At 40.8% G+C, this 227,462-nt stretch overlaps 7 protein-coding genes and 1 long non-coding RNA gene across 11 annotated transcripts; 2 read left to right on the top strand and 6 right to left on the bottom strand.

The window, feature by feature from the left end:
- Positions 1 to 973: 973 nt before the first annotated feature.
- On the bottom strand, positions 974 to 116,088 carry galnt2 (UDP-N-acetyl-alpha-D-galactosamine:polypeptide N-acetylgalactosaminyltransferase 2). 2 transcript variants are annotated; one of them, XM_058383030.1, is made up of 16 exons: positions 115,703 to 116,088; positions 50,827 to 50,914; positions 41,890 to 42,043; positions 23,251 to 23,349; positions 22,956 to 23,023; positions 22,689 to 22,754; positions 19,807 to 19,928; positions 13,875 to 13,962; positions 11,501 to 11,588; positions 8,504 to 8,607; positions 7,470 to 7,596; positions 6,125 to 6,217; positions 5,755 to 5,838; positions 4,215 to 4,359; positions 3,612 to 3,731; positions 974 to 3,270 (listed from the first exon to the last, which is right to left on the bottom strand). In XM_058383030.1, exons 1-16 carry the CDS (start codon positions 115,796 to 115,798, stop codon positions 3,115 to 3,117), a joined length of 1,698 nt encoding a protein of 565 aa, XP_058239013.1. In that variant the 5' UTR covers positions 115,799 to 116,088; the 3' UTR covers positions 974 to 3,114. The 2 variants fall into 2 exon arrangements, with proteins under 2 accessions (XP_058239013.1, XP_058239021.1); XM_058383038.1 differs by having other exon boundaries at positions 4,233 to 4,359; positions 115,703 to 116,083.
- Positions 111,522 to 134,835, top strand: LOC131348266 (uncharacterized). Its single transcript, XR_009203904.1, has 3 exons — positions 111,522 to 111,677; positions 132,700 to 132,747; positions 133,224 to 134,835. It is a non-coding gene; the product is annotated as an uncharacterized LOC131348266 (long non-coding RNA).
- Positions 134,836 to 138,803: 3,968 nt separating this feature from the next.
- On the bottom strand, positions 138,804 to 151,723 carry si:ch73-109d9.1 (zinc finger protein 184). 3 transcript variants are annotated; one of them, XM_058386596.1, is made up of 7 exons: positions 151,641 to 151,706; positions 148,116 to 148,463; positions 147,155 to 147,690; positions 142,420 to 142,497; positions 142,219 to 142,308; positions 140,812 to 140,916; positions 138,804 to 139,089 (listed from the first exon to the last, which is right to left on the bottom strand). In XM_058386596.1, the coding sequence occupies exons 2-7, from the start codon at positions 148,447 to 148,449 to the stop codon at positions 139,003 to 139,005; spliced, it is 1,230 nt and encodes a 409-aa protein (XP_058242579.1). In that variant the 5' UTR covers positions 148,450 to 148,463; positions 151,641 to 151,706; the 3' UTR covers positions 138,804 to 139,002. The 3 variants fall into 3 exon arrangements, with proteins under 3 accessions (XP_058242579.1, XP_058242578.1, XP_058242577.1); XM_058386595.1 differs by lacking the exons at positions 138,804 to 139,089; positions 140,812 to 140,916; positions 142,219 to 142,308; positions 142,420 to 142,497 and having other exon boundaries at positions 144,879 to 147,690; positions 151,648 to 151,723; XM_058386594.1 differs by lacking the exons at positions 138,804 to 139,089; positions 140,812 to 140,916; positions 142,219 to 142,308; positions 142,420 to 142,497 and having other exon boundaries at positions 144,879 to 147,690.
- A 3,162-nt stretch (positions 151,724 to 154,885) lies between these two features.
- Positions 154,886 to 169,813, bottom strand: si:ch73-109d9.2 (uncharacterized protein LOC565042 homolog). Its single transcript, XM_058384906.1, has 8 exons — positions 168,998 to 169,813; positions 167,940 to 168,076; positions 167,690 to 167,795; positions 165,413 to 166,556; positions 160,348 to 160,440; positions 159,814 to 160,256; positions 157,623 to 157,747; positions 154,886 to 156,226 (listed from the first exon to the last, which is right to left on the bottom strand). Exons 1-8 carry the CDS (start codon positions 169,254 to 169,256, stop codon positions 155,138 to 155,140), a joined length of 3,396 nt encoding a protein of 1,131 aa, XP_058240889.1. The 5' UTR covers positions 169,257 to 169,813; the 3' UTR covers positions 154,886 to 155,137.
- A 3,406-nt stretch (positions 169,814 to 173,219) lies between these two features.
- On the top strand, positions 173,220 to 179,959 carry LOC131347553 (uncharacterized). Its single transcript, XM_058381696.1, has 4 exons — positions 173,220 to 173,903; positions 175,044 to 175,198; positions 176,896 to 177,007; positions 177,130 to 179,959. Exons 1-4 carry the CDS (start codon positions 173,654 to 173,656, stop codon positions 179,520 to 179,522), a joined length of 2,910 nt encoding a protein of 969 aa, XP_058237679.1. The 5' UTR covers positions 173,220 to 173,653; the 3' UTR covers positions 179,523 to 179,959.
- A 1,718-nt stretch (positions 179,960 to 181,677) lies between these two features.
- Positions 181,678 to 195,189, bottom strand: LOC131347589 (von Willebrand factor A domain-containing protein 7-like). The gene is made up of 17 exons (XM_058381755.1): positions 195,058 to 195,189; positions 192,901 to 193,088; positions 192,520 to 192,798; positions 192,295 to 192,388; positions 191,451 to 191,579; positions 190,858 to 191,044; positions 190,581 to 190,750; positions 189,550 to 189,662; positions 189,333 to 189,449; positions 188,962 to 189,141; positions 188,180 to 188,312; positions 187,783 to 187,932; positions 185,603 to 185,695; positions 183,957 to 184,225; positions 183,694 to 183,827; positions 183,353 to 183,512; positions 181,678 to 182,738 (listed from the first exon to the last, which is right to left on the bottom strand). The coding sequence occupies exons 2-17, from the start codon at positions 193,075 to 193,077 to the stop codon at positions 182,349 to 182,351; spliced, it is 2,775 nt and encodes a 924-aa protein (XP_058237738.1). The 5' UTR covers positions 193,078 to 193,088; positions 195,058 to 195,189; the 3' UTR covers positions 181,678 to 182,348.
- A 3,532-nt stretch (positions 195,190 to 198,721) lies between these two features.
- LOC131347797 (uncharacterized) lies at positions 198,722 to 202,020 on the bottom strand. The gene is made up of 7 exons (XM_058382184.1): positions 200,621 to 202,020; positions 200,387 to 200,457; positions 199,789 to 200,118; positions 199,632 to 199,693; positions 199,437 to 199,540; positions 199,182 to 199,300; positions 198,722 to 199,077 (listed from the first exon to the last, which is right to left on the bottom strand). Exons 1-6 carry the CDS (start codon positions 200,694 to 200,696, stop codon positions 199,257 to 199,259), a joined length of 687 nt encoding a protein of 228 aa, XP_058238167.1. The 5' UTR covers positions 200,697 to 202,020; the 3' UTR covers positions 198,722 to 199,077; positions 199,182 to 199,256.
- A 3,750-nt stretch (positions 202,021 to 205,770) lies between these two features.
- On the bottom strand, positions 205,771 to 217,872 carry LOC131347600 (von Willebrand factor A domain-containing protein 7-like). Its single transcript, XM_058381765.1, has 17 exons — positions 217,744 to 217,872; positions 215,929 to 216,116; positions 215,547 to 215,825; positions 215,350 to 215,443; positions 214,538 to 214,666; positions 213,783 to 213,969; positions 213,505 to 213,674; positions 212,423 to 212,535; positions 212,198 to 212,314; positions 211,783 to 211,962; positions 210,958 to 211,090; positions 210,556 to 210,705; positions 209,619 to 209,711; positions 208,790 to 209,055; positions 208,527 to 208,660; positions 208,189 to 208,348; positions 205,771 to 207,083 (listed from the first exon to the last, which is right to left on the bottom strand). Exons 2-17 carry the CDS (start codon positions 216,103 to 216,105, stop codon positions 206,694 to 206,696), a joined length of 2,772 nt encoding a protein of 923 aa, XP_058237748.1. The 5' UTR covers positions 216,106 to 216,116; positions 217,744 to 217,872; the 3' UTR covers positions 205,771 to 206,693.
- Between the last annotated feature and the right edge of the window lie 9,590 nt (positions 217,873 to 227,462).

Here is a 227,462-nt window from a genome sequence, read left to right as displayed (position 1 = left end):
GTATCGGTCAGCTGGTGATAGTATATGAGAAAGCAGAGCAGTAATGTTTTTAAAAAAAATGTCTTAGAAGCACTGTTGCAGATATTAAAATACCTTTTCAGTACTACAGTGTGATTTTTTCCCCCCATTTATCTTATAGTCTATAGATGAGTGAAATTATACAACAGTTAAAGCAATAAAGCAATAATAAAAACAATAATATTATTAAAGTGACAAACATTTGATATTAATCATATGAATATCATTCCTGTATAAATTATAGTACTCTATAATACAGCAAATATTCATTATTAATCAAAATTATTTATTTAAAAAAAAAAAAAAATTCATGTTTATATTGACCTGTATTCATTTATATTTTTACTAAAAACATTTTAATATTTTATTACAAAAATTGACAGAAAGGATTAGAAGGTGTTTCTAAAATGTTTTAGAAATTAAGAAATATTTTCTCTGGTAAAGGCTATATAGTGAATCACATGAGGACTCATTTTATGCTAGTGTTAAAAACAATTGGCAATCTTTTCCTCTACAGTAACAAATATTTAATAATGAATTGATGTTTCACGTAACTTTAGTTGTTTTAGTGCCGAGGTCCAAAACGCTGCTGTATAAAGTTAGTGGTGCTGTGAATCCTATTCAGCGACGCTGTAGGCTCAAACCACACACCCACCCAGTGATGATATTCACAGACACTTTCCATTAAACACGACTGCTTATATATAAACTTTTATTTAAGTTAATTATTTCCTCATTCAAAGTAAACCTTTCACCATATCTATAAAACAAAAAGGACAAATAGAAGCGCTGTACAGTTAACCAAATCACTAGTTACTGCAACTGGTACTGTGTTTATATGTACATGCATGGACATACAGATTGTATATACACACATATACACTTTTACAAACCGGTGACCCCCGTCACATCTCCCTTGCCTTTAAACGCAATTCGAGACTTTATCTTTACTGTGTTTTTAAAAAAAGAAAAGAAAAGAAAAGAAAATCGGGCAAATATGGGGGTCATGATTTCTGTCAATGTTCTAGTTTTGAAGTACGCTGAGACAACTGAACCCAACAGGAAATAACTTTGGCACAGTGTACTATGTAAACATTTATTCCAATTCAGATTCATAAGCAATGGATTTCTCACAATTTGGCCCTAGGTTTGTTTGTTTTTTTTGACATCATATAAAGGTTTCTTTCCAGAATGTACAAAATTGCTCAAATGTTGGCATCGTGATGGCAAAAATGATCAGAGGCAGTTGTATTTCACCAGTGAAACTCATCAAGTGCGCACTTTCATCCGCCATCTATAAAAAGCCCCCTGCGTATAAAGAGCACAGCGTCACGTCTGACTTGAATGAAACGCACACAGGTTGGGGTTTTTTTTTTACCCCGATTCAGTCAGTCTTGTCAGAGCGTCACTGATGAACTCAAAGCCAAACAAGGCTTCGACTCGTCTTAGTGTCCTTCGATACACTTCAGAGGGCGCGTGGAGAAGATCCCCCCCCCCCGGAGCTGGACAAATACAGGGTGATGTAGTGGAGTCAAAAATACTCAGGAACATTGTGATTACAGTATATCCGAGACTCATCGGTATGTGTCCTAATCTAGAATAAATTACGCTACAGGGCTAATGCTCAGTCAGACACACACACCAAAGTCAGAAAAATGGAACTAGAATAAAAGCTTCTCAGGTCATCCGTTTGTATCGTTTAAAACAGACTACATCACCGTGTGAAGTACCGTAATGAATGTAAATGATCTAGGTAATGAAAGAAAGCATAAAAGCATGGAGGATGGAGAACAGAGAGAAATGAACACCTACGGCATGAAGGTTTGTGTTGTTTTTTTTTTTTTCCCTCTCTCACTGAGTCCAGTTGAGGTCCAGCTACTTCCAGCCCTGACAGAGCTGCACAGCTCAGGTACCCTTTCTGTTTACAGTAGCATGGATACAGTCAAAGGCAGTCGACTTAATTCACTGTACAACTGAAGGACAAACAATAAAATAACAAGAAATCAAGTAAAATATAAATGTGCAATACACAAATTAAACCATCTGAACCCCTTTTCCTGTCTGGTTTTGGGAAGCCCACGATCAAAATCCTAACAGGTCGTGCCACTGGGATTTTGGTTTGATCACAGTGACCCCACGCTGACCCTAACATAATGCACAAATACATTTTCATATCAAAGCGACTGAAACAGTACACAGGTACAGTCGATGGAATGATTCTATGCAAATGCACCTACAAATGGACTCGAATCAAGAAATCCCCCAGACCGGACAATGTGATGATTAAGGAAATAAAAGAAAGTACAACTTATTGTTTGTTTTGTGACAAAGGCAACAGACACTGAATGGCAGCGCGGAGCACTACGTGGTGTCCTGTTGTTTCTCCACCAAAACACTCCCAAGGCTCACAGAGGAAACAGATCTTTCTTCATTGCTCAATCAAGATGCAAAATGGAGAGAATGACAATTTGTTAGAAGCTGCAGGGGGAAAAGACAAAGCTGGCCTCTGATTATTTCTTTTGTTTGTTGAACAGACTGTACACAGTGTTCACATAAACTGAGGCCTGCTGATTCTCTCTCCACACACACACACACACACCCCTGTGCTGGGCTAAGAATGCAGAACTAAAAATGAAAGGTCCTTGCGTTTTTTTTTCCTCTGTGGAGCGTTGCTTACATTCAACATTATTGGTTACATGAAACAAAAACAACTTTGATTAATTAAAAAAAAATCCTAAAACCAAAAAAAAAATGGTTGGAAAAAAAAAAAATCTGAAAATGAAACTTTGAAAATGAAAATGAAAATGAAATGCAAAACAAAAATGAAATCCTTTTGGCTGGCATAAAAAAATAGGAAGAAAATAAAATACCTCAAATCCTATGCATTTCAATTAAGAGCTGGACCAAAAATAAAATGGTGAGGTATATAGTTGGATGGAAAAAAGTTTTCATGTTTGTTTTTTGTGTCTGTTTGGCCCCATAGCCCTGGGTGAGGGAAAAGGGGCGAGCAGACCCACTGAGGCTGGGCAGCGTTCCCTCAGAGACCGCGTGCTGCTCTGTGACCCGCCGAGGACGCAGGAAGTAGGGGGTTAGGGGCTAGGGCTGCAGGTTGAGGGTGAACTTCCACTGCTGACTGAGAGAGGGATTGCACACCTCCACCGTCAGGCCTCCGTTACGGGCGCTTCGGCTGTCCAGGCACAGATTACTACCCACGTGTCGCAGCTTAGTGTTGTTCTCGATCTGTTCCCATTTCTGCACACACACACACACACACAAAAAAAGGTGTTAAATATGGATGCATCAATACTCATACTGATATCAGTCACTGGTTCATCATGATGCTCAGATTCTTGTATAAGTATTCGTTACCACAGGATACTGTGTGATGTAAGCTTAGTGTATCCTGCTGCACCACAGCAATATGTGACTCTACAACATATTTCAATCTAAATTTATATCTTTTTATAATCACGCCTTCTTCTCTTGCCAATGTATGGTTTTAACAGTCTATAAAAATACAAGACTTTACATACATTGGTCTTTTATTCCACTTCACAGTGAGGCTACACCGGATTCAGACGCGTTTCGCTCACCTGTCTGCTGTCATTTTCTCTGCATCCCTGCAGTTTGATCTGAGATCCTGCCATGCGCTCCACCACGGTCAGACACAAATCCATGTGCTTGACCGACTTATCTTTAGTCAAGGCCCACTCCTGAACGCATGGAGCAAAGAGGAATACATCATGAGAGAAAGCATATCATCAGAGTTCACACATCTACAGAGCTGAATAATCAAGGACTACACTTTTGCCAGAAGGCATGTACTGCGTTTTCACACACACATTACGGCTGCAGTTTTTACAGTAATGTTTGGAATGTTTGTCACTTACACTTGAATGGTATTTTACCAGGAGGCACACATTTTTACTTACCATCAAAGCTCAAGTATACAGGATTGTTCATAGTTCTTCACCTTATGGCACCTTTTCACTGAGGCTTGTGTTCACATTTAACCTCATCCCATGTTACATTTCTGTGTAAAAGTGTTCATTCTATAAAGAAGCCATGAACATGTGGTTGAAAGCAACAGTGCAGTGTGTGTTTGCTTTAAGTGACTGAACATTCCTTCACCCAAGTGCAGACCATGTGTGTCACCCGCTGCGCTCCTGCCAATCCTGAACTCTATAGTAATGTACCTGTGATCTGAATGCTACCTGGTTGCCCCCTGCGTTGTGGCACTCGTAGACTCCCACCACGCCGTCGGCGAAGTGTCCGAGCGTGTCGAGGCAGTTCCCGCCTTGCTGCAGGGCTCCGAAAGCGATGTCCTGATGGTCCGGGACCCTGGAAATATCCGACAACATGCTTAAGAAACTAAAGACTATGGATGTGGACAAAGATAAAACACAAAAAGTGCACGCTCTCTTAACCTGGAAAAACAAAACAAATCACTGGATCCATGACAAAACACTCTGATTAGTCCTAATCAGACCAAACCTTGATGTCTAGATTAGATTTATCATTATCAGTCATTAATACAGAATAATGCGGCTCAACGTGAAGCAGACTTTTATTATTATTTTCTTTATTATTACTACAGTATTATTTTCTGCCAGTGTTAGCAATTCTGTTGTTCAAGGAGGACATCATATTTTCTATTCATTTATTATAAGGACAAGTGAGTGCCTGCTATCATGTTACACTGCACTGTTGATCATGTGTTGGTGGTGTTCACTCTTTTTTATTCTCTTGACGTGTTACCAAGAAAGTCCTCTATTATGAAGACTTTCCCTTTTATTCCAAAAGTTACAGCACGACCTCTTACTGAATCTGGAGAATCTTTCCATAAATGTTAAATAAAGATCTCCTCATGGAAAAACTCCCCATTATAAACACATTCATGTCTGCCAAACAAGTCCCAGTGTAAGCTGTTACTATAAAAACAACCTATTAAAACAAGACCATTAAAATAAATGATTGAAATTACAGCCAGCACTAATAACTAAACGTTATTACTATAGAAACCAGTAGGAGGAACACCAGCTGGCAACTTTGTAGTACAGCGACTGGTGACTTGCAGCCATGAAATCATTGCATGTGTGATCACAATGAAGGAGCTGCTGCTACAGGAAATTGAATCAACCCCTTCTGACCACTTAGGTTTGAGGATTAATCAGCGTTGTGGGAGTCTTCCCTTTCCACACTCGGCTCTGGCGTGCTGAGTCGACATCTACAGTACTGCGTGAAAGGAACGTGCGAAGAAATGCTGTGAAGCAAAGATGCCTCACAAATTATGAAATTTAACATACAGCAAACAATAAGAAATGAAACAAGGTCAACATCTGATGTGATGACCCTTTGCTTAAAAAAAAAAAAAAAAAATTAGCTGGTAAGTTTTTCTGGACATCTTGTAAAATCAGGACACTTTCTCACACTTGAGGCAAACATCACTGTGTGTTTTTGTCTGAAAACTGCTTTGTTATATAATTGTGCTGCTTCCTTTATAGATAGGGTGTCTATTTTTGCATAGACATTTGCTCAGTACTGAATATCTGGAGTTCTGTAAATCTGCTTTTGTGACAATGTCTACTGCTAAAAGAAATAAAATTGATTTGAATTGACGTGAATTATTTTCTTATGGAGTATATACAGTGGAAACTGCGTGCAAGTTGTGTGATACGTTAGCTAAGCATCAGTGTGATGAGATGAATGAGTGTATCCAGTCAGACTGACGCTCACCTGAGTTCTGGGTACACGTTCTCCAGGTACCACTTAAATGGCCTGCAACCTAATCTCTTCTTCATTTCCAGCCTGCTCTGAATACTGCCACAGAGAAAAGAGAGCACTTTAAACAGAGAACTCAGAGAAAGGCAAGTGATACATGGCACACACCTTCATGCAAGATGCGCTTATGTCAGGGTTCCTCGAATCTTGCCCTGGAGGGCCAATGCACTGCAGAAATTAGCCCCAACCCTGATCAAACTCCTCTACCTGTGATTTTCTAATGATCCTGAAGACATTGATTAAGGTTAGAGCTAAACTCTGCAGGAAAGTGGATCTCATGGGCCAGATTTGAGGATTTTGTTGACGGAGATGCAGAGACACCTACTTCCCATAGGGCACATTCCGTGCAGAGGGAACAGCAGCATAATAAAAGTTCTTGAAATCGTCCATCCACACCTCTGCCGCTCGTCTAGTGTTCCTGCAGGGGGCAGAACAACACTCAGTATGGCAGAGAGGTCAGTTTCCCGTTAGCCCTTATTTATCTGTCAGGAATGGTTAGAAATCTCAGCAGACTCACAGTATGGCACATCTGAGCAGGATATTCTCTTTCCTGTGCTGCTTTGAATAAGTGGTAACTAATCCACATCCAGGACTATCTGTATCCTGCTTGGGGGTCTATTTTGCATCATACAGAGCTAAGTAGAGTTTTTCCTGGAGATCATTTGCATTTCAAATACTCGAATACTTTCTGAATGTTGATACCAAATGCTAGCACATATATTTATAGTCCAACAAAGATTTTAGGGTGAGAAGAATCTGTTTTAGTTATAATGTACACACAAATATTTATATGCATAATTCATGTATTCCTATGCTAGGAGTAAAGATGCTATTTACAGCATTTAAGAAAAAAAAAGCCTTTTAGAGTCAGCAGGTGGTTTAAAGCCTCAGGTTTGACAGGATTGCCTACGCCGTCTTGAATGCATCTATTTTGCAGTGTTAGGTGTTGGGTTTGGACAAATTGCCTCTATCAGCTAAGAATAAATGGCTATTTTGACCATTTATGGCTGAAACACACTAAACACAGTTAAATTATGTTAAACACTTCTCTAATGTTAGCAGGGGTCGACATACAATAATACATTTTATTTCACACTATTCAAAACATCCTCTGTTGACCCTGACGGAAAGTGAGGAGACATCTTTAAAGCAAAAAATCGAGATGAAATGAGTTCACTAGGAACGAAAATGACTAATGTGAGATTGGTAAAAAAAAAGGAGGCGGAGCTTCCAGGAGGTTTGAGTTTAATATGCGAAAGATCAAACTTGTCAATCTTTCTAGATTTATATGTCCACTGTCTCGTCTGCTGTTTATAATAGAGGAAGAAAGGTGATGGCTCTTTTGGCATGCGTTTGAGTGATGACTCTCAGCAGCGTGTTCTGATTATAAACTCTGGAGCATAACCTTCGCCAGGTCTGAATTTAGCACTGAGGCTCACAGTGTATATGATCAGTATTCATTTTCAACCACTAGGTGGAGCAAATCACCTGAGGCACACTGGTCTGTTGGCACCATTTTGTATCATGAATGAGCTGTAGACATGTAGACACCTCTTAAACTTACTCTGCTCATGGTTATATCGGACAAGTCCTGAGAGATACGAATTTTTAGAAGCTCATTTTTTTTTGGTGTGTTTTGGTTTTCCCACTACAGCCAGTTCAGCAGCTACCTGGCGAACACGGTCCCACTGCCTCCGGGAAATGTGTAGGGATGCTGCTTCCTGAACACGTGTCCAACTCGACTGCAGGGAATGATCTCCAGACTGCCACCGCACTGCCAGACCCGGAATGAGATTTCTGGAAAAAAAACACACACTTTTCTTTTACCATCCTTTCTTTTACACTTCCATTGGCATTATTATTAATGCAGAAAATGAGTGCTAAGATGCACCTAAATCTAACCCAAATCTCAAACTCAGTAACCAAAACAGAACATTCTGCCATTTTACGTTTGTTTTTAATTCATTATTTATTTATTATTGTTTAAAACAAAAGCTGCAATTTCTGTAATAAACAAATAAAAAGTAGGAATCAGCCAAATGCCCTCACAAGGACAAAAAGGTCAGCAATTCCTAAACTTGTTTAGTCATAAAAGCATGCGTGTACACACACACACACACACAAGCTGAAGCTAAGAAGTATATTCAGTATACATGTGAAACAAGTTTTAAATGGAAGACACATTGTAATCACACTGAAGTGCTCCAGCTCCTAACTGCAACCTCTGCAAAATTTTTATTTCCTCCCAGTCTGCCTTGGATGCATCATTTGCCGGATTCTTGTGACATTTCCACAAGCGCCTCAGCTGAAAGGAGTCCGCTGTTTGGGAAATGAGTAATGGTTTTTCCCTTTTCCATGATGTACAGCTCCTAAACCTCAAATTGAGCTTACCTCAGAGCAGTGTCAGTGTTTAACACAGAGGCAAACCTTTGAGACGGCACCCAAAGAAGAAGGGGAAGATTGCTGCTACTTGGATGTGAATGTACAGGGCAAGCGAATGTGTGGGCTTGATTTCTCTCACAGTATTCTCACAAGCTAAGAAGACAATCCTCTGCCCGTATACACAAACCCGACATGCCTCATTTGCATTTCCTGTCTTTTGTATCTCCACAGCTCTGAGATGTGTGGGTCAGTGCTACCTCACCTGTGTTGAAGAGGTGTGTGAAATGAAGAATAAAAGAAAAACATCGGTTTGGTCGCTCACCAAGGTTTTCTCCGCCCCACACGTCCATCATCATGTCATATTTTCCAAGTTCCTCGAAGTAGCTTTTGTCCATGACGAAGAGGCCACCAGCTATCATAGGAGTCCTGATATAACAGAGATAAAACACCACATTCTTCCTCATTATACACATACATATAAAAACCTAACATTAGTGTAGGATACAGCATGCAGGCTTTGGTGTAGGGCAGCATATGCAACTGATGCCTATCAAAGTAATAATGCTGTGTCATTATAAACTGCTCTGAACAAAGACACACAATGCAGAGTAGCATTATTGCGGGAAATGTCAACATGGAGACACATTATATGAAACACAGTGTGATGTGGGATGCACCCATCCAACTTGAACTAAACTCAGGGTACAACTTTAGCCTGAAGCACTGGACTGACACCAGATCAGCTTTGACTGCTTTTCCAATCCGATCAGGACATGAACCTTTGCACTAAAACATGCGACAATCTAAAACACGGAAATCCTGGCAGTAGAAGCAGACGAGCAGCTCTGGGAGTAGGATGATGCCAGGATCTGAGTGATGGTGTACATCAGACAATACTCATGTCTTTAACATGAAAGCATCAATTTGATACCGGACATCTGAGCACCATCAGCCCTGAGTGCTGAAATTCTGTCAGACAGGATCTAACCGCTGTGTTCTGTCTTTGTGAAAAGTTAAGTAGAGAAACCCAGGACTCACGACAGGTGGAAAGTGAGGAAGATGAAGTCGGTGACAGATTGCCGTCTTTATCACAATTCATCTCTGTACGGTCACTGGAGTTTACAGTTAACATCTAAAGAGGACTGAATAAGTTAAAAATTCATAATGACTTGGTCTGTCCTTATCCCATGACTCGGTCTCCTCATTTATTTGAATACACTTCCGTATCACATACTTTCACTATTCTAGACCATTTTTTTAGTATAAAAAGTGTGAGTGTTGTGTGGAAACAAAGTGCGACATGCTGGACAGTCAACGATCGCAGCCTTGCTTACATAGTAGAAAGGGGCGGAGCTACCCTAAATTGGGGCGGGGCTACCCTAAACTAAGGCTGGATGAGAAAAAGGTTTCAAGATGGCCGATGACACTCTGGTCGACAAGACATCTTACAAAACTTTTCATCATTTTAAAAATTCACTATATTCTGTTAAAGCTAGCAGCGTCGGATTACACGCGTTTTATGTTCGAGTTCCACTTCATTCAGTCTTTCCACTTGGTTCTGTTTGTCTTCATAGTACAGAGGTGTAGAAGAGTAATGATTTATTATCCTACTGTTAGCTGCTTCTTCTCAAGGATTCTGGGAGGATTTCCTTTCCATCACCACCTCTGAATCTACATGCTGATTTCGGTAAAGCTGCTTGCTACAGAAATAAAATCACGTCACGTCATCAGCTCGAGATGTAATGCTCATATTCTGCTTACGTTACTCCGAAAACAGAAGTCATCACTTACAACAGGCAATCATCAGCATGAAGGATAATGAGCCAGCTGTTTTATCTGAAAGAAATTTGATGATGAACTTCTTTTTCTACAAGGAGTGTAGATATATGCCAGAGCTGTTTCATCCTCCTCCTCTTATTACGTATACAGTTGTCATTTTATGAGATACATTTTAATCAGCTGTAATGTCACGTGCTATTAAGCTGATACATAGCAGGTATTTTGATTTCTCTGAGGCGCTTTCACGTCTATTGGTCAGAGTGAAATTGTTACTTGGGTTGGTTTCACACCACATATAATTCTGTTCCCTTGATGGTCAGAAATATGGAAATTGGAATGGAAACACTGGCAATGGACAAAAATAAGTAAATCTTCACCACAAGGGCACAGAAACTGACCAAACACTGAGCTGACGCCAAGTACATGATTGGAACATTTTGTCAATAACTAGTTCGAAACACATTGTGTATCGTATCCAGCATTAATTTTCTCATTTTGCTCCTTTTAAATATCCAAAACCCATAGCGTTAAAGAGGCTCTGCAGTGCCGTCTTCTGGCTCAGTTTGCACCTCGCAGATTAGAAAAAAAAAAACAACAACCCAAAATCGCCTGCGCTCCCGAGTGTCACAACAGAAAAGCATTCACAAGTGCAAATCCCAGGATGCCGTAGTCACACGTGTCCGGGCATCCAAGAGAGCAAAATCACACAGCTCTGCTTGGGGCGGACGGCACACTCCAGGGGTGTCCAATCTTATCGGCAAATAGCTGGTGCGAGCGCAGGTTTTCAATCCAGTAGAGCAGGAGACGCACCTGATTCTACCTGTTTAATCAGCTGGTCTTGCCTTTCAACGGACTATGAGGTGCTGATCACAATCAATGGTGCGCGTCAGGATGTGGTCACTTCCTGCTGTTGGGTTGATCTGCAGTGGAATTGCTTTCTCACTACACTCAACAATTTGATCTAGATACTTAGCTGGAAACTGCCTGAGACCACATTTGTGCATGGGAGAGAACAGAAATCATTCCTCAAACATATTGCACAGTGGGGGGAAAAACACTAGAGGGTTCAATTCAAATGGAGTAAACTCTGTATATGTGAAAGACCTCCGTTCCTTACATAAAGTAATATCCAGGTCTAGTAATTCCCATCATGCACTAAACTGTATCTTTCCTTGTTGTGGTTATGGAACGCTTATACAGCGTATTCCTTATATTCCTGATAAGAGTGGACCCCCCTGCCCTATAGGGTCAGCTGTTGTACCTTTAACATGTAATCTTTCACCTAGTGGACACAACATTCTTTCAGAAGGTATTTAAAGATACATAATTGGACTGTAATGTCCTTTTAAAGTGAAGCTTTTATCACTTTAAATCAGCCTTCTAGGTTTTTTCCTGATACAGTGAAAGTATAAATGGTGTGCCCTCGAGTGCACCACCGCAGTGGCAAAGAAAAATACCCTTTATATCAGAGAGTGTGTTTATCAGGTTAGATAAGTGAAATAAATGGATGTTACTAATAGGAAAGGAAACAGCTACTTACTTGATAGGAGCGATGGGGTTACCCTGCCTCGCCCGTCTCTGCTCCAACGTCATGTAGTCCCATTTAAACACCAGATTCCAGTCAAAACCTTTAAACAGAAAAACAAGAGAAAGCTTTGAAGCAGCCTCATAAAGCAGAGAGGCCTGGGTTTGTTGGAAGCAGTTGTGAGTGTTCTGAAGCAGAGGTATCTAAAAAGAAATCATCAGCTCACACAAATCTATAGGAAGAAGCTTTCGGTCAGACTCCTGTTCTGTATTTTAAGTCCCTACACTAAAGAGTCAGTGCACCACAGGAAATTGTATCTCAGTGGTCAAGGTGTTGGACTCTACTGATCAGAAGGTTGTGGGTTAGAATCACAACACCACCAAGCTGCCACTGCTGGGCCCTTGAGTAAGGCACTTAACCCTCAATTGCTCAGTTGTACAATGAGATAAATGTAAGTTGCTCTGGATAATGCCGTAAATGTTCCTGTCTCAAAGTTCTTTGGGGTCTGGTTCCTCTCATGGTTTCTTCCTCCATGTCATCTCAGGGAGTTATCCCATTCGGCTTGCTCTTTAGGGATACATTTCAATGATTTCACATTTATTCTGAAATTTTTCATAAATACTCTAAAGCTGCTTGGCGACAACGTCCATTCTCAAAAGCGCTGTTAAAATACAACTGCATTGAATGTGCAGAGCACACTGTATGGAATTTACCAACTACAAATAAGATTATATAATAACATTACGCTTGATTAGGAAAGCCGAATAAATAAAAATCACTCTGTGGTGGATGTAACGCAGTGCCACGTAAATTAAAGCGAGTCAGAAAGACTGCCACTCATTACACACAAAGAAAATCAACAGCCTGCTTCAAGCTGTGTGAAAAGTCCAATTACACAGGAGTGTGAGAGCTGAACAGAGTGCACTCTCAGCACTCTCAACTTCCCACCAGCTTCCTGACACACACTGCTCCCCACAGCCTCAGACTTTACTGGCTGGAAATAAATAAATTATCAAACAAACAAACAAATAAAGTGAATGAAGCGATGCATACACAATCTTCCCGGACGTTTACTGTTGTGCGAGATAAAAGGAAATTTCATTTTAGTTGCTGCACACCTCGCTTCCCTGTGGCTTACTGTTTGGGAGTTACGGTGAGGAAGAAAAAAAAAATCACGAGCTAATCAATAAATAAAAAATAAAGGGAAGAAGAAACAGAATAGCAGAGCAGGAGTATGTTGATATTATATATACATGAGCTGAGGAGCTTCTCGAGTTTGTAGGGCTTGTTGCTCCTGTGTATTATTTCAAAACGTATTTTTTCCTACCTTACATATTTTGACACCTCAGATTTAAGAAACCATAAATATGTTGCTCCAAGGCAATGTGGAAATGCTTTTATTTACATTTAAGTCTATAAATTAAAGAAAGAAACCTATTCTTTCATGAAATGACTACAGAAATGCTTTTTAAAGTGAGCATGCGGTAATCAATAGATTTTTAATGTTTAAGGTTTCATACTTTTCTTTGGAGTTTGATGTAATTTACATTTTTTATTTTGACATTTGCCACAACCTTGTTGTCAGGTCTCCGGGTTGCAGGGGTGAGACGTGAAATTCCAGTCCAATCCCAGCTCATGACCAAAGAATTCTACTTCACATCTTTAAAAAACTGAAAGTACATTTACCCGACATGCATTCTATGAGGAAATGACACTTTACTAGCAAAGGATTATTCTGCTCAGAGCTCAGACAAGCTGTTTTTACCACCTCGTTTATTAAACGGACTTCTTAAGCCGGGTTTACACTATGAGTTTTTTGGCCCAGTTTTGGATGTAGGCTGCATCAAATCCTCTTCATGTAATCCCAGAAAGACTCGATGATGTTGAGATCAGGGTTCTGCGGAGGCCAAACCATCACTCCCAAGATTACTTGTTCTTAACTATGCTGAAGACAGCTTGTAATGACATTGGCTGTATGTTTGGGGTCATTGTCCTGCTGCAGAATAAATTTGGGGCCAATCACATGGCAAAAAAAGATCATACGGTTTAATCCCGGCTTAAGAAGCTTGTTTAATAAACGAGGTGGTAAAAACAGAGCTCTGAGCAGAATAAACCCATGCTAGTTAACTTCCTCATAGACCACATGTCAGGCTTTGATCAAGCTGTTAGACAGCCCCATGCCTTAAAGAAATGGACCCATGTCTGATCAACTCGATCTGTAATCAGACGCCAGCTGTCCTGCAGTTGGAACGGAAAGAGTATAAATATTTTTTCTTTCCCTTTCACATTTTGTGTGATCAGACTTTTAAATGCCAGACTTCTAGAGATATCCATTATACATACAGAAACCTATAAATATAGAGCAGCAGCTGTTTCCAGATGCATTTACCTCCTTTGAGGTCTGCAGATGCCCCCACGTACTGGAAGTTGTCCATGTTGATGACGTCTATGATGGGTGAGACTACACGTGTCCTGTCCTGCAAAAGACAAAGAGGAAAGAGATTTTATAATCAATAATTGTAATGAACTTTCTTATCCTATGTGACTTTTACACAACTAGACAATTAACCAATCTGATTAATAGTTAATTTAATAATGTGTTGTCCTTCGTCTGCTCAGTGTCTGGGGTCGCTACAGTGGATCATCCGAGTCGCATATTTGATTTTGGCACAGGTTTACGCCGGATGCCCTTCCTGACGCAACCCTCCCATTTTATCCCGGGCTTAAGACCGGCACTGAGAACTCCTCAGTGGCTGGGTCGGTTCCCTGCTGGTAAGAGCGTGGGATCTTGACGCTGGTCCATCAGGGACAATAATTCATTTTAATAATAATTTGTAGGAATAAAGAACATGGGAAAAGTGTATAGGTTTTTCTAACAAAGTAACAAGAACTATCTTTCACAAGAGAATTATAAAAAAAATTCAGAAAATATCAGAAAATTGGAGCGTGTTAACCTATTACAATACCAATATACACCGACCAGGCATAACATTATGACCATGTGCCTAATATTGTATTGGTCCCCCTTTTGCTGCCAAAACAGCCCTGACCCATATGCACTGTGTATTCTGACACCTTTGTATCAGAACCAGCAATTTGAGCAAGAGTAGTTTGTCTGTTGGATCGGATCACACGGGCCAGCCTTCGTTCCCCACATGCATCAGTGAGCCTTGACCCCCCATGACCCTGTCGCCGGTTCACCACTTTTCCTTCCTTGGACCACTTTTGATAGATACTGACCACTGCAGACCGGGAACACCCCACAAGAGCTGCAGTTTTGGAGATGCACTGATCCAGTTGTCTAGCCATCACAATTTGTCCCTTGTCAAACTCGCTCAAATCCTTACGCTTGTCCATTTTTCCTGCTTCTAACATCGACTTTGAGGACAAAATGTTCACTTGCTGCCTAATATATCCCACCCACTAACAGGTGCCATGATGAGGAGATAATCAGTGTTATTCACTTCACCTCTCACTGCTCATAATGTTATGCCTGATTGGTGTGAATTTGTGAAAGATCACACCATATCTCTCTCTCTCACAAATAACGTTCATGTCAGAGTTTGAGTTTCAGTGACTTGTAATTGAAAACGTGTGTTCAGTTTTAACTTGTTCCAACTCGTACCAGTGTAATTTAGAGAAGGGGGAAAAAAAAAACGGAAAGCTCCAGCACTGACCACGTCGCTTACAGGCAATGGAAAAGCAATTCATGTCACGTTGAACAATTTACAGCTGATTCATTGCGACTTAAAAGTTCTTGTCCAAATTTGTTCTTAAATTTATGAGGCAATAGCACGGCTGGGACGCGAACCGATCCTGGAGTATTTGTGGCACTTCTGACAGACGTTGCCATTTCGGTTATAGCAGCAGTCAGCAAAAGTCCAGTAGTAAATATTCAAACACACAGCACTTTTATTATATACTTTATTTACTTGGATGAGAAGCACTTGGGTGGCTGCACTGAATGAACTCTCTGTTCCACAATTAGCCAAACACTGACATGCTGAGTGTCTTTCCCGATTTTTCATTTCTTTACGGCAGTGTGATAAACGTTTTCAATTTTTACATAACATAAATTTCAATAATGCTAAACCTATAAAAGGGTTAAAAACTGTAGAGGAAAATAAGGCAGCGTCTAAAAATAAGTAGAAGCCGAGGATTATGTTTTTTTGTTGTTTTTTTTAATATATATTTAGAAAGATTATTTTATCATTTCCCCTGAGAACAGACATGGGAGCAGGCTGAAGTGATTACCGTGATGAAGTGATTACAAGATAAGGAGTAAAGTCCGACTTGGCATCGCTTAGCAATTGGAATGGAGCACAAATAGAAAGACTAAACAGAGAGGCATAATAAAGACAGGAACGGATATATAAGAGGTGTTTCATTGCAGCTTAAATCATGGGAGCTTAAATGCGCTCATCCTGCACCATGTTGATACTGTCCACTGTTTTTCACCTTCATATTACAGCACACAAGTAGTGGCAGAATTACAAAATAAATCGAACTCCTCCAACAATATGAGAAAGGACAAAAGATTTATTTCTTCACTGTGAATACAGAAGGTAAGTGAAGTATTTGTCTTCCGGATAAACTGCAGCTTAAGACATGAGATAGTTATCCTTGGATTACAGTGAACTCTGGCTAAAGGGAATTCTGGGATATCTTGTTTCAGGCTTCATTCTTTACGGCATTAACAATTAACCCTGGCTATTCATAACCTGACGTTTCACACTGTACATTCCTAAACCTTGGCTCGACGCTCTTCTTAGCATATTTGTAGCCTCAACAACCACAAATGCATCAATTCAGGGTGTGACGGAGTTAAATCATGTCTTCTGTCATGCTTTTGTATCAGTGAGAAAAAAAAAGGACAGGTCTGTAACTCTGTACCTGAGAATGAAGTGTTCGCTTTCACAGCTTTTTTCAGTGTCAGGTTTTTCTGTGATGTTCAGTGTTTTGCCACCTGATGCTATCGAGACGTTTTTGTTAAGCATTGCTTCTGTCTGGTTTTCATGTGATATTAGGCACATGCTGTTTATATTCTGATCTGTTGCTAAGCATCTAGCCATTACGCTCCAACACTGCATTGTTTCACAGTGTATACTTTCGACACTGCTTTGTGGGGTTAAGTGTGCAAACGCACTGCCATTCCTGCTTCAGAGCACAGTTTCATCAAAGCAGTGTTAATCCTTCTTCTAACTGACCAGTGTAAAGTGCTCCTTTTACCAATAAATAAATAAATAAATAGCCTTTGTTTGTCACATATACATTACAGCACAGTGAAATTCTTTTCTTCGCATATTCCATCCTTGGAGGTTGGGGTCAGAGCGCAGGGTCAGCCATGATACAGCACCCCTGGAGCATAGAGGGTTAAGGGCCTTGCTCAAAGGCCCAACAGTGGCAGCTTAGCAGTGCTGGGGCTTGAGCCCCCAATCTTCCGGTCAACAACCCAGAGCCTTAACCACTTGAGCCCCTGGGGGTTAAAAGCAGGGTTTAGCACAACAAAAACTACAAATAAACCCCATAATGTACTGTACAAATGTACACAATGTCTTTCAGACGTAATAAGCAAGAATAATTTCAACCATGGCTGATTAAACGTCACCATAAAATTCAACACTGTACTGAAAAATCAACAGATATTCTTAGTTTTAATGAACTGATAAAAAGGGCAGTTGAGCCAAGACAGCAGATTTTGTGCGGCTGATTACCGAAACACAACAGAGACGTCTCTGGAGGCATGTTAACAGACTTGGCGCTCATGATTTCTATCAACATAAGCCTATAACACCTTTAAATATAAAATGAAACGGTGAGTATGGTCATGATGGCAATTGTTAATGAGTTCAATGAGTTTTTTCTCAGTTAATGAAAGACCTTGCAGCAGTAACACAGTCACAAGGTTTAGAGAATGATACACCAACACTGCTTTACACTGTGCAAACAAAAGCACTTAGGTTATGTACAGCAAAATAAAAAACCTCAGGAAAAAGTGAGCATCATCTAAACATGGAGTGTGTGTAAAATAAACTGCCTGCATAAATATAAATGCAATTTTACTGAAATAACTAAAAGTGCATTAGACGCTATAAAAGAGAAAAAAAACCTGGTCATAAAATACTCAAAAGCATGTGATGGCCTGGGAAACCCATCGTATGTCATTGTGAAAAGAAAGATAAAAAAAAAAAAGATGACACAATCTGGTTTTGACCAAGCTCTTCTGCTTTCAGACATTACATGGGAACAAACCTAAAAATGCTGCTCTGGCTAAAGATGACTAAATGTAGCTACAGTAAGTTCGATTTCCTCACATAATAAGAGGTAAGGATTCATCTACAGCTATGTACTGTGGTGAAATGGCTTACACATGCTGTAAAGAAGACAACAGTTTCAAATTGTTCACATTATTTTGTGTAATGAAGCGGGATGTAAGAGTGGATGCACACTTACTGTTACTTTGACCTTGCTTTACAGCGCAGTACACAATACTGTGTTAGTGAGAATGCTGTGCTGTGGAAGAGTATTACATTTCACTGGAGCCTTATAGAATTAAAGTGGATATGTGCTGTGGTCATGCCTCAAGCACACACACACAGATTACACACCACCACCACGTATACAAACAGGAATGCAAATCAAATCCAACTGAAGACCATGTTCTGAGTGTGTGTGTGTGTGTGCGTGTACATGTGTGCTTTGCTGTTGCTTGTTTGCAGAAGGCTACACGTGTTAAAAAGTTACTGAACCTGCGCCAAACAGGATTAGTCTATTAGTCAATATATGTTTGCTGAAGAAGGTCACACCCACTCAGTGCGCGCACACACACACACGCACGCACGCACACACACAGAGAAAGAGTGAGAGACTTTTTTTTATTATATCGATAGCAGCTACATCTTGTCTGTGGATATTTTAGCATTTAGCACACTTTTGTGTCCTGGAAAACTAAATCTTATCAATCCTGTCTGTCTGTCTGTCTGTCCTACCCATCCATCCAATCCCATCCATCCAATCCCATCCCATCCCATCAACTATCCATCCATTCCCATCCATCCATCCATCCTTTCAATACCATCCCATCATCCATCCATCAACCATCCATCCACATCCATCCATCCATCCATCTAACCTTCAACTTAAAATCAAACAAAAATATTCCAGTCTAGCTAAAAATGAATGTTTCTGATTCAGTTATGTTTGCAGTCAGAAACACAAGTTTAGGATAAATTGATCTCATTATTTCGTTTCATTATTTTCGCTTTGTAGCTTCCAGTTAAACTGCTATATTCTGTATAAAATGATAATCTCAATAATATCTGAAAAATATTCAAATAAACCTTTCGCTTTTATAAATTCTGAGACATTTCCACACTGAGCAGTTTACGGTTCATTAGAAGAATTAGATTCAGCTGAATAATGACTGTTATGCACGAATACTATTTCCCAAGGTTGTGTCTCCTCTATCCTGATGTCGGCGTGAAAAAGGATGTTGTTTGAAGTTCCCCGGTGGCACTGCCCACTGATCCAACAGGGCTGGCACGGACAATTCAGAAACGTCTCTCAGATCTTACATTGTCATTGTCATGCTCCACTTTATTTGTCTTTGTGTGTGCTTTAAGAGCTGTCTACAACTTTATCTAGTGACCTGAACTAATGCCAAGAAGACTTTCAGGCAGAAGTCTGATCTCTACTACAGTGTCTGCTAATAAACAACAGCAAACACTTACATTTTGGCCATACGCCCTTATCCAGAGCACCATTATCTCCTTTATACATCTGAGCAGTTGAAGGTCAGGGGCCTTGCTCAAGGGCCCAACAGCGGCAGATTTGGAGCTCCTGGGATTCAAACTCACAACCTTTTGATCAGTAGTCCAACACCTTAACCACTGAGCTACCACTTCCACACTTTTCAGTATCCATCAGTCAGGGCTATATTTCAGAAAAGCACAGCCTGGGGCAAAGAAAAGAAAAATCTGACTTATAGGCTCAACACATTCATACATGTACTTATCCAACCAGCCAGGGTGCAGGAAATATTTGGGTTTTTTTTTTTGAGTGGCATTACACTGACCAGGTCATCTCAATGTACATAAAGTGCATGTGACTAGACTGTGTAAGAACCTAATCTCTTAAAACCACCCCAAAATGCTACTGATCTACTGCAGATCCACTCAGACCATGAGCACAGCATCATCCTGGACAATATTAATTAACAATCTGTCAAAACCATGGCTGTGAACAAGGATTTGTCCCTCTGTATTTGTGCTGTGTGTGTGTGTGTGTGTGTGTGTGTGTGTGTGTGTGTGTGTAACACTAACCTCATCAACTCTCTCCAGCAGAGGCTCCAGCCAGTGTTCATTACACTCACAGTGGCTGTCCAGGAAAGTGAGGACACTGGCTGTGGCTGCATCTGCTCCTCGGACACGTGACCGCATCAGACCTAAGAAACACACAAACACACACACACGTGTCTTTTGTCTCTGACATATGTAATGCTATGCTGCATCTAAATCTAACCCTAACTGTAACTTCAGTTATTAAAAAAAAATGGCCAGAGGTCACAAATGTCTGATTTTCCTGTTCCTGTTGTTGGGAGGGTTGCAAAACAAATAGTCCCACACAAAAAGACAAACTCCTGAACATATTCAGACAAAATCTCTCACACTTATGCAGATAAAACATGTATACACACATGCACACAAAAACACATACAGAAAGACCTCACACTAATGTCCGTCCAGACAGACAGACCCAGACCCACCCCCACAGAGAACAGCATCACCCACACACACACTGCACAGGAATGTGATCTCTGCACTAACACACACATCTCTGCACCACATTCAACAACTGTACAGTGACTCAGACACCAGTGTGAACTTCCACAGCTCCTGACACTACACTGACGGACTTCAGGCTCCGGTAGCTGGAAGAAATTAAGCACACTAAACGGTCCAATAATGAAGTCATGCAACACGAATGGTGTCCCAACCCTCTGTAATTTACACCTCCTGTCTACACAAATCCCACTGCAGTTCAGATACTGAGCATCATCAAGTGCCGTGTGCGTTTCATGCCCATTAACCTGGCGTGTTATTAAATAGGACGCAATCCAGCTCAGATAGTGTTTAAAGAGCCAAAAGGTAAAGAAAGAGCTGTGTGGAAAAACAGAAGAATGGAAGCATTTCCGTGATGGATATCAAGAGCACCTTCTAAAACGACACTCGCTCACATAACAAACCCTTTATTTTGTTTAAGGTTCTACTTTCTACAAGCGCTCTCTATAAAAGCCGAGTGGTTTATAGAGCTCCTCGTCATTAAAATGTTGTGGCTCCTTCACTCGCCTCCAGCTAAGAAGCTTGATTGCTTGATGGTTACATAGCTGGAAAGCAGGGCAGGTAAACAACAACAACCAAAAAAAACTTTAAGGAGGGGGGAAAAAAAAAAAAAAAACTCCATTAAAACATTTAGACGGTTCACAAAATTGTCTGAGGTCACCGAGTAAAAGACAGAGAGGGAATTTCTACCATTTCATTTTAAAAGCACGCCGACGGCTCTGTTGATGCCGCAATAAAAAGTTTCTTTTTTGCTTCCAGAGGCTCTTTGAAATCATTGTAATGTGTTTGTGTTGTCGTTTTCCTGTCTAGGCAGCCGAGGTGTCTACTGTGACTATGTTCCACTAGTGTCCTCTACAGAGGTTGTCCGAGACGTTAAACGTCATTACACGAAACAGGAAACCTCATCCATACAGCATCGCTATGTTTATACTCGCACTCTGGTAAACTATTCTATCTCAAGATTTCATTTGTTCACATTCATCCACAAAAAGAACACAAAAAGATCAGGTTTTCATATATAGCCTGCCTCCACCTGACTCTAGAGCAGTGGAGACGTGTTCACTGGTGTGATGAATCACGCTTCTCTGTCCGAGTCTGGGTTTGGTGATTGCCAGGAGAACAGTACATGCCTGACTGCATTGTGCCAAGTGTAGGGGGTATTATGGTGTGGGGTTGGGCCCCTTAGTGCCAGTGAAAGGAACTCTTAATGCTTCAGCATACCAAGACATTTTAGACAATTTCATGCTCCTAACTTCGCTGAAACAGTTTGGTGATGACCCCTTCCCTGTTCCAACATGACCGCACACCAGTGCACAAAGCAAGGTCCATAAAGACATGGATGAGCGAGTTTGGTGTCGAGGAACTTGACCTGAGTCCTTGACCTCAACCTGATAGAACACCTTTGGGAAGAATTAAAGCGCAGACTCGAAGCCAGGCCTTCTCGTCCAACATCGGTGCCTGACCTCACAAATGCGCTTCTAGTGGAATGGTCAAAATTCCCATAAACACAATCCTAAACCTTGTGGAAAGCCTTCCCAGAAGAGTCGAAGCTGTTATAGCTGCAAAGGGGCGGAGCCAACTCCATATTAAACCCTACGGATTACGACTGGGATGTCATGTGAATGTAAAACTAGACGTCCCAAAACTTCTGGCAATATAGTGTATCTCTATAAAGCTGCTTTGTGACCATGTCCGTTGTTAAAAGCACTATATAAATAAATTTAGAACTGAACTAAACTAAATTATTCGCTGCACATTTAGAAAGAAAGGTACTATATACTTCAGCAATACTGACTTGCCGCAATTTTTAACTCCACCACACACAGATACAACTATATAAAAAAAACTACTTAAGGAATAATGCACTTAGAAAGGTAGATTATTATATTATTATTGTACAAGTCTATAAAAACTGCTACAACAGAAACAATAAGGTACTAAGCATTCAGATTAATCTATGATTCATGTTACAGCCAACACTAGTGTTCAAGATTTGCTGTTTTTATAAACGTATAAAATAACTCGCACCTTTTGACTAATCAGAGTCAAGAACTCGCCGTGTTGAGGAATCGATCAGTGTAAAAGTTTTAGCCGCCTTTCTAAACGTTAAAGAAATATCCTTTAATTATCTCCTTTTATATCGTACCTTTCACCTTTATAGCTGCCTCCATCCTTTTCCATTTAATCTGAAATGCTTTTGAACTCTTTCAAATGAAAATCCTTTGGCTTATTATTTCTCTTTGTGTGGAAAGATGAAGTCTAGCTGAATTTTATTTTTTAATTGAATAATAGAGTAATAAAAAGGAGTAGCAGTGTTGGAGGAGCAGACATCACATAAGCTGTGGTGTAAATATCGTGCTCACCTTCTCGTCTATCGTTTCTAAGGACCCGGACTTTCTCGATTTTCCCGAGCAAGGCTCCGTCCTCAGCTGAAGAAAAAGAAGAGTTCATTTAAAGGTGATGAACACAAAACAGAAACAGGATGCGTGTACCCTTTTTGTCAATCAGCTAATCAGGTCATGTCGTGACAGGACAGAGGAAATGACTTCGAAACGAGTTCTGTACTTAGTAGAAGTCTGGAAAATGAAGGAAGAGGAATATGGATGTTTGTGTGTGGAAAGCTGACTTACGGTTGTCGCTGTAATCGTCCACGAGGATAATTTCTTTGACGAGGTGGGGAGGACTCTTCTTCAGAACGCTGCGGCGAGAGGATCGGGAGTCAAACGGGTTCTCTTACACGAGAGCTTTACATTGTGTACTTTAAACAAGTGGTTAGGCTAAATGTTATCAGCAGGGGGCAAAACTGGAAATGATGAGCAGTGATACGCTCGGCGTGTGGAGTGCTCTCTGATGTTATGTAATTCCAACACAGTAGAGAGTACAGACAGAGCGAGGCATTGTGGAGCTGGTGTGCTGGAAGCTCACCTGACTATAGTGCGCAATAAAGCTGATCGAGCTTCGTTATGGAAGGTGATCACCACGCTGGATGCAGGCAGATCCGTCCTCCACTGCTTATGGCGACAGCTGAGAGAGAGAGAGAGAGCGAGAAACAGAGCAAGAGAGAGAGAGAGAGATAGACAGACAGAGAGAGAGAGAGGGAGAGAGAGACGGAGAGAGAGACAGAGAGAGAAGAGACAAAGAGAGAGACAGAGCGAGAGAGAGACAGACAGACAAAGACAGAGAGACAGACAGAGAGAGAGAGACAAAGAGAGAAGGAGACAGAGAGAGAGACAGAGAGAGAAGAGACAAAGGGAGAGACAGAGAGAGAGAGAGAGACAGCAAGAAACAGAGACAGAGAGAGAAGGAGACAGACACAGAGAGAGACAGAGCAAGAGACAGAGAGAGACAGACAGACAGACACAGAGAGAGAGAGAGAGAGAGAGAGAGCACGAGAGAGCGCGAGACAAAGAGAGAGGGAGAGAGACAGAGAGACAGACAGAGCAAGAGACAGAGCGAGAGAGAGAGAGAGAGAGAGAGAGAGAGAGAGAGAGAGAGAGAATGAATATACATATAAATTTCACTAGGCCTGAGGGTTTTTCTTTAGTGATCAATAATCAAAATTTCACCCAATTAGAAAGAAATAGTACAATTAGTTCCTTTCCCCCTCAAAACATGAGCAAAAATCCTTGGGCATGCCGCTGCTAGCTAAAAGCCATGTCGCGTACAGCAAAAGACGTGCAATTTATTCTCATTAGTTAATTTCGGAACATTTCTAAACAACGGAAAAAAACCCATGTGGGCCTGCTCGGTTAACCGGGCGGCTTCAGAATCCATGGCAAATTACAAGCACGGACGCTCGCGCGGCTCTGACGCAACACCGAGCGTGAAACACGAGCACTACAGCTAATCAGAGCATAATACTGAGCTCCATGTGAGCTTCAGCAGGACTCGGTGTGAGCTTTGTGACCAAATGATGGAACTGAGGACTCCGAAATGCTACTCAGGGCCATTCATTAGATTTAGAAAATCAGCCGTTTCTACGGCAACAACACCAAATACGACAGGGAAACATTATAATACTGGATTATGTTTTAAACAAGGCGGCTGAATTCTACCAACTAAATTACACAACATTAGCATAATTATGATCGGCTCACTGGTTGAAGATTTTTATGGAGTATTTGATGGATATTAAAAAAAACAAAAAAACAAAAAAAACCGCAGTCCATTTTCATAACCAGCTTTAATGCTTTGGGGAAAAAAAATCAATTAATATGAAATAATGAATGCAAAATGTTAATGATTTTTTAAAACGGATTCAATTACAACTAGCTGTGAATATGATTTGGCAGTTTCCATTTTAGCGCGAGTTTTCTGAAGCTTATTTATTATTTCAGTCTTTATTTTTCCAGCCATTCGAGTCCTGCACACCAGCTGAAAGTCTTGTATCGGCTGTTTAGAGAGCAGTGAATAAATACACACTACATTGTGTAACAGCATTGGAATGGACAAAACATGGTGAACACACGATGTCCCTAACAATCTGTGCTGCCTCGAGCAATCGAAGCCGAGTTCTTGAACACGGGGTTCAGTCGGTTCACGTTAAGAGAGTCAGAACTTTGCAGATCTGTCCGTCTCGATAAGCTTGAAAACTGGAGTGCATCTTCTCTTCTCTTATATTTGTATGACTTGGTTGAGCGAGGATCTGGAGAGCAGAGACCTGCAGTGTGCAGCGTCGTAGCCTTGCTGAGGTTCCCATTATTCTGGTCTTTTCTGTGACCCGAGTTTGAATGTTTCTCCTCCTGACTGCATTGTGCAAACTGTCTTGTTGTTGAAATAAACAATTTTTGTTCTGTGATGAATTTCCACACAGTCTTCTATCAGGCACCGTTTCTTCGGTCCATAGCAGACTCCAGTATCAGAAAGTTGTGTAGAAGTTAGAAATCTTCCTCCAAAACACCTTCACCATCATTTATAACTATATTTACTACAGTCACAACTACTGCAACTAAAACCACTAGAGCTAATCAAAAAGTACTACAGTAACTGTGATAAAATAACAACTACTACAATCACTGTAGTACATACTGTCACCAACCATCACTACAACTTTAACCACAAGAACCAAATCCTACAATAATAACTACAACAACTACAATAACCACTCCCACTAAACATTCCAACTAAACCACTCCCACAACTACAGCCTCTATTACTATAACCACTCCCACAACTACAACCTCTACTACTATAACCACTCCCACAACTACAACCTCTATTACTATAACCACTCCCACAACTACAACCTCTACTACTATAACCACTCCCACAACTACAACCTCTACTACTATAACCACTCCCACTAAACATTCCAACTAAACCACTCCCACAACTACAGCCTCTATTACTATAACCACTCCTACAACTACAACCTCTATTACTATAACCACTCCCACAACTACAACCTCTATTACTATAACCACTCCCACAACTACAACCTCTATTACTATAACCACTCCCACAACTACAACCTCTACTACTATAACCACTCCCACTAAACATTCCAACTAAACCACTCCCACAACTACAGCCTCTATTACTATAACCACTCCCACAACTACAGCCTCTATTACTATAACCACTCCCACAACTACAACCTCTACTACTATAACCACTCCCACAACTACAACCTCTACTACTATAACCACTCCCACAACTACAACCTCTACTACTATAACCACTCCCACAACTACAACCTCTACTACTATAACCACTCCCACAACTACAACCTCTACTACTATAACCACTCCCACAACTACAACCTCTACTACTATAACCACTCCCACAACTACAACCTCTACTACTATAACCACTCCCACAACTACAACCTCTACTACTATAACCACTCCCACTAAACATTCCAACTAAACCACTCCCACAACTACAACCTCTACTACTATAACCACTCCCACAACTACAGCATCTACTACTATAACCACTCCCACAAACTACAGCCTCTATTACTATAACCACTCCCACAACTACAGCCTCTACTACTATAACCACTCCCACAACTACAGCCTCTACTACTATAACCACTCCCACAACTACAACCTCTATTACTATAACCACTCCCACAACTACAACCTCTACTACTATAACCACTCCCACTAAACATTCCAACTAAACCACTCCCACAACTACAACCTCTACTACTATAACCACTCCCACAACTACAGCATCTACTACTATAACCACTCCCACAAACTACAGCCTCTATTACTATAACCACTCCCACAACTACAGCCTCTATTACTATAACCACTCCCACAACTACAACCTCTACTACTATAACCACTCCCACAACTACAACCTCTACTACTATAACCACTCCCACTAAACATTCCAACTAAACCACTCCCACAACTACAACCTCTATTACTATAACCACTCCCACAACTACAACCTCTACTACTATAACCACTCCCACAACTACAACCTCTACTACTATAACCACTCCCACTAAACATTCCAACTAAACCACTCCCACAACTACAACCTCTACTACTATAACCACTCCCACAACTACAGCCTCTACTACTATAACCACTCCCACAAACTACAGCCTCTATTACTATAACCACTCCCACAACTACAACCTCTACTACTATAACCACTCCCACAACTACAACCTCTACTACTATAACCACTCCCACTAAACATTCCAACTAAACCACTCCCACAACTACCTCTACTACTATAACCACTCCCACAACTACAGCCTCTACTATAACCACTCCCACAACTACAACCTCTACTACTATAACCACTCCCACAACTACAACCTCTACTACTATAACCACTCCCACAAACTACAGCCTCTATTACTATAACCACTCCCACAACTACAACCTCTACTACTATAACCACTCCCACAACTACAACCTCTACTACTATAACCACTCCTACAACTACAACCTCTATTACTATAACCACTCCCACAACTACAACCTCTATTACTATAACCACTCCTACAACAATTACAACTTCTATTACTATAACCACTCCCACAACAACTACATCTACTACTATAACCACTCCCACAACAACTACATCTACTACTATAACCACTCCCACAACAACTACATCTACTACTACTATAACCACTCCCACAACAACTACATCTACTACTACTATAACCACTCCCACAACAACTACATCTACTACTACTATAACCACTCCCACAACAACTACATCTACTACTACTATAACCACTCCCACAACAACTACAACTTCTACTACTATAACCACTCCCACAACATATACTACTATAACCACTCCCACAACAACTAAACAATTTCTCCTGCAATAACTCCTCCCTCAAAAACAACTACAGTAACCACTCCTACAGCCATGCTATGTTACAGCCAACACTATTATATTATCTTCCATTTTATCAGAAATGATTTTGAATTCTTTCAAATGAGAATTGTTTGGATTATTATTTCTCTGTGTGGAAAAGCTAGTGCAGTCTACCCGAATCCTACAACAAGAACTACAACAACAAAAGCAAATATAACAATAGCTACTACAACACTACTCCATAAACAATAACACAACACTAGAAAGAGAGGGCATTACTGTCTCAGTTTTGTGTGTGGCAAAAACATGTATTGTTATTTCTGTTGTAGTATTCACTTGAAATGAATGCCAGCATCCCTTTTCTATCCTGCACACTGCACATCTGGACACATGTTTGAGTGGGACACCTGTAGGGTTAATCCTGCAGCATTTTCTTTAGTTAAAGGTGAGAAGTCTAAGCTCCTCTCTGCTGTCAGTGGTACAGACCAGGAGCCTGGCAGAGTGACACGTCAGTGATGTCCATGATGTAGACACACAGTGGCTTGCATCGCACGGTTTAGCCTCAGTCCAGAGTGAAGGTGATGTAGCGAGCTGATCTCACTGACAGAATATCTAACAGGAGAATGCTAAATATTTATTTGCATGGCCTTGCTGGAATGTGGATTCTGTATTTATAAATGGATTTATTCCATGCACAAACATGTGCACACACACACCTGAAGAATACACAATTCCATTACTGTATCACTATACAGACTCGAAGATGAGCATCTCTCTCTCTCTCACACACACCTGTAGAACTGTATCACTATACAGACTCGAAGATGAGCATCTCTCTCTCTCTCTCTCTCTCTCTCTCTCTCTCTCTCACACACACCTGTAGAACTGTATCACTATACAGACTCGAAGATGAGCATCTCTCTCTCTCTCTCTCTCTCTCTCTCTCACACACACCTGTAGAACTGTATCACTATACAGACTCGAAGATGAGCATCTCTCTCTCTCTCTCTCTCTCTCTCTCTCTCTCTCTCTCTCTCTCTCTCTCTCACACACACACACACACACACACCTGAAGAATACACAATTCCATTACTGTATCACTATACAGACTCGAAGATGAGCATCTCTCTCTCTCTCACACACACACCTGTAGAACTGTATCACTATATAGACTCGAGGATGAGCATCTCTCTCTCTCTCTCTCTCTCTCTCTCACACACACACCTGAAGAATACACAATTCCATCACTATATCACTATACAGACTCGAAGATGAGCACCTCTCTCTCTCTCTCTCTCTCTTTCTCTCTCTCTCACACACACCTGTAGAACTGGATCACTATACAGACTCGAAGATGAGCATCTCTCTCTCTCTCTCTCTCTTTCTCTCTCACACACACACCTGTAGAACTGGATCACTATACAGACTTGAAGATGAGCATCTCTCTCTCTCTCTCTCTCTCTCTCTCTCTCACACACACAGAACTGTATCACTATACAGACTCGAAGATGAGCATCTCTCTCTCTCTCTCTCTCTCTCTCTCTCACACACACACACACACACAGAACTGTATCACTATACAGACTCGAAGATGAGCATCTCTCTCTCTCTCTCTCTCTCTCTCACACACACAGAACTGTATCACTATACAGACTTGAAGATGAGCATCTCTCTCTCTCTCTCTCTCTCTCTCTCTCTCTCTCTCACACACACACACACACAGAACTGTATCACTATACAGACTCGAAGATGAGCATCTCTCTCTCTCTCTCTCTCTCACACACACACACACACACAGAACTGTATCACTATACAGACTCGAAGATGAGCATCTCTCTCTCTCTCTCTCTCTCTCACACACACACACACACAGAACTGTATCACTATATAGACTTGATGAGCATCTCTCTCTCTCTCTCTCTCACACACACACACAGAACTGTATCACTATATAGACTTGATGAGCATCTCTCTCTCTCTCTCTCACACACACACACAGAACTGTATCACTATACAGACTTGAAGATGAGCATCTCTCTCTCTCTCTCTCACACACACAGAACTGTATCACTATACAGACTTGAAGATGAGCATCTCTCTCTCTCTCTCTCTCTCTCTCTCTCTCTCACACACACACAGAACTGTATCACTATACAGACTTGAAGATGAGCATCTCTCTCTCTCTCTCTCACACACACACAGAACTGTATCACTATACAGACTTGAAGATGAGCATCTCTCTCTCTCTCTCTCTCTCTCTCTCTCTCTCTCACACACACACACACACACACACAGAACTGTATCACTATACAGACTTGAAGATGAGCATCTCTCTCTCTCTCTCTCTCTCTCTCACACACACACAGAACTGTATCACTATACAGACTCGAAGATGAGCATCTCTCTCTCTCTCTCTCTCTCTCTCTCTCTCTCTCTCACACACACAGAACTGTATCACTATACAGACTCGAAGATGAGCATCTCTCTCTCTCTCTCTCACACACACACAGAACTGTATCACTATACAGACTTGAAGATGAGCATCTCTCTCTCTCTCTCTCTCTCTCACACACACACGTAGAACTCTATCACTATACAGACTCGAAGGCAGCATTTCTCTCACTTTCTCTCTCTCTCTCACACACGTGAAGAATACACAATTCCATCACTGTATCACTATACAGACACGAAGATGAGCATTTCTCTCACTCTTACAGACACACACAATCTCACACGCCCACAGACATCTGAAGAATACACATTTCCATCACTGTACATACATCTCTCTCTCTCTCACCCCTGAAGAGTACACATTTCCATCACTGTACAGACTTGAAGACGAGCATCTCTCTCTCTCTCTCTCTCACCCCTGAAGAGTACACATTTCCATCACTGTACAGACTTGAAGACGAGCATCTCTCTCTCTCTCTCTCTCACACACACACCTGAAGAGTACATATTTCCATCACTGTACAGACTTGAAGATGAGCATCTCTCTCTCTCTCTCTCTCACACACACACACACCTGAAGAGTACACATTTCCATCACTGTATTACTATGCAGACTCAAAGACAAGCATTTCTCTCTCTCTGACACACACACCTGAATAGTACACATTTCCATCACTTTACAGACTCTAAGATGAGAATCTCTCTCTCTCTCGCTCACTCTCTATCTGTCTCTCTCTCTCTCATGCACACATACACCTGAAGAGTACACATTTCCATCACTGTATCTCTATACAGACCCAAAGACTAGAACTTCTCTCTTTTACACACAACCTCACACACACCCACAGGCATCTGAAGAGTACACATGTCCATCACTGTACATACTTGAAGACGAGCATCTCTCTCTCTCTCTTTTTCTGTCTCTCTCTCTCATGTACACACACACCTGAAGAGTACACATTTCCATCACTGTACAGACTCAGAGACTAGTGTTTTGGAGGAAACTCTCAGTTCCCCAATTTTCTTTTTCCATGAAGAGGATTCCCACTTTCTTAAAAAAGTAATCAAAAAAGCTCCTTGACAACCCCTGAGAATAATTTACAAGATGGAATACTTTTGTAAGCATGATATTGTTGCCATTTAATAATAATTTTCCGTTTCATGCTGATACTTTACAGGCTGCCATCACTCGCCGGTGCCAATAAAAACAGAGAGAGAGGTGGGGGGAAAAAAAAAATCCACAAATATAACAGTTGAAGCTACCTTCATGCTCACAGTTCATTCAGCAGGGTGTATTTCTGATTAATTACATCTGCAGTGCTGCTTGAGTCTCAGACTCCAAACCATAACTCCTCTGAGAAATCAGCCGCGACGCCAAAAATATCCACATGAAAAACACGCACAGTGGTACGTCCACCGAGGAATAAAGAGCATATGCTCTCCATCATCACTTCTCTGTTTAAATGCTTTAATAACAAAGGTCAAACATCACGTGTCTTTCTCACCCCGGTAAACACCTGCACATCCAAACACATCCAGTGTTTTATTAATAACAGGCTGAAGGCACACCGGCCCATGTGGAAGCACGACAGCAGCACAGAAAAATCTTTAAATATCTACTAAGGGCGTTCTCAGTCTTAGCCCAGACACTCAGGTCTGACCCTGGATCGATCTGTTTGAGGGTTTCATTTGTATTCACACAAATTCTTTACAGGCTACAGCTCCATCAGACCATTTTTATTCTACTTGCTGTGGAGGGTTTTTTTTTTTTTTTAATTAAATTAAATCATATTACAATTTAATTCCAAATTTAATTGATCACAAACATCCATCCACAATATGAAATGCTTTACACAAACATCATATGAATGAATGTTGATTTAATTGATGTAACTACTGAGCAGCCTTTCGCGTGAAGCTGCACCGCTTTTGAAGGAATAACGCTGCATTAGACTCGGACGAGAAGTCCGAACTTATTAATAGGAATTATGACATTTCCAATATCTGCGCAGTCAAGGAACAAAATACGGGCACTTCTATGTCCTTTCATTTGTTAGTAAAAACCTCACCAGTGATGCGTGTTGTGTATTTTCCTCCTCAAAGTCAAAGTGCTGACTGATCTTAAACAAATACTTAAATATATTTATCAGCATTTATACAAGGGATGAAGTTTTGTTTTGCTTACCACAGCCATGTTGATTTACACTGATCAGGCATAACATTATGTGCTCTGACAGGTGACGTGAATAACACTGATGATCTCCTCATCATGGCACCTGTTAGTGGGTGGGATATATTAGGTAGCAAGTGAACATTTTGTCCTCAAAGTTGATGTGTTAGAAGCAGGAAAAATGGACAAGTGTAAGGATTTGAGCGAGTTTGACAAGGGACAAATTGTGATGGCTAGACGACTGGATCAGAGCATCTCCAAAACTGCAGCTCTTGTGGGGTGTTCCCGGTCTGCAGTGGTCAGAATCTATCAAAAGCGGTCCAAGGAAGGAACAGTGGTGAACCGGTGACAGGGTCATGGGCGGCCAAGGCTCACTGATGGATGTGGGGAGTGATGGCTGGCCCGGATCGGATCCAACAGACAAGCTACTGTTGCTCAAATTGCTGAAGTTAATGCTGGTTCTATTAGAAAGGTGTCAGAATACACAGTGCATGACGGCTGTTTTGGAAGCAAAAGAGGGACCAACACAATATTAGGCAGGTCATAATATTATGCCTGGTCAGTGTATCATCACTAGTTGAGGAGAACCTCCAGAGTTCCTGAGCAGGAATTCCATTGTGATTTTTTCCCTCCAATTTATCCTGGTCAAAGTTACAATCGAGTCAAATGCAGCATAAATCACTGTGGTGTGATGGAACCTGACACACATGGAGCAGACTATTTCACCACCTTCACTCTGGTCTGAGGCTAAACCGTGCGATACATGGCACTGTGTGTGTGTGTGTGTGTCTGTGATGGACACCACTATCACCACAGCACAGTCCTTAAGCATTTAATCCTCTGTCTTGAAGACTATCATGTTGTGGTAAACTAACAGACACTGGAGACTCCTTACAGAATACTGTTTACGTTACATGGACTGTCCACTGTATGGTTCCATGTGTACTATAGAGACAACAGAAGTGTATTAAAAGAAATCTCACAGCTGTTCATATATAAAAAAAGAATGCACATATATAAATCATTTCGGTTTCTGATTTGGCCTCTAGAATGTCTGCAAACATGTCTAAAATAAATACTGCTATGCTGTCTGCACTGTACTTGAAGAGCTTTATGCTTCCTGTCACCTGCAAGTCTTCACGGCTGAGAAAAACAAGGCTGTTATTTAGGCCATTCCCAGCTCTATTTAAATGAAAGGTATAGAACATACTGAGAAATATGCCTTCATTTTATTTCCAATTCGAGCCTTGTCCCAAATTCCTCACGCTGTCTTTGTCTATTCAGCTGCACAATGAGCCGTTTCTGTCTTCTCCCTGCTCCTGGATTGGAGAGTAACTCTATCAGGCAGTGATCTCCAGACTCTTTCATCAGGTTATCACATTAGTCCATTAAATACAGACTGCGATTTTTCTTCCTACAGAACCCGACAATGATTATGTGAAAAACTGGAGTGCACTTTTGAGACTAGAAAAGGAGCAGACTATGGATAAAAAAATCCCCAAAACGAAGCGAATTCAAGTGAAGTAGAAAACTGATGTTAATTTCTTTAAGAAAATCAAGTGAAACGTCACCTTTTAAAAGATGTCTTTTAATCAAGAAACTTTAATTCCAGTAGAAAAATGTGACAAGTAGAAGCCTAATGCATGGTGATAACAGATGAAGGCTTCACATCTGAACACTTTCTATCACCAAAGCTCAATCAGCCTTCCGGTGTTATTTAGGAAAAGCCCTTTAAAAAATCCTTTCGCGTCCGCCTAGCAAACAAAACCACCGTAGAGCTGAACCTTCAAAACAATGAGGTTCTTTTCTGGTGCTTATGATAATCGCCACCTATCTGATTCCCTCTCGTCTAATCAGTGAGCTGTATTGTTTGCAGAGATTTTCATAAAACTCAGCATGGCAGGAATTCAGACTCCCTTCAACGCTTGCATGCTGTGCAAGCATGCATGCCAAAACTGCAGGGAAAACTTTCCACCATGCATCCTGTGCCCACTCACTGCATGACCTGATGGCTTTAAAGAGGAAGCCCGTGCAAAATGTAACAGAAACATGGTTGGATTATCACTTATTTGGATCATTTCTAAGTTTACACCAAAGGAAAGTTTTATTACTAGTGTAGGCTACAAAAAAAAAGCTAGGAGGTTGTTCTTGGACATGAGTCAAGAACTATGATGTCTGCTAGACAGGAGAGGTTTATTTCATTCCCATGCTGTCAAAACGCATCTGTGTGCTGGTCTAATAAACACTCACAGACACTAGGTTAAAAGCATTGAAAAGCACCAAAAACAAATGTATGCTTTTAGATTCAATTTCTGAATAAAATGATTCATTTCACTCATTTGTCTTAATAGATATAGCAAACGGCTGTGGCTTAAACTCCTCAAGGCTGCTTTTGTTTCTGTCGAGTTTATCTTGTTTTCCTAAACACAGGAAGTACACACAGAACCCTTAAAATTGCCATTTTTTCCCCCTAGTTTCTTCCAAGTTTGGCAGTAGGGTCCGTACTTCACTGTTCTAGCTAGCTCTGTCTTATCCACTGTACAGGGTCATATGATGCCAACCTCTACATCTTTCTAAACTGCTGCTCATGCTGTGTAACAAACTCCTAGGACGTGCTATCTACACTCTTCCACATACATGAGCTCACAGGGCCACTGTGAGAGGCTCGGGTAACTGGGATTGGTCAGGAAGAGAGTTCGCCTTCTCACATCTCTGGACAGCTTTGAAGCATATCAGGATTCAAACTTGCTGTCTCCATTAAACACCTTCCTGTTGTTTCACTCTGTAGACAAGTACATTCAGCTGCTCCCTGTTCGGGGTCGCCACAGCGGATCATTTGGTCCGCATGCCTTTGATTTGGCACAGTTTTACGCCGGATACCCTTCCCGATACAACCCTCCCATTTTATCCAGGCTTAGGACCGGCACCGAGAGTTAACTCTTCAGTGGCTGGGTTAGCGCCCTGCCTGGGAATCAAACCCTGGCCACACTGAATCCAGTGGACCACCAGGAGGCTCACACTCAGGAGCCGAATAAAATGAAAAAAATATATTAACCATCAACCAAAACTGAGAAAGGAAGATCCAACTATAGTACGGGACAAACATTTTAACATTTCACACTGCCTGTGACCTGGCTTTCATTCACTAAAGCCCGGAGCTTAATTTCTATTCGTTCTCAATAAGAATAAGAAAAAAATGTCGTGCAAAATGTTGATACAATACTGTCAGATTATTCCAAACATGCGTGTTGGAATAAAACATAACACGATGAAAGCCACTTTCTGTCGGTGGGATTAAAGCGTCACCAGTTATAACATTTTCATTTAAAAAGACCTGAGAGTTATAACACAGCATGAGTTATAGAAAAGCCAAAGACTTTCTGCCTTGAAGTTTGGCTAAGGGCACAAACACGCAGAGCTTTATAAAGTCAGCACAAAGAATTAATGGTTGTTCGTGTCGAGCCCTTCAACTGATAAACAAAAAACAAAAAAACATTTCTTTATACAGCAGAAGATGGAGGGGTTTCTTGGTGGAGATTGTCATCTTTACTGCTCTTCTTAATGTTTAATTGATTGCAGCAGTGTTTATTCAATTAGTTTTTCTCCACTTTTTTCCTTGACAAATGATCTGAGGTTCAGACGCAGCCTCTCGCTTATAGCTTACATAAATAATTCAGTTTTTTAGCTGCAGTCACTTCCATTTTAAAGGCGTCTTCAATGGATCAAAGTTTTAATCGTTCGGGTTTATCTGCAGACCACAGCATGTCTTTCCTCAGCAGTATTAGCAAAAAATAAAAAGCTGAAACAGGAAGCGACTTGACGAGGACTAATTGCATTACTTAGCCAAAGGAACAGCCTGCTTTCACATATGCTATGTTCGAGTGTGTCAGAGTGAACCCCAAAACACTGTTTTAAGGTGGACACTCACATGGACTCAGGTACAGAAGAAAGTGCTATTTATATAAAAAATAAAAATTGTTAAAAATCCCTCAGAAGGGAGACGAAACAGAGTGTGAGGCTTGAGTTACACAGGGTTCACTAGTCTTGAGTAAACATTTACTTCAGCTTTGTGCGTCTTGTTGACTTTAGCCCATAATTCCATGACTAATGTTCTTGCAGAGACTTGGGCTGATGGACTGCCCGGATTCGCTAAAGCTACAACAGACAGCAGAACAAGAAGTGGACTTGAGAAAAATCAATAATTGGACCATTTTTGGAAGCACTAAAAACTCCAGGCTTAAAAAGAGCATACCCGATGGGCAAAAGATCAGGAGATGAGCAGATGGTCACTGTAAAGGCTGTTTTTTTTTTTTTGTTGTTGTTTTTCCCCACAAGCCACAGCAACACATAGATCCAGGGCCAGAGATCGGCTCATGAAAGTCTCATGCAAATGAATATTTACAATAGAACTTCTACAAAATCGACTTGCTAGATTCCCTGCTCAATCAGACAGGTCAGCTAGAGGACGTAGCTCAATAAGTATTCGAGCTGACCGTGTGAAATGTATTCTATAACATCCGAGAGCACCAGATTTCCTCAGGACAATAAATTACTGCGTCTTGACAAATGGCAGAAAATGCTGTCCATGTCGAAAGTCCTTTAGCACAGCCGTTTCATATCTGTTAGTACGCTCATGCTTATGTAAGGAATGTACTAAGGATCTGGGGGATTCCACTCTCTGACTCCACTTCCTGCATATCAGCAGTAAGTCAGGGAGTCCTGGGAGTGCTCCACAGCTTCACATGTTAAAACACAGCCTGACATAAATAGACCGTGTGTCCTGCCTGCCAAGTAGCGACCTTCTGGGACTCGGTACATTGCTGTTGAGGAGACAGCATTGTGCGCCAGTGTTACAAGAGATAAGCACCTGAATCCTCCTGCTGTTCATTTTCCCACCACTTCAGCCTTTTTAAAATCACCGTGCTCTTCATCATTGTGTTCAGCAGCAATACAATACGCATACACATTTAACACATTTCTCAACTCGTCATAAATTAGACCCGAACCTGGTAAAATCTGAATATTCTGAAAATATCGTTCAGAAGAATTTAAAGCAGAAGTGACACATAAAACTGGAAGCATAGTCACAAGATCTCAACCCAGACCTTGAACACACATAGAAGATACTGGAAATCTCAGGCTAGCTTTGGTGAGCCGGTGTGCACTGTAGCCTCAGACTACTATTAGTGACTGGCGATAGTGGAATTCATGGTCAATCCAGTTTAACACTGATTATAAACTACTACTACACTGAATGGTCTTTTATGATCTGCAATGCCATGCTACTTGGATCAAAAAGTGAAGGCTATTTGTTGGTACCTTGAATAATAAAGGCTAAAACAGTGGTCAGAGCTTTCTCTTACAAAGCCCTGCAGTTATAGAAAAGCCTTCCAATTAGTGTCTGGTTCTCAGTGCTAAATCGGAGCTGAGAAAAATATTTGTTTAGTCAGGCCTTTTGTGAATAGATTTTTTTTGGTACAGAAGCAGATCTAAAAGGCTCAAAGGCATTGATTATTTGGTGAACAGGGATTTTTGGATACAGTCTCCTCCCACTTTCATGTATTCACTCAGGTTTGTTGACAGTGAAGTGGCTGGACACTATGTCCCAGGGCAGCTTTAATGGCCGTCATAGTCTTGTGGGAGTCCCTGCTTGCATTGTGCACACATTGTCCTTAACCATTACGCAACCTAAAGATAGCACACCTAATAATTGCGGTTTATCTCTTTGGACCACAGGTTGAAATAATGGTTAGGATTACAAACTGCTATCATTTCTTTTGGCCTGCAAAAGGGGAGACATTCCACCACAATTGAGAGATCATCTTTAGACAGAATGGTGTTTGTACAATGTGTGCCAGAGCAAACTGAAGCTGTTCCGGCAGCTTGCATTGGCTCAGCACTTTGCTAACACACTTTGTTGTGTTCGTCCCTGTAATTTGTCCATCTGTGTATTAACTACACCTTGAAAATGTGTAATAAAAGTGAAAACGATTAGATTCTAGCAAAATGTACATTACAAATAACGTCTAAGATGACGGACCCAAAAGCAAGCGAGCCTGAGTGCCAGTACAGGGTTAATATCCTCACCAAGTGGAGGCTAAAAGAGCATTAAAAACATTAACCTTTCAGTCGCTGCCCATTTTCTTTTATTAAAGCAGGTTTCCAACCAAGGCCACTTTTATTTTTAGAATGGATGTCTAAGTTTAACTTGATTACCAAATTACGATCATTATTAGCCGTTGTTAATTCCCAGCCAGTACGTAGCCCTCATATAGAAGGATATCTAGTATTCTGGCACAGTACAATACACACAATTTCCCCCTGACAACCTGTCAAACCTTCTGAACTGCTGCTAATGCAATACTGCAGGACAGCTGTGTGTGGTTGGAGAACAGCTCTTACTGCCCCGTTCGGTCCTAACAGACTGCAACCAGGGGCCAGCCTACATTTTGCACAGCGAGCCTTTCTACCAACCTCCATCACTTTTTCCATTAGACTCAATTAGAGAGACATTTTATGTCCCTGATTTTCATAGTAATGGAACAGATTAAATAAGCTCTAGGTATTGGACACCTTACCTAACTGTCTGAATCCATCATGTCTTCTTCTATTAACAAAAATAACAAATAAAAAGGCCAGCTGCATTAAAATACTACGTGTCTGTTCTATGGTGGTTTTCATTTAACCACTCTAATGTGCCGAATAAAACAGACAGGCTGCTACTCAAAAGAAATCTTTGTCTTACCATAATGTAAGCTTTAGATAGCCTTATTAGAAACAGATACAGCTTTCATGAAAATAAAAAAAATGATGTTTAAAATTTGAACAGACTGAATCTGGCAGAAGAAAACACTGGCAGAGCAAAATGAAAAGCTGTGAATAGACCTGCTGTTCCATCCTCCAAAACCTTTCCAGCCACACTGCGCTATTTCCAAGAAACATGCAGATGAAGCAGAGATGGAGAAAGACAATAACGGTGATTAGACTGAAAAAATATGCTGCTTTTCTCTCCCACCAGGGTGCCACATAATCATCTCCTGGTCTAATGATGTGGCTTCAGCTAATCGTAGAGCGGAGTGGGTGTGGTGTGCATCAGACACACAGCACTTTGCACGAAAGGCAGGATCACTTCTCAGTGCTGCATGGTGACAGTGAGGAACGAGAGAAGTGCGTCCTGGAGGATGCTTAAATTACTCTGCTTGCATTCCATGTCTTTCAGTACTTAAGTACTGAATAATAACACAAACACAAGAGATAGAAAAACAGAGACAGTCATAATGCAGTAGGCTTAGTGGTTAGCATGGCTGCCTGGTACATCCGGGCTTGGGGGTTTGTGTGTGTCTCAGCCCTGTGTGTGCATGTTCTTCCTGTGCCTAGGTGGTTTCATCTGACTTCCTCCAAAGACACGCGTGTGGGCTCACTGGCATCTCTGCATTGTTTGTACTGTGTGTGTGTGTGTGTGTGTGTGTGTGACTGTGCCCTATGATGGTTTGGCACCCGGTCCAGGGTGTCCCAATGTCCTCCAGGTTCCCTGCGACCCTGTGTAGGATAAGCTGTACAGGAAATGAATGGATGGAAAAACTAAGCAAACTAATTTTATTTCTAGGGCCTACGATTATTTCTGTAACATGACCACAACGAACAAAACATTTAGGGGCATGCTCTTACAAGAAAACAATCTATGATCAACAGTGTGGTGGTGTGACGGAGTGCGTCCTATTGAAGTTGCTTAATTTCTGATAACGGCATGTCCCAGAGTGTTTCATTCCTCTTCATACCTCAGCAACTTGCCTGTTATTATAACTCTTCATTTATTATTACTATAGACCAACCAGGCATAACATTATGACCACCTACCTAATATTGTGTTTGTCCCCCACAGAAACACTGTGTATTCTGACACCTTTCTATCAGAACCAGCATTAAAGTTTTCAGCAATTTGAGCAACAGTAGCTCGTCTGTTGGATCGGATCACACAGGCCAGCCTTTGCTCCCCACGTGCATCAATGAGCATTGACCGCCCATGATTCTTTCGCCGGTTCACCACTGTTCCCTCCTTGGACCACTTTTGATAGATACTGACCACTGCAGACCGGGAACACCCCACAAGAGCTGCAGTTTTGGAGATGCTCTGATCCAGTGGTCTAGCCATCACAATTCGTCCCTTGTCAAACTCACTCAAATCCTTACACTTGTCCATTTTTCCTGCTTCTAACACATCAACTTTGAGGACAAAATGTTCACTTGCTACCTAATATATCCCACGATGAGGAGATAAGTCTTATTCACTCCACCTGTCACTGCTCATAATGTTATGCCTGATCGGTGTATAAACAAGACACCATAGCTACTTTTATTTTCAAAGACGGTCTACAAGACGAGTTAGTTCCTGTTACTGCAGTCAGCAATGTACTCAGTCTTTCCCTCTCCACCAGGCTCTCTCTGTTCTCTCGAAGTCAGTAAGACAGAAAACCCTAGCAGCTTGTCACATCACAGAGTAAATCTTTCGCCATGAAAACTCACTGACTGACACTTCAGACTCTTTCCGTAAATATTAACCAGAAAACTTTACCATATCAGCAAATACTGTGTTACATAACATGCTTTGATAATCTGCTCATTATTAGCATTAGATTATGTGAAGCATCTGCCATACACATCCCTGCGAATTATCCGTCGCTATGGAAACTACACCGCATTACAACAAGCACGTTAATATAAACCTGAGTTTGGAATTACAGCCATGTTCAGTGTGTACACAAGCACGGGGGATTGTTTAGAGTATTGCAGCTGATGACATTTTGACTACGTCTGTCAAAATGCATTTACTTCATATGCTGGCACAAAGTTTTCACGGAAACTGGGAGAGACGCATCGATTTAGCGACTCGAGGTAGAATGATTCGTATTAGAAGAAATTTAAGATCTGCTCTCTGGTGGCTGAATCTCAAATAGTGTTCCTTGAGGCAAATCAGACGGCAGAATCAATGCTACAGCTTCATTATTTTATATCATTTGCAGCAAGTCTACACAGTGACCTGGGCTCCGGCATTAACTGTGGGAGTTATTCCAGATGTTTTTTTTTTAAGGATCGCACACAAAATTGTGTAATTCAAGCTTCAAAACATAAAAGGCCATCTATGACAAGCTTACAAAAGTCCAAGGTTTCACAATTTTTAATGAATAAAAAAGTCAGCCCAAGAAAATGCTAATGAAAAAGCCCTAACGGTGATGTACAAGTCATTAAGAAGTAAAAAAAAAATTACACAAAACCCAGAAAAACACAATATTTTTTTTTTTTTTTACGTAAGGCAAGCTGACAAGTTATTTTCCATTCAGGTTTTTTTTTCTACTTACATTTTACGAAATTTTCCAAACGGAGCAGAATGGAAAACCCCAAACACTGTGTGCATTGATCTGAGATTCAAGTTTCAAAAGTCTTATTTTTCCCCCCACAACCCTTTAACACAGCTTCAGCAACAGTGAGCCAAAAGGCTCCAAGCTGGGATAGAGGAGTAAGAGGCTTACTGACAGTATTACTTTAACATCCCTGTGCCTGCACTAATAAGTGGTTTTGGATGAAAGTCATGAATGAATGAATGAATGAAAATGTGACACGGTGGACAGAGAGGATGGACTCACTGGTCGTGTCTGGTGTCTGGGACACCGCGGTCCATTCGCAGTTTATCGCTCTCCACCTGGTTGAACTTGTTTCGGGCGTACGGATCCTGGCCTGGCTTCACCACCGTCGCCCCCACATAGAGATCCTGGTCAAAGTCCTGCCACCTGACTTTCCCTGTAATAAACACACACACACACACACAGCTGTTATCAGATGACTGTGTTCTGAGCAAATTGGCTAATTGGGGGTTTGCGACACACAAATAACAGGTATGTAGTTTTTGTGTATTTTCGTAATAGCAATGCTCAACCCATATTAGCACAGTTTTTATATTTAGGCTTCAAGCACCCAAGTCAACTAAGACCACAAGTTATCTAAGTAACAGAAAGCTTTATAGCTGTAATAAATCGTTTATGTTTCTTCCCACAACCTGTGACCAGTTAACCTCTGTTGCCTGGTGCTGCATACTCAATGAGGCATGAGGTCCCCCTTTCTAGAACCTTCAAACCAGCTGTGCCTTAACGTTGGAATGAACTTCCAATCTCAGTCCAGACTGCGGAATCTGTCACTCAATGTCCACTGCATGATATATATCGAATTGTATTGCTTGCACTTCCTCAATTGTGAGTTACTTAGTATAAAAATGTAAATTGACAAAATATCCCTTAACAATCTGTTCGTGTTATAAAATCGGTAAAAGTGGACTTTCTGGAATCTAGTTTGCAGGCACACGACTTAGAACGCCCTGCTCCCAGAGACCTGGTCCTGTAGAACTGTCCAAACCCCCAGCACAGGACCAAAATAAACTTAGGTACAACATTATTAACATCAGGCATCACTTTTAATCCAATTACCAGTTTGAGAAGAGCATCCAGCATCAATCAAGGACTCAACACAACCCGCTCATCACGTATTCATCTCCTCCCATCAGGATAATAAGCTGCTCTCCTGTTTCAGCTCGGGAAAAGTTTCTCTTCCAAGGCAGTCATCACCACAAACAGTGCACTACATAATAGCACCCCAAAGTGATGACACAGAGGACTTGTAGATATTAATAGCTTGGTGCTATAACCACGGGGGACTACAATATGTGCAACACCTATGAATCTGTACAATAGCTACAACAGAATGTGTGCAATAACTAAGAATGTGTGCCATAACTACATTATGAGCAATATAAAAGAAATTTGGGCAATAACTACAGTACATGCATTAACAAGGTAGTATGGGTGGATAAGTAGTATGTTGCATGCTTGTGTGCGCATGTTAAGTACCACTTACTGGAAACACAATGGCAGTTTCACCATCTTTAACAAGGATAATACACCCTGAGACTAAAACATGATACAGGAAAACAAGAACTTGAGCTAACAGTTAAAGGGAAGCCAAAAATTAAACCAGCAAGACATCTGTTACCAGTTTATTATGCCTCTGCCACTGAGTGAAGGGGTGGAGGTATTAGGTTTCCATTAGGTTGTCCATCTGCCTGTCTCTCCATCAGCAATTCTAGTTAGTACAATATTTCAGAAAGGAGCATATATGTTTGTAGGATTTATAGGGAAATATAGTCGAGCTGAACTAAATGTTATATGAACCCAAACAGGGTCAAAGTCACAACAAGGTCAAATGTCTGAAACAGCTTTTCTTTAATAGGTTCCTTCACGTTAGTAGTATAGTTTAAGGGTGTTTATGGCATGTACATGATCAACAGTATGAACTAGAGTCCTTGGTGATGCAGACATATGATGCCATTTATGGGAAACTTGATTTGTTATATTCGTATTCCGGGAAATTCTATCTATAGATGATAGTAGTAGTAGTAGTGCTAGCAGTAATAGTAACAATAGTTGTAACCGTAGTAGTTATAGTAGTAGAAGTAGCAGCAATAGTGGTGGTAGAGGAAACAGTAGCATTGATATTAATCATACCTTAAACTGGCAGAACTAAACAGTGCATCAGTCTGTAGGCTAGAATAAAGTCTAATATTAAGACATTGTTTTCATGGGCATAATTTAATTTGTTTTATTGTATATTTCCTATATATTAAACTCAATGCAATATAAATCAATATCTAGCTTTAAGTGAATGAAGATGCTTGGGTATTTAAGTGAAATGTTCCGGTGACAAAGTTTAAAACACTAGCACATTCACAGAGAATCAGGCTGTAGTTTTCATCACTTCACACTGTAAATCAAAGAAAACGTTGCTATGTGGAAGGTTTTTGGGAGGCCACGCATATGGCAAATTTCCATTTAAGTGTCAGGAACAGCAGCTGTCGCTACCATTGGCTAATTGAAAGTTGCAGTAATAGCAATCAGGTCAGTGAGACATATGGCAGAATTCGATTCATTTGTCTCTCTTAACAGAAGCCTGGTGGTTATTACGAGCGTCATAATCAGCTCATCTGTCTGATCATAATCTTTCATTAAAGTGCAAGCTTCCAGCAGAGAGCTGATGCCTAAACTACAGCCAAACTCAAACTGGTGTTAAATAAATAAAGTGCCCCTGTGCACGAATACATTATTTTATACTGAACCACCACATTTTTACAAACTGAACAAGATGATGACACGAAGCTGAATGACAAGCGTGACCCTTAACTGCTGTGGTTTGACTGACAGTTCTTTAATGATGCAGGATGAGAAAAAGCAATGACCTTGAGTGAGCAAACTTCCACGACTCAAACCCTCAAGCATATATCACTCACTGTGATTAGAAAACAGACTCAAAACATAAGGCCAAGGCTCTGAGAAGAACTCTAGAAGATTTAACAATGGTTTAAGGAAAAAAAAGGCCTGATTATTTCCATGTGGGAATCTTATCGAGATTGACGCTCATCAATTAGATATTAACATTATATATAGAATAGAATGTGCAATTGTGTTACATGTAGTAACAGTAGAATATAATGTCATTGTGTTACATGTAGTAACAGTAGAATATAAAGGGTCATTGTGTTACATGTAGTAACAGTAGAATATAAAGGGTCATTGTGTTACATGTAGTAACAGTAGAATATAAAGTGTCATTGTGTTACATGTAGTAACAGTAGAATATAAAGGGTCATTGTGTTACATGTAGTAACAGTAGAATATAACGTGTCATTGTGTTACATGTAGTAACAGTAGAATATAACGTGTCATTGTGTTACATGTAGTAACAGTAGAATATAACGTCATTGTGTCACATGTAGTAACAGTAGAATATAACGTCATTGTGTCACATGTAGTAACAGTAGAATATAACGTCATTGTGTCACATGTAGTAACAGTAGAATACAATGTGTCATTGTGTCACATGTAGTAACAGTAGAATACAATGTGTCATTGTGTCACATGTAGTAACAGTAGAATATAACGTCATTGTGTCACATGTAGTAACAGTAGAATATAACGTGTCATTGTGTCACATGTAGTAACAGTAGAATACAATGTGTCATTGTGTTACATGTAGTAACAGTAGAATATAAAGGGTCATTGTGTTACATGTAGTAACAGTAGAATATAAAGGGTCATTGTGTTACATGTAGTAACAGTAGAATACAATGTGTCATTGTGTTACATGTAGTAACAGTAGAATATAACGTGTCATTGTGTTACATGTAGTAACAGTAGAATATAACGTGTCATTGTGTTACATGTAGTAACAGTAGAATATAATGTCATTGTGTTACATGTAGTAACAGTAGAATATAAAGGGTCATTGTGTTACATGTAGTAACAGTAGAATATAACGTCATTGTGTTACATGTAGTAACAGTAGAATATAATGTCATTGTGTTACATGTAGTAACAGTAGAATATAAAGGGTCATTGTGTTACATGTAGTAACAGTAGAATATAACGTGTCATTGTGTTACATGTAGTAACAGTAGAATATAAAGGGCCATTGTGTTACATGTAGTAACAGTAGAATATAAAGGGCCATTGTGTTACATGTAGTAACAGTAGAATATAAAGGGTCATTGTGTTACATGTAGTAACAGTAGAATATAACGTGTCATTGTGTTACATGTAGTAACAGTAGAATATAAAGGGCCATTGTGTTACATGTAGTAACAATAGAATATAACGTGTCATTGTGTTACATGTAGTAACAGTAGAATATAAAGGGCCATTGTGTTACATGTAGTAACAATAGAATATAACGTGTCATTGTGTTACATGTAGTAACAGTAGAATATAAAGGGCCATTGTGTTACATGTAGTAACAGTAGAATACAACGTGTCATTGTGTTACATGTAGTAACAGTAGAATATAAAGGGCCATTGTGTTACATGTAGTAACAATAGAATATAACGTGTCATTGTGTTACATGTAGTAACAGTAGAATATAAAGGGCCATTGTGTTACATGTAGTAACAATAGAATATAACGTGTCATTGTGTTACATGTAGTAACAGTAGAATATAAAGGGCCATTGTGTTACATGTAGTAACAGTAGAATACAATGTGTCATTGTGTTACATGTAGTAACAGTAGAATATAAAGGGCCATTGTGTTACATGTAGTAACAATAGAATATAACGTGTCATTGTGTTACATGTAGTAACAGTAGAATATAAAGGGCCATTGTGTTACATGTAGTAACAGTAGAATACAATGTGTCATTGTGTTACATGTAGTAACAGTAGAATATAAAGGGCCATTGTGTTACATGTAGTAACAATAGAATATAACGTGTCATTGTGTTACATGTAGTAACAGTAGAATATAAAGGGTCATTGTGTTACATGTAGTAACAGTAGAATATAATGTCAGTGTTACATGTAGCAACAGTAGAATATAACATCATTGTGTTACATGTAGTAACAGTAGAATACAATGTGTCATTGTGTCACATGTAGTAACAGTAGAATATAAAGGGTCATTGTGTTACATGTAGTAACAGTAGAATATAATGTCAGTGTTACATGTAGCAACAGTAGAATATAAAGGGTCATTGTGTTACATGTAGTAACAGTAGAATATAACGTCATTGTGTTACATGTAGTAACAGTAGAATATAATGTCATTGTGTTACATGTAGTAACAGTAGAATATGTCATTGTGTTACATGTAGTAACAGTAGAATATAAAGGGTCATTGTGTTACATGTAGTAACAATAGAATATAACGTGTCATTGTGTTACATGTAGTAACAGTAGAATATAAAGGGCCATTGTGTTACATGTAGTAACAATAGAATATAACGTGTCATTGTGTTACATGTAGTAACAGTAGAATATAAAGGGCCATTGTGTTACATGTAGTAACAGTAGAATACAATGTGTCATTGTGTTACATGTAGTAACAGTAGAATATAAAGGGCCATTGTGTTACATGTAGTAACAATAGAATATAACGTGTCATTGTGTTACATGTAGTAACAGTAGAATATAAAGGGCCATTGTGTTACATGTAGTAACAGTAGAATACAATGTGTCATTGTGTTACATGTAGTAACAGTAGAATATAAAGGGCCATTGTGTTACACGTAGTAACAGTAGAATATAACGTGTCATTGTGTTACATGTAGTAACAGTAGAATATAAAGGGTCATTGTGTTACATGTAGTAACAGTAGAATATAATGTCAGTGTTACATGTAGCAACAGTAGAATATAACATCATTGTGTTACATGTAGTAACAGTAGAATACAATGTGTCATTGTGTCACATGTAGTAACAGTAGAATATAAAGGGTCATTGTGTTACATGTAGTAACAGTAGAATATAATGTCAGTGTTACATGTAGCAACAGTAGAATATAAAGGGTCATTGTGTTACATGTAGTAACAGTAGAATATAACGTCATTGTGTTACATGTAGTAACAGTAGAATATAATGTCATTGTGTTACATGTAGTAACAGTAGAATATGTCATTGTGTTACATGTAGTAACAGTAGAATATAAAGGGTCATTGTGTTACATGTAGTAACAGTAGAATATAACGTCATTGTGTTACATGTAGTAACAGTAGAATATAAAGGGTCATTGTGTTACATGTAGTAACAGTAGAATATAACGTGTCATTGTGTTACATGTAGTAACAGTAGAATATAACGTCATTGTGTTACATGTAGTAACAGTAGAATACAATGTGTCATTGTGTCACATGTAGTAACAGTAGAATATAAAGGGTCATTGTGTTACATGTAGTAACAGTAGAATATAATGTCATTGTGTTACATGTAGTAACAGTAGAATATAAAGGGTCATTGTGTTACATGTAGTAACAGTAGAATATAAAGGGTCAATGTGTTACATGTAGTAACAGTAGAATATAACGTCATTGTGTCACATGTAGTAACAGTAGAATATAAAGGGTCATTGTGTTACATGTAGTAACAGTAGAATATAAAGGGTCATTGTGTTACATGTAGTAACAGTAGAATATAAAGGGTCATTGTGTTACATGTAGTAACAGTAGAATATAAAGGGTCATTGTGTTACATGTAGTAACAGTAGAATATAACGTCATTGTGTTACATGTAGTAACAGTAGAATACAATGTGTCATTGTGTTACATGTAGTAACAGTAGAATATAACGTGTCATTGTGTTACATGTAGTAACAGTAGAATATAAAGGGTCATTGTGTTACATGTAGTAACAGTAGAATATAACGGGTCATTGTGTTACATGTAGTAACAGTAGAATATAACGTGTCATTGTGTTACATGTAGTAACAGTAGAATATAACATCATTGTGTTACATGTAGTAACAGTAGAATATAAAGGGTCATTGTGTTACATGTAGTAACAGTAGAATATAACGTCATTGTGTTACATGTAGTAACAGTAGAATATAATGTCATTGTGTTACATGTAGTAACAGTAGAATATAAAGGGTCATTGTGTTACATGTAGTAACAGTAGAATATAACGTCATTGTGTTACATGTAGTAACAGTAGAATATAACGTCATTGTGTCACATGTAGTAACAGTAGAATATAAAGGGTCATTGTGTTACATGTAGTAACAGTAGAATATAACGTCATTGTGTTACATGTAGTAACAGTAGAATATAATGTCATTGTGTTACATGTAGTAACAGTAGAATATAAAGGGTCATTGTGTTACATGTAGTAACAGTAGAATATAATGTCAGTGTTACATGTAGTAACAGTAGAATATAAAGGGTCATTGTGTTACATGTAGTAACAGTAGAATATAACGTCATTGTGTTACATGTAGTAACAGTAGAATATAATGTCATTGTGTTACATGTAGTAACAGTAGAATATAAAGGGTCATTGTGTTACATGTAGTAACAGTAGAATATAAAGGGTCATTGTGTCACATGTAGTAACAGTAGAATATAAAGGGTCATTGTGTTACATGTAGTAACAGTAGAATATAACGTCATTGTGTTACATGTAGTAACAGTAGAATATAATGTCATTGTGTTACATGTAGTAACAGTAGAATATAACGTCATTGTGTTACATGTAGTAACAGTAGAGTATAAAGGGTCATTGTGTTACATGTAGTAACAGTAGAATACAATGTGTCATTGTGTTACATGTAGTAACAGTAGAATATAATGTCATTGTGTTACATGTAGTAACAGTAGAGTATAAAGGGTCATTGTGTTACATGTAGTAACAGAGTATAAAGGGTCATTGTGTTACATGTAGTAACAGTACTGAAAGTGCAAACCACACAGAATGGAAAGTGATGTACGAAAGGTACAAGAGTGTTACATGTAGTAACAGTAAAAGTGCAGTGTTCAGACAGAAATAAGCTCTTCGTTTAAATATTAGATAGTGTCCTGAACCTAATGAGCATATTTAAATGTGAACATTTCCACTGTGTTCAGCAGGGCTAATGCTCCACTGTCATTTCCTCACATGCTAAATCCAATTTCCTCAGAATCCAAACATGTAGCGAAGAAGCTGCTGTGTGACAACGCCTAAACAGAGCTGAAGATGTGCACTCATTACCACCTCAACACTTTTTTTCTCCCCTGCATTAGTTCTCCTGCATCAGCCGTCATTAACCGGATTGAAACAGTGAATTTATGCAGAGTGCAGAAAGAAGCATTTACAGCTTTAACAGCGGGTAGATAAGACCCCAGAGAGACACCTTTATGGCTGGAAATGTTCTTCTTGGCCAACACATTGCACCACCATTCGTTTATTTAGGCCCGAGCATCTTAAAACTGCAAGCCTCGGCATGTTAAGAAGATGCCTCGGGTAAGACAGGAGCTGGGGTCGCGGAAATGGATGATGAGTCTGGAAATTCTTAACATTTTCAAATTTCCTGAGCAAATTCATAGGTGGTTATCAGACCATAGGTGGTTTGCTGTGGCCTGAATCGGTGTGTGCTTGTTCCCGGTGGTCTCTGCAGCATCTCAGCTGATTCTATTGAACCCTGGTTACATCATCACGAAAGCACATTGATGCCACAAAGCAACTTAATATTTTTTATATTTTTATTACTTTGGCGCTATAATTTTGCACACTAAGGCACCTCATCTCTTCTGTGTCCTATAAAGTTCCCTTGCCACTAATGTTACACACATATTGTGGAAAATGATGTCGTCGTCGGCTAAGCCACACATGCAGGTTAGTTTACTACCTGGGCACAAGCTGCGTCCACGGTCACTCGGTATAGGTTCAGTGTAATCAAACTCGCGCACCACCTACAGGTAGCCTCGGGTACCGCAGTGCACTTCCTAGCCCACATGACAGCATTCACATTACCAAATTTTCATTAGAACCCTGCTCTGTTTCTGACTAAACATAATCAGAGACACCACTTCAGGTTATGGAAGGCAGATACAAGTGCATATGGTATTACTCATCTCTCTGCAGAACTCAACCTCGGGTTACCGTGGAGACGCCTCGACTTTCCGAATAAGAATTCTGAGCAGAGACTTCATTTCTTTGTTTTGTCTGAGTTTTAGACGCATTTAGTATTAATCCCGCACTGTGTTTACATTACACACCGGTGTTCAGGTCAACTCGTACCTGGTGGAAGGGTTTCCAAACTCTGCGCTCTGCTGTCTGTGTTGCTGTGTGCTTGAATTCTGCTTGAACTGAAGCCACTCCAGTCATCCTGTCAAAATGAAGGAAAAAAAAAAAAAAAAAAGAGTCAGGTTAATGTTCCTGCTGTTTAACACCATCGCCATCACTCATGCATTTAACTTTACGAGAATCTATTTAATGCATAATTGTAAAAATCACAAATCCTATAAACAAGTCACCAATGTTTTGCTTTCTCAGGGTCCACTGCAAATGTTTTTCACATTTTGGCGACAGGAAAACATTTTCTCCCATCGTTCAGACAGAGTGAATCTGAACCCCAAATATATCGAGCAACACAGAGCTTGTTACCAAGACTAAAACTGAATACATTTTGCTTAGGACACAAACAACACAAACTCGGCACAGTGAGAGTGTACACTCAGGAAGAGAGACGGGACGCTGTACGTCTCGTACGTCAGTCTAAAGCATGGTATATTTAAGATCGTTACTCGTCACAGTGTATGAGATGATCCCAATAAAAACGTGATAGAATTCCTTCACAGAATGTGCGAACGTGTGTGCCCTATGTCTGATTATATGAAGAAGAAGGCCAAATTGTGATGGCTAGATCAGAGCATCTCCAAAACTGCAGCTCTTGTGGGGTGTTCCCGGTCTGTCCGGTGGTCAGTATCTATTAAAAGTAATCCAAGGAAGGAACAGTGGTGAACCAGCAACAGGGTCATGGGCGGCCAAGGCTCATTAATGCATGTGGGGAGCGAAGGCTGGCCCGTGTGATCCGATCCAGCAGACGAGCACAACAAGTTTGAGGTGCTGAAGCATCTGTGGGATGTGTTGAATAAACAAGTCCGATCCATTGAGGCCCCACCTTGCAACTTGGAGGACTTGCTGCTAACATCTTGGTTCCAGATATCACAGCACACCTTCAGAGATCTAGAGGAATCCATGCCTCAATGGTTCAGGGCTGTTTTGGCAGCAAAAGGGGGACCAACACAATATTAGGCAGGTAGTCATAATGTTATGCCTGGTCGGTGTACCATTTTGTGACTGAAACAACTGTGTTTAGGTTGAGGTTTCTATTTGTGTGAAAATTATGATATAATGGAAATAAAATTGCTTTCTGAGATGCTCCAAGTGCATCTAAAATCTTTTTATTATTTTCAACCACTAACATTTTGTGTTAGTTTATCCAACAATGAAAGTCCTGACTCATTTTCTATCAGATCTGCGGTCAGTTTATACTGATTAAAAATGTCTGATAAGAAAAGAACTTCTGTTCTAGTGTCCTGATAGAAAGGTTTAAAAACACTGTAAAATTCAAGGGCATCTTTCCCCTAAGAGGCCAAAGGATGCATCGAGCTTGATTGAGTTACAGTATTGATTTAAAGAGTGGCACTGAAGCTCAGCTATCATCTTGGGGATAAGTGCACCGGCTCTGCTGTGATTTGTGTCAGACTGGGCCGGTTCGAGTCGGTGTATCCTTCTGACTTTACAGACCTGAACTTTCTGCCTTGTGCATACCAGCAAGTATAAATGTATGAGAGTTAACACACCAACTTCACTTATTGACCAGGGTGAGGTTTTTTTTTTTAATGAACATGGAACATGCTGGAGCTTTGACTAATCCTTAGGTATGAACCAGTGCTCCGGAAAGATCCTGGAATTTTTTTTTTCTTTCATTAATTGGAGCTCGGGCTACTGTATGGTCTCGTTTGAAGCAGAGGCTTGAAGCAGCTCAGCGGGATTGTGAACTAATACACACCTGCTGCGGCAAGCGGAGAGAAGAAAAGTGAAGTCAACGAGTCGAATTCTGCAAACAGTGTGAAGTTCAAGGTCAGAGCTGAAGATGTTGATCATTTCATTTCCTGGTGCTTATTAGAATGGAAGCACTGCATTGCTCAGTGTTCATCATCATCATCAGCAGTGCTGTTAAACATATGACCTGCGAGATGGTGTGAAGTACAAGGAAGAAAATCAATAAACTCCCTGATTGATCTAGTTGTCTTAATTGTCTTCTGGCTTTGATTGATGCCTAGATACTGTTATGAATTTATCTGACGGAGCAGAGGTGTCCAGTCTTATCCGGAAAGGGCCGGTGTGTGGGTGTTGGCTTTCATTGTGACCGAGCAGAAGCCAAAAGTGAGTGTAATGAAAGGCAGGATCGACGGATTAAAGCAGAGTAAATAAAGGGGAAGCTCTTGTTTGACTGGAACAAAAATGTTTGTGGATAAGACTAAACATCTCTGCACTTCTCCAGGCATTATTTGCTGAAGAGCTACACATATTCCAAATGACTCTCGATCACATTCTCTGTAACTAATATTTGTAGCACTCTGTCTATTCTTACACTAGCTCCTGCGGTCAGATTGCACTACGGTCGATGCAACTTTATTTGTATAGCGCTTTTAACAATCGACACTGTCGCAAAGCAGCTTTACAGGAATAATAATAATAATAATAATAAAAATGATTAAAAATGATCAAGTTTAAAATTTAATTTTATATTTATCCCTAATGAGCAAACTACAGGTGAGTGTGGTGTGGAAAAACTCCATGAGATTATTGGAGGAAGAAACCTTGAGAGAAATGTCTATCCATCCATTCATCCATCTATCCATTCATTCATCTAACCTATCTACCTATGCATCTATCCACCCATGTATCCATCTATCCATTCATCCATCTAATCTATCTACCCAGCCATCCATCCTATTTATCCATCCATCTGTCCATCCATTCATTCATCCTCCACCTATCTATGCATCCATCCATCATTTCATGTATTTGTCCATCTGCCCATCCATCCATCATTTCATCTATTTGTCAATCCATCCATCATTCCATCAATCTGAATATGTATCCATCCATCCATCCATCCTCAATTTACCTCTACAGACATCCTCAACCTTGTTAAGTTTTACTCTTATTAGAGGAGGAAAAAGTTGGAATATATATGAATTATACCACACTCACTAGAATTATCTACAAAAACATTCAACATGACAGTTTACAGGATGTTAAATAAAATTATGTAAACTCCCTCTAACTAGTCTATAGACTGAAGACTATCCCATAGATATGTACAAACAGCTCCAAGGGTGTTTCCACACCAGGTCCATTTGCCTAGTCTGAAGTCCATACTTTGGGCCCGTTTGTTATTTAGTTTGGCTTGGATTCACACTGTGTATAGTTACACAAACCGAAAAGAAAAGAAAACATTTGCTGAGAGGTATGTAGGTGCAGACGTGGCTGAAAGCGTTACTCATAAAACTCGCGCACAGAAAGCATGGCGATCAACCAAACAGCTTTAAATCATTTTGTGTTGATGGTGCAGCAGTCATCTGTAGCTGATGGTCAATGCCGCAAAACTGGCTTGGCTGTGAGTACGTCATACGCTCTCTCTCCTGTCAATCAGAGTGACACTAGCCAGTCATATGCCTCTATAAGCTCGTGTATGTGAAAGAGGGTATAAAACACCCGGGGAAAAACAAAAACAAAACACACTGAGTGGTAGCTCGGTGGTTAAAGCTCGGTGGTTAAAACGATTACGGATCCGAAGGTTGCGAGTTCAAATCCCAGGAGCACATGCTACTGCTAGGCCCTGGAGCAAGGCCATTAACTTCTGGTCTGAGCATATGAGTGATTACTGTGTTCTTACTGGAACAGGAGAAAAATGCACCAGGGTTCAAGATTCACACGGACTAAACTCTGTATATGGGAACCGTCACTGTTTATTTTTGCCTGCATTCCTCTAGTTAATAGCAACACCTAATAATACTACTTTGCAAGTTCTGATTTGAAACGAGATCTTAATAAGCCGTAGTGAAGTGCTGCCAATTTCATTTTTTCAAATCATGTTAATAGGTTTGTGGAAAAAAAAAAAAAATGAAGCACATCATAGTCTTTAAAAAGCGCCGCCATCATCATCAGCAGGGTCAGATGTGCTTTAATATCAACTGCACAACAAAACAGACGCTGTTTAATCCCTTTATTGCCAAGTGCTACAGAGTGGAACGAAATGAGTTTCCACGGAGCGGAGCCATGACGCGCTCCCCCTCCGAACAACAGAACCCGGAGAGAGCCAGATGAACAGAGCAAGCAGACTGATGGGTTTATCTGCATGCAGGGCCTCGTATTTAGACGTAGACAAGAGCCATATAAAATAAGACAACATGCAGAAAAGTGTTCGCTTGCTGACTTCATAACAAGCTGAGTTTATAATGATTTATTGAACACATTTCATTGGAAAAGAGGGACGTACGTTTTACAGAAGTACTTTCTCAGGAACGGCTAATAGCCGCAGCTTGGTGAAGGGTAGTGAGTTGGCAATATTTGATGCGACGCATAAATGCAAACAGCTGCTTCATCACTTTTGCGTTTTATTTCAGGGATATTTAATAAAGCTCTTGATAAGCTGTCAGGTCCGGTGTGCGCAGGCTCTCTGAAACTGGATCGTTGAAAACTGAGGAAAAAAAGAAAGAAAAAACAAATGGCCAAGAAATATACTTAAGACTGTCCGGTTTCCCTGAACCTGTGTCCACTGCGAGGTGCTTTTCACACTGGCTGTGTTTGCTGTGGTCCGAATCCGAGTGTGACTGTTCCCGCTGTTCCCCAGCAGTCCGGTTTTAGACTCACCGGATTTCTTTGGAACCCCAATTCTCACAATTTTCTTTCTTTTTATTAATTATCTTGGTGTTATGTGCAGTAAGGCACCTCACCTTTTGTGTGGCCCACAACGTTACATTAAAAGCATAAAATCTGACCCTGCTGATGGTGATGCTGCTTTTTAAAGAGAGTACTATGCTGTACTCTCTTTTTTGGTCCACAAACCTATTAAAATGATATTAAAAAGCAAGATTGGCAGTGTTTCAGTAAGGCTTATGGTAATCTCATATTTAATTAAAAATAAATAAATAAATAAATAAAAAGTATGATGCAATATTTATTATTATTATTATTATTATTATTATTATATTTTGCTCATAACTAGAGGAATTCAACCAAAAATACAAAACCCACGGTTGTGTTCCAAAACTTAGAGTCCATGAACTAACACTCATGGTCCAGATGTGTTGTGGAGACTAATGATGTCATCACCAGCTAAAACACATGTGGGCCACCTTACTTCCTGCACACAAATTCGGACCCAAGAACACTTTGCGTTCACGTTTCCGGGAACCCACACCACTTCCGACAGGTAGTTTTAGGTTCGGTACCCTGGTCCGCTTCCTGGTCCGCATGACAGCTTTGACATCATCAATTTGACAAACTGTATTCTGTTTCAGACTAAACTGCCAGTGTGAAAGCCCCCTTATCTACCCCCTTAAGCCCTATCTATCTATCTATCTATCTATCTATCTATCTATCTATCTATCTATCTATCTATCTATGACATACTTTTCTGCTCAGCGTGGATGTAAAGAGTGCTTTCTGTTCACTTGTCTGGTCATTCTCCTCTGACCTCCTCTCATCACCGAGATGCTTCTTCCAGCAGAACTGTCACTCACTATTCTGTGTAAAACAATTGTGCCAGAAAATTCTGAAAGATCAGATCAGCACTTTCTAAAATACCCAAACCAGCTCATCTGGCACTAACAACCATGCTACGTCATCATATTTTTCCCATTATTTTGAACTTAATCTGAAGCTGAAGATCTGCATCTGAATGATTTAATGCGCTGCTGCATGATTGGCTGATTAGCAAAGTGCATGAACATTCAGATGCACAAGTCTTCCTAAAGAGAAGATTCGAACTGACCTGAAAAGTCTCTGCAAATGTAATCATCGCCAGCTCGCTGGGATTAGCCGGAGACACGCTAGCCCAGAGCACATTAACGAGCTGTGCGCTGACAGCACTGTGACGAGGTGGCTCTTTTTCTGGAAACACTTTACCGGGGTCCAGTACTGAGCAGGTTATACTGCATTATCCCAAGATTTGTTCAAACTATAGACAAATGAATCCAGTATAAACTTCTAAAACCACTATTATTCTCAGACTGGACATTAGCAGAGGATTCACAGCTTTCAGGACCGTGTGCGGACTCGGACATCTGCAGACTTGTAAATACCTGAAGAAACGGCTCTCAGATAATGAAAAGCTTTCTGTTAGATGTTTAATGGCTACAAAGAAGCCATCATAAATCCTTAATGGCTTGGATTCCCTATTTGAACCAGATGACAAAGACAAAAGTCTACCACTGATTGAAAATGGGATGATTAACTGCCGTTGGGGCAGAGGAGGAAAGAGTCTGTAAGCCAAAGTGTTTTTAAATTGTCTCCAGATTTTACAGGAACTTTGTACCAAAAAGGAACCGAAGAAAGCTTCCATTTATAGGCATAATGGAGAAGCTGCCAGTATTGCAACATCCGAGGAAAAGTGGGCAAAGCCGAGCCAGCTGGTGATGTTGTAGCCCTAAAAACTATCTAGTGAGATATTCATGGAAGAGTTTTTATCTTTATGTAACTGAGCAGGGCTAGAAAATAGAATGGTCACCGAGATCAGCAATGAAATCCTTGTTCTGAATAAAGTCGTCCTTGAAAAGCCGATCAGATTTTCCCGGGATTGTAACTATGCTGTGTGTCAACATACTGAAATAGAGGCAGAGTCTCGTTACTAATACCGATGCACGAAGGAGAAAAACAAACCACAAACTCTTCTGCCGAATCCAAACTTCTGCACGCTACAGAAACAGCACAGGCTTCCAACATGGCTGAGGGCTGCTTCGTTTTCTGGAAGAGAAGCCGGCTTTCCTCCTCTTAATGAACCCAGGTGGATTGTGGGAAAGAGTAAAGGGTAGCACTCAGGGCTGATTTATGGGGACGTGGAGCTCTCAGAGGCTTGCAGAGTTGTATGCCTTGAAACTCTAAACTAGACGGCGTGAGAGAAAGCAGAACTGTGCATCAAGTGAGCGCAGACACTTCTACTACCCGTCATTAAACCATTAGAACCCAGCGGTGATGATGAACCCGTGGAGAGGGATCGAGAAAACCTCAGGGGAAAAAAAAAACAGCACAAGGAGACGAGATGCATTTCCACAAACGATCCTCAAATACAGCACCAATAAATAAAATATTGCTTTAAGACTTTCTCAGCTGCTGCTTTCAGTTCTCTCACCTACAGCCGAAATGCTAAACGCTCTTCCTTATTTATGGTGCATTCCTGTTTGGGAACGCAACACGGCCAGAATACCTGTGAGTAATGTGAACGGGTACCTAAGGGCTGAACTCTGGCTGCTGTCTGCTTTCACAGTTCAAGAGTGACATGATGTGTCCGTACCTACAAACTAGACAGGGCACATCTCACGGTTTTTCTTTCCTCATCGCAAGAGCTATTTCTAGTTTCCTCATCACGCCACACAGTCGTACTGATATATAATATCCATGCTCTAGTAAGGAAAGAAACGCTAAAAACCTCAAGCACAGAATTCTGAGCAGCATTCATCAGACTGACCACCATAAAATACCTGCATTTAAATGAGCTCAGAGTCTTCCAGTGCTTCAGAGCTCACGATTTAATAGACACACACACACACACACAAACTAATACACCAATCAGGCATAACATTATGAGCAGTGAGAGGTGAAGTGAATAACACTGATGATCTCCTCATCATGGCACCTGTTAGTGGGTGGGATATATTAGGCAACAAGTGAACATTTTGTCCTCAAAGTTGATGTGTTAGAAGCAGGAAAAATGGCTAAGTGTAAGGATTTGAGCGAGTATGACAAGGGGCAAATTGTGATGGCTAGACGACTGGATCAGAGCATCTCCAAAACTGCAGCTCTTGTGGGGTGTTCCCGGTCTGCAGTGGTCAGTATCTATCAAAAGTGGTCCAAGAAAGGAACAGTGGTGAACCGGAGACAGGGTCATGGGCAGCCAAGGCTCACTGATGCACGTGCACATGGGGAATGAAGGTTGGCCCGTGTGATCCAATCCAACAGACAAGATATATATATATATATATATGTGTGTGTGTGTGTGTGTGTGTGTGTGTGTGTGTGTGTGTGTGTGAGCGAGAAAGAGAGAGAGAGAGCAAGAGACAGAGACACACACAATCTAATATACACACACACACACACACACACACTCCAGCACAATCTCTTTATGTGAATAGAAAGAGCCGAGAGCCAAGAATAGCACAGGAACCTCATCTGTCTTCAGACACCAAGACCTGGAGATCTGGCCACTGCAGCTGAAAACACACTTCAGCAGAATGATCACTTAACATTTCTCCTAATAGAGTTGCAGGAATATTAATATGCATGAGACGATCGGTAAATTGCACAGAATCAGCTGACTAGCTGGTCTTTGGCATAGTTGAAGCAAAGGCTGATTATATTTAGAGCATTATATTAGAGATAAACTTCTATTTAATTAACAGCTAAATACAGGCTACAAATTCCATTTCCAACAGAAAAAATAAATAAATAAATAAATAAATAGATGTGCAATAAATGAGCAAAATAATTACGCAATATGGAAGAGTGCATGAATAGGCCTGAATACTCACTATGCTGATGCGCATAATACCTGCATGATTGCGAATGCGACATGGCTTTTATACAAGTTTTATAAATAAGAAATGAATACTGAGAAACGGAATTTCGGATACAATACGGCCAATGCTTGCTTTATTTTCTTAAGAAACAGATCGTGAAAGGCGGCACACTCACAGAGCTTGTCAGCTCACCGGCCAGCTCACAATGGTTTGCAATGGGCTTCTCTTCTTCCTTTTCAGCTGATGAGCTTTTCATATTATAATACACAATTTTATTCATGTATGGTTTGCCGTGTCTGCTGTCGAAGACACTGACTGTAACTGTAGTAACACTTTCAGTGGCATTTTACAGATAAACAGCGTGCTGCAAATGGAGAAACATCTCACTGCTGTTATAATAAATACAAGCATTCTAATATTTGTCTGTCACTCATCCGCTTCTCAGACTAGTGCTGTATAGTACATTCATATTCCATATTACACTATTTAAAGCACTTGTGAGATTGAGCTGGTGGCTCAGCTGTAATTAAGGATTGTCGGACTAAGTTTACACAGCATGAACGCTCACGTCCATCAGCACAGCCCTTCTTTCTGCTCGGTCAGCAGCTTTTCATGGATGGAGGATGTTGTCTACAGAAGCATCTGTGAGGATTTTCCAGGCTGATAATGACATGATAATGAACTGGATCGTGTTCCACTCCAGACACAGCAGAGCGTGAAGAAGAGTCAGGATCGTCTCTTTGTGCCGGACATTGTGATGCTGCTTCCGAATGTTTTCTAACAGCGCAAGGATTTGATTTAGCCTTGAAAAGGAAGATGACAAAATAACAGTGGGAGGAATTCTGTTGGAAGTGAGATTTAATTAATAAATAAACAAACAAACAAACAAACAAACAAACAAACAAACTTCACCCAGTGTGGTGAAAATATATTAATTATTTTAGAATATTTTCAGATGAATAATACATTTATTTATTTATCTTTACTTTTCACTAAGTATTTAAAATCCCCACACTGGTGACCAGTGCATGAGGTCAACTTGTTTTTGCTAATATAGCTAATACACCGATCAGGCATAACATTATGACCACCTGCCTAATATTGTGTTCATCCCCCTTTCGCTGCTTAAACAGCCCTGACCCATCATGCACTGTGTATTCTGATACCTTTCTATCAGAACCAGCATCAACTTCTTCAGCAATTTGAGCAACAGTAGCTCATCTGTTGGATCGGTCCAGACGGGCCAACCTTCTCTCCTCACGTGCATCAGTGAGCCTTGGCCGCCCATGACCCTGTCGCCGGTTCACCACTGTTCCTTCCTTGGACCACTTTTTGATAGATACTGACCACTGGAGACCGGGAACACCCCACAAAAGCTGCAGTTCTGATCCACTCGTCCATCCCTACCACCAACACACCAACTGAGAAAATATCTTCTGGATGTTTATGGTAGCTCACCCTGAACACCCTGACTAATACTACATTCACATATAAAGCCAGTCGCAGCAAAAGAGCAACCGGAGATCGTTAATTTCCAGGGAGAGCTGCCAACTTCTGTATAATTAGATGTGGGCGTGTCTTGCTAAGAAAAGCTGGACTGCAAATATGGAGCGACTCGGTGCAGCAACAGCCAATAGGAGTGAAGACAGTTGAGCGCATGTGATCCATGGTAAACGGCAAACAAACCCTTGCGTGCGATTCTCCATTTCAGGTAATGATCATTTTGAAAAGAAATATTCCAAGCGCTAGATTAAACTCTTTACTGTTTATTGCCGGCATAACCAGAGGATTGGCCACAGATGATCACAGATGTGTGTGTATTCGAGCAAAAACTTGAAAAAGTCCTTCAAAAGGCAGGCAGGACATTAACCTTTCTGCACTTATTAAGTCTCTTGTAAACAGCTTGCTCATGATTTGTATGCAATTAAACAGTAAGCACCTGGTCACACAAAACCCAGTTCAAGTTAATGGGCTATTTGTGAGATTGCTGCTGTGCTGATGAATGGAACGAGGGATGATTACAGGATGGAGACAGCTATTGAAGAGCATCTTGCCTGCTCATAGCAGTGGAGTCCTGTTCACACCTCCAGCCTGAGACTACTGAGGCTCTCAACTGTTCGGGCTTAAGGTGTGTCCTTCTTCTACGCACCTTGACTACTTGTGTGGTATATATAGTGTAAGTAGTGTGTTCACACTGAAAATTCCAACAAGAAGAAGTGCACTGGGAATTTCAGACACTTCATTGATTCGATACTTGCATCTTTGCTTATGTAGCAGAAAAGGGGCGTTGCTACCAGGAGCTGACTCTGGATTAGATAAAAACTTCATAACAGCCTATGACACTTCGGTGGACTAGAAATCTTACAAATTTTTATTTGCATTAGCTCCTGTTGTGTCATATTATTTTGCTAAAGCAAGCGGTGTGAGATGTCACTTATTATCGACTGGGAAGCTGCTTAAATATCCAGATATGCAGATATTAAAGGGCGGTGGTGGCTCAAGTGGTTAAGGCGCTGGATCGTTGACCGGAAGATCGGGAGGCTTCAAGCCCAGCACTGCCAAGTTGCCACTGTTGGGCCCATGAGCAAGGCCCTTAACCCTCTCTGCTCCAGGGGCACTGTATCATGGCTGACCCTGTGCGCAGACCCCAACCTCCAAGGATGGGATATGCGAAGAAAGAATTTCACAATGCAGTAATGTATATGTGACAAATAAAAGCTATTTCTATTTCAAGATAGTAAAAAAGCCAGTGTTAGTGTTCCATATGAGATGCTCAACCCTTCTAAAATTCATACACTGAACAGTAGAGAACATTAGGCATAGTGCAAGCCATACACACTTAAGTGCAAGTCATTTAGGACACAGCTTTAGTGCTGTAAGATGCATATTACTAAACAAAATGCATCAATGCTAGCGTTTTACAGCTGAGGCTAAAATCAGCTAACTAAAATATACGGCAAAGTATTACGACTGCTGCTGAATCATGGTACAGGATCACGGTGCACGTACCCGAAAAGTGAGTTACTGTTACACTCTGTGAGGAATGTTTTATGTCTAATTTCTGGATTCGTCCACATGCTGTCCTTGCGTTTTTAAAGTTTCACAAAACCTGCATGCAATTAAAAGTTGTGAAAGATAAAAGAGTGAGCATTAGGTTACACCAGCCCACTGACTCAGTTCACAGAAAAGTACAGAATAGTCCTCACAGATGTGCTGCCCGAGGGCAACAAATGGCCCTGAACACAGCTCGTTACAGCTCCGCGAGGATGGATTTGCATGTCGTTTCCTCAAAACCTGGAGTTCTGACTTCTTGTGGCCTGGGCTGCTTTATCAGAGACAGTATACGCATTGGCTTGTTTAGCAGACGTGTTTGAACCGGCTGCCGTGACCAGAGCCGTCGAGATGCTGCTGTCAGACTGAATCTGTTCCTGATGCATCAACACCTGGCAAAGCTCCATTACCGGGCTATTAACATCTGATCATCCAAAGCCCAGCTGCGGCAGAGGAGGAAAGATTTCCCAGGCACCATGCAGAGAAACAAATAACTGAAGAAGAAGAATGGAAGGTTGAAGTTATAGTTCATATAACAAAATAAAGAAATGCTAATGCTCAGGTTTTTACTGAGGTTTGCAACAGGTACTAGGTAAGGTGCTGCTCAACATCCTCACTTAAAGCCAAAAAAGCATGCCTATTTTTATGCCTATATCAAATGACTGAAAAGAACGTTTCCACTTTATTGTGCCATTAAGAGTAAATCTTTAGTATGCATCATTTTACATAAGAAGGTGCAAAGTGTACCTTTCACTAACTTTTTTTTTTTTTTTAAAAACACATTAAGAAGTCCTCAAGGTCCGATTACATACCTTTAACCTCCTTCAACCTGGTGTCCACATACGTAGACATCACGTTTTTGTTTGTGCGCACCATAATACTTAATTCTTTGTAACTGGAACCTGTTGTACACAGCCGTGTTGTTCAAAGATAATATCTGGTTATTATATTTATTGGCTCGACCTAACCCCAAATAGGTAGAAGAAATCTAAAATGCAAGGTCAGGACTTAGGAGGTTAAAGCAAGACTATATTTACAGTTCCAGGTGAAAGATGTACACTAAACATACAAGACATCCTCTAAAAGTCTTCAGAGACGGAACTTCATGGGATCATGAGTGAAGGGTGAACTGAAAATAATACCCAAATGAAATATTTTAATATCAGATTTCCAAACCTTTTCACATTTTGCTTCGAATATTAACATCGGAGTAATCCTGCAACTCCAAAATACACTAAAACAGGCTATAGAACACAGCAAAAGAGTGTAACTTTCTGATGAGAGAAACGGTAGATGAGCTGATGGACACCAAGGTTTTGAACTCTCTAATATTAACTGATGCTCTCTAGAAGCCCCGCCCCTTCACCAGTGTAAATCTCATCAGGGTAAATGGAACATGTGATGATTTCACCATATAGATTAGGCAAATATTAAAAATTGTAATAATGTAATATACACTATATTGCCAAAGGTTTTGGGACATCTGCTTTTACATGCACATGAATGTAATATGGAGTTGGCCCGCCCTTTGCAGCTATTCTGGGAAGGCTTTCCACAAGTTTTAGGAGTGTGTTTATGGGAATTTTTGACTATTCTATTAGAAGTGCATTTGTGAGGTCAGGCACTGATGTTGGACGAGAAGGTCTGGCTCCAATTCATCCTGAAGATATTCTATCAGCTTGAGGTCAGGTGATGTTCCACCACACCAAACTCTCTCATCCATGTCTTTATGGACCTTGCTTTGTGCACTGGTGTTCATAGTCATGTTGGAACAGGAAGCGGTCATCCTGTCAAACTATTCCCACAAAGTTCGGAGCATGAAATTGTCCAAAATGTCTTGGCATGCTGAAGCATTAAGTTCCTTTCACTGGAAATAAGGGGTCGAGCCCAACCTCTGAATTTAATGATTTGGAGGGGTGTCCCAAAACTTTTGTCAATATAGTGTATTAAATGCTATAATTATAATATTGGTAATATTTTTCTCCATAAATACATCAATCTCTAAAGAACTCCACCACTTTTGGGTATGTTGTGAGTTTTTTAAGCACTTTAAAGTCTCATGTCCTCCCTGTAGCTCTTGTGGCAGAATATCTCCTTGGCGGTTAGTGTAATAAAGTACTCTCTACTCTACACTGGTGTTAATGGTAATGATGATTAGACAGAGATTCAAAATGATGCTCTGGGTTGGACACAAGGGCACTGGAAATGGGATGTGTTTGAATAACAGCTAGCTTATTTGCATTTAATCTGGTGCTTCGACTGCTAAACTAAAAGCATGAGGAGTGTGAAGATTCGCTGTGCAGATATAATCATAGCCTGATTAAAGCTGTTATCTGGTGCTTCGTGCTTCTCGAGCCCTGGACCTGGAGTAATCCTGCTCTAGATGGTGGATTGGATTGACCTGTGTGTGCACATTTTTACTGCTTTTCTGTTCGGTGCGTGCTTCGTAGAGATCGCCTCCAAGAGCCGAGTCAACATTTCCGCTGTCTTTATGTTGTTTTAGAGGAACACGCCTTACTCTTGTGCTTATTGATATACAGTTCCACCCTGACTTCTCAGGAACGCACGCTTTCCATGCTTCATTCACATTTAGTCATTTGGCAAATGCAATTTACAAGAATCCAATAGAGGCGTGCAGCCAAGTGATTCAGGGTTAAAGCTCGTAGCTCTCAGTAGCTCTCTGCCTAATGATCCGAGATTGCGAGCTCAAATCCCATAGCTACAACGGCTTCGGCATGAACGTCGGGTTCTGAAAGCGTAGTTTGGGATGATGCGGGGGAGAAAAGAAAAGAAAGAAAGAAAGAAAAAAAAAACCTCTCATCCCATGCCCTCTTGTTCAAATCCTGCACTTCACAATTGGTAAGTAGTAAAGCAAAGAGAGTGTTCATGACTCCACATGAACTCCACACTTTCTACTGAAAGGTTAAGCGCTTCATTTAACAGATGCCTTTGTTACTTTTTTGCTGAAGGCTCATATCACATTAACACCAAAGTATTCTGCTGTCTGTAAATGACTGAGGGGAGGGAAAAAAGTATGAGCAGTTTGTTAAAACATCCGTTTCACAAATTCTCTCAACATTACAGGATCATGCTGAAGAAAGCATTCCTGTAAAACAGACAGTGAGCAGCATTCATCATGGAAACTCTACCTCCTAATGACACGACTGAGCAAAACCTGACAACATGTAATCAGTGTGTCGGTTAATACACCGTGACGGACTGGAATCCCATCCAGGGTGAGCTCCTGCCTTGCGGACAGCCTCCGGATCCAACAAAACCCTCATCAGGTAAAGAGGCCACTGAAGGCGGAGGAAAAAAGTTCAAGTGGATTTAGAAAAGTTTAACTAATAAAAAAAAAAAATGTTAAAGTGCATTAGTACAGGAAAAGATTATCAAATAGGGGTGGGGGGAAATGCTAGATACTTCGAAGATTATAGCTCAATAATAATTAAAACAATAATGGGAAAATTATGGGAAATTCCCATTCTAAACCAGTGGGAAAAATAAAATAAAATAAAATAAGTTACAGTTATAATAAACAAACAAAAATACATATAAAAAATAGGAAGGTAAATATTGTTTAAAATGAACTGAATTTAAAAAAAAACAAACAAAAAAACAACAGCCAGACTAAAACTAGATCTGAAGATTCGGTACAATAAATAAATAAATAAATAAATAAATAAATAAACAAATAAATAAAGGTGTTTATTGTGTAGGTTTTTTGACATTTGACTACTTTTCAAACAGTACAAACAATTATCTTGAAGAGATCATGAACAGGGCTGAACAGTACTGTTTGTTCTAAATGAAATAAAATAAAGTTTTAAAAGCAAGAATAGCTCATGGTGTTAAACACTAATGATTATGTCTCTCACTGTTGCACCTTGAATCCAAATCCAGTGAATCCCTGGCACATCTGCCCCAAACGCACTAACACTATGGCTATAAAGACGACAGAGTGACGTTTCTAAAAGTTTTGCTTCATTGTGCTCAACACTTTTGACAAGAACCAGAGACTCAGAACACACGCCACACATCTGTTTTGAATATGACACGAGGACAAGAAACTTAGCCTTCTCTGTCCATTTGTCTCTAAAGTAGTACTTAGATATTTGACTTAGTCTGTATTCAGAGGCTCAATCTAGGGAAAATCATTTGTAGTTATTATGGCACGCACAACACCACAAGTGAACAGGAAATGACTTGAATTCAGTGGCAGAAGATATAACCACCTACATCACTTACATATTCAAGCGCTTAAAGATTTCAGTACTGAATCAGTCAGGTACGTTTTCCCCCGGGGACCGGACGAGCCTTGTAACCATGGTTACCGAATCTAAAGCGAAGGTGTGTGCTGTGAAAGAATTGATGTGAAGTCGTTCCATCGCTGCTTTCAATTTGAGAGTTGTTCGGCGGCTGCTTGCACCCTGTAGGCCGTTCGATAGGTGAGAGTTATTCGCTAGTTAGTTATTCGCCGCTCCTGGCTGCAGGTACTGAGCCCGAGAAGCGTCGGCGTTTGTATTAACCGGGGTACGTCGAGAGCACATCATGCGCAGGTCATAAAAATGTATGTGGCCTCATTTGCGTATTGTCACTATTTTTTATGTTTCTGTAACTTTTTTATTCTGATGTTGAGCCTGCCACAAACTCCGTTCTAACTAACAGCTACAATATTCTCAAAAGTCATGCATTATTGAGTAGTGCAAGGGTTTGAAAGTAGCGACTCGAAGTAAACAGAACGCTAAGGAATTTTTTGGTGACCTTAAAAAAAAAAAAACACAAAACACCTTTTCTTAGTTTCTGAAATAGCCATATTTGAGGAAAGGCTGGAACGTAATTGTGCCATGCATTTCAGCCTGCTGTGTTTTTGGGAAGGCCTAAATAAACCACAGTGTTTAAGCATCCAGGCTGCTGTCCACTCAGAAAATCACACCTTTGGGGAGAGGGAGGGAGTGCTGCGCTTCCAGGAAACCACAAACAGAAAGCCAAGCAATAACTCTCTCCCTGTTGATCTAATTAAGGTGTCGGTTATTCGGCGGGGGAGTACAACCAGAAAGCGAGCCTAAATCTTTTGCGGAAGTGTTATGTGAGTCCTGGTTCGTACAGTGATTCTTTGGACTTTCATGTGTCCACGTGCAATCGGGACACTTTGGCTCCCGTTTCTTTTCCTCTCTGACCAGACCAGTTAGTGCGGAGGCTTTTGTCGAGAAGATCAAGGCGCAGTGTGTGGAGGCAGACGGCCGTGTCATGGGTTTGTTTACAGGGCTGCTGACTGGGAAGAACATTATGCCAAAGTCAAACAATAAAGAGGTGAGGGGAACATAGAGCCACATTGATCCGCGAGTACATCGCGCCTGCTCAAAAGGTCAAGGAGGAGGCGAGATGGGTTCGCAGGCTTACGGCTGTTTGCTACTGCTTAAAGGTTTAAAGTTAAGATCGGGTTGCTGCGGGTATTTACACGGCACGGTTACTCGAGCTGCTGAGTATCGATTGCAAAATTAGACGAGGTAATACTGTGAACAAACGTGCTGCTGTCGGATGATCCTTAGCGCTCGTATTCCAGGCTATTCGGTTACCTTCCTGTCATTACGACCAATTTTGCCTTTTGATCTTTTGGTTTCTCGGGACAGCCGATGAAATGAATTTGTTACTGTCAGCAGTAATGACACTTTCTCTGGGGTTTGGGTGTGGGGTTTAAAATTAGACATGATTCTGCCAGGAAATCCACTAAAGCACATACACAGAGGGTAGGGTCAGAATTTGGAACCAACAGCATGAATCCACGGAGCTAACCGGCCCTTTGTCAACAGCCCAAGTTGGTGGAAGTGGTGTAAGGGTGTGGGGAAAGTTTTCTTGCCACATCATGAAGCCGTTAATACCAATCATTACTTGAATACTGCATACTTGTTGCTGATCATGCAAGTTCCTTCATGACCACAATTTATCTTCTAATGACCACTTTCAGCATGATAATGTACCCTGGCACAATCTCTCAAACGGTCACAAGATCTGAAATCTAATAGAACATCTTTGGCATGTGGTAGATTCACAGCATGAAAGAAAGTGCATTTGAACTGCATCATGCGATCATCTCACTATGGACCAGAATCTCAAAGAAACGTTTCCAACATCTTGTGGAATCCATGCCATGAAGAAATGAAGCTGTGGAGAGTGAAACGAGGTCTTACCCAGTTTTATTGTGATTCTAATAAAGTGCTCGGTGAGTGTAAAGCATATCATGACACAATGTTACACTTACAGCCTTGAAGTGATCAAGCTGCAGCAATCAATACGTGTTTTCTATTATTTAATGAAGAAGATATCCTGTTTTCATCAACTTGTATTTACTTATCTAAATATTGTGAAACAGTCACAGATCAGTTTGCTGTGTATTAGCCGCTCTTCCCCATTCAGCCTCTTGTCTAGAAGATAAAACCACATTTCTGAGAAAGTCCTCAAGGCACCGACACTGGAGACTCCTAAAGTTAAAAGCTGCTTACATGTACCTTACTGTATCAATAATTCTATACCTTTGGATCAGAACCAGCATTAACTTCTTCAGCAAATTGAGCAGTCTATTAGATCGTATCACACGGGACCGCCTTCTCTCCCCACGTGCATCAACGAGCCTCGGCCACCCATAACCCTGTCGCCGGTTGACCACTGCTCCTTCCTTGGACCACTTTTGACAGATACTGACCGGGAACACCCCACAAGAGCTGCAGTTTTGGAGATGCTCTGATCCAGTCGTCTAGCCATCACAATTTGTCCCTTGTCAAACTCGCTCAAATCCTTACTCTTGTCCATTTGTCCTGCTTCCAACACATCAACTTTGTGGACAAAATGTTCACTTGTTGCCTAATATATCCCACCCACTAACAGGTGCCATGATGATGAGATCATCAGTGTTATTCACTGCACCTCTCACTGCTCATAATGTTATGCCTGATCGGTGTAAATACATTCTGGCCAGTCTTTGTGACTTTAAAGGCATTGTACTTGTACGCCTTCTCAGTATGCAGCTACAGTTCAAGTGGGACGTCTCATCACTTCCTGATAAATGTCCCCAAAATAGCAAGAAGTAGTTAAACTGCAACAGGAGTACACTCGCAATGAGATATTTCACATTCAACTCTTTTAACGAGACGCATTCCCCTGATGTTCAGCCCTTCATGCTTATATTTCCTCACATGTCCTCAGCTCATATCTTGATTACTCAGGAAGAAAAAAAAAAAGGCAATAACATCACTCTGTATTGTTGTGAAACACTGACCGTTTTTTTTTTTTTTTATCTTGGAAAGTGTTCTGTCGTGATAAAACCCAGCAGTAGCACCACATTCCACCTGCCTTATGGCTGTTACACAGGATGACATGCAAAATGTACTGGAGGTTGAGAAGGGGGGGGGCAGCAGTGAAATAATGAGAAATAAAAAAAAACACTGGGTTTTTAAAAAAGATTTGTGAAGATGATTATACAAAAAAAAAAAAAAGAGACAAGCAATCATTTTGTAAAAACACAAAGTAATTAGTGTGAAGTCTTTTCAGTATGATGCTATACAGCTGGCACAGCTGGATTTAAAAAGATAAAGGTCTTCTTTCATTCTGCTCTGGAGAACCTCTCAGTCTGTGTCAGGTTAGATGCTGCAGCATCACAGGACTGCAGCTTCCAGATCTTTCCAGAGACCTTTAATCGGTTTGCAGTCTCTGCGCTGACCGGGTCACTCGCATCCACAGGCACACACACACACACACACGTCCTGAAACTGATCCTTTAGCCTAATGGCTTTTTCCTGCATTCAGTATTAACTGTGAGACTTTTTATAGACCGAGGCGAGCGTTTCCAAACGACATCCGATCCAGTGACTTTACCACAGGTGAACTTTCCAACTTTTCTTCCGAGTTGGCGGGACTTAAAGGAGAAGTTCACTTCCAGAACAAAAATCTACAAAGAATTTACTCACCCCATTGTCATCCAAGATGTTCATGTCTGTCTTTCTTTCTTCAGTCTTGATATTTTTTGAGGAAGACGTTTCAGGATTTACAGAATACAGTTTAAATGCAGCTCTAAACCATCCCAGCCCAGGAGGAAGGCTCTTATCTAGCGATACCATCGGTCATTTTTACAATAAAAAAATCGTATACTTTTTAACCACAAAAGCTCGTCTAGCACTAGCTCTGGGATGTGCATCCGTGACGCCACGTACTACGTAATCACGTCGGAAGGTCAGACCCAGTGTTTACTTACAAGTGTGGAGAAGGAGGAGCGCTCTGAAGTTATATGTACCTTTTAGTCAGTAAAGAGCATTTGACTTACTTGCACTTCCTTGGTCTTTGCACGTTCGCTTTGTAAACACTGGGTCTGTAGTTCCGCCTACGTCACACGTGACCTTTCGACGTGATTACGTAGTACGTAGCGTTGCGGATGCGCATCCCAGAGCTAGTGTTAGATGAGCTTTTGCGGTTAAAAAAGTAGATTTTTTATTTTTCTAAGAAAATGACCGATTGTTTGACTAGATAAGAGCCTTTTTCCTGGGCTGGAATCGTTTAGAGCTCTTTGAAACTGCATTTAATGAAATGAAATAATGAAATAGCCTTTACTTATCACATATACATTACAGCACAGTGAAATTCTTTTCTTCGCATATCCCATCCATGGAGGTTGGGGTAAGAGTGCAGGGTCAGCCATGATACAGCGCCCCTGGAGCAGAGAGGGTTAAGGGCCTTGCTCAAGGGCCCAACAGTGGCAACTTGGCGGTGCAGGGGCTTGAACCGCTGAACTTCCGGTCAATGACCCAGAGCCTTAACCACTTGAGCCACCACCGCCCTTTTAAACTGCATTTTGCAAGGTCAAACTCGCGGGCACCATTGAAGTCCACTATATGGAGAAAAATCCTGAAACATTTTCCTCAAAAAACATCAAGACTGAAGAAGGAAAGACATGAACATCCTGGATGACAATGGGATGAGTAAATTCTTTGTAGATTTTTGTTCTGGAAGTGAACTTCTCCTTTAAAGACCCTTCATACTTAGAAATTCACGGTTCGTTTTATTCCATGCATGCAAAACCTGAAAGCATGAACTTCTGATGACTTTTTAGTTTTGCACTGTACAATCGGCAAACATCTTAAAATGCATCAAGAAGCTTGAAAATCAGCTGGAAATCTGTTGCTATGGGTAAGTCTTAGCTGGGTAAAGGTTTTATTTTGCATAAAATCCCTTTAAGACACACTCAGAATGCATCGAGTGTTTCAACAGGTTCAACATAAAGAGCTGAGGTAAATGTTTTGAGTTCTTTATAGTGTCTCACAGCACTGATGTGATTATTCCACACCCGGCACTCAGAGAAACAACAGCCAAGATAAAGAAGTAGATTTTATAAGACTGCGTGTTGTTCAAAAACTCATTTTTGGTAAGAATATGAGATGTGAAAACGCCTCAGGCTCTTAGAAATAAAAAAAAAAACACATGCCATGGACTGGCACAAAGAGAAAATATGTAAGAAAGGGGGGGGGGATGTAACTGAAATTGATTAGCTAGTTCATTAGAAGTGACGCTTGTCTAGAGGGAAGGGGGAAAAAAATGACTAAAAAAAATTCTACACTTAAATACGCTGATGGAAGCAAGACCAGTAAAGAAGAATGAATGATTCTCTCTCCACACTGGAGTGAATGAAAGTAGAGTGTGCTGGGTGGTCATGTTTTCGGGTTTGCCTCGATCACCGGGTGAATAACTGGCAGCTTGCATAACGTAATGATGTCTAATGAGCTAGTTAAGGGCATTTATACAGATAAGGGGAAATGAACATGTTTATCACGTAGCACACTACGGGTCTTTGGCAGACTCTTCAGCTCAGAGCCGAGGTCTTCTCCCTGCACACACACATTATTATTGGCTGGAAGCGACTGCATTTTCTCCTGATATGTTTAACTAGAAGGTGACGTACTACGTGCATAATGTGAACGGCGCGGCAGTGTTATATGTATTTAGTGTTACTCGGAGTGCATCTGAAAACACGTGCTGTGACAGAACCCTACTGAGCTCGATTCAGTACCCCCCCCTACTGCGCTAGCTCGACTCAGTCCGCCTCACTGGGCTCGACTCAGTCCGCCTCACTGGGCTCGACTCAGTCCGCCTCACTGGGCTCGACTCAGTCCGCCTCACTGGGCTCGACTCAGTCCGCCTCACTGGGCTCGACTCAGTCCGCCTCACTGGGCTCGACTCAGTCCGCCTCACTGGGCTCGACTCAGTCCGCCTCACTGGGCTCGATTCAGTCCGCCTCACTGGGCTCGATTCAGTCCGCCTCACTGGGCTCGATTCAGTCCGCCTCACTGGGCTCGATTCAGTCCGCCTCACTGGGCTCGATTCAGTCCGCCTCACTGGGCTCGATTCAGTCCGCCTCACTGGGCTCGAATTCAGTACACTCCATTCAAAACCTCACTGCACTCAATTCAGTAACCTCACTGCACCCAATCAGGCATATTACATACAGCCATGATGGTATTGTCAGGTGACCTATACGGCGCCATAATATCTACAAAATCTTGTTGCAAAGTGATTTCTCTCTAATTCTAAAAAGACCATCGGTCAGATTTTTATGCAAATGAATCCTGCTTGTTAAAAAACGTTGCACTGTGCAGCAGATATATTTGGTGTAGCAGGTGGTGAGATTGTGAAGGAGTGGCTTATGATACGGTTACAGCATGACCATGAAGCGTGTATGTTAAAACCCCAAGCAAGTTTTTTGGCATCTGTGTTTAAAGCTAATAATGAGGAGGGTTTAATATTTTTCCTGGTTGTTGTCTGCGGTGGTGGTTTGTGGTGTGGTGCAGAATATGATGGTCACAACCCTGGACTGTAATTCTTTCCATAACAAACTGAGAGAAGTCACACTGGAGTGTGAGTGCAGTAGTGTTTCGTCACCTCTGCTCAAACGCTCCTGGCTACACACACCCACTCGATTATATACAGTTAAAAAAAAAAAACATCACACTGTCCAGTGTCACCCAGATGAGGATGGGTTCCCTGGTTCCTCTCAAGATTTCTTCCTCATATCATCTCCAGGAGTTTTTCTTCATCACCATTGCCTCAGGCTTGCTCAATATTATTTTAATTTTTATATTTCTATAAAGCTGCTTTGAGACATTGTTAAAAGTGCTATACAAATAAAATTGAACTGCACTTTGCTAGCTGCAGGCTCGACCTGGTCAGATCCGAACGCCTCAGAACTTGAAGAGCAAGAACACAAACTCTGCATGGTCCAGAAAGTCGAGCGTGTTACAAAAGAAAAGCTAAATTACAGAGAAAGGAGAGCAGTTACGCAATAACTCGGCCTTGCCTCCTAGAAAAGTACACGTTTGTCAGAATTACCAAAACAGTCTAAGAAATTAAGAGTCCATAACTGCAGACGTAAGAAAAGGAAGTTAACCTATATTTCCAAAGGCTTCAATTTGCAGATTAACTTAGCTACAAAACACTGTAATAGATTTTTCAGTTGTCCGTTGCTAAGGAGCTGCCCATTCTTCATTCGGACAGGAGGCTGGAGACCGAGGGGGGGGGGGGTAAATGCTCGCTGAGCCTCGCTAAGAGTTTTCAGAAAATCACTAATCCCAAAACTCCACTGTATTTCCATCTACTACAGCAAGACAGCTTCAAGGACACATTTTGACATTCAGGTCCATTATAACATCACTACAGCTGTGTCTGGGGTACTGTGGTCTACTATGTAGCTTACATGTCAAATTGCATTACAAAAAAAAAGCCTCCAGTGTGTTTATTTCATTTTTATACTGATCTTCTGCAGAGCGCTTGTGCTTTTGAGGGTCTGTTTTATATGCGTACATTACGAGCGTTCCATCATCGCAAAGACGAGGAAGAGCTGCAGTCCTGACTGCTAAGTCACAGTTAATCGCTCATCTGAGATCATGTCAAGCTTAAGAACGGTGAGTTTCCATACATCTGGCCAATCTCAAACACGTAGCAACAAGTTAAAATAAAAAATTAAAAAAAAAAAAACGATGGTATGCTTAGCTGTGAGGCAGATAATTAGCAATTTACCATCAACAAAGGTCTAATGAATGATCTAAGAATATAATTACACACTAACGGTGCATTCCTTCTTTCAGGGAAGAGCTGGTCTTTAAAAGCTTTAAAAATATCCCATACAAGGAACCCCGGCACGAGCGTACGCAGTTTTTATTCACTAGACAAGCCATCAAAGAGACTGCAGATTCCTTGTCGAGGAATACAGTAATACCTCGCAGATCCGTGTCTCACGATTCGCGGCTTCACTGAAATTTTCTTTGGAACCCAACTAATTTGCATCCGCGAATTTTCCGCATACCCGCAAAATCCTGCGAAAGTGTTTACGGTTAACTTTTATACATTTTCATGCTTTTAATGTGAAATTAAGAAAATTTTTATTAAATTATTTATTAATTTATTAAAAGAAGAGGTTTATTAATTTAGTAATATAAAAGTAAAATCAACAAAATATCAACATAAATAAAATATAAATGTTATTTTAATGATATGAAACGTCGCCGATATCACGTACGTACAGTACAGAGATTACGGCATGCTATCGGCTGGAAGGGTTGGAAGTAGCCAATCACGGAGCATTAACAGTTTTACCTAGCTGCTGATTGGCTGGTAGCTACAATGCTTTGTATGCGTGATGTTGCGGTTCATCTCCCCGCCCCTTGTACTTGTTCAACACGCGTGTATATTCCGTAAGTGTGAATAAGTGATCTCAATGATTTTTCCCTTGGTTTTTATACAGGAGATAATGTACTCTATTTTTACGTCAAACATTTATTTCTTTTTTAAGGGTAATGTATTAAGCTAACTTTTAAATAAAATTAGTGTTTTGGGAGCATGATTGGTCATATTTAGGGTTTAAACTCTAAAAATAAGCATTTACACTACAGTATTAGCATTTTTAGTGACTCCACCAAACATCCGCGAAACCTCGTCATTCGCGATGGGTCCTGGAACGTAACCGGCGGATGTGTGAAGTATTACTGTACTCTATCTGACTTTATGCAGAAACTTATGTGTATTCAGTATGGCCAAAACTTTCTGGACACCTGAACATCAGACATATGCGCTTTCTGAACATCATATTCTCTTTTCTCAGTCCTGAGAAAGCTTTGCGCTAGATGTTGGAGCATGGCTGTGAAGTGTGTTTATAAAGTGACGAGCATTCGTGAGATCAGACACTGATGTTGGAGGAGGTCTAGAGTACAGTTGGTGTTCCAGGTCATCTGTTTAAGTGGAGTCAGAGCTTTGTGCAGGAGATCTTAGAAAACCATGTCTTCGCATAGCTGGCTTTGTGAACAGGAACACTGTCATACTGTATACAATGGTGTACTCTGTGGCAACAGTAGGGGAAGATATGGGTTTGATGGTCCACAGACATTGTGTATGTTCCATTAACAAGGTCCGGAGCTGAGTGTACTACTACCTTAAATGTTCTCCCTCTGTCTATATAGGATCCCACTGGTTCTCCAGTTTCCAAAAAGCATTTAGAGCACATACAGAGAGGCTTAACTTTTATCTCATTTCTTTTCAGCACTCTAGTTGTGTGTGAAGTTCTCAAGAGATCATCAGTTTCTGAAATCCTCAAAACCAGCCTTGTGTAATCGAAAACCATGCCACAGATGACTTTTATCATCCTGGTGTCTGATGTGAACATTAACCGAAGCTCTTGACCTGTATCTGTGTGATATTTTTTGTATTATGCTTGGCTGATTGGATTAACTACATGAATGAGCAGGTATACAGGTGTCCCTAATAAAGTGGATGGCAAGCAAACGTGTGTGCATTATATATATAGTGCTTCTATTATACTCTGTCATGTTGCTCAATCCAGCTCCAGGGGCGCTGCATCATGGCTGACCCAGCGCTCTGACCACAACCCCATAGGATGGGATATGCCAAGAACGTATATGTACATGTGACAAATAAAGGCTACTTAACTTAAAAAGACAGATATCTAGGCCTCAGTGGTGACCTTTCCAAAATACTTCCTACAAGGCATTTCCATCCATCACTCTCTACCTTTTTTCTTCAGTTGTCCATTTTGTGAATGGTTGCAAACATTTCCACCCCTCCCTCCATGTGGACCCTCTAAAATTTCTCAGAGCAGTGGATGCAAATTCACTGAAAATCCTGTGGCTGATTAATCCGCTACTACACTAAACATGTTACATCACAGAGAAACAAACAGACGGACAGATCGGGTTGCTGAGTGGCCAAATCGCTGACCCTCGCCGACCAGCTTAATACTTTTCAAAAATAGGACTAGCATCATATGCTGACTCGCTCTCCTCTTTAATTACTTTCTAGTCATGTCAGCATATTGTGCCCACAGGGGGGAAAAAAAAATCCTTTGTTTCAACTGCGATCAGAAATGATTTTGAAATCTAATGTCACACTTTCCATTAGCTGTTGCCCACGGTGGAGAGAGACCGCCAGACCACTAACAATATTCAGGCAGCAGCTCCACATGCTCAGACTCGAACCCCAGAGAGCACAGCAAGAGGCCATGCTGAGAATGCTTTCCAGCTAGTGGATGAGCAAGAGAGAGAGCACAAAATGTTAAAAGCCTGGGATAGGACATGTCCTTTCTAACCAACACGTTTTTATCCAAATTAAAAGTAATCGAAATGTATAGAAGCAGCATATTAAAGACGTGGACAGTGTCCGAGCAGCAATACCAAGCTTCCAGCAACTGACCAGAAACTAGGATTGGCCTGAATCCATACAGATATAGCAAAGGATTTGTTAAAATAATACATTTAAGATGTTCAGACTAAAACAAAAATCATGAGCTTGAATCTCAAAACAGCAAAACTTGCATTATATATTTTCTCCCATCAAACAGAGCAACACTGACCGTTACATGTAAGACTCCACTGAATCTACAAAGCCGTGGTTTCCCTATAGGTGTAAAACCCTGCTGCTCTGCCTACAGGCAGTGTTGTTCTTGGCAGTGTGTAAGGCTCAGATTTGAAGATTCTGAAGATCTACTTTAGCTGTAAGCATAAGTGCAAAACGGTAAGCCCTCAAAGTGTCTGAGAAAGCATATGGACTAGCCTTCACCCTCTCCATCCAGGCGAGAGCAGCGAGTTCAGTGCCTACAATACTGAGCACGAAACAGCGGGTTTGTTTTTAAACGTTCAAGAATGCACTCAGACATGTGCCAATACTTTTAATTTAAGCAATAACACTGGAGATGAACCATCAAATGAAAAACAGTGGAGGTCCTGTAGCTGGTCTATGAGGCATGACGTAAGTAAAGCGTACGGCCGAGCAAACACTGTTAATAGGAAGCCAATTTGCTTTCACTCTAACATGAGGGTGGATCTGATATGAATCAGGAGCATTGAAAGTAACAGCTCTCCGAGTTCTGCGAGTTTCTTCCGTGTTCTCCTCTTACTTCCCGAGAGCATGCGGGTAGCGACTCGTGGTGCGAAGAAGAGTGTGAAGAAAGAACGAGTGTGTAAAGAAGGAAAGTCACTGCACTATTAGTGACAGCTGTAGCAAAGCTGCTTTAACCACAAGCACAACCCAACATGAGGGTTGGATTAAGTGCCGATACTCTGGAGTCGTACAAACACTGGCAATAAAAAAGCCACACACACACACACTTTTATGCACACTGTGGGTGTTTCCTCACCATAGCAACAAAAGAAATCAGAAACCGGAGAAACTCACCCCAAAAATCAGCCAAGGGTGTTGCATTGAAATCTAATCATGAGCTCATACAAGCGTTTTATGGATTACGAAAAGAAAACCTTTTGGATATTGCTTCTACGATTATCGAGAACGTGTGAAGAAGGCGACGCAGAGCTGACTGTGTGTGGCTGGATTTCTGATAGCAGACACACAAGCAGTGGACGGGATACACTGGGGAAACCGTTTGCTTACTTTGGAGCGCTTGTTTCTTTACTCAGTTGTACGACTGCAAAACGTATTACCTCAGCCTGAGAGAGAGAGAGAGAGAGAGAGAGAGAGAGAGAGAGAGAGAGAGAGAGAGGCACTGCTCCTCAAAGCCCTGGATTTGTGCGAGAAAATAAAAGCGGCCTAAAAATACGTTCTTCCCATACATGGATAAATGTTTAGAGGGATACCCTGTTCACTTTCTCAGAGTAACATTTACACAAAATCTATATAAAACCTCTGGGTCTGGTTCAGATAGTTAACAGAGTTACACATTACAGGTACTGCTCTGATTCAACACACACGTTTTTACTTCATTACGTGTTAATCTTCGAACCGCAACCATAGCTATTTAGACGAAACGCCCCCAAGTCGTCGTATCTGTTCCTGTAAGTATCCCTTATATCTGTGTCTGTTTTGGCAGCAAAAGGGACACCAACACAATATTACGCAGGTGGTCATAATGTTATGCTTGATCAATGTACGTAGCCGATTTTTAACAGCAGTTGTAGGGACGTGAAAACAATAAAATGACAAGTAGAAAGCATGAGTAGCCATTACACACACACACACACGTTTTTACTTCATTACGTGTTAATCTTCGAACCGCAACCATAGCTGTTTAGACGAAACGCCCCCAAGTCGTCGAATCTGCTCCACAGCACCGTTATTTTCAAATGGCGATACGCTTATAATTACACTGTCTGGGGTACCATGACGATTCCCATAATGCAATGCGAAACACTGCCAAGAGTTTTCGGCGCTAAGAAATGACTGGGAGCAGTAAAGTGGTTTAACAATACGAGATGATTCGGTGTGCAAAATGCTTACACGCTGCTGATTTTGAAGAGATAATTAAAGCTGAGTAATCCTCCAGCTGCAGAGGACTGTAAGATTCACAGCGTTAAGAGTTACAGCGCTGGATCAAAAGGGAAGAAAATTTTGTTTACGTAAAATAAGTTTCGTTTTGTGAAAGTCAGTAGCGAATAGGGCGTTTTTTCTTTTTCTATATGGTCTTTGAATGGGAGAAGAAGAAGAAAATAAAATCACTACAAGACCACTGAATCAGGAGCAATCATCTTGGCCCAGATGACCAGACACTGATGTCTCCACCTGTGGGACATTTACTATATAGCCAAAAGTATGTGGACACCTGACCATCACACCCATATGTGTTTCTTCTTCTTCTGTTAGTTGGAGTTGTATACAATGGCGTTGTATGATCTTGCCATTCAATTCAATGGAACCAAGAGGTCCAAAGTGAGATCCATGAAGACATAGTTTGTCATGACTGGAGTAGAAGAACTCATCCCCACTGAACACCATTTGGAATGAACTGGATCATATCTGGTCATATTATGAATGTTAGAGGGAAGTGGTAGTGTTTAAAGTTTTGGATTACTTTGTGTTGCGAGTCCGAATCCCAGGACTGCCACTGCTGGGCCCTTGAGCAAGGCCCCTTAACCCTCAACTGCTCACTTGTATAAATGAGAAATGCAAGTAGCTCTGCCAAATGTAGTAAATGTAAATATAACAGACTGCAGTCCAGCCCTCCTCACCCAACATCAATACCTGATCTCACTAATGCTCTTGTCACTGTATAAACACAAATCTCCACAGCCAAGGAGTGCCATCTTGTTATAACAGCAAAAGGTAATAAAGGCAGTGGTAGCTCAAGTGTTTAAGGCTCTGGGTCGTTGACCAGAAGATCGGGGGTTCAAGCCCCAGCACCGCCAAGTTGCCACTGTTGGGCCCTTAAGCAAGGCCCTTAACCCTCTCTGCTCCAGGGGCGCTGTATCATGGCTGACCCTGCGCTCTGACCCCAACCTCCAAGGATGGGATATGCGAAGAAAAGAATTTCACTGGGCTGTAACGTATATATGTGAAAAATTATAATTAAACATAGAATGAGATGTTCAGAACGCACATAAAGATGTGATGACCAGGTGTCCACACACTTTTGGTCAAGTAGTTCAAAAACAACCGATTTAACCAACCCAATTTTCTCTTATTCAAGCTGCACAGATTTATTTAGCCAGGTTGTCCTATATGCCTGGACTATTGACTTGACCATCCTGATCAAATTCATTACTCTCTCCATTTGTAACTGAATGATTGAGAAAAGATGTGAAAAAAGTATTGCAATCCCTCATAAAATAAATAAATCGAGACAATTCAACACGACATGATTAATATATACCGTCATCATGCTTTCCAGCCTGACTTAACGACGCAACCCAACTAACCCTGACTGACTTTTTTTTCCTCCTTTCCTTAAACTTTTCTCAGATTCTGACTCATTTCTTTCAACAAGTATGCAAGCCTCATCTTCAGTCACGGCAGCAGCTTTTCCACACAGTCATTAAGAATATTGACAGTAAGCAATTCAAGGCTTATTGTTAAGAGCTTGTCATAGCCGGGCTTGATTATTTAAAATAAACAGCAAAATACACTGCAGCACACACACACAAAGGAGTGAAGTTAAACGCTGAATGTTTTTGTCAGCACAGTACCTCATCAGTGCTTCAACATTTGCATATGAAAAGTGATCCTTTGGGTTTGAAGCCTCTTAAAGATGATGGCTTTACCGCAAGACGCCGACATCCGGCCTGGTGACCGACGACAAACTTTGCTTCTAGAGCGAGTTTACGAGGCTGTGTGTACAAACTGTTCCATATGGTCTAGCCGTACCATATGAGCAACAGATATCTTGGTCTATGGTGTTATGAATAATCCGGCAGCACAATTACAGAGCAAATCAGCAAAACAGTGCTATGATTTATGTATTCGGGGATTTCTAAACAATTTCATGAGCTCTTGATGCATTAATAAATCAAACTCATTGAAGGGCTTGGGAAAGATAATCATAAGCTTCAATAATGCATGACATTTGGCCATCTGACAAAACATCCAGATGACTCTGCAGTGCTGGCCAAGAAACAACCGGAACCACAGAAGATCGATTCAAGCCGCTGGTCTTATTATGAATGTATGAGGGAAGGATATATATATATATATATATATATATATATATATATATCTATATCTATATATATATCTATATCTATATATATCTATATCTATATATAAATATATGTATATAAAATTATATATATATATATATATATATATATATATATATATATCTATATCTATATATATATCTATATCTATATATATCTATATCTATATATAAATATATAAATATATATAAATATATAAATATATATATAAATATATATATATATAATTATATATATTTATATATATAATTATATATATATATATATATATATATATATATATATATATATATATATATATATCATTTTTGTTTCAGTGTGGAACAAAGAAGAAGCTGTTCTAGTGTTTCCCCATTGCTCTTCATGCTGTATGAACTTAAAGTCAAAAACATTCCTGTTTCTTGTTGCCGCCCACAACTATGTGAAAATATTTTGTTAGGATAACTCACTTACATCAATCAGACATAACATTATGAGCAGTGACAGGTGAAGTGAATAACACTGATGATCTCCTCATCATGGCACCTGTTAGTGGGTGGGATATATTAGGCAGCAAGTGAACATTTTGTCCTCAAAGTTGATGTGTTAGAAGCAGGAAAAATGAGCAAGTGTAAGGATTTGAGCGAGTTTGACAAGGGACAAATAATGATGGCTAGACGACTGGATCAGAGCATCTCCAAAACTGCAGCTCTTGTGGGGTGTTCCCGTTCTGCAGTGGTCAGTATCCATCAAAAGTATCCTTTATGTCCTGTACTTCCAGGACGTAAATGATCTGCTGCTATCTTGGTGCCAGATACCACAGCACACCTTCAGGGATCAGGTGGAGTCTGTGCATCGATAGGTCAGGGCAGCAAAAGGGAGACCAACACAATATTAGGCAGGTGGTCATAATGTTATGCTTGATCAGTGTACGTAGTCGATTTTTAACAGCGCAGCTGTAGGGACGTGAAAGCAATAAAATGACAAGTAGAAAGCATGAGCAGCCATTACCACAGACACAGAGCAACTCCTCTTCCTTTTCAAAGGGTGCCATTACTTTTACTTTTATAATTTATGCACAGATCACTTATCGTACGCAAATCAATCACAGTTACAGCTCAACAACAAAAAAACTCCTCCAGTGCGAATAATACTCTGGCGTCTAGGAGTCGTGAAAGTTATTCTCATCGAATCAGAGGAATCAAATTACACCCTGAATCTGACAGGCAGTCCAAAAGAAAACGTGCTTCCGAGAGAGAGGTTTCAGTGAAGTGAAAGGCTTCCGGGGGATTCATTTGTAATGGATGCGTAGGTGTGGAGTGAGCGTGAGCTTGTGCTGTGATTGGTGGCTTGTAGAAGCGGGAAGAGGCCTGGCGGTGCAGAGATCAGTGCTACGCTGCTGCCGTCCTTCATCTGTCCTGCTCTGCCCACCATCAGCTCCTGTGTTTAGCCTCCATTTCCAGCAGAGCCGCTGCTTTTGGTAAATCAATTCTGCGCCTCGCGGAAGATTCGCTGTGACCTTTCTCTCAAAAGCCGGCGATCACTTTCTCATCCATTACGCAGACCGAATTAATATCCTCAACGTCCATAAATATATTTTGCAAAGACTTGTTTGCCTTTCGCCTTTAGCAGCACCTGCACTTTTCGTGAAAAGTTTGCACAGAATGATGCGGAAAACAAAAAAACAAAACCCTTCTTTTGTTTTTGTTTTTCTTTTGAAATGACCTGCACTTTTCTCCTTCCAGGTCCTAGTATGTTCAGAACATATCATATCATTCTGTTAGACAGGGAGATGATTTTGACCCCAGAGCTTTATAGTCTGAATAACTTCTCTGAACTGACAGCAGTGAAGTGTACTTTTAGCCACTTTCACATCTCAGAAAAAAATATATATAAAATGTTAGCTGCTGGAAGACTCGGCATATAATGAGCAGGAGTGTTTGGCTCTTTTCTTTAACTAGACATCATTTCTTTGGTGCAATCAACACTTATATATACACAGGGCAGGATCAAACCATTAGTGTGTTGCTTTCAAATCATTTGTTTCTTCTTTCAGATAGTCTAATCTATGTTTAGATTTTTTTTCCTCCTCTGCAATGTCTCACAAGTCCTTGTTAGTGTAACTGGAAGGACGGTCTTTTATTAAATAATCAGATAAAGAGTTGTTCACAAAAAACCTCAGTGCTGGAGACTGAAATGTCTTATTGATAACAAATCGGAAGAGGACGGCCAGCCGGGCCGACAGGAAGGCTCTCTCCGATAACTACTGAGTAGAAAAGCATCTCGGAACGTTGACGTGGACGAGCGACAACAGCAGAAGAACAGACCAGGTTCTGTTCCTGTCAAACCGAGAAGATGAAGCTGATGCTACAGAACTGGACAGTTGAAGAATCCTTGCTTTGCTTTGCGTACAGTTCTATACAAAATCTATAAACTACAGTGTGTTAAAATCAAAGGCTATCTTTCTGAAGAGATCACGATAGGTAAAAAAAAGATGTCTGAAACATCGCCAGCGTAGCATAAATGTCAAGTTCAAGCTCTTGCATAGCAAAATGGACACAAGCCTGTAATCAGATATTCTGGTTGGTGAAATGTCTGATGCTCGTGAGAATTAGTCAGAACGAACCATTTTAGAATCTCTCTTCACTTTTGGACATAATCAGGCTTTCCTCGAAAAGAGACGCGTAGTTTTTGAGCTACTTTTAGAGCCTGTGAGAAGGATTTCCCCCCAGACCTCCGCACAAGGATCGTGATCATTAATTGTGTCTGCGTCTAACTGTTGACCTGAAACAGCTGGAAGCAGCCACCTCCTGTGCCGGCTGTGTCTGTCGCCACGTTAAGTTGATGAATTAATTGCAAAACCGTGGCGCAATTCAGACGTGCGATGACTGAGGGTGTGTGTTGGGGTGTGCTTTCAGTCAGCGGGACTCCTGCCTCTCGGAGTCAGCGGGAACAGGATGGCATGAGATCGCTCTCGGAAGGAAGTACAGGAAGTGCTTCGGCGGTGCATCTGCCCTGAGAAACTCGCTGAGCCGCAGAACTGCCATATCATCGTGACTGTCAGTAACGGGAGCTCGATACTTAGGCTTAAAAACGGGGCTTAGCCAGCGTGAAAAGCAATTAACAAGTCAACAGCCGGCCTTCTGAAATTCTTCCAGTCGTACAGATTAGTTTGTAAAAAAAACGTGCATTAAAAAAATTCAAGTTGACACTTCTAATAAAAGTCTCTCAGACACAGCAGTGTCAATCGTTCAATTAGAGACTTTTACTTCCTTTCTAATCACAATGAAACTTATTTCTGGAACCCAGAACAAACATGAAGCTTTTAAATAGCAAGTGTCATAGCAAAAAAAAAAGAAAAAAAAAAGAAAAAGAAAGAGGCAGTAAATCTCAACACCATATGTTCCACTGACAGAACAACGTTTCTTTCTGGAAGCAATCTGTCAAAGCAGTGCTAATAAACCCAGCAAGTGTCCTGTCTGATCCCATCCACTTTCTCACGATTCTTCAAGCAGACCGGTCTGGACAGGCCACCCGATGCTCCGTGACGAATGGATTTACAGAAGCGCGGCTTCCTGATGACGAACGCCGTTTATTAAACGAAGGGAGTACCCGGATAACCTCGAGAGTTTTCAGAAGGCTGATAATGTCGGAGTGAAAAGCAGGTTCTTTTCAAACCGTGGCTCGACTGCACATGCGTCACTGTTGTGCACTCAGGATGGCAAAATGGTTCATACAATTATATAATTGTAATATAATTACAATATATAATTATAATTTTTTTTTTTTTAAGTCAAGAAGTAAAAAGCAAAAGCTTTATACCATCATGCAGATATTTCTACAAGAGAACAACTGATTCCATATTCAAAGATTTCTCTATGATACTCTGCAGGCCAGTCTGAGTGCAAGCACTTGAGAACTCCAAAGTCTGTTTTTAGGCAACATTTATCATTAATCGAAAAAAAAAAAAAATGCTTTCCACAGCATCAAAGTAAAAACAGGAAGTAACATGTAGTCTCGCAAAGCTTCAGACGGACAGCAGAAGGTCTGGACTCCGTAGCAGCTTCGGATCGGCCAGTAGGCCATGTGAACGACATATAAAGCAACCAATCGTAGGAGGTTTCGTTCAGCGTCGTGTTCAAAGTCGATGTTCCTGCAAAAACAGACGGTTGTGCAAGCGTAGATTTAAGAAACGTCTAAACAGTAGACTCCGCATAATTAGGAAAATCCCGCGTTCCTCAGAAGCTCTGCTACAGCTGTAATCATGACAGCTTCCTTCTTCCATGAGGGAAGTAGAGCGTTACGACAGCTGTGTTTCCAGGAGGACCGTTAAAAAGAAAAAGAAAAAAAAAGGTGACACGTTTCCCAGAAATCCTGTACAATCCAACCAACCATCAGATGATGACATCAAAAAAAAATTTTATGCCATATGTATCAGACATTCAGCGAACAGTTTGTGGGCCATATCAAACGTCTGAGGCTGAGACTACTCGGGATGAGTCTCCAGGCCCGAGGCAGCTTCCACACCAGATGTGGACCGTGCCAAAAAAAAAAAAAAAAAAATCGATCAAAGTGAACCACACTCGCCATTTTCAAGACATCCGAGAATGATTTTGTGGCTCAAAAACAGCGTTCACACTTTTAGGTACCAAACTCTGGGCTCAAATAACCATTTAACACAAAGCTAGTATTTGAAACACCGGATTCATTTAAAAGAAATCTGTGCTGCAGAGAATGAAAACGTAAACATAATGAAAATGAAAAGCTTATATAAAACTTAATAAGCATATACACTGATGACAACCACGGGGCTGCTATCCATCCATCCATCCATCCATCCTTGTGTTCCTTACTGAGGGAGTGAATCATGGTAATGTGTGACTAATGCAATCCTGAGTTTGTGTCAAAGACGCACCACTTTTCAAAGGACCACAGTAGTGTTTAATCATGTGTGTGATGGAGTTCTCATATTTAATAAAGTTATAATAATAAAAAAAATATCCATCTGAGTAATTCAAGCAGTCATTAAAAATCATAGAGCTTCACCCACAGGCTACACACACACAGAACTTCATTAAAAACATCTACCTTCTACCTACACCCACTGGCCATTTTAACAGGTTTAACCACCAATTAGTCAGGCAGGTATAATGAGATCTGAATGTGAGTCATCATCACCTCCTGCCCTGTTGAAATAAATTCTTTCATGCACTGTGGCTGAAACATCTACATCTGGATTTCGCTGGAGGATTTTCATCATGTGGAAAGTTTAAAGACGTGCGGTGATCACTTGGTCAGGGTCACGGTGGATTTCGTGACCAGCCTTGGAACGCTGGACGTAAACCTTCGACTGGACATGAGCAGCCAATCCACCTACGAGCATGTCTCATTAGGTGGGAGAAAACTGGCGGATGAGGAGAAAAACCGAGAACATATGATACTTCACGTGAGCAGTAACACGAGCCGGGGATCTGTGAAGCGGCGACGCTACCCGCTGTGCCATAATGCCGATCCTCGCTTTCAGCTGATGTTTCTAAAAATACAGATCAAAAGTGAGCGCCTTTAAAAGTTTCAGAAAAATGCTGGCAAGTGAAGCATGGACTTAACATTTTGAGAAATGCCATTCCCAAAGCGAAACATCCAGGGAGCTGTGCTGGGAGGAACAGAAATGATAACTACAAATCTCTTTATCTCCCTTTGTCTAACTAGATCATCCTCTGCTGCCAAGTATCTCAGTGAAAACCGAGAGCTGAAACCGAAGCGCTCAGGGGAGAGACGGCTCCATTTCAAACTAATCATTGCTGCAAGGGCTATCCTTGAGTTTAAATAATGTTGTTTACACATATTCAATTTGTAGATGATTCTATCCTAAGTTACTTGCAAGTGACAATTCAATCCATGATCGCAGATCAGCGGCCATTTTAAGGTCCTTCCACAAAAACACACTGTTGGGTCAGTTTGACTCAAACCTGGGGCCTTTTTGGTGTGTGGTTACTTTGTGCCGGTGAGAACACAGCAATCACACCAAAATAAATGGTCCTCTTCAACATGAAATTGATTCAGATTCAGAATCAATTTTGGAATCGACTCTGAATCAACATAAATGCAGAAGTGATTCATACATGACGCGTCTTAACGGCTTTTTGTATTAAACCGAACTAAAGGACGGCTGAATACGATACACAATCTGTTCATTTTACACACACGCACACACACCATCCACTTTATTAGGAACATCTGTACACCTGCTCATTCATGCAGTTATTTAATCAGTGAATCAACACAAAGCAGTTCAAAAAGCTTCATTTAAATGTTCACATGAAACATCAGAATGGAGAAAAAGAGTGACCTCAGTGACTTTTATCCGTGGCATGGTTTTTGGTATCAGATGGGCTGGTTGGAGTATTTCATAAACTGCTGATCTCCGGAGATTTTCACACAGAATTTACACAGAAAAACAGAACACACAGAGTGAGTGGAGGATCTGCAGGCTGAAACATCTTGTTGATGAGAAGTAACAGGAGAATGACTAGACTGCTTTGAGCTGACAGGAAGTCTATAGCAACACATAAGCACTATTTACAACCGGAGTGAACAGTCAAGCATCTCACACCATACAACTCAATCAAATGGAGAGGTGAATGGGCAACAACAGCAGAAGACCACATCAGGTTCCATTATGACCATTTTCCTCTGACCTCTCTTGTCAACAAGGCGTTTCCACCTACGGTGCCGTCACTCACTCGCTGCACTCGTTGTGTTTTTGTTTCGCGTTATGCGAGTGTTGTTACAGACGGTTGTGTGTGAAAATCCCAGGAGCTCAGCAGTTTATAAAATACTCAAACCAGCCATCTGGCACTAACCACCATGCCACGGTTACAAAGACCACATCAGAAAGAAGAAAATTTGTGTACATTAACTAAAGCTCTTAAGCTGTATTTTTAATTTCTGCGGGGTTTTATGCATTACATTGCTGTCACATACAGACTCACAGACAGATAGAAGCCTTTGTTTGTCACATATACATTAGAGCACAGTGAAATTCGTACCTTGCATATCCCAATTTTGGTATTTGGGGTCAGAGCACAGAGTTAGCCATGATACAGCACCCCTGGAGCAGTGACGGTTAAGGGCCTTACTCAAGGGCCCAACAGTGGCAGCATGGCAGCGAACCCTGATCCTCCAATCAACAACCCAGAGCCTTAACCACTTGAGCCACAACTGCCCTGAAAAATATCAGTCGAGAGCGTGAATGCAGTCCCCCACTACCAGATATGATGCCATTGAGATTCTTTATTTAAGGAATTCGCAGGGGTCAGCACAACTGGACTGCAATGGCACCCTGGGTGAACCACCATCTTGATCATGGTGCCAGATAAGTATAGATAACTGCATAAATAGGCAGGCGTACCTAATAAAAGTAGAGGGTGGGGGGGGATCCTAGTGATTTATGAAGCACCAGCTCTGTATTCTTCATATTTGGGGTGGGTTTTGTGATTTCTATCCAGGTTGTTCAGCTTAGTTTTATATACACACACTACTGCTCCAAAAATTTGGGATCAATCAAAAAAATGTTATTGTTTTCCAAGGAAACGCACACGAAATTAGTCTGAATAGAAAATACAGCAAAAGAACAGGACATGCTGACATATCAGAGTTAGAAATAATGATTTTGATGGAAATGATGAATGTTTTCTTCAAACTTTGCCTTGATCAAAAAAAACCCCACATTTCACAGCAATTACAGCCTGGGCATTCTAGCTGGCAATTTTTCAAGATAATCTGATGAGATTTCACCCCATGCTTCCTGGAGCATCTCCCACAAGATGGATTGGCTGGAGTCTTCCTCTATAGCTGAAATCAGGCTGAAATATGCAAATGATCCCAAACGTTTGAGCGGTAGTGTATATATATCATCTTCTTCTTTTGGCTTTTCCCTTTAGGGGTGGCCACAGCGAATCATTTCTCTCCACCTATCCCTATCTTCTGCATCCTCAACACTAGCTTCATATCCTCATTTATTACATCCATATACCTCCTCTTTGGACTTCCTCTTTGGACTTCCTATTTGCCTCCTGCCTGGCAGGTCCATGTCCAACATTCTCCTACCAATATACTCTCTCTCCCTCCTCTGAACATGTCCAAACCATCTTAATCTGGCCTCCCTCAAACGTCCGACATGAGCTGTCCCTCTGATGTACTTGTTCCTAATCCTGTCAGTGTGTGTGTGTATAAATATATATGTGTGTGTGTGTGTAAAACTAAACCATTAGCAAATTTTGACTCAAAGTCCTGGGATTTGAACTAATAAAGAACCTTTCCTGCTGAGCCTCTACTGTCCACTATTAGTCCTTTTTTAATTTGAGAACATACAAATGTAGTAATAATGAAACTGAGTATCAGAGTTTGAATGCATCATAGTTATAAAGCATGACGGTTCATACTAGTTCATGCACTAGGAGGAAAAAAAAAAAAAAGAAAAACCCTGTAGGCTTCTAGGCGAGTGTGGCAACGGACGGCAGTCACAAGCCATGTGGCATGTCAGATAATCATGAACCTGCCAGGAACAAGCGACTAGCATAGAGTGTGAGCATTCATTACACAAAACCTGATCTGTAATAATCCAAAGTAAGGACACAATTTGCATAAAATAAGGAAAGCATGGTCAGGGTTAAAAAGTATATACGTTTCCTCACAATCCTCATTATAATACTCAATAAGACAAGAGCACTCATTATATCAGCTCCAGTATAGTCTATACAGTACAGTGGTGTTAGAGAGGAGGAGGAATTGTTCACACATACAGGAAGAGCGAACAAGCCTTTCTCAAAAAGCCTTTCATTATGACAGAAGCTGCTAGAAGTAATGTTCTTATACACTAGCTGGTCTTTTTATTAGGAACACCTGTAGATTCAAGCAGTTATCCAATCATGCTTAAAATAATTCCGCACTAACAGGTCAGGAGCTTCAGTTAACGTTTCTATCAAAGTGACTTTTGACAGTGGCCTGGATGGTGACGCCAGATGGCTGAGTATTTCAGAGATCTCCTGGGATTTTCACACGCAACAGTCTAAATCCACGGAGGACACATCTGCAGGTGGAACTGTCTTGTTAATGAAAGTGAGAGAGAGAGCCAGAGAGCGAGAGAGAGCCAGAGATCAGGTGAATGGCTCTAGAGGTGACTGTTTCTAGCTGACAGGAAGTCTATCATAACTCATATAACCACTCTCACTGCGGTGAGCAGAAAAACATCTCAGAACACACAACATGTCAGACCTCGAGGCAGATGAGCTACATCAGAAGAAAACCACATCGAGTATCTGCTCCGGTCTGCCAAGAACAGGAATCCGAGGCCACATTGGACACAAAACTGGACAGCTGGAAGATTGGAAAAACATGGTTTGGGCTTAAAAAAGTAAGTACACCCCCTGGCTTCAGAAACTGGTAAAAGAAATGGCTTTATGTAGGCGAAAAAAAAAACAACAAACCTGTCCACCAATCTCTGACATCTACTGGGAGCAATGTTTGGCCACTGCTGCATGCAGAGTTCTTTCAAGTGTGAAATGTTCGAGGGGTTTCTTGCATGTACAGTCTGTTTCAAATCCCCCCCACAGCATTTCAATGAGATTCAGATCTGGGCCAGAACATTTCTTCCTTTTTAACCCGTTCCTTGGTTGATTTTCTTCCAAGTTTGGCCTCATTACTCTGTTCTTAGGCGTCAACTTTTGGACAGAAAGCCTCACATTTTTTCCCAAGCACTCGCTGGTATCAAAGACGGTTCATTATAGATGCTATGGCTGCAAGTCGGTCAGGTACAGAGGCAGCAAAGCAGCACCATTTCCACCACCACGCTTTACAAGTTGCTATGCTGTCCTCTGATGGAACGTCTGTTGTTTTCGTCTAACATGGCGTCTGTGATCAAACGGCTCCATCTTTGAATTGTTTGTCGTTCCAAAAAGCCTGGTCCTTGCCTTGATATTCTGCAGCCAGCTTTAGTCCTGCTCTAATGTTCTTTATAGACAGCAAAAGCTTCCTGCTGTTACGCCTGTAGGTCAAATGTGTGTTTCTTTCTAACAGCAGATTCAGCTAATTTAACATCAACAATGGCAAAAGCTGTTGATTTATAGTGTCAGTGAAGAAATTCTGGGCTTCTTTTAGCCTCCAACAGTCTTGCTTTGAGGTTGCAGGCATGGACAAGCTGCCAGTGGTTTTAAATCTCCTTCACTGGTAGATGATCTTCCTGGGCAGTGGAATGATTGATTTCCAATATTTTAGAAAACTTCTCAAATCCCTTCCCAGACTCAGAGGCATCTAAAACCTTCTTTCAGATAGACTGAGAGAGCTCTTTTGAGCTAGGCGTGATGATACCCCACACACTCCAATAACAAAGAGCAAGCCAGACCAGAGATCTGAGGTTTAAATAAGACCCGTTCCTCCAAGATCTTCTCTCTCTTTTCTCACCTGATATCCATGTGGAACCTCTGAAGTAGCAACAATACACTAGGCAGGGGGTGTGCTTACTTTTTGCACATGAGAAAATGACACATCTGATATCTGTGTCATTTGATAGATAAAGGTGATCACATTGAACACTGAAGACTAGATAAATGTATGTCCAAATATGTTAACAGGCTTAAACGTTTTATTCTTACCTCTTCACGTGGAAGAAGAAGAGAACGAAGAAGAAGAGTACTGGAGTAGCAACATTTCAAAAATAACCTTTTTTTTTGTTTTTTTACAGCAAGTGAATGCTGCATGCAGACATTTATGAAACAAACACACCGCAGAAAAACCCACAGCCCATAGATCACTCCGACGTTATGTAATCTGCCCATTCAGCACAAAAAAAAAAGCAATATTATAGGAGACAATTCACACCTTTACGCAAAAGTGTTTGTTATGCTTGCTCAGAAAGGACGTGCTCACAGCAACTTCTGCGGGCCTCATAAATCCTGAACCCATGTGATCACGCATCTTCGACAAGCACAGAAACTCTCGAGCAAACGTTTTCATACAAATAAAAGGTCAGCATCTCAGACGCTCACGCTTCTCATACACGGGCTTCCTGTGACGAGTATTTTGGCACATGACCACATTTATCTGGAATAAAAACTAACCATTTATCTCTCATGCAGCACATTACACCATCTCTCAGTTCATTATTTTTTTTCTATCAACTGTTTGTCGTTTTCAGTCAAAAGGTCCATTACGACAACACACGCTGAGCTAGTGTGACGGATTCCTGAGCAAGCGGTAATTAGCGACTTATAAGGATACTCGTTATTCGCGGAGCAGGATGTGAGATTTAGAAGGAACTGAATTAAAGGAGGCCTGCAGAGGGCTCACACAGTGTGGAAAGAAGAAAAGCAAATTGTGTTCTTCCACCATTTCAGAGTCTGGTAGCATCAAACAGGAGGAAAGAAAAAATAAAACGAATGTGAAGCTACAGTAGCATTATAGAGAGGTCTGAAAACAGATTACTGAAGTAGTTCATCTATCTAATATTCATCTATCGTTTATGAAAAATGAATGGGGGCGACGTTTCATTTCCAGCCGTAAGAGAGAAGCTAAAATAAGCCAGCTAGAGAGATTTCAAACAACAAATTCTTTCCAGTGAATCGTGGGAACGTTGACTTGAAGATCTGCTGATTATAATATGGGTTATTGCTTACATCTAGTCAGGTTTGAATTGGCGTTCAGTGCCACAGTTGATCCATGCATCACAGTTATTACTAAACAAATCACACCAAAGCTGAGCAAAGGAAAGAACTGGAGCTGGTCAGAATGAGTTAACTATCTGTGAGCTCTGACTTCTTAGGAAGAACGAAGAAGAAATAAAATATCTTCCGGCAAACTGGTGGAATTCTGCGGGTGTGTTACAGTAAATTATACCACAGGTCTCAAATCGGAGAACGGGCAGAAGGGCTAACTTATTCCCGGCAAATCGGTTTCCCGGTTTTGTATTAATGAGCTTGATCGAATGCGTTATCGTTTCTATAGTAACAACCGACTTAGAGCTGACTTTGCAATTTCTGAAGAAGTTTTCTATAAAACGATTTCTTCTGAACGAGTCTCAGCATCTTAGTGTCAGGTAAAGCACAGGAACAGAAAGGCTTCAGGAAGGAGACGGTTCCTGGTTTCTCTGTAACGCGACACGATGTAGTGGTTTTGTTTTTATTAAGACGGGGGGAGCAACCGTTTAAGGCTTCTGAAGCTTAACAGGAAGTAGAATTTTTCTAAAGCATTTAACATAACTATAAACAAATTTTAAAGAAATAAAAGTGAAAAAGCAAAATTAACTGCACTATATATCCCTAGGTGTTTATCAGGAAATAATATAACAGCATGCCTGGCTGCCTTCTATTCCTTCCTTACTAATTTCATTAAAACTATTTGCATTCCCTTAAGATCTGAGGCTGAATGTGTTTTTCAGCATCTTTAAAAGGCGAGCGTTAGAAGGAAGAGCATAAAAAATGCACCCTGAATTAAAAGTGTATTGTCCACTGGGTGCAGGCATCGATGTCTGCGTGGCTCTGATACTAACATCAGAAAAAAGAAAAAGGACTGGAAGGGTAAAAAAAAACAAAAAAACACTGAATTCATTTTTTAAAAGCTGCCTCTCTTTCAGAGCAGTGTCTGAAAATCAATCCAATAGAGTGAGGAAGATAGAAGGCTTTTATATCACATATCCTGCTTGCTCGCTGAGATCTAAACTAGGCTTTATGTGTATTACTCGACGAGTATCGCTGTAGCATGGGATGAGATATAAAAGCTAAAGTGATACCGGGTTCTTAATGCAAATGAACATGAATGTGCCTTCGAGCCGGTTTCTGACACTGATAGACAGACTGGAAGGCGTGGGTGGCGAGCAACCGGCTCCGTCAACGCACTGCTACAGTAATCCATCCAGCGGGGGCAGAACAATCAGCCAGTCAATAATTGTATTGTGAAACGGATATCAGATCAGCTCTTCCCACTTCTCGCGGGAGATAACAGGCACCTGACCACCCTGACGCTGCCTTCATCCAGGAGCGTGCACTGAGTATTTCAGCATCTCCTAAAACAGCGAGTTAATCAGTTTCAGTGCGTGTGATTTCAGCTCTTAAACAGAGCATCTTCCCGGGATTTCATCCGGCATCCGTGGTGCGATGCGGTTCTTGACGTGTTGTAGTGAACAGCGGGGTGAATAGCGTGCACGCGGTGAGGGATTTACGCAGGGCTGAAGAGCAGCTGTCGTTCGGTGCAGTCACTCACGCATGCACGATACAGCCTTCAGCTCTGAACACCGGCTTCGACTGTTTCCTTTCTGCCATTGTGTTCTCAAGGTGTGCGAGATAAACGTCAGGGCAGACGTGTCTGCATAGGCCTCGGCTTTCACACCTATTTGCAGCCACTGATTAAGAGCGAAATCGATTTTTTTGGGTTCACCTGCTACATGGTTCAGTATAGTGGACAGGATTAAATGAACCAAAAAGAACAAAATGAATAAATAAAAAACAGTGACAGAGTGGCACATAGGGCTAAAAACCTACTCAATGGTCACAAACACATTAAACATTAAAATAAAAAAATTAAAAATAAATAAATAATTAGTATATTGGTCCAAATATTCAAATAACAGTGCATTTCTGCAGCGCTGCAGCTCTGTCCTTGTCTAATCTGTCTAATGCTGCTACCCTTAAATACCTGCCATGTTTGCTTCACTTTCTGCAAATGATTCGATTCAGAGTTGAATCACGTTCTGACTTCCATCGCCTGCGCTACAAAGTGTTCAGAATCAGACTGGGACCATGTGCTACGATGGCCTCTGATTAGTTTAGCAGCTTGCATCTACAAAAATAATGCTTACAGCAATAACTCATACAGCTCGTGAATTGTTCGCTTCTTGCGGTTGAGTTGATTCGGAGTCAAATCGCTCTCTCACTGTAATCTGTGCTGGAGTTCGACTGGAAACAGAAAGTGTCCACTGTGCTCAGATGCTCTCTGATCAGTTTAACTAAAAAAAAAGCTAAAAGAAACCCATAAAGCCTTGTAAAATATTCACTCTCTGCAGATGAGTCGATTCAGAGTCGAATCACATTCTCATTGTAATCAAACTGTCTTGGAGATTGACTGGAAGCAGACTGAGACCACAATGTTAAGCTCAGTTTAACAGCTTGCATCCACCAAAAAAAGCTGAAAGAAACCCATAAAGCCTTGTGAAATGTTCAATCTCTGCAGATGAGTCGATTCAGAGTCGAATCACTTTCTCACTGTAATCGAACTGTGTTAAGAGTTTGACTGGAAGCAGACTGAGACCATCATGCTCAGCTAAGTTTAACAGCTTATATATACTGAAAAAAGCTTGTAAAAGACTGCAACCTATAATACTTCATGAAATTTTCATTTGAGGCAATTCAGAGTTTCTCAAACCATGCTAGAGTGAAATCGGACAGAGCTCACCTCGCTCAGATGGACTCGGACTGGTTAGTTTCGCCCGTGTCTGAGTGTAATTGCTGTGTTCTTGTCCTCTCCAAAGAGGAAAACACCACCACAAACTAATGGCTGCATATGTGAAAGCTCCCTCAGAGCCATGAGTACAAAATGAAATTACAGAAAAAGCAGTTAAAGTCAGGCAGCTAATGAAAACTAGGATCTTATTCCATGCTAACTACATCAACTAATACCACACAGCAACCATAAAAGCATACACACAAAACAAGTGAATGATGACGCCCATTCATGTCTGAAAAGAGAGAGAATCCTCCTTGGAGGAAAATGAAGGAATGATTCACACAGCCGTCCACGCCATGGCTGAGATCTGTGCCAAAAACACGAGCAAGAAGAGTGACGGCTATAACTGTTCTTATCTGATTCACGCGATTTCAACGTGCGTTACACAGAAGATGCATGCTTATGTTAATCTTCTCATTTAAAGGGTGAGAAGAGACGGAGAATTGATATGATGCCAGATTTTTTCAGGAGCCTTTCAGCCTACACACTCGCAAAATAAACACCAGATGACTGTTGTTAAATAGGATCACAATATGGTTTTAAAATCCTGACAGCGACAAGTGAAAGTCTTTTTTCCTTGTTAATTCATGCAAGTTATAAAAATTAATAATAATAATAATAATTATTAATAGCCTCTTTTTCGGTAGCATGCTCTCAGGGTGGGTGAGATGATTATATAATATTGATTTTTCAGTTTATACCATGCTAAATGTCAACACATTTTCTATATAAAATGAAACAGGAAAAATCTTGTAACAATCTTTTTTTTCCTCATTATTAAATATTTGTTTTAAAATATTCTATATTTTATTATATATTTTGAAATAATTATTATAGATTTATAATCCAAAAAAAATACATTTTCCCTTATTATATTATTAATATTATTATTATTATTATTATTAATAATAATAATAATAATAATAACCTTTTTTTTTAATAAATGTTAAAACATTTTTACATGGTGGACTAAAGGACTTGTATCACCTACCCTATGTGTTTTCAATTTGTTTTGCCTTTTTTCTTTGCCATTTTTTGCAAAGAAATGTTCCCTGTTCAAATATCATAATACAACTGTTATTACAGTATAATATTACAGTTCAACTTTTTAAAAAAATTGCCATTAATCTGACTCCAGCATCCTCTCTCTAATCCACCGCAGTTAAGCAGATAATATAATAATGCCACCAGCGTGTTTGCTTAAAAGATCATAAGCGATCATCCCATCAGCATTAAACAGTAGTTAAGAAGCCAGTGCAAAAGAGCTGGAGCTTGAATATGTAGAGAATCAAAGCTCCTGTTGCACTGCACCTCGATTAAACTGCACCATTCTGCAGCTTCCTCTCAGTCTATTAAACGCCAGTAAGACCTGAGAATAAGAGACGAGCCATTACGAGCACTTTTCTATTTAAATCTCAGATGATTAACATCACCTTAAAGTGACCTTCATAAAGTCAGCTGTGTAAAACAAGTTTATGAGTAAATCCTGTCAGGGGATTTGGTTTAAAGTGTGTGGATTGCTTGAAAGTGGCTTCTATAAGCCTTATCAGATGTTAGAGTGTGGAAGGAAAGTGTTACTGCAATTGCATCATAAAATTTATCCAGAATTCGTGAGCTCAGGCCGTGCAGCAACGGTTTAGCAGAGGAAGTGGGCAATGAATATGGATTCCATGAATAACTTTTTTTTTTTGTGGAGCATCATATCAAACAATATATTTTTCCATATAGTAAAAATTATGGTTTAAGACGCAGTGGTCCTTTGGGTAAGGAATAAAACACAATGGCGCATGCCGTTACAGTCAAACGATCAATGAGCGGGTGATGTGATGCGTTTATCATTTTATAGTTACATTTAGCATCCACTAAACTAGACAGTTGACTTTTGCAATAAGAAGTCGATGCCTCAGCAGTCTCTCTTTTCTCTCTCGCAGCTGATAAACTAATGAGAAAAAAATCCAGCTTGTCGTGACACCGAGAAACCATAAAGTGCAAAATCCTATGTCCTGAAGACCTTCTCTTTAAGTAAAGCTGAACTTTCGCTAAACTCCGTGCTTAAATTATGGAAGCGGCCTTCAGACGTAACCCTGCGATGGAGCTGTTGCTATAGAAACGAAAAAGAGCATTAGTAGAAAGCTGAGGTTTGCCTTGCCGCTGACAATACCACAGAGCTTGCGGTTACAGAAAATTAATAAACCCCTGCTGTCCAATCAGATCGCAGAAACAGATCGACAGTTAGGGCTCTGGGTTATTGTTCAGAAGAGCAGGAGCTCAAACCCCGGCATCTCCAGGCTGCGAGTTGGGCTCTTGAGCAAGGCCATTAACCCTTTCTGTGCTCTGACCCCAACTTCCTTAACAACCTAGGATATGGGAAGAACAGAATTTCACTGTAGTGTAATGTATATGTAACACAAATAAAGGCTGATGCTTAATAAAACAGCACTGTGGTGTAATCTAATTTCATCATCTTCAACTTGGTCAGCTCTGGTATTCAGTTGTGACTATCTATATCTTGCACGCTTCCTCTTGTTTGGCACGGGCATCACGGTTAGTTCCTTTAACAGCTCTAGTCTGATAAATCATCACTTGAAGGTTGCTTGGGATAAAAGCAACTGCCAGCTGAATAAATGTAAATGCAAAACGCACTGGATGGACCGTATTACCGAGAAACTAATCGATGGCAGGCTTTTCCAACAAAGAACCGATTGTACAAGCTCACAATAATATGCACCATGTGATGCTGTTGCCATCCAGCATCCTAATCTTGCACATCCACTGCACAATTTCATGCTGCATAGCTCAAACATGACACATTGGACACAAAGTCTATACGGGAGCAATAATAATAGAGTTCCGTCAGTTGCAATGCTCAAGGCTTCCCAGGCACACAGAGGTGGAAAAGCTATATTTGTGAAGAATTCTTCTATATTATCAGTGTCAGGCTTTGCCAGCGTGTAAAAGGTTACATCATTAACGTTAGGTCATACCGGGGTATATACGATACCAACTCAAAAAATGATCTTTACATGTGTAGCTAATTTGTTTACAGAGAAAAAACAATCGAAAATCCGACAAACACACGACCCGAAGGTTAATGCTTCGTTTTGGTTCTAGTTAATAATAATGCATCTTGATCAGCATCTCTCTCAGATTGGTTCTTCCCCCCCATCAGAGACTCCATCAGAGTAGTATTCTCTAGCTGATCCACCTGTGATAGATGGCTGGTGCTGAAGAGCATACTAAACACTGAAAATGTGCTTTACATACATTATATAGGTAAAAAGTGTGTGGAGTATTCCAAGACCATGAGCTGTTCCCCTTTTTGCTGCTAGAACAGCCTCCATTCTTCTGGGAAGGCTTTCTACAAGAGCAGGAGGGGTCTGGCACTGCCACGGAAAAAGAATATAACTTCCGGGTCATCCTAAAAGATGTTTGGTGAGTGGGGATGAAGTCAGGCTTCTGTGCAGGACACTCTTCCGCCTCCAGTCTGGATAGACCATGTCTTTATAGACCTAGCTTTGTCCACAGCTGGAACAGGTTTGGGCCTCTCAGTTCCAGTGAAGGGAACTCTTAATGCTACAGCATAGAAAGCCATTCTATATATTTGCATGCGTTCAACTGTGTGGAAAGGGTTTGCGGAAAACCCACATACGAGTGTGATAATCAGGTGTCCACTTACTTTCCCTATACCATATAGTGCATGGGTGTCCAGTCTTATCTGCAAAGGACCAGTGTGGGTGCAGGTTTTCACTCCAACCGAGCAGAAGCCAGAGCTGAAAGCCAAGATCAGTTGATTAAACAGGTGGACTCGGGTCTGCTTGCCTGGGATGAAATTCTGCACCCACACCGGCCATTTGCGGATAAGACTGGACATCCCTAATATTAGTGGTTCTGTGAACTGCCAGAGCTGATGGGAATCACCTGGAGACCTGCGCAACAAGGCTGCAAAATTATATACGATGTGGAGAACTGGCTAGGTAACAAAGAAGACTGAATGGAAATAAACCAGAATCCAGACCCTAACTGGTGTGTCTTAATGAATCCTGCTAACATAGCAATGTGGTGCAGGAAACTGACCACACTGCCTGCCAGTTAATAGAAAGCTTTGGCGGTGTGTGTGGAGGGTGTTTGAAGACCAGTTCATGTGGAGAGAGGAAGATGAGTTGGAGGGAACCCAACTCCAGCCCCAGTACGCACACTAGCAGCACAGTCCAGCCGACTTGCCAGGCTCAGGAAGACTGTGTGTGGTATGGTGATGGAGACAGGCTCACATGGAGACGACGTGTTCGGGGTTCTTCAGTAGAGAGCGTGAAGCTGCTGAAACTGTTGCTGCATATCGTTGTAAAACGTTTATTCTGATCAGAATGACTTCTCGGTTAGTCGTATTCTCTCGGTTGAACCTGTATTGCTTGGCTATGTTAAAGCAGATTATTCCAAGTGCCTGGACGGTGGACCAGGACGTTTTATCTGCTCAATAAATGTAGTAGTGAGAGAAAAAATGGCCGACATATATTTTGTCTAAAACCTCATATGTCTCAATTTTATAGGCAACTTATTTTATTTTATTCCAAGACTGCCCTCTTTGTCCCCTATTGCCCAAGTGATCTGAAAATAACGAGCGGCTCTACATGAACTGACTGCTTCTGCACCAGACGGTCAGTCTCTTTACAGCTGGAGGTTCTAGCTAGCAATCAGACTCACAGAGTAATTAACGTCCAAGCGCTAATAGAAACGGAGAATGTTTACTGGCTCTGTCTGCCTTTTTCTGACATTAGTTTATGTTACTGCTGTTCTGCTTCTCCACCCCTCTCTCACACACACACACACACACACTCCCATTCCCTCTCTCACACACACACACTCCCATTCCCTCTCTCACACACACACACACACTCCCATTCCCTCTCTCACACACACACACACACTCCCATTCCCTCTCTCACACACACACACACACACACACACACTCCCATTCCCTCTCTCACACACACTCCCATTCCCTCTCTCACACACACACACACACACTCCCATTCCCTCTCTCACACACACACACACACTCCCATTCCCTCTCTCACACACACACACACACACTCCCATTCCCTCTCTCACACACACACACACACACTCCCATTCCCTCTCTCACACACACACACACACTCCCATTCCCTCTCTCACACACACACACTCCCATTCCCTCTCTCACACACACACACACACACACACTCCCATTCCCTCTCTCACACACACACACACACACACACTCCCATTCCCTCTCTCACACACACACACACTCCCATTCCCTCTCTCTCACACACACACACACACACTCCCATTCCCTCTCTCACACACACACACACACACACTCCCATTCCCTCTCTCTCACACACACACTCCCATTCCCTCTCTCTCACACACACACTCCCATTCCCTCTCTCTCACACACACACTCCCATTCCCTCTCTCACACACACACACACTCCCATTCCCTCTCTCACACACACACACACACTCCCATTCCCTCTCTCACACACACACACACACTCCCATTCCCTCTCTCACACACACACACACACTCCCATTCCCTCTCTCACACACACACACACACACTCCCATTCCCTCTCTCACACACACACACTCCCATTCCCTCTCTCACACACACACACACACTCCCATTCCCTCTCTCACACACACACACACACACTCCCATTCCCTCTCTCACACACACACACACACACTCCCATTCCCTCTCTCACACACACACACACACTCCCATTCCCTCTCTCACACACACACACACACACTCCCATTCCCTCTCTCACACACACACACACACTCCCATTCCCTCTCTCACACACACACACACACACACACACACTCCCATTCCCTCTCTCACACACACACACTCCCATTCCCTCTCTCACACACACACACTCCCATTCCCTCTCTCACACACACACACACACACACTCCCATTCCCTCTCTCACACACACACACACACACTCCCATTCCCTCTCACACACACACACACACACACTCCCATTCCCTCTCTCACACACACACACACACACACTCCCATTCCCTCTCTCACACACACACACACACACTCCCATTCCCTCTCTCACACACACACACACACACACTCCCATTCCCTCTCTCACACACACACACACACACACTCCCATTCCCTCTCTCACACACACACACACACTCCCATTCCCTCTCTCACACACACACACACTCCCATTCCCTCTCTCACACACACACACACACACACTCCCATTCCCTCTCTCACACACACACACACACACTCCCATTCCCTCTCTCACACACACACACACACACTCCCATTCCCTCTCTCACACACACACACACACACTCCCATTCCCTCTCACACACACACACTCCCATTCCCTCTCACACACACACACTCCCATTCCCTCTCTCACACACACACACACTCCCATTCCCTCTCTCACACACACACACACACACACACACTCCCATTCCCTCTCTCACACACACACACTCCCATTCCCTCTCTCACACACACACACACACTCCCATTCCCTCTCTCACACACACACACACACACTCCCATTCCCTCTCTCACACACACACACACACTCCCATTCCCTCTCTCACACACACACACACACACTCCCATTCCCTCTCTCACACACACACACACACTCCCATTCCCTCTCTCACACACACACACACACTCCCATTCCCTCTCTCACACACACACACACTCCCATTCCCTCTCTCACACACACACACACACTCCCATTCCCTCTCTCACACACACACACACACACACTCCCATTCCCTCTCTCACACACACACACACTCCCATTCCCCCTCTCACACACACACACACACTCCCATTCCCTCTCTCACACACACACACACACTCCCATTCCTCTCTCACACACACACACACACACTCCCATTCCCTCTCTCACACACACACACACACTCCCATTCCCTCTCTCACACACACACACACACTCCCATTCCCTCTCTCACACACACACACACTCCCATTCCCTCTCTCACACACACACACACTCCCATTCCCTCTCTCACACACACACACACACACTCCCATTCCCTCTCTCACACACACACACACACACTCCCATTCCCTCTCTCACACACACACACACACTCCCATTCCTCTCTCTCTCACACACACACACACTCCCATTCCCTCTCTCACACACACACACACACTCCCATTCCCTCTCTCACACACACACACACTCCCATTCCCTCTCTCTCTCACACACACACACACACACTCCCATTCCCTCTCTCTCACACACACACTCCCATTCCCTCTCTCTCACACACACACTCCCATTCCCTCTCTCACACACACACACACTCCCATTCCCTCTCTCACACACACACACACACACACACACACACACTCCCATTCCCTCTCTCACACACACACACACACTCCCATTCCCTCTCTCACACACACACACACACTCCCATTCCCTCTCTCACACACACACACACACTCCCATTCCCTCTCTCACACACACACTCCCATTCCCTCTCTCACACACACACTCCCATTCCCTCTCTCACACACACACACACACACACTCCCATTCCCTCTCTCACACACACACACACACTCCCATTCCCTCTCTCACACACACACACACTCCCATTCCCTCTCTCACACACACACACACACTCCCATTCCCTCTCTCACACACACACACACACTCCCATTCCCTCTCTCACACACACACACACTCCCATTCCTCTCTCTCACACACACACACACACTCCCATTCCCTCTCTCACACACACACACACACTCCCATTCCCTCTCTCACACACACACACACACTCCCATTCCCTCTCTCACACACACACACACTCCCATTCCCTCTCTCACACACACACACACACTCCCATTCCCTCTCTCACACACACACACACACTCCCATTCCCTCTCTCACACACACACACACACTCCCATTCCCTCTCTCACACACACACACACACTCCCATTCCCTCTCTCACACACACACACACACTCCCATTCCCTCTCTCACACACACACACACTCCCATTCCCTCTCTCACACACACACACACTCCCATTCCCTCTCTCACACACACACACACTCCCATTCCCTCTCTCACACACACACACACTCCCATTCCCTCTCTCACACACACACACACACTCCCATTCCCTCTCTCACACACACACACACTCCCATTCCCTCTCTCACACACACACACACACTCCCATTCCCTCTCTCACACACACACACACTCCCATTCCCTCTCTCACACACACACACACTCCCATTCCCTCTCTCACACACACACACACTCTCCTATTCCCTCTCTCACACACACACACACACTCCCATTCCCTCTCTCACACACACACACACACTCCCATTCCCTCTCTCACACACACACACACACTCCCATTCCCTCTCTCACACACACACACACACTCCCATTCCCTCTCTCACACACACACACACACTCCCATTCCCTCTCTCACACACACACACACTCCCATTCCCTCTCTCACACACACACACACACTCCCATTCCCTCTCTCTCACACACACACACACTCCCATTCCCTCTCTCACACACACACACACACTCCCATTCCCTCTCTCACACACACACACTCCCTCTCTCACACACACACACACTCCCATTCCCTCTCTCACACACACTCCCATTCCCTCTCTCACACACACTCCCATTCCCTCTCTCACACACACACACACACACACACTCCCATTCCCTCTCACACACACACACACACACTCCCATTCCCTCTCTCACACACACACACACACACTCCCATTCCCTCTCTCACACACACACACACTCCCATTCCCTCTCTCACACACACACACACACTCCCATTCCCTCTCTCACACACACTCCCATTCCCTCTCACACACACACACACACACACTCCCATTCCCTCTCTCACACACACACACACTCCCATTCCCTCTCTCACACACACACACACACACTCCCATTCCCTCTCTCACACACACACACACTCCCATTCCCTCTCTCACACACACACACTCCCATTCCCTCTCTCACACACACACACTCCCATTCCCTCTCTCACACACACACACTCCCATTCCCTCTCTCACACACACACACACTCCCATTCCCTCTCTCACACACACACACTCCCATTCCCTCTCTCTCACACACACACTCCCATTCCCTCTCTCTCACACACACACTCCCATTCCCTCTCTCTCACACACACACTCCCATTCCCTCTCTCTCACACACACACTCCCATTCCCTCTCTCTCACACACACACACACACACACACACACACACACACTCCCATTCCCTCTCTCTCACACACACACTCCCATTCCCTCTCTCTCACACACACACTCCCATTCCCTCTCTCACACACACACTCCCATTCCCTCTCTCTCACACACACACTCCCATTCCCTCTCTCTCACACACACACTCCCATTCCTCTCTCTCACACACACACTCCCATTCCCTCTCTCACACACACACACTCCCATTCCCTCTCTCACACACACACACACCCCTTCCCTCTCTCACACACACACACTCCCATTCCCTCTCTCACACACACACACTCCCATTCCCTCTCTCACACACACTCCCATTCCCTCTCTCACACACACTCCCATTCCCTCTCACACACACACACTCCCATTCCCTCTCACACACACACACTCCCATTCCCTCTCTCACACACACACACTCCCATTCCCTCTCTCTCACACACACACTCCCATTCCCTCTCTCACACACACACTCCCATTCCCTCTCTCTCACACACACACTCCCATTCCCTCTCTCTCACACACACACTCCCATTCCCTCTCTCTCACACACACACTCCCATTCCCTCTCTCTCACACACACACTCCCATTCCCTCTCTCTCACACACACACTCCCATTCCCTCTCTCTCACACACACACTCCCATTCCCTCTCTCTCACACACACACTCCCATTCCCTCTCTCTCACACACACACACTCCCATTCCCTCTCTCACACACACACACTCCCATTCCCTCTCTCACACACACTCCCATTCCCTCTCACACACACACACTCCCATTCTCTCTCTCACACACACACTCCCATTCCTCTCTCTCACACACACACTCCCATTCTCTCTCTCTCACACACACACTCCCATTCCCTCTCTCTCACACACACACTCCCCTTCCCTCTCTCTCACCCACACACTCCCATTCCCTCTCTCTCACACACACCCTCCCATTCCCTCTCTCTCTCACCCACACACTCCCATTCCTCTCTCTCACACACACACTCCCATTCCCTCTCTCTCACACACACACTCCCATTCTCTCTCACACACACTCCCATTCCCTCTCTCTCACACACACACTCCCATTCCTCTCTCTCACACACACACTCCCATTCCCCTCTCTCACACACACTCCCATTCCCTCTCTCACACACACTCCCATTCCCTCTCACACACACACACTCCCATTCCCTCTCACACACACACACTCCCATTCCCTCTCTCACACACACTCCCATTCCCTCTCTCACACACACTCCCATTCCCTCTCTCACACACACTCCCATTCCCTCTCTCACACACACACACACTCCCATTCCTCTCTCTCACACACACACTCCCATTCCCTCTCTCTCACACACACACTCCCATTCCCTCTCTCTCACACACACACTCCCATTCCCTCTCTCTCACACACACACTCCCATTCCCTCTCTCTCACACACACACTCCCATTCCCTCTCTCTCACACACACACTCCCATTCCCTCTCTCTCACACACACACTCCCATTCCCTCTCTCTCACACACACACACTCCCATTCCCTCTCTCTCACACACACACACTCCCATTCCCTCTCTCTCACACACACACTCCCATTCCCTCTCTCTCACACACACACACTCCCATTCCCTCTCTCTCACACACACACACTCCCATTCCCTCTCTCTCACACACACACTCCCATTCCCTCTCTCTCACACACACACTCCCATTCCCTCTCTCTCACACACACACTCCCATTCTCTCTCTCTCACACACACACACTCCCATTCTCTCTCTCTCACACACACACACTCCCATTCTCTCTCTCTCACACACACACTCCCATTCTCTCTCTCTCACACACACACACTCCCATTCTCTCTCTCTCACACACACACACTCCCATTCTCTCTCTCTCTCACACACTCCCATTCTCTCTCTCTCTCACACTCCCATTCTCTCTCTCACTCACACACTCCCATTCTCTCTCTCACTCACACACTCCCATTCTCTCTCTCTCTCACACACTCCCATTCTCTCTCTCTCTCACACACTCCCATTCTCTCTCTCTCTCACACACTCCCATTCTCTCTCTCTCTCACACACTCCCATTCTCTCTCTCACTCTCACACTCCCATTCTCTCTCTCACTCACACACTCCCATTCTCTCTCTCACTCACACACTCCCATTCTCTCTCTCTCTCACTCACACACTCCCATTCTCTCTCTCTCTCACACACTCCCATTCTCTCTCTCTCACACCCATTCTCTCTCTCACACACCCATTCTCTCTCTCACACACCCATTCTCTCTCTCACACACCCATTCTCTCTCTCTCACACACTCCCATTCTCTCTCTCTCTCACACACCCATTCTCTCTCTCTCTCACACACTCCCATTCTCTCTCTCTCTCACACACACCCATTCTCTCTCTCTCTCACACACACCCATTCTCTCTCTCTCTCACACACTCCCATTCTCTCTCTCTCTCACACACTCCCATTCTCTCTCTCTCTCTCACACACTCCCATTCTCTCTCTCACACACACCCATTCTCTCTCTCACACACACCCATTCTCTCTCTCTCACACTCTCATTGTCTCTCACTCACTGTCTCTCTCTCACTCTTCCGCACTCACTGTCCCTCTCCCCTCCCCCGTCTCTCTCACTCCCTCCTCTCACTATCACTCTTCCCTCCCCCCCCATCTCACTCCCCCGTCCCCCCCTCTCTCTCACTCTCTCACTCCCCCCTCTCTCTCACTCTCACTCTCCCCCTGTCCCCCCCCTCTCTCTCACCTCTCTCACTCCCCCCTCTCTCTCACTCCCTCACTCCCCCTCTCTCACTCTCTCACCTCCCTCTCTCTCACTCTCTCACTCCCTCTCTCACTCTCTCACTCCCCCTCTCTCACTCTCTCACTCCCTCTCTCTCTCACTCCCTCACTCCCCCCTCTCTCTCACTCCCTCACTCCCCCCTCTCTCTCACTCTCTCACTCCCCCCTCTCTCTCACTCTCTCACTCCCCCTCTCACTCTCTCTCTCACTCTCTCACTCTCTCACTCCCCCTCTCTCTCACTCTCACTCCCCCTCTCTCTCACTCTCTCACTCCCTCTCTCTCACTCTCTCACTCCCCCCTCTCTCTCACTCTCTCACTCCTCTCTCACTCTCTCACTCCCTCTCTCTCACTCTCTCACTCCCCTCTCTCTCACTCTCTCACTCCCTCTCTCACTCTCTCACCCCTCTCTCTCACTCTCTCACTCCCCTCTCTCACTCTCTCACTCCCTCTCTCTCACTCTCTCTCACTCCCCCTCTCTCTCACTCTCTCACTCCCTCTCTCTCACTCTCTCACCCCCTCTCTCTCACTCTCTCACTCCCCCCTCTCTCTCACTCTCTCACTCCCCCCTCTCTCCCCCTCTCTCTCTCACTACCCCCTCTCACTATCTCTCTCTATCATCCCCCCCTTCTCTCTCACTATCTCACTCCCCCCTTTCTCTCACTATCTCACTCCCCCCTTTCTCTCACTACCTCACCCCCCCCCTCTTTCTCTCTCCCCCCCCTCTCTTTCACCCCCCCTCACTAGCTCACCCCCTCACTCATCCACTCTGTCTCACACTACCCCCCCTTCCTCACTCTCTCACTATCCCCTCACCCTCCCTCCCTCCCTCCTCACTATCTCACCCCCTACTCTTCCACTCTCTCACACTATCTCCCCTCTCTCCCCTCTCTCTCACTCACCCCCTCTCACTATCTCTCTCTATCATCCCCCTTCTCTCTCACTATCTCACTCCCCCTTTCTCTCACTATCTCACTCCCCCTTTCTCTCACTACCTCACCCCCTCTCTTTCTCTCTCACCCCCTCTCTTTCACCCCCCTCACTAATCCACTCTGTCTCACACTACCCCCCCTTGCTCACTCTCACACTATCCCCCCTCCCCCCTCCCTCCCTCCTCACTATCGCACCCCCCTACTCTTCCACTCTCTCACACTATCTCCCCCCCTCTCTCCCCTTTCTCTCTCACTACCCCCTCTCACTATCTCTCTCTATCATCCCCCCCTTCTCTCTCACTCATCTCACTCCCCCCTTTCTCTCACTATCTCACTCCCCCCTTTCTCTCACTATCTCACTCCCCTTTCTCTCTCACTACCTCACCCCCCTCTCTCACTACCTCACCCCCTCTCTCTCTCTCTCACCCTCCTCTTTCACCCCCTCACTAGCTCACCCCCTCACTCATCCACTCTGTCTCACACTACCCCCTTCCTCACTCTCTCACTATCCCCCTCACCCCTCCCTCCCTCCTCACTCTCACTACCCCCTCTCACTATCTCTCTCTATCATCCCCCCTTCTCTCACTATCTCACTCCCTTTCTCTCACTATCTCACTCCCCCCTTTCTCTCACTACCTCACCCCCCCTCTCTCACTACCTCACCCCCCCCTCTCTTTCTCTCTCACCCTCCTCTTTCACCCCCCCTCACTAGCTCACCCCCTCACTCATCCACTCTGTCTCACACTACCCCCTTCCTCACTCTCTCACTATCCCCCTCACCCCTCCCTCCCTCCTCACTCTCACTACCCCTCTCACTATCTCTCTCTATCATCCCCCCTTCTCTCTCACTATCTCACTCCCCCTTTCTCTCACTATCTCACTCCCCTTTCTCTCACTACCTCACCCCCTCTCTCACTACCTCACCCCTCTCTTTCTCTCTCACCCCCTCTTTCACCCCCCTCACTAGCTCACCCCCTCACTCATCCACTGTCTCACACTCACCCCTTCCTCACTCTCTCACTATCCCCCCTCACCCCTCCCTCCCTCCTTCCTCACCCCCCCACTCTTCCACTCTCTCACACTACCCCCTTCCTCACTCTCTCACTATCCCCCTCACCCCTCTCCCTCCCTCCTCACTCTCACTACCCCCTCTCACTATCTCTCTCTATCATCCCCCCTTCTCTCACCTCACTCCCCCTTTCTCTCACTATCTCACTCCCCTTTCTCTCACTACCTCACCCCCTCTCTCACTACCTCACCCCCCTCTTTCTCTCTCACCCTCCTCTTTCACCCCCTCACTAGCTCACCCCCTCACTCATCCACTCTGTCTCACACTACCCCCTTCCTCACTCTCTCACTATCCCCCTCACCCCTCCCTCCCTCCTCACTCTCACTACCCCCTCTCACTATCTCTCTCTATCATCCCCCTTCTCTCACTATCTCACTCCCCCTTTCTCTCACTATCTCACTCCCCCTTTCTCTCACTACCTCACCCCCTCTCTCACTACCTCACCCCCTCTCTTTCTCTCTCACCCTCCTCTTTCACCCCCCTCACTAGCTCACCCCCTCACTCATCCACTCTGTCTCACACTACCCCCCCTTCCTCACTCTCTCACTATCCCCCCTCACCCCTCCCTCCCTCCTCACTCTCACTACCCCCTCTCACTATCTCTCTCTATCATCCCCCCCTTCTCTCTCACTATCTCACTCCCCCCCTTTCTCTCACTATCTCACTCCCCCCTTTCTCTCACTACCTCACCCCCCCCTCTCTCACTACCTCACCCCCCCCTCTCTTTCTCTCTCACCCCCCTCTTTCACCCCCCCTCACTAGCTCACCCCCTCACTCATCCACTCTGTCTCACACTACCCCCCCTTCCCCACTCTCTCCCTTTCCCCCCTCCCCCCCCCCTCCCTCCTTCCTCACCCCCCCACTCTTCCACTCTCTCACACTACCCCCCCTTCCTCACTCTCTCACTATCCCCCCTCACCCCTCCCTCCCTCCTCACTCTCACTACCCCCTCTCACTATCTCTCTCTATCATCCCCCCCTTCTCTCTCACTATCTCACTCCCCCCTTTCTCTCACTATCTCACTCCCCCTTTCTCTCACTACCTCACCCCCCCTCTCTTTCTCTCTCACCCCCCTCTCTTTCACCCCCCCCTCACTAGCTCACCCCCCTCACTCATCCACTCTGTCTCACACTACCCCCCCCTTCCTCACTCTCTCACTATCCCCCCTCACCCCCCCCTCCTTCCTCACCCCCCACTCTTCCACTCTCTCACACTATCTCCCCCCCCTCTCTCTCACTACCCCCTCTCACTATCTCTCTCTATCATCCCCCCCTTCTCTCTCACTATCTCACCCCCCCCTCTCAAACACACACACACTTTCTCACCCCCCCCCACACACACTCTCACCCCCCCTTCTCACTCTTCCTCGCGCTCTCTCACCCTCTCTGTTTTACTCTCCCTCTGTCCGACTATCCCTCTGACCCTGTGCCGAGTTCATGACACACATCAGAAACAAGGCATGCTATTTTTCGGAACAGACTGAACAAAATTTGTTTTTGTTTTTTTTAACAGGACTAAGTATACTCCTGTGGTCTACAAACTACTTGGGTGTGGCACCGCTGGTCGACTGAATGGACAGAGAGATGCAAATACATGAAGGAGACGGTGGAAGAATAGAGAAATGAGTGCTGGCATTGAGCAGCAACAAAGAGCAACTCATCAAACAGCACAGTGAGTCAGGCCAATAAGGCTAACACACTAACAATGCTGAAGCAGAGAAACTTTCTCAATACCATGGCGTTCCTGATCATTCCCAAGAAACTGTATATACTGCTATAAACTAAGAAAGAAAATACACTCACGGCAATAGAAGAGAAAATAAGAGCCTAGTGCCAGCTGGGGAGGACAGAATAGCTGTAGCTCTGTTACACAGGTAGCTCCTTATATTTTACACGTGATTTTACAAGATCTCAGCATGCATGTGGACACAATAAGGTGTACAGGTGATTCTCAGAAGCCTTGCGGTTATAAGAAATGAAAGAATTATGGGTGTGAAGAACTATATATATATATATATATATATATATATATATATATATAGCACAAAATACTGAATCCTGTGATTACCGAGTTTGAACATTATTACAAGGTGTATTTTTGTACCACATGTTCTCTGAATTCCGTGAAGTATAGGGCAAGATTTCTCCTTACACTGATGTGATGTGTCTAACATTTCTAGCTATTCAAGCCATTTAGTCAATCAACGGTCAACAGATCTGCTGCTGTTCTCACAATCCAAAGACAGATAAACGGGATGTTTATGGGACCAAAGAACAAACAGAAGCCAGTGAGCAAAATAAATCCCAAATGGAGACAGTAAGAAAGACTACACCGGTCAAAATCAAACTTATCGACCAGGAGTCCATCAGTAATGGCAGATGATGACCAAGGTTCATATTACTGGCTCATATAATGTCATAGTATACCACTGTCTGAAGATGGGTGGAGACAGGGGGAAAATACATACCTAAGGGCTAGATTTGATTACTAAATTTCACGTTTAATATTGAATTTTTATTTTTAATGACGTGGGGAGAGGCAGTGGGTATAGTGTTGCACTACTGATTGGAAGGTTGTGAGTTCATAACCCAGGACCACCAAGCTGCCACAGCTGGGCCCATAAACCCATGACCTAACCCATAGCTGCTCAGTTGCATAAATGAGTTAAATGTAAGCCGCTCTGGATAATGGATGCCATGAATGTAAAAGAATATAAAGGTAACAGTGCTACAGATGTTAGCGTCATTATAGTCCGAATTACCACTATATCTATTAGCAACTGTCAGTCGTAGAAAATATTTACATAACGATCAAATTCCATTTTCCAGTTCCAATCTATTTCATCAACAACTTGCTCGAATTTCACTTCGACTGTACTGGTGAGAACAGCTAAGCTCCCAGAACTTTCATGCTAATACGGACATCATCAATCAACACCATCGTGCTCGTCACCTCGTAGATCACCGACTAGACGAGCCGGGTCTCTGCCGTAACTCAGCACAACGGTACCATAAAGCTGCACTGCATTCTGGAGCGCTGATTTAAACGCTGGCTGCTTTCAATACTTTTATGTTGTATTTTATCACTAATATGACATTAAATGTCACTGGAATGCGGCGAGAAAGCAGCTCTTCGGAGGGAGACTTGAACGCCATCATCCTATTAAACAGCAGTATAAGTGTTCTAGCAATGTTTACCTATGACACCAGAGTAACACACAGGAAAAGGGAAACAAGAAAATGTGCACAATCACTACATTTTATATTTATATAACATATATATATATAAAAAAAAGATAATATGATAGATAATATAATATATTCAAATATTTTATTAAACCTGTCTCAGTCATATTAATGCATTTCTTACAAAAGGTTTATCGATCAACGGCTTAAAAACTCCTAGTGCTCCGATAAAAATATAAATATATAAATATAATAATTGTTGTATTTAATGTTTACATAGATTATATATTTCTTAGCATAATAGAGTATAACAGAACCGTGTGTCTGATACGTTTCTGTAAGTTACGTTAAACTAGCACAAATTTGTGCAGCATATGTATTAAAATAAAAAAGATGAGGAGTGATATATTTGTTGGATATTAATGCAAGTAAAAGTATCTGTTGCAGAACCATATTTCTGTAAGGTGGTTCAGTAATGTGCATGCAGGGGGTTTCTAAGCGTATCTCATGGCTAGTGGTTGTGGAAGTGGCTGTAGCACTGGTATTGGTGGTGGTGGAGGTGTTTTCCCATTCACTAGCACCTAGGTTGCTGTCATTATCAATATTTATAGAATCACCCCCTTTATATTTACTTAGCCTTATCAGTGATGATTTTTAAGTCTCGGCTGAAAACCTTTTACGTGTATTGGCATTTGAATTAGGAGAACCTTGAGTACTGGAGATTTGTTCAGAAATCACAGTGTGGTGATGCTTGTCGATGGTGCTTATTTTCCTACTTGTGGTCAACTGATCAGGCATAACATTATGAATAGTGAGAGGTGACGTGAATAAGACTGGTAATCTTGGTAATGGGTGGGATATATTAGGCAGCAAGTGAACATTTAGAAGCAGGAAAAACAGGCGAGCGTAAGGATTTGACGAAAGGCCAAATTGTGATGGCTAGACGACTGGATCAGAGCATCTCCAAATCTGCAGCTCTTGTGGGGTGTTCCCGGTCTGCAGTGGTCAGTATCTATCAAAGAAGGAACAATGGTAAACCGGTGAGAGGGTCATGGGCGGCCAAGCCTCATTGATGCACCTGGGGAGAGAAGGCTGGCCCGTGTGATCCGATCCAACAGACGAGCTGCAGTTGCTCAAATTACTGAAGACATTAACGCTGGTTCTGATAGAAAGGTGTCAGAATACACAGTGCATGACGGGTCAGGGCTGTTTTGGCAGCAAAAGGGGGGGGGACCTTAGGCAGGTAGTCATAATGTTATGCCTGATTGGTGTAGATAGACAAAACCGAGTCGCGTTTATTTAGTCATCATCGCTTAACTTGACCCGGTCACTTAAAATAAAAAGAGATTCATCTAAACCTGAATACCTGAAAGACGGGACTAAATAACTTGGTTTTTAATCTAACTGAAATTTTAATCTAATCAGGAAGGGACAAAACCCAGGGTTTTCAATCTATATCAAGATGAATGGAAGCTTCTGGAATAAAAAAAAATATTAAAATAACATGACTAAGCCGAAGTCATCGTACATATTTCTCTTATTTGTCTCAGATAAATGGGTTATTGGGAGTTTTCTTAATTTTTACTCTACAAGACATGTCTTGATGCAAAAGTTTGTGCCCCCTCTGCCCTGGAACACTCGGTCATTCAAGTACCATGTTTTAGTCAGGATTTACAAGCAACGTATAACAAAATTATTGTATTTATAATGCGTGCTTTTACTTAATAGTCTGGAATATGAATCAAAAGCATGTAGGTTTATAATTATTTCAATAAAACTAGAGATCACTATGTTGTGTGTCTGTGGAAAGTTCAGGAATTAAAGCTCTCAGGGTCAATTAAACAACCGACATATTACTCGACGTATTTATCTAATGAGCATAATATTTATATAGTTGTTGCGTTTGTTTTCAAAATAAACATGTACAGATGGTTTAATTTACAGTTAACAAGAAGAACAAAAAGTTTCTATCAGAGGCTCTCAGAGCAGAAAGCCGACATGGCCAGTCTTTTCCCCCTGAAGTAACGTTAGAGCTGTTACTTTGTAGCTCCGTTAGCTAGTTTGCCGCTTTCTACGCTAAACCTTCGGCGGTCAGTGAAGGAAACATTGTCCGCCGAGATGTCTAAAGGCGACATTTGACGTCAAAGTTGTCCAAACAGATCAGGACATGTAGGAAATATCATGCTTTTTTCTAACGTTTGAGTGTGTGCACTCTCGGCTAGCGTTAGCTGCTAGCACTCGACCACTGTTCAATCACAGCAGAGGCACAACGCTGTGAAACACGATAACAGTCTCAGAGTAAATAACACGACCATTCACTCTGACGGGTCAAATTCACAGGATAAAGTTACTACCTGCTTTCACCCGACGTGCTGGGAGAGTTTTAGACCGAAACCGAAAACAGATACAGAAAACAAAAAAAAAAACCCATAAGAGAGCCGAGCAGAAGCAGGCGTACGATTTTTACATGCCCGTGTTCATCATTAGCAAAGCGGCGAAACCTCATCCTACCTTCCGATGTAGCGTTGTTCCTGAATAGAAATAATAGGCTATTCCTAGGATCCAGAGCACAGCGAAACATAGTAATATCCTCGATTTCCTTCGCATGGCTGTTGGTCTGGACACGCTGCTTCACTGGATGGCTTCGTGTTTTCGCTGTTAAAGCCACCCGCTCGTCCAGGCTACGTGCTTCACCGGAGCTTCAGCACTGTGTGTCTACCACTAGTTGGGCAGAAGAGGCAGGAAACGGCCAACATCACCGGGTTAGAGGGGAAAGGGGAGCCGACTTTAACCCAATCACACGCCGCAGAGCAGACCGGAGGAGGGCGGCGACATCCACATCCCCAGCCTGAGAACAAAACGGCGAGCTCATTAAAAGCTTATAAAAACTCACGACTAAAACCCGTGACCGCTCGCAGGACGCCGGTCTGTGTGACAGAGAGTCACGACCAAATAAACTAAATGACAAACCAAGCACAAGTGACCTCTGGATTTTGGGAGTTTGAAAGTGATCTCTTGATTTCTGAGTGTGTTTAAGTGTGTTGAGGTGAACTCTTCATTGTGTCGATGTGTTTCAATACACACTTTAACTCACTCCTTATAATGTCTCTTGAATTATATTTAGGAGATAGATAGATAGATAGATAGATAGATAGATAGATAGATAGATAGATAGATAGATAGATAGAAAAGATAGATAGATATATAGATAGATAGACAGTTAGATAGACAGACAGACAGATAGATAGATAGATAGATAGATAGATAGATAGATAGATAGATAGATAGATAGATAGATAGATAGACTGGCAGAAAAGATAGATAGATAGATAGATAGATAGATAGATAGATAGATAGATAGAGAGAGAGAGAGAGAGAGAGAGATAGATAGATAGATAGATAGATAGATAGATAGATAGATAGATAGATAGATAGATAGACAAATAGATAGATAGATAGATAGATAGATAGATAGATAGATAGATAGACAGTTACATAGATAGATAGATAGATAGATAGATAGATAGATAGATAGATAGATAGATAGATAGATAGATCCTGCATGTGAAAGGTCTGAAAATTGAAATCCAGTTTCTTTATAACATGACAAGCTGTGTTGGTATGCATTAATTACGTCAAGAAAAAAAAACAAGAACAACTCGTTGCCACCTTCGTCGCCAAACCCAGTCTTTCATGTCACTGGTTCACATGGCTCAATCGCACTTAAAATATCCTCCACATAGGAAGTAAGCTGTCAAAGAAATGCTATTTCAGACCCTGATGCATTTCCAATACCTAACTGGTTATTCTGCTGGTTCCAGTGCTAATTCCTTATAAATCCTACAGACATGCATGCACAGACCAAAAGAAAAAGTAAACATAAAACAAAACCACAAAAGAAAACAATGAGGCAACTTCTGTTTATGGTTCAATTTCATTGTTTTTGAGCTGTATAGCAATTTTAACATTGTCATTGTCTCAAAGCAGCTTTACACGTTGTAGTTGCTTTAACCAAAGTGATAACCCGTCTCATAGACACTCCATAATATGACTATACATAAACAAAATCACTCAGTGCTGTGATATAAGACGAAGAAAACATTTCAAGGCATGCTCTTACAGGACAGCAACCCACTTTGGTGTATTAACAGAATTAAATCAGCCTGTCATGGATTAATATTAAACCAGCTATTTGAAATGTTAACTTTATACATTTCAGAGCCCTCTGCTGCTTCTAATGTGAATTGCACTTACAGTGGTACATAACACTACATAGATCAGGTACACCAAATTGGCCCTAGGTGTTAATGTTGTATGATGGACTGGCATTTTATTCAGAGATCCTTGTATAGTCGTCCGGATCCACAGTGATCTTGACCAGAATAAAATAGAACGAATGAAGATGAAAGCAGGAATGTATTTCTATCATGAACAGAGCTCAGCTACAGAGCTATCATGGTAAATCTAGGCTCTAGGTTTCATTTCCTGGATGTCAAAATGTATTAGATTTGTCTTCCTTACAGAATGGCGTATCATTTTTCAGACTTTGCCATCTGTTTCACCATCTCTTACTCACTGCTGTTGTTGCTGTCATGATTGTAAATCTAAAATTATAGATTATAGAAATTAGACAGTGGAAAGATGAAAGGTGAGAAAGTCTGAAAGTCTTGAAAATGACATTATACAACTGAATTATGAAGTCTAAACTTCAGAAAACATTTAGCTCATATTTATCTGTGTGTGCGTTGACTGAATCTGAATCTGATCTGAATCGGATAATATCATTTCTTATCAACAGCACATTCTGGAAAGACTGGAAAGACATTTTTTTTCTCAGATTGAAACATACTGGATGTCTTTATTATGTCATGAGTGAGGATTTTCCTCCTCATCTGCGTTGCTTCGGCTCATTTCAAACATCCAGTCCAGGTCAATGTACACAACGAGCTAAGGATAATAAATACAGCTTTACACGTTATAGTTGCTTTAACCAAAGTGATAACCCGTCTCATAGACATTCCATAATATGACTATACATAAACAAAAACACTCAGTGCTGTGATATAAGACGAAGAAAACATTTCAAACATCCAGTCCAGGTCAATGTACACAACGAGCTAAGGATAATAAATACAGGGATTTGCTTGATCATTTAACAAAGAAAAACACATCATTACTGATATGGCAAAGAGATGTTTCTTCACCATTTATAGAAGGAGTCTCCAGTGGCAGCACTGAACAATTAGTAGGTTTCTTCCCATGGGAAAGTTTTCAGGCCAGAGGACTTTGACCTTTGTGGTTTCTCAGTAGCATGAAATGATGTATTTTGTCTCTTATTATCTTGAAGAGAGGGAAAAGGGGAGGAAACCTTCCATAGAAAACCTTCCATAGAAAATCTCTCTAGATAGATAGATAGATAGATAGATAGATAGATAGATAGATAGATAGATAGATAGATAGATAGATAGATAGATAGACAGACAGACAGATAGATAGATAGATAGATAGATAGATAGATAGATAGATAGATAGATAGATAGATAGATAGACTGACAGAGTTAGATAGATAGATAGATAGATAGATAGATAGATAGATAGATAGATAGATAGATAGATAGATAGATAGATAGACGGTGACTCTACTTTGAGAGCCTGAATCCCACAACATTTGTGGGAAGTCTTTGCCAACACTTAGCTGTAAAAGAAACTGCCTGCTGTGTTTATTCCCCACTCTTAGATTTGATAAGTGACCTACATTCACGAAATTGAGGAGAGAAAGTGAGGAGAATGATGCAAGGAACACAATATTTCAAATTGTGCTGTTATTAATGTGGTCTGATGTAAAAGTCGCACGGTTCACATCTGTGTCACACTGTTGATTTTTTCAGTAATTTAATAACACTAACAATTTAAAGTTATTAATGAAAGACATAATATTATATATTTATTAATTTAACTGTATGTTATATAAATATACCGTAGAAGGGCAATGAAACATCATTAAATTGTATCCTGATGGTAGTTAAGACTTCAGTTTCAAGTGATCTGATTTACTATACACTATACACCTAACTAATTTAATGTATACTATCTTAAATAAGCTTTGGGTTCATTCTGCTAAAAAAATTGTTTACATTATTATTATTATTATTATTATTATTATTATTATTATTATTATTATTATTATTATTGTTCATTTTTTATATTTATTAATTTATTTATTTTATTATTATTTTTACATTCTTTAATTTCTGTAAAACTCTTCAGCTTCATGCCATCAGCTTTTGTGGAACAACTACTTCTTTTTTCCCCTTCTTTTCTTTAGTCAATTTAATTTGTCATTCACTGACAAATCCATCTCTAATAATGCAGCATGAAACTCCGGACAAGTTAGCCACGGTTAAGCTGATGCTCTTGCAGAGTTGTGAACTGAACAGAATATGAAATGTCTATGTATGGTAGAGCTTTACCAAAAAAAACCTCTCTAAGCAAGAAATATCATGTGTCCTTGGTAGAGACATCAGCTGCAGCAGAATCAGGATGACATGCCATCAGTCTATTATTACTGAGCTATTCTGCTCTGATCAATCATGGTTAGTGTGAGATTTATGGCAGTCAGGATCAGAAATGAAGGAACTGGAAACATCGATTGATGGCCTACTTTCCACAAGAGTACTTTTTTAGCCCAATCCACGTTGATGGCCATGGATGTGTTTGTTCGCGGGCTGGATGAAGCTAAAACACAGCCGTATTTTCAAATGCTTGATATCTTGGTTGATTGTGATTATGTTATTGAGTTTATAAATGTTGAAATTGTGAAGAAATCATGATAGAAATATTTTCTACAATCCGTAGTATCACTTTGCTACAAAGCTCCATATCAATCTATAGATTTTAGCTTTGTATCTGATGCATAAGGAGGAGTTGAGAGGGATTGAGTTAATCTTTTCCTATAATCACACATCCTAAACAGTTTTCACTCTTATATCACAGTATAACAATGTTTAATTTGTTATAGAATGACATTTGATGTCAATGAAATTTCTGTTAATTTCTGTTGTATTTAATGTTGTGGAATATCTGTGAGGGTTACGTTACATACCGATCAGGCATAACATTATGAGCACTGACAGGTGAAGAGAATAACGCTGATGATCTCCTCATCATGGCACCTGTTAGTGGGTGGGATATATTAGGCAACAAGTGAACATTTTGTCCTCAAAGTCTATGTGTTAGAAGCAGGAAAAATGGACAAGTGTAAGGATTTGAGCGAGTTTGACAGGGGACAAATTGTGATGGCTGGGACGAATGGATCAGAGCATCTCCAAAACTGCAGCTCTTGTGGGATGTTCCCGATCTGTATCCATCAAAAGTGGTCCAAGGAAGGAACAGTGGTGAACCGGTGACAGGGTCATGGGCCCGTGTGATCCGTTCCGATAGACAAGCTACTGTTGCTCAAATTGCTGAAGTTAATGCTGGTTCTGATAGAAAGGTGTCAGAATACACAGTGCATCACAGTTGGTTGTGTATGGGGCTGCATAGCCGCGGCCCAGTCGGGGTGCCCATGCTGACCCCTGTGCACCACCGAAAGCACCAAGAATGGGCATGTGAGCATCAGAGCTGGACCACTGAGCAATGGAAGAAGGTGTCCTGGTCTGATGAATCATGTTTTCTTTTACATCATGTGGAAGCATCTGTGGGATGTGCTGGACAAACAAGTCTAATCCATGGAGGCCCCACCTCGCAACTTACAGGACTTAAAAGATCTGCTGCTAACATCTTGGTGCCAGATACCACAGCACACCTTCAGGGATGTAGTGGAGTCCATGCCTCGATGGGTCAGGGCTGTAGGGGCAGCATAAGTGGGAACAACACAATATTAGACAAGTAGGTAAATATGACAAGAAAACACAGCTGGAGTGCAGAAAAAGTGGAAAACTTACTGACTGGAACAAAGTGCTGACACTAGAGACTCCTTCTCTGTATAAACCTACAACAATGTGAAGTTTTTCCTGGTTAAATAGCACTTTTTTAATCAGTTTATTATTAATCTTAGATTCTATAGCTCATCTCAGTTGCTGCTACGGGAATGATAAACTATTAGAATGTATATTAATATGTTGCTCTTCTTCTTTCGGCTGCTCCCTATGTGAGTGAGGGGTCGCCGCAGCAGGCCAACTGGTCCACACAAGAACTTGGCACAGATTTTACACTGGATGCCCTTCCTGACACAACCCTCCCATTTTTATCTGGGCTGGGGATCAGCACTGCATCCAGTGGCTGGGGATCAAACCCAGGCCTTCCACATGGTAGGCAAGAAACCTACCACTGAGCCACCAGTGCCCTAGAATGTATATTAATATAAAGCTGTGGTTTCAGTAATATATAGTAAGAACTACTCTTCAGGAAAGAAATCTGAAAAAGAATGTTTTGGGTGATCAGAACTGAGATTGAATAACGCGAAACTACCTAGACATACTGTATGATTGATTTACTGTGACTCAGTTTATGCTTTAGCTTAGGGTGAAGTGTGTCGAAATTGACAGGAGGTCATCTCAAATGAAGGTGCTTCCTTGCTGCTAGTAAACTGCTCAAAGGCATTCTGGCACCTCGTTCCACTTGTCCTCCGCCGCCGTCAGTTTTACACTGCAGTCGTATCAGAGTACGGCAGCTTAATTATCCTTCCAACTGTTAGACGCTGAGCATAACTTTCTTAAATGCAACAATTTCTTTTTAATTTGTCTATGTTGGAGTGGTTACTTGTACTTATTTCCATGCCTCAGAGCAGAAAATTGTGTCCATGCCTCTGAGTGATTAATATTAAAGAACTGCAGATGCAAGTGTGTTTTTCATCACGCTGATCATTCAAGTTCAGCCAAAATAATGAAAAGCACAGTACAACTGGCTTTTGGAAGTCATGTCATGCTTCTTCCATCTGCTTCATGTTTTGAAATGGGCAAGAGAAAAACAATCAGGATAACAATTAAAAAAATGGTTTCTAGTGTTGAGTATCCTTTAGGTCTTTTTTTTTAATGACAGGTTACGGCCGTGGGTTTTTCTTCCTGGATTGTACCTCACAGCAGTTTGTGTTTGGATGGAAAAATACATACAAACTGCCACTGTGTTGTATTTAAACACATCACCGTTTCATATGTTGCAATCATTACAATGTTTCTTGAATCCACCCATGAATCTCCGACCTTTGTTATTGTTCTAAACGCTTGCGTATTTACTGTGACGATCGAAGTAGCTCCAGTGGGAAGAAAAGAAATGGTATGTAGGTCTAATGGTGAGGAATGTAGCCCGGGGCATTCAAACAGAAGAAAAGCATTTCTGTTGACTAGGCAGAGCTACATGTATGATTATTCATATAATGATTTAATTACATGAGTATTCTTCTTTAAGCAGTAGAATAGACCTGATTTAAATTAGCTTCATTAACATTAATTAGGTTTCTAAACAAGTCTGATCATTATACATGTCAAATGCAGCTTAAACACTCAAACACAGCTTTCATTTAAAAAAATAATCACACAGAAGAAAAAAACAATGATTGAAGAGCAGTGCGATTTATTCATTTGTCTTAAGTAAGAGCTTTCGCCTGGTCAGGATCGTGTGACTGCCAAGCCTTTCCCAGGAACACTGGGGGCAATGTTAGATCAGAGGCCAGTCCATTAAAGAAGAAGAAGAGGCCTTTATATGTGCAATAAACATTACAGCACTGTGAAGTCTTTCTTCACATATCCCAGCTTGTTAGGAAGTCAGAGAGGTCAGAGCTCAGTGATACAGCATCCCTGGAGGGTTAAGAACCTTGCTCAAGGGCCCAAAAGTGGCCGTTTGAAGGTGCTGGAGTTTGAGCCTCACACTTTGGACTCCCTAACCAACCGAGCTTTAACTATTGAGACACTTCTGCCATTGCAAGGCACACATTCAGACATCTAGTCACAGCTAATTTAGTGAGGCAACTGGCAAAAAGAGACTGAAGAACCGAGAGGAAACGCATACAGACACACACACATAGACGGAGAACATGCCTTCACAGACATTAAACCCAAACTCCATAGACTGTGAAGCAACACCACCAGCCGCACCACCCTACCACCTCAGAGAAAATCAAGATAGCACGATATGGTCTTTTCCTCTTTAAGTGTTTGTCTAAAGAGCTTGCCTAACACGTCTAAGCATCTCACACAGCAGCAAATGACCTTCTCTTAGTGTACTGCCCACACCTTCCCTTTTCTCCATAGCCTCAAGTGAGGGTATATTTTTAGTCTGTAACGTGACATGTACATTACTCATTCTTCAATTATGTCATATTTTAACTGAATTAGTCTGCATTTTAATCTGAGAGATAGATATGAGCTTTCTGCTTGTTGACTGATAACTCTGGTATACAATAAGACAACATATCATGACTCGGGTGTCATCGTTCTGCCAGCTTCATGTGGGCACCGTGTCGACTGACACACACATGCTGGTTTTTAAGAAGTGAGATTTCACAAGGTTCTATTTATGGCATGGTGATACTTTTATACTGCTTGTGCATATTAAAAAAATCTAGCACTGTTACTCCTGCCAGGCCAATTTTGTAATTCTGGGATGTAGTTGATGTGTGGTCTGTGGAGTCTCTTACAAAAAGTGACTCACTTGAATCATTTTGAAAGAAACAAAACAAACATTTTTTTTCACTTACATATTTAATGCAGTAAAGAAATCTTTCAAAAAGCAAAACTAGTCTCTGTTGGAGTATCCCCTGTCCTTGGTGTTGTGTGGTCATTTTTTTTGACTAATAATCAAATGGCCTGCATCATTACTTTGCATTTTTTGCCTTCTTGCACGGACCGTTTCATTTCAACTCATAGATGAGCTTTTAATGCAAACTATTATGAACAACCAATAAGAACAACTCTGCCTTACAAATGCAGTCATTTTCAAATTCTCAGTCAATTTTAGAATCTCCAGGGTCAGGGGTTTGATTCTCGCCCCCCTGCTCTGTGTGCATGGAGTTTGCATGTTCTCCCTGTGCTTTAAGGGGTTTCCCTTGAATACTCTGGTTTTCTCCCTCAGTCCAAAGGCATGCTAGATAAGCCTATCAAGCATGCATTTGGACTGGGGAGGAAACCAGAATATTTGGATTTAGCATATCTGGATTGTTTGTAGTGTGTGTAGATTGTAATGTGTGTGTGTGGGAGATTGTGCCCTGCAAATTGATGGCACCTTGTCCAGGGTGTCCACCACCTTGTACCCTGAGTCCCCCGGGATAGACTTCAGGTTCCCTTAGACGCTGTGTAGGATAAATGCTACATAATTACTCAAAAGCGTTGCAGGCTTTCAGCTCCTGTATAATGTGTGTACAGAGATCCAGCATGATGTTTACTGTTATTTGTATATTTCTGGATATTTTTGTACAAATAACAAAAACTAAGTAACACTCTTTAGTGAGCTAGTCGTATGGATCATATTAATGATATGGCACACATATGAGTACAGGCGGCTATCTGCAACATGCAACAGGGGCGTGGAAGCTCAGTGGTTAGGCTGTTCAGTGGGGGATGTGTATTACAGGGATGTGGAAGCTTGATTGTTAATGACTGGTCTTTTTCCAGTCTTTATATAGTCTAGTCTGGGTGAGCCTGTGCCCAGGATTCCTGTTCATGGCTGTGCTCTCGGGATGTGGTAACTTAGTGGTTAAAGTGTTGGGTTACTGATTGGAAGGTTGAATTTGGATCCCAGGTCTACCAAGCTGCCACTGCCGGGCCCTTGAACAAGACCCTTAACCCTCAGTTACTCAGTTGTATAAAATGAGATAAATATGTAAGTCGCTCTATACCAAATGCCATACATGTAATGCTTATGTATCCAAAGGCTGTGTGTTCAAATCCCCCTGGGTCTCTGAGCAAGGCCCCAATCCTCAACTGCTTAGGTGTGTAAAATAAGAAGTAGTAGCTCTGGATAAAAGTATCTGCCAAATGCTAGCATGCAAGTTATGATAAAAAAGTTTTATTTAAATAACGCCACAAGCTGTACAGAAATATGCAGGTAGGAGCTTTACATTCGGGATATTTTTAAATGAATAAGTTTATTCCTAATGACCAAACTTTAGCACGGAAAAACTTCCATATGACATGAGGAAGAAACTTTGAGAGGAATCAGACTCAAAAGGGAACTCATGCTCATTTGGGTGACACCGGATACGGTGATCATTCCATACATCATTTCTCTTCTCTAGCTATAATAAATAATTTCTCTTCTATAACTGTAACTTTATTATTATTATTATCATCGTGACAGATTGATCTTGATAGTACTGTGCGCGTTTGATCCATTAATGCACCATTTCACAGGAGCAGTATTCATACAAAACATTGTGATTATACCGAACCATCATCTGATCTTCCCTTTGCTTTGATGATTCCTTTTCATTTCTGAGTTCATCGAGTTCTCCCTTCTCAGTCGTGCTACTTTCTGTAAAATGAAAAAATAACCATGTTGTCTGAGATCTAAAAGGACACAGTCATGCCATCATTAATCTGCACACATTACATCATCTTAAAGAACTGATGTTTGAGTCTGTCTCGTGAATGTTATATCCTATTATGTGCTTTTTTTTGTAGATCAGCCACAGGTTCATACAGTGAACAGGAAGCTCACGTATACACACCGTGTTAAACAAACAGTTCCTGTTGAAAGTATAACATTTTTGTCTGTACTGATCTTTCACTCTTTTTGGGATTCTCTGGGTCCATATTTTAGCCCTTCTCCCATTTTTTTTTTTTACCCTTTTTTTACATGTACACTGGTGTTTCATTCTGAAAATCAGACCTTTTCAATCAGTATAAACAAATGAATTATTTTATGGCAGTAAGTCTGATATAAGATGAGTCAGGACTCTGTTGGCTTTCAGTGTGAGATGTTTTTCTCTCTGTTGGATAACCGAACACAGAATTTTACTAGTTGAAGGTAACACCATCAGATTTTTGAAGCACTCAGAGATCAGAAATGGCTTCGATATCAACATTTACATTGGAGAGATGCACGTTTTTGTGTGAGGAAAAATGTGTTACATTTTGGAACTTTTCTATGAATATATTGCCCCTAGTAGGCTAGATACAAACAGAAACACTTATGAAATACTACAGATTCGTGTTTAATTTCACATAAGTCAAAAACCCCATACACCATTGTAGAGTGACAAAGACTGCTGAACATGGACACAACAAAACAGGCACAAATTCCATTTTTTTTTGGTTGTGGGTATAAAGAAAACAGCTTCAAAATACTACATGAACGTGATAAGAGCATCAGTTGTTGTAATATTAAGGAAATGTATTAAAGAAAGTATTAAGATCCAACTTCCTGTTGACTTTCAGAATCAGGCCAAGATTTCTGTTAAAATATCCTTCAAAAAATTGATAAAAGCTGACAGTAAAAAAATGTGCTATAAATTTCACCTTTAAGATGTCTCAGATTTAGGAGTAAGCTCATGCGTAAAGAATTTTCCCTCAGAGTGTAGAAGTAAATTTGCTCATTTCTAAGATTTATTTTCTCATAAGACATAAGAAATGTTATTCTCGAGAAGCTTTAAGCCCACAGGCCTGACGTCTCTGTCCTGCTGGCCAAAAGGAGCATGTAAATGGCCACAGATGCAGGGTGTAGAATGGTGCTTTTTGGCACAATGCATTTGAATGGAAATGATTACCTTGCTGCCTGTGAAGTGTAGTGAAGATCTAAGAGCCTGGAAATGGGCCCTTTTTCCAAAACAGATGGCACCCTGCATAGTTTGGCTCATACCAAAATAATTACATGGCTTTAATGAGGTACAGTGAGTTTACCAGCCAAACACGGGTTCACACAATAAAACAAAATCAGCTTTTAGCACTTTTATTCAAAAATAAATAAATAAATAAATAAAAATTAAAAATAAATAAATAAATAAATTTCTGCATGGCTGACAGTGAAATCCCTATAATCACATTAAGCAAAATCTCATCAAGCTATTTAATTGAGTCACTGCCTACAGCTGCACCTCTGATTAAGCTCAGTGTTAGTATAAAAGAAGATCAGTGTTGATATTACGTCCCTGTGGTCATTTGGGGTTGTAATGGAATTAGACTGTGTTTGAGCAACTCATGGCAAAGCATGACAATGTTTAGAGCTCTGGGTTTCATTTTATTAGATCACTATTTATCACATGACCAAATGAGAAAAAGCTGTTTTCTTCTAAATATTTACTTGTTGTTTTCAAGCTCTCTTTGGAATTGTAATTAAATAATCTTTTACGATACTTTGAATAGTTTCATTTTTGTTTTTTTTGTTTTTTTTTTCTGAGTAGAGTTGTAATGTTTTCATCCAGGAATAAACAGATTTTTCACACTTACAGTGTTTTTGTAGCAATATCAGAAATGATTTTGTGTTTGTTTGTGTGTGCATGTGTATGTGTGTGAAACGGTTATAAAAATGTTTTTAATCCTTTTCTATAACAGCATGGCTCTGTTAGTAGTACAGACTTCAATGTTTATATTAATGAGGTCTTGATATGTATATATATACAGCTCTGAAAACCTCTGGAATGTCATCAAGAGGAAGATGGATGGTCACAAACCATCAAGCAAAGCTGAGCTGTTTGCTTTTTTGCTAAAAGAGTGGTATAAAGTTACCCAGCAGCCGTGTGAAAAACTGGTGGAGAGCATGGAGCCAAAACACATGCAAATCGGGGTTATTCCACCAAATACTGATTTCTTAATGTTATTTAGCCAAAGCATTAACACAATTTGTTTACAAATTATTTGCATTTTGTTTTATTTGAGTTATTACAGTTCTGCAAATACTGCATGATCTTGGGTTATTTTGATGTGTTGCCATTTCCTTTAAATATACACTCTAAATAACAATTATATATATTAAATATTTTGAATTTAGAAATATTGTGACCTGTAAGAAAAAAAACATAAGAAACTGATTATTTTGCAGTGGTCTCTTATTTTATATATATACTATATATATATATGTGTGTGTGTGTGTGTGTGTGTATATATATATATATATATATATAATAAATATACATATATGTGTGTGTGTGTGTGTATATGTATATGTATATGTACTGTATATACACCGATCACGTCAGGCATAACATTATGAGCAGTGAGAGGTGAAATGAATAACACTGATGATCTCCTCATCATGGCACCTGTTAGTGGGTGGGATATATTAGGCAACAAGTGAACATTTTGTCCTCAAAGTTGATGTGTTAGAAGCAGGAAAAATGGGCAAGTGTAAGGATTTGAGCGAGTTTGACAAGGGACAAATTGTCATGACTAGACGACTGGATCAGATCATCTCCAAAACTGCAGCTCTTGTGGGGTGTTCCCGGTCTGCAGTGGTCAGTATCTATCAAAAGTGGTCCAAGGAAGGAACAGTGGTGAACCGGTGACAGGGTCATGGGCAGCCAAGGCTCACTGATGTACATGGGGAGTGAAGGCTGGTCCGTGTGATCCGATCCGAGCTACTGTTGCTCACATTGCTAAAGAAGTTAATGCTGGTTCTGATAGAAATGTGTCAGAATACACAGTGCATGATGGGTCAGGGCTGTTTTGGCAGCAAAAGGGGGACCAACACAATATTAGGCACGTAGTCATAATGTTATGCCTGGTCGGTGTATATGTAAATATTTTATATATATATAATGTTCCACAAATTAAGTGTAAGTATAAATAAGGTACAGATTTTGATGTGATGTTTTTAAATATATAAGTAGATGCTGATCCCCTTGTATGTGGTAGTCACATCACCTGCTTGTTGATTATTTTCCCTAAACAGCAGTTACGTCTGACCAGTACCTGATCTGGTTTAAAATCATTTTTACCACACTGTTGAATCAGCACATTTATTTATTTTTATTAATGTGTATTATTTGACCGACTGGTTGGATGTTAAGTTATTTAATTTGTCTCACAGAAACAAGGCACACGTGCTGAGGGGAACAAGGTGGATTAGTGGCTAGCACGTTCACCTCACACCTCCGAGGTTGGGAGTTGAGTCGTCCACCCTGTGTACGTGGACTTTGCATGTTCTCCCTGTGCTTTGGGAGTTTTCTGGTTATTCTCCGTTTTCCTCTCCTTTTCCTTCCTTTAAAGACACGCATTGTAAGCTGATTGGCATCTCTTAATTGTCTGTAGTGTGTGTGATTGTGCCCTGCGATGGGTTGGCAGCAGGTCCAGGATATCCCCCGCCTTGTGCCCTGAGTCTCCTGGGATAGACTCCCCATGACCATGTATAGCATAAACACTACAGAAGATGGATGGATGGATTAATCTTTATTTTGTAATGTACAACTGTGATGCTATTCACACTCCCTCATTGCTCAAATATACAGCATTTTTCTGCTTTTTTCTGCTTTGTATCTATATATTCCAAACTGATATGTATTTCAATGCATTACAATTCATGCTAATATCATCATTTTATTTTATATAGACTACTTCATAAAGCAAATGTTCACCTCAGAAAAATATCCTTTTCTGCATAGAACTATTTAAACCTTGAAAAGATTTCTTGAGTGTTGATTCATGGCTCTGTCTGACTCAAAGCACTGCCTTTACAAGGGAAAAAACCCTTTTCAAAAGAGCACCTATTTTATAGCATTATTCCTCAAACAGAGTGATTTCCAGCTCCTTTCTAATATTCTATTCATCAGTCAGACTGTAACCTTCCCATCCCTGTCGCGCAAGTCAAATATTTGACAGAAATGAATTCCAAGACCTTTTTATCATATGTCAGCTTATATAAGCTTTAGGTTATCTCCGTGGAGCTTGAGCAGAGTAACGCACTTCTCATCTCCTGTCTGGAACTTCTGTCCGGATTAGCATTCAGAAAGAAATTTGTTCTGCTTCTGCTTTTAGCCGTTTTTAGCCTTTAAACTGTACCGCCTCCTTCGGTTTTGCATTAATATATGCAAACTTACACCTCCATTACTTTTACAGATAGTACTGGATCCACAAGGTCTAGACACAGATCTCTATTATCATGTCAAATTATACCGCTTTTTTGTAAATGAACATGACGCTCGATCATGGAGTTCAGACCTTTCTACTGCATTAGGCGATGCACTTTTCGTTTTAACCGGAACTGCACAGAGAGTGAATTTTTGCTCATTCATGTCATGGAGAAACTTTTCGTATGCTTATAAAGCTCACGGCTCGATAGAGTCACAAGAAGGAATGTTAATAAAGCGTGACTTGATGTCATACTAAATTATCTAGGATTTTTCTTTCCAGGCACGCAGTACGTGTTTAGGGTGAAGACACCAGCTTTAAGCTGAAAAAGATTTCACTTGCAGCTGCAGTCTCTGTAGTTGATTTATTGACACAGCTGAAAACTCAGCAGCAGAAAAGTTAGTTTATCATCTTAAATTTCGTGAAACCTGGAGCTGAAGCATATGCTGAGAATATGGCAGCATAAGAAACGGTTTATAATGCATATCTTCAGAGATAAGATCCAAAGTGCACAGACAGTCACCCGGGCACGGTGCTGATTTAGCCACACCACCAGTCGTAATGGCTATAACTGAGGATATGTCCACTTTGAGTCATTTTGACCTAACCTGGATCAGTTTTGTTTAATATCTGTAAAAAATACTCAGTGTTTCCAGCAGGCCTATATCATCATGTTAGGGTATATTGAATATTTGTTGTTGTTGTTGGTGAGAAAATGGAAATCCCTGTTTACACGATTCCTTCAGTTCAGCACTACAAACAACACCACCACCAAAAAAAATCATAGATTTCATTTACACCATGCCAGAGGAGCATCTGAATAACTATGATTAACCCCTGGCTGAAATAAACTTGCAGCACGAAGCTACAGCCCAAACTGTATATTATCATTTAAAACCACTCTCCTATCTGCAGTAACAACTGATGAAATGTCTAGTTCAACCATGAAACTCTATCCCTCGTTCTGATTGCTTCCCCAGACGCCGGCTCCCTGCCCTATCTGCCGCACTTGCCCATCTTCGCAACCCTTTATTACCTCGACTTAACTCCCGGGCTCTGCCTCAGCACGCGGCAAGAGATTTTACTCCTCACCCTCCTCCTCCTCTGTACCACCTACCTAGATCTGATACGGGTGCGGGGGTGTGTGTGTGTGTGTGTGCTGGTGGTGGTGGAGGGTTCCTCCTGACTTACTACCCTCCAGCAGCAACCATGTTTCTTAATATCTCTATGTTTGAGCAGGTTCAACAAGCAACAGCAGATCTAATCCACCAAGATTAGACACCAAACCTACCTAAATTCCATTCCCATCTATGAACCCTTGCAATTCATGTATAGCTGAAATGCTTTCAGTACAAACAAATGTAACTTGGACCATAGTCAACATTGTTTTCAGTGAGCTAACGCTAGGATAAATATGCAAATAGAAACTGTATTATTTGTTTCTTGCTAACAAAAACTTTGGGTAAAGCCTTTATCTGATCTGACAGCTCATTAAAGATAGCATTAAATAAAGACAAAAGCAAGTATTATTGGACGCCATATGTGGTTTTATTTTATTTACATTACATTAAATAATGATTAGTATATTTCTTCCTGATTTATCCCTGGTGGTCCAGCGTCAAGCTCCCACACACTCAACGCCGTGACCAGGGTTCGATTCCCAGGCAGGGAACCGACGCAGTCACTCAGGGGTTAACTCTCAGTGGTGGTCCTAAGCCTGGATAGAATGGGAATTGTGTCAGGAAGGGCATCCGGCGTAAAACCTGTGCCATATGTGGATCGGATGATCTGCTGTGGTGACCCCGATCAAGGAGCAGCTGAAGGACAACAACAACAACAACTATATTCTTCCTGGATCCAGGTTCCCATTCTGAATTTGGGTTACTGTCTAGAGTTTTCCTTGTGTTTGCATGGGTCTCTTCCAGGCTCTCTAGTTTCGTTCTACTTCCCAAAAACATGCTAGGAGGTGAATTTTCTGTGTTAAATTGCCCTCAGGTGTGAATGAGTGTGAATGTGTGTGTGCATAGTGCTCTGTAATGGACTGGCCTCCAATCTAATGTGTATACACCCACCTTGTGTCCTGTGTTCCTGAGACTCCTGATCCACCACAGTCCATTATCATAATGAATTCACATTCAAGTCCTACAATTAAGTCACCTTCTGTTAATAAAATAAAACTTTTAACAATTTTTTGCTTGCCCATCAACCAGAACATAGTTTCTATCTTTCAGGTCAGCAGTATTTCAAAACTTGGTGCGCTAATAAATATTAATAAATGTCTCAAGGTCAGTTTATGAATATTTATGACTAGTGGGTGGTCTTTTATGAAAACAGGCTGTGAGTTACGAATACAGCGACAGGTAAAAAGAGATGTTTTATAGCCACACAAAAGTAATACAAGATACTTGAGGTAAAAAAAGGCAAGTCTAGATATAATGCTTGAGGGTTTCTACATAGCTCACCTCCAGACATAGAACTAGACATTTTTTAATGCTTAATATTATTTTTTCACAGGAATACCTATAGTATTGGAGCATATTTCATCAGACTGCAAAATATGAGGTAAGAAATATAAGGTTTGAAAATAATCAAATGGATGTAGTATTTCCTGTTATGAGATTATAATAGACAGTTTTATCCTATTGACAGATTTTTGTTTTAAGAAATTATCTGAATAATCTGGCAATGAAATAAAAATAAAAATGTCTAGAAACATATTTTTTATTGTATGTTTATAATATAAAATACTAGATAAATTTGATATATTTTACTATTTCTATACCATCATCAGCTGTTACAAAAGTTGTGTATGATGTCATTCATTTGCCCGAAGTTTTTAAAATAACACGCTTTTGTGACTGTCACTGCCGATTTTAATCATGTCTCATCTGTCAACTGTAGACTACCAGAGAAAATAAAACACTGGCTTCTTGTTATGCAAATGTAAGGAATGTATGCAGTGCTACTGTTTTTCCCTTCTTTGTTGATCAGACCACACCCTGGTCCTATTAACAGCTGAATACATTCCTGTCATTCAGAGGCAACCTGTGACCACAAGACTGTTGAGGAAGTGGATACAGGAAGCTAATGAGGAACTGCATGATTGGTTAGAATACACAAATTGGAACACGCTATGAGAGTCACACAGGGAGGAGATTACCAGCATGACAGAGTGTACCACAGACTTCATTACATTCTGTGTTAATAACGCTCTACCAGTCAAGGCAGTGCGCTGTTTCCCCAACAACAAGCCCTGGATCACCAGGGACCTGAAGGAGCTACTAAATAAAAAGGAAAGAGCCTACAGGACTGGAGACAGATCGGAGCTGAGGTGTGTGCACAAGGGATTTAAGAAGGAAGTTGGAGATGAAGCTTCAGTAAGAAAACATGAGCGATGTGTGGAGTGGGATGAAGCAGATCACTGGCTTCAAGATGGGCAATGACAGTCGGAAGGAAGCCTGGACAGGGATAATGAGCCCCCCACAGAATACTCAGAGTCATCATCACTCATATAATGTTAATGTGATGAAGGAGAGACTGGAGCTGGAACACAGTACCGGACCCCATGTGCTTCTCAAACCATCACAGCTGTAATGGATGCCATCACTTATCTGTTTTAGCAAGCACATTTTTGATGATTTCTCAAGTGCCTTAAACACCATACAGTCTAAACTGCTGATGATGCTGGATCATGGACTACCTATGTGACAGGCCCCAGTTTGTTAGATTGGGTAGCAGCATGTCTGAACAGGTGGTGAGCAGCACAGGAGCATCACAAGGGCCTGTTTTGTCTCTATTCCTGTTCACACCCTACACCAGACTTCCAGTACAACACTGAGTCATTGCCATGTGTGCAATTTCTCTGATGACTTTGCTGTGGTAGGGTGGATCCAAGTTGGGCAGGAGATGGAGTACAGGATGGTGGTGAACAGATTTATGAAGTGGTGTTATACCAACAAACCAAGACCAATGAGTCTGCTGGACAATAAGAAGAAGAATGGTGATAGCCCAGTCTGTCTTCATCAAGGGAGAGGAAGTTATGGTGGTCAGTGATTAGAAATATCTTGTTGTCCACCTTTATAACAGACTTGACTGAAGGACCTACAGCAAGGCGGTCTACAACAAAGGTATGAGCAGACTTTACTTCCTGTGGAAACTCAGATCCTTCAGTATATGTACCAGATTTCTTTCTACCAGTCTATGGCTGCAAGCACAGTATTGTTTGCTGTAATCAGTTGGATTGAGCAGCATCCGGAGCTGGCAAAGAAAAGAAGCTGTGTAAGCTATTCAGAAAAGCTGGCTCTGTTTAAGGCTGCAAACTGGACACCCTGGAGGTGGTGGTGGAAAGACGAATGGAGGTCAAAATTGAGAGAATCACAGACAATAGCAAACGCCTCCTCCATGCCATACTGGCCAAAATGTGGATCTGCTCTTCAGCAGACTACAGCAGCTCCACTGTAACAGGGAAAAGTACAAGAAGTCATTCTAGCCCACTGCTAACCTTACAATGAGTCAGCAACAATCTGTAAACAACATGGAGAGCTGTTTATAAATATATATTTATTCTCTCTTATTTGTGGTTTCTATCTATCTATCTATCTATCTATCTATCTATCTATCTATCTATCTATCTATCTATCTATCTATCTATCTATCTATCTGTCCATCCGTCTGTCTGTCTATCTATCTGTCCATTCGACCGTCTGTCTGTCTGTCCATTCGTTCGTCTATCTATCTATCTATCTATCTATCTATCTATCTATCTATCTATCTATCTATCTATCTATCTATCTATCTATCTATCTATCTATCTATCTATCTATCTATCTATCTATCTATCTAAATTAAACAAGATATTTTCACATGCAAAAGTGGTTAGTTTTTTTTATTGTCATTCTGCATATTTTTATTTAGTTTTAAGGCTCAGGTCACAAACACAAACTAATTAAGCGGATTGTCAGGATTGTCGGCTCAGAGTGAGTGTCTATGTCTCATGTGAGCGTCGCACATACTCATGAACAGAAGGACTAAAAGGTTTTTCAATAAACCCCCTACTGCCATTGCAGTAGACTGCAATCTGTCTCAAGTTCAAGTACATTCTGTCATTTCTGTCATGCCTAGAACCGGGGCATCTGCAAAGACTTCATTTGTGCACATCATTGTGTGTTTTTGCCAAACTTCAGCATTTTCTATTTATTAAAGGACATGCCGGCATTGGTGTTAAGGAACACACTGAGATCTGTTAATTAGTGTTAATTGCTATAAAAGATAAATTAGCATTAAAAAAAAGTTTTTCGGTGAAGCATGTACATCACAGAGGTAAAATACAACACACATCACAACAATCCTGGCAGCATTTGTGTAACGGCTGGTTGATTTAGTGTATTGAACCTGACTTGGCATCACATCCAGCACCTTCTGTAGTGCCCATTTTCCCCTGGCAGTACATTTTGTATCACCAAGACGTCCGCTTTAAATTAGGTGCAGAGACATGGACACTAATTATACAGGCCAAACTTCTGAGATTTCCTTTATTTTCTCTACAGGAGCTTTGATTTTACAGTCAACATTGTTTGTGATTTATTTATTTTTATTCACCAGGAATTTGAACGGTCTCCTCTAACCGTCAGTCTCCTGCTGTGAAGCTGTAGTATGTTTCCTCTGCTTGTGTCAAGCGCTGCAGTGAAAAGACCTTGACTTTCTTGGAGCACACAGCACTTTCTGTTTTACATAATTCACAGCCGAAAGTATCTCGGTTAAGATCATGCTGCCCACATGACTCTCATTTTCACTCACGAAACCAATGTTTTGTCTTTTCTAATAGTAGAAGACATTCGAAATGACTTGAGAGACTAAATAAAGCAGCATTGTGTATGCTTTATGTCTTCTCAATGCGTGCAATGCCTCCGCGAGCAAGATAAGGAGAGCTGATTAAATTCCTTGCACATGAACTGAGGGGACTCTGACCTTAACGTGTCACTACTTCACCGTCGTTTTTATTGCACTGTAGTGTAGGTGTCGTAACATTCGAATGATTACACAGCAGGGAACCAAACCGCATATACATCCACGGATCTGCTCTCTGATTTCACAGGCAGAATGAAGATGTAGCAATCTATAGCATGACAGCAGGGTGATTAATTAACGCCTGCTTTCCATTTTTTTTGCAATGTTAATACAACACATGTTCTGTTGCGTATGAAGAATGCAAAGGAAACGGACAGCAGTCACTGGTCATCTTCACACAAGATACAGAGTTGTAACACCAGGCAGATGTACAGCTCCAAAGCACAGTCCAGATATCAAATATATTCAATTATCATGATTATATGAATTTATGCATATACAATAAGAAACACTCACCATCCTCTTTATTAGGAACACCTGAATATTCAGGCAGTTATCTAATATCTAATCAGCTAGTGGTGTAAAAGGGATTCCACCTTGGGGAGTGCACTTATAGGAAAATAATAAACGTTGGAACTTTGCTATAAAAGCAGATTTGCTTACGATTTTATTTCTAATATAAATTGTAGTAAAAATATACACAGATCATTATGAGCACTGAGAGGTGATGTGAATAAGACTGATGATCTCCTCATCATGGCACCTGTTAGTGGGTGGGATATATTAGGCAGAACATTTTGTCCTCGAAGTTGATGTGTTAGAAGCAGGAAAAATGGGCAAGCGTAAGAATATGAGCGAGTTTGACAAAGGGCCAGATTGTGATGGCTAGACCACTGGATCTCCAAAACTGCAGCTCTTGTGGGGTGTTCCCGGTCTGCAGTGGTCAGTATCTGTCAAAAGTATCTTTTATGTCTGCTAAGTCCTTTAAGTCCTGGGCCCCACCTCACGACTTACAGGGCTTAAAGGATCTGCTGTTAACATCTTGGTGCCACAGCACACTTTCAGGGGAACAACACGATATTATGTAGGTGGTCATAATGCTATGCCTGGTTGGTGAATCTGAAGTCTCAAATCTAACCAAGCGTCATTCCTTCAGAAACGTCTGAAAGCTCCAGAACATTCAGAAACCTGCTGAGTGATGTTTTTTTTTTTTTTGTTTAAATAGACACTGGAGTTTAGTTTAACACGTGTTTGACACTTAGCTGGTTGTATAGTATGAGGAAGTATAAGAGGGAGGTGGTGTGTTGCATGTAGACAGTTGTATTATTGTTCAAATGGTAATTATTTCAGCAGTTAGAATAACCATTACAAGTCAGTTGGGAGCCAAAAGAGTCAACTCTTATGAGTGAGCTGAGTCAAATGATATGATTCACTGCGAAGATTCAGAATTCCATCTTTAATTCATAGCCTTAGAGAATGAGCGGAGGTGAGAGAGGTCTCCCCCTGGTGACCAAGCAGTTCATTCTAGGGATAATTTGCAAGTCCACTCGCTCACGGGAGGTCAGGAACTTAATAAGCTGACTTTATTCCTTCCCGTGAGGATCCTCGTCTGACTCCCACTTCCAGCAATTGCACAGGGTTTAAACCTTCCCCTTAATACCACTGGACACTGTGACACATCTGCTTTGGATAGCTAATAGAAGATGTACAATAGGTTTATGTTTTTCTTTATGATTTAACAGCGATGGACTTTTAAACATTTATTTATTTTGAATTTTTATAATAAAAGTTTCTTATTAAAAGGAAAAAATATAGTTTGTGCAAACTAACACACCAAAGCCGTCTTCAAAATGAATTGGTGCAATTGTTTACTGGTTTTTGTTCATTTATTTAATTGATTTTTGCAATAACCACATTTCCATTAAACTATAATCTGATATTGTGTATATGATTTATATTTATAAATATATACATTTCTCCTGTATAAAATTAAATCAAATAAATAATAATAAAAAATATATATAAAACCTCCTGATGACGGCTTTTCTCATCAGTAGGGGTGTAAACGTCTGGGACCCCCGCCCTATGCGGGGCTCGACCCATAGGGCAGGATTCAGCGAAGCACTGCTTTTATTACATTTAAGACGCGACAAAGGGAAACAAACGTAACACAAGACATGGCGTGGTTAACTAAACAAAACAAAAACAAAAACAAAAACAAAACCTAGACCTTAGCTTGGCCATGGAACCTAGCAAACAAAACCCCAACAGAAACCACGGTACAGATAACAATCATGGACAAGGACACAAACACAAGGATCCCTATTTATAGGGGTAGACATTAGGGCTAATGGGATACAGGTGACACAATCAGGATAGGAACAATAGGAAGGGCGTAACAAAAGACACACAAAGAAGCAGGCTTCCAAGGTTCAAGCGCCCTCTCTGGGCCTGGCAGGGAACTGTCCAGCTGTTCCTGACAAGGGGCTCTTAAATGATCATTTTAAGCATTTGGCTTTCCCTGTAGCAGTGATGCCCAGTATAATTTTTCCTTCTATCATCAGTAACCTGATAACTGAGATATTTCTAAACATTTTCCGAACAGAAACTGTCATTCAAATTCTAGTGAATTGACTTTTGAGTAAATCCTGAGCACATCTTGGCTTTCCAGCATTAAATAAAGAAGAAATAAATGAATTAGGAAACCATATTCACGTGTATCAGAGTTTTATTCTTTTTCTCATAAAGTAATAAGTATATTAGTGAAATATGGTGATTTAGCCATAAATAACAAATAAAAAAATGTCAAAGAACCATTTCTAAATTTGTGATAGTATACTTATAAATTAAACAGTGGAAGACATTTCACTTCAATGTACAAAAAAACAAGTAAGACAATAAATATACAGTAGGAGACTATAAATATTTTATCACAAGTAAAAAAAAAAAAAAAAAAAGTTTTATTTACAGTTACGCATGTTGAATAACGTTCCCGCTGTGAAGCTGAAGAAGATATCTCTGGCCCATTGGCAAACTGTTTCTCTCCAGAGTTGCATCCTGTGGATAAAAACAAACAGGGTGCCATTAGTTTTTAGCCCTTCATTAATCATAACTGTAGTGTCGGCTTTGATCATTCTCGGTCACAACCTGCTGTATGTCAGTGCTCCTAATCTAGGAAAGCAGATGCCGGTATTTATGAAAGCCTGGCAGTGAATCGTTTTAAATCTACTGCCCCGATGAGAACGTTTGGACCTTCACCACGAACAAGTGACACCTGATGAGCTGCTGTGTTGAATAATGAAGATGGAAAAGAAACATCGCTGTCACCGCTCTCTTCCCGGTGAGGAAACTGCCGATTATATCGTCAAAGGTCACCTGGATTAAGTCTGCAAAGAGCTGGAAGGGTTGTCGCTTCTTCATTCCAGTCTAAACAAAAACTGTTTACACTGTTTCTACTTCTGCTCATCTTTGACGTGACTCGTCTCTGTCTCTGTCTGGAGTGAGAAGCAGCAGACGTTCTGACCCTTTGTCGATCGGCCTAAATCCGCCTGGTTTAAGTGGAATTATATCCCAAATCCCAACGCTTATATGAGGAGACTCCAGGTTGAATGTAGATGAAATATTTAAATACACAATGAAGTTTTTTTTGTGCCATATTCAATATTTTAGGTCAAAAGAATAACATTACACAATATTTGAAACGATGCATATATAATAAGCACCATGTACACTTTGTTAGAAACAGCTACACGTTCATGCCGTTATCTAATCAGCCGATCACGTGGCAGCAGCACAAAATGCAGATAGAGGTTCAAGAGCTTCACATCAGACATCAGAATGGAGAAAAAAGTGTGATCTTTGTGACTCTGATTGTAGCAGGGGTGTTGGTACCAGATGGCCTGGTCTGAGTATTTCATAAACGTCTGATCTCCTGGGATTTTCAGACACAACAGTCTGTAGAGTTTACACAGAATGGTGCGAAAAACACAGAGTGAGCGACAGTTCTGTGGGTGGAAACGCCATGTGAAAGCTCAGAAGAAAGGCAGCATAACAACTCCAATAATCACTTTTTACAACCATGGTGAGCGGAAAGGCATCTCAACGAGCACAAAACATCGAACACTGAAGTGGATGAGCTACAGCACCAGAAGTTTACATCGGGTTCCACTCCAGTCAGCCAAGAACAAGTATGTGAGGCTATCATGGATACAGGGTCATCAAAACTGGACTGCTGAAGATTAGGGGGAAAAACAATCACTGGTCTTTAAATAGTCTAGTCTGGGTTAGCCTGTGCCCAGGATTCTTGTTGATGGCTGTGCTCACGAGATATGGTAGCTTAGTGGTTAAGGGGTTGGGCTATGGATTTGAAGGTTGTGAGTTTGAAACCCAGGTCCACCAAGCTGCCACTGCTGGGCCCCTGAGCAAACTTTAACTGCTCAGTTATATAAAATGAGATAAATTGCAAGTCACTCAGGATAAGGGCATCTGCCAAATACCAGAAATGTAAATCTTCTGCTGTTGTAGCTCACCCACTTAAGATTTGGTGCATTCTGAGATGCATTTCTGCTAAAGAGTGATAATATGTGTAACTATAGACTTCCTGTCAGCTCAAACCAGCCTCATAGGCATGGTTAAAGAGATCACACTTGGCATTTAGCAATTGTGTGCATTCCTAATAACGTGGATGTGAGCACGTTTCTCAGTGCGACTACAAACGTGTCTTATATAAAGTATAACCACTGTGCATTCGAAAATTGCTTGTGTTTATGTGTACATTACCTTTGCCCTCCTACGGAGGTAATCCCTGCGGTTATGCAGCATTTTAGTACAACGCACAATCACCTCTGTCTCCCTCCCCGACAAGTACGGTAAAGCAGAAATGATCTGAAAACACACAAAACAAAACAAAAAAGCTTTATTAGGAACATCTGTATACCTGCTCATTCACGCATACGTACAATCAGCCATCATGTGGTAGCATTGCAATGTATACCATCATGCAGATACAGTCACGAGCATAAGAAAGTACACCCTCCATTAGTTCAATGCTTTTATTTATCAGGATCTAAATGACAATTGTGTGGTCATCACCAACTTCTATATACAAACAACCTCAGGTTACAACAATAACAAAAAACACAGACTCCAATATTATAATATCAGAAACCAGGGCAATTAAAAGCCAGGGGTTACTAATAAAATGCACAAAATTAGGTAAAATTCATGAAAACATCTGGACTGTTTTTTGTTGACACCTGAGGATGTTTATTTCTTTGTAATTTTATCAGAACCAAACAAATGTTATGTAGTCGTTACTATTTAGGACGGTGTACTTTCTTTTGACTGTACATCAGAACGAGGGGGAAAATTTTGATCTCCACCAAGAACATCAATCTCAGGCTACGCTGGACACGAACTCTACAGCTGCTGACTTACAGAAAGCAAAAGTCCATTCTGCTAATCATGTGACTTCTAATAGCAACTGGTAGAATCATGTCAAGAAGCTGGTTTAGGGGTTTCACAACAATGGGAGTGAATACTTTTAAGACAGTTAAACAACAACTTGTAATAATTTGTTACATACACCGATCAGGCATAACATTATGAGCAGTGAGAGGTGAAGTGAATAACTGATGATCTCCTCATCATGGCACCTGTTAGTGGGTGGGATATATTAGGCAGCAAGTGAACATTTTGTCCTCAAAGTTGATGTGTTAGAAGCAGGGGAAATGGGCAAGCGTAAGGATTTGATGAAGGGCCAAACTGTGATGGCTAGACAACTGAATCAGAGCATCTCCAAAACCGCAGCTCTTGTGGGGTGTTCCCTGTCTGTAGTGGTCAGTATCTATCAAAAGTGACCTGTAAGTCACTGTAAATCCTTTAATGGGCCTTATTTGGCTCTACCTTGCGACTTCCAGGACTTGAAGGATCTGCTGCTAACATCTTGGTGCCGGATATCACAGCACACCTTCAGGGATTTTGTGGAGTCCATGCCTCGATGGGTCAGGGCTGTTTTGGCAGCAAAAGGGGGACCAACAAAATATTAGGCGGATGGTCATAATATTATGCTTGATCGCTGTATAATCTCAGTGATATCCGTTTCAGTTCCAGGCTTTAACATGAAGTGGGGGTGAAATCCTAAGGCAGCGCTATATTAGGAGGAATAGAAAACACAACAGGTATAACCTTTGCTGTAATTGGGCCCCATTCAATGTTTCTGCTGTAGCAGGCTCTTTGCCAAACCTGGAACTGGGTCAGGATTTCTCTGGCCACCACCTGCTTACAGGAACAAAGATAGAAATATAATAGATAATGGAATGATTTGATTATTATTTAGAAACACTAAAAATAATTCAAAGGTCATTGAAATGAGCAACGATCACTTACACTGAATGTTCTCTGTCTGTTTATGGTGCACATTTTCACCAGGTCTGTCGGAGGGGTCTCGGGATGCATTTGGGTTGTCTACAACGTACACACACACACACACACACACGAGTCAATCTTCAATTCTGGCACATTCCTGTACAATATCCAGAAACTTCTAAGAAAGTTGTCACGTGATAAACGATGTCTCAAAGCCTGCGCATGACCAATGGAAAGTCTGAGAAATCGTAATTATCGATCATAAAACGTGTTTTTGTGCCATGAAATGGATGGACCAGGCAGGAGGCTGAGGCAAATAATGGGACAGTTTTATTATTTCTATTCGCATGAAGGTCAGCCACTTGGTGAGACAGTGAACACAGGAGAGGAGGAAAAAACTCACAGATAAACGTCAGACGGTGGGATTCCAGTGAATGGAGTTTAGAAAGTCAGAAGCGCATTAGTGTCTCCTGCTGTTGCTGAGGTGCAAAGCACTGAATATTACAACAATCTGTTTCACTCTGCCTTCTTTGTTCACTGAAAAGAAACTCTCCAGTAAGCGTGAGAGCATATACACGACTGAGACATTAAATATCGAACCAAACAAAAACATCTTTTCACAAATAGATTCGGAAAGAGCATCACCGTAAATATAGCAACGGCAAATATCAAGCAGAAAAGAACAATTCTATTCATTTATCCAAATATTTAAGGATACAAATCAGGTTTGTGGAGATTTTAGATAGAAGACTATTTCGTGTCTCATCTCAATTAAGCTTCATCTTAACCTAAAATGAGCTGCCTCTTAATTCCACAGCATTACCACCCTAATGGCTGCTAACAGACTTCAGCCAAACTTCATCCAAGTTCCTTCTAATCAGTTTACATGCAGTGTGATGCCTCAAACATTAACACACCCGCGGTGCTTAATGGAGTTAGCTAGAGCTACACGATAATGACTACATTACAAAAGCACTCTGTAGAAATCCCTTTGCACTTTTGATCACAGCTCTTCAGCCAGTTTATGAGAAAAATGGCTTTATTGCAATTTATTAAATTCTCATTTAAAATCAACAAAGGAATTACCATACTGTACAACCTAATCTTATTTTCCTTTACGTCTCTACATCTCTAAATCCAAAACAAGACTGTGCTTCAACTCAGTAATCAAGTGCTTATTTTTAATATATATATATATTAAACAATTTAGTGTTGGAGGTTTCATGGCTAAATTTGACCAACCTGGTGGCCAATCTTCATTGATTGCACATTCCACCAAGAAGGACGAACCACATCCAACAGGAGTAACTGTGGACGCAAGAGGAAGCTGTCTGAAAGGGATGTCCGGGTGCTAACCCGGATTGTATCCAAAAAACATAAAACCACAGCTGCCCAACTCACTTTCCACCAAAACTGTCCGTCGGGAGCTCCACAGGGTCAATGTACATGGCCGGGCTGCTATAGCCAAATCTTTGGTCACTAGTGCCAATGCCAAACATCGGTTTCAATGGTGCCAGCAGCGAAAATCTTGGGCTGTGGACAATGTGAAACATCTGTTGTTCTCTGATGAGTCCACCTTCACTGTCTTTCCCACATCCGGGAGAGTTACAGTGTGGAGAAGCCCCAAAGAAGCGTACCACCCAGACTGTTGCATGCCCAGAGTGAAGCATGGGGGTGGACCAGTGATGGTTTGGGCTGCAATGTCATGGCATTCCCTAGGCCCAATACTTGTGCTAGATGGGCGCGTCACTGCCAAGGACTACAGAACCATTCTGGAGGACCATGTGCACCCAATGGTTCAAACATTGTATCCTGAAGGCGGTGCCATGTATCAGGATGATAATGCACCAATACACACAGCAAGACTGTTGACAGAGTGGTTTGATGAACATGAAAGTGAAGTTGAACATCTCCCATGGCCTGCACAGTCACCATATTCTAAATATTATTGAGCCACTTTGGGGTGTTTTGGAGGAGCGAGTCAGGAAACGTTTTCCTCCACCAGCATCACGTAGTGACCTGGCTACTATTCTGCAAGAAGAATGGCTCAAAATCCCTCTGGCCACTGTTCAGGACTTGTATCTGTCATTCCCAAGACGTAATTGATGCTGCAAAAGGAGGCCCTACACCATACTTATGAATTATTGTGGTCTAAAACCATGAGTTTCAGTTTCATTGTCCTACCCCTATATATATGCTATTACAGCACGCAACCAACCAGATAACTTATAATAAGATAATATATATATATATATATATATATATATATATATATATATATATATATATATATATATAAACCTGATAGTTAATTAATGAGATCATTTATAGCTAAGATTATATATATATATATATATATATATATATATATATATATATATATATATATATTTTTTTTTTTTTTTAAAAAGGCGGTCATATTAATTGTGCAGCCCTAGATTTAGCTTTGTGCTCCATCTTCAGATTTAGATTAAATGCCACTTCAAAATAAATAAATATATAAACAATACAGTAAACACTTAAAAGGGACCTTTCTGTAGAAAGGTAGCACTGTTACAAAACATAGTTCCTCATGGTATTCACTCTGCAGATTCCCGTGCAACCCTCCAGAGGATTGTTATTAATATTAAGATTAATATTATCTTCTGAGAGCACTTCAACACCCTGAGCTCTAATCTGCCTCTGATTTATGTCTTTGCAGGAGTCCTGCGTCTGTGGGTGTAATTAGCCGTGATTCTCTCGAGGTCTTCCTCTCGGTTCCCACTGCACATTTGTTTCTGTTTGCTCGGAATGTCGCAGCATTTCTATCTGTCAGCGTCTCTGCGAGCATTATGCTGGATTGTATTCTGCCTCATAAAGAAGCTTCGATTAAAAGCATCTTCCAAAAGAATATTTCATACCTGATACGGTCGGATAAATAAAGGTGCTGAGGAAGGCTTTTTAGAGGGATGCCATTTTGGTTGGTGCCATGGCAAATAAAATAAATCAATAAAGAAAGAAATAATGTGCTAGCATTATGAAGAACGAATTTTGTGGTGAAAACATGATTATTGAGGTTTAATAAAAAAATGTCTAAAGACTCATGGACCAGAAGGATCAAAAAAAAGTTCTTTAATCATTCTAAATCTTTCCAAAGCCACTGATTTTTAATGTGGGGAAAATCCAGTAGTCTGTGACGCACATTCAGGAGGGTCCATGACTTTTTACACTTGGTTACAGCTTTAAAAGTTACCATTATCAAAACTTATTATATGTATTATTGACTTCTTATAGCTATTAGTCAGTTTGAGTGGTCAGTTGAATTAACTGGATTTAATCTACACCTTAATAACTCACACACATACACACACACACACACACACAGAGTCGGTTGCCATGTTATAGCTTTAGAGCCCTCGGGTGATGAAGCTCAGGTTACTGTCTGTGTCTGTCTGCAGTCTCACATGTTCTCCTCATGTCCGTTTGGGTTTCCTCCAGTTTCTTCTCACCTCCCAAAAACATGGCAGTATGTGGATTGGCAACTCGAAATTGCCGCTAGGTGTGAATGTGTGTGTGTGCATGGTGTGTTGTGATGAATTGCCATCCCCATCCAGGGTGTATTCCTGCCCCAGGCCAAGTGTTTTCAGGACATGCTTTCGGATCTGAAGACTACAGAAGATGAATGAATTCATTATTGTACACATTTAGGAATCTGTGCTGAAGGATTTTCCTTCCCTGGTTGCAAAAAGTTAAAGAACCCCTTCTGGCCTATCTGATTTTAACAAAAAATGACACACAAGTGGCATTCATATAGTAAAACGCTTCATAATACATATAACATCAGGCTTTTTATGTGTTTATAATAAGTGATTTTAATTCCTAATTGTGAAACTAGTTTTATTTATTTAACTTGTTTTGCTATACATCAGAATGGACTGTGTTTTCTTTGTGTAGCTGCTCATTTTGAGACAAGTGTGGTTCAGCTCAGGCAGAAAGAGATGGCTCAGGTCATGCATGCAGAGACGTCTGGCCAGGAAGGTGAGATTCAGTTCATTTCCGTTCCATGCACTTTCAGCAGATGGCCCTTCAGCTGCTTGAGGCACACAAACGTCTTCCCGCACTGACGGCAAGGACAACTCTTCCCCACTCGGCTGTGTCTCCTGAGATGGATTCTCAAGTGAGTGGATCTTTTGAACCTCATGCCGCAGTGGGTGCAGTTGAAGAGTTTCTCGCGCGTGTGGATGTTCTGATGCTGCTTGAAGTTGCTGAAGCGGGTGAAGCCTTTGCCGCAGTCGGGGCAGATGTGAGGCCTTTCTTTGGAGTGCTGCTTCTGGTGGTCGCTCAGCTCGAAATCATGAGCGAATGTTTTGGCACACTGGGGACACTTCAGGGGTTTGCCTGCATGGTGCGTGAGCATGTGAACCTTCAGCTGAGCCACTTGAGCAAAGGATTTTCCAGGGTGTGGCTTTTCAGTGGGAATTGAAAGGGAATGTTCGCTCTGTGGAAAAGGGAGGAAAAGTTTCTCACCTAAACAAAGCTCTGGATGACTCAAAAGGCTTTCTGGACCAAACAAGTGTCCATTTTCTTTCCGGTCAAATGAACCGGATCCCTCAGGCAATGGAGCCAAAGCAAGGTGAACCAGGTCTGTGGTGACTGACTCACTAGGCTCAGCCTTGATGCCTTGCGATACCTCTGTGTTACAATTCAGTGAATAGGACATTACATGTGATGATGGATCTGGCATGTTGAGAGCAGTTAGATTTGGAAAGTTATCTACCTGTGTTTCATCTCGATTCCAGGATCCGGCGAGATTCTGGTCAGTTTCTGCAGGAGCGCAGTCATCTCCGCAATCCCACACCGGGAGCATCTCCTCCTCTTCTTTAATAGCAACCGGATCAGGATGGTGCTCAGATTTCACAGTGGCGTAGGATGGAGACGGTGCCAACTCACCCACCCCGTCTTCCTCTGTAGCACTTTGTATGGTTCGGGACTGGGCCAAGTCTATGTCTTTACTGGGAGTGAAGTCCATGACAGGTGTCTTGCAGTGACTTTCTCTGGGTATAGGGTTGCTACAGACCTCATGGGTCCTTGCGACCGGTGCGTTGATGCACTGAGAATGTTGCACTTCCGTATTAGGCGTGGACTCCTGCTTCCCCCTTTTTTCAAGTGCATTTACGTTCTTCTCTTTGTCACTGTGTGTTTCTGGGGTTCTGTACGAGCCCAGACTCTCTGTAGACCTCCAGACTTCACTGAACTGAGGCCTTTTCTCAGACTGCTCCCTCAGGCTAAGCCTGAAGCACAGAGCATCTTCACCTACAAGAGATAAAGAAAAAAAATCTATTTCAATCACAAGCGTGAATGTTTTACAAAGCTTCCGTTATGAATAGATAATCAGTGAGAAACATTTTAGACCTGTATTCAGAGACAAGAGCATAATACTGAAATTAGCAATAAGACCTCTACAGACTTTAGCACTGCACAGATAGTCAGTTAGCTGCTATTTCACACTCTGAAGTGGTTTCCCTAGTGTGATAACTCAGTGTCTCACAATTTGTTGAATGCACAATTTAGAGATAGATAGATAGATAGATAGATAGATAGATAGATAGATAGATAGATAGATAGATAGATAGATAGATAGATAGATAGATAGATAGATAGATAGATAGATAGATAGAGAATTTTGAGGATTCTTAAACTTTGTGAATGTTTATACAAGGCTCTACATTTCTCCTAACCTGCGAGAGTCTCTGCTGGTTTCTCTGTGATCCTCTCTCCACCGGCTGTGGCTCTCCCACAGTCGGTACATCGTACCCTCTTCTCTCTCTCCTTCAGTTTGCTCTCAGAAAACTGCAGCCTGCGCAGGAGCAATTCCACCTCCTGCTTGCCCCGAGCCACTTCCTCCATGAAGCTGTCCTCCACCAGCCTGGTGATCTCAATCATGGCCGACTTGAGAATCGTCTCCATGACGATGGAGAGCTGAGACTGGAAGGTGACGACGAGGGCGTCGGACATTTTTCCGTCTCGTTGTCGTACTTCACCTTCAGCGGATACTGGATGGAGATTTTGCATTTAACTCTCAAGACCTGAGGAAAACCCAGAAGAGTTTTTATTTAAATAAGTGAGAAAATAAATTAGCTTGTTAGAATGTACTGTTTATTCAAAAGAAAACTAAGAATATATTTCTGAACAAAAACGTACAACAGTCTGAACAGCAGGTATCACTAACAGAGTCTGCAGTTTAATTCAAATCTTCAGGTCACAGGTATAAATATCTTTCCTGACTAACTACTTTTCTCAAACCTGCTAATCAAATTCTACAACCAAGTGTAATTATCTAATAATACATAAGCTCTAGATGGATAAATACTTAAATAAGTATGTGTAGGTGGATTCACTTGCATAAATCGTCCCCAGGAGTGTGTGAATGTCTGTGCACTACGCTGCACCCTTACACAGTGACCTGGATAAAACAGCTTACTTCCTACAAAAACTAACACTCCACAGTGAAAATTCAATGAAGTGTCCATCTGTAGAAAGCAACACTCACAGCTGAGAGAGCAGAGTCAGTTGACCGACCACTAGCATGTTAAGCCTTACTGAGTTTGCCCAATTTTCCCAATGACTAATGAGTGTTTTCCATTATTTCCAGTTACTGATAACTTTTCCCCAGCAACCAATCACTATTGTTCCCATTGACCAAGTTCTGATCACAGCTGTTCCCAATGACCAATCAACTACCACAATTGTTCCCAATGACCTATTAACTATCACCATTGTTCTCAATGACCAATTATTGGTCACAATTTTCCCAAAGGCCAGTCACTGATCACCACTGTTCCCTATGACCAAATCACTGTTCTCAACAACCAATCATCAACAACCACTGATCATGACTGTTCCAAACAACCAGTCACTAATCACCTTGTATGTCCCATAGCTTCCTGATATTTACAAGTAATAAAGGTGAGATATTCCAGCCGTAACTGTTTGCTTTGTGTCTATTTCTTACATACTCATTTCAGCAGCTTCATTTGCACCATTTTTATTGATTAATATTACTTTTAAGCCTTCTTCAATCAACTTATCAGTTTGCACTCTCTCTACACCTCAGTCTGTGTCTATTCACATATTACACAGTATGTTAACATTCTGCTGCACTTTACACTGATCAGGCATAACATTATGACCACCTGCCTAATATTGTGTTGGTCCCCCTTTTGCTTCCAAAACAGCCCTGACCGGTCATGCACTGTGTATTCTGACACCTTTCTATCAGAAACAGCATTAACTTCTTCAGCAATTTGAGCAACAGTAGCTCGTCTGTTGGATCGGATCACACGGGCCAGCCTTCACGCTCCACGTGCATCAACGAGCCTTGGCTGCCCATGATCCTGTCACCGGTTCACCACTGTTCCTTCCTTGGACCACTTTTGATAGATACTGACCACTGCAGACCAGGAACACCCCACAAGAGCTGCAGTTTTGGAGATGCTCTGATCCAGTGGTCTAGCCATCACAATTCGTCCCTTGTCAAACTCACTCAAATCCTTACGCTTGTCCATTTTTCCTGCTTCTAACACATCAACTCTGAGGACAAAATGTTCACTTGCTGCCTAATATATCCCACCCACTAACAGATGCCATGATGAGGAGATAATCAGTGTTATTCACTTCACCTCTCAGTGCTCAGAATGTTACGGCTGATCGTTGTACATTCTATATATTTTTTTACATGTTTACATCCTGTGTCATTTTAATACCTTCGTTTTCAGAGGTTAGGCTCGGCCCCTTAGTTCCAGTGAAAGGAACTCTTAATGCTTCAGCATACCAAGACATTTTGGACAATTTCATGCTCCCAACTTTGTGGGATGACCCCTTCTTGTTCCAACATGACTGCACACCAGTGCACAAAGCAGGATATAAAGACATCAATGACCGAGTTTGGTGTGGAGGAACTTGACTGGCCTGCACAGAGTCCTGACAGAACACCTTTGGGTTGAATTAGAGTGGAGACTCTGAGCCATTGGCCTGCTATTCAGCTTCAACTCTTCTGGGAAGACTTTCCACAAGGTTTAGGAGTGTGTTTATGGGAAATTTTGACCATTTCTCTAGAAGCGCATTTGTGAGATCAGGCACTGATGTCGAACGAGAAGTCCTGACTCGCAGTCTCCACTGAAATTCATCCCAAAGGTGTTCTATCAGGTTGAGGTCAGGTGAAGTTCCTCCACACCAAACTCACTCATCCATGTCTTTATGGACCTTGCTTTGTGCACTGGTGTGCAGTCATGTTGGAACAGGAGGCGGTCATCCCACAAAGTTGGGAGCATGAACTTGTCCAAAATGTCTCGGTATGATGAAGCATTAAGAGTTCCTTTCACTGGAACTAAGAGGCCGAGCCCAACCCCTGAATGCAATGATCTGGAGGGGTGTCCCAAAACTTTTGGCAATATAGTGTCTTACTTTCTCTTCACTTCAACAACACTAATGCAAACTAACATGAACACACAAGCTATTGCATAGCACTAGAGGCAGACATAAAGCATAAAACTTGTTTATTTCTTTCTGTCTGCCAAAACTTAAGACTATAAAATGCACTTCAACTTGAACTTGACCTACATTCGGGGGGTAAAGTAAACTAGAAGCCGCCGCCATTTTCCCCCCACATTCACTTTAACATCAACAGCAACGGGAGAATAAAGATGTCAGTACGTCGCTCTAATCACTGTGCGAAAAGGTGGCCATATAAAACAAATATATTTTCCAAACATTAACTCTGGAGTCATTAGAAGCATCATTTGTTAGGGTATTATTTACTACAAGTGCTCTTTGTATGGTGTCATCATTTCTTTTCGCCTCCTCTCTGTATAAAAACGTCATGCTTAGATAATTACATGAACCTGTAGGTTAATAACATATTAATAAACAGACACGCGCTTAAACAGAACAGACCAGACCACCGCGTGGTTTAAATAAATACTTATTACATATTTATTTGCAGTGTGATGTGTCCATGGTCCAGCACCGTGTTACAATAACACTGCTATTACACGGAGACCTGCTAGTAACCTATTGTGTTGTATCTACCAACACAGCGGCTTCCAGAATGCTAACATTAGCCAACAAGTTAGCAGCTTAGCTTCGACCCTACGCTCTCCGTGTCCGCGCCAACGAGTCGTTTACTTTTATGCTAATAAAAGCAGCCTGTGTTAAAAGTCACGTATGCAAACAGAAAACGCAAATGAACCATCGATTTAACTTACAACATACATAGAGATGATCCAGCACTCGGGTTGCAGGTCTTTTATTGGAGGTGTTGAATATTGTCCTTGTACTGACATCTGCTGGTGTGGAGAATCATTACGCGACCAGGGGTGTCCACATTTTTCTCCAAGAGGGCCAAATTAGATATTAAAGTACACTGTATTGCCGAAAGGTTTTGGGACACCCCTTTAAAATCATCAAATTCTGGTACTGTTTTTTAGGAGTTGGGCTTGACCCTTTAGTTCCAGTGAAAGGTTCAGCATACCGAGACATTTTGGACAATTTCATGCTCCCAACTTTGTGGGAACAGTTTGGGAGATGACCGCTTCCTGTTCCAACATGACCGCACACCAGTGCACAAAGCAAGGTCCATAAAGACATGGATAAGTGAGTTTGGTGTGGAGGAACTTCACCTGACCTCAACCCGATAGAACACCTTTGGGATGAATTAGAGCGGAGGCCTTCTCGTCCAACATCGGTGCCTGACCTCACAAATGCGCTTCTAGAGGAACGGTCAAATATTCCCATAAACACATTCCTAAACCTTGTGGAAAGCCTTCCCAGAAGAGATGAAGCTGTTATAGCTGCAAAGGGTGGACCAACTCCATATTACATTCATGTGCATGGAAAGGCAGACGTCCCAAAAACCTTTGGCCTGGCTCGCAGTCTCCGCTCTAAAAAAAATACTGGCAATATAGTGTATATTCGAAATAAATAAAGAAAATTTGGAATATTTTCAACATGACAACAAACAAGCATACTGTATAAGAACAGTCAGGTCTATAAATATGTAATATAGTCTATTGGAGGTGAAATAAATTAATGAATATGACCCCAATGTGCAGACTTTTAGCTTGAATTTGAGGGCATTTACATCCTTATTGCCAGTCCCCTGACCCACCTCACGTACACCATATATAAGATACCAGAAGTAATTGGAAAGTCAAACATCATACATTCAATTATCATTTTTAATAATTGGTTGCATACTATTAAAAATGGCAACTGAATCTATGATGCTAGATTGTCCAGTTACTTTTGGTATCGTATATATGGTGTAGTTGCTTGTTTGGTTGCAAATTCACTTCAGTTCATGACTCTTTTAAGAATTCACAAAAGGTTTTTCATGCTTAGTGCAAAGATAAAATGACTAATTATTTAATCACAGTCTCTTGACACGTGAGGCACATGGAATAGCTATAGCTCGTAATGAAAAAGCATTCTTGTTTCTTTTATACTGGTTAAATAAAGTTACTTACTTACTGTAATAAGCCCTTATTACTGTTAACTGTGATTTTGTCTGTAGAAATGAATAAATATTATTCAGTAAATTAATTTGCAAGTGTAGGGAGTGAAAAGGGGCTTTTGCAACTTAGCTGGGTTATAACAGTCTTCTGCCACCGTCTGGTGAAAGGAAGAACTGCAGCATGTTGGCTGGCCATCATACAGAGAAGCTGCAGTTCAATTAACGTGTCTATTAGTCTCATTTGGCCCTGGAGCCAGACTTTGTACACATACACTGCATTACATAAATCACTACAATTAAAAGCAATATTTCATTAATAATATGATCCTTCCTAACAACTAGAGACATACGAATTAGCCTTATACTGTCCCGTGTACTTGTTGAGACCTTCAACAAGGTCACAAAGTGACCATTTGATGTAGCATTTCAAATGAATACTGTTGCATGCGTTCATTGTAACCATTCGACTTCTCACTTCACACAAGACATTGTGTGCATATCACGTAACAAAGGTCAAATATACAGATAACCTGTCTTTCAAAGCTGCTAATGGACTCCAACCATCTCCTTTCATCTATTCAGTCACTGCGGTCATCTTGAGTTGTGTTCACTTGTTTTCTTGCTAGCCATTTTATCCATCACTCCCACACTGAGTTAGCTACAAATTGTTATGCTGTTTAGTATGACACTTACCTGCCTCGTCCCTCAACAATCTGGGTTATTCCACATGGCATGGTGTCTATTAAGCAGTTTAGGTTCTGACATGTCCTGTGTTAACTAAGCAATACAGCACAAAGCACCGGCAAATTTAGACACTGAATCTGGCACATATTCCATACCCTAAACACCCCGCTACTCAAAAACGCCATAAACGTTAAAACAACTTGATGAACACCCAAGAAAGCATAAGGAGTCTCTTTGTAAGTATGTATATTACCTGCCATGACAGAATAGCTCGATGAAATTTGCTCCTCATGGAACGGAAGCCAGAGGCTTACACTCTTCCTCACAGATTCTCCCTCCAGCTAACCTTTCTTCTTGGACTACTCTGACAGCAGTAACTCCCATTACACTAAAAGTGTATGTCCCATTATGGTGTCTCACAACACCGTTGACAGCATGTTCTCAAGTCTTCTTAAATTATTAAAACTTTATGAAAGAGGTGAGATGCTTCCATCTGCCACAAATCCTCAAGAGATCAGCGTGTGGGTGACAATATAGAAAGTCTTTGTATGCTGTAGCATTAAGATTTCCCTCCACAGGAACAGCCCTAAATATATTCCACCTAATGCTTTTGTGGCTGAATGAGCAAATTCCCACACCTACACTCCAAAATCTAGAGGAAAGCCTTCCCAGAAGACCAGGGATCATTTAAAAGCAAAACTGGAGATAAATATAGAATGGGATGTTTAAATAAATCACATATGGGTATGATTTTTTCCATTTCATGAAGCAGATTTGGAAAGGACAGTGGTGACTTGATCATCAGAACACCTGTTCATCTGTCATGGGGTAAAAATGCAAGAAAGTGTGTGAAACTAGACTGGCCCCTTGGGTGATAAACTGGTCTACAGGAGGGCTGGACGGCTGACCCCTGACCACCACATGCTCCTCTATGAGGAATGTGAACCAGAATGTTGCAACCGGGTCCTCATGTGCTACTCAAGCTTAAAGCTGAGTATTAAACCATGACCCTATAGCAGTATTCTAGGATTTGATTCCTTCTAGTAACTAGCACACAATACACACAATGTTGGAAGACTACAGGACTATAGGATTGCTGTTTGTTGGCTATTTTTGGCTGACTGTTTCTCAGTACAGCAGTGAGCAAAACTGGAAAAGTACAGAATGTAAATTACAGGAAAATTCTTAATTTGAATAAATGCAAAACAATGTTTGTGCATTTAAAGAATACTTCTGAGTGTGCATTTGTTAAACCTGCTTGCTGTAATTTCTGGTTTCTAATCCTGAATCTCAAAGATAAACAAACTATGAAAAAAGGTCCTTTATTCATAATTCATAGTGGTGCCACTTCATGACATTGTATGACTATGGAAAAAGACTACACCTATGCATGGTCTTGAGCACAATATTGCTTACATATCTGAAAAAGAGATGGAGAACTTATTCACACACCCATATACAAAACAAGAGACAGCTGCACAATAGAATAGTTACACACTGTAAACACAAAACCTCTTCACGCTTTAGCAAGCACAGTCAGGTAGACGATGCTCTCTGAACCGGTTGTCACGGGTGAGCAGAGTGAATCCTCTGGTGTCTTTTTAAGTTGCATTTCTGTGTGAAGCGTTTTCCACAGTCCATGCAGATGTAGGGTCTTTCTCCCGTATGGACCCTGCGATGTGCCTTCAGGTTGCTGAGTTTGGTAAAGCTGCGGCCGCACAGCGTGCAGCAGAACTGCCTCTCTCCTGTGTGGATCTGTTGGTGAGCTCTCAAGTGGCAGAGATGCGAGAAGCCCTTCCCACACTGCGAGCAGATGTGCGGCGTCCTCGCAACATGGTGCCCGACGTGACCGTGAGTCCTAATGCCGACCACCTGAGGGATATTTCTTCCAGCCTGCAAGGCACTGACGGCTCTCTCGTCTGTGTAGGAGCGCTGGAGTTGTGGAAGTGCCTGAGAGGGTTTTGGCAGAGGAGGACTCTTGTGGAGCGAATGTCCCCTGGTAGAACTTGACGCCAGAACGTTGGCATTTTCAGCAGGTTTGGGCTGTTTTTTAACCAGCATCCTGAGTTGCTGCGTGACCTGAGATGACAGGCTTTCCTTTCCACAAGGTCCTGGATAGACCGTGTGTCGTTCCTCTGAGGTTCCTGAAGGAAGATGATCTCTGTGCTGGAGTTCTTCGCGTACCTGACTTACCCTGCTTGCCGTGGACATGGTCCCTGTCCTCGCCCTGTCCAACTCTTCCCATTCTGGGGGAAGCACAACGACAACTTCCTGTTTAATGGCCACTGATTCTGGAGTGCCTGCCTGCTGGTTCACAGTGGGGGACACGGAAGATGAAGCAGGCGCCGTAAGCTCCGACTGTGGATGAGATATATGCACCGGATGCTCCATTTTAGAGTCTGGCTTTTTTGATTGTGCTCTTTGTTTCACTGAATCCTGATTCCCAGAACTGGTGCTGGGTAACTTGTCTCTCTGAGGAAGCCAGTGCTCAGGCTGTGATGTGTGGATGCCTGATATTTCCCCAGCATTGTGGCTCTGGGAGACTCTGTGATCTGCTGTGATGGGACAGTGTGCTGTTGGGTAGACCTGCACACCTGAGGCCTCCGCGACCTCCTCCTTCACCGTCCCACCGACTATCGCTCCATCCACTTGAGTCTGAAAAACAAGAGAGATTCTGTTTTTCATATCCGCGCTGTTATAGCCGAATAACCCATTACCATGTTCAGGATATTAACAAATCTAATGATCGAAGAGAATATTATATGACAACACTGCAGCAGCACAAATATTAAATGATCACGTTTATAAAAAATTAAAAACAAACTTGAGTAATAATCCAAATTATGTGACACACAGTGGTGGTTCATGTTTATAACATCATTACAAACTCATTTATTAAACAGTCTATGAGGAGATGCTGTGTTTGAATCCAAAAGGTGATTTTACAGATGATTTATTTGATTTGACTTTCACTTCTATTTTATCTCAAGAAAAAGTGTATTTACTTTTTGCAAGTTTGAGTTCTTGAAAGCAAAACTGCCCATGATACACTATATTACCAAAAGTTTTGGGACACCCCTCCAAATCATTCAATTCAGGTTTTGTTTTTCAGGGGTTGGGTTTGGCACCTTAGTTCCAGTGAAAGGAACTCTGAATGCTTCAGCATACCAAGACATTTTGGACAATTTCATGCTCCCAACTTTGTGGGAACAGTTTGGGGATGACCGCTTCCTGTCCCAACATGACTTCACACCAGAGCACAAAACAAGATCCATAAACACATGGATGTTTGGTGTGGAGGACCTTGACTGCCCTGCACAGAGTCCTGAACTCAACCCATAGAACACCTTTGGGATGAATTAAAGCGCAGACTCGGAGCCAGGCCTTCTCGTCCAACATCAGTGCCTGACCTCACCAATGCACTTCTAGTGGAATGGTCAAAAAATTCCCATAAACACACTCCTAAACCTTGTGGAAAGCCTTCCCAGAAGAGTTGAAGCTGTTATAGCTGCAAAGGGCGGGCCAACTCTATATTAAATTCATGTACATGTAAAGGCAGACATCTTAACTACTTAAATAGTTAACTACTTCAGAGTTCGATATTCTCCATCCACTTTATTAGGAACACCTGTCTATTGATGCAGTTCTCCAATCAGCCAATCATGTGGCAGCTGCACAATGCATAAAATCATACATGTACAGTTCAAGAGCTTCAGTTAATGTTCACATCAAACATCAGAATGAGGGAAAAAGTGTAATCTCTGTGACTTTCATTATGGTACAGTTGTTGTTGCTGGAAGGGCTGGTTTGTGCATTTCATAAACTGCTGATGTCCTGGGATTTTTACACACAAAGGTCTGTACAGTATAAAATAATTACTTATAATCATGGTGAGTGTCTATTTAAAGTGAAATGTACATTGTTGTATATACTCACAGCGATATCACATAAAACCCTTCATTAAGACATGTTATGTCAGTGATTTAAACATGACCAGCAATACTGGAAGTGGCAGCAGGTGCAGTTATACTATAGTAAGAGTCACCCTCACCTTAAGCTCAGGGTCAGGGATGGTTGAAGTTGCCTCTTGCCCTGGCGTTACGCTTCCCTTTTCACAGATTCTCCTGCCAGCTTCAGACACACCCTCCTGCTTTGTAACACAAATCACTTCCACACCTGCAAACACCAGAGAGCTGTACATCATTCAGCTATACATTCTACATGTAGAATAATTACTAACTGTGTCATATGTTAGGAATAAACAGTGCACAGAAAAAAAAATCCACTGCTGGGTGATGTAAAGTGGCTTAAGGTGAAGCGGCTCTAAACGAAAAAAAGTGTGTTCCCTTACTTCTGTCTCGTGTAGGTGATAAAAGAAAAATAAAATGTAATTCATCATGTCAAAAGCGGGAAAAAAAAATCCATGGTGGAAAACTGACTGATATCGAAGACTCCTTCCATAAACGTTGAATAATCCTTACAGAACAATTTTAATGTGTTCTTCTTTTGCCGAAAGGAATACATAATGCCTTGCTAAAAACAAAACACATAATAGAAAGTATGAACATTTTTGGAAGATTTTTTGCTATTAAAAAAAATTATAAATAAATAAATAAATAAAAAGTGTTAATTCCCTCTATGTACGGAGAATTTGTAAAAAAAAAACAAAAAAAAAACAAACAAACAAAAAAAAACCCTGTGATTTGCCAGTAAGACATGCTGTTACAGATAATAAATCAACATCTTCTGACCAATCAGATCCAAGAACTCATCAATAATACACCGATCACACAACATTATGAGCACTGACAGGTGAAGTGAATAACACTGATTAATAAATAACCACTTATAACCACTGAGCCCTCCAGAGAGTGGTGTGTTCAGCTGAACGTACCATCCACACCGAGCTCCCTGACCTGAAGGACATCTACAGCAAGCGGTGCCGGATCAGAGCCAGGAAGATTGTGACCTCAGCCATCCCAACAATGGACTCTTTTCTCTGTTGCGTTCAGGGAAGCGCTTCCGCTCCATGAAGGCAAACACAGAGAGAATGAGGAGGAGCTTCTTCCCGCAGGCCATTCAGTGTCTGAACCAGGAAACACCTAGAACCTGATACGGATACGGGGACTCTCTCTGCTTTTTTTCATCACTTTGCACAACCTCGCACATTTGCAGAAACTGACACTTTGACACTGGACTGGCACAAGTCACTTTATACAATTATTCCAGCACATGGACACTTTAATGATAAACACTGGATCACCTCAATATATGCCATATACACACATCCCTTCATGTTCATTTCTGCATTTATGTGTATATACCACTATATATATATATATATATATATATATATATATATATATATATATATATATATATATATATATATATATACACCTATTTTTTCATATTTTTACACCAATTTTCATATTTTATTTTTTATTTATATTATATTTTTATTTACACCTATATTTTCATATTTTATTTTATTTTTATTTATCTATATTATATTTTACTTTATTTTCTATTTTTATACTCTTTTTTTTTTATTTTTTGATACTCTAGTTTTATTTTTATCTTTATTTTTTATGGATCTCTTTCTAACATACTTTTTATAAATGTTTACATGCCGGACAGTCGTGAAAAAACATTTTACTGCATGTCGTACTGTGTATGTATATGTATGTGACAAATAAAATTTTCTATTTGAATTTGATGATCTCCTCATCATGGCACCTGTTAGTGGGTGGGATATATTAGGCAGCAAGTGAGCATTTTGTCCTCAAAGTTGATGTCTTAGAAGCAGGAAAAATGGACAAGCGTAAGGATTTGAGCAAGTTTGACGAAGGGCCAAATTGTGATGGCTAGACGACTGGATCAGAGCATCTCCAAAACTGCAGCTCTTGTGGGGTGTTCCCGGTCTGCAGTGGTCAGTATCTATCAAAAGTGGTCCAAGGATGGAACAGTGGTGAACCGGCGACAGGGTCATGGGCGGCCAAGGCTCATTGATGCACGTGGGGAATGAAGGATGGTCTGTGTGATCCGATCCAACAGACGAGTTACTGTGTTGCTCAGTTAATGCTGTTTCTGATAGAAAGGTGTCAGAATACACAGTGCATGATGGGTCAGAGCTGTTTTGGCAGCAAAAGGGGGACCAACACAATATTAGGCAGGTGGTCGTAATGTTATGCCTGATCAGTGTAAGTACAGAAAATATGTAGATCACATAGTTCACTGACCTTCACTTTGCCTCCTGGGGTCTCTCGGACCGGTGTCCTTCTTCGAGAGTCCGGTTCTGCCGCAGTCTGTACACCTGACACGTTTAACTCTCTCTCTCTCGCTGAGTTTAGTTTCCAGGATTTGCAGTCTTCGTCTCATAACTTCTGCCTCTTGTTTCCCGCGACCGATCTCCTCTAAGAAGCTTCCTTCCACCAGCCTGGTGATTTCACATAAAGCTGATCTCAGGATGGTCTCCATCACGCCGGAGAGCTGAGTCTGAAACGTCAGGAGGAGAGAATCCGACATCCTGCTGCGTCCCATACACCTCCACAACAAACCCAGCGAGAATGAATCCCAACCGCCAACACGACCCGGGATGTAACACACACACACACACACACACACACACGCGCGCGCACTCCTCGTATTGCTCAGTGACAGCTCTTCCTGATCTGGTGTGGTTCACTCGATCCTTACATCCTGGGCTGAGATCTTTTGCTCTGACACCTTGCGTGTTTCATCAGCTCCTAGCATGACTAGCTTTCACAGCTAACTCAGTGCTCATGCTAACGGTGCTCTGCTGCTCGGCTAAGCTACACGAGCTTCGTGAACCGCGGCGTCGCTGCTGCGTGGTGTTTTTAGAAACACTGCACATATAACCAGAAATGCGGTTGAATTTGCGCGGACTAATTAGCTAATAGACATGGTTGGATGCAACGGTGTGAAAAGGAAACCTTGTTATCCTCCGTGACGTCAAGCATTGTACAGTGGCCCGCATGGACAATTGCTCATGTGAAACGCGTTGCGGGGAAACACTAACTTTCTTAATACAGCAGTGGTGACTTAACGCTTGAGGGCTTCTGGGTTAAGAAGGTGTACACCGATCAGGCATAACATTATGACCACTGATAGGTGCCAGGTGAATAACACTGATGATCTCCTCATCATGGTACCTGTTAGTGGGGGGGGGCAGCAAGTGAAAATTTTGTCCTCGAAGTTGATGTGTTCGAAGCAGGAAAAATGGGCAAGCGTAAGGATTTGAGTGAGTCTGACAAAGGTTAAATTGTGATGGATAGACGACTGGATCAGAACATCTCCAAAACTGTAGGGTTGATCGATAGTGGAGTCCATGCCTCGACGGGTCAGGGCTGTTTTGGCAGCAAAAGGGGGACCAACACAATATTAGGCAGGTGGTCATAGTGCTATGCCTGATCGGTGTATGTGGATGTGTGTAATGTACATGTTATTTGTAACATATACATTATAAACTGTGGAATTCTTTTCTTCACGCATCCCAGATTGTTAGGAAGTTGGCAGAGCACAGGTTCAGCTTTTACACAGTGCCCCTGGAGCAGAGAGGGATAAGGGCTTTTGCTCAGGGGCCCAACAGTGGCAACTTAGAGGTGCAAGGGCTTGAACCTCCTAACCTTACGATCAGCAACATAGAGTCATTAGCCTTTGAGACAACATTTACACTACTGATTACTCATTAGAAGGTCAGGGGTTCAAGACCCTACAGAACCAAGCCACCATTGTTGGGCCCTTAACCCTTTTTGCTCCAGGGGCACTGTATCATGGCTGACCCTGAGCTGTGCTCTTAACTTAACCTAACAAGCAAGGGTATGCAAAGAAAAGATTTTCACAATGCTGTAACATATACGTGACAAATAAAGGCTTCTTCTACAGTTACATTTTACTATATAAGTGGCCACTTATTTTAAGATTTTAGGATATATTAACTGCACCATTTTTATATATAATTACTGACCCTAAGCCATCTTTTGCTCTTCCCCCAAAGCTTTGGCTTAGCAGTGAGAAGGTTGTGAGCTCAAATCAATAATAAACAGCTCACTTCAATAATAAATAGAAATATAAAGGCATGTATTGTTGTGAGTGGCCTTATGCTGGTTTCTTACCACTAGTGAAAGGTTAGAGAAACTAATACATATCTTTTCTGTGCTAAATATCTCCATATATACACTATATTGCCAAAAGATTTGGGACACCCCTCCAAATCATTGAATTCAGGTGTTGTTTTTCAGGGGTTGGGCTCGGCCCCTCAGTTCCAGTGAAAGGAACTCTTAATGCTTCAGCATACCAAGATATTTTGGACAATTTCATGCTTCCAACTTTCGGGAGATGACCCCTTCCTGTTCCAACATGACTGCACACCAGTGCACAAAGCAAGGCCCATAAAGACATAGATGAGCGAGTTTGGTGTGGAGGAACTTCACAGAGTCCTGACCTCAACCTGATTGAACACCTTTGGGATGAATTAAGAGCGGAGACTGTGAGCTAGATCTCCTCCAGCATCAGTGCCTGACCTCACCAATGCACTTCTAGTGGAATGGTCAGAAATTCCCATAAACACACTCTTAAACCTTGTGGAAAACCTTCCCAGAAGAGTTAAAGCTGTCATAGCTGCACAAGCCAGGCCAACTCCATATTACATTCATGTGCATGTAAAAGCAGACGTCCCAAAACTTTTGGTAATACAGTGTATGTGGATGTAGGTAGGTGCACTTACACGACTGTTCAAAAGTTTGGGATCACTTGGAAATGACCTTGTTTTCCAGTTGTGCACCAGGACCTCCCCACTCCTTGTTCTGTTCTGGTTAGAATCATTTTGTGTTGTTCTATGAAGGGGGTAGCTCATTTCCCATGAAAAGAACAAAAGATCTTTCTTCCTGGACAATTTGAGCCAGTAAACAAACCCACAACTCCTGATGCTCCAAGATAATAACTATTCTAAAGGCAACCATTTGTATTGCTCCTTTAATCAGTACAAATGTTTTCAGCAGTGCTAGCACAATTGCAAAAAAGCTTTCCAATCAGCGTTATACAATGATTAGCTTGGATTAGCAAACAGAGAACTGATGGTTGCTGATAATGGGATTCTTCGTGACAGTGTAGAGCTTTGCTCAAAAATCATCTGACTAATTATATGTATTTGAAATGGATACAAATGGGTTCTTCTTTGGAAAACAAGGAAATTTCCAAGTCATCCTAAACTTTGGAACAGGAGTGTAATAAACTGGCACATTATAATATTTAGAATTATAAACATCTTATACAATTCTTTGTATATTCATCAACATGGATCAACGTTTCAGATAAAATCATCAGTAAAGTATCTTTAAAGTATTCATTCCTATATTAATTTTTTGTTGAGACACACATCATTGAACATTAACATCAGAGCCCTGAGCAACTCTAGTGTCTGTGGGCTTCATTCCCATCTCTTGAAAAGTTTTAGTCTAGAATGCTTACACCGACAACCCCCCCCCCCCCACATACACACAGACACAGTGACTTCCCTGTCAATCAACTTCACTTTTATTTTTAAAATTCTGTATAAACGTCCCAGTGAGTCTCTGCCCCATAACTATCCCAGGGAAACCGATACAAAGCCTGTCCTAACAAACCAAAAAAATCTGCATATATTTGACAGACATCAGATAAAAGTAACTAAGTGTGTAATTATGACTCATTATTAAAACAGTATTAAATAAGAGACGAGGTCTCGGTTTGCAAAATAAAGTGATTACAGAGGCACTGCAGCATGAAACAGTACACATAGAAATGACGAACACTCGCTTTCAAACTACCTTAGCGAAAATATTCGAGAGGGCTATGAAAGAAAATGAGAATTACTTTACTGGTGTTTTGTGCTTCTAAAGATAAGAATAATGCAAAAAAAGTGATCTCCCATAGGCTTCTACAGGGCAAACTGGAGGCATTTTCAAGTGCAACAATGTCATATCCTCAGCTTGCTGAATGAGTTGTGTATGAATGTTTAATCAAATTTCACAAAAGCTGATTTGCCTTTTGGCTTGATTTAAGGCCATGTCCACACTAATACGTTTTCGCTTAAAAACGAACATTTTTCTATCCGTTTTGGCCTTCCGTCCACACTGAGACGGCGCTTTTCCAGTCGACGAACACGTATCTTTTTGAAAACGCTCTCCAAAGTGGATAAATTTAACTAACGGAGGCTTTCGAAAACGTATTTTTAGTCATGTGACCAATTCAGCTAAGATGGTGGATGACGTTTCATAGAGCCGGAATGTTAATAAACACCAGGCGGAAATGACGCAGGTCGAAGTGCAGTACAGGGACATCAGCGTTTCGGTGTGGATGGCCAACTTTTAGGAAACGATTGAAAATGTTAATGTCGTTTTCAAATTTATCCGGATTAGTGTAGACGGAGCCTAAATAACACAGTTTTCAGTTTGGAAGTTGAGTCATGTTAACTGGATAGTAAAAATGTTTTACTATTCATCCAAACAGCTTCTTCAGTCTTAGGGAAGAGGCTCGGATGAGCAGTGAAACGTTTCGATCTAACTAGAAAGTCCAGTTGACATGACCAGATATCCGTAGCTGGATGACTGAGAATCTTCACAAGTTCTCAGTCTGTTTTTATGTAATTCTTTATGTAAAACTATGGCAGTTCAACAGTGCTGAACGAATCTGCATAGTTTACACAACATCCAAAAGGCAAATGATGTGTTTAGAAGTACTTGTAGGAAAACAGATATAATGGCAGCCTATTGGAATTTCTTAAAAGAAGCAAAGAAAACTCGTGTGAGAACTGTTTGTACGCTTTATGGTAAGATTTATAAGAAACACATCACTATCTACAACATTTGAACAAACACCAATAAATGAAACAACTCTAGACAAAGATACATGAACATCCTGTTTTATAATCACATCTCACTATACAGATGGAACAAAAAAAAAAAAAAAAAAACAATAGCGGGGTGGACAAATCACTTGAATGGGACAAAAGATTTCATGTCTGGTTTCACGTGTATGTTTAAAGTTGATCTGCTTCACACAGTGCCTGTTACGTATTTTGTGATGTTGACACTATAGCACAAGCTAGACCTTCCCAATCCTGCTTCACTGACAACATTTCGACGGCTTAATCAAGCTAGTAAAACTCATCCCAGAAAGAAGTGAGATGATTTTTACTAGCTTGATTAAGCCATCGAAATGTTGTCAAGTGTTTCCTTACAACTTTGTTAGAAGAGGATAATAATCACATGACCTATTTTCCTTAGTCTGTGTTAATACACTTGAACCAGCTAGTTACACATTATTACATGATGTTAGCTGCCAACCCAAGTCTAATCAATTAGGCGTCCAGTGAGTGAGCTCTTGTTGTTGTCTTGTTTATTTTTATGAGAATTTGTGATTTGTCCAATCCTGGCAGTTTCTAAAAGCGTCTTGTTCTATGCCCTGTAAAAGCCTATTCATAACTAACTTTAAGACTCACACACACACACACAAACAAAAAAAAAACCCACCACCACCACAATCGTTTTTAAAAACAGTTAAACCTGCAGTAAATATTTTTTGGAGCAAATAAAATGATGCAAATTGCATTATTAATAAGACTGTAATAAATAAGACTATGTGTAGTCCATAGTGCATCGTATCTGCTTTATAACAGTCAATACACTAACCTGCTCATTTTAATACATTAATCTGCTCTTTTCTGCATTACAAACTTGATGCAGCGTTTGGCAGAAAGGTACTACAATTCTGTAAATTAGTCACCTGTTAAAAAAAATACAAGCCACGCTGTATAGGCGTTGTTATTCCACAGACGACTAGTTCTGGTGGTTATTCAGGTTGGCTCCGTGTTTGCGTTGGTGTGATCGGAGATGGTCGAGGCGTTTAAAGGTGAGTCCACAGACCCTGCAGGAATACGGCCTCTCTCCGGTGTGCGTGCGCTGGTGGACCTTCAGGATGTCAGCCCGGGTGAAGCTCTTGTCACACATGCTGCAGCGGTGCGGTTTCTCCTGCGTGTGGATTCGCCGGTGCAGCTTGAGGTTCCACAGACGGCTGAACTTGTTCCCACACAGCGAGCAGCTGTAGGGTTTGTCTCCAGCCTGGCTGCAGCGGTGCCGCCGCAGGTCACTGAAGGACGTGTAGCCTTTCCCGCAGTGGCTGCACAGATGCAGACCTTCCCTCTGGTGCACACGCTGGTGGACCTTCAGGTTGCAGGCTTGAGGGAACTTCTTTCCACACTGGTTGCAGACGAAGGAATTGGTGATGTTGCGATGTCGGTGACCATTCAAGTGAGCTTTCAGGGAAACCTGGTCTGGGAAAGTGATCATACACTGAGTGCAAGCATGCTCCCTGTCCTCTCTGTTCTCTCCCAAGATTCCTGCAGGCCCATTGTTCAGCTCTAGTGACTGGCTGAATGCTTCTCCACTGTAAAAGCAATCAGTACTGTCATTAACCGCATCTCTGTTGTATATCTGGTGTCCTTGTGAGTCTCCGGGTGGGGCACCTGGAGCTTGAGTGAGTCCGCTTACATCCTGCAAGTAGCCTTCCTCGTTAATAAGCAAACAGTCCATGTCGCTGGTATCAGAAGCGTTGTGTAATGATGGTGAGCCTTTGTTTCCTCGTTTATTTTTCAGCTGTCTTCTGCATTCCTCAGACGTACCCAGGTCAGTCTGCAATGAACCCGGAAGCACCCCGAATCCCAAAACCTCTGCAGCTCTATGAGAAGGATCTGCTAGTCCATTCATCCCTCCCATATCCAGCTCCTGGTTGCTGTAGCTTCCCAAGTCCTCCATGTTGTAGCGACTTCTATAGAGCAGACCCTGGATATGGTCCATGTCCGGCTCAGGTTCAGGTTCAGGTTCAGGGGCTTGATCCAACCCAGAGCTCCAATCGTTCTGAATCTGCTGTAACTCCTGCTCACTGTAAGATTTACTATGAGCAGAGTTATCAGAGCCTTCCGTTACTGGAAAACACAAACATACACAAATATAGTTGTTTTAACAACAGAGCCAATCTATATAGTTAGATATCCTATAATCTCTATAAAAACTCTTAACATGTACATGATTAAAGCTGCTTATCAATGCTAGCTTTCACTAGTAAGCTCAGTTTAGCCTTAGCTGTCTTAGCTAGTGAGCAGAGTTTTAATTTAAGAAAGCTAAAATAAAAATGCATACACCTATTAGCATTTCACATATTTCTATTTGTGGTCAATATTCTGTGCGGTTGAGCAATCATTAGCTAGCTAGCTGTTAGTACCAAGTTAGCTAATACACTAGATACTAGCAAGTCACTCACAAGTCACTATTTTTGGTCATAATATCACATCGGTCTCCCTAAACACTGAGTGAAAATGATTTCCACTTGTAACTTTGATTGTTCTCCTGTCATTCTCATTACATTGGTGTTTGCATGTAATTTTAGTTGCCCCTTGGCGTAGTATTATTACAAAACCGGGCCAAATTGTGATGGCTAGTGGACTGGATCAGAGCATCTCCAAAACTGCAGCTCTTGTGAGGTGTTCCTGGGCTGCAGTGGTCAGTATCTATCAAAAGTGGTACAAGAAAGGAACAGTGGTGAACCGGTGCCAAGGCTCATTGATGCACGTGGGGAGCGAAGGCTGGCCCTGTGGTTTGATCCAACAGGAGAGCTACTGTTGCTCAAATTGCTGAAGAAGTTAATGCTGGTTCTGATAGAAAAGTGTCAGAATACACAGTGTATGATGGGTCAGGGCTGTTTTGGCAGCAAAAGGGGGACCAACAAAATAAGTCAGGTGGTCTATTGTATGTAATGCCTGATTAGTGTATTATCAGAATTTCTCAGAAACAACAGTCCCACTGCTATTTACAGCAGGAGTTATTTATTGTCACAGCTACACTTTGTCTCATGTTAACCCCTAATTTGTCTGTTATTCATTTCAGAGCAGATCATTCAGTAACTACTACAAATGATTCAGTAGCTGCTAGGAACTATTCAGTAACTATCATGAATTGTTTGGTAGCTACAGTGAAACTGACAGGAAAGATATGTAATCAGTGCTAGGAATTTCCACACAATACTCTTCTCAGATAAAGTAAAACAGATCTTAATCCGTACCTTCAGCACCGAGTTTCCACTCATCTTTTAGCTGAGAAGCGGCGGCAGAGTGAACAGCTTCAGATTTAAGCATGCAGTCCAGCTTCTCGTCCTCTTGAACCACAGGCTGTATAAAGCACACTCACAATGAGAACCATTTTTGGAAATCTCCCAGAATCATGACTACATACATAGAATTTAAAATTGAGGGCAGAAAAATGTGACTCTTAGTTAACATTTGCTCTTAGAAATGAACATGCATACTGCTCACCTCTGCAGCTTTAACCGGACTGGATTCGGGCTCTGATTCCACCATTCCAGAAACTTCTGCTGCTTTCTCAACTCCACAGCTTCTCCAGCTCTCCTCTGCACTTCTCTCCTGTTTAAGAATCCGAGCGTTTTCCAAACCTGTGTTTAAGGAAGGCAAAAAAAAAGGGAGGTTAGAGTACTTTGGAGAAGTTAAGTTGGAGCTTCTTCTTTTATAGAGGAATGACAATAAACCAAAAAACAAACAAAAAAAAACACACACTGGAATGAACGAGTGTGTGAACGTTGCCCTGAGAAAAAACAACAGTCTGCCCTCACATCTGAGTATATTCCCACATGGAATTCAGTATTCCTGTGAAAGGATCCTGTGAAACACCATCTTCACTCAGGAATAACACAAATACAGCAACGACTAACAAATTATCACCGAGTATATACACCGACCAGCCATAACAATATGACCACCTGCCTAATATTGTGTTGGTCCCCCTTTTTGCTGCCAAAACAGCCCTGACCCGTCATGCACTGTGTACTCTGACACCTTTCTATCAGAACCAGCATTAACTTTTTCAGCTGTTGGATCCAGCATTAACTTCTGTTCACCTGTTGGATTGGATCACACGGGCCAGCCTTCGCTCCCCACGTGCATCAATGAGCCTTGGCCACCCATGACCCTGTCGCCGGCTCACCACTGTTCCTTCCTTTTATAGATACTGACCACTGCAGACCGGGAACACCCCACAAGTGCTGCAGTTTTGGAGATGCTCTGATCCAGTCGTCTGGCCATCACAATTTGGCCTCAAATCCTTACACTTGCCCATTTTTCCTGCTTGTAACACATCAACTTTGAGGACAAAATGTTCACTTGTTGCCTAATATATCCCACCCACTAACAGGTGCCATGATGAGGAGATCATCAGTGTTATTCACTTCACCTCTCACTGCTCATAATGTTATGCCTGATCGGTGTACACGCTTTATGTGACTTTTATTTCCACCTTTAAATCACTAGAGCAAAACCAAACCTCCTGATACCTGAAAATATCAACACTGTAAATGTACCTGTTTGTCCTGGTGATGATTTCTCTCGTCTTTCCTCACTGGACAGTTTGTTGTTGCCACACTCAGCACATCTTCTCCTGCCTTTACTCTCAGACCACTGCAGTTTCTTCTTCAGAGACTCCACCTGCTCACGGCTCCGGGACATTTCCTCCAGGAAACTGTCCTCCACCAGCCTGGTGATCTCAAATATAGCAGCCTTAAAGACTGTCTCCATAACTCCGGACAGCTGGGTCTGAAACGTCAGGATGATTTCAGACATCTTCGGGGGTAAATGAGTAGACCTGGAGCTGAAGGAGATTTAATAAGACAACGCCGCGCTGCTGTTTGTTTAGGTTTTTTCGATCCGTCAAGCGTCTGAAAGCATCGATCTGAATGGCCTAGTTCTGTATTTCTGACTCGTTCATATGTCTTCAGATTTGTTTTTGCGAAATTTCGACGATCTTATCACACGTTATTAAGCAGCAGCGGCTAGTAGCATATGTAGCTAGCTTAGCTGGCGTTAACATCGAGAAAACAGATAGCTAGCCAAAATAAAGCGCCCTACAACGTATCGACTGACTCAAATGGTACATTTATTAATAATAAACTATTCCTACTGCCCTTTCTCTATGCTATAGTGCACACCTAAGCACAAAGATATACTAAAATGCAGCGAAAAGAAAGAAAATGAGTCCAGATGCAGTGATTGCGAGGCTAGGCTGTGAGAATGGGGGACTAAAACAGTGTAACACCGAGATATCCGGGATGTGTTCACATTCAACACCAATCTGTACTACCTAGGGCCCTAGATCAAGTCAACTCATACTAGTATTCTAATCCATAATGACCACCAAAATAGTTATTTATTTATTTTTTAAAAAAGACAAGGTTAATAGTAACTTTTCTTTCTTTTATTTGTTTGTTTGTGTCTATTTATTTATCTATTTATTATTATTATTATAAAATACTACTACTACTACTAATAATAATAATTCTTCCTCTTCCTCCTCCTCCTCTTCTTCTTCTTCTTCTTATTATAATAAAAGAAGAAGATTTTAAACAGGAGCTGTGTTTGTGTGCTATAAGCTGAGCCTGAAGAACTGTAATTTATTAATGAATTTATTTATATGTACATTACAGTAGCTATAAGCAGCCGTTCCCTTAGTAGAGTCTCTCTTCTCCATCAAAATTCATATTAATGATTACGTCAAGATACACACGCATGGATGCATAGGGAACACAACGCAACTATACGTCTGCCTTTACATGCACATGAACTATAATGACATCCCATTCTTAATCCATGGGGTTTAATATGGAGTTGGCCCGCCCTTTGCAGCTATAACAGCTTCAACTCTTCTGGGAAGGCTTTCCACAAGGATTAGGAGTTTGTTTATGGGGAATGTTTGACCGTTCCTCTAGAAGCGCATTTGTGAGGTCAGGCACTGATGTTGGATGAGAAGGCCTGGCTCACAGTCTCCACTCTAATTCGGGTGTTCTATCAGGTTGAGGTCAGGTGAAGTTCCTCCACACCAAACTCTCTCATCCATGTCTTTATGGACCACTGGTGTGCAGTCATGTTGGAGCAGGAAGGAGTCATCCCCAAACTGTTCCCACAAAGATGCGAGCATGAAATTGTCCAAAACGTCTTGGTATGCTGAAGCATTAAGAGTTCCTTGAAATAAGGGGCCAAGCCCAACCCCTGAAAAACAACCCCACACCATAATCCCCCCTCCACCAATCTTTACACTTGGCACAATGCAGTCTGTACAAGGCAAGTACTGTTCTCCTGGCAACTGCCAAACCCAGACTCATTCATCGGATTGCCAGACAGAGAAGTGTGATTCGTCACTCCAGAGAACAGAGTCTCCAGAGTCTCTACTGCTCTAGAGTCCAGTGACGGTGTGCTTTGTACTTTAAACCCCTCCATCAAACAGCTTTTATGTTACCAGTTTTTCATACACATCCTGCACTGTTTCTGCCCATTCTCAAAGGAGAATGATGAATGTCCTCATAGGAGAATGGCCAGACTAACCCTAACTGACAGGAAGGTTGCAGTAGTGTAATAGTAGTGTAATATCTCAAAAGTAGTGTAGTATCTCAAAACATCCAGCATGTCACACAATGGAAACAATTCAACTAGAAGTGCGGAAATAAATATTCTTAACTTAAAAATAACAAACTATTTGCATAACTTCATTTGTTAGACATTACTAAAGAAAGAACAACACACCTACAAAAAAATTTCAACCTATGAACAGCAGTGGTATCAAATCCCACAGGTCTTTAGTCGAACGGTGAACAACACAAATGCTAATGTGGAGATACACCGATCAGGCATAACATTATGATCACCTGCCAATATTGTTTTGGTCCCCCTGTTGCTGCAAAAACAGCCCTGAGCCATCATGGCATGGACTCCATTAGATCTCTGAAGATGTGCTGTGGTATCTGGCAACAAGATGTTAGCAGCAGATACTTGTAAGTCCTGTAAGTTGTGAGGTGGGGCCTCCATGGGTCCCATCTCGCAACTTAGAGGACTTGAAGGATACTGTAGAAAATATTTTTATCTAACACTAATAATGCTCTATTTAATACTACTCAATTAATACTTTGCTATTATCTGACTCCAACTCCACATTGACCCAGCAGCTCAGTTGAGCAAGACTCTAACTAAAGAAAGCCAAACTGTAAAGACTGGATGAATGCAGAGACAAGGTTTTATTTGCAATCAGCGCTGGTTACAAGAATTGAGCTGCTCACACATGAACATCCTAACGACCTCACAAATAACATTTATTATTTTTATTCTTTTCATAATATTCAAACTAAACCCTCTTTGCTGGGAAAATCTCTCCCATTTTCTTTTTGGAATATCAGGTTCTTTTTGGACACTGTTATCTTTTACTTTTTTTTTTTTTTAATCTTTTTTGCATTCCATTATAATTGGACTTTCTAGGTCAGTCATATAAAAATAATGGGCATCTGTGCCCTTATCAGTAGGACTTTTCCAGCTTGTTTTAATCAGACAGTTTATTTTGACCTCCAAGGACAGCATGGGTAAGTTTCAGGGCCACTGCTCTGTCTTTTGTTGCTTAGTTTAAATTCATTGTTTTTTTCTATTACATTTGCACTAGCCGCAGTTTTAATTGCATTTTTCTTCCCACTTACTCCCAAACTTTATCTCCTTCAACCCTTCACTCCCTACAATGTGCAGGATTGATTCTTCTATCCAAGTTTCATCTACCACTGAAAAGGCCTGCCAAACTGAAGTTACTCCCACTGTTACTCACTCTACACAGGCCTTTAGTCTCGGTACAAGGTCAACAAACATACCCAAACCTCTCGTCCCACATGTCGTGTTAAACCCTACATTGTTAAACCTGTAAACAGAGGTGGTCAATAAACTGAGGTGGTGCCTGACAACCCAATCATGCTGTCCTCTGATTCTTATTGTTTTATACATACACAAACAAGAATATATTCAAATACACTCTAAAGGACACAAAAAATACTCCCACAATACTTACAGGACTTAAAAGTTACTTTTGATAGATACTGACCACTGCAGACCGGGAACACCCCACAAGAGCTGCAGTTTTGGAGATGCTCTGATCCAGTGGTCTAGCCATCACAATCTGGCCTTTCGTCAAACTCGCTCAAATCCTTACGCCTGCCCATTTTTCCTGCTTCTAACACATCAACTTTGAGGACAAAATGTTCACTTGCTGCCTAATATATCCCACCCACTAACAGGTGCCATGATGAGGAGATCATCAGTGTTATTCACTTCACCTGTCACTGCTCATAATGTTATGCCTGATCGGTGTATAACACATACGATCACAGACAACCTTGTACACATTCAAACACTAACTACAAATATTTCATCTAGCCAAACAACAACAATAAAGACCAAAAAATACCACCAAATTGGCGGGGGCTCGTGCGGGTATGCAAACTGACGCTCGCGCACAGGAGCGTCAAGACACTTCAGTTCATTCACACTGTCCTTTATATTAAAGTTTCTTTCATTTTTCAAGGGTTTTTTTTGTAATCAGTATTGAACAGTTCTCTTCCCTGTTTGGTGTTTATTTAAAAAAAAAAAAAAAGAAAAAGAAAACGTTTCTTTCGTTATTATAGGACCAAGTTCCTCTTTACGACCACAGGGAGAACAATGTAGCTAGTGTCAGAGGAACTGCAACACACACGCACGCGCACACACTTCACACGTCAAACACATAAAGACGCTCATTAAAGGAAATGTGCATACATTCCTCAAACAGATCATGCAACCTAATGCAACATAACGTAGCCGAAAATGTCAAGACGTTTGTTACGAATAGGTTCTGAGTTCAATGTACACAAGTTTGTGCTTCACACAGGTTTTAGTTAAACACTTGTCTCAGTGCGGAAGTGATCTTTTATCGCGCGCTAGTGTTGGTGGTTCTCGCAGTTGTGTGCAGCTTCGCAGATCTCCATCTCATTGCTTCCGGAAGCTCTTTTGCCGGTATGTTTTAGAAGTCGGAGGATGTGCTTGACGTCTGCGTCACTTGAACGCACCCCCCTGCTGTCAGGCACACTCTGATGTTTCACTTGTAAACTTCGTCCTGTTTTGTAAAAGAGAAAGCGATTCGTTCGTCCTAAAAGTTCGATCTAAATGCATTTTGTGCCATAATGGACGAGTGTGTTGGGTTCGAAACCCAGTTCTCGTCTGTTATGCAAAACGTCCTGAGGACCGCAGTTGGTGAGGCGACGAAACTTTTCGAGCAGACTTTGCACCAACTGAAGGCTGAGTTATTGCACCTGAGGCAAGAGAACGTCGATTTAAAGAGCGGGATTTTTACCCCACCTTACAAGACAAAAGAAGCAGGAGATGGAGGTTCAAGTGCAGTTCATGACAAACGCGATATTGGTGTACAATGTGGTGAGTTTACAGCTTCAACACGCTTATGAACTATAGCACGCATTTAAACACTTCCTGTAACGTTATAAAGTGACTCACAAGGCACAGAAATAGCCAGTCCATTACAAACAGCATGCATGCATGTATGCATGCATGCATGCTGTGGGGATTTCCTGATTCTGTACTGCTGTCAATTTTGGACTAAATGACCACCACAGGAGTCACACCTCCTGACTAACTGACCCACGTGTGACATTTTCAAGTCCAAGTCACTGAAATGAGATTCTCACCTTCCATGTTGTTCCTTAAGCCTTAACAAAACAATGCTTTATTCACAGCCCAAAGACATCCATCATTCAACCACGAGAGGCACCACCTTTTCATCCAGCGTTCACACAAGACATGCACTGTAACAAAAAGTGACAGAAGAAAAAAAAAAAACAGTGTAGAAAGTGGCATGTGCATTATATCACATTGAGAAGATTTGCTTATTTATTTGCTTTGCATACACTGTAATAAAAAGTGACAGGAAAAAAAACAACAACTTGTGCTGTGTAGAAAGTGGAGTAATGCATTACGTTGAGAAGATTTGCTTATTTAAAGCAACTTTGTGTAGTAATTTATACAAATCTCTATCATAGCATATCCTCATGCTATTACAGATGACCCCTGCCCTCAAAATAAAACGGATTGCTTTTTAAAAATGAGTGACCTTTTAATTGGTTAGTGAAGACGAAGAAGAAAGTCATACCTCCAACTGGGTCTACATTGAAGGATGTCAGAGGATTTTATATCCAGTTTCAGTTTCTGTAAAATTCCCATACACTAGCTGAAGTCTCGCCTACTGCATGGTACTAGGGAAGGAAGGGCAAGTGTATTTAAAGGAAATCACAGTCTGCCCTCTTCTGCATACAAGAGCTCACAGATGCTAGTGCTGCCCACAGAGAAGAGTGATCGTTTCATCCCTCCCACCCAATTTTTCTTTCTTATATTGTGATATCCTGATGATAGGTTAAATAACTCTTTAAAAAATAAAGAGTTTTTTTTGTCTCTGCAGAAGCCCTCAAAACCTTTAGATAAAACTTTCCAAGAGGTTTCCCTTTCATAAAAGGAGCCAAGTAGAACACCTTTAAGACGTGAATGTGTTCATTTGTTTCCCAGAAAAGCCCACCATGGTTGAAAGATGCTGCAGCCCAGCTCCGGTTTGTGACCGTCTAAACCTGCGACACATCACGAGTGAACGTCTTGAAGATCTCTGTTCCAGTAGTTCAGAAGATGGAAACAGGCAGCTTGCTTTGCTTCTCATTAAAAAAGAGGTCAGAAATTAAGTTATAATAATAATAATAATAATAATAATAATAATAATAATAATAATAATAATAATTGTATTTTATTATTTATTATTCATTTGAATCATTTGAATGTGAATATGATTTTATTTGCTAAATGTACATTTACATTGTATTCAGTCCTTCATCAAGATCTATTTAAAGCTATAATATCGGATTTGTAACTGTGTAATTAAATGCCCTTCATTAGATACGTATATCTTCCCCTATGTCTACCCACTTCAATTCAGGAAGAGCTGTTGTTTAGCTGATTATGTGAGTCAGGAATGCAAACACTACAGGATGTGGGTCCTCCTGGACTAAGGTTGGGAACCAGTGACCTACCATATAGGAGCATTTTGCTGATACAAATGCCCTCCCTTACCAATTTTCTCCTTAAGAATTGAAATTTTGCAAGACATTTGTATCAGCATAGGATACAAAGCATGCGAACGAACAAACCAAATGCTGGCTAAGTTGCGTGTATGTCTGGGAGCCGTTCAAAACTCGTTTGTGTCATTGGAAAGCTAAGCAAAGCCAACCGAAGCAAGTATGAATTTTACGGTTGTTTTTCAGTCAGCAAAAGCTGTTTCAAAAGAGTCAGCCCATGATACCAACATTCATTCAAAAGCCATGTGATTTTTCGCATGTTTTTTTTTTGTTTGTGGCCTGGGTGGGCTGTTCTGTTTTTAGCCCAAGCTTGTGAGAAACCTTGACATGGAATGCTTGGCTTCTTTGTAAACAGTCATACACTTTACATACACAGTATTGGTAATATTGGTAATTGTTGGGTGGCTGAAACAGATTATTTGCATTTACATTATTTCTAATGGGAAAATTCGTTTCGCAGTACAAATTTTCACCGTAAGAACTCTCCTTCAGAGATAGATACTGAACAACCCACACACAATCAGAAATTGAACAGTGTGTGCCTCATATCACCTGAAAAACAGCACTGTAGTGTCAGGCAGCAAAACACGGACTTGTGCAGTGTAATGAGAAATGGGAAATAGGAAAAACTGAAAAAATTAGCTGAAGTTGGATGTTACTGAATGCCTGGTCAACTTAGTGACAAACCTAAAAAGGTCAAAAAAGATTAGAAAGTTGTGTTAGATAACAGCAGACCTGTTAGTTTTTCCTCATTGATGTGAAAGCATGAGTCAAGCTATTATTTAACTCAGTTTTCCTTTACTGTGAGTTTACAATTCCCTAGAGTTAACTATCTCATGTTTGAAAGGCCTTAAAGAAAATAGGACCACCATAAGCACACCTCTGGCCAGATATTATTTAATTAAAGCACATTCTCAGTACAGTATCGAATTCAGCATGTTAGAGTGCATGGTATTTGTATGAGTGTGCAGAATTTATTAGATTTACTGATCTTGTGGCTGCTCCATATAGGTGTACAGTTTGATGTGACAACTCAACTTTTTCCAATACATAATTGGTGTGAAAAGTCCCCAAGTATTTTCGCAACCTAGAAACCATACTGGTGGTTAAAAATAGCCTAATTGTATAAAAATAAAACAAGCCTACAGTCACTAATTATAGAACTACAAAATGCATTTGTTTTGTAAGTTTACCTGATGAAAAATGATCACGTGTGCATACAGGGATTCTTAAAAGGTATCTATAAAAACTGTCAATTTTTACTATGGAGGTTTTGATTATATTTTGTTCTGTAGCCTCAGGAGACTGACTGTGATGAATATGCACCAGGATACTTCTTACTGAAGCAAGAGGGTGCTGAGCCAATACTGGTTCGTAAAGAGCCCTATAAAAACACCATGGAAAAAGGTGGGGTAGTTCCTATAAAACCGAGCAGCAACTTTTCCTATGCCATTACCACTTCTGCTTCTATCTTTCAGATTTTTTTCCACTTAACCCTGCTTTGCATTTATCTTTCTGCATGTCCACAGTTTTGATCCCCCCAGCAATTCAAACAGTGAGCAGAAGCTATGGGACCCAAAAAGAACTATCAACCACGAATGCGTCATCGCCCAAGACCACTGTTTCCTGTAATTACAGAATGGCCTCATCAAGTATCAGTGTCACTCAGACTGAAAGTATGTCTAGAGTTAGTGTATGTTCAGCTTTGCAGAGTGATACAGAAAGACAAAAAAAGCAAGCATCAGCTAAAAAGTCAACTTTGTCACGATTACCTGCTAATTCAACACAGCCACTTCCTCCGGTTAGTGTATCTGCCCCAACTGTCCTGTCTAACAATCTAGGTCAGATATCAACACGTAGAGCCCAGCAAGCAGTGCCGTCTGTTCAAATGGACGAGTCCCTTCAGCCATCCATCCAACTTGGTGTGCCTTCCTCCCAGCAAATTGTTCAAAATATCCATCTTTCATCTACATTTGCACATTTTGGCCCTAAACTGGTTACGCCCCCTCTCCCTCCAAACCAAAACCCAATTACAGAAACTTGCCCTTCTGGTCAGTTACTACAAACCATGGTTACAATGACGGACAAAAGATTCTCAGGCAGCAAATCCGTGACATCATTACCAGAGTGTTCCACTCAGGCTACAAATTCGTTAGTCTCTCACCCTCAGACTGTGATAGCCCCTGCCCAGAACATAGCACAGCTAGGACATTTTCAGAGTCCACGGGTCCAGGCTCCTTTTCCTCCAGACCAGCATACTGTTGCACAAGGACAGGTTCCTACTTCAGTATCTCAGATTCAACCTCTACCAAACCAAATCCACCAAATTCCACCCACCCAAGGCCCTGTTCAACCCATCCACCATTCAATTCCAGCAACCCACGCATCATCTCAAATACTTGGTCAATCAAATGACTTACTTCCACCAAACACGCAAAGTTTAAATCTACAAGGCCACCTTCCTCCTGTGCCTCATCATGATATGACCCCATCAACCCAGCCCTATTATTCTTTGACTCCTGCATTATATGGTCAAGGTTTCATACCACTTCCATCAATGAAGCCTTCTGTTCCCCAAAATTCAATTTCCCAAAACAATGTTCAGTCTCCACTAGAGCATGCCACATCGCACTATGACATTCTGTCTGATCCGCTTTGTTCATCTTCAGACCAATTTTTCCCAACACCTGAGAACACATCAGATTTGCTTCAGCCCTTGCCCCACATGCCTTTCCACTCACCTGTTGTATTAAACCAGCAGGAAACCAATTCTATGATCCATTCCCAATCACCTGGGCAAACTTTGCAGCTTGCACCTCTTCTTACTTTGAAGGAACAGCAAGCAGCAGCCTCCAGTCATGGAAATGTACCCAAGGGAGGACCTAACATGACTGTGGAGATCCCTATGTCTACAGTTAATAACTTTGACGAACATATGCAGAGATATCCCCCTCTTGCTAGTCATGAATCCACCTGTGAAAGCGATTCCATCGTGGTGGACATGCAGAATGATGACCCTACAGAGAATAATGATGGTAGCAGGCCTGCAGTTATTCCTGGACCAATACAACATTATACAGTTCTTTCCAAACCTGGGCCAAACTTTATAGTACCAGATTCCACAAAAGAACAACAGAGCTTCAGAATAAACATGGTCAAGGATTTACAGATGGACAATGACATTAATAAGCAGAAAGAAGGATGTGACACAACATGTCAAGTGTGGGAACCATCTGACTTAACTGGTGTCTTACCCCAGTCAGCGTTAGGTGCTCCTGGACAAACCATTTTACAGAAACCTGCACGGAAAGTGCTGGAAAAGAAGACTGAGTGCTCTGAATGTGGCAGGATTCTCAGCAATGCGTCTTCGCTGGAGAATCACATGAGGCTTCATAGAGGTGAAAGGCCATATACCTGCTCCCAATGCGGTAAAGCCTTCCCTAGTGTACGAGGCCTCAACCGCCATGTAAAGGTCCACGCAGAGGAGAAAGGCTACAAGTGTGAGGAGTGTGGCAGGAGTTTCGTTTACCAGTTTACCCTGACCAAACACAAACTCATCCACTCTGGAGACAGGCCCTTCCCCTGTAAGGTCTGTGGAAAAAAGTTCCTGGCCAAGGCAGACCGGGCAACTCACATGCGCATGCATACAGGGGAGAAACCCTTTTTTTGTAGTCAATGTGGGAAGACGTTCAAGCATAGAGTTGCATTGAACATGCACATGCAAGGACACAGAGGTGAGAAACGCTATGTCTGCCCCCATTGTGAGAAAGGCTTTGTGGATTTGGGTAATTTTAAGAGACATAAGCGTATCCACACCGGGGAGAAGCCATTTGAATGCAAAGAATGCGGTAAGCGTTTCACTCAGTCAGCGCACCTCAAGAAACACATCAATACTCAGCATACAGTAACAAAGCCAAAATAGAAAGGTCATAAAATGGTCATAGTAAATCATGCAAGCTCATAATAACTTGTGAAAACAAACCATGTCTTCTTTTTATTAGTTGTTGTTTTAGTATCAACTCCTGTATATTAATCGTTTTCTTCACATGAAAGTGTTTAACATTTTATTGTAGTACTTTTTCATTTTTCTTTTTTAGCATTTTAGTAAGGCTGTGTTGTTATCTTTGTGAAACTGTATCAGGTATCATTGTCATTTTTAATACCAGGAAATTAAAAGACTAATGTTGCTATTTATTATCCATTTTGTTAAATAATTACCCATGGGTTGAACCCTAAAGGAGCTCAGGTTAAACAGTTAAACTGTGAAAACGAAAATAGTGCTGATACACTGATTGTGAACTTGAGTTGAACATAATATGCCAATGAAACCAAATAAAATGTGACGTGTTTGATGATAAATGTGAAGGTGTTTTATTATTAATGGCGACTTTCCATTTTAAAATGTTTTAGAAAATTGTTGTATTTATGCTCTCTGCAAGCAGCACTTATTTTTTACTCAGATTTAACTGATACACACTGGGACTAATTAAACACCACACCTCATAACAGTAAATTAAGTCTTGTATATTTCTGTAAAGAGAATAGTTTTTGTATGTGTGTCTGCTGCCGCTGCTGCTCATGTTTACATTAGTCCATTTGGCAGAAGCCTTTATTCAAAGTAGCCTGTAAATGAGGTGGTTTGCAACATTGATCTGTCTGAGAATCCAGTATGCACCAGCTGGCCAGAAGCATGGATGGAGGTGGAGGCTATAGCGACAATAATGTGTACAAATAATGTTCACAAAGATATACCAATTATTCATTCTTAAATCATTTTTTATCATTTAATACATTTTCTTATATATATGTAGCTTTTGACATACGCTATATGACAACTGACCATCATACTCGTATGTGGTTCCTACCTCAAACTATTCTTGCAGCATTGGAAGTTGCATGTCTTTCAATGCTGTAGTGTTAAGATTTCACTCAACCTAAGAGGCCCAAACCTGTTCCAGCATGACAATGCTCCTGTGCACAAAGCGAGACATTGTTTGCCACATTTGGAGTAGAAGAACTTAAGTGTCCTGCTCAGAGCCTTGACCTTAACCCCACTGAACACCTTTGGGATGACTGTACCCCAGACCTCCTCTCCTGACGTCAGTGGTGACTGAGTAAATCCCACCAGCTACACATGAAAATCTAGAGGAAAGCCTTCCCAGTAGAGTAGACACTATTATAACAGTCAAGGTAATGGGATCTTTAGTGAGCAAAGAAGGATGTGATGGTCAGCTGTTCTTAATTTTTTCCCCATATAGTCTTGTTGTTGTTGATCTTTCGGCTGCTCCCTACATGTGTGAGGGGTCGCCACAGCGGACCAACTGGTCCACACATCAACTTGGCACAGGTTTTACGCCGGATGCCCTTCCTGACACAACCCTCCCATTTTTATCCGGGCTTGGGACCGGCACTACATCTAGTGGCTGGGGTCGGGCACTGGTTGGGAATCGAACCCGGGCCTTCCACATAATAGGCGAGAAACCTACCACTGAGTCACCAGTGCCCTTTTTTCCCAATATAGTCTATTTATGAATATTTATACACATGAACTCATAGCAGTATCATAGCAGTACTCATAGTATACATGCTAAGCAGATGCTCAGCTCAAATTCAATTAAGAATTGAATAAGATATGGATGGTCATTTACTGACTGTATAAAGTTTCTAGAAGAAACTTACCAAATTGTCCCAGGGTGTATCTGCCTCACACTACCAGTGCTCCCAGTACAGGCTCTGGGTCCACCACAACCAGGATAAATGATAATGAATAATAATGAAAGAATGAAAAATATTTATGCAAAGCTCTGTCCAAAACTTTAGGATCCTCCCGGTGGCTGGTGAGTACTGTTGTGAATGTAAGAAATTAAATAACTTTATATGAGATAATAGGCAATGAGACAGTGATGAAAACACCATTTGCTTTGGATTAAACAATACCACATTTTTAAACACTTTTTGATTCATTTAAGTTAAATTCTATTTATTTGTATAGCCCTTTTAACAAAGGACATTGTCGCAAAGCAGCTTTACAGAAACAGAAAAAAATTGATAAACTTTAAAGTTTATTTCATCTTTGTTACTCTCAAGTGATACATGAACATAAGGTTATGAAAAGTAAGTGTCTTAAATATTTACAAGTATGTTGTGTGAGTGAGTTCTCGCAACGTTTTTAGCAGATTTCAGAAGGAACATTTGAATAGCTTTATTCCACATAATACAGAGATACTCATTAAACTGGATAATTTTAGAGGTTCAATGAAACTAGGGTTTAAACAGAAATGCACAGAATATCAATGCATTAAATGTTAAAATTTTACAGTTAAATAAATGCATGTTGACAGAGATGGGGTTTGGGTTTTAATTCCTGCCTCTGCCCTGTGTGTGTATGTGGAATTTGCATTTTCTCCCTATGCTTCAGGTTTTTCCCAGGGTATTCTGGTTTCATCCCCAGTCTAAAAACATATGTGGAAGGCTGATTGGCATCTCTAAATTGTCTATAGTGTGTAAAGTGTGTGTGTGTGATTGTGTCCTGTTATTAGTTCACACCCAGTCCAGGGAGTCCTACACCTTGTGCCTGGAGTCCACTGTGATAGACTCCAGATTCCCTTTAACCATGTGTGCTACAGAAAATGGACTGATGATAGCATGTCACTCACATTTGACCCTAAACACTGTGGTGTTCATTTTTTCATTTGTGGTGTTTCTTTTTTATGTGATTGCATTTATTTTTTATTTTTTTAATTTTTCATTACAATGGAAGCGCATCATGCATAATGCTCAGGGCTGAAACTAGCAGACAGGCCCACAGAGGCAGAGACAGACTGGGAGAAACCCCTCCACTCCTCTGGACAGTGTAGGTACATCTCCCTACATTTCCCTCCTTATCAACAGCAGTAACAATTACATCAGGTGAGCAGCAGGAGGCGTTGTAGTAACCCATCACTACTGTTATACCCCCATCCTCCACAGACTGATAGAATAAGTTGCCACTGCCTTTCTGGATGTAGATCCTTTCAATACCAGTACCATTGCCATCAGTGATGTTGACAGACAGGTCCCAGGTTGACTGGATGCAGTCAGATGGACAGATAGGACTTACACCAACAATCTCACACTTTGGAGAAGAAAAGTCAGTTACCTGTTCAGGACAAAGAAAACCTCTGTTTTTTTGTTGTTTTTTAAGTGCCTCTATTTTACAATTAATATAAAAAATACATTTAATTTATTTAATCTAATATAAACTTATTATTATTTCTATTATTTTTCCACCAGTACGCCAACTTCAAAAAATATTTTTATTCGTCTTATTTACTTATTTACTCATTGTTAAAGCAGTCAGTTGCTTATTACTACTTCATTATTCAGGACATTTTTTGCTAAGCTAATTTTTAATAACCTTATTTGTAACCAAAATAAAAATAAATAAAACATATAAATAAATAAATATATAAACAAATAAAACATATTGCCAATCTTTTCATATTTATTAAATGGAGCCATTTGCTCCATTTGTTGTAATGAAGGAACGTCTGTAAAAGCTTACATACTAAATTCTTTGTTAATATAAATGATAATTCTTTGTTTTCTTATTCTGTCATAAATGGATGCACAGTTTTGCATTAGTCTGTACTTCATCAGAAGAACATTCTCTATCATTAAGAATGATTATCAATTCTTCATAAGGTTTTTTAAGAGTTGTTGAAGGCCCCTTAAAGGTTTTAGTTACTATGGTAACAAGGTCAAGCAAGTTACCTCGGCAACGACAGAAAGGCGGAGCACGGCATAGTTAGAATCCTCAGCTCTGGGCCCTTCAGCCAGAATGGTCAGAGTGACATCAGTTCCTGATGCAGTGCTTGCAGGAGGGGTGACCTTCACTGTGCCTGAAGCATTACCTCCAGTATTTACGGTAAGTCTGAGATAATACGGAAATATTATGTTATTCAAATCTGTTCCCAGTATTAGACTTCTAGGTTCTACATTAAGACTGTTAAGATTAGAATGATGAATCTTTGGTAATTTTAGATGTGAAGCCAAGGGATACACTTAAATTTGGAACTGATTTGATTCATCACAAAATGAAGTGCTATATTTACTGGGGATTATATTTCAGAGGAAAATCTTTGTCATTCTTAGCACTGATCGTAAAGACTCCACCGAGTCCATCAGTAGACACAGTAAAAGGCACTTCAAATTCTTTTCCTGGCACCATTGCACTGCCTACTACAGCCTACAGGGAGGGAAACATGAAATATATTAAATGGGACAAAGGAGAAACGAGAAAATAGACTATTCTCTGTGTGATTAATGTATTGAGAACCATTTATTAATGCTATGTCAAATAAAAGGAGAGTCATACCTTGATAATGACTTTAGACAGAGACATCTGTGTTGTGGTCTGCCTTTGGAAGTAGCTTGAGGTGGTCATATCTTTTCCTTTCATCATAACTACAAATTCTCCTTCTGGAACTTGATTCACAGTAACCAGAAAGTTTCCATCACCCATTTCTTCTATGGTCCCATTTACCACACTAGCATCCGAAACTTCCACTAGAGCAACTTCCTGTAGCTCCAGAGCTTCAGCACCCTTCTGTCCAGTCATTGTCAGTAATAGCTTAGCAGGTAAGCCTAAAGAACCAAAGAGAGAACATGCCCAGTGATAAGAGAGATGATTACTACGTTTAAGATTTTTAAAAATTATTATTATTCAATATATTTATTAAATGGATGCACACCAGCCAGCACAAAAATAAATATCTATAAACCATGAGTATTCAACTATAACTTGAAATAGTCTAGTTATTTAAAAGTGTTTGCTTACAAATGTCAGGATGAGCAACTAACATGACTGAATTAATTTTTCAACATGCTGTTATTACTGATTAGTTCATAGCTATAGTTTTTATGCTTTGTTTCAGTGACATGTTGATGCATGGTTTAATCATAAGTTCAGGTTATTGTTTGTGTGAATTTCTCTGCTTGTCTGCATGGGTTTCCTTCAGTTTCTCTAGTTTCCCCCCACCTCCCAAAACCATCTAGGCAGAATTTCTGCCTATGCTACATAGCCAAAATACCCTCTCAGCTCCTAGTAATTTTCTACAGGAGTACAATAGAGAGCATTCTCTGCCACTATGTCACAGTGTGGTATTCCAGCTGCACTGCAGAGAACTGGAGAGATCTGGCTTGGATAGTCAAGACTGCACAAAGGATTGTAGGAACCAAGCTTCCCAATCTAGACACAGTTTATCCTAACGGTCTACACAAGAGAGCTAGCAACATCATTAAGGACCCAACCCACCCAGGATACAAACTGCTTGTGCCCCTCACACTGGGCAAAAGATACAGGACAATCAAGGCACGCACAAATAGACTAAGGAACAGCTTCTTCCACAGAGCTGTAACCTGAACCCACACACAGAATTATAACAGCTACAGTAATAGTTAAGCTGTCCCGTCCCTCCCTCTTCTACACCACGTTGCTGCTAATGCACTAAACACTTTACAACCAGAACTGTACTGCAGTTATTATAATCTGTGCAATACAATCTCGTTAATGCCTGTTTGCACTGTTACGGTTTTTGCATTACTATTCATGTCCTTATGTATTCATTCATTCATTCATTCATTCATTCATTCATTCATCCACTCTGTATTTATTCATCTTCTGTATTTCTCTGTATATTCATATTCTTACATTGTATATTTTTTTTATAATATTTTTTATATTATTATTCTATATTTTTTATATTGTTATTATGTAAATTTTACATTCCCTTTTGCTGCTGGTCTCTAAGAGCTCTAAGAGTTGTATCACTACAATGACAATAAAGACTCTTTATCTTTATATTTAGGTGTAAATGTGTGTGTGCCATTCTAAAATAATAATAGCTTTTCATACAATTATTGTGCAGTTGCTTCTGGTCAGTTGGTTGAAAGTTTCGCAGCCTTTTATTATATTCTCTTTGAGAGTAAAATGAAATAATAAAATATAACGATTGCTCTAACCTTTCTGGGGCCGACCTTCAATAAGAGCAAATCCTGAGTGGGGTCCGCTGAATTCTTCCACAAAGTCATAAATGAAAGTTGTTGCACTTTGACCTGAAATTGAAATAAAAAAAAAACCGAACAAATACAAAAACAACACTTTAATCAATAGTATCAGGTAGTATTATTACTACGTCTACTTTGTTACATGTTAAATGACTGGAGCTGGTATTAAAAAGCATTTAAAAATATATTCCAGGGCTCAAGTGTGACAAAATATATAATGATAATTATAGAATATTGTCATATATTGTCATATTATCAACTCTGTGTAACATCCCCTCAGGCTACACTCCCATCTGATCACCAGAGGGAGCCCTCTCCCGAGTATATAACCTGATACATATCAAGGAGGGGGTGAATGGAAAACAGCCTTCCATACCACAAGGGGGCATTACAAATACCTGGCAATAGAATATGGTCTCACTAATGCACCTGTGGTGTTTCAGGCTTTTACCAATGAGATATTCAAGGACTTAATCAACAAATATGTAATCACCTACATTGATGACATCCTAATCTACTCTGCCACCTATGACAGTCATGTACATCATGTCTGTACCATGCTCACTCGGCTTTTACACCATCGACTTTTGTTAAAGCTGAGAAAGGTAAGTTTCATAGGGACACTATCATGTTTCTGGGATATGTTATTTCACAGAGGGGAGTAGAGATTTAGGTTTGAACCATTACAGAGTGGCCTGAACCCACCATTGTCAAAGAACTGCAGTGTTTCCTGGGATTTGCGAACTTTTACCAGCGATTTATCCTAAACTACAGCATTACAGCCACTCCACTAATGTCTCTACTGCGTGGTAAGCCCAAGCATCCACTGGACTGAACCTTCTTCAGAAAGTTAAAGAGGAGCTTTACCACAGCCCCCATCCTCAAACACCCTGTCCCAAGCCTTCCATTTGTGGTACAGGTTGATGCCTCCAGTTGCAGCATCATGAGAATCCTGGGAAATCCTTGTGCATTCTTCTCATGCAAACTGACATCGGCGGAGGCCAATTATGACGTGGGTAATTGTGAACTATTATTCATACAGGAAGCACTTGAGGAATGGCAGCATTGGCTTGAGGGGGCACAGCATCCCTTTCTAGTAATAACGGATCATAGAAACCTTGAATACATATGAAATGCTAAATGTTTGAATCCTCGACAAGCCCAATGGGCACTATTTTCACATGGTTTCAATTCACCGTAACTTATCAACCCAGAACTAAGAATGGCAAGGCTGATGCACTCTCTCAATGTCATGACCCTATATGTTCACCGCCACACCCTGAACCTGTCTTGGGTCAATGCATCCAACATCCTGGACCCCACTCTGGTGAAGGAATTTCACCGTCTTTATCCCCACAGACCACCCCCATGACCCTGGGGCCGCACATGCCTTAGAACACCAGGAGGTGTTTCTGGGGGGCTCTGTAACATCCCATCTGATCACCAGAGGGAGCCCTGTCCTGAGTTCTAGCACCACCAAGGAAGGAACTCTTCCAGGTTCCTATCAGTGGTGCGAAGTATTGTTCTCTTGAGACTTACCGAGCTGTAGATTCCTGCCATTGGCAAATATCTGTGTATGACTAGTGTTTTGTTCCATTGTGTTTTGAGTTTTGGTTTCGTTTGTTGGCCTGTATTTCTTGTTTGCCGATGTTTATTCTTTTCCGCCTGTGACCCGATTATGCCTATCTGATTGCCAATTTGGATTTGTTTGCTCGCATTAAATCTGCATATGGATCCTACACCCTTTGACTCTGGAGTTTTGTAACACTCTGTTTTAGCACGATGAGGGAATTCTCAGAGTATTCACTCATAAGAGTGAACTAGAAACTGTTGTGAACTGTTATTACTTCCGTTTGCACTCTTTTTACTGTAGCAATTGTAGGATTAATCTCACCCACAGCCTGCTGGCAAACATAAACGATTATTTTGTTTACCTGCCACTAAGTGCTTGTTTAAAGATGGGGATTCTCTTATATATTGCAAAAAAATTCACTGTCCCTGTGTTCATGTGAAAATGCAAATGCCTTTTCCTAATAGAATCCAAACAGAAATGCAGAGAACCAGTCGGATTACAGCCTTGACAATTCTGAATTTTATCACCAGAAAAGAGTCCAAAAGTTATCAGACCTGCTCACCTGTCACTTTGATAGTGTAGGCCTCTGTAGATTCCATGCTGATGCTCCACAGGCCTGTTTCATTTAAATTGAAGTGAAGCCGCTGCAGGTTCCCTACAGTCTGAATCGTAGCAAGAGGTCCGTTACTTACAGTGTGAGGCTGCGACACACCTGATAAACACAGTTTAATGTTAATGTCAGGTCAGTGTTGTACTTGGGAGAATATATTTTAAACTAAATGCAAATCTCTCAGCTTCTCTCCCAGTTACAATAATTAAACTTGATGAGTTGCCTTTTATTGTTTACTAAAAGCATTCATGTGAAATATAATTAGTGTTATTCTAATAAAAATGATTATAGTAAATACTATAACATGCTTAATCTGTGAAGTACAGTTCCACTGCTATGTTGGACTCACCTGATGGATTATGCAGAGTGAACCTGAGGTTATTTCCTGTTAAATAGGCAGTAACATTGGACAACGATGCATCTAATAGGAAGGGGAAATTCTCCACATGACCCGGAATTCTGGCTCGCTGCAGGACAGTTACCTGAAACATATAACATATCAGGGAGTAACACATTGCATCACATAAGTAACACATCACGGAGAGAAAATTTAATTCTAATTTTCTCATTCTTGTCACAAGGTAACAATGGCGCATTATCAAGCGGTAATAACCAGGATATAGGAGGAGAAGTCTTTTACACATGGTTGAATAACTGAATTTGGATTTACTGGAAACCAGGACTGCTTCAGATATTGCCAAAAACAAACTGTAAACCAGGTTTCTTTAGAGTATTCTCTTCCCTTGTGAGCTCACTTGGTTTGTATTCTACCTGTCCTCCACTCAATGCATAGAATAAAAGACCCCTTGCATGCAAAGAGCCCTAGTGCTTAGGTGGGGTTAGAAAGAAACCCTATAACTGATACAATAGAAAAAGGCAGAATATACTAGTACAGAGGAAAGAGTACTTTCAGAGATGATAAGGGTCAGGTCTTTATCCATATGTGAGCTTAGTAATGAACCTTTCAGAATACCATTCTGTTACAGTCTGCTTTTAAAGGAGTAGTATAAATCTACCAAAACTACAAAATAGGAGGGAAGGAGGGCTCTTATACATCTCTCAACATTGTGGTATACCACAATAGAGCAATAGAGGAATATGTTTAGGTTCAGATTCAATCAGATTTCTTACCAAAGCAGCTGTAGAGGTGTCTAAGATGATGTCAGTAGCACTGGGTAGGTTGGCTTTTGTGACCTCTATTGCTTGACCTCCGGAGGCCAAAGCCAAGTTATAATACACTTGGAATCCTGAGCGTCCCTGCATGTGCAAAACTCTTGCTGGTCTTGTCTTCTCTGTCATGAAGACAGAGACCTAAGTGTAAGAGAAAAGCAATAGTTAAAAAGGTGCTATATCATACTTCAGGTCCTAACAATAAACATGCTTACAATAAATGTAATTACATTTTTGTACAAAAAAGCATTTTTGTATGAAATATAACATTTTACATAAAAAAAAATAGCTTAAATAATTATTAAGTAAAGCCTGAAGACTGAAGTGTTTACTGTGGACTTGGTGCTGCGGATAAGGGCGATGATGGTGCTTTCTAAGTGCTTGTCTTTTGCACTGGCATCAGTAAAAACATAAATGTGAGAGGAGGCAGGAGCTCCAGTCAGAGCCAGCTGAGAGAGAAACAGAAACACAAATGCATCATTTCAATGTTGCTATGCAAACTCAAGTGTGATTTAGTCTATGGAGGATTTTTAGGATATCAGTATTTGCCTGCAGTCCTGACAAACACATTTCTGGTTCATCGCCACCACCTTCTGCAGTGAGTTTTGAAATCTCGCTCTTCATTACGTCTGGGTTTGTTGTCCTTATAAGTGGTCCAAAGCCTAAAAAAAACACAAAGAGAAACAAAGCATGCACAATTAAAAACTCTATATCTGTGTCTCTATTTTTAAAATGTAATCACCGCTTTGCACAGTTTTGAGTGTTCCCTACACTCAGAGCACCTGACTCAGCTCATGAGCTAACTAAAGAGGTGGCTCAGCAGTTATGGCTCTGGGACAATGTTTGGAAGGTTGTGAATTCAACTCTCACCACTAATAAGGTGGCATATTCGGCTGCCTGTGCATCATTCTTAGTATCTCAGTTGTAATGTACTGTGGATTAAAAGCATGAGCCAAAATGATGCTGAAGATCAGAAGTGAGGTCGGGGGAATGGTGGCATGGAGGTTAGCACGTGTGCCTCACACCCCCAGAGTTGGGGGTGTGAATCCTGCCTCTGCCATGTGTGTGTGGAGTTTGCATGGTCTCCCCTTGCCTTGGAGGTTTCCTCTGGTAAATCTGCAAGACATATTTTGAAGGATGACTGGCAGCTCTAAATTGTTCATAGTGTTTGAAGGACACTTGTTTACACATTATAGACTGCTGCCTCTGCTGCTTCCCTGAGACCTATAGGATAAGTAGTGTAGAGAAGATAGATGGATGGGTGGGAGGATGGATAGATGGATAAGTGAGTTCAGGTTTGGTGCAGTCCCCTGTCTAATCCAGAGCTTTTTTAGCTATATGTTACTGTGCACCAGTTTTACATGGTCTTCCTGCATGGCTGCCTTCTCCCAAAAACATGAAGGCTAAAGTGACCAATGTGAAAATGTATGGTGTGATGGACAGATGTATTCCTGCTTCACTCCGTATAGGCTCAAGGTCAACCATGTCCACCATGTGTTAGGATAACGATATTCCTAGTGATGCCTTTTAAACAGGAAGAATATACAAATGTTGAACAGATTAAATGCATATCCACTTACTCGGATCATTAAACGGGACCAATATGTATTCTGAAGGTTCGTCCAGAGTCCCTTTCTTACTGTCAATGATACTGTGTGCAACTCTCTTAGCTTCGGCGATGCCATCAGACATGCCGACTGTTGTATCAATTACAAAGCACAAGACAGCAGTACGAGCGATGCCCATCATCCTGAGACAGAAAGAGACGAAAGATAAAACACACAGGGAAAGCAAGTTAAAAACGACAATTTCTACATGTTGTTTACATGTCCTCCAGCACTCAGTCCTTTCTCTTACCGCAGATATTCTTTATTGCCCACGGCTCCACGAACATCCTCCAGGAGGTCAACAGTAGCATCTATTGCCAGTGCGACTGCAGTGTCATGTAAAGCTGCGTTATGGCTAAGGCGCTCATCTTTATTTATCCCACCACGAGGAACTTGGGTACTGGTAAGATCAGCACCTCCACCATGACTGCATTTACCTAAAGCAAACAATTCATATTTGAAAATGTACTTGTTAATAGATAGATATCGAGATTGTACTTGTATTTGCATGAGTTTTTGTATATGTATTTAAATTTGGAGTCCTTGTCACCTTTTATAGTTGAAAACTGTGATTAGTAGCATTATCATGCAATGGATCTGGAATCATTTTATAGTTTCTGACTTCTTCTGGGCCAGAAATTAGCTCTGCCTTTTTTCTCCCATACCAGTTTTTTTTTTTACTAACCCATTATATATGTTTTGGTAAAGGAGCTGCTGAGATTATTTAGGACCAAAGGGAGATTTGTAGGTATTTTAGCTGCAATTGCATTTCACTTTACTTGCAGCAGAAAAAATTACAGCCTGCTCTGCCATGTGTAGAATACAGCAGATGTTAATTCACACCATTAGGTTTGTTGGGAGAATTCAGGCCCATGTATCCTGATGTGAGTTTCTTCTCTTTTAAAATGGAAGGCAACAGGGGGTTCGAGCAAGTACCACTGGCACAGTCACTGCAGGTTGGGGTGTCCACCTCTACACACACACACAATTAATTCAATGAATGTAAATAGAGGAAGACTACACTGTAAAGACAATGTTAAAACAGAAAACCTACAAATAAATTAAATAAATACAAAATATGTGAATGAAGAACTTAGATGAAACAACATTTTATATGGCTGTTAGCTAAACAAAGAGCTGAGTAAAAAAGAAGGAATTTAAAATAGGTCAGAGTTGTGGCAAGGCTTAGGTTCAGTGTGCTCCATAAAGGAGGGTAACTTAAAGTGCATTTAAGGTTTTATTCATGAAAATGAGTAAAAGACCAGCCTTTGACAACCTAAGTGTTCTACTTGCTTTTTATACACTTGCCTTATGAGCAGAACTGAAAAATGTTTATGAGAAAAGTCATTGTCTTGATTATAAGTGGAGTGATTTATGGATGGGAGCAAATCGAGAAAACTGTAACACAGAATTACAAGAATAAGTCAAAACCTTAAAAATGTGACAAATTAGACTTTAGAAGATTTTTTATAAAATCTTTATTTTATTGATTTTGTTCCTTTATTTATATATTTGTTTATTTTACTGGTCATGCAAATGGTCTCATGGTCAAATCATCTTATCATAAATTATTTATTTATGATAAATAACTTTTTCCCTCCAAAATCATTTTATAAAAATGGTGAATGGTAGCGTTATCATTTAATCTAACTTATTTGCTGCAAGCCAATGGAATTTTAAAGTTTACCTGCAACATTGTCGATGGTGAGATCTGGTTTAATGAGGTTGGCGTATGTGATCTTGTAGCCCAGCTCCACCCAGTTACTGTGACTGTAAAAATCCTTAGAGACATAACTTTACATGACTTTACAATTAGGTTGCAATATCACAGCATTTTTTTTTAATTAAAGAAAGCTACCTGACGTTCTACCTTTATTTAATTTGAGCTGAAGAATCAGAGAGATTCTCTCACCTGCAGTGTGTGTAAGACTCTTCCCAGTGTTTCCCGAGCAGCCTGTAAGTTATCTTCACGAATGTTGGCTTTGACTGCGGCGACACCCTGGCTGATCAGAGAATGTCCCTCTGTAAAAGCCTCACTGTTGAAATGATGTGGATTACTGGATGCATAGTCACGATCCACAATTCCATTCTGTATGTAAATCTGATTCAGGGCTTCATGGAACTTGGCACCTGACACTTGACCAGTGTTTGTGCCTAAACACGCACATAGCAGTTCTTCTGCAGAGGAGCCCTTGGACAGAAAAATGGAGATGAAAATGTTGTTTGTTCAGAATTTAACCCATGAACTTAACCCGAGAATGAGAGAGTGAAACTAAATCAAAATCATACTCACTGATGGTTTGAATTCTCTGTCTTCCGACTCAGCCACCGCCTCACATACTTCATAGATCTTTTTCATTACAGCATTCTGGGTGATGGTCACATGCGTGGTTTCATTGCCTACTGGCACAAATGTCTGCACGACAGGCAGAACCAGAACCACCAGAGCAATGCACACAGATGATCTCATGTTCTGCTGATCTATAAGAAAGTATATCTCTTCAAAGGGGTTTTTCACAATGCACTTACCTTAACTCATTCTAAACCCAGCTTTTAACCATACATAGAGGAACTGATTCACATGTTATTTTCAAAGCAGGCGGTATATTGTGGTGCTAAGTGTACAGTGTTAAACAATGTGGTGTTAGAATGTTACAGCTAGATGCTTAGAAACAGGACACGAAATTGTTAGTATTTAAACCAGTCACTTATCCATCATGGTTAATACAGCATATGTGCAAATATGCAAAAAAAAAAAACTTTAACCAAGGTTTAAAGACCAGATTATGAATAACCAGGATTAATTGTTGTGCATTAAAAATATGAGCCATCTGAAACATGAAATAAGATTACCTAGGATTCTGTTTACCCAGAGTTTACAATGACCCATTGATAAAAAAAAGTATAAGTACAAGTATAAAAGTCTTAATAGATAGATAGATAGATAGATAGATAGATAGATAGATAGATAGATAGATAGATAGATAGATAGATAGATAGATAGATAGATAGATAGATAGATAGATACTTTATTCATCCCAAGGGAAATTCACAGTTTCCAGCAGTATCCACAAACACAGGTAATAGATAAAATAGGAAGGAATTTAACAAAAATACTAAAATACCCAAATTAGGGTACAAAAATATAACAAAAAAATATATTAAATAACGAAATATAAAATATTACAAAATATAGCGGAATATAACAATATAAGAAAATATATCAGAAAAATACTAAATACAGAGATTTAAGAATAAATATGGAGAATTGGAAGAAAAACAAATAATGTGCAAGACAAGTGTTTAAGGTTACAGACCGATTCGATGTGTCAAAAACTGTTATGTGCAAAAACTGCGTGTTTATGAGTTCTGTGCAAATCTCAGTGTATTGAGAGTTCTGTATAAACCGGAGTGTATTGAGAGTTCTGTATAATAAATAAATGTTAATAATGTTGGTGCTTTTGAATTTCATTATCTGTGCATAGCTCTGGTATCATATTTCAGAGCTATATCCTTATTAATTATGATTAACAAAGAAAAACATTATAAACTGCAACATGCTATACACTCAGTAACATCTTAACTATATGCTGTAACTATTCATTCCTAATCTGTCTGGATTGATTCATGCACTCCTTCTTATATATAATCGTTACTATAGTGATAGCGTTGACTTGCTCAAAAATTTAAAAATAAATGTAAAAATCCTTGTAACAGTCAAAGTTAAAGCTGTAACTTTAGGTTTTCTACCCTGTCCACAAGCTACTAACTAACTAACTAAATAAATAATAAAGCTGTTTATAAAGAACTAATATGTATCACCATTGTCAAATTGCTGTTTGTAGTAGAGGAATAAAACTTCTGGACATCTTATTGCAATAAAAATGAGGAAAGACAGATTAATCCAAATGTGGAAGATAAGATAAATGAAAGATGTAAGATCTTTAGAAAATAGGCGATGGTTATATTATATGCCTGAAAATGCATTAAATTTTTCCATGTAAATGTATTTTACTCCACAGTGTGCAGTATGAATTAAAACAAAAAAGTTTTTGGGTTACTATTTCACCTCCAGGCCAACCTTAAGCCACTAATGTGAGTGTCTTAAGTCTGTTAGACTCATTTATGTTTGTTTTATGGTTAAATATATACCTAACCTGGCCATAACTTTTTTTTAAAAAACTAATACACCAGGCTAATAATGACAATATAATGTATTTTTTCCTTTCTTTGGAGAATATCTTCCACTCTCTAAAGATGATACATTTACAATTACCAACAGAAATAATCATTCACTCTGTCAATCTGCATTACATATCAAAAATATAACAGAGCCTTTGAACTAATCCAGAAATTGTGATATAGATGATACACTATAAAGATGATACACTATAAACAGTGTTAATAATGATTTTTAATGAAAATGTTTAATGAATGTCATTTTTCATACCTTCACAAATCCCACATTGGCTCTGAGCGTCCTCCAGTAATGTGTGAGTTTCCGAGATAATCTACGCTACAATATAGCTACTTTTTATATGTAGATGTTGTAATGCGGAGTGTGGCACTGTTCGGAAAGAAACAACTGTCTTATTCATATTATGAATTAAACAACATTGTTGGACTTGACTGAATATGGACTCATAAACTGGCAAATATAGAGAATGGTTATTGTCTAATGATCTTATTGAATGTCGCACTAAGTAAATCTCTCTTTTTTCCATCCTTTCCTTGTAAACAACATAATAAATGCCTGTGCCAAGATAAGAATAAAAGCTCTATTAAATGTGTTTGTAATCGCTATATCCATGGTCATGTGTATGATATCTTTACGCCTTGGCAGAAATAGCTTTATTCAAAGGTTAAACTCCATTCAAAGATCATCTTCTTTTAGAAGAGCTGTTTGATACTTTTATGATCATCTATCAAACTTTAACTATGGTGGACTGGAACTGTAGATATGTCTCGAGGAGTATTTCAGTCAGTAAATAATCTGTTTCCCAGTGAATATCTCCTGTTTGGGACAGTTCGATCATAATATAATGTATGTTGCATTAAGTACAATCTTTCATAATATCTTCCAATATAGAGTTGTGTTCCAGTATAGAATAGTGACACTGCTCACATATATGGCCTCTGTGCATAAATAACTGACAAATTTACTCACAAAAAAGCTTAATGCAGCATCCCACAAAAGGTACAAGTGTGGCATTATCTACTACACTATAGTCATTACATATGTTTTGTAATTTATTTCCTGCTCTGCTCCTGAAGAGAAGATTGCCCACATGGATATGACAAATACAAAGTGACAGATTTCAAAATCTATTGTGATACAGACATATCTAATGTGTAGAAGCTGTAGAAAATTTCTGTTGAGAACAAATAGTTTAACTCTGTGGCGGCATTGTTTTCAACTCTCATTTGATGGTCTACCATTTATAGAGTTCAGGTTTTATTTTGTGCAATAAAAATCTGCATAATAAAATAAAAAATAAAAAAACGTTCTCATTCATTGTTCTTAGCAACGTTGTCTTATAAAAATCTTTGTCGGAGCTTGTTAGGAAGGTGGTGTCACAATACAGCATCCACCGTGATTACAATGCCCCGGAACAGTCAAAGTCAAAATCAAAGTCAAAGAAGCTTTATTGTCACTTCAGCCATATATAGCTGATGCAGTACACAGTGAAGTGAAACAATGTTCCTCCTAGACCAGAGGTGCTACACATAACACAGACAAAGTACAGTGACGCAGACAAACATAGAACTAAACTATACTACGAGGTGCATATTTTAAAAACTAAACATACAACATAAGTGCACAGGATGACAAGACAAGATAGTGCAGACAAACAAGACACATAACGCCGACTCTGTGCAAAAGAACAGTGTTTGACAGTGTGTGAAACCGAACAGGTTCAGTATTTAATCACATTTAGTTACCACTACCCAGTAGACATGGTCAAATTGCTGAAAGCGTAGTTCAGCTATAGGTAAGCTGGTTCAGATTTTTAATATCTTGTAGCTTGACAAGTTACAGTTACAAAGTAGCTAACAAATTAACCACTCAGTATACTGTCAGATGCTAGAGACAGAGCCCTGGAGTATTCAAGATCTTAAACCATGAGATCTTTATCCTATAAAAGTTACCCCAAGGAAAACCAATTGTTTTGTAGTCAGTTTACACCATGTGCTTTTTTGTTTACATGCCATTGTTCCTGTTTCTGCCCCTGCCTTATAACTGGTCTGTTTCTTAATGTGTTCTGCCCTTGATTAGAGATTTCTTTGCTCTGACCCTCACCTGGAATACTGATGAACATTATTGGATTTGTTAACATTTTTTTTTTTTTGCCTTTTTTCTTACCCTTCCCAAATTCACTGCATGAAAAGGCAGATTTTCGTCCATGTGAATGCCTGATGACCTCTCTAATCACCGGCAGTTATCAACAATTCACTGCCTGGGAAGTTCCCGTTCGCGGGTGAGAGAAACAGTCAGAATCATACCATGGGATGTATGGGGAGGGAGGTGTGTGGGGAGGTACAAAGTGAGTAATGTGAATTAGCACATGAATGAAACCACAACTTTCAAAATAGAAAGTTCACCTGTGATTGGCTGAGACATGTGTTGCTATTGGTCAGTCTGAGCAATTATATATACACTATATTGCCAAAAGTATTCGCTCACCTGCCTTGACTCGCATATGAACTTAAGTGACATCCCATTCCTAATCCATAGGGTTCAATATGACGTCGGTCCACCCTTTGCAGCTATAACAGCTTCAACTCTACTGGGAAGGCTGTCCACAAGGTTTAGGAGTGTGTTTATGGGAATTTTTGACCATTCTTCCAGAAGCGCATTTGTGAGGTCACACACTGATGTTGGACGAGAAGGCCTGGCTCTCAGTCTCCGCTCTAATTCATCCCAAAGGTGTTCTATCGGGTTGAGGTCAGGACTCTGTGCAGGCCAGTCAAGTTCATCCACACCAGACTCTGTCATCCATGTCTTTATGGACCTTGCTTTGTGCACTGGTGCACAGTCATGTTGGAAGAGGAAGGGGCCAGCTCCAAACTGTTCCCACAAAGTTGGGAGCATGGAATTGTCCAAAATGTCTTGGTATGCTGAAGCATTCAGAGTTCCTTTCACTGGAACTAAGGGGCCAAGCCCAGCTCCTGAAAAACAACCCCACACCATAATCCCCCCTCCACCAAACTTTACCCTTGGCACAATGCAGTCAGACAAGTACCGTTCTCCTGGCAACCGCCAAACCCAGACTCATCCATCAGATTGCCAGATGGAGAAGCGCGATTCGTCACTCCAGAGAACGCGTCTCCACTGCTCTAGAGTCCAGTGGCGGCGTGCTTTACACCACTGCATCTGACGCTTTGCATTGCACTTGGTGATGTATGGCTTGGATGCAGCTGCTCGGCCATGGAAACCCATTCCATGAAGCTCTCTGCGCACTGTTCTTGAGCTAATCTGAAGGCCACATGAAGTTTGGAGGTCTGTAGCGATTGACTCTGCAGAAAGTTGGCGACCTCTTCGCACTATGCGCCTCAGCATCCGCTGGCCCCGCTCCGTCAGTTTACGTGGCCTACCACTTTGTGGCTGAGTTGCTGTCGTTCCCAAACACTTCCATGTTCTTATAATACAGCTGACAGTTGACTGTGGAATATTTAGGAGCGAGGAAATTGCACGACTGGATTTGTTGCACAGGTGGCATCCTATCACAGTTCCACGCTGGAATTCACTGAGCTCCTGAGAGCGACCCATTCTTTCACAAATGTTTGTAAAAACAGTCTGCATGCCTAGGTGCTTGATTTTATACACCTGTGGCCATGGAAGTGATTGAAACACCTGATTCTGATTATTTGGATGGGTGAGCGAATACTTTTGGCAATATAGTGTATATATATATATATATATATATATATATATATATATATATACACATTTATATTTTTTATTTATTTATTTATTTATTAATCTAAAAAAATTGTTCAAGATATATTATATAACAATATAGGTGTCATAAAGGCTAATAGCAAATATTAGGAAAACAGACATTTGGGAGAGACATATTGATAAAATGTAAGAGTTTTATTAATAAGGCATTGGAAAAATGAACACACAAAAAGGAGCCAGAGATTATTTTCATGGCATCACATTTGGCGTCAAATGTCTTTTTGCTGCCTCGGGGTCGTAGGTATGTGGTGGCCTTCTGTTAGACCACAGCCCAGTTCGCAGACGCCGGTGATGCAGTGCTGCATACTTTGGACTGGCTTCTAGTCTCGCCTGCAGCTTAGCACACAGATTGCTGAGTTCCTGGCTGCGGAATGATGGAGGTCTCACAATCCACCCTGAGACTCCATCAACAGCACCGTCTTCTTCATCTGACATCATGTCAGCGGTGATTCCCCTCCAGAAGTCCACTTCGTCCACAGCCAGTACACTTTGCCTCGCTTCCAAGAGCTGAAAACACAGTTGTTACATATAATAAGCAATATGAACATCATTACAGTTTATACTAATGCAACAGAAATAAGTAAAACGAATTTAATTCTAATCTGTCTTACCCTCTTCCTCCTCTGGCGACTCCGGGCTGAGGTCTTATTAGCTGCAGCCACACTTGCTAGCTCTGGCTGGCTGTATCAGAAATTTCTGCAGACGGTCTCATAGTATGTCTTGCAGGCAACTAGAAACAAGTGAATGGGTTTGTTAAAAACAAAAATCAACCAAATCTAACTACATAGATAAATAGCAAAAACAGATTTAAGAACAACAACATGGTGACAACAAAATGTAACAACAACACAGTGAAAATTACTTACCAACAAAGTCATTTTTATCCAGGCCTTCATCGTGCAATTCCGGGCTTATGGACAGTGCTCCCAGTAAAAATGAGGTGACCGTCTCATTATATGGCGAGCTTAATCTGTGGAGGCAAAAAGTATGGAGTTAAAACAGCGTGTTTATTTGCTTAGGAAACAACAGAGTGTATGTTAGCCCATATCTTTTATCCGTACCCTTGCTCCGGGTCATAGCGCCTACAGTTTGCCTTAGAGTTGTGTAGTCGACGGACTGCCTCCTCCAAAATCCAAGTAAAAATGCTTTGTTACAAAACTTATACTGGTTCTGCCAAATGAAAGCATGGGTTATGTCGTTAGAAGAATTCAGACTTACCGCGATTTTAGGATTGTGCAGTCGCCTTTTCCTCTTCAGTTCCTCCGTCGAGCAGCCGTTTGACTCACATTGAGTAAGTTGATCTTCGATAGACTGTAGTCTCCCGTTGATCGCCTTAAACTCCCTGGGGACATCGGCAGCAAACTTGCTCAACTGATGAGATAAGCCAGTGATAGCTGTAAGTAGCATCTTGTTATCCATTGCGGGACTCACTGGGGTGTTTCGGTCACCCAGCCCACGTCCCGGCTGAGGAGTCTCGGGGGTGCTGAAACTGAAGCCACGTCTAGCCATTGTAAGCAGCGAAGAAAATGTCACAGCCTCATACTCATCCTATGCACATATAAAAAGCACATTAACAACTCATCCTGGACCAGCAGCACACAGCATCACAAACGACAGCACTCAACACTGAAAATGACAGCACTCAGCACATGAATGTGCCTAGTTGGAAGGGCCACCTGTCAATTGTCCCTTTCCTTATTGATATGCACATTAAAATACACTATACCAAGTTAAATGTTTTAATTCATAATACATTATTTATGACCTTTCCAGTAATCTTTTTTCTCAGTTTGTCATGAGGTTGTTATGTGCTTACCAGAAAGGTATTTGCTTCTTCATCTGAATCACTGGAATCAAGGAACAGATCGATGCTTTCATCATCATCAGCTATACAACATAAAACAATACATACATTAGGGTAACATTTAGCGTAAATATTTCTAGAATGTTTAAAACAAATCATAACAATAATCACAACAGTGAAAAACAGCACCAAACTAGACTAAAATTTACATTAATAATAAACTGGTGTATAAACTGTGCTGCTTACCATTGTGTGAACTGTCGCACTCCTGAACTTCTTCTAATCCAGTCTGTTCAAGGACGTCAAATGATTGTGTATGCATCTCTCCGGTATTATCATGACTGGATGGCAGGTCTGATGCATCATCTTATACACTGTCTATTGTTAGACTTCTTTTCCCAAACTCCATTTTTGCAGTACCGTTTTTTATGGTCAAAGTATTGTGAGTGTGACAGTTCATTGTCACAGTGTTCACAATGACGCTGCTGTCTTTTTCTCCTTGGTTTGGAGAGTTCCATTTTCCAAAGACACAAGCTCTTCCTCGGCCAATCAGGTGCTAGGCCACAGTGATGTGGTATGTTCCTCCAATCACAGATGAGGTCACGAGTCAAAGCGTGGAACCAAAACAGGCTGGAAGTAGCAGATGGATACCTGCAGACATTTCTTTCAAAATTTGTTGAACTTTTTGGCCTGTTGCACTGCACCCCCAGTATGCATTTACATCTTCATTTGAAAGAATGCATGTTAGACTACGGACCAGTTTATTCATTTTGGTGCTTTTCATTTCAGCATTTTAATGGAATACTTGGGAAGTTTAATAACAACAATAGGACAATTGAGGTCCAGATAATGAGGCAGTTTCAGCAGAGTCAGCAGCTTCGTATGGACATGTGAATATGGTGCTGAATTTGCCAGTATCTTAGAAAGTCAAATGGTTGGGACTTTGCCACATGATGACACAGCTGATATGCTTTATCTGAACCACAATGTTTGTATGTTGGCAGAATGACTGCTGTTAGAAAACTGTACAGTGGAGCCTCTGTCTCCATTCCAGCAAACAATCTTGAATGAGGAGGACGGAAATGCGATGTTGACCATGTATCATCAAATGTACCCTGAAAATTGTATAACTGCGATTGACTGTTTTGCCAAGACATGCAAAAGGGTAACATATCTTAATGTAACATATTCCATAGATGGATCTAGAGCAGAAAGATCACCATGTGTAAATGCTGGGTGGTGTGGAAACACTAACAGTTTTGAGGAACCCACCACTGACCCTGTAGCAGAACCATGGCCGGCTATTATCAAGAGGTTTATTGTTGTAAATGTTGTGTCAAAAGGTAATGATTTTAAACGTCATTGCACAAGTCTCCTGGCTTCATCCCCATCCAGACTGTCATTTTTATGGAAAGCCCATAGAAATTTGGAGTTTGCAGGACACACATCTCATACCTAGCATCATTTCTCCTTGTTCAACGCATTGCTGGAAGATGTGTGTTAAATACATCCACTGTGCATTTATAGTTGTTGAGGTCTAGGAGCGCTGTGAGGATCAGACAATGACTTTTGACTTGACTTTCATTAAATGTGTTAGATAAATAAACTGAATTGATAAAGCATTGAACAAATGTGGATTTTCTTTATTTTGGTATATATTTGGTATATATATATATATATATATATATATATATATATATATATATATATATATATATATACTGTATATATATATACTGTATATATATATATACTCTGTATATATATATATATATATATATATATATATATATATATTGTAACGCCTCGTCAGGCGGAGGAGTGTTAGAGTCCATGTGCAGATTTAGTAAAGGACGGTAGGCAGAAATCGTGGTCAAGATAACGTAAGCAAAGGGTCAAATACCAGAAGGCTAACACTCAGAAAACTAATCCAAAACACAAATCCGAAACTCGAAGTCGAGAGATAAACTGGCAAGGTCATACACGAGGTAACTAGACAATAACAGAATAAAGGCTTGGCAAGTGACACAAACGGAAACAATGCTTCGCAATGAGGCTGAGGTGGCGCGCTGCTTAAATATGCTTCAGTACCGGAAGTGGCCAGAGATAGTTAATATTCGGGCGAGAGCTCCCTCTGGTGTTCTGGCCCAGGCTGTTGTGTGACAGAACCCCCCCGTCTAGGGACACCTCCAGGTGTTTGTCGTCGTGGGCGCCCCCTCGGGCGAGGGGCCGGTCTGTGGGGAAAGTTCAGGTGAAATTCTTTGATGAGTGCAGGGTCCAGGATGTCCTGCCTATTGACCCAGCAGCGCTCCTCCAGACCATACCCCTCCCAGTCCACCAAGTATTGGAGGCGGCCACCCTGTTGACGCGAGTTGAGAATGGTGCGAACACGATAAGCGAGGGAGCCGTCAATGTCCAGGGGAGGAGGTGGTTCATGGGTATCGGAGCGCGCGGTTTGAGGTTCATGATAGGGCTTGAGCAGAGATACATGAAACGTGGGCGAGATACGATAAGAGGCAGGCAGTTCCAGGCGATATGAGACAGGATTAACCTGACGAACGATCTTGAAGGGGCCGATGAATTTGGGGCTGAGTTTGCGACAGGGTAGTTTGAGTTTCAAATTACGCGTGGATAGCCAAACTCTCTGACCCACCTGTTAGGCTGGGTGAGGCCGACGTCGGCGATTGGCCTGAATTACCTGTCTTCGTACTGCCCTTTGAAGTCGGACATGGGCTCGCTCCCAAGTCTCTTGGCTATGTCTAGCCCAGTCGTCCACTGCGGGGACATCGGAGGGTTCTTCGGTCCATGGGAATAAAGGTGGTTGATAGCCTAGTACACATTGGGATGGCGTCAGCCCCGTAGAGGAATGGGTTAAGGAGTTCTGGGCATATTCGGCCCACGGGAGGAACTCACTCCATCTATGTTGCTCCTTGCTACAGTATACTCGCAGGAACCTCCCCAGCTCTTGATTCAGGCGTTCGGCTTGTCCGTTGGACTGGGGATGGTACCCCGAGCTCAGACTGATGTTGATCCTCAATTGCTTACAGAACTCCTGCCATACTCTAGAGGTAAACTGTGGCCCTCGGTCTGATACTATGTCCTCAGGGATGCCAAAATTTCGGAACAAGTTATGAAAAATAGCTACGGCGGTTTCCATAGACGTGGGTAGGCCTTTCATAGGGATGAGTTTACACCCCTTGGAGAACATGGTCTGACGACCATGATCGTGGTGAAGCTCTGCGACTCGGGGAGGTCTGTGAGAAAGTCTATAGAGAGGTGCGACCAGGGGCGTCGTGGGACGGGTAGCGGTTCCAACAGGCCCTCAGGCAAATGGCGGTCGGTTCGAGACTGGGCACACACGGGACAGGAACGTACAAACCCCTCAACATCCTGATTTAGAGAGGGCCACCAAAAGGTCCGGCGCAGTAGCTGAGTAGTGTGGTGCATACCTGGGTGGCCGGTGCTGGGGCTCTCGTGGGTCCACTTAATCAGTCTGTGACGGAGTGTCGTGGGCACAAACCGCTTGGAGGGTGGACAGTTTGGGGGGGGTGCCTCGGAGGTGCAGGCCCGTTCGATCTCACTCATGAAATCCCAACGTATGGGAGCAACCAGCACAGAAGGCGGAAGGATGGTGTCCGGGTGAACGGAGGGTTCACAGACTTCATGAATTCTAGAGAGCGCATCTGCTTTTCCGTTTTTGGACCCAGGACGATAGGTGACTGTGAATTTGAATCGCGAGAAAAACAATGCCCACCTGGCTTGGCGTGAGTTCAGACGCATGGCTTCCCGTAGATAGGCTAGGTTACGGTGATCTGTGAGAATGAGGAACGGGTGAACTGCCCCCTCCAGCCAATGTCTCCACTCCTCCAGAGCAGCCTTCATGGCTAGTAGTTCCTTGTTACCCACGTCATAGTTCATTTCCGTCGGGGTTAGCTTACGAGAGAAGAAGGCGCATGGGTGTAATTTGCCTGACTCTGGCTGGCGTTGAGAGAGCACCGCCCCGAGGCCGCTGTTAGAGGCATCCACCTCTACTGTGAACGGTAAGTCTGGTCGGGGGTGCCGGAGTATGGGGGCAGACGAGAAGCTTTGCTTGAGCTTACTGAAGGCATTGCTGGCTTGGTCAGTCCATCTGAGTTTACGTGGCTTCCCCTTTAGTAACGAGGTCAAGGGACTGGCTATGGTGCTATAGTTCCGAATGAATCGGCAATAAAAGTTAGCAAACCCCAGAAATCGCTGTAAGCTCTTAATGTTGGTGGGCTCCGGCCAGGATGTGATCGCTGATACTTTGGACTGATCCATTTCTATTCCCTTGTGAGATATCACATAGCCCAGGAACGTTATGGAGGAACGGTGGAACTCACACTTTTCCAATTTTACGAAGAGGTTGTGGGCTGCTAGACGGTGAAGTACGTCACGAACGTGGAAAACGTGTTGCTCATAGTTGGATGAATAAATCAGTATGTCATCTATGTAAGCTATAACGTGACTGTGGAGCATGTCTCTGAACACTTCATTTATCATGGATTGGAAAACCGCTGGGGCGTTGGTGAGTCCATATGGCATGACTAAGTACTCGTAGTGTCCATTCATGGTGTGAAAGGCTGTCTTCCATTCATCTCCTTCTCGTATCCGAATCAGATTGTAAGCACTGCGCAGATCGAGCTTAGTGAATATTTTCGCTCCTTGTAGCTGTTCGAGGGCGGCCGGGACTAAAGGGAGTGGATAGGGGTAAGGCACAGTGATGGCATTCAGACCACGATAATCAATGCATGGCCGGAGCCCTCCATCCTTTTTTTCCACAAAGAAGAAACCCGCAGCTGCCGGCGATGTAGAGGGTCGGATATATCCGGCAGTGAGGGCCTCTTCGATGTAGTCCTCCATGGCCTTTTTCTCAGGGATAGAAAGAGGGTAAACTCGACTCTTGGGTGGTGTGGTGTTAGGCAGGAGTTCTATGGTACAATCCCATGGCCTGTGTGGTGGGAGCCTGGTCGCGTTCTCTTTACTGAAAACCTCCTGCAGGTCGGAATATTCCTGAGGGAGCGATATTAGATTGGTTGAACCTGGGCTTTCTATGGATGTAGCGAGGCATGGACGAGGAGTGTGTTCCTGAAAGCAGTTTTTTATACAGGAAGGGGCCCACCTGCGGATGTCACCGTTCTTCCAGGAGATATCGGGGTCATGAAGCTGCAGCCAGCAGCTACACTTGAAGCTACACTTCAAAATCTAGAGGAAAGCCTTCCCAGAAGAGTGGATACTATTATAACAGTCCATGGATTAGGATCTTTAGTGAGCAAAGAAGGATGTGATGGTTAGCTGTTCTTAATTTTTCCCATATAGTCTATTTATGAATATTTGTACACATGAACTCAAAGCATAGTACACATGCTAAACAAATGCTCTGCTCAAATTCAATTAAGGGTTGAATAAGATATGGATGGTCATTTACCCACTTAGTAAGAAATTTCTAGAAGAAACTTCCCAGGGGGTACCAGGGTTTATATCTGCCTCACACTACCAGTCCCCCCATTACAGGCTTTGGTCCACTGCATGAAAATTCTTTATGCAAACTGACCATTAAAGCTCTGTCCAAAACTTTAGGATCCACCCGGTGGCTGGTGTGTACTTTATATAAGATAATATGGAATTACAAAGTGACAAAAATTCCCTTTGCTTTGGATTAAACAATATCAAACTTTTATACACTTTTATTTTGATCTCTGTTGCTCTCAGGTGAATAGAAGGTTATGAAAAGTCTTCTTCTTCTTCTTCTGTCGGCTTTTCCCTTCAGGGGTCACCACAGCGAATCATCTCTCTCCACCTATCCCTATCTTCTGCAGAACCAACACTGGCACCCACTAGCTTCATATCCTCATTAGAAGGTTATGAAAAGTGTCTTAAATATTTACGATGTTGTGTGAGTGAGTTTGGGTTTTAATCCCCGCCTCTGCCCTGTGTATGTATGTGAAGTTTTCTCCCTATGCTTCAGGTTTTTGCTGGGGTACTCTGGTTTCATCCCCTAGTCTAAAGACTTATGTGGTAGGCTGATAGGTATCTCTAAATTGTCTATAGTGTGTGTCTGTGATTGTGCCCTGTTATTGGTTGACACCCGGTCCAGGGAGTCCTACACCTTGTGCCTGGAGTCCACTGTGATAGACTCCAGATTCCCTTTAACCATGTGTGCTACCGAAAATGGACTGATGATAGCATGTCACTCACATTTGACCCTAAACACTGTGGTGTTCATTTTTTCATTTGTGGTGTTTCTTTTTTATGTGATTGCATCAGTACTTTATTATTATTTTTGTTTTTGAATTTTTCATTACAATGGAAGCACATCATGCACAATGCTCAGGGCTGAAACTAGAAGACAGGCCCACAGAGGCAGGGACAGACTGGGAGAAACCCCTCCACTCCTCTGGAGAGTGTAGGCACATCTCCCTACATTTCCCTCCTTATCAACAGCAGTAATAATTACATCATTTGAGCAGCAGGAGGCGTTGTAGTAAGCCATCACTACGGTAATACCCCCATCCTCCACAGACTGATAGACAAAGTTGCCACTGCCTTTCTGGATGTAGATCCTTTCAATACCAGTACCATTGCCATCAGTGATGTTGACAGACAGGTCCCAGGTTGACTGGATGCAGTCAGATGGACAGATAGGACTTACACCAACAATCTCACACTTTGGAGAAGAAAAGTCAGTTACCTGTTCAGGACAATAACAAAAAAAATAGATTAATAACTAAAGAATAGTGAAAGTGTATACTGTAGATGCATTTGCTTTTGAGTTCAAGAGATACCTCTTTTTATCAAACAATAAATATAAAAAAAATAACTGTGGCATGAATTCTTTTTTTAATTTAATATAATATAAACTTATTATTATTTATATTATTTTTCCACCAGTACGTTGCCTTCAAAAATATTCTTATTCGTGTTATTTACTTTTCATCGTTAAAGCAGTCAGTTGCTATATTACTACTTCATTGTTCGGGGTATTTTTTGGTATTTAAGCTAAATAAATAAAAATTAAACACAAATAAAACATAATATTTACAAAATATAAATATTTCATATTTATTGTCTTATTATAAGTCTTGTTGAATACCTTTTAATCCTCAACAAATAGTTACAAAAAAAAAAAATCAGTAGTAGTGAATGTGTAATATTTGGCAGAGTATATTTCAAGACAAACAAGACAAGAGTTGAGTGAGGTAGGATATAAGAGTATGCAAGAGGTTGGGGATTGTTCTAAAGACTTGCAGACTCACAAGGTATTAGAGGACTGGGTGTCCAGTCTTCTCTGGAAAGGGCCGATGTGGGTGCAGGTTTTCATTCCAACCGAGCGGAAGCCACACCTGAGTCTACTGATAGCTAAGTTCAGTTGATTAAACAGGTGGAATCAGATGTAGCTCCTGCTTGATTGGACTAAAAAACCTGCACCCACACCAGCTTGTTGTGGATAAGATTGTACATCTCTGCAGTAGAGAATACTAAGAAAAGTATTAAAGCAGTATTATTCAGAGCTTGCCCACTATTAATAATGTCATATATACTATTTGCTCTATTTGTTTTATTGAAGGAACGTCTGTAAAAACTTACATACTAAATTCCTGGTAATTATGAATAATAATTCCTTGTTTTCTTATTCTGTCATAAATGGATGCCCAGTTTTGCATTAGTCTGTACTTCATCAGAAGAACATTCTCTATCATTAAGAATGATTATCAATTCTTCATACATTTTTTTAAGATTTGTTGAAGGCCCCTTAAAGGTTTTAGTTACTATGGTAACAAGGTCAAGCAAGTTACCTCGGCGACGACAGAAAGTCGGAGCACGGCGTAGTTAGAATCCTCAGCTCTGGGCCCTTCTGCCAGAATGGTCAGAGTGACATCAGTTCCTGATGCAGTGCTTGCAGGAGGGGTGACCTTCACTGTGCCTGAAGCATTACTTCCAGTGTTCACAGTAAGTCTAAGATGAAACAAAAACTATTATACGTGTTATTCAGATATGTTACCAGTATTAGACTTGGTTCTACATGTTTTAAGATTAGAATGATGAATCTTTGGTAATTTTAGATGTGAAGCCAAGGGATACACTTAAATTTGGAAATGATTTGATTCATCACAAAATGAAGTACTATATTTACTGGGGATTATATTTCAGAGGAAAATCTTTGTCATTCTTAGCACTGATCGTAAAGACTCCACCGATTCCAGCAGTAGACACAGTAAAAGGCACTTCAAATTCTTTTCCTGGCACCATTGCACTGCCTACTACAGCCTACAGGGAGGGAAACATGAAATATATTAAATGGGACAAAGGAGAAATGAGAAAATAGACTATTCTCTGTGTGATTAATGTATTGCAAACCATTTATTAATGCTATGTCAAATAAAAGGAGAGTCGTACCTTGATAATGACTTTAGACAGAGACATCTGTGTTGTGGTCTGCCTTTGGAAGTAGCTTGAGGTGGTCATATCTTTTCCTTTCATCATAACTACAAATTCTCCTTCTGGAACTTGATTTGCAGTAAACAGAAAATTTCCACCACCCATTTCTTCTATGGTCCCATTCACCACACTAGCATCCGAAACTTCCACTAGAGCAACTTCCTGTAGCTCCAGAGCTTCAGCACCCTTCTGTCCAGTTATTGTCAGTAATAGCTTAGGTATGCCTAAAGTACAAAAGAGAGAACATGCACAATGATAAGAGAGATGAATACTATGTTTAGGGTTTTTTAAATTATTATTATTATTCTATATATTCATTAAATAGATACATGTTTCTTTAACAAACAAGAAAATGAATATGTATGAAACATTAGTATTCAACTATAATAGTCCAGTTATTCAAAAGCATTTGCTTACAAATGTCAGGATCAGCAACTAACATGATTGAATTAATTTTTCAACATGCTGTTATTACTGATTAGTTCATAGCTATAGTTTTTATGCTTTGTTTCATTGGCATGTTTATGCATGGTTTAATCATAAGTTCAGGTTATTGTTTGTGTGAAGATCTGCATGGGTTTCCTTCAGTTTCTCTAGTTTCCCCCAGAATTCCTGCCTATGCTAAATAGGTGTGAAAGTGTGTGCCATTATAAAATAATAATAATAATAGCGTTTCATACAATTATTGTGCAGTTGCTTCTGATCAGTTGGTTGAAAGTTTCGCAGCCTTTTATTATATTCTGTCTGATCCTAAAATGAAATAATGAAATATAACGATTGCTCGAACCTTGCTGGGGCCGACCATCAATAAGAGCAAATCCTGAGTGGGGTCCGGTAAATTCCTCCACAAAGTCATAAATGAAAGTTGTTGCACTTTGACCTGAAATTGAACAACAAACAAACAAACGAACAAACACATAAACAACACTTTAGTCAGTATTATCAGGTATTATTATTACTACTACTACTTTGTTACATGTAAAATGATTAATTTGAAATATGACAAAAAATGTCATAATATGTTTATAGTTTATAACTTCCATTTACAGTTTTTATTATTTTGTTGGAGCTGGTGTAAAAAAAAAGCATTAAAATAACATTTAAAAAAAGCTATTCCAGGGCTCCAGTGTGACACAATATATATTATTGTGTGACACAATTATATATATATATATATATATATATATATATATATATTTATATATATATATATATTGTTATACTGTCAACACTCTTTTAGCCGGATGAAGGAATTCTCAGGGTATTCACTCATAAGAGTGAACTGAAAACTGTTGTGAACTGTTACTACTTCATTTTGCACTCTATTAGCTGTAGCAATTGTAGGATTAAGCTCGCCGGATGTCTCACAAGTCATACATCTAGCATTCGCTAGAGTCTTTTGACAACTCACATGTCCATGAACAACCTAATTTGACAAAAGAGGCAATTTGCCAGATGACCAACCATATGGCTGACCTTTTCCCCACAGCCTGCTGGCAAACATGCAAGATTATTTTGTTTACCTGCCACTAAGTGCTTGTTTAAAGATGGGGATTCAATAATATATTGCAGAAAAATTCACTGTCCCTGTGTTCATGTGAAAATGCAAATGCCATTTCCTAATAGAATCCAAACAGAAATGCAGAGAACCAGTTGGATTACAGCCTTGACAATTCTGAATTTTATCACCAGAAAAGAGTCCAAAAGTTATCAGACCTGCTCACCTGTCACTTTGATAGTGTAGGCCTCTGTAGATTCCATGCTGATGCTCCACAGGCCTGTTTCATTTAAATTGAAGTGAAGCCGCTGCAGGTTCCCTACAGTCTGAATCGTAGCAAGAGGTCCGTTACTTACAGTGTGAGGCTGCGACACACCTGATAAACACAGTTTAATGTTAATGTCAGGTCAGTGTTGTACTTAGGAGAATATTTTAAACTGAAGGAAAATCTCTCAACCTCTATGGATTCTCCCAGTTACAATAATTAAACTTGATGAGTTGCCTTTTATTCTTTACAAAAAGCATTCACGTGATATATCATTGGTGTTATTCTAATAAAAATGATTATAGTAAATACTATAACATGCTTAATCTGTGAAGTACAGTTCCACTGCTATGTTGGACTCACCTGATGGATTATGCAGAGTGAACCTGAGGTTATTTCCTGTCAAATAGGCAGTAACATTGGACAACGATACATCTAATAGGAAGGGGAAATTCTCCACACGACCCGGGATCCTGGCTCTCTGCAGGACAGTTACCTGAAACAGACAAATAACACATCACGGAAAAAAAAATTAATTCTCATTTTCTCATTCTTCCTCTGCCTGGCCGAGAGTGAATGAAAACTGAATTTTCATTTAATGGAAACCAGGACTGCTTCAGATATTGCAAAAAAGAAACTGTAAACCAGGTTTCATTAAAGTATTCTCTTCCCTTGTGAGCTTACTAGGTTTGTATTATACCTGTCCTCCACTCAGTGTATAGAATAAAAGATCCCTTGCATACAAGGAACCCTAGTGCTTAGGAAGGATTACAATGAAACCATATAGCCGATATAAGGCAGAATATAGTAGTACATAGAAAGAAGCTTTCAGAGATGAAGGGTCAGGTCTTTATCCATATGTGAGCTTAGTAATGAACCTTTCTGGATACTATGCTGTTACGGTCTGCTTTTAAAGGAGTAGTACAAAATAAGTCATACTAATAAGCCACAATGAACAAATAAACTGGGATTTCTCAGTCTGAGAAATTGACTCATCCTTATTTACAGAGATGAACATAATCCTAATTAATGCAATAATTGTGGCTTTGATTCAGGTATGAATTTTATGAAAATTCTCAACCAAACCAGAAGGAGGGCTCTTACACATCTCCCAACATGGTGTAAAGGTATACCATAAGAGAGCAATAGAGGAATATGTTTAGGTTCAGATTCAATCAGATTTCTTACCAAGGCAGCTGTAGAGGTGTCTAAGATGATGTCAGTAGCACTGGGCAGGTTGGCTTTTGTGACCTGTATTGCTTGACCTCCGGAGGCCAAAGCCAAGTTATAATACACCTGGAAACCTGGGCGTCCCTGTGTGCCCAAAGCTCTTGTAAGTCTTACCTTATCTGTCATGAAGACAGAGACCTGAGTGTATGAAAGAAGCAATAGTTAAAAAGGTGCTACATCATGCTGCAGTAATAATAATAATAATAATAATAATAATAATAATAATAATAATAATAATAATAATAATAATAATACTGCCACAATAAACATGCTTAGAATAAATATAATTACATTTCTGTATAAAATATATAACATTTTACACCAACAAAATATTAATAATAATCATGTGAAGTCTGAAGACTGAAGTGTTTACTGTGGACTTGGTGCTGCGGATAAGGGCGATGATGGTGCTTTTTAAATGTATGTCTTTTGCACTGGCATCAGTAAAAACATAAATGTGAGAGGAGGCAGGAGCTCCAGTCAGAGCCAGCTGAGAGAGACAGAAACACAAATGCATCATTTCAAAGCTATGCAAACTCAAGTGTGATTTAGTCTATGGAGGATTTTCAGGATGTCAGTAATTGCAGACAGGTTATACCTGCAGTCCTGACAAACACATTTCTGGTTCATCGCCACCACCTTGTGCAGTGAGTTTTGAAATCTCACTCTTCATTACGTCTGGGTTTGTTGTCCTTATAAGAGGTCCAAAGTCTAAAAAGAACACAAAAAGAGAGAGAAAAAAAGGATGCACAATTACATACTCTATATCTGTGCCTCTATTTTTAAAATGTAATCACTGCTTTGCACAGGTTTGAGTGTTCCCTATACTCAAAACACCTGACTCAGCTCATGAGCTAACTAAAGAGGTGGCTCAGTCATTATGGCTCTGGGACAATGTTTGGAAGGTTGTGAATTCAACTCTCACCACTAACTGTAATGTACTGAGGATCAAAAGCATCAGCCAAAATGATGCAGAAGATCAGAAGTGAGGTCTGGTGGCTTGGTGGTTAGCACGTGTGCTCACACCTCCAGAGTTGGGGGTGTGAATCTTGCCTCTGCCATGTGTGTGTGGAGTTTGCATGTTCTCCTCTTGCCTAGGGATTCCTCTGGTAACTTTGGTTTCCTCCTGATTGCTCAAGATTGTTCATGGTGTGTGAATGACACTTGTTCACACACTATAGACTGTCCTGCAATAGTTTGTGTTGCAGTTTCATCCTGCCCCAGGTAGATGCCAGGTTCCCTGTGACCCAGTAGGATAAGCAGTGCAGAGAGAATGAATGGATAGATAAGTGAGTTTAAGTTTGGTGCAGTCCCCTGTCCAATCCAGAGCTTTTTTTAGCTATATGTTACTGTGCACCAGTTTTACATGATCTTCCCGTGTGACTGTATGGGTTTCCTTTCATCTCCCAAAAACATGAAGGCTATACTGACCCATGTGTAAAAACAGTATATGTGTATGGTGTGATGTATTCTTGCTTCACACTCAGTATAGGCTCAAGGTAAACCATGTCCACCATGTGTTATTAACGATGTATGAATGAATGAATAAATGAATGAATGGATGGATGGATGAATATTTTCTGAATTTCTGGAGTTGATAGGCTAACGATATTCCTAGTGATGCCTTTTAAACAGGAAGAATATACAAATGTTGAACAGATTAAATGCATATCCACTTACTCGGATCATTAAACGGGACCAATATGTATTCTGAAGGTTCATCCTGCGTCCCTTTCTTACTGTCAATGATACTGTGTGCAACTCTCTTAGCTTCGGCGATGTCATCAGACATGCTGCCTGTTGTATCAATTACAAAGCACAAGACAGCAGTACGAGCGATGCCCATCATCCTGAAACAGAAATAGACGAAAGATAAAACACACAGGGAAAGCAAGTTAAAAAACGACAATTTCTACATGTTGTTTACATGTCCTCCAGCACTCAGTCCTTTCTCTTACCGCAGATATTTTTTATTGCCCACAGCTCCACGAACATCCTCCAGGAGTTCAACAGTAGCATCTATTGCCAGTGCGACTGCAGTGTCATGTAAAGCTGCATTATGGCTAAGGCGCTCATCTTTATTTATCCCACCACGAGGAACTTGGGTACTGGTAAGATCCGCACCTCCACCATGACTGCATTTACCTAAAGCAAACAAAAAAAATCCTCTTACAGGTGTAAACAGAGCGGCTTAAGTTTGTTATTCTAATGATCATGTGTTTATATTCAAATGTGAACATGTATATTTTAATAGATAGATAGATAGATAGATAGATAGATAGATAGATAGATAGATAGATAGATAGATAGATAGATAGATAGATAGATAGATAGATAGATAGACAGACAGACAAATTGTACTTGTAGATAGATTGTACATTAGTTTTTGTATATGTATTTATATTTGGAGTCCTTGTCACCTTTTATAGTTGAAAACTGTGATTAGTAGCATTATAATGCAATAGATCTGGAATCGTTTTATAGTTTCTGACTTCCTCTGGAACATAGGTCTGCTTTTTTTCCTCTCATCCCTGTTATTTTACTTAACCTATTATATATGTTTTGGTAAAGGAGCTGCTGACATCATTTAGGACCAAAGGGAGATTTGTAGGTATTTTAGCTGCCATTGCAATTCACTTTACGTGCAGCAGAGGGCGCTAGAAATTACAGCCTGCTCTGCCATGTGTAGAATACAGCAGATGTTAATTCACACCATTAGGTTTGTTGGGAGAATTCAGGCCCATGTATCCTGATGTGAGTTTCTTCTCTTGTAAAATGGAGGGCAGCAGGGGGTTCGAGCAAGTACCACTGGCACAGTCACTGCAGGTTGGGGTGTCCACCTCTACACACACACACACACACACACAACATAAATGGAAAAATATTTTCAAATTAAGTTTAATGTTGATGATCATAAGTGAAAAGTAGTGGAAACATGGACAATAAGTCAATAAAATAAAAATAAAAAAGGATGAGGAAGAACATACTATAAAGAAAGCCTGTTAAAACCGAAAACCTACAAATAAATTGAATAAATAAAAAATATGTGAATGAATAGCGTAGATAAAACAGCATTTTATATGGCTGTGTTAGCTAAACAAAGTGAAACTGATAACGAAATAAATTAAATTTAAAATAGGACAGAGGTGTGGCCTATTTCTTAGGTCAATGTGTTCCATAATGGAGAGTAACTTAAAAAGTGCATTTACGTTTTTCTCATGAAAATGACTAAAAGACCAGCCTGAGTGATCTCCTTGTTTATACACATATTGCTTTATGAGAAGGCCTGGAAAATATTTCAAAGTAATTTAAATAAAATCTGTATTTGATTAGAAGTGGAGTGATTTATGGATAGGAACAAATTCAGAAAATAGTAAGACAGAATTACAAGGGTTTGTCAAAATGTGACATAAATTATACTTTAGAATATTTCTTTTAGACAAAAACAGACACTTGTTAAGGACTGGAATCTATCTTATTTAAAATAGCCAATGGAATTTTAAAGTGTCGTCACACAACATTTACCTGCAACATTGTCGATGGTGAGATCTGGTTTAATGAGGTTGGTGTAAGTTTTCTTGTAGCCCAGCTCCACCCAGTTACTATGACTGTAAAAATCCTAAGAGACATATCTATACATTAGTTTACAATTAGGTTGTAATATTACAGCATGTTTTTTTTAATAATGAAAGCTACCTGAAGTATCAGAGAGATTCTCTCACCTGCAGTGTGTGTAAGACTCTTCCCAGTGTTTCCCGAGCAGCCTGTAAGTTATCTTCACGAATGTTGGCTTTGACTGCGGCGACACCCTGGCTGATCAGAGAATGTCCCTTTGTAAAAGCCTCACTGTTGAAATGATGTGGATTACTGGATGCATAGTCACGATCCACAATTCCATTCTGCATGTAAATCTGATTCAGGGCTTCATGGAACTTGGCACCTGACACTTGACCAGTGTTTGTACTCAAACATGCATGCAGTAGTTCTTCTGCAGAGGAGCCCTATGACACGTAAAATGGAGATGAAAATGTTGCTCATTCAGAATTTAACCCATGAACTTAACCCGAGAATGAGAGAGTGAAACTAAATCAAAATCATACTCACTGATGGCTTGAATGGTCTTCCTTCTGACTCAGCCACCGCCTTACATACTTCATAGATCTTTTTCATTACAGCATTGCCGGTGATGGTCACATGCGTGTTGCCACTGCCTACTGCGACAAATGTCTGCACGACAGGCAGAACCAGAACCACCAGAGCAATGCACACAGATGATCTCATGTTCTGCTGATCTGTAAGGAAGTATATCTCTTTACAGGTGTTTTTCACAATGCACTTACCACAGCTCTTTCTAAACCCCACTTTTAACCATAAATAGAGGAACTGATTCACATGTAATTTTCAAAGCAGGTGCTGTATTGTGGTGCACAAGTGTGAAGTGTAAATGTGGTGTTGGAATGTTACAGCTAGATGCTTAGGAACAAGACAAGAAACAAGCTTTTATTTAAACCGGTCACACAATCCACTTATCCAGCATATGTGCAAATATGCAAATAATAACTTTAACCAGGGTTTAAAGACCAGATTATGAATAACCAGGATTAACTGTTATGCATTAAAAATATGAGTCATGTGAAACATGAAATAAGATTACCTAGGATTCTGTTTACCCAGAGTTTGCAATGACCCAGGGATAAATATTTCAAGTATAAAAGCCTTAATGTTGGTGCATTTGAATTTCATTAGCAAATCTACACATAGCTCTGGTATAATTTTTCTACATCCTTATTGATAAACAAAGGAAAAAATTATAAACTGCAACATGCTGTACACTTAGTTACATGGGATTTTAACTATATTAATTAGATTAATGTAAATGTGTTAAAATATGTACTCTTTCTACAGTGACATTTTAAATGTTGACGTATTTCAGATGCTGAAAAACTTAAAAATGAATAAAAATGTTTTCTGTAAGTAGACATTTTTTTTATTAAAAATCCTTGTAAAAGTCAAAGTTTTAACTTTTAGTCTGCAGCTAAAGCTGGAATCATGACAAATTGCAATTTTTTGTCGTAATAACAATACGGGGAGAATAACTAACAAACTAACTAACTAACTGACTGACTAAATAATAATAATAATAATACTACTACTACTACTAATAATAATAATAATAAAGCTGTTTGTAAAGAACTAATATGTATCACCATTGTCAAATTGCTGTAGCATTAGAGGAATAAAACTTCTGGACATATTATTATAAAAATGAAGAAAGACAGAATAATCCAAATTTGGAAGATAAGACAAATGAAAGGAGATGAAAATCTTTAGAAAGTAGGCAATGCCTATATACAATTTTTACAGTACATTTTACAATTTTTGCACGCAAATGTAAATGTATTTTACTCCCAAGTGTGCAGTATGGTCAGAGAAGCTTTTTTGAATGAAAACAAAACAAAAAAATGAAAACAAAAAATTTCCTGAAGTTGACAGCTTTTAACCATTTCACCTCAATACCAACAAACTATTTGGAAGGTCAACCTTAAGCCACTAATTTGAGTGTCTTAAGTCTGTTAGACTCATTTATGTTTGTATTATATTAATGAACATTCTATAGTCTGTTTAATAAATATATACCTAACCTGGGCATAATGTTTTTTTAAAATAATACATCAAGCTAATAATGACGATATAATGTATATTTTTTCCTTTCTTTAATGTCTGATCTTTATATCTTTGCTTCTCTAAAAATATTTGTAGACACATTTAGAGTTACTGAAATAAGTTATTATTCATTCGGTCCATCTGCATTACATCAAAAAATATAACAGCGGCTTTAAATTAATCCAGAAATTATGATATAGATGATACACTCTAAACAGTGTAAATAATGATTTTAATGAATTTAATTTTTCATACCTGCACAAATCCCACACTGACTCTGAGCTTCTTCTAGTAATGCGTGACTTTGAGATAATCTGTTTATATGTAGATGTTATAATGCAGGATGTGGCACTGTTCTGAAAGATAGCAAAATGTTGTGCCGATTACAAGAGTGTGTATTTGATGTTGCAATCACAGTAATCTGAAATGAGATAGACAAAAAAATAGGAAACATTTCAAAGGAATTGCAACATTTCTGTCATCTGTGGATAACTGACAAGTTTGTCAACTGTCTCAATCGTATTGTGAAATAAACAGCATTGTAATTGTTGGAACTGACTGAATGTGGTTTAATGATCTTAATGAGTGTCTCACTAAGTAAATCGCTCTTTTTAATAAATTAAGATAAAGATAAGAAAATAAAATCAAATAAAAAGATAATAAAAATGAAGATAAGAATAAAAGCTCTATTAAATGTGTTTGTAAGCACTATTTCCATGGTCACCTGTATGATATCTTTATGCCTTTGCAGAAATAGCTTTATTCAATGGTTAAAGATAATCTTATTTTAGAAGAGCTGTTTGATACTGTTATGATCATCTATCAAATTTTACCATATATGTCTTGAGGTGTATTTCAATCAGTAAATAATCTGTTTCCCAGTGAATATCTCCTGTTTGGGACAGTTAGAGCCTAATATAATATATGTTGCATTACAAGTATAAGCCTTCATAATATCTTCCAATATAGAGTTTTGTTCTAGGATAGAACAGTGACACTGCTCACATTTATGACCTCTGTGCATAAAGAACTGACAGATTTACACACAAAGAAGCTTAATGCAACATCCGGCAAAAAGGTACAAGTGTGGCCATATCTACTACACTACAGTCATTACATATGTTTTGTAATTTATTTCCTGCTCTGCTCCTGAAGAGAAGATAAGTTAGAGATTTCGGTTGTGATACAGCCATATCTAATGTGTAGAAGCTGTAGAAAATTTGTATTGAGAACAGACAGTCAATTTGCAAAGTTTTGTCTTTATTAATAAAATATCTGCGTAATAAAACGATAATAAAAAAAAACATTTTCATTCATTGTTCCTAGCAATGTTGTCTTTGCAGCTTGGAGTGTAACTAGCTACTTTTCAAATGCAAGAAGCATATACAATACAGTATAATGTAATATAAATTCCTTTGTCCCAGCTTGTTAGGAAGGTGGTGCCACCGTAATTACAGTGGCCTGGAACGGTTCCAGGCATTTAATCAGCACTGCCCGGTGTCGGAGAAATTACATAGAAATCATACATCATACATTAGCCTAGATTTAAAATGCTCTGCATAGAAGTAGTGGTTATCGATCACATATCAAATATCTACCAAATATCTATCAAAATTATTTAGCTTCGGATTAATAGTAAGCTTTTGAGTAATGCAAGTATATCAAATATATATCCTTTATGATATCAGGTTTTGGAGCTTTTGAGCTTTTGATTAATGCACATGTGTAACTTTTATAATCATCAAGCAATGCTGAGATGGGGATGTTTTTGTAAATTTCATAATCATCAGGCAGAAATAGTGCTGAGATGGGTGAAATAGAGGAGATGTTTTTGTGCTGAAAAGTGCAAACGTAAGGGGAATTTCACCAAGAATAGTCACTCAGACAGACATAACCTAGACATAATCTAGGCATCTTATGAGCTTTAGCATTGCTTAATAGGCAAAAGAGGAGCACATTTAGTTCCAGACACAAAGAGTTAAACTTAGAAACCTAATTTTGACACATCAAAAACATCGAGGTTGGTCGGTACGTGCGTACGTGCACATTGTTGTATACATCATGTACCTGAAAGGTTGTTTGATGTCATCAAAGGGAGGATGTTTTAACTAAGGGGGCGGTATGGGGACTTATACGAAAATATAGTAAGTATGTTAATTAAGGAAGGAGGGATTAAAAGTATACAAACATTGAGTATAATGTGGAATTTTCTAGAAATATTTAAATTTGGAAGAGGAGGCGACATGGGGCGTCTGAGGTATAAAAAGAAGGGATTTTTTGGGGTTTTTTTTAGACCAGCTGCTCTCTGAAATGTATGTGATTGTCTGCATCTCTGAATAAAGAAACCTGCTTCTTCTCATCTGCTGACTAAGATCTCCTTCATTTCGGCTGAGTATTTGATTATTTGATAGTTTATTGAGTTCATTTGGTACGATTGTTGAAAATAATAGAAATTGGTACTGTTAAAGATTCCACCCTGTGATATGTCCACTCGGAGGGGACTCTGAGTTCCGACACCAGTAGTCGTAGTCAAATTGTTAGATGCATAGTTCAGTTACAAAGTAGCTTCCAAAGTAACCGCTCAGTATGCTGCCAGATGGTAAAAAGAGACAGAGCCCTGGGATATTCAGGAATGGTAAACCATGAGATCTTTCTCCTATAAAAAATTACCCAACGGACAACCGATTATTTTTTGGTAAGTTCATATGTGCTTTTTGTTTACATTGCATGGTTAGAATTATTAAGGATAGAGATGGAAAGGTGCTCACAAGTGAGGAGAGTGTACAGAGGAGATGGAAGGAGTACTTTGAAGAGCTGATGAATGAGGAAAATTAGTGGGAAAAAAAGAGTAGAAGGGGTGACCTCTGTGGAACAGAAAGTAGACAAGATTAGCAAGGATGAAGTCAGGAATGCTTTGAAGAGGATGAAAAGTGGAAAGGCAGTTGGTCCCAACGACATCCTGGTGGAGGTCTGGAAGTCTCTAGGGGGACAGCAGTGGGATTTTTAACTACTTTGTTTAATAGGGTTTTAGAGAGTGAGAAGATGCCTGAGGAATGGAGAAGAAGTGTATTAGTGCATTAGAGTTCTTTAAGAATAAGGGTGACGTGCAGAGCTGCAGCAACTATAGGGGGATAAAGTTGATGAGCCGTACAATGAAGCTATGGGAAAGAGTAGTGGAAGCTAGGTTTTTTTTAACAATTTATTTATTTTTTAACATTTATTAAAATTTTCTTGAACAAAAAGCAGAAAAAAAACCACACAACAATAATAATAATAGCTCAACACATACATGAACATCGGATAAGAAAAAAAAAAAAAAAAAAAATATATATATATATATATATATATATATATATATATATATATATATATATATATAAATAGATATATAAGTATATACAAAAATAGTATTCTTACACTGGGTTAGGAAACCCCTCTAATACAGAGGAGGATAACAAAGGTCCAATTGATTTTAAATAAGGGTCCCAGATCTTCAGGTATTCGTAGAAAAATGTGACATGCAAAAATTGTATTCATTAGGAATGAGATCCATAATAATATTGTGCCAAGACTTTTTTGTTGGAGCAATATCCTTAATCCAGAACAAGAAGACATTTTTCCTAGCTGCAAAGGTCAGTAAATTAAATCCTATGCATGATATTGGAAATACGAGTGTCTGGGAGGCCAAGAAGAAGGCACATAGGATCTAATTTTAGAACTAGAACATCAAAGATAACACACAGATCATCCACAATACCAGACCAATAACTCTGTAATTTGACGCATGACCAAAAACAGTGGAGAAGGGTACCATTCTCAGATTTACATTTGCAACAGGTTGGGGGTATATGGGGATTCATCTTATTTCTGAGAACAGGTGTTATGTGTGTGCGATGTAGGACCATAAACTGAGTAGATTTTATTCGATTACAGACAGATACCTTTGTTGCGTAGTTCCAGACTTCCTGCCAAACATTGTCATTGATAGTGAGGCCTAGGTCTTTTTCCCAAGCTTGCTTAGTAGCATGGGATGTAAGAGAGCAGTTAGGAATTAGCAAACTATAAAATGCACTTATACGCTTCTTGGATTCTTGTGGAGGTGAAGATGAGGCTCTTTCTATATCAGAGGTAGTTACTAATGTTGTATCAGGAACAATAAAATGTCTAAGTTGCAAATATCTGAAAAATTCACCTTTTGGTAGGCCATACCGATCTTGTATCATCTGAAAGGACAGCAGGGTCTGCCTATCATATAGATCTCCTAGCTTTGTTAACCCCTGTGCATACCATGCTTTAAAACCACCATCTCTGAAGCCCGGCAGAAAGTCTGAATTACCTAGAATGGGGGTAAGAGGAGATGTGAGATGAGTACACCCCTCTAAAGTTCAGATGGATCGCCATGCTGTGATCTTATTTATAGTAATAGGGTTAAAACAGAAGTCCCTTACAGACTGGGAATTTTTCATAAACAACAGATTCCATAGATGGCATTTAGATTGGAAGGATTCAATATCAAGCCAAATTGAGGCATGGTCAGATCTAAACCAATCTGCCATCACCTGAAGATGAACAGCCAACTGATACAGTCTAATGTTTGGAAAATCTAAGCCCCCATCAGAACTGGTCATCTGCAGTTTTGCCATTTTCAAACGGGGTTTCCTTTTACTCCAAATAAAGGAACTCAATCAGCCTTCAAGCACTTTGATAACCTTCTTAGATAGCAGAATAGGGATCATTTGTATAGGATAAAGTAGCCTGGGTAGGATGTTCATTTTAATAAGGGCGATCCTTCCCAACCAGGGCAGAGGCAAGGAGGCCCAGAGGTCTGCTTTGATGGTATCCAGAAGAGGAGGGAAGTTAGCATTAAACATTTGATTTTATTCAGGAGTTATGCGTATCCCAGTGGAAGCTAGGTTAAGAAAGGTAGTAGAAATTTGTGAGCAGCAGTTATGGCTTCAGGCCCAGAAAGAGCACAACAGATGCAATTTTTCTCTGAGAATTTTGATGGAGAAGTATAGGGATGGTCAGAGAGAGTTGCACTGTGTGTTTGTAGACTTGGAGAAAGCGTATGACGGTTATGCTATCGTGATGAACCAGTTGTCAGAGGAGGTCAGGCAGGAGTCTCCTTGGACAATAATGTTCGAAGATGACATTGTGATCTGTAGTGAGAGCAGGGAGCAGGTGGAGGAAAACCTGGAGAGGTGGAGGTTTGCGTTGAGAAAAGAGGAATGAAAGTCAGTCGTAGTAAGACTGAGTACAGGTGTGTGAATGAAAGGGAGGGAAGTGAAACAGTAAGACTGGGTGAAGAGGTGAAGAAGGTACAGGAGTTTAAGTACTTGGGATCAACAGTCCAGGGTAATGGAGAGTGTGGGAAAGAGGTAAAGAAGCGAGTGTGTTGATATAACAAGAGTAAGATATGAGACTCATATGACAGCATGAGGGTGCAAAACAACCGGATGTAAAATTAGAAGTAAAATTCATATACACTATACAAGCATTATGCAGAAGCACAGTATAGGCGGACATCACAGAGTGATGAGAAGCTGAAGAAATATGATGCTTATGTGGGACCGTAAGCTGTGTAAAAAAATGAACTAATCTAGTGGCTGGTAAGAAATAAAACAAGTGAGGAAAAACACCAAAATACCATATTTACTATTTAAAGATAGTGAATGACATTCAAGCACAGATGTGGTGAAACTAGGGCCTGATACATGATAGTACATGAAGTAAAAACTTAGTAAGTAACTAAGTAAGTTAAGGTAAACAGACAGGAAAAAAACAGGATAGTGTGAATAAGAGAGCCATAGCATAGCAATAAGGAGAGCAAATAAGTTTAAACAACTAAGTCACAAGTAAGTAAGAAAATAAAGATAGCATCCTCCTTTAAGAGTCGGAAAAAAATAATTAAATTGTCAGTTAACCACAATGATCCTCACAATACAATTATACAAGTGTATGGGATATAATAATAATAAACACATTTCTGGTACCATTAGTAGTAACTAATATTAATAAATGATACTAACTTGTAATAATAAGGCAGAGCTCACTTGAACAGATATGATAAACAGCACTGTGTCTTGAAGGTGAGCAATTGGTATCCACAGGGTCATCAGTTAAAATAAAAAGACAGACAAACGCTAAAGGAAGGAGGGGTTGTTTTAATAGGGAATATTAATTCTCAGAAAAGTTTCCTAATGAGTCAAAACAATCATGAGACAAATAAGTGATAGAAGGGGTAAGGATACCAGTATAAATAGAGGGGATTTTTGTATGGGGGGTGCACTTGACCACGTTGGACCTGACGCTGTGTACTTGAGTGCCAGTTTTGTGTTATTTTTGTTAAGGATTGTCTTGTTAAAAATAAAGCCAGTTGCTTCTTCTCATCCAAGCCTGAGGAAATTTCTTTATTTTATTTTTTATAGATTTGTGAAGTTTTTGTAAGTATTTGGTAATAATAGGTAATTGGAGAAGACTTCAGAACCACCCTCAGACTCCAATTTTTTAATCACGTTCAGCTAAATGAACGAATCTTTGTGGTCATGGTGTGAAATGAAATGATAAGCAGCAGTGTTATTGTCCATCTTTAAAGTGCAGATGTACACAGTAGTCCTCTTTTTATTTGAACAGGAGCAGAAATGTGCAACATATATGTTTTATGTTTTGTGTAATTCAATCCTGCAATGTGCAAATGTACAGAGTGTTTGGTTTGGTGTGTTCCAACACATGTGTGAAGGAAACATAGCAAGTCCCATCAGTGGAGTCCTGTGTGGAGTTCTGGTTGAGAGTCCGTATAGCCTGTGGTAAGAAGCTTCTCCTCAGTCTCTCTGTGTTGGCCTTCAGGGATTGGAAGCACTTTCCTGACCTCAACAGAGAGAAAAGTCCATTGTTGGGGTGGCTGAGGTCCTTCACGATCTTCCTGGCCTTGCTCCAGCACCGCTTGTTGTAGATTGAGTGCAGGTCAGGGAACTTGGTATGGATGATGCGCTCAGCTGATCACACCACCCTCTGAAGAGCTCGTCTGTCCTGCATGGTGCTTTCCTGAACCAGGTTGCGATGTTTCCCGTCAGGATGCTCTCTATGGTGCAGGAAGAAAAGTTCCTAAGTACCTTAGAGAGCAGTCTAAAGTCTCTAAAGCATCTGAGGTGGTACAGATGCTGCCAGGCCTTTTTCACCATGGTGTTTACATGACAGGACCATGACAGGCCTTGCATGATGTGAACACTGAGGTATCTGAAGCTGTCCACTCTCTCCACTGGGCTCTTGTTGATCATGGGGGTCTGGTAGTTCCTCTCCTGCTTTTTGCTGGACCACTATCAGTTCCTTTGTCTTGCTGACATTAAGGAGGAGGTTGTTCCTCTGGCACCAGTTCTCTAGATTCCTAATCTCCTCCATAAACTGCGCTGACTATGACCAGTGTAAACTCCAGAGGAAGGTAAAAAGGACGACATTTGATAGACAATAGTTCCAGGTTGGGTGTGCAGGACACCATCATGAATGATTAGTTCATCTCCCAAGTCATTCGTTCTTTTGTCACGTGACATGACAGCAGTATTGGATACAGAAATTAGTTAATAATTCTTAACCTTCCTGGTACGACCCAGTCTAGAGTTAAATCTTTTTATACAAATGTTAAACCAATATGTCCTGTCTGCATAAGTAAATCAAATATACCAGCAAAATCACACTGTGATCAAAATTAACAAACAAAAAGATACTATTGTATTGTTTGTAGGCTCAGTTTATTTTATTAAGTAATATTTTTTACAGACAGTCAAAGGCAGAGAAAGGGCAAATAATTAATATTTCCCAATATTTAATATTTTCCCATTATTTAATATTGAACAATAAAATGAGACAGGAACAAGAACAGAACTTTTTTATTTTTGGATAATTTTATGATAATTCCTAAATATTATACAACATTACATTAGTATTTTTGACTGTAAGATACAGATCCAGGAAGTGGTCATGTAATAAAAAGTATACCGAGAAACAATGTCTACTTAATGGCCCTAAAGTGTTCAGTTAGTGGAAAGTTCACGAGTATAAATGTTCCATGACTTTCTTTAAATATAATAATCTCTTTGTAATCTCTTTGTGTTTGTAAAACAGCCAGCAGCTTGTACAGTACTATAAAGGGGTCAGTTTAATTAATTTTACTGTTAAAAGGGCTGCAAAAACTAATAAGCCCTTGTCAATTTCACTGATGAGCAATAAATCCAAGACAGGATTGATGTTTGATCATTATCCTTACCTGGGTATATTTTCGAATAAACACTCCATGTGTAACCAGTGCGATCGCAATGCCTAGTGAGACTTCTGCCAAGAATGAACATACCTTAATTACCATGTGCTCCAATTTCCAGACTTGGTTAAAGGTAAAAAACATAACTTAAAAGGGATAAAATTACAAAAATATTACCACATTTAATGCAAATAACATTACATACATAAGTTAAGATGAAATAAATACATAAGTGATAAATAATACATTTTCCACTGAACGGTCTAAGGAGGCTTTCATCATCACCCTTCTCTCTGACAGGGCTTGAGAATTCTCTACAGCCATATGGGATGCTTAATCTCCTTGCTGTGCTGACTTTGGTTCATTCACCAGCGAAGAGCACCAAGTGTACAATTGCTCCCACACAGGACAATAGACCACAGGGCAGATTCTTCAACTTTGTCAAGGCTGGGGCAATCATGTCCTGTAGCGATGCCTTTTTTAATGGATTGCCAACTCGCCAATGGATTGGACCGAACTCGCATCTCCCTGGAGGAATGCCAAAGTCGACTCAGGGAAAGGGCATGCTTTTGTTTGTGGTAAAGGTGGTCACTTTCACCAGAATTGCCCTTTAAAAGGAAAAGCCCCCTAGTGTGGCTGAGGGCACTAGGGGGCCCAGACTCAAACTGCAAATCAAACATCCTGTTCTTGTCCCCTAGGAACCCATTTTACCAAGGCACTCATTGACTGACCAAGACCTGATCTGCGCCTCTATGGTGGCCAAACTCAAGATTCCTTTGGTTCCTCTGCAATGTCCTGTCCCTGTCCAAGCTTTCAATAGTAGCAGCCTCGAACCTATCACCCAACACACTGTTCCTGTCCAGTTAAGGGTCTCCAGCAACCACACTGAGATGCTCACATTCCTTGTGATGGAAAGATTGCATGCCCCTATTGTTCTGGGATGCCCTTGGCTAACTTGACACAACCCTCATATTGATTGGATCAAAAATACTATTGTTGATTGGAGCCCATCCTGTCTCTTTACCTACCTCCATTATGCCGCCATCGACTCTGTTCCACCCACCTCGAAGAAGAACTTCCCTGACCTTTCCAAAGTCCCCCCTGACTACTTAGATCTTCAATTGGTCTTTAGCAAGTCACAAGTGGTCTCTCTGCCTCCACATCACCCATATAGCTGTACCATTGACTTCCCCCAAGAGGTTGTTTGTATTTTTTATCATGACCTGAGAACTATGAGGTTATGAAGGCTATGAAAAGTATATCTCTGAGTCACTGGCAGCCGGCATAATTCAGGGTTTTTCTTTTGTTGAAAAAAAGGGCAAGTCACTGTGACCCTGTATTGATTATCATGGACTCAAGGACATTACGATCAAGAACTGTTACCCTTTACCCCTCATGACCACTGCCTTTGAGCTTCTACAGGGGGCATGTATTTTTACCAAACTGGACCTCAGAAACACGCATCACTTGGTCCGTATTAAGGAAAGGGATGAATGGAAAAAAGCCTTTAATGCTCCATCTGGCAACTATGAATCTTGTTGTTCCATTTGGGTTAACCAACACACTTGCAGTCCTCCAGGTCCTCATTAATGTGCCCAGAAGTTCTAGAATGGGGACACAATTCCAAGGTTTCCTGCCACCCAGGAAGGGCCCATACCCTCTACCTGATTCAGCAACGCTTCTGGTGGGCCAACATAAAGGAGGATGTCTGTCAATTTGTGGC

The sequence above is a fragment of the Hemibagrus wyckioides genome, linkage group LG03 (genome assembly GCF_019097595.1).
Source record: "Hemibagrus wyckioides isolate EC202008001 linkage group LG03, SWU_Hwy_1.0, whole genome shotgun sequence".
NCBI lineage: Eukaryota > Metazoa > Chordata > Actinopteri > Siluriformes > Bagridae > Hemibagrus > Hemibagrus wyckioides.
Note: the sequence above shows the minus strand (reverse complement) of the source record. Positions and strands in the feature narration are given on the sequence as shown.

Bases quoted from the DNA above. Each gene is read 5' to 3' on its own strand.
- LOC131347553 (XM_058381696.1), top strand. From the start codon at position 173,654: ATGGACGAGTGTGTTGGGTTCGAAACCCAGTTCTCGTCTGTTATGCAA. The intron at 175,199-176,895 runs GTCAGAAATTAA...TTTGTTCTGTAG, and splicing joins TGCTTCTCATTAAAAAAGAG to CCTCAGGAGACTGACTGTGA. The intron at 177,008-177,129 runs GTGGGGTAGTTC...GCATGTCCACAG, and splicing joins TAAAAACACCATGGAAAAAG to TTTTGATCCCCCCAGCAATT.
- si:ch73-109d9.1 (XM_058386595.1), bottom strand. From the start codon at position 148,449: ATGCAAAATCTCCATCCAGTATCCGCTGAAGGTGAAGTACGACAACGA. The intron at 147,691-148,115 runs GTTAGGAGAAAT...TATCTCTTGTAG, and splicing joins ACCAGCAGAGACTCTCGCAG to GTGAAGATGCTCTGTGCTTC.
- LOC131347589 (XM_058381755.1), bottom strand. From the start codon at position 193,077: ATGAGATCATCTGTGTGCATTGCTCTGGTGGTTCTGGTTCTGCCTGTC. The intron at 191,045-191,450 runs GTGTGAATTAAC...TGTTTGCTTTAG, and splicing joins TTCTCCCAACAAACCTAATG to GTAAATGCAGTCATGGTGGA. The intron at 189,663-190,580 runs GTAAGTGGATAT...TGTTTTTTTTAG, and splicing joins GGTCCCGTTTAATGATCCGA to GCTTTGGACCACTTATAAGG.
- si:ch73-109d9.2 (XM_058384906.1), bottom strand. From the start codon at position 169,256: ATGTCTGAAATCATCCTGACGTTTCAGACCCAGCTGTCCGGAGTTATG. The intron at 160,441-165,412 runs GTCGTCTGTGGA...TTATATGTGCAG, and splicing joins CTGAATAACCACCAGAACTA to TGTTTCTAAAAACACCACGC. The intron at 156,227-157,622 runs GTGAGGGTGACT...CTTGTTTTTCAG, and splicing joins TCCCTGACCCTGAGCTTAAG to ACTCAAGTGGATGGAGCGAT.
- LOC131347600 (XM_058381765.1), bottom strand. From the start codon at position 216,105: ATGAGATCATCTGTGTGCATTGCTCTGGTGGTTCTGGTTCTGCCTGTC. The intron at 211,091-211,782 runs GTAAGAAATCTG...TGTCTGTTTCAG, and splicing joins ACACCTCTACAGCTGCCTTG to GTAACTGTCCTGCAGAGAGC. The intron at 208,349-208,526 runs GTAAATATAGTA...GTTTCATCTTAG, and splicing joins CCTCTGAAATATAATCCCCA to ACTTACTGTGAACACTGGAA.
- galnt2 (XM_058383030.1), bottom strand. From the start codon at position 115,798: ATGCGAAGGAAATCGAGGATATTACTATGTTTCGCTGTGCTCTGGATC. The intron at 42,044-50,826 runs GTACGAGTTGAC...TGTTTATTACAG, and splicing joins TTTGGAAACCCTTCCACCAG to GGAAAGTCAGGTGGCAGGAC. The intron at 13,963-19,806 runs GTTAGTGTTACA...TGTCTTTTGCAG, and splicing joins TGCTGGAGAGAGTTGATGAG to GACAGGACACGTGTAGTCTC.
- LOC131347797 (XM_058382184.1), bottom strand. From the start codon at position 200,696: ATGCATACACAATCATTTGACGTCCTTGAACAGACTGGATTAGAAGAA. The intron at 200,458-200,620 runs GTAAGCAGCACA...TATGTTGTATAG, and splicing joins GTGCGACAGTTCACACAATG to CTGATGATGATGAAAGCATC. The intron at 199,301-199,436 runs GTAAGTAATTTT...ACTTGTTTCTAG, and splicing joins GGATAAAAATGACTTTGTTG to TTGCCTGCAAGACATACTAT.